The 283,651-nt window shown below is 47.1% G+C and overlaps 9 protein-coding genes and 1 pseudogene across 12 annotated transcripts; 6 read left to right on the top strand and 4 right to left on the bottom strand.

The window, feature by feature from the left end:
* Positions 1-65,476: 65,476 nt before the first annotated feature.
* Positions 65,477-135,518, top strand: ARID1A (AT-rich interaction domain 1A; the record flags this gene model as incomplete). 2 transcript variants are annotated; one of them, XM_082653685.1, is made up of 20 exons in its annotated part: positions 65,477-66,613; positions 91,510-91,722; positions 93,023-93,475; positions 94,484-94,600; positions 117,426-117,666; positions 117,968-118,057; positions 118,606-118,773; positions 119,484-119,796; positions 121,391-121,536; positions 121,624-121,733; positions 122,916-123,125; positions 125,802-126,009; positions 127,494-127,626; positions 127,804-127,976; positions 128,284-128,434; positions 128,521-128,667; positions 128,752-128,848; positions 129,324-130,209; positions 130,575-130,705; positions 132,450-135,518. In XM_082653685.1, 20 exons carry the CDS (start codon positions 65,477-65,479, stop codon positions 134,178-134,180), a joined length of 6,855 nt encoding a protein of 2,284 aa, XP_082509811.1. In that variant the 3' UTR covers positions 134,181-135,518. The 2 variants fall into 2 exon arrangements, with proteins under 2 accessions (XP_082509811.1, XP_082509810.1); XM_082653684.1 differs by having other exon boundaries at positions 127,801-127,976.
* Positions 135,519-142,255: 6,737 nt separating this feature from the next.
* PIGV (phosphatidylinositol glycan anchor biosynthesis class V) lies at positions 142,256-152,234 on the top strand. The gene is made up of 5 exons (XM_082675902.1): positions 142,256-142,284; positions 143,283-143,371; positions 145,466-145,600; positions 148,791-149,912; positions 151,414-152,234. The coding sequence occupies exons 3-5, from the start codon at positions 145,523-145,525 to the stop codon at positions 151,693-151,695; spliced, it is 1,482 nt and encodes a 493-aa protein (XP_082532028.1). The 5' UTR covers positions 142,256-142,284; positions 143,283-143,371; positions 145,466-145,522; the 3' UTR covers positions 151,696-152,234.
* Positions 152,235-162,126: 9,892 nt separating this feature from the next.
* On the top strand, positions 162,127-184,197 carry ZDHHC18 (zDHHC palmitoyltransferase 18; the record flags this gene model as incomplete). The annotated part of the gene is made up of 8 exons (XM_082649717.1): positions 162,127-162,443; positions 166,641-166,801; positions 178,921-179,070; positions 180,522-180,659; positions 180,790-180,838; positions 181,359-181,461; positions 182,956-183,068; positions 183,982-184,197. 8 exons carry the CDS (start codon positions 162,127-162,129, stop codon positions 184,097-184,099), a joined length of 1,149 nt encoding a protein of 382 aa, XP_082505843.1. The 3' UTR covers positions 184,100-184,197.
* A 7,982-nt stretch (positions 184,198-192,179) lies between these two features.
* Positions 192,180-193,482, top strand: SFN (stratifin). The gene has a single exon (XM_082661978.1). It carries the CDS (start codon positions 192,252-192,254, stop codon positions 192,996-192,998), a length of 747 nt encoding a protein of 248 aa, XP_082518104.1. The 5' UTR covers positions 192,180-192,251; the 3' UTR covers positions 192,999-193,482.
* Positions 193,483-198,789: 5,307 nt separating this feature from the next.
* Positions 198,790-211,418, bottom strand: GPN2 (GPN-loop GTPase 2). 2 transcript variants are annotated; one of them, XM_082653090.1, is made up of 5 exons: positions 210,817-211,418; positions 210,079-210,235; positions 207,179-207,339; positions 202,513-202,643; positions 198,790-201,036 (listed from the first exon to the last, which is right to left on the bottom strand). In XM_082653090.1, the coding sequence occupies exons 1-5, from the start codon at positions 211,225-211,227 to the stop codon at positions 200,964-200,966; spliced, it is 933 nt and encodes a 310-aa protein (XP_082509216.1). In that variant the 5' UTR covers positions 211,228-211,418; the 3' UTR covers positions 198,790-200,963. The 2 variants fall into 2 exon arrangements, with proteins under 2 accessions (XP_082509216.1, XP_082509217.1); XM_082653091.1 differs by having other exon boundaries at positions 210,886-211,418.
* A 244-nt stretch (positions 211,419-211,662) lies between these two features.
* On the bottom strand, positions 211,663-218,063 carry GPATCH3 (G-patch domain containing 3; the record flags this gene model as incomplete). Its single annotated transcript, XM_082661316.1, has 7 exons — positions 211,663-212,381; positions 212,880-213,007; positions 213,116-213,237; positions 213,841-213,900; positions 214,240-214,414; positions 215,939-216,357; positions 217,631-218,063. 7 exons carry the CDS (start codon positions 218,061-218,063, stop codon positions 212,144-212,146), a joined length of 1,575 nt encoding a protein of 524 aa, XP_082517442.1. The 3' UTR covers positions 211,663-212,143.
* A 9,235-nt stretch (positions 218,064-227,298) lies between these two features.
* On the bottom strand, positions 227,299-229,397 carry NR0B2 (nuclear receptor subfamily 0 group B member 2). Its single transcript, XM_082659173.1, has 2 exons — positions 228,833-229,397; positions 227,299-227,862 (listed from the first exon to the last, which is right to left on the bottom strand). Exons 1-2 carry the CDS (start codon positions 229,371-229,373, stop codon positions 227,621-227,623), a joined length of 783 nt encoding a protein of 260 aa, XP_082515299.1. The 5' UTR covers positions 229,374-229,397; the 3' UTR covers positions 227,299-227,620.
* Positions 229,398-239,853: 10,456 nt separating this feature from the next.
* On the top strand, positions 239,854-253,736 carry NUDC (nuclear distribution C, dynein complex regulator). Its single transcript, XM_082668539.1, has 9 exons — positions 239,854-240,047; positions 242,842-242,919; positions 249,987-250,190; positions 250,282-250,347; positions 251,147-251,266; positions 251,340-251,534; positions 252,743-252,826; positions 252,922-253,040; positions 253,474-253,736. Exons 1-9 carry the CDS (start codon positions 239,967-239,969, stop codon positions 253,523-253,525), a joined length of 999 nt encoding a protein of 332 aa, XP_082524665.1. The 5' UTR covers positions 239,854-239,966; the 3' UTR covers positions 253,526-253,736.
* LOC309829736 (cytochrome c oxidase subunit 5B, mitochondrial-like) lies at positions 240,853-241,694 on the top strand (annotated as a pseudogene). The gene is made up of 2 exons: positions 240,853-240,868; positions 241,298-241,694. The product of its transcript is annotated as a cytochrome c oxidase subunit 5B, mitochondrial-like (transcript).
* Positions 253,737-256,109: 2,373 nt separating the features above from the next.
* On the bottom strand, positions 256,110-263,893 carry KDF1 (keratinocyte differentiation factor 1). The gene is made up of 4 exons (XM_082679458.1): positions 263,833-263,893; positions 257,864-258,934; positions 257,290-257,364; positions 256,110-256,733 (listed from the first exon to the last, which is right to left on the bottom strand). Exons 2-4 carry the CDS (start codon positions 258,900-258,902, stop codon positions 256,651-256,653), a joined length of 1,197 nt encoding a protein of 398 aa, XP_082535584.1. The 5' UTR covers positions 258,903-258,934; positions 263,833-263,893; the 3' UTR covers positions 256,110-256,650.
* Positions 263,894-283,651: the final 19,758 nt, after the last annotated feature.

Here is a 283,651-nt window from a genome sequence, read left to right as displayed (position 1 = left end):
TGAAGGCTGCAATGTTGATAACAAATCTGATTCTAACTCTCCTGTGTCACTGCAGCCCAAAGGTGTCTTTGTCTCCCAGGAGAAAGAGGTTGGAGGTAAGTGAATGGCCCTTCACCAGAGCCATGTAGAAAACATTGCTAAGAAAAACTTTTGTCTTGAGAGAGTAGGTTTAGGGCTGTTTCCTGTGAAGCAAATTTGCTTTGTTTACAGCCAACCTGCCTGAATGCAAATACTGTGAAGTGACTGGAATTGTGGAGTAGCAAACTGCTTTAAAAGCAGGCTTCCAGTGGGAAACTTTAAGCATACAATGGCTTTTTTTGTGGCGGTTGTTAGACATAATTCTCCAACCTGGCTTTTTTATTGCACTCACCAAAATAAATCTGGATAGACTTAAAAGGCTGCCTTGATGTCAGAAGAAAATGGATATTGTCTCTCCTGAACACATTTGAATGATAGTACATAATCCTAGCTACATCCAGATAAGAATACACCTCCTCCCATAGAAAGCTTTTCTGGAACAGAATATCACCAAGAGTATTCACTTAGGGGCTTGATGGTTCCAGCCTGTCTTACTAAAACTTCTAAAGAAATAGTTTGCCCGCTCTTTCACTCTTCCATTTGCAGTTAATACTTATGGGTATTTAGTGGTGTTCTGAACTCCTTTTATTTCTCAAGGCCCCTGGCATTTGCTGAGCCCTGTGCAGTAGGAGCTTTCATCATACCAAATACAGGGTGGTGTTTTGTGGAGACGTGGCCAGGAGAGGGGGGAAGGGGGAAAACTGTGCTTTTCCTAAGTCACTTGACTTAGGAAGCCAGTGGGCTCTTTGTAAGATTAAATGTGTCTTTAAATATCAAGATCTCCGGTTACGAAGGTATGGATGAAACGGCTTCCCTCAGACAAACCTGAGGTGGAGGATGTAGGTGTCACATTCAAATCAAAGAGGTGCCTCTCAACAGGAAAGATTTAATCAGCTCTCCTTCCCAGGATCAGCTGCCAGGTTTGAACATTTACTTGTCTGTGTTCCAGGCAGGAGACACTGCTAATTACGGGAGCAATTCCCATGGATACAGAGAAGAATTGTCTGAGCTGGGGAGTCAAAGCCCTGATCAAGAGGGGGCTGAGAGGAAAAATGCCCCCAACATTCTCAGGGAAATTCCAGAGTTGTCAAGGGACATGCCTTCTCTGCAGGAATGCCCCTATGTCTGGCATTTGACTTGACGATTTGGAAACAGCCTTTCCTTCACCTTCCTAACTCAGGTGTTAAGAATCCCTTTGTTTGAAAAATGGAGTTTAAAAAGTGTTTTCTTTTATTCAAACATTATCTGATAAAGTTATCTGGGAAAAACCTGGGCTTTACAGAGTGATTCTCATAAGTGACAGTACCTGACAAGAGGCAGACTTGGCCAGCAGGGCAGCCCAAATGGCACAAGCATTTGGAACCTGTTGCCTTATCCTTGGCAAAGACACCACTGGATCCTTTCCGCTGTATGTAAAGTAAGCTGGGGCAAACTTACCTTTCTTGTAGTACAAAACCTAGACTTACAAGTGAGCTCAATTTATATTCTGCCCCTCTTCTTTCTCCGTTATGCAGAGCACCTGCTCCCTGTCCCTCCCCCACTCCTCCAGCTGTCTGTCTGTCTCATTTGTGTCAATTAAGAATTCAGTACTGCTTGATTTAATTGAATGACTTTCCCTGTATGGAATCCCAACCACAGATAGGGACCAACCATCACTCCCATTGCCTACAATAAAAACTCTAAAAAGCCAAAGACCTATAAGGGTATCTTAGAAGAGAGAAGGGGTCCTCACTAGCTTTGCCAATGAACCAGAGAAGGCAAGTGGGGCAAGACTGGGCTCCCTGGAGATACCCAGTTATGTCACTGGTAGCCTATGTCACTGGTAGTCAGCACTGCGTAAACCAAGATTACTTGGGTCCACTCAGTTTAGTCAAGGCTTTCAGAGTGATTCTTAAGGCTTAGAAACCAAAGAACCAACTGGAAGAAATAAACCTCTACATCACTTCCTAGTTTACAAACTGCTTCCCAACCTCAGGAGAATGACTTTGTCTTTCTGTTCATTCAGTCATTGAACAGATAGGCTCTGTTCTTTAGTCACCTACCTCTATTCATCGGGCCAGGCGGTGTTCTAGGAGCTGAAAACTGTTCTAAGAACAGAAAATAAAGTCCCTGTCCGCATGGAACTTACATTCTGAAGGGTGGGAGGAGGCAAACAATAAACAAATAAGTAAACATACAGTCTACCTCATGGTGATAAGGGTTATGGAGAATCAGACAGCAGAGTTAAGGGAGATGGGGATTATGGTTTGGACAGAGTTATTTATTTTATAAAGGGTAATCAGAAAGGACTCCCTGAGCTAAGACCTAAAAGAATGGAGGAAGCTTTACAAATACGACAGGGAAGAGATTTCCTGGTGGAAGTTACAGCAAATGCAAAGGCCTTGAGACAAGAGTTTCCTTGTCGAAGGAGACTAGTGTAGCTGAATAGAGAGAGCCAGGGAGAGACTTAAAAGCTAGGACAGGGGAGTGGGAGTGCAGGGAGCAGACTTTGTCAGGTCTTGGAAGTCATTATAGGCTTTTATTTGAGTGACATGGGAAGTCACTAGAGGAATGACTTATGTTTTACTATATAACATGTTTTAAAGGTTTTATTCTGGCTGCTGTGTAGAAAAAAGAAGATAGGAATGCAAGGGCAGAAGCAGGGAGAACAGTTAGGAGGCCACTGCAGGAATCTAGGCACAAAACAATGGTGGCTCAGGTCAGAACGGCAGCAGTGGAGGTGGTGACAAGTGGTTAGATTTAAGAGGTAAAGGTACCAGGATTTGCTGATGGATATCAGCGTGGGGTTGGGGGGTTATAGGAGAAATAGAAATGAGTCAAGGATTCTGTGGATGTCTGGGCCTGAGCAACTATCAGATAATCTGGTGGAATGAGCAGGGGCCTCGAAGCAGAGGTGAGACTAAATTTCAAATCCATAGCTTTGGGCTTGTATAATCTTGGGCAAGTCACTGCATCTCTCTGAGCGTCAGTTTCTTTATAAGTGAGAAAGTGATAATGATGTAATACCTCACTTACAGGTCTACGGTGAGAACTGAATGGGATATTAAAATGCTGAGACAAGTACCTGGCACAGAAATATTCAATAAATGTCAGTTGAATCTGGGAGCAAATAATGCCTCTTGAAATATTATGGATCTGGGGTCTTCTCAATTCTCTCTTCATTAACTTATCATCCTCCAAGGGCTCCACTATATTTAGAATAAAATTCAAACTCTTTCCAAAACCAGGAAGACCCATCATGGCCTGGCCTCAACTACCTGTCCAACCCACCAGCCACATTGACCTTCTGTCCGGCTGCTAAGAGAACTTAACAACTTTCCAATTTCAGAACTATCACACACTCCCTACTCTCTGCCTGCAATGGCCCTCACCAGAGTGGCTGGTGCCTTCTCATCCCGCAGGAAACTTTACTTCCTCAGAGTGACCTTTCCTGACCATCAATTTTAAAATAGGTTCCCACCATTATTCTTTCTTTCAGAGTTTGTTCTGGGAATTCTCCGGCAGTCCGGTGGTTAGGATTCAGCGCTTTCACTGCCAGGGCCCAGGTTCAGTCCCTGGTTGGGGAACTAAGACACCGTCAAGCTGTGTGGCAAGACCAAAAAATGGGGGGGGGGGGTTGTTCTTTTCATTCAGAAAACTTAATCACAACACAATTTATAATTCTGTTCACCTGTTGATTGTCTGTCTTTTCCACTAGACTGTAAGTTCCATGAAGGCAGGGACCACCAAGTGTATACACAATGTCTGGCAAAATCTTGGCTCATAGTAGGCTCTCAAGAAATGTTTGCTGAAAAGCTGAGGGACATGTGAGACTCTTATTGGTATTCTGTTTCTGTTCTTCAAAAAAAAGTCTCATTTTTTTCTGCATTTTGCATAGTTCTATATTGCATTTCACTGCTGAGTGGAAAAACTCCACTTTGTTGAATCAGAAAAGCCCTTGACTCTTCTTTGGTGTACACTATGCTGGGCTTAACGTCTATGTATAGTACTAACAGTGGTTTGTTTTATTTTCTCTGCTGACTTCTCAAGGCTGTTCTTGTCTTTAGAGGCAGGTGACAAAACAATAGACCTAAGTTTCAGACCATCTAAGAATCCTCACTCTTATCCTTCCAAAGTACTTGTATAGGCAAAGGGAGTGGGGAGGGAATCCCAAGAAAGGTGAAAACTGTCAGCAAAGGCAAACATCATGTTGTGTGGAAGATAATTAGGAAACACGCATAGTTTTCGGTGGTTGGGCAGGAGTACCAAAGATCAGGTTGGCTATATAAGGTCGAATGAGCTGGAACTATTCCCTCCTCATCTATTTTCTAAAAGAATTTGTGTAAGATTGGTGTTACTTCTCCCTTAAATGTTTGATAGAATTTGCCAGTGAAACCGTCTGGGCCCAGAGCTTACTTTAGGGAAGATTTTTGATAACAAATTCAATTTCTTTAAGAGATACAGGGCAATTCACATTTTCTACTTCATCTTGTGTCAGTTTTAATAAGTTGTATTAGATAACATCTTGAATGCTAGACTGAATCTTATTTTCTTGAAATGAACTATATTTTGGAGTCATTAAAGGTTTTTATGCAAAAGAGTGACAGTACTGAAGAATGTAAAATAAGGGTTTGGGAAAGAGGTCAAGGAAAGGGGAGAAACAGGGGTGGGAGAACCAGATAGTAGGCTTTTACAGAAATATGAGAAATAAGTGACAAGGGCCCTGACTAGAGTGGTTTTGGAAATGAGGGGAAAGAACCAAATTCCAGAAATATAACCACTTCTTTATCTATATCTTCTTTTGCCTGAACTAGGGTATTGATAAATTTTAGTACTTAATGGAACATTGTGCTGCTTCTCAGCATCTACTCTGCCCTAGGTGGAAAGCATTTCTTGTACCAGAGCCCAGTGGTAGAAAGGTATAATATTTCTGCTGTATTTAGACTTCCAGCCTTTAAGACTTAGGCCTTAGGAACTGGTGCCAGCTATCTGCCCTTTTGGTTTTAAGTTTAACTTCACAGCTAGCTTTTCCAATATACTGTTGTTATTTCTCTTTTTTATATGACAGATGTGGTTTCACAGGGCATCTAGAGGTTGCTTAAATTCTGTAAGTAAATACTGTGCTGTAGCTGTTTTCCTAATTTGGGAACTGAAATGGTAGCTATGATAGAGGGAAGAAACATGGGATTTAGAATCAAAAGACCTGAGTTTTAACACTGGCTCAACCATTTATTAGCTGTGTGACCTAAGGCGAGGCACTTAATCTCTCTGAGCCTTAGCATCCTCACGTGTAAACTGAGCATAATACCTGTTTTGTCTATATCACAATTTGTTCTGAGAACCAAATGAGAAGAACTACTTTTCATTTTTTAAAAACAAATAATCCATTTAAAATCCAATGTCTAATGGTTTATGTGAATAATGTTTTTTAAATTAAAGTAATTAATTAACATGAATCTTTCAGCTGAAAATTACAAGAAACTATTTGTTGGTTTGTTTGGTTTCTGGGTGGACTCCCATGCCTCTAAGTGACTACGGTGGCACTGTTTGGCTTTCGGGAAACATTTTGTTTTTGCTCTTCAATACAAAATTTTCAACTAAGCCTTAAAAGACTTTATAGTTTTGAGGACTGAATAACTTTCAAGGGGAAGTTATTGTGCATTTAGCAAAGGCACTAGAGTTTGGTTGGAATTTGCAAGACTTAACTCTTAATCTATGATTTGAGAGGTATTAAACCAGTTATTGGGAATTTTCTTTTCCCAGATATCTACACGGCTTGCTTCCTCACCTCCTTTAGGTCTTTACTCCAATGACACCCTCTCAGAACGTCCTTGTCCATTGGATTTAAAATTTAACCCTTCCGGCCTTCCCTGGTGGCGCAGTGGTTGAGGGTCAGCCTGCCGATGCGGGGGACACGGGCTCATGCCCCGGTCCGCGAAGATCCCACGTGCCGCGGAGCGGCTGGGCCCATGAGCCATGGCCGCTGAGCCTGCGCGTCCGGAGCCTGTGCTCTGCAACGGGAGAGACCACAACAGTGAGAGGCCCGCGTACCGCAAAAAAGGAAGAAAAAAAAAAAAATTAACCCTTCCCCCAACACTGCTCATTTCCATTATCTGATTATTTTTTTCTCCACAGCATTCATCATTTAAAATATAATTATTTAGTTTATATCTTGCCCTTCACCACCCCTGTTCTTCACCATAATGTAACCCCCATGAGTTTTATCTGTTCATTACTGTATCTCTAGAATATAGGACAGTACTTGGCACTAGATCAACATTTGTTGGACGAATAAAAGAAGACTTCAAGGGTTTTCTCTTTTGAATTTAATAATGTAAGAATGTGAAAAATCCAGAATATGGTGTTTTGTCAAAACAGCGATGGGACTCTGACTCAGATGCTTCTTCTAACACCAGCCACAGCAGACCAACATGTCCACATTTAAACTGTTCTCAGCTCTGAGAACAATGATTGTAAACTTTTACGGTCACTGTTTACTTTACGGAAGATGGTAGAGTCTAGGAAGAAGCAGAGGGGTGCCCAGGGGCTCATCTGCTAAGAAAATGCGCACCCAAATCTTGGGCTCTGGAAACTTGCCTGTCACGTAAGATTGGGAGTCATTAAGATAATCCCCTCCTCTCACTTCCAGAGGATTCCCTCTGAAACACAAATACCCCAGGAGGGGATCACAGCTTAATCCTTCATCATTTAACACTTGAGTTGGATTTAGGATATGGGGTATTTTACGAATTTTGCAGTTGTGCCTGGAGCTTTTTCACACACCAAAGTCCCCTTGCCCCTAAATAGTACTCCACAAACAAATACTATAGATTGCAACTGATTGGAGAGGATGGGCAATGAAGATGGGGATGTTTCTAACCAGCTACAATTCCATCAATTCCGTCAACCTAATCTCTGTAATTGTAATTACAAAGAGATCATAAGGTGGAGAGAGATCTGGATTCTAAACATACCAAACTGATGCCACCAAAGATAAACCAGATTATCTGCCTCCAAACTTGTGCCCTGAGGTGTACCTTTGGCAGTCGGAGTGCCCATCAATTAGGTCACCATGTGACATTAATAACTACATATACTGTAGTTTATACCCAAATGTTCATAGTCAAGTTGAGTGACTGCCATGCCATGTGCTGTGAGCAGCGATTCTCTAACTACTCTCAGGGACTGGCTATACCTGAAGCACTTGTAAAATATACAAACTCCTGGGTCCCATCTGTGACCTAACAAAACAGAATCTCAGGGAGGGAACAACCTGATAATCTGTGTTTTTAAACAAGCACTGATGATTATCATGGGTGGCCATTTTGGGATACCAAGGAAGTATATGATATGGACCCTGGCTTTCAGAACTTGACAGTTTACATGGAAAGTTAGAACTGAGATAAGAAATAACTGAATATGGTTTCATCAGAGTGGTCAACATGTGGTACATCATATAAATGTTACCAATGTGAAGACAGACGGGGAGAAGTTAGTGGTGGGGAAAATTGAATGGAGGAAATAATATCTTGGTGGGCCTTGAGGTTTGGATAGGATTTAAATAAGGGGGAGAGGAGCATGTGCAGGGAAAATCAGTGGCGAAATGAACAAAGGTTCAGAAGCAGGAACATAGCAGCATGTTTTCAGAACATTGAGTCTGGCCAAATTAGAAAATACACTTTGATGAAGAGTTAGAAACAGGGATTGATAGGTAGGGTGAGGTTAGATCACAGAAGGTCTTGGAAGTCAGGCAGAAGAGTTTAACCTGCCTGAGGTGGGGAAACTGGGAGTAAAATTAAACCACCAACTGAGCAAAACCCACTCTGAGTGGCAGAAAGGGTATGGGTTCTGGTGCATACTCGAGGGTTAAGCCTACCCCTCTGCCTCTTAATTCTGAGATTCTCTCCAGCAAGAGCAAGCTATCAGAGGGATCTGTGGGAAAAAACTTGTGTCTTTCTTCTCACCCAACTCTCTAATACAAATCTTTTCAATCTCTGATACAAATTCCCTTTGCCTCTTCCTTTTGAAATAAGCAGAAAAGTTCCCAGGGAACCTGAAATCTGCTTCAAAATTCAGAGCGATGCTTACTTCTAATGCTAGACACCCATCTGGGTCTGTCTGTAACCCTAAGGTAGTTTTCTAAATTATGAACACATACTGGCCTGGAAATTCCTTGTCACTCATGAAGCAGTTTACCTCCACTGAGTATTAATGTTTTGTTCCCAATTCTCCTGGTGAAAGGAGTTGCGAACTGTGATCCTATAGAAAACCATTGTGAAGATAGAAGGGCACAGGAGGTATGGTATGTACCTAAGTAGGTAAGCTTTCTCCCTTTCTCTTCTGTTTCTTTGCTCGCTACTGAAAAGGAAGTTTCAGAAGCCGATGCTCAAGCCAGAAAACCAAGCTCTTGGGTGACTGAGGATTTTCTGGTTTCAAATTAAACAGAAAACTAAATTAGCAAATTAATTGTTGGATGTGTTTTCCTGGGCCCTTCATCAGCTGCTGCAGGACCAGTAGCCAATCAAAGAAGACTTTTGGCTGCCCTGGAGAGGGGGCAGGGTTCAGAATCAGGTTCTGCTAGCTTCCAAGTGTCAGACATGTTAATTTTAAATTACTTTTGTACAGCTTGGTGTCAAAATGATTAAAGCATGAAAAGAAAAGCAGAACCAAAGGAGAGAAAAGGGAAATCATTTACCTTGCATTTGGAGCAAGGACACTTGCAGTTCCATTCCAGCTGGCTTTCTCCTGTAAGTTACACAAGTTCTTAGCTTTAGGCCCTTTAGTGACCACCGAAGACGGGAGGGTTGTGCAGTGGTCATGGCTCTTCATTCCCTTTGTATAATGTCACTATCTCTATATGGCAGAATCTATATCACAGATACTAAGATGGCCAAACCTTCTTCCCTGCTTCCCCAGTAACATTTATTCTGGTAATATATTAGGCACTATGTGTCAGGCATTGTCCTAACTATATTTTACTGGTAATATATGATCCTCACAACAATGCCATGGGGTGTGTGTTATTATTATTCCCATTCTACAGATGAGAAAACTGAGGCTTAGAAAGGTGAAGTCATTTGCTCTAGTTGCTCATCTAGCAGAGGCAGAGCTGGGATTTTAGTTCCAGTATTGTCCCACTCTGCAGCAGTCCTGTCTCCTTTCCATTTTCCCTTTTTGGTTGGAGAAAAGAAGAATTTAAGTAAGTCTGATTGCTAAGACAGCTTCATTGTCCCTTTTAACAGTCATGTATGCTTTCTTTTTGTTTGAAGATGTGGCTGAGGTCAGCTGTATTCTACATGAAATAGCAACGTCTTTACCAAACTACTTTCCTGGGGTGAGCAGGTAACCAGCTCACTAGTTGGCTTGTCTTCGTCTCTGTACCCAGCTTTCCCAGTTGGTTTCATGACACGTTTTCCTCAAGATGAGCCATTTCATCTGACTCTTATACGTGAGGTGCAAGGCTGACCTCAGCTGCCATTGCTTTTCAACCATCAAAACAAAGCTGTACTGCTTGACTTCTCTCGGTCTGCCATATTTTATTAATTTTATTTCATCCACCCTTCCTACAGTCACCCCACATTATCTTACTGTGTTGTTTGCCTCTGGAATTGCTGTGTGGTACTACAATTCAATTTTAAAGATCCTCATGGTGGAGAATTCACAAATTGCCCCTTGATGCTACTAAATAAGTTTTAGTTGCACCAAGATCTCCTAAAGGTGACAGTTGATACCCAAGCCATCATTCAGGATAGTACTGATAATGCCGAAGAAGTGATCTATAAACACAAGACTTAAATAATTGCCCACTGATAAATTTAGAAATCCTGAATCTTAGAACTTCAGGGATGTTATTATCAGCTGACTTTTAGTGAGTGCTATCACTTATCACTATGTGCTAAGTGCTTTTCAACAAACTAATGAGGTGGGTTATATTGTTTTCCCCCTTTTTACAGTGTCCAAGTGAATGGTAGCAAGGATGAAAGGCACCTCAACATTGTACAGTCCAGCCACCACATATATTTGGAATGCTTCTAGTGATGGACGTGGAGCTTCTTACATTCTAAGACAATCTATTTCATGTTTACATGACTTCTTCTGTATTCTGAGCTAAAGCTCCTAACCATCAGTTCTAGAATCTTGGAGCTTCCCAGGACAAGCCTAATTCTTTTTTTACACAATAGCTCTTCAGGTATTTCAGGATGGCTCTTCTATCACTTATGAGTTCTTCAATTCTTCCTTGCAAGCCAAGGTTTCAAGTCTCCTCACTATCTTGGTTGGTTGCTGTCTTTATTACCTCCCTCTAAAAGTGAACACATTACTTAGATGTGGTCTAACATAGAATGAAATGGAGCTCTTTCTTTCCCTGTTCCAGTTGCTATATTTCTATTAATCCAGCCTAAAACTGTATTTAATTCATCTGAAGCTCCATATGTGGAAAAAACCAACCTGACTCCCCACTACCTCTCCTTGTTATGTACTTGGTTTTCATGTTTATGTTCTTCTTCTAGTTCCCTCATAACATGCCCATACACTTCTTTTCTGCGTGACCTCGATCCTCATTCTTTGCAGTGCCAGACTGCTCTCTCCCTGTGCACATATGTTACATTTATTTTCCCTCAGTTTCCATTGCCTTATCTCTTCCCACTTCATCTCCTTGTTTCTACCTGTTCCAACATCAGAGAATCCAAATCACTTTCTAACCATCTTGCTTCTTTCTGAATCTGGTGAGGCTGGATGTGTCTGTCCTGGTTAGCATTTACAATGCATATGCTGACAGTCTGAGGCTGCCTTCCAAGAGAGTAATCTGCTTTGGGAATGTTTTTCCTAAGCAGATCTCAACAATTTCACTCTACTGGAGTTCCAGAGGAAAAAGCATAGCCCAGGACTTGGTCATAAAGGGGACACTGTGAAAGCAAAAGATGGTGAATTAATGATGACTCTTCACTTTATGGACAGTCGAGCTGATAACCAGCTTGGATGATGAGAAGCACAATGGAAACAGCCTGGGTTTAAATCCTAGTTCTCTAGGTTCCACCCTGGGTGATCCTGGGCCAGTTACTTAACTTCTATGACTCAATTTCCTCATCTGTAAAACAGTGGCAACAATCGTACCCACTTCTTAGGCCTGTTGTAAGGAGTTAATTCATGGAAAAAGCTTAGAAGAGTGCTTGTCTCGCACACAGTAAAGGACAGATATTATTATTCCTGCACGTTGCAAAATAATTTAAAGTTAGAACAGAAAAGAGATGATTTCTCCCAGGCACTTAGGTTTTCTGCCTGAATCTTTACAAGCCTTAATTCACTGAGTCTTAGTATTGAGGTTTTGGCTTTATAAGGAAGCAGACACTCAGAAGGAAGCTCAAGAGTCATTTGTGAATGAATGCTCCTCAATCTGGGGCTGGTGAGAAGCAGGGTAGAATTGTTATTTAAGAGGGAGAGTAAAGGCTAGAAGAATTAGAATCTATTGGGCATGAGATCCAGCATGCTCTCTTCCTTTTTTCCCTATTGAAACAAACAAACAAATAAACAAACCCACTTTCAGACAGAGATGAGTAAAGGCTCCTAGAAAGGGCTGTGGAGCTATAGATCTTACCAAAGAATTAAGTGGTCTACAATGGCCACGCTTTTGTGTTTTTAAAATCTCTGGATTAAAAAAAAAAAGAAAACATGACTTCCTCCCCACCCCTCCCCCACCAAACCCCCACTTTTTTAGTCTTAGTCATATAGCAGTTTAGGACAGAATTCTACAAAAACGTCAAAGGTTCCACAGAAAGCTATGGTTGGTTACGTTACACGGTCCACAGTGTAGACTCTACACTAACAGAAGAAATTAGTTTAGGTTGTGTCAAATCATGTTAAAATACAACATTAAATAAATGCAAAGAGCCCAGAACAAAGAAAGTGATTAAGCTGGTTTAACTGCATTCAACCCACTATGCTAAATCCCCGTAGGGGGCTCGAGTTAAACAACAAATTTGGTTTCTTGGCCTAAATCCTTTTCTTCAAAGAAGAAATTTTTCTTGTGAGTAACTCTGATAAATTTGTTTTCATCTTCTTCATTTCTTAGTCTCTAGGGAAGCTGGGGTGAAAATAACCTATCTGATTGGGTTGCATTTTTGGAAGAGATGGACCATAAAGAATGAACTAGAAGGCGACTGGTTGTACAGCTAAAGAGGCGTTGGAGGAACTGAGGCATGGGAGGTGTGTGATTGTTCAGCCCCAGAAAAAGGCCAGCTAGTGACACCCGGGATGAAGATTTTATCCGGCAGTGAATCAAATAAGGCTGCGAGGGAGATAATAAGGTGTAATTATAGCAGTGCTGTTAGTGCCTGTTTATGGGGTCTGGCAGCAATTTGGTTGAACACCCCTCATTTTGAAAAATTTGTAATTTGGCAGCAAGAATTCTTGCCTTAAAATTTGGCACAAACCCTCACAGTTTAATATTGCAAAATCTGGGAAATGTTGAAATGTGGCTGCTATTCTAACTGAACTTTTTTAGGCTTTTTCGAATTGGTTTTTTTCCTGTTGGATTCGGAAACAAACCCCTCTCTTTTAAAAAGTTCAGGAAGGTTTTTTTAAACCACAAACTCAAGTACGCTTACAAGCAGATGTACTGCTGTAATAAACTCTCATGACTTAAATCTTTGTGTACATACAGAAGGGAAAAAAGCTTTCACTTCAAAAACCCGAGTCCCTTCTGTTGGTAGTCCTTTAAAAATTCCCCACAATCAGTATTTTAATTTCCTTTGAGTCAGAGCAGTGCAACGTAGTGTTGCTCTTGGTTTTACCAACCGACTGCTTCCCCCAAGATTATTCCTCGTTGTTTTAAAGTAGAAGGGAGGTCACCGGGCTGTAGTGAAATGTGGCCAGTTCCGGCTGGGACCAAGTTGGCCCAAAGGGCTTCTCTAAAGTAACTGGAAGTTTTCTGACAGGAAACCGGTCAGTTCTTATAAGCCTCGGCTCGCGTTCCCACGGCCCCGGAGGCTGCGGCTCCCCCGACGCCCCTCTAGGGGCTGGGCAGGACCGCGGGGTGCGGGGCTCTGTAGGCGGCAGGGGGCAGCAGCGGGAACCCGTTGTTCTCGAGGCGGGGGTAGGGTGGGGCGGGAAGCCGCCCCTACCCCCCCCGTTTCCTTGCCCCGCGCCCTCCCCTCCCCCTCTCGCGTCTTCCCTCCCCTCCCCGCGGGGAGGAGGGCGGGGGCGCGGAGTCCTCCCCCGGGACAGGGGGCGTGTGCGTCCCCTCCGCTCCCCTCCCCCCCGGCCGGGCTCTCCTGGCTCCCCGAGGCGGGAGTTTCCAGGAAGAGCTCAGAACGCGGCCGCACCACCGAGCGCACGAAGACGTCAAGTAGTCCCTCAGAGCGACCTGATTAGAGGAGAATTCTAGCTACCAGGGGCTGTCGGAGTTGAAACTCCGAAAAGATAGGGAGTGGCTGCCTGGTCTGAGGAGCTCAAGCAAAGAGGTCCGAGCTCCCACTTTCCATTCCTGGAGAAAGATGTGTGGGGGAGGCGGAACGAGTTCCGGCGGAGGGCTCGGACGCGCCGGGTGGAGTAAAGCGCTCACAGAGTTAAAGTGGGCGGGAAAACCCGGAGCGGACTCTCCTTGACACGCCCAGAACCTCCCGCCCCATTCTTCGTGGGGGAGGGGAACGAAAAGAGCAAGGGAGAGAAATATGTTCCCTTTCCCTGCTTCCTAAATCCCCACTGAAGAAACAAGTGGCGACCCGCCACCTCGAAAGACGCGCAGAAGGGCCGTCATGTCCCGGCGGGGAGGGGCCACGTGTCTCCTCCTCCTGTAACGTCCGCGCCGTCGGCGCTGGGCGTGCGGTCAGAAGCCCAGGCCTGCGACCTGGAGGAGCTAGGCGCGCGCATGCGTGCAGTGGGCGCGCGCTTTCCGCCCCTTTCCTGAGCGCGTTAGCGTCCCCCCTCCCCCCACGTTCCTCAGCCGCCACCTCAGAGCCTCCCCCGCACCCAGCCCTCTCTTTTCGGGGGAGGTGGCCTGTCTTGCCCATCCACTGACTAACCCCTTCACCCCAGCTTCGCCCCGCCTCCGCTGAGCTTCGGTACAAACTCCGCAGCTAGGGCTCAGCTTTCACATTCCCGCCTCCGCCTTCTATCTCCCCTCCCAAGCCTGAAGCGCTTCCTGCAAACTGGCCTGTTCTCGCTCTTCTCGGCGCCGCCTCCTCCCGGCCCTAACTGGATGGCTGCTTTCACGTTGGTGGGGCTGCGGGTAGTAATCCTGTATTTTTCCTTCAGCAGGCTATCGCCTGCTCCATTTTACAGATGAGGAAGTTAAGGTCCAGAGCTAGGACAGGCTGGCCTTTAAAGGCTCCTTGAGTTGTCCCCACAATCAAACACGGTAATTGACACTGTTAAGAGTAACCCTTGACTTCGTACAATTTAAGCAGCCGTGGGAAGCCAGTCCCCAGTCTTTCCTTGGCACCCTCAGTCCTGCAGTCCAGCCCAGTTGGCAAAAGCCAGAGAAATGATTGATCCCAAATGAACTATGTAGCGATTACTGAATTAGAAGAAGGGCCAGTTGGAGATCTTAGCAGGCACAGAGGCTTTTAGAGGTGCTGCAGGTTATTTATTCAATGTGAAGTCGTTTTTTAACACAATGTTTAATGTTTTCTTTTAGATTTTGTAATTCTTTTATTCCTTCCCCCATTCGAGATCATTCTTCTGGTTTTGAAAACATTTTGACGTAATTTGTCTCCTCCAGTAAAAAAGAATTACCATTTCATTTTAAAGGATAACTTTTCCTTTTTGTTAGTATGGTTGATTATTATTCCTAAATTCCACACCACAATCCCCAAAGTCAATTCTTCCCTGGGCTTCAGCTCTAATTAAAGTTACCTTCAGTCGATGAGAGGCTTGCAAGAGATGTCATGGAGAATCTTGAGGTACTGCTTCTGTAAACTTTTTGTGAATCACAAACTTTAAAGCTATAAGTGGGAATGAAAGGAAATAGACTTGTGTAATTTTATGTATATCTAACGAGTCATTATTTCAGATTCAAATATTTTGAGTCTCATTCCAAGCATTGTAAATATGGGTCTGTTTTGTTATTTTGTTTTCTTTTAAATGACTTTTATCATGATTTTCCTCTATTGCAAATACTTCTAAATAATCTGTTGGGCTGATGTCTTCTAAGCACAATGATGGTCTGAAGGACCAGTCCAGGTTTGTTACAAGGCAATTTTTTGTTAAGTTGACTGGGTGTTGCATGATAACACTTTCTGAACTTTTGTTCAGTAAATAAATGTTTTCTATGTGCATAGCACTATATTAGGTCTTTTGTGAGAAATAAAGGTGGACAAGCTTAAGAAGCAACCTAGTAGTGGAGATAAAATTCTTCACCACAGGCTCAAATCAGTAGAAAGTCATTGTTATTTCTAGATTAACTTTCTTTTTTAACCACTTAAGTTATATATTGATTTGAGATTTCCCAAAATTTTTCCCCTTGTTCATGTGCAGTTCTCAGGTTCTGAACGTGTAGATTAAGGGATGGGAGGAAAGAAGAGCTAAGAAGCATCTAAACAGAAAGGATCAGGAGTGGGCAGTGATTTAATGGGAATATGAATAATCACACAGTTCAATACTGAAAAATAAGACTGTAAGAATGGCAAGAGAAGTGTAAGTGTAAGGATGTCCAGGTCTTCAGATTTTAAATACTGAAAAACGACGGAAGGCCTTAGGAATTATGTGCTGTTTAACTTTGTGTGAGTGTTGACAAACGTAGCTTTTATTTCTGGAAGGATGAAATAGTCTTGCATCTAAGTCTAAGCAGTCGCCTAGGTGCACAGATTGGGTGAGGAAATTTTTTTTTTTGGCCGTGGCTCGCAGCATGTGGGATCTTAATTGCCCAACCAGGGATGAACCCGTGCCCCCTGAAATGGAAGCGTGGAGTCCTAACCACTGGACCGCCAGGGAATTCCTTGGTGAGGAGTTTTAAGGAAGACCAGTGGTAGAGAAGAAAAAATCTAGTTTGCAGTGGAATTCAAACTTCCTATAGTAGAAGGAGGGGAGAATCCTTTGATTTAGGTTAGACAGAACCAAAACTCTTATCCACCCCACCCCTAAAGAAAATCACTTACAGTTGACATTAAACATATAACTTAAATCTAAATACTTTTTGACCAATTTAGAAAGCCTTGCATTTGAACTTTATTATTCAAATTTACCTTCTACAGTGATTTTATAAGCTTTAGCTTCATTCTGCTACTCTAAATGTTTCTGCTGGGCTCCTGCTTCTGCTTCCAGAGTTACTGCAACCTTGCTGTTACATCCTGGTCTGCAAACTGATGCCTTTCATGGGGTTGGTGCTATAAGATAGTGTAACTAGGTTTTCAGCTCAATCCTATTCTAACATTTAGATTCAGAAGTTAAATTGTGAGAACCCCAAGAACATAGTCTTTCTTAAGTAAAATGAAGAAATTACCACAGGCTCAAATCAGTAGAAAGTCAGGAACATAGTCTTTCTTAAGTAAAATGAAGAAATTACATGTGAAAATGTACTACTTCTCATTAAATCTAGGGATAATTCTCTGAACTCTTGTATGTGACGGTATTGCTATTCATAACCTGCAACAGTGCCCCATAGACATTAGAGTCAAACTGCTGTGGATTATTGTCACTGAACTGGGAGAAGAGTGGCGCTATCTGATTTCTTAAGGGAAAATCATACTGTAGACTAAAACCTATAGAAAAATTGACACAGTCATCAGCTTTATCATAATGGAATTCAGGCCTTGCTTTCCCCTTTATTGTCAACCTCTGTGTCATAGAGCATAAATGGATCCTTATTGTTGGTCTTGCATCCAAGCTGGAAGTCATAAGGCTTCCATTTCTTTAGTCATTTTAGAAGCCACAGTTTGAATAGATGCCTGCAAAATCTTTTTATCATGAAGCTATCTAAAGATGATTTTTCTGGCCACTGCTCTGACTTCATTCTTTTTGGGATCCTGGGTAAGTCATTCCTCTTATTCGGGCTTCAGTTTCTCTACCTTGGGTCTTGCTGAACCCACAACCAGCTCCAGGTCATTCTCCAGAAGGTTACTTCTTTGCTTTAGTGCTGCAGGACCCTGGACTTTTAAAGTAATTTCTTCTTTTACTCATATCTGTCTTTTCTAGTCTTATTTAGCTTTTATACATTGATGAGAGAAGTTTTACACTGAGGGATTGAAATTTTGGGCTCCAAAAATAATGTGATGTTAAGGCAAGGTCTTAGGGAGGTTAGGGGAACAAAGAGACTATTTCAGGGATTCTTAACCTGGCATCCAGGATAGAATGCATTGGGTCCATGAACATGGATTGAGGGAAATCACATCTTTATTTTCACTAATTTGTAATTGAAATTTAACATTTCTTTTTAGTTTGAATGTTAGTAACAAAACCACAGCACTACTGTATTAGCAGTACCGTACTTGTGACTGTCATTGATAGAAATCACAGATAATTTCATATCACACTGCAGTTGTTGCAGACACATTGATATAGTTTGTACTCATTACTAGGAGATCTTGTTATTTAATGTGTTAATAAAGACATACATTTATTGGGCTTCCCGGGTGGCGCATAGGTTAAGAATCCACCTGCCAATGCAGGGGACATGGGTTCGAGCCCTGGTCCAGGAAGATCCCACATGCCACAGAGCAACTAAGCCCGTGTGCCACAACAACTGAGCCTGCGCTCTAGAACCCGCGAGCCAGAACTACTGAGCCCGTGTGCTACAACTACTGAAGCCCGCGCACCTAGAGCCCGTGCTCCGCAACAAGAGAAGCCACCGCAATGGGAAGCCCGCGCACTGCAACGAAGGGTAGCCCCCACTTGCCACAACTAGAGAAAGCCTGCGCACAGCAATGGAGACCCAGTGTAGCCAAAAATAAATAAATTAGTTTTTTAAAAAAAGAAATACATTTTATTTATTTAAAATTTTTTGATAACTATTTCAGTATATTAGGTTTCCTCTGTAAACCAATGTAATATCCTCTGCATTTAAAAACATTATTCTGACAAAAGGTCTATAGGTTTCTCCACACTGTTAAAGGGATCCATGGTACAAAGAAAGATTAAGAACCTCTGCTTTAATCAAAATAAATACTATTAGTAATGGGTTATAAACCACTGAATAAAGTAAGAATCCCTGTTGTAAGTAAGTAAATGAGTAAATGAATAAGTAAATAAGTAAATGAATCATTATAAATAAGTAAATGAATCATTACATAAATATAGGAAAAGTGAAAGTGTTTCCTTTCAGGAGGATGACAACTAATAAATACAGATGGGATGATGGAGTAAGAAACTCATTCATGGATGCTAAAACTACTGGGTGAAAGTTTGATGAGGAGCAGGATATTTACATGGCAAAGTATCTCTCCATAAATTATTTAATAGTTACAGAGCAATAGTGGAGGAACCTCATCACACCACTTTAACCAAGTCATCAAGCCTACATCACTGATACTGGGACAAACTGACTGCATGTACCTCTTAATAAAAAGCACTGAGGAATCCTAAAGATGCTACCAGAAAACTACTAGAGTTAATCAATGAATTTGGTAAAGTAGCAGGATACAAAATTAATGCACAGACATCTCTTGCATTCCTTTACACTAATGATGAAAAATCCGAAAGAGAAATTAAGGAAACACTCCCATTTACCATTGCAACAAAAAGAATAAAATAACTAGGAATAAACCTACCTAATGAGACAAAAGACCCATATGCAGAAAACTATAACACACTGATGAAAGAAATTAAAGATGATACAAATAGATGGAGAGATATACCATGTTCTTGGATTGGAAGAATCAATATTGTGAAAATGACTATATTACCCAAAGCAATCTACAGATTCAGTGCAATCCCTATCAAACTGCCAATGGCATCTTTCACAGAACTAGAACAAAAAATTGCACAATTTGTATGGAAACACAAAAGACCCCGAATAGCCAAAACAATCTTGAGAAAGAAAAACGGAGCTGGAGGAATCAGGCTCCCAGACTTCAGACTATACTACAAAGCTACAGTAATCAAGACAGTATGGTACTGGCATAAAAACAGAAATATAGATAAGTGGAACAGGATAGAAAGCCCAGAGATAAACCCATGCACATATGGTCACCTTATCTTTGATAAAGGAGGCAAGAATATAAAATGGAGAGAGGACAGCCTCTTCAATAAGTGGTGCTGGGAAAACTGGACAGCTACATGTAAAAGAATGAAATTAGAACACTCCCTAACACCATACACAAAAATAAACTCAAAATGGATTAAAGACCTAAATGTAAGGCCAGACACTATAAAACTCTTAGAGGAAAACATAGGCAGAACACTCTATGACATAAATCACAGCAAGATCCTTTTTGACCCACCTCCTAGAGGAATGGAAATAAAAACAAAAATAAACAAATGGGACCTAATGAAACTTAAAAGCTTTTGCACAGCAAAGGAAACCATAAACAAGACAAAAAGACAACCCTCAGAATGAGAGAAAATGTTTGCATATGAAGCAACTGACAAAGGATTAATCTCCAAAATTTACAAGCAGTTCATGCAGCTCAATATTAAAAAAACAAACAACCCAATCCAAAAATGGGAAGAAGACCTAAATAGACATTTCTCCAAAGAAGGTATACAGGTTGCCAACAAAAACATGAAAGAATGCTCAACATCATTAATCATTAGAGAAATGCAAATCAAAACTACAATGAGATATCATCTCACACCAGTCAGAATGGCCATCACCAAAAAATCTACAAACAGGGTTTCCCTGGTGGCGCAGTGTTAAGAATCTGCCTGCCAATGCAGGGGACCTGGGTTCGAGCCCTGGTGCAGGAAGATCCCACATGCCGTGGAGCAACTAAGCCCGTGTGCCACGACTACTGAGCCTGCGTGCCTAGAGCCTGTGCTCTGCAACAAGAGAAGCCACCACAATGAGAAGCCTGTGCACCACAACAAGAGTAGCCCCCACTCATTGCAACTAGAGAAAGCCTGCGCACAGCAACAAAGACCCAATGCAGCCAAAAATAAATAAATAAATAAATAAAATATATATTTTAAATCTACAAACAATAAATGCTGAAGAGGGTGTGGAGAAAAGGGAACCCTCTTGCACTACTGGTGGGAATATAAATTGATACAGCCACTATGGAGAATAGTATGGAGGTTCCTTAAAAAAGTAAAATTAGAACTACCATATGACCCAGCAATCCCACTACTGGGCATATTACTTGAGAAAACCATAATTCAAAAAGAGTCATGTACCACAATGTTCATTGCAGCTCTATTTACAATAGCCAGGACATGGAAGCAACCTAAGTGTCCATCGACAGATGAATGGATAAAGAAGATGTGACACATATATACAGTGGAATATTACTCAGCCATAAAAAGAAATGAAATTGAGTTATTTGTAGTGAGGTGGATGGACCTAGAGTCTGTCATACAGAGTGAAGTAAGTCAGAAAGAGAAGAACAAATACTGTATGCTAACACATATATATGGAATCTAAAAAAAAAAAAAAAAAAAAAAAAGGTCATGAAGAACCTAGGGGCAGGACGGGAATAAAGATGCAGACCTGCTAGAGAATGGACTTGAGGACACGGGGAGGGGGAAGGGTAAGCTGGGACAAAGTGAGAGAGTGGCATGGACATATATACACTACCAAATGTAAAACCGATAGCTAGTGGGAAGCAGCCGCATAGCACAGGGAGATCAGCTCGGTGCTTTGTGACCACCTAGAGGGGTGGGATAGGGAAGGTGGGAGGGAGGGAGAGAGACATACGGGGGAAGAGATACGGGGATAAATGTATATGTATAGCTGATTCACTTAGTTATAAAGCAGAAACTAACACACCATTGTAAAGCAATTATACTCCAATAAAGATGTTTAAAAAAAAAGAAGACAGAAAGGTAATTTTTGTAAAGAAAAGAACTCTTGGTAACATGAATAAAAGCTAATCAATTCTATGCATCGATAAATAAACAAGTAAATAAAAAACAGAGATGTAAAAAAAAAGCACTGAGGACCAAACATTACTTCAGTGATAATCCTGCCAAAAATGCACAAACTGAATCTAATCATGAGGAAATGTCAGACGAACCCAAATGGAGGGCCATTTTACAAAATAACTAGCCTGTACTCTTCAAAAATGTCAAGGTCAGGAAAAAAAAGAAAGCCTGAGGAATTGATCCAGATTAAAAGAGACAAAAGAGACATGACAACTAAATGCAATGTGTGACCTTAGATTTGATCCTGAACTAAGAAAAAATATATCTCTACATAATGTTTTTAGGATAATTTACACCATTTAATATAGACTGTAAGTTAGACAATAATATTGTATCAATGTTAAATGTCCTAATTTGTATATACACACAGGCACACACACACGCACACACACACACACACTGTGGTTACGTAAGAGAATGGCCTTGTTCTTAATAAATAACACACGGAAGTATTTAGGGTTAAAAAGTGTATGATGTCTCTAAGTCTCAGATGGTTTAGGAAAAAACACATATAAGTCTATATGTAAAGAGGGAATAATAAAGTAAATGGAAAAAATGTAAATAATTTTAAAATTTGGATAAAAGACTTAGGGGAGTTCCTTCTGCTACTCTTGACATTTTTCTGTAAGTTTGAAATTACATTGCTTTAGATCATTTGTTCCACCCTCTCACTTTGAAGAGGTGAAAATTGAGATTTTGGAAGGTGAAGACTGCTCAAGGTCACACAAAAAGTTAGTGACAGAGTTAGGGCCAAAACTCAGATCTCCAGATGTCAGTCCTCTTTTTACAACACCAACTGAATTGTTTGGTGTTTCTGTTTGGATGGAAAAGGTTGAGCCACCCCTTTTTTACTTCTCTTTTTAGTTTCTTGGTTCCTTAGAGCTAGTTCCTTCTGCTAGAGAACCAGACTAACATAACTAAATGCTTCTTTCAGTTCCTTCATGATTAGGCAAGGATCAGTCTGAAATTTTTGAGCTGTACAGTTGGGATATCTCTTTCCTCTTGTAGGTTTAACATCTTTCTTATCGCCAGTCTTTTTCTGTACATGGTCAGCTTCTTTTATATGGTATTATTTGTACCCTGTCCCCCATAGAGTGATGATGTATTATTCTTTAAACTTCTTTCCATAGACCACTCCATTTCAAGGTCTCTTCAATATTATCTATTCTAAATAAAATTGTATGTTTTCATTTCTGTGGTTCTATGACTCAGTTTCCTTAATTGGTGGAAAATTAAGGCATAATATGCCAAAAAAAAGGGAACATAGCATTTCAGAATTATAGTCTTAAAATATGGAGATTAATCTAACCACAATCATAGATGGTGGGGGCCATTTACTAGTTTTACTAGTTACTGAGTAAATCAGCTTTATCAAAAAATTAAGAAATCAGATCTATCATTTTCCATGTAAATCAGCGGGAGGATGCCTTGTCTCCAAGTGAGATAATGGAAAATATTAAATAAAAATTAAATGTCAACAATTTCATATGGCTCAACCTGATAGCAGTAAGCATATTATTAGGTAGTGATGTGTTTTCTCTTCTCTTACGGAATTGGTAGAAAAATGGAGATAGTTCATGTGGTATCTGCTCTTGAATCTTCAACTTCTCACTTTCTTTTCCTACCCTGGCTGTTCCTCTGTCCTGTCACTCTCTGTGAGATTCTTTCTTCAAATTACTCCAAATTTCCATCTTGGCTTATATTAGCTTCTGCCACCTGGGATCCATCCAGCAATTCATAGAAAGTTAGAGATGGAATACCAGAAGCAGTTTGTTCAGTCTCCTCATACTTCAGATGAGGAAACAGAGGTTAACATCATAAAGCTGATATCTCAGAGATGTGGCATGAATGCGATATCCTGACTCCCAGGATAGTGGTCTTTCTATCTCAGTATCCATGTTCTACCTTATATTTTCTACAGCCCAATTTATAGACTTGGGTCTATCTTTCAATCTCACTGTCTCTTTCTTCCCCTTATCTTTTTCTTAGTTCTCATGTCAGTCAGTCACCTGGATCTCCTTTATTTCCTCATTTTTGCCTTTTTACCATTCAAGAGCAACTTTAGCTTGTGCACTCTCTCTCTTTCTCTTTCCATCTTTGCCATTGATGAAATAAATTTATTTATTTTTAGCTGCGTTGGGTCCTCATTGCTGTGCACAGGCTTTCTCTAGTTGTGGTGAGCGGGGGCTACTCTGCCTTGCAGTGTGCGGGCTTCTCCTTGTGGTGGCTTCTCTTTGTTGCAGAGCACGGGCTCTAGGCGCGTGGGCTTCCGTAGTTGTGGCACAAGGGCTCAGTAGTTGTGGCACGCGGGCTCTAGAGCACAGGCTCAGTAGTTGTGGCGCACGGACTTAGTTGCTTCGCGGCATGTGGGATCTTCCTGGACCAGGGCTCAAACCCATGTCCCGTGCATTGGCAGGCGGATTCTTAACCACTTCACCAGGGAAGCCCGTGTATTATTTTATACTTACAGAATATTTTGAAAATAATTTAAGAAAAAATAGTGATTGATAATATCTGTCCTTACAATAAAAACTACCATAGCCCAGTGGAAACAATGGAAAGGAATCGGAATTAGAATTTTTTTTTTTAATGAATGAGTGATGTTTTGTTAAACCTCACAAAGTAGAGTTTGAATCACCTTTGACTCTGCTGAAAATATACCCTATCTTTATTCCTAAAATACTGAATTGTTTATTTGAAAAGACCTTTGGGATTCATGTTCAGGGGAGCAGAGTAAAATATCAAGAAAAAATTATTTAGTATGAGGGAAGCAGAAGATTTTAGGGTAATGGACAAGTCTTTGGGTCCTAGGAATACTGTAACAATTTTTAAAGAGCAGAGCAGAGGCAATTGCTTTTTTTACAATTTATGTATTTTTAAGACAGTTCAGCTAGAGACTCAGCCAATAAGTAGAAAAACTTCAGAGTGAATGTTTGGTGTGTGAATCTGGTACATTGAGGAGTATCTCAGGTTTTCTCTACCTTTATTTTATTATTATTATTTTTAAAATATTTATTTATTTATGTAGACTGTTCCGGGTCTTAGTTGCAGCACATGGGATCTTCGTTGTGGCATGAGGGATCTTTTAGTTGTGGCATGTGGGCTTCTTAGTTGCGGCATGCATGCAGGATCTAGTTCCTGGACCAGGGATTGAACCCAGGCCCCCTGCACTGGGAGCATGGAGTCTTACCCACTGGACCACCAGGGGAAGTCCCTTCTCTACCTTTAAAGACTTAGCTGTTGATAAGAAGTACCCTGTAAACACCTTGTTTAGTCAGCATTTGCATCTTGCAGCCCAGAAATTTGGTTTTGGGTGCTTTACCTACTTTGGGACAAATTGGCCTTCTATTGGTAGGTGAGCCTTATATGAGATAATACTTCAGCCTGGAGTTTGGATAAGCACTGACTGATGGATGTAAAAAGTCAGTGGAAGCTTTACTCTTAAAGAGAAAGGTCAATGTTTATATTTTCTTTCCTCTGCCATGTAGCTTTTCCAGAAATAGTCTTTGGGTTTTTTTTATTAGTTAATCTCTTTATTCCCACCCCCCAACCCACCCCCGTGCTCACCTCCCTACCATCTTTTTATGTGTAAACTAAGCCTTTGTTGAAAACAATTTATGGCAAAATTGTACAATTTTTTCTTTAATTTCTTTTATTTTTGGCTGCGTTGGGTCTTCATTGCTGCATGCGGGCTTTCTCTAGTTGCTACTCTTCGTGCAGTACATGGGCTTCTCATTGCAGTAGCTTCTCTTGTTGCGGAGCATGGGCTTTAGGCATGCAGTCTTCAGTAGTTGTGGCCTGCGGGCTCAGTAGTTGTGGCTTGTGGGCTCTAGAGCACAGGCTCAGTCGTTGTGGGGCACGGGCTTAGTTGCTCCGCAGCATGTGGGATCTTCCCAGACCAGGGCGCAAACCTGTGTCCCCTGCATTGGCAGGCAGATTCTTAACCACTGTGCCACCAGGGAAGCCCAAAATTGTACAATTTTCTTTGGAAAATAAAGGATGGATATATATTAATGGTCTCTTTTCCTTTCAAGCTTTAATTGGCATGCTATTCATAGACGTGATTTGGAAAAATGTGGAAGAGAAAGACCTCTTCATCTGGAATTAATGGAGTTACCATCAATAATTGTGAGAGGCATATACCCTGAGAAAACCGTAATTCAAAAAGAGTCATGTACCACAATGTTCATTGCAGCTCTATTTACAATAGTCAGGACATGGAAGCAACCTAAGTGTCCATCGACAGATGAATGGATAAAGAAGTGTGGCACATATATACAATGGAATATTACTCAGCCATAAAAAGAAACGAAACTGAATTATTTGTAGTGAGGTGGATGAACCTAGAGTCTGTCATACAGAGTGAAGTAAGTCAGAAGAGAAAAACAAATACTGTATGCTAACACATATATATGGTATCTAAAAAAAAAAAAATGTTCTGAAGAACCTAGGGGCAGGACAGGAATAAAGACGTAGAGAATGGACTTGAGGACACGGGGAGGGGGAAGGGTAAGTTGGGACGAAGTGAGAGAGTGGCACGGACATATATACACTACCAAATGTAAAATAGATAGCTAGTGGGAAGCAGCCGCATAGCACAGGGAGATCAGCTCGGTGCTTTGTGTCCACCTAGAGGGGTGGGATAGGGAGGGTGAGAGGGAGACGCAAGAGGGAGGAGATATGGGGATATATGTATATGTATAGCTGATGCACTTTGTTATAAAGCAGAAACTAACACACCATTGTAAAGCAATTATACTGCAGTAAAGATGTTAAACAAAATTGTGAGTTTTAGAAACTTAATGATTCTGTCTTAATAAAGTAACAACCCTAATTCTCTAATTTTATCCCTACGAACTTGCAGAGTTTTCTCCAACTATCAATTGTTCCTGTTGGATAGCAGAGCTGAAAAGATGTAGTATTTATTTCAGGGTACATTCACAATTATATAGTGAAGCTGAATGTGACAAACGCATTACCAGGTCCCTTACCAAATATAAAAGAATCAGTTGCTTGTTACTCATGCCTGTGTTCTGCAAGTATTTCCTATAAATACAGTGGCCAATACATTAAAAAATTTTTCACTTTAGCTTTTTTTTTTTTAGTAATAGTTATTACCTTTTATTTGTTGAATTTGCTGCAGGACTCAGAAAAAAAGAGTGTTACTGATAAATTTTAAAGTGAGTCACCGTTGGCTAACCTTTCAGATTTCTTCTTGACTAAAGAGCTTTGCTGATGAACTTGACTTAGTCAAGAAGCTACCTAGGGGCTTCCCTGGTGGCACAGTGGTTAAGAATCCGTCTGCCAATGCAGGGGACACGGGTTCGAGCCCTGGTCTGGGAAGATTCCACATGCCGTGGAGCTACTGAGCCTGAGCTCTGGAGCCCGCAAACCACAACTACTGAGCCCGTGCGCTACAACTACTGAAGCCCACGCACCTAGAGCCCCGTGTTCCACAACAAGAGAAGCCACTGCAATGAGAATCCCCCACCACAACGAAGAGTAGCCCCCATTCGCTGCAACTAGAGAAAGCCTGCTCACAGCAACAAAGACCCAATGCAGCCAAAAATGAATAAATAAAAATAAATTAATTAAAAAAAAAAAAAGAAGCTACCTAAATCCATTCTACTTGGTCAGGACTTATCAGTCTCTTAAAATTTGTTTCAAATGCCCTCATCTTCATAAAAACTTCCTAATAAGGTGGCCAAGATGCTCTTGTTCTTCACTTCTAGCCATCCATTAACACATTAAACATACCAGTGTTTCCCAAGCCGGCCAATTCCTTGAAATATTACTAGGCGTTCCGGGTGAAATAAATTTAGTAAACACTGTATATTATATCCTTCTCTTGGAGATATTTATGATTCATGTTATGAATAATTATGAATGAATGTTAAAGTCTCTGAGAACATCTGCAGTAAAAGAAATCTGCTTAACTTTGTTTAGCCCATTGTACTCAGTAAATACTTTGTTAATTGCAAGTTGTAATTCAAATGTTACATTCCACATGAAGCCTTTCACGACTCCCACAGGCAGTAGCCAATGTGTCCACCACTGAATTCACACAGCTTGAAGTTACACTATATAAGTGCTATAAAAATTTAGTTCCTGTTCATATTATTATGTAATCTTCTGATTGTTAGCAACAGAAAACTCATCTCAAACTTAATTAAGGGAATTTACTAGTTATCAACTGAAAACTCAAAGTTTCGTCCTCAGTGTTGAGGCTCAATGATACTACTAACGACCTGGTTTCTTTCCATTTCATCTTCTAAAATATTTGATTTTCTAAAGTTTCCTCCTTCATGATCTCAGTATGGCTGTAGCAGTTTCTAGGAGGGCTGCATGTGCTTCCCTCATCTCTAGTGGGAAGAGAACATCTCTCAAGGAAGCTATTTCAGAATAACAAGGCAGCATCTTTTCCAGAAGCCCCAGCAAAGGTCTTTTCATATCCCATTGTCCTGAATTAAGATCACTTGTCCAGGGGCTCCCCTGGTGGCTCAGTGTTTAAGAATCCACCTGCCAATGCAGGGGACACGGGTTCGAGCCCTGGTACGGGAAGATCCCACACTCTGGGGAGGAACTAATCCCGTGCGCCACAACTACTGAAGCCTGCACGCCTAGAGCCCGTGCTCCGCAACAAGAGAAGCCACTGCAATGAGAAGGCCGTGCGCACCGCAAGGAAGAGTAGCCCCTGCTCGCTGCAACTAGAGAAAGCCTGCACACAGCAGCAAAGACCCAAAGCAGCCAAAAATAATAAATAAAATAAATGAATAAATTTATTTTAAAAAAAAGATCACTTGTTCATCACTGAACTAATCAATGTCCATGGAGATAGGATGTGCTCTGCTTAAGCCAAATAGGGTCTATCCTGGTTTTGGGTGTGAAGTCAGCTTCCTTGGAAGCTTCCTTTTGTGATCATACGTAAGAGAATATGGGTACTGTTTCTAAGGGGAAGGAGGAATAGATGCTGGGCAGCCAAAACCAATAAAAATCCACTACATGATGCTTACCACATTCCATTACTTCTGTATTAATGAATACATAATTAGTACATTAATTAATCATTCTGTATTAACTTTGTTCACACAAAAACTTGTACACGAATGTTCATAGTATCAATATTCATAATAGCCAAAAAGTGGAAACAACCTAAGTATCTGTCAGGTAATGAATGGATAACCAAAATGTGTATATCCATACAGTGGAATACTATTCAGAAATAAAAAAAGAATGAAGTACCGGTACTTGCTACAACAGGGATAAAACCTGAAAACATTATGCTAAGTGTAAGAAGCCAGTCACAAAAGGCTACATGTTGCATAATTCCATTTATATGAAATGTCCAGAATAAGCAAAACCATAGAGACAGAAAGTAGCTTTGTGCTCGTTTTCTGCTTTGTATTTTCAACAACCACCCGTCACCAAACCCAGTGCCTCACACATAGCAGGTGCTCAAAAATTATTTGAATGAATGAGTGGAAAATTAAGTTGAAATAATTGATAATATTTTTCTCTTTAAGCTCCAGAAAGACAGTTGCTTAGTTCTCTCCTTAAATTAGTAATGCACTCAATTAGCATGAGTGCAGATCAACATCTCTGCAACTAAAAAGTATATTCAAAGATTATTTTCACTTTTGTTGGTTTATTTTGTGATCTGTCACTTGTACAGGTACCGTTTGGTCATATACCATTACAGAATTGAGCTGGTTCGTCCATGTTCTCCTCATTTCCACAGTATTTATTTTCCTGATTTACTTGTAAAAATTGCTCTCATTAAATTTCACCTTTGAGAGCAAAGAGTTTAACTGGGTCTCTGAATTTGTTTTGTCTGATTACTGCTTATAATATTTACATTATTTTAAAAAACAATTACCCTGGGTTTGTTTCCTCCTCAGAGGACTTTAATCATATTAGCACCATTCAAGTTAACGGTCTCCGTACTTAGCACCATAAAGGCAGGATGTGGAGGAACCCATATGTGCAGGTGGAATTATTTCTTCATATCATGAATCTGAAGAAAGGGAAGATGAGAAACAAATTCATTTTCTAAGTTCTTTCTCGTTTTACTTAAACTGGCCACTCTACCTTTTCCTCGTCACCCCAGTTTATAAGTACAGTATGGAGCCTGCTTAGCTCTGCCATTCAGAAGCATTAGATAGTTTCCATAGCCCTTCCATCTTGAGGGTTGGGTGGAGGGTATAAGGCAGCAGATTTTGCTGGTTTTGATTTGAGATTTCCAAGAAGCTTTCTGAAATAACTGTCCTTCTACCTGTGGATGCTGCTTTTAAGAACTGACAGCCCCATGGCCAGTAAATCTCTTTTTTTTTCTTACTTAGCTAGAGAAGTACTCTTTTATTATTTTTTCCAAACTTCTACTTTTTTTTTTTTTTTACAAATTTCAATTCTACATAAAAATGGAAAGAATAGTACAACAGGGGACCTCCCTGGTGGTGCAGTGGTTAAGAATCTGCCTGCCAATGCAGGAGCGCGGGTTCGAGCCCTGGTCCAGGAAGATCCCACATGCCACAGAGCAACTAAGCCCATGAGCCACAACTGAGCCCATGTGCCACAACTACTGAAAGCTGTGCATCTAGAGCCTGTGCTCCACAACATCAGAAGCCACCGCAATGAGAAGCCCGTGCACCGCAACGAAGAGTAGCCCCCACTCGCCACAACTAGAGAAAGCCCATGTGCAGCAACAAAGACCCAACGCAGCCAAAAAAAAAAAAAAAAGACAATAGTACAACATCCATTTATCAATTGATAACATTAATATTTTGTCTTATTTACTACATGTGTCTGTATATCTTAAAAATATATACATAGATACTTTAAAAATATTATTTTATGATCCTTTCAAAGGTAAGTTACAAGTTGTAGACATCATGGCATTTCTTAAATATGCTAAATATTTTAGCATACATTGCTTAAGAAACAATACATTCTCTACTGTTTTAGTTTCCTGTGGCTGCCGTAACGAATTACGACAAACTTGGTGACTCAAAACAACAGAAATGTATTATTTCTCAGTTCTGGAGGCCAGAATTCTTTTGTCTTTTTTTTTTTTTTTTTCCCGCGGTACGCGGGCCTCTCACCGTCGCGGAGCACGGGCTCCGGACGCGCAGGCTCAGCGGCCATGGCTCATGGGCCCAGCCGCTCCACGGCATGTGGGATTTTCCCGGACCAGGGCACGAACCCGCGTCCCCTGCATCGGCAGGCGGACTCTCAACCACTGCGCCACCAGGGAAGCCCTAGACGCCAGAATTCGAAAATCACAGTGTTTGCAGAGCCACATTCCTTCTGGAGACTCTACAGGAGAATCCTCTTTGCCTCATCCAGCTTCTGGTGGCTGCTGGTATTCCTTGACTTGTGGCCACATCACTCCAGTCTCTGCTTCTGTGGTGACATTACCTCTTTTTCTTCTCTGTCTCCTCTGTGCATCTCTTATAGGAATCCTTCTCATTGGATTTAGTGACAACACAGATAACCCAGGATGATCTCCTCATCTCAAGACCCTCAAGACCCTACATCTACAAAGACCCTTTTTCCAAATAACATTCAAAGGTTCTGGGGATTAGGACATGGATATATCTTTCTGGGGGCTACCATTCTTTCCAATACACCTACACAACCACAATACAATTGTCATCCTCAAGAAATTTAACACAGATACATAGATTACCTAATATATGACCCGTATTTAAAATTTCCCAATTGTCCTCATAATTTACTTTATGGATTTTTAAAAAAAATTATTTATTTTATTTTTTTATTTCTGGCTGCATTGGGTCTTTGTTGCTGCGCACGGGCTTCCTCTAGTTGCGGCGAGTGGGGGCTACACTGTTGCGGTGCGTGGGCTTCTCATTGCCGTGGCTTCTCTTGTTGCGGAGCATGGGCTCTAGGCGTGCAGGCTTCAGTAGTTGCGGCACACGGGCTCAGTAGTTGTGGCTCGTGGGCTCTAGAGCGCAGGCTCAGTAGTTGTGGCACATGGGCTTAGTTGCTCCAAGGCATGTGGGATCTTCCCGGACCAGGGCTTGAACCCGTGTCCCCTGCACTGGCAGGCGGATTCTTAACTGATGCGCCACCAGGGAAGCCCCCAAAGCAACTTCTTAATGGTATTGTTTTCTTGCATCCTTCCTGCTTTGTACAATTGGTCATACGTCAATCTCTGTTTTTGTTCCTCCTCAAAGAGCTACTATTAGTTTTCTGTCTGTTTTCTTCCTAGTCTCTTCTTTTTGGGGAGTATAGTTGAACAGATGCTTTCTGTTTTCCTTGTCCTGGTGAAGGTGATTGCTAATGGGTGGGCTGTTTGGTCACACTGCTCTCCTTATCTTTCTCGAAAATATTTTCAGGGGCTTCCCTGGTGGTCAAGTGGTTATGACTCCATGCTTCCACTTCAGGGGGTGTGGGTTCGATCCCTGGGCGGGGAAGTTCTCCATGCCACAATGTGTGGCAAAACAAACAAACCAACAAACAAAAAACTTCAAAAGGTGGCTTCTTAGTACTCACAAACATTTTGCCACTTCTCCCTTGGAGTGCAATTGTTAGAACTGGTTGATACAGGTCCCTGAGGAATGCTCTAAATTTGTTAGTAATTGCTTTGATTCCTTATTCTCTGATTTTCATAGAAGTTACAGAATTGTGTAGATATAACGTTGTGTGTTTCTTTTGCTGCATTTGACCAGTAGTGTGATGGTGAATGGTCCTTGTATGGAAGAAGGAATGAAATGTTAGAAGGGAGAAGGGATGAAAATGTGGAAGGAAAAAAATAGGATTTTGTGGGAATGGAGAGGGAGGTGGGTAAAGTGTGAATCAGTCATAAAGCCAGCTAATGAGTTTGAAGCCTTGTCATTCAGGCATGAAAATAAGGAAAAAGATTAAGAATCTAGAGAACCAAATCTAGTAGGGTAAAAGTAGTTAAGAAATTGCCTCTAAAATGATTTCTTTTCTTTTTTTTTTTTTGGCTGCTTTGGGTCTTAGTTGCAGCACGCGGAATCTTCACTGTGGGATGCGGACTTCTCTCTAGTTGTGGTGTGAGGGCTCTCCGGTTGTGGCGCACAGGCCCAGTTGCCCCCCGGCATGTGGGATCCCAGTTCCCCGACCAGGGATCGAACCCATGTTCCCTGCATTGGAAGGTGGACTCTTAACCACTGGAACACCAGGGGAATCCCTAAAATGATATCATTATCTACTCTTTCTCAAAACATACCTGTATTCTTAGAAGAAAGGAGAAAAAGGGCTTTGTAAGTGTTAAGGTCCTGTGAATGACAAACCACTGAAGTAAGTTATTTTTTGGAGTTGGAATTTTATAGAATCATGGAATGTAAGATCTGAGGGAACTTAGAAAGAGTTGTTCTTTACTCACAATCATTCATTTATTAAACAAATATTTGTTGAATGTGCCTGATACAATGTCAGGTCACATAGGTGAAAAAATAATTCCTGCCCTGAAGGATAGAAAAATTGTTATGAAAAAGTTTTGCACATTACAAAGAGCATACAGAGGAAGGGATGTTTGTCTTTGCCTTTTTGTTTATTTGTTTGTTTGCTTGTTTTTGAGATGAGGTATCAATACTTGAAAAGAGATGGTAGTTTGTCTAGTGAACCAGAGGGGATGAAATGCTGGCTGAGGAGATAGCATATGAAAAAGTACAGGAATATGACATCGGAGAGTATATTTAGAGAACAGCAAGTAATTAGGTATATTAGAGATGCCAATCATTTCTCCTATGCTCACTTCCTCTTCTTAGGAATCTGCCCTTCTCAAGGCTAATATATATTGAGTACTCTATGTATTGAATGACCCTATACCCTTGGCCACATCACCAGGAATCAGCCCTTGACTGGAACTAATGAAATTTTCTCTTGCAGGAATAAGGTAAACTGAATAGACTTTCACTGTTAGTAATGGTAGACTACATAATTCACGTCAACCCTCCTACTGAAGGCAGCTAAACAACCTGGATGAAACCTAAAAAGCATCTTCTAGAAACATCTCATAAAATAACAAGACAGTGAGGAATTACTGCCAAAATTCTCAATAGGTAAGGAATTTGGAGTGATGAGCCTGGCACTCATGCTGCTTTTGTCTGGAGACATTTACTGATTCAGAAGTGACTGGGAAGTTAGTGTACTTTTGGCAGTCTCGAGAGTTTATGGGAACAAAATTTGGTGTCTAGGAGCCATAAAAGGTGGTAACCCTAATATACCACCCTGTGCTTTGGCTCAGGACTTTAAAACACTGCACTGTAGGTATAAGGGAGCACTGGAAGTTAACTAACCCTCATACAGACTGCAGGCTGACTTCATATCTTCTTAAGTGGCCCAGAAAAATCTAAAAGCCTGAACTTGTATTAAACTGTCCCTAATTGCTAGTGGCAAGAGCAAACAAAAATCCTCTTTGGAGGAAAATATCATCATCGTTGGCATCAAACTATTTATATAATTTTTTTTTTTTTTTGCCATGTGGCATGTGGGATCGTAGGAGAAAACCTATGCCCCTGCATGCCCCCTGCAGTGGAAGCATGGAGTCCTAACCACTGGACTTCCAGGGAATTCCCAATTTTTTTTTTTTTTCAAATACAGTGTCCAGCACAAAGATAACCAGGCACATAAGGAGACAAGATACCATGAGGAAGGAGAGAAATAACAGATAATAGAAACAGACCCACAGGGACTCTGATGTTACAATGACTGGACACAGACTATAAAATAACTGTTTACTATGTTCCAGGAGATAAAAGCTAAACTTGAAAAATTTGACAGAGAACTGGAAACTATAAAAAGTGACATTAAAATACAAATAGCAGCTTTGTAAGTGAACAAAATAGAAACTCTAGACTGAGACATGGTGAGCACTGAAATTTGTAGGATCAGAGATTCAAGTCTGGTGACCTTGTTGGTCCATCTGTAAGACCAGGAAGAAATACAGAGAGAAGGAGAAATGAGAAAACATGTGATCCCAGGGAAGAAAAATGAATGGAGAGAAAGCTACCTGGCTATTTTCTAATTCAGCCTTTTCCCACTACAAATGATGCCACAATAAATATCTTTGTACACGTATGCTTATGTACTGGTATTTTTATTTCTATAGAGAAGATCCCATATACTGCATTAAAAGGATATGTTACATTTTAGGGACTTTCCTGGCAGTCCAGTGGTTAAGACTCTGCACTCCCAATGCAGGGAGCACAGGTTCGATCCCTGATTGGGGAGCTAAGATCCCGCATGCCACACGGTGCAGCCAAAAAAAAAAAAAGGTATACTACATTTTAAAAGATACTGCCACATTACTTTCCCAAATGGTCATAGCACTTATCATTTCCCCCAGCAATGTATGAGAGTTCTCATCCCCCCATATTCTTTCCAGTACTGAGTGTTATCAATGTTTTGAAATATTGCCAATCTGAGGAGTTAAAAATGGTATATTAAAAGTCTATTTTTCATAAAGAAAAGCATGACCAATGGAATAGAATTGTTTTGTTTTGTTTTTTTTGCGGAACACGGGCCTCTCACTGTTGTGGCCTCTCCTGTTGCGGAACACAGGCTCCGGACGCGCAGGCTTAGCGGCCATGGCTCACGGGCCTAGCTGCTCTGTGGCACATGGGATCTTCCCGGACCGGGGCACGAACCCGTGTCCCCTGCATCGGCAGGCGGACTCTCAACCACTGCGCCACCAGGGAAGCCCTGTTTTGTTTTTTGACGTTTGTATTTCATCTTTAATAAATTGCCTGTTCTCATTCTTTGCCCAGCATTTTTCCTGCTGGGTTGTTTATCATTTTGTTATTAGTTTATATGAGTTCTCTTTACACTAATAGTATTAGCCTTTTGTCTACAGTGGTTTTTCTTCCATTTGATTTAGTTTATGGTGTCTTTTGGTGTATAAACATCGCACAAAATGGTACCAAGGGCCCACTACCATTATAAGGTGAATTTAGTGCTGTGGAGGTGGGGAAAGCAGTTCACAGAAAATATGATGCTGGACAGAAAACCTAATGGATGCCTACTATATGAAATTTTATAAAGATGTGGCCTTTCCAGCAAAGAACTGCAAGGAAATGACAGGAGGCACTAGATGTGGGTGTTGTTAGTTACCTGAGTCATGGTTTACTTGTCACCATTCACTCATTAGTTCCTCCAGTCATCTATTTATTCATTCAACAAATGTTTATTAAGCAGCTATAATGTACCAAGCACTGCATTATAACAGAATACAAAAATAACTAAGATGTGGGTCCTACTTTTGAGAGGCTCATACTGTATTTGAGGAGGTAGAAATGTTAAATTACCAATAGTAGCAAAAAGATGAGTAACACACTAGGAAGATGATGGTGCCTCAGGCTAGGAAGCTGTAGACATAAGAAGTGAATGAATTTGGGCTATGTTTTAAAGGTAAAACTGAAATAACTTATTGATGATTGGATATAGGTATCAGGGAAAGAGGAATCAAAGATGATTCTAGGTTTTGGATCTGAGTATCTGTGAATATCCACAAGAGGTTTTTACTGAGCTGGAGGAGACTGAGTAGACAGAGAAACGTTTGAGGGAGTAAAGTCCTATTTTTTTTTGACCACACCATGCAACTTGCAATATCGGATCGAACCCAGCCCCAGCAGTGAAAGCACCAAGTCCTAACAACTGGAGCAGCAGGGAATTCCCATATGTTAAGTTTGAGATGTCTGCTAGACATCCCAGTGAATTTTCAAGTGTATATTTAATATATGAGCCTGGGAGCTCAGGGAGACAGGCGAGACTGGATTATAAATTAGGTGGTCAATAGTAGTATTTAAAGCTATTGGACTGGATGGGATCACTTAGGGCAGACTGTGGATGGAGTAGAAAAGACCCAAAGAGAACGGATGGACACCAAGGGGGGAAAGTGGCGGGGGTGGAGGTGTGGGGGTGTGGGGATGAATTGGGAGATTGGGATTGACATGGATACACTAATATGTATAAAATGGATAACTAATAAGAACCTGCTGTATAAAAAAATAAATTAAATAAAATTCAAAAAAAGAAAGAGAACAGCCAAAGAGAGAACCAATCTTTAGAAATTAGATAGAGGAAGAGGAGGATCCCACCAAGATGACTGAGGGGTGGCCAAGGAAGCAAGAAGAAAACTGGGAGAAAGAAGTGTCCTAGAAGCCAAGAAAAGAAATTGCTTCAGCAACTAAAGATTACACGTGCCCCAACTAAAAAAGATCCTGCGTGCCTCAACTAAAGATCCCGCATGTACCACAATGTTCATTGCAGCACTATTTACAATAGCCAGGACATGGACATCTGTCCATCGGCAGATGCATGGATAAAGATGTGGCACATATATACAATGGAATATTACTCAGCCATAAAAAGAAACGAAATTGAGTTATTTGTAGTGAGGTGGATGGACTTAGAGACTGTCATACAGAGTGAAATAAGTCAGAAAGAGAAAAACAAATACTGTATGCTAATATATATATATGGAATCTAAAAAAAAAAAATGGTTCTGACGAACCTGGGGGCAGGACGGGAATAAAGACACAGACATAGAGAATGGACTTGAGGACACAGGAAGGGGGAAGGGTAAGCTGGGACAAAGTGAGAGGGTAGCACTGACATATATACACTACCAAATGTAAAATAGATAGCTAGTGGTAGCTAGTGGGAAGCAGCTGCATAGCACAGGGAGATCAGCTCAGTGCTTTGTGACCACCTAGAGCGGTGGGTTAGGGAGGGTGGGAGGGAGACGCAAGAGGGAGGGGATATGGGGATATATGTATGCATATAGCTGATCCACTTTGTTACACAGCAGAAACTAACACAACATTGTAAAGCAATTATACTCCAATAAAGATGTTAAAAAAAAAACCCTATACACAGCAAAACCAAAAAAAATAAAAGAAAGATCCCACATGCCACAAGGAAGACCCCACACGTGGCAATGAAGATCCCGCGTGCTGCAACTAAGACCCGGCATAGTCAAATTAAAAATAAATAAATAAATTTAAAAATAAATAGATAAATAGAAATTACTTCAAGCAGGGAGTAGTCAACAGTGTTGAATACTGTTGAGAGGCTAAGATGAAGGTCTTAGCCTCCATCAGAGATGGAGGTTATAATGCCCTGAAGAAGGCAGTTTCAGTAGAATGGTTGGGACAAAACCTAGGTTTGAATGGATTGAAGAGAGAATAAAGATGAGAAAGTAGAGACAGCAAATATAGACAAACACTTTGAGTGGTTCTGTAAAGAATTAGGATGATAGTTGGGAGGGGAGGTAGGTCAGGGAAAACTTTAAAAATTTTTTTTTAATAGAAGCAAATTCTGAATAGGTTACGTTACATGGTACAAAATTGTAAAGGTACAAAAGGGTATATAGTGAAAAGTCTCACTCCCACAACTTTCCCCCAGTCACAGTGTTTTCCTCTCTCATTCCAATGTTTCCAGTCTCTTAAGAATCCTTCTGGAAATACTCTGTGTATGTACAAGCAAATATATATCTATTCTTCCACTTTCCCTCCTTTTAAACAAATACACAAATGGTAGCTCATTGTACACACTATTTCTGCCCCCTACTTTTCTACTATCAACATATTTTGGAGATTGTTCCGTATAGGTATACAAGGAGGTCTTCCAGTTTATTGATGGTTACATTGTGTTGTTATACCATAATTTATTTATTCAACCCCCTAGTGATTCCTGATGATGAACATTAGGTTGTTTTCAATCTTTTGCTATTACAAACAAAGCTGCAATGAATAATTTTATACGTAAGTCTTTTCACATGTGTGGCAACATATCTATAGGGTAAAATTATTAATTGTTAAGTCAAAGGGTAAGTACATTTGTGAGTTTGATAGATATGGTTCCAGAATGCGTCAATACAATTTGTACCAATATCTCTCCCACCAGCAATGATGAGAAAACCTGTTTCCCCATATCATGTTATTAATTTTTTTTTAATGTTTGCCAATCTAGTAAGTGAAAAATGGTTTCTTGGTGGTTTTTTTGGCTGCGTTGGGTCTTCGGTGCTGTGCATGGGCTTTCTCTAGTTGCGGCCAGTGGGGGCTACCCTTCGTTGAGGTGAACAGGCTTCTCATTGTGGTGGCTTTTCTTGTTGTGGAGCATGGGCTCTAGGCACGCGGGCTTCAGTAGTTGTGGCTCATGGGCTCTAGAGCACAGGCTCAGTATCTGTGGCTCACGGGCTTAGTTGCTCTGTGGCATGTGGGATCTTCCTGGACCAGGGCTCGAACCCGTGTCCTGGTTCTTAACCACTGCGCCACCAGGGAAGTCCCCTCTTGGTGTATTTTTTTTTTAATATAAATTTATTTATTTATTTACTTATGGCTGCGTTGGGTCTTCGTTGCTGTGCTCGGGCTTTCTCTAGTTGCAGCGAGTGGGGGCTACTCTTTGTTGCAGTTCACGGGCTTCTCATTGTGGTGGCGTCTCTTGTTGCAGAGCAGAGGCTCTAGGCGCCCGGGATCAGTAGTTGTGGCGCTCGGGCTTAGTTGCTCTGCGGCATGTGGGATCTTCCTGGACCAGGGCTCGAACCCGTGTCCCCTGCATTGGCAGGTGGATTCTTAACTACTACACCACTAGGGAAGTCCCCCTCTTGGTGTATTTTAAATTTTCATTTATTTCTTTTACTTCCAGTGAGGTTGAATATATTCTCAAAAGTTTAAAAGCTATTTGTATTTCTTTTTCTTTGAATTGTCTCTTCTTACCTTTTGTTCTTCTTTCTAATGGGTTATTGGTCTTTTTCTTATTGATTTGTAGGAGCTTTTAATATATCAGGCACATTAGACTTCACTTTGTGATATGAATTGCAAATATGTCTTTTCACTTTATGTTGATTTTTCTCTGCAGAAATTTAAAAAGTTTTACATAGTTGAATTTTTCTGAATTTTGTGTCATACTTTGAAAACTGTCCCTACTCCAAAAGTTTTTTGTTGTTGTTTTTTTAAAAATTTCCCAGGAGAGTTTTTAAAGTATTGGGGTTGGCGATACTAGAGCATGTTTGCATGTTTTCAATAGAAAGGGAGGAAGTGATGATGCAGGAGCTATTAAGGAAAATTTTAGGAGCAAAGTCTATGATTAGGCTAGAGGGAATGAGATACAAAGCCTAAATGGGATAATTGGCCTTTAATAAGAACAGGGATACTCCTCCCTTTGTCATGGGAGAGAAAACAGAGAATATGCGTGCTGATGCAGATAGGTTGGTGGATTTGGTGGTGAGAGGGTGAGAAAGTCTTATCTGGTTGCCTATATTTTCCCAGTGGCATAAAGGCAAACTTATTAGCTGAGTGCAGGGCAGAAAGGGGTGTTAAGGTTTGAGGACAGATGAAGATATAGAAGGTTTAGAGGCCTTGTTGGATTAGATGTTCTAGCTTATGTTCATTTTCCCCACCTTGGAACAAAAGATAATTTATTTAAAATTCTTATTGATATAATGATTCAATCTGATGGAATGACTTTGTTTCCCTTTGAAAACTCCTTTATCCTTAGAAAATGCTTCATATAATTATATTAGTAAAATTAACTTGGTATCAATGTGCTTTGCATGGGTTCCTAGTGGGGTAAGATTCTCTTCAAGAGGTGTTTGGGCTTACTCTTTGGACAACAACTGAAAACTCTCCACAAAATTCATTTTCTATACTTAGCACACAGCTGCTAAAAGTTTAACACCTTGGGCTTGAGTTATTTGCCGTCTCTTTGTTCACCTGGCACATCCCTACAGAGATAATTTGATTGGGTTGATTTACCATTACTCAGTATTGAGTGCTGCTTTTCTTTGTTTTTAATATTTATTTATTTATTTGGCTGCATTGGGTCTTAGTTGTGGCACGTGGGATCTTTCGTTGTGGCGTCTCTCTAGTTGTGGCAAGCGGGCTCTGTAGTTGTGGCTTGAGGGCTTAATTGCCCCGAGGCACGTGGGATCTTAGTTCCCCTACCAGGGATTGAGCCCGCGTGGATTCTTAACCACTGGACCACCAGGGAAGTCCCAAGTGCTGCTTTTGAACTAAGCTACTAAGCTTCTAAGCTACTGCTTCTGCCTCAGTGGAAGTTGACTAGCCTGTATGTAGTTGCCTTTGGCTTGTGTCTTAGCCACTGGTTAATCAGCTGTGATAGCAGGGTTTATTTCATTCAGAACAGGTTGTTTGAGTCATACAACTGCTCGGGAAAGAACAGTTTGGATCACTTTGCCTAGAAGGGGCCCATGTACCTGGCAAGCCCAGATGGCTGCATGGACTCCTTCAGCCCTTACAATAAATTGTTCAGATCCTTTGTCTCAGTAATTAATTCTGCTTCTGGGAATCTAACCTAAGGAAATAACCCTTAGGTTATCTGCAGTATAGCAGAGTGGTTAAGAACACACAGTCTTTGGAGTCAGATACACTTAGAATTGGATCCCAAATGGTGATGCTAAGTATCTACTAGAGTTTTATTTCTCTGTTCCTGAAGTCATCACTATGCAATTAAAAAAAAAAAAAAACCCACCACGTCTTCATGGGGATGTAATTCACATACTGCAAAATATACTCATTTAAAGTATACAATTTAATGATTTTAACATATTCACAGAGTTGTGCAACAGCAATCAATTTTGGAATATTTTCATAATTTCAAAAAGAACCCCCCATCCATTAATCACTCCTATCCTATAAAACCCTACACAAACACTAATCTTCTTGTCTTAATGGACTTGCCTATTCTGGACTTTTCATATAAAGGAATTATACTACGCGATCTTTTTTAACTGGATCCTTGCATTTAGCACAATGTTTTGCAGTTCATCCAAGTTGTAGCATGTATCAGTACTTGAGTCCTTTTGATTGCTCAATAATAATTCCATTGTTTGAATATACCACTTTCATTGATCTCATCAGTTGATGAACATTTGGATTGTTTCCACTTTTGGGCTATTATGAATAATGCTGCTGTGAACGTTCACGTACATCTTTTTGCATACGAGTTTTTGTGTGGACATATATTTTTATTTCTCTTGGATATATATCTGGAAGTGGAATTGCTAGGTCATAGAGTAATCCTATATTTAACTTTTTGAGGAACTGCCAAACTGTTTTCCAAAATGCTGGACCATTTTATATTCCTACCTGCAATAAATGAGAGTTCCAATTTCTCCGCAAACTCACCAACATTATCTGTCTTTTTTATTATAGGCATCCTAGTGGGTATGAAGTGGTATCTCATTGTGGCTTTGATTTGCAATTCTTTAATGGCTAATGATACTGATCTCCTTTTCATGTCCTTATTGACCATTTACATATCTTCCTGGGAGAAATGTTTATTCAAGTCCTTTGCCCATTTGAAAAAAATGGGTCATTTGGTTTTATATTGTTGAGTTACAGAATTTTAAAATATATATATTCTGGATACAAGTCTCTTATCAGATTTGTAAAAATTTTTCTCCCATATGGAAGGTTGTCTTTTCATTTCTTGATGATATCATTCGTAGCAAAAGATTTTTAATTGTGATATAGTCCAATTTATCTATTTTTTTCTTTTGTTGCTTGTCTACTCAATGTTTTGAATTCCTCTCCTCTCAGTCTCTCTCTCTTTTTTTTTTTTTTGGCCGTGCCATGCAGCATGTGGGATCTTTGTTCCCTGTCCAGGGATCGAGCATGTGCCCCCTGCATTGGGAGCGTGGAGTCTTTACCCCTGGGCCAAACAGAGAGTCCCTCTCTCAGTCTCTCTTGAAGCTACTCCAGCCAGGCTTTTGCCCTTACCACTCCACTAAAATTGTTCTTGGTATGGTCACCTGTGACCTCCATGTTGTTAATCCAATGGTCAAGACTCAGCCTTCGTTCTCTTTTCTTTTTCTTTTTCTATTTTTGCGGTACGCGGTCCTTTCACTGTTGTGGCCTCTCCCGTTGCGGAGCACGGGCTCCAGACGCACAGGCTCAGTGGCCATGGCTCACGGGCCCAGCCGCTCCGCGTCATGTGGGATCCTCCCCGACCGGGGCACGAACCCGTGTCCCCTGCATCGGCAGGCGGACTCTCAGCCACTGCGCCACCAGGGAAGCCCAGCCTTCATTTTTATTTGACAGAGCTCTTACCTCCTCCTTCTTGAAATTCTATGCTTTATCCACTAGGCTTCCAGGACACTACACCCTCTTAGTTTTCTCCTAACTTACTCACTGGTTGCTCCTTTCAGTCTAGGATTCAGCCCTTGGCTTTGTTTCCCTTCTCTACTTTTACTCTAGTGGTGATTTCATCCAGCCTGAGGGCTTCAAATATCATCTATATGCTGACAACTCCCTAGGTTGTATCTCTGGCCCAAACTCTCTGCCTAAAACATTCTTCCCCCAGATATATGTATTACTAACGACCTGCTATGGACTGAATTGTTTTGTTCCCACCCACCCACCCCCATTTATATGTTGAAGCTCTAACTCCCAATATAACTATTTGGAGATAGGGCCTTATTGAAGGTAATTAAGGTTGAATGAGGTCATGAAGGTAGGACCTGATCTAACAGGATTAATGTCCCTGTGAGAAGAGATACCTGAGAGCTCTCTCCCTCCCTCTCCCCACCTCCTTCTCTCTCTCCTCTGTCTCCATGTGCCCGAAGAACAAGAAGGCTACTTCTGGAAGCCAGGAAGAGCTCTCCTCAGAACCGGACCAGGCTGACTACCTGATCTCTGATTTCCAACCTCCAGAACTCTGAGAAAATGAATGTCTATTGTTTAAGCCACCCAGCCTATGGTATTTTGTTATGGCAGCCTGAATTGACTAACACACTCCACTTTCAGGTTTTTGCTCAGATGTTCCCTTCTCACTGAGGTATTTCCTCTCTATCGTATTTAAAGTTGCAACCCTGTCTAACCCTGGCATTCTCTTTCCCCCTTTCCTGCTTTATTTTTCTCCAGTAAATCATCTGGCATATTATACCTATATTTTAATTATTTTTTACTGTCTAGCTCCCATCACTAAAATGTAAGTTTTTAAGGGTAGAGACTTTTGTCCACTTTGTTCACCTCTGTTTCCCTAATACCTAAAATAGTGCCAGGCAAATTATAGGCTTTTAAAAAATATATGAATGAACGATTGCCATTGTAGTTTGAGACTATATAATGAAATTAGATATATTAAATTGGGATATTATCAAATTGGCTACTTCTGTGAAAGTTAGAATTTAGACTTTCATGGTTCCTACCTCTTAGGAACTGTTAATTAACAGCTTTGTCAGCTTTATCAGCTAACAAAATTCCTTCCCTCATGACCATTGCAATGAAAGACTCTTGGTGAGCAAGCCATAATTGGAGCTGAGATGGTTTTTATATCAACACCGTGTAAACATAGCCCAGTGCCAGAACATTGTGCTTTTATGTTTCATTAAACACCATGTGTACAATGGTGGCTCCTTTGACTTTGCTGAGAGATCCTCTTCAAAGTTGTGTGATCCATTGCTGGCATTACTATGGCCTCCTCTTTTTGGCTAAATACTGTATGATCTAAACAAAAATGTTTGAATACGGGAGTACCAGCTTAAATGTTACCTTTGCTTTTTTTTTTTTTTTAACCAAGATCTGTGTTTCATGTTGGTCATTATACTTTGGCAGTATAATATAGATTTTTTTTAAGTGTAAAGGGTTTTTTTATTATTATGTGTAACACAAAGTTATTTAAGTCAATAAATTTTTAAGGAATTTCACACGTTCTGATTCTTTCCACTGCTAATCACCTTAGTTCCTCCAAACTCATAATCTTCAAGATAAAATAGCCCTTTCAAAAAGAAGTTATCATGTGAGTCAGTCCACAATTCTTTTAGTTAGGCTTCTTTGATCTCCAATGAAATATGGACACACTTCAAAATTCCCCACCTGTAATCTTTGGGATCCAATTTCCTCAAGCGATTTACTTTAGGACCATGTTTAGGGTCAGGAGATGGATCTGCCTGGTTCTGAATTTGACACCCTCTAAAAACGTATTAGGTTCAAATCATATTCACTCCTAAGCCATCACACCCTAGAACAGTACAGATCATTGGGATATGCCAATACCTTTTAAAATTATCCAGACACTGTGTTCAAGATAAAAGCCTAAAAAAAGAAGCCATCTTTGTTTCATGTCAACATTAAAATTAGAGTACTAAATCAATACAGCTGATAATTTAAAAGCTTAAGATATGAGGGAAATTATCAGCTCTATAGTCCTGGAAGCAATCTTTATGTTTATCAATACACCCCCATCACTTGACTCTCTTAGGTATCATGTTCCTTCTTATCTGTATCAAAACTCATACTGAACAATGAGTTCTGGGTTGCAAAAGAGGATTATAGATTTGTTTTTGTTATTGCTTTATGGCAATTCTTTGTATATGGGATGAGAAGGTCATCAATAGTAAGGAAGACCACTAGTGAAAAAACATGACCTCATTATTTTGATGAGAAGTCTACATGGATACATTAGTATGAATAAGTTATATTAGTAGTCATTGCAATAGGAACTGTAAGTAACAGAAGGAAATTAACTGTTTCAACTCTCAGTCATCCCTAAATCAACTGATACTCTTGCTAGTTTTAATTAGTGAGTATACTTATTATATAATTTGTATAAGCAGCTGTGGTTGCAGTCAGGACAAATCATGTTTGATATGTTCTAGTATAACATGATACTTTATTTTTCTTTCTTTCTTTCTTAATATTTATTTGGCTGCGCTGGGTCTTAGTTGTGGTGTGCGGGATCTTTGTTGCATCATGTGGAATCTTTAGTTGCGGCTTGCGAACTCTTAGTTGTGGCATGCGGGATCTAGATCCCTGACCAGAGATCGAACCCAGTCCCCCTGTGTTGGGAGCACGGAGTCTTAGCTACTGGACCCCCAGGGAAGTCCCTAACATGATATGTTAGATGTACTTTTTTTAAAAAAACCTTTCTTAATGGCTTTCTTTTTTTAAATTAATTAATTAATTTTATTTATTTATTTGACTATGTTGGGTCTTCATTGCTGTGCGTGGGCTTTCTCTAGTGGAGGCGAGCAGGGGCCGCTCTTCGTTGTGGTGCTCTTCTCATTGCCGTGGCTTCTCTTGTTGCGGAGCACGGGCTCTAGGCGCACGGGCTTCAGTAGTTGTGGCACGCGGGATCAGTAGTTGTGGCACACAGGCTTAGTTTCTCTGCGGCATGTGGGATCTTCCCAGACCAGGGCTTGAATCCGTGTCCCCTGCAGTGGCAGACGGATTGTTAACCCCTGCGTCACCAGGGAAGCCCTAGATGTACTTCTTCCACTGAGAATGACTTTAACAGTTCTACTGTAAATTTCCACAGTAACATAAAATAAAAATGAGTTTAAAAAGTGTCTGCTGACTTGTCGACACCGTAATAATGGTATTTGCACCCATAGCTGTTTATGAGTATTACTGTAAATACTATACAGTTTCAAGGCATTTTGCTCTGGGCTTTACTATTCCATGTATCATGAATCATCCAACTCCTCAGTTATCTCTTGGACTTTCTAGTATTTTGAATGGCAATCTCTCTCAAGGGAGCCCTTCTAATTGCAGAATCTGTGCCTAGTATCCTTGGATTTGCTGGTTCAGCATGAGCATGAATTGATTAGTCTATGTATCCACATGTCTTATGGAACGTGTATTTCCTGTGTTCGCCATCTGCCAAATTGGAGCAGCATTTGGACCAGAAGATATTATCCTGCCTCTGATTTACTGTCTCTCTGAATAGAACCTCTTACTTAAATTTGGTTTGGTCAAAGGGCATTAATAGAAGGCTTTTTTTTTAATAAGGTTTTTGAAAAAATTCAGTATAACTGATGATTCCACAACAAAGCAAAGAATCCCCAAAACTGCAATATTGAGTGAGATGGCATGCCTTCAAATCTTGAATAGTATCATGGGAAGTCCATCTTTAGTCATTCCACAGATTGATCACCTCTTTTTTTTTTAATTTTTTAAAAATTTACTTATTTTATTATTTATTTAGTTTTGGCAGTGTTGGGTTTTCGTTGCTGCGCGCGGGCTTTCTCTAGTTGCGGCGAGCGGGGGCTACTCTTCATTGCGATGCACAGGCTTCTCATTGCGGTGGCTTCTCTCATTGTGAAGCACGGGCTCTAGGTGCGCGAGCTTCAGTAGTTGTAGCACATGGGCTCAGTAGTTGTGGCTCATGGGCTCTAGAGCGTAGGCTCAGTAGTTGTGGCGCACGGGCTTAGTTGCTCCGCAGCATGTGGGATCTTCCCGGAGCAGGGCTCGAACCCGTGTCCCCTGCAATGGCAGGCGGATTCTTAACCACTGCGCCACCAGGGAAGTCCCCAATCACTTCTCTTAATTTATCACTCAGTAGCATTTATTGAACACCCTTGTGGCGGGCACTTGCAAATGCTGTAAATACAAAGGCAGTAAGCTAAGCTCCTTGCCCTCATGGAGCTCACAGACTGCCAACTATTACTATGTGTGATAATGCTACAATAGAGGCACATAAATGTTTGAATATTATGCGAAAAATGATTTTGGGAAAGACCACTATAATATATTTTAGGGATACAAAATGTGGGGAACAAATCATTCTTGGGTTTAGGATTCCTTATTTTGTTTGTTATTAGATATTTACTAAAACATATTTTAATGCCTTCTGTATGCTGGGAGTTGTGCTTGATGAAAAATTACATGTGCTCTCTGCCCCAATGAAGGAGATAGACAGACATTTTAAAATGTAGAATTCGATATTTTCAAAGCTAAGAAGAGAAGTTCAAGGTGTCCTGCAAAACTACAAGGAATTTAGATAGAAGGAAAGCCACTAACGGGACTTCCCTAGTGGTCCAGTGGCTAAGACTTCATGCTTGCAACGCAGGGGGCCCAGGTTTGGTACCTGGTTAGGGAACTAGATCCCACATGCCAAAACTAAAGATCCCGCATGCTGCAACTAAGACCTGGCACAGCCAAATAAATAAATAAATAAATATTTTTTTAAAAAAGAAGGAAAGCCACCAAGCATATTGTATGTTATCTATTGCTATATAACAAATAATTTCCAAAATTAGAAGCTTCAGACAACAATAAACGTTTATTATTCCATATAGTTTCTACAGGTCAGGAGTTCAGGAATGTCTAAGTGTTGTGGTTCTGAGACTTTCATGAGTTTTGTAGTCAAAGTGTCGGTCGGGACTGCAGTCATCTGAGACTTAACTGAGGCAGAAAGAGCCAATTCCAAGATGGCTTATTCACCTGGCTGTTGGCAGGAGGCCTCAGTTCTTTGCCTCATGGACTACTTTATAGGGTTGCTTGTCTTCAAGGCATAGCCACTAGTTTCCTCTAGAAAGAGTGATCTGAGAGAGTAACGAAGAAGCCACAAGTCTTTTATGAATTGCCTCAGAAATCGTATACCTGGGACTTCCCAGGTGGTCCAATGGTTAAGACTCTGTACTCCCAATGCAGGGGGCCAGGGTTTGATCCCTGGTTAGGGAACTAGATCCCACATGCTGCAACTAAGAGTTCGCAAGCCACAACTAAAGATTCCTCATGCGCAACGAAGATCCCACAGGTGGCAACGAAGATCTCCCATGCCACAACCAAGACCCGGTGCAGCCAAATAAGTTAATTAATTAATTAATTAATATTAAAAAAAAAGCAATCGTATGTCTTTATTTCCACACTACCCTACTGGTTCCAGAGGTCATCCCTATCAGCATGAGAGGGGACACGGATAGCAGGAGGTAAGGACCATCGAAGGCCATCTTGGAGGCTGACTACCACATGTATGAATCTTCAAATGCAAGCTTGCTGAAATCAGACTTTTCAGAAGAACCCAATGTAGTTTAAAAAAAACCCACCAAGGATGGATTTGGTCAGAGAATCATGGAATGGCATAACCAACTGGGTAGAAGCAGTTTAGGCAGAAACTCTAATACAGTAGATATAGATATATATTGATAGATAGCTAATTATAGCATAAAACTAACCTAAAGCAGAAACAGAAAATGGAAGAAAGACCATGAATTAATTGAGGCACTAGAATTGGTGTTTGTCACAATTAAAGGGAAAAAAGGAAGAAAAATTAAAGAATTAAAGACTTTAAAAGTTGCTGTAAATATTAAAAAAGAACTCAGAAAAGCACGGTTCTATTGTCATTCATTCATTATGGACTATGCCACTGACTGACTGACAAAGCTTGTAAATGGCTCCTACGATTCAAATCGTCTCTTAGTATCATCACAGAAGATCTTGTCCCCTTTAAGCAAGGTTGACCCCTCTACCTATCTTTCGATAACAGTTGTTTTAGGAAATTGCCTAAGATTTCCTCTTATTGAACTACACTTGTACTTGTTCTCACCAAAGTCTCAACGTTGTACTATATCAGTTCAACATTTGCCTTTGCACTCCGGATGGGGTGTTCATATCCCTAACTGCCTAGCAGGATCTAGTTCCCCGACTAGGGTTCAAACCCGGCCCCCCTGCATTGGGAGCCCAGAGTCTTACCCAGTGGACCACCAGGGGAGTCCCCCATCAGGTGGCTTTAGATCTGCTCTTATGAAACCCAACCCTGGCCTTTAAACAAGTTGGCCTTTGGTCTCAGCTGGGCTAGTCCAAGTCTCCTGACCACCCCCTCAGAGGGAGATTCTAGCAACTGGGAAGAACCACTTCCACTTTATCTTCTAATGATAACTGACAATTACAAGCACAGCTGGTTGGTTACATTTATTGCCAGTAGGTCCATGGTCAAGTTGGCCTCAATTACTCTGCTGAATACATGCTGATTACTCTATTATTACCTCTTAGCAACAGTATAAGGAAGGCAACCTGACTTAATAGAAAGGATGCAGAATCTGAGAGTAGCTTTCTAGGTCTGGGAACCAGAGAGAGGGAGGTGAGTGGAGGTGGAGAGATGGGCAACCCTAGTCCTTAACCCTCCTTATTTACCCAGGGGCACCCAGATTCCCTATCTCTCCTTTCCCTCAATACACAGGACTTGAAGTGTCCCTTACCCACTCCAGTCTGACCTCCGCCATTCCAGAGCAAGCTGGACCAGATGTGCATGTGACTGAGTTTTGACCATGCAATTGAGGTGAAATCCTAAGAGAGGGCAAAGCAACAATATGAAAGGAACCCAAGTCTCTGATTGACCAGGTGCAGCAGAGCTACCTGCTGCTCAGCATCTTCCAGACTGTTATTTGAGAAATAAACTTCTGTTTTCTCATTTTAAAAAAGAAAAAAAGAGTACAGACACCTTTTTTTTTTTAATTTTTGAATTTTATTTTATTTTATTTTTATACAGGAGGCTCTTATTAGTCAGAATAGAGACTCTTGATTAAGGGTTGGATTCGAATATCAGCTCTTAAACTTAACACTCCTGTGACCCAGTTAAGTTCCTTTAATATCTATTAGCTTCAGTTTTCCATAGGTGTAAAGTAAGGTTGTTATATATTTCACAGCACTGTTCAAGGTATAGGAAAGAAAATATGTACACCTGGCGTATAGTGGACACTCTATATTTATTTATTTATTTTATTTAAAACTTTATTTTTAAATTTATTTTTGGCTGCATTGGGTCTTCGTTGCTGCGCGCGGGCTTTCTCTAGTTGCATTGAGCGGGGGCTACTCTTCGTTGTGGTGCGCGGGCTTCTCATTGCGGTGGCTTCTCTTGTTGCGGAGCACGGGTTCTAGGCGCGCGGGCTTCGGTAGTTGCGGCACGTGGGCTCTAGAGCGCAGGCTCAGTAGTTGTGGCACACGGGCTTAGTTGCTCCCCGGCATGTGGGATCTTCCTGGGCCAGGGCTTGAACTCATGTCCCTTGCACTGGCAGGCTGATTCTTAACCACTGCTCCACCAGGCAAGTCCCTAGTATATTTTAATATTTCCCAAAATGCATTACTTTGCCCTCTATTTCTTAATGCTAACAATGACCGAGAAAATAACAAGAGCTTAAAGTATATTTGCTATATGTTTCAAGAAGGCAGGGATCAATTTTATTTAAAATAATTTTTTTGTGGGGGGACTGCGCTGCGCAGCATCTGGAATCCTATTTCCCTGACCAGGGATCAAACCCATGTTCCCTGCATTGGAAGCATGGAGTCTTAACCATTGGACCACTAGGGAAGTCCCTAAAATATTTCATTAAAGGCAGATTTTTAAACATCTTACACTTAAGGGGATTAGTTTAAATTAATTAGAAAACTAATTCAGAATTTTCACGTTCTTCAAAGGTGTTAGATAAATGAAGATTTTCTAAATTATAATAGCAAAGTCAGAATAAATACCTGTTTATGTTGACAAGTCTTCTAAATGTGTCTGTAGATCTGGTTGGTTGCTTTGACCCCCAAGCAAGAGAGAATAAATAATGCATTCCTCTACAAGCTGACTAACCATAAAAGTGTAACAAGTTCCCATTGGTATGCCCAGACCTGTGGAAGAGAAAATGAGTAGAAAATAAGAAAGGTATGTAGCACCTTGTTCTGACTTCCCAAGGATTAAAGGATGATCATATGAACAAACCCACAATGTAAATTATTTATACTGTTGAATAATATGAAACTATATAAATTAACAAAGATTATATATAAGAACAATTTCTAAGCAATTCCTAACACATATAAGCTATTGTTTAAGAATTCAATAATATCTTGAAGTCCATTAATGCTATAGTTCTCACCTTTTGAGATACCTCTGTGGCTCTTAGGGGGTTATTTGTTACTCAAGGGTCAAAGTAAGTTGAAAGCAGAAAGTTCTGCAAGACTACCAGCCAGGAACACATGAATCTATCTGCTTTTCTTCCTTACTGTCCAAGACAGCAGGGTCTTTCTTGTCTGATTCACTCAGGAAGAGCAGGACTCTTCAAGACACGCTGAGAGAATCCACCAAGCACATGACAGGTTGGTTAGGGCTGCAGGCTACCATTATATACCTTCCTTCCCATTCCCTCCAGGGCAAAACCCCATGAGAGCTGAACCTTGTCTGTCTTATGTACAGCGTACAGCACAGGGCTGGCATGTAGTAGTATTCAACCATTTCCTAAATGAACATGATAGAGTGGCAATGAGAACTTGAGGTAACTGGAGCCTTAATTTGGAAAGCATTTCCCAGGCATAAAGGCATGACCTGGGGATATATAAGCTACTCAAGGAGTACAGCGCAGTGTACAACAATCTGTAATGGAGCTATATGCCCCCAAATGAACTCAGACAAGGTCCCAAATCCAGGCACAGGCATCTAGGGAAAATGATTTTGTTACCATGCTAGTTTTTCTTTGGGACTGATAATTTATGTTTCATAACAGAAATTTGGCTTTGGGCAGCTTCATTTATTTATTAAAAAAATTTTTTTGTTTTTGCGGTATGTGGGCCTCTCACTGTTGTGGCCTCTCCCGTTGCAGAGCACAGGCTCTGGACGCGCAGGCTTAGCGGCCATGGCTCACGGGCCCAGCCGCTCCGCGGCATGTGGGATCTTCCTGGACCGGGGCACGAACCCGTGTCCCCTGCATCGGCAGGTGGACTCTCAACCACTGCGCCACCAGGGAAGCCCCCAGCTTCATTTATTAAAGAAGAACATCATGATTTTGGAGAACAGAACACCGTTTTCCTTGTGTTGCTGTTCAGTAGGGCAGAATGTTTAGACCGACTCTCTTTTTTACAGAAGTAACTTAGCATACCCAAATGTCTAAGTACACAACTGTTATGCTGCTGGAAGTGGCAAGAGAAAACAATCCAGGTAGAAATGAACAGGAAAAGATGTTTAGGTTCCCTGTTCTGTGAAGAGTAATGTAGGGAAATGAAAGTGAACTGGAGAGGAAGAGAAATGGGAGCTGAAGAAACAGCCAAGAATCAGGAAGAGAGATTGCAAAACATGCCCCCTTTAGCCCCAAGTGCATTTGCATTTGCCTCTTCCTCTGCCTTTTGGTTGTTTGGAGGTGCCAGGCATGCGTTGCCACATGGCACACCCTCGACCTCTCCTGGTCACACTCTGTCATGAGTCACAACCTTGAGTCCTGTGGAAACAGCAAAGAGCTGGGCTCTCGGGGAGGAAGACAGTGCCTGACCCAGTGTCCACTACTTCAAGAAATGGGCATAAGGTGGCAGCACTGGTAGTGCCTGCAGGTGTTGTGGAGAGAAACTTGGCCAAGGGCCAGCTGTACTTGAGCTGCTAAGTCCCAGGGAAAAGATGGAAAAGGGGAACTCTGTTAAAGACCTCCTTATTAGGGTAGTAAGTGATGGAAGGAAAAAGGCTTCTCCTGGGGCAGCAGTGGCACCAGGAGCTCCACTAGGAGGAATGCGTGATGAGGTCACATTGCCTGGCACCCATACGTCTGTTAAAAGAATAACTGCCACTTATGAGGAAGGATTAAGACGGACTGATGAACAACATGGATGAATCTTGAAAACATGGTAAGTGAAAGAAGCCAATCACAAAAGATGTGTACTGTACAATTCTGCTTACGTGAAATGTCCAGCACAGGCAAATCTATAGAGACAGAACGTAGGTGAGTGATCGCCTAGGGCTTGAGACTGGGGACAAAGAGGGGGTGACTGCTAAAGGGTTTCACTCTAGGTTGATGAAATGTTCTAAAATTGATTGTGGTGATGGTTGCACAACTCTGAATAAGCTAAAAACCATTGAATTTTGCACTTTAATGGAGAAATTGTAATGAAACCTCAATAAAGCTGTTACTTTTTAAAAAACGAATATTTAATTAAACCCAGAGAGGAAAGGTTATAACGTGAGTGCATTCTTAACCCTTCTCTCCCTCCCTGGTCCTTTGAATACCTATGGTTTCAATAGGGATGAGAGGCATGCCTTTTCCTGGAATCACCCATTTCTAAGCCAGTGCCTCTTAAACTTTAATTTGCATACAGATCACCTGTGGATCTTGTCAAAATGCAGAATCTGTTTCAGAAGGTCTGAAGTGGAGCCTAAGACTGTGCATTTCTAAGAAGCTCCTAGGTGATCTTGAAGCTGCTGGTCCTAGAATTACACTTGGAATAGAGAGACTCTAAGAGACTCATTGAAATTATATTTGTTCTTTGATTGAGATTAGTATTATGTCAGCTCTGTACTGAAGTTAAAATGCCAAGTAAATATTTTTATTTTGACTTGCTAGTGGCACAACATATATATAATGCTTCTAACAACAGTTAATACAGGTATCTTGAAAAAGTACATTACTAACATTATGGTATTTTATTATCCATTTTTATTGAAAAGTTCAGGATTTGGAACTGTAAGAGAACTGGGTTTGAATCCTGGCTCTATCATTAACCAATGTCATGCCCTTGGACTATCTGAGTTTCAGTTTCTTTGTGTATAGAATGGAGATACTAATACCTATCTCAGCGGATTTTTGGGAGTGCTGGAGACTATGGCACACACATTATACTCACTCTTGAGATAACTACTATTATTGTCATCATATTTGTGTGAGGTGGGAGAGCTACCACATTTCCTTCTCTGGATCTCGCATCACTCCATATTTTCTTTAAAACCTCCTAAATCTTGAAATTTTGGTTGTGTGGGAGATGATTCTCAAAAATTATTTTTCTTTATCTGCCTAAAGAAGGTGTTGTTTGGAGCTCTAGTAAAATCCATACGGAATATACTTTTTAATACGTAGATGTCTGCTTTCTTTTTTGTGGGAGGGTTTGTTCTTTTATTAAGAGATTCAAAGAAAAAGTTCAAGATTTGTTTTGTTTGTTTTTTTTTTTTTTTGCGGTACGCGGGCCTCTCACTGTTGTTGCCTCTCCCGTTGCAGAGCACAGGTTCCGGACGCGCAGGCCCAATGGCCATGGCTCACAGGGCCAGCCGCTCCGCGGCATGTGGGATCCTCCCGGACCGGGGCGCGAACCTGTGTCCTCTGCATCGGCAGGCGGATTCTCAACCACTGCGCCACCAGGGAAACCTGTTCAGGATGTTTAATAAGGAATTTTGGTCTCCCTGATTCTCTAGTGTTAAGCTGGAATAATTCAACATCAATGACTTATTTTTGTTTAAAAAAATTTTCAAACTGAGTTACTCAATTTCACTTTAGGGCCTCTGCTATTTTCCTTTTCCTTTACAGGTACAGCAGGCAAGTTCTTCTAATGCTTGGCCCTCAGGGAAGCCTACAGAGAGAGGCAATTCGGAAAACCCTGTTTTGGAACAGAGCTGCTCCTCAATAGCTCCGCATGGAAGAGGAATTCCTGCCACAAATGACAAGACATCACAGGCACACAGCTTGGACTAGAGTGAGGACTGCTGCTTCTTCCTTCTTGTGGTGCTCTGACCTGGGAGGCCCATGGACTACAGTATTAGGCAAGCACCCAGGTGCCTTGTTCCTCCATGTTATACTTGGGCTGCAGTCTGAATGTTGTAGACTTGCAAGGGGCTGCCCAATGTATTTGCTTCCTTTTGTTTTTATAGTCTTTCGACTTTTAGGCTGACTTTATCTCCTTGATTTTCCTAGTTTCTGGAAGAATATGTAGCAAATACTAATTGTCACTGGCAAGTTCCCGGCATACAGCATTAGTGAAATTCATTTCTTCCTTCTTGTTAAATCATTCTTGTGTTTAAAAAAATTTTTTTTTAACACTTTTGTAAATTTAACCCCTTGCCAACACCTTTCTGTCACTGTGTACTCAGCATTAGCTATATGAAGGCCTAAGCAGTATGGAGACTTAAGAACTTGTTTTCTTCTCTATTTGTTTTTTAAATTATAGAAGACTCTAATGCTGTCAGCTGGTAAATGTTTAGAATTTAAGGTAAACATCACTCTAACTTTTGTAAACACTGTAATAGAAAACTGGTTTTAGAGATGCAAAAACAAATCAAAAATTTTGTTTTATGGAGAATTGTGTTGAAGACATATTTTGAAATTTGAAGAAGGAAACAAGAGGTTCTATGTCTTCAGTGCAGCTTTGAATATTTAGGATTTCTTCTGTTAACTGTTCTGTTTTGTGTCACTACTGCATGAGGGCCTCAGAAAGGCTGGACTGGAAACACCAGCCCCCTGAAAGGGACAGTCACGTGTTCATGGAGTGAGGAAGTGCTAGCTGCTGGCTGGGGACTTCCCAGGTCACTAATTTTGAAAAACCCCCTAAACACTGATCTTAAAGATCCAATTCTTCTCTTCAACAGCAAGGATCAAAATGTTGGAAGGCTGTATCCTGTTTCCTCATCTAGCACCAGGATTCTGGTGAAGAGTTGCAATGGAGTGGACTCTAAGTCGGCTTGTTCTTTCCTTTCTTATTCGACCAATTAAGGACATTATTTCATTTGGTGCGTCTTAGCCATTCATTTTGGTGGACAGTTGTTTCTCTTGTTATAAAGACCAATGACCATTCTAAACCCAGAGTCAGCCAAATAGGTAAAACAAATATCGCATAATTCCACATAGCTGCCTTAGGAGGACTGAGTTCTAGTCTATGCAGGAATCCCTGGCATGAGCACTGTTATGTACAGAAGCCTGAGCTTAGAGAGCAGCCAGTGTGGCATAGATTGTGACTTGTGGACATTTCTGTGCCATTTAGTCCAAGTACAATTACCCATCATGAGAGCCTATGTGACACAAACAGAAAGAGAGTAGGAGAAGATGAACAGGAGGAAAGAAGTTATCTTAATTCTATTCTCCCCAAGGGGAGAAAATGACTAAAATATAACCTGAGTGTAAGAGCATTAGTAATATTAATAATAATATCTTTGATAATTAGGCCACTGATCTCAAAGTACTTTTATTTATTTATTTATTTTAAATTTATTTATTTATTTTTGGCTGCATTGGGTCTTCGTTGCTGCGTGCGGGCTCTCTCTGGTTGCGGCGAGTGGGGGCCACTCTTCATTGTGGTGCACGGGCTTCTCACTGTGGGCTTCTCACTGTGGTGGCTTCTCTTGTTGTGGAGCATGGGCTCCAGGCTTGTGGGCTTCATTAGCTGCAGCACACAGGCTCAGTAGTTGTGGCTCGCAGGCTCCAGAGCGCAGGCTCAGTAGTTGTGGCGCACGGGCTCAGTTGTTCCGCAGCATGTGGGATCTTCCCGGACCAGGACTTGAACCCGTGTCCCCTGCACTGGCAGGCGGATTCCCAACCACTGCACCACCACCAGGGAAGCCCTCAAGTACTTTTTTTTTTTTTTTTTTGCAGTGCGTGGGCCTCTCACTGTTGTGGCCTCTCCCATTGCGGAGCACAGGCTCCGGACACGCAGGCTCAGCGGCCATGGCCCACGGGCCCAGGCTCTCCGCGGCATGTGGGATCTTCCCGGACCGGGGCATGAACCGGTGTCCCCTGCATCAGCAGGCGGGCTCTCAACCACTGCGCCACCAGGGAAGCACCCCTCAAGTACTTTTAACATCCATTATTTTCTTTGTACTCACCAAAATCTCTTTAACGTCCCATAGAATGGGAATTGCCATGTCTTAAGTTTTTCCCTGTTCCTCTTTCCTCTTTATTCATCAACTTTCTTGGAAAATGAGGGATCTCGCCCTGAGAGCTAGGAACTTATCGATTTTGAAGGAAAAAGGCCTATCTTTCCTGTTAGTTAGACATCATCCTACACTGTACTTTATAGGAGGTACAAAAGTAGTGTATATTACAATTTTGTACATCACAGCAGGGTAATTGACAGAGAACCTTCCATTTACAGTAAACTGAATGAGAGGATTGACATCCAAAATCAAAAAGTGGAAACCTCTAGACTGGTTTCAAAGCATCACAGTGAAAGGACAGTCATGTGACTCATGGAGAACCTCTGCTCTGATGCTTCAGAGCATACATAGTCCATATGATTAGATTTTGTAAGTCTGAAATCTTGATCATTACAGTCTATAAATGGATATAGCCTTTTGGAAGTCTGACTTAGAATGAAAGCCTGGACCTTTGTCTCAAATATTGAGATACTATCAAATTGTAGGCTCTTTGCCTTGAATATTAGGTATGTTATCCTCCTTTAACTCTTGTCTTCTGTTTCTTCATCCTCCACCCCCAATCACTCCCAAGAAGAACATCTCTGACAGAGTTTTCAATGTCTTTGTAGTACTTCATTCCTGTAAATTCCTTCTTCTCTATGTTTTTGTTCTGTTTTATGTAGTTTGGAAAATGACAGTGTAGAGTATGTTTGGTATAACCCTAGTCCTGGCCAGCATTTTTCATCCCTTTAAAAAATATATATATATATTATATATATATAAATATGTGTGTGTATATATATATATATATATATACACACACATGGGTGTGTGTGTGTGTGTTCTGCGGTTGAAAGTATAGAACTAAAAACTTTACTTATTTATTTTAGGCCACACCTTGCAGCATGAAGGATCTTAGCTCCCCGACCAGGGACAAAACCTTTGCCCCCTGCAGTGGAAGCACAGAGTCCTAACCACTGGACCACCAGGGAATTCCCTAGAAGTAAAAACTTTAAATAAAATAGAGGGCTTCCCTGGTGGCACAGTGGTTAAGAATGGCCTGACAATTCAGGGGACATGGGTTCGATCCCTGGTCCGGGAAGATCCCACATGCTGTGGATCAGCTAAGCCTGTGCACCACAACTACTGAGCCTGCGTTCTAGAGCCCGTGAGCCATAACTACTGAAGCCCACACGCCTAGAGCCCGTGCTCCACAACAAGAGAAGCCACTGCAATGAGAAGCCTGCGCACTGCAACGGAGAGTAGTTCCCGCTCACAGCAACCAGAGAAAGCCCGCGCACGGCGACGAAGACCCAACGCAGCCAAAAATAGATAAATAAGTTAAAAAGAAAAAAGAAAATGTTTCTTGTATTGTTCCTGTTAAGCATTTCTCATATTTTGGCATCACACACCAAAACATGATGTCAGAGGTGGGGGGGGGGGGGAGCAGGTAGAGGTGAGGGAAAGACCAGGTTAGATAGTACAATGTGTGCAGTGGTGAAGAATTGACTAAATTTAATTAATCTTCAATTAGCAGATCACTGAGGATATGAATCACTCACTGGCAGTCAAAAGGTGATGTCAGTGAATGGTTATGGCTCAGCATGACTGCTTCTGTTTGCTCCTGTATTTACTCCTAGCACTATTGCTACTGCAGGGCTCTCCTATGAATTTTTTTTTTTTTTTTTTTTTTTTTTTTTGCGGTACGCGGGCCTCTCCTGTGAATTTTATTGTGGGACTTTAGAAATGTCTACTGCCAAGGGTAGCATTAATAAGTATTCCAGTTGATAGTTAGAGCAAGGAACAAGTTTCTTAATGAAGTTTATAAATATGGCTTTGGACTGATCTTATTGGCAATAGTCATACTATTAATTTCTAGCTGAAAGAATCACATGCTCACAGGAGTACTGAGCCTAAGTAGAAGACTCATTTTGGTGGAAATTGGGTTAGAACAGCACATGCAACTCAAGGATTGCTGAAGAAGGGCAGGTGCATAAAGTTGCTTCATCATGAAAGGTGAATATTCAACGTGGAGACTGAGCGCCCTTGGTTAAGTTTATAAAACAGTTTCTGCCTAAACTCTCTGTAATAGTTACCAATTGTGCTAATAATGGATTACAAAAATCCTCAGTAGCCAATCAGGTTGCGACCTCCTTACTTCTAAGCATCTTCCTAGAGAATATCTTATGAAGGTTATGTAGTATCTCAATTCTCCTATGATTGCATCTTGGAAACACTGGCTGCTAGTTCATAAAAAACCAGAGAGTATGTACAGAGTCAACTAGAATCCTTCTTTTCTAGATACTTTGGACTTCCAACTTTAGCTGGGCTAAAGTGGAACGACATGAGCCATGAACTCCAGGGTTTTCTGGACAGAGTGCCATATTTTTAAGTAACCATGATTGACGGTTATGGGGAAAAAAATACTTAAATGGGCTCTTGGACTTTGTTCTGAGGTCAAAAGGGACCGCATTTAAAAATGTGTATTCTATATCCTGATCTTGGTGTTTGACAAAAAAATAGTACCTAATGTTGTGTGATATTGTGTATTCTTTTGTTTGAACATAGTTTGTAGATGGACTCTATTAGTGAAAACACACTGTGGTGGAGAGGAATGTGTGTGTGTGTATGTTTCAGTGCTGTTTTTATTTATTTTTATTTTTAATTTTTTTGCGGTACGCGGGCCTCTCACTGTTGTGGCCTCTCCCGTTGCAGAGCACAGGCTCCGATGTTCAGGCTCAGCGGCCATGGCTCACGGGCCCAGCCGCTCCGCGGCATGTGGGATCTTGCCAGACCGGGGCACGAACCCGTGTCCCCCGCATCGGCAGGCGGACTCTCAACCACTGCGTCACCAGGGAAGCCCTCAGTGCTGTTTTTAAATGGCCTGTTGGGTAGGTTTGATGAAATGTGTTAGGTTATTTCACCTTTGTCTCCTGTTCTCTCCCTCCACCGTAAGACTGGAAGAACAACACACTTATACCCAAGCCTCCAGTAGTCTCTTTGGAAGGGTAGGCCAATTAGAACCAAACTGCTTGTCCCCACCCCCAGCCACTCTGGTAGGTTCTGAATCCAGTTTCAGTGTTGTTAAATTTCAGGGCAGAAAGTGATAATTTGGAAAAGTGCCAAAACCCACTGTAATTTTTCCTGGCAGCTTTCCCTTGGTGTCATTGGTAAGTTCTGCATTTCACTGGAGTACCGCACCACTACTACTACAGTACCTCGCAGCAGACTTTTTCATTTGGTCCACTTTTATCTTTGGAAGAAGCCGTTTTTCAGTAGGGATAGACGGATTTACACTCTATTAAAGCTAGTCAGAATGCTTTCCCTTAAGGGTCATTCACTTCCTGCCTTATGCTTAATAAGTTCCCTTGGATTTTCCTTGATGCTTACATAAAAAGCCTGGGATGATCATGCTGGAGTATTCTCTTGAGGCGGCTGTGTTGCACACTTGCTGTTTTAGCCTCCTATCCTGTTTCACAGGACTGCATGCCTACCTCCCTCCATTTTGTCAGTGCTCACTGGGTTTTTCCTTCTCTTTCCACCTCTCTTCTACAGACTTGTGTTGGAGCAAAAGACTCCATTCCAGATCCATTCCAGAGTTACTATGAGAAACTTCCCCACTCTCTGACTTTTTTTCCTTTCTCAGTAAAATGGCAGTGTAAGAAAGCTCTATGCAGTCAGGGCTGAAAGAAATACCCACCTAGAATATTTGATTTTCCTTCTGATTTTCTTCTCTACTCTCAACTTTCAAAAATTTCCCCTACAATCATTTTACATGTGTGAAATTTTCTAGATTGGTTTTAAAGAATAAAGCAGAACAAATGCAGCCTGGATTGGTTTAATATGGGAAGTCAAAGAAAACAGACTTTTACTGTTCCTGAGCAATACCTTCAGTATTCAGATTGGTGACCTTATCTTTCCTTGGTAGTGTTGTTAGTGTTTAGCTCTCCAAATCTAAAAACAGCTTTGTGTAATAAGTACCAAACACAAAATTGTCGTGTCTCCTCTGATGGACTGTAAAGTGGCTTTCAAGCTTCTTTGTAAGTAGGTTTTTCATATCTGCACTATTTTTGTGTCCGTTGGTGAACACAAACCTTCAGTGAGGCTCAGGAGAAATGCCCAAATTCCTGATCTGCCCAGTGGTTTTATAAAACTCGAGTCTGGGTTGGTTTGTTTGTCTTTAAAATATTATTAATAGTTTTACTCTATCTTCTACAAAAGAATCGTCAACAAGCTCACCAATGAGATAAGTGGTTACGGAAAATGTATATATTAGAGTGTGAGAGAGCTTGTGCTTTTTCCTTCATGTTAGATTGACTCTGGGTGCTTGCTTTGTTTGAAACCCACCACAAACCAAACTAGCCTGGACCTTTATTTATTTAATTTTATTTTAGATTTCAGTTTTGGGGTAGGTGATGGTGAGGGTAATTCTTATTTTATATTGGTACAAAAAAAGCAAGTTGACTTATACCTAAGGGTTTTTTTTGCAGAGCTACTCTTTTGGTGAAGAAAAAAAAAAGCCTCATTCAGAAATTAACATTTCTCAAAATGTGTTCCTTATTATTCTGAAATGTAAGTTCCTTCAAATTGTTTATTTTAAAACTCTGAGATGAATGGAAGAAGGAGCTAGACAAGGAGTTGTTGAGCGCCCACCATGCTTGATACCTCTGGGGTTGCTCCTTTGGAATTCTAGGTGCTGGGCAAGCGCAATTTTACCAGGGCTGTTGAGCGCCATTCGGACTCCATTCCATTTTTCTCCGTGGCGATCCAGTTCGTATCTTACAGCTCCCGCCTGGAAGCCGGTAATGTAATGAATTGCCTTGACTCTTGCTTCAATCCACTTTCCTCGCTTAATATGCAGTCCAAAGTTTTGCAGCTCGCTGTCAGATGGTACTGCTACACTTTCACACTGCTCCCAAAGCCTCCGCTGGGGCTGTTTCAGAACACGGAGTTACAAACTTTAAGAAACAGCTCCAGACGGAAATCCACGCCAGGCTTTGAGCTCTGCTTCTGGCTTCCGTCAACTGACATAGTTGCCCTTTTGCTCAAACTCGCAGCTCCAGTTCGCACTCGGGAGAGCTCCGCTGGGTATCTGCTTGCTTCGGCGCGGCGGGGACGCGTGTGAGGCTACGAGCCGGCGCTCCACCTATTTCGCCGCGCCTTAGTTCAGAACCGAGACAAACCTTCACTTGGGTCCCTGGGCTTAAACGTCTTCCTTCAAAAAGAGTGGGGAAAGGAAGGAGCCGGGCCCGATCTTTTGTTTGTTTGTTGAATTTTGTATTTCGGACACTTGGGAAGCAAATTGCCAGAGAGGAAGGGCTGTCCTCCCTGCAAACGTTTCCCTCTCTTAGCAAACCCTCCAGGCCTCGGTTCCACATTTTGCAGTTGACTGCGTGGATTTTAATAGGCTGTTCCCTTACTCTCGGGCCCAATCCATGCACACTGTGTAGCCAGATAAAATGAGAGCACATTTTCTGCCATTTTCAGTCGGTTTGTCCTGGCAGCCCTGCCCCCTTCCTTGGCTGCGGCAGCCGCGGGAGTTAATGCTGCGAGCAGAAAACTCCGCCTGATCCTCCGGGCCGGAGATCCAGTCCACGTTTGCCAGGTGCCGTGCGGTAGGGGACGGCGATAAGAACTCTCTTGTGACGGAGCGAGCGAGACTTTAGTCCGGTTTCCATGTCAACGATACAGTCCATATTTGCCATCAGGCTGTTGGTGGCAAAGGAGCTTTCGTGCGGGTAGCGCTGTCCTAGTCCTAGTTCTCCAATCGGCGCCGGGATTCCTGAGCTGCCTAGGTGTGGGGTTAAAAGGCAGGGGCCGTGGGGGAGAAAACTCCACCAGCGGGAGGACCCACAGCCCCAAACCCGGGTCTCGGAGCTTGGGCCGGCCACGTGCCCTGTTCCTCCCCTCCCCCCTTTCCCGCAGCCATTACCCCTAGGGAAAGCTGATGGGCCAGTTTCTAAGAAAGTTCCCGTCAACTCGGGATAGTGATGTGGGGCTGTAAGGGTAGGGGTGGAAGAGGACCCTAAAGGATTTGAGATTAAAAAAAAAAAAGTGGGAAAGGAGAAATCCGACATTACTACCTCCTCCAACCCAGGTGGAGAGATTTTTTGCGCACTTTATTGCTAGACAAAAATGGTGGCTGTTTTCAAAACAGCCTGCCCACGTGTCGGACAGGGATTTTGGCACTTTCCAAATTTCACAGCCATTGAAGAAAGGGGATGAGGGCTTCCTCTGGAGACAAATTCATTCTGGCTTCCAGATTGTCACTGGGCTCCAGGTTTCTCATTATACTCCACCTCTGAGGGAAATGGCAGGGTAATTGCATGTAAAAAATTCCTCATTTGTGTGCAGGACTCAGGACTGTTTGCCAGCTCAGAGGCAGTTGATTAAATAGCCAAGTCCATTTAAGAGGCAGCCTATAATCTGGTTTCTAGGACCTAATGCACCGGACGAGTTGTTGCCCCTGAGGACTGTGAGTGAAAGGAGGGCACTGGTCCATTCCAGTCAGTCAGATCCTGGTAGGCTGGTTTGGTTCTTGGCTTGCGGGGAAAGAAAACACCAGTAGGAAGTTTTTGCTTTTTTAGTGTAAGATGCTCTTAGGTTTTCTTGGGGGTAAGAATGAGTTCAGGTTTTCGGAATTATTCACAGTGACCAGTGGCATGGCCAAAACTCCAGGGGCCTGCAGAATCTGGAAGTTCTAAGGTAATGGTTCTGTGGCCATGAAGTCTCCATTTACAGAATCTAAGGGGGAAAAAGGCTCTGGTGTCTAGTGACTAGCTGGCTTGGCCTCTCCCAAGGCAGCCTTGGGCTTGGTGAGGAGCTGGAATCCCCTCTGGCTTTTGTAGCCTGTCATGTCAGAGCATTCCAAGTCAGCCAGAGGAGGAAAAGGCTGCTGCTGGGATTCGGTGGGGCCTGTGGATCTAGAATTTTCTATGTATGCCTGCAGCTCAATCAGCATCTCTTAGAATATAATGGTAAACTTTGATGATTCTTTACAGTGTAGGACAGAAAACAAATTTGGGTTGCATCTGTTTTCTAAGTGACCTCTTAGACTGCACCTTTTCTCTCTTTAAGGCGAAAATAGTTTCCTCCATTTGGTCATCCCTCTTCTGCAGTGGTTTCTTTGAACACTTAGGTTCCTCCAGTCCCTGAAGCCTCTTCTGTGATCTGTTTACAGTTTTACAGGTACTGTCTTTGGAGACTGGGGCTCTTGGTCATTGTGGGCAAAGGTGGGGCTTGTGTTCTCCCGCTAGAAGGCTGCCATATGCCCTCAAAGTAGCTTCAGTGGTGACTATTTTAAGTCAGTGTTGAGATGACCAGCTTTGATCTCAAACCCATTCTGATCACATTGTTGAATATGGCACAACTTGACCACTGTTTTTTTTTTTAAATTAATTAATTTAAAAATTTTTGTCTGCATTGGATCTTCGTTGCTGAGCACGGGCTTTCTCTAGTTGCCGTGAGTGGGGGCTACTCTTCGTTGCAGTGCGCGGGCTTCTCATTGCTGTGGCTTCTCCTGTTGTGGAGCACGGGTTCTAGGCACGCGGGCTTCAGTAGTTGTGGCTCACGGGTGTAGCTGCTCCGCGGCATGTGGGATCTTGCCTGGTCAGGGCTCAAACCTGTGTCCCCTGCATTGGCAGGCGGATTCTTAACCACTGTGCCACCAGGGAAGCCCGTGACCACTGTTTTTTGTTTGTTTTTAATGCTAAGTAGTTAGGGGCAGCTGTGGGGACTCTGCTTTTTAAAGCCACCCTCCTCTGCTCTGACTTTAAGTGACAGGGCAGTCCCCTACACTCTGTCTTGATTCTGTAAAATGGAGATAATAGACCTCATGCCCCCAGGGCCTTGTGAGGACTGGCTAATGAGGGCAGAGGAGTGGGAAAACGGAAAGTCTAAAACAATGATCTGTCATTCCATGCAGCTTGCAAAGGGGATAAACTGTAAGGCTCAGCTGGTTCTTTGGAGCGGGTTTGTAAAAGGTTTTGAAGAAGAAAAGTGCTGTAGAGATGCTAAGTAGCAGCCAAGAGACCAGGCCCGCTGCCAGGGGGTCAGGCCTGGGCCGAGGCGGCCGCGGTCTCGGGCTCAGGCCAATTTTGCAGCCCCAAGTAAACTTCACGGTTGCCCGCTCCCCTACGCGCGGCCTGGAGGGGACCGACCTGGGTAGGAACGCCAGGAGGGAGGCGGCGCAGGCTCCGGAGAAGCGCGAGTTCCGGGCCGGGTTTTCCCCGAAGCCTTCGGCGGCGGCGCTGCCGAGCGAAAGCGGCAGAGGGCCTGCCGCCGCCGCGGCTGGTTCTCTCCCCTCCTCCTTTGTGAAGGGACGGGAGCGAGTCCGTTCCACGGCCTGCGCCCGCTCCGCGCTCCGCTCCGGGTTTGCCAGGCGGCCGCGACGGCGCTGGGTAAAATGGCAGTGCTGAGCCTCGTGTCGGAGTGAGGGGGACTCGGAGGAGAGTGGGGCGCTCTAGCCGCTCAGTCCGGCCGCCCGCCCGCCCGCTCGCCCGCTGCCGCGCAGCAACCTCAGCCCGCGCCGCGGCCGGGGAGGGGAGGCAGGGCGCCCGGCCCGGCCTACGCTCCGACTCTACCTCCCGGCGCCTGGGCTGCTGCCGCGCGCCCTCCAGCCCGCCCGTCCCGGGTCCCCCTCCCCCCGCTCCCTCCCTCCCTCCCTCCCTCCCTCCCTCCCCGCCCCCTCCCCCTCGCCTGCCTCCCTCCCTCCCTCCTCCTTTCTCCGGCAGCAGAAAGCGGAGAGTCACAGCGGGGCCAGGCCCTGGGGAGCGGAGCCTCCACCGCCCCCCTCATTCCCAGGCAAGGGCTTGGGGGGAATGAGCCGGGAGAGCCGGGTCCCGAGCCTACAGAGCCGGGAGCAGCTGAGCCGCCGGCGCCTCGGCCGCCGCCGCCTCCTCCTCCTCCGCCGCCGCCAGCCCGGAGCCTGAGCCGGCGGGGCGGGGGGGAGAGGAGCGAGCGAGCGCAGCGCAGCAGCGGAGCCCCGCGAGGCCCGCCCGGGCGAGTGGGGAGGGCAGCCCGGGGGATTCGGCCCCGGGGCGGGGTGGGAGGGGGAAAGAAGACGAAGACAGGGCCGGGTCTCTCCGCGGACGAGACAGCGGGGATCATGGCCGCGCAGGTCGCCCCCGCCGCCGCCAGCAGCCTGGGCAACCCGCCGCCGCCGCCCTCGGAGCTGAAGAAAGCGGAGCAGCAGCAGCGGGAGGAGGCGGGGGGCGAGGCGGCGGCGGTAGCGGCCGAGCGCGGGGAAATGAAGGCAGCCGCCGGGCAGGAAAGCGAGGGCCCCGCCGTGGGGCCGCCGCAGCCACTGGGAAAAGAGCTGCAGGACGGGGCTGAGAGCAATGGGGGTGGCGGCGGCGGCGGAGCCGGCGGCGGTGGCGGGCCCGGCGCGGAGCCGGACCTGAAGAACTCGAACGGGAACGCGGGCCCTAGGCCCGCCCTGAACAATAACCTCACGGAGCCGCCCGGCGGCGGTGGTGGCGGCAGCAGCGACGGGGTGGGGGCGCCTCCTCACTCAGCCGCGGCCGCCTTGCCGCCCCCAGCCTACGGCTTCGGGCAACCCTACGGCCGGAGCCCGTCTGCCGTCGCCGCCGCGGCGGCCGCCGTCTTCCACCAACAACATGGCGGACAACAAAGCCCTGGCCTGGCAGCGCTGCAGAGCGGCGGCGGCGGCGGGGGCCTGGAGCCCTACGCGGGGCCCCAGCAGAACTCGCACGACCACGGCTTCCCCAACCACCAGTACAACTCCTACTACCCCAACCGCAGCGCCTACCCCCCGCCCCCCCAGGCCTACGCGCTGAGCTCCCCGAGAGGTGGCACTCCGGGGTCCGGCGCGGCGGCGGCCGCCGGCTCCAAGCCGCCTCCCTCCTCCAGCGCCTCCGCCTCCTCGTCGTCTTCGTCCTTCGCTCAGCAGCGCTTCGGGGCCATGGGGGGAGGCGGCCCCACAGCGGCCGGAGGGGGAACCCCTCAGCCCACCGCCACCCCCACCCTCAACCAACTGCTCACGTCGCCCAGCTCGGCCCGGGGCTACCAGGGCTACCCCGGGGGCGACTACGGCGGCGGGCCCCAGGACGGGGGCGCCGGCAAGGGCCCGGCGGACATGGCCTCGCAGTGCTGGGGGGCGGCTGCTGCTGCGGCGGCGGCGGCGGCGGCCGCCTCGGGAGGAGCCCAACAAAGGAGCCACCACGCGCCCATGAGCCCCGGGAGCAGCGGCGGCGGGGGTCAGCCGCTCGCCCGGACCCCGCAGGTACACGGCTGAGTGGGGAGGGGGCTGGGGCGAGCGGGGTCCTGGGAGTGGGGGGCGGCGGCGGGGAGCAGGCCACAGCCGTGGGCTACCCCCAGTCCGGGGCCCCCACTGCTGGGGAGCTGCCATTGTCTCGCTCTTCCCTCTTAAAATGGCTGCCTGTCTGCCTTACTCTCTTTCCCTCTTTCAGCCTTTGTGTGGGGCTTTCCCTGAGGTGTCTGCTCCCCTTCTCCCTCTACCCTGGTCCCTTCCAGCTCTGGGAGTCTTCCAGGGGGTGCGAAGCAGAGTGTGCGGGAAAGGGCCCGGCCCGGGGTGACGGGGTGCTGGGGGGTCAGGTTAGGGGTATAGGCAGTGCTAGGAGGTCTGGAGTTGAGTGAACAGTTATTTGCTCACCTGCCGCTCCTCTCTGCTCCTCCCCCCACCGCCCACCTTCTTCTAGGCCGGTCCCCATCTGTGTTTCCAAGGAGGGGCCCCTCGGGCTCGGGGGGACCTCGAGGGAGGGCAGGGGCCTGCTTGGGAGCAGCTAGAGGCCGGCTGCGGTCCACCCAGGGCAGCCCGGGCCGTCTCCTGTCTTAGTCTCCGTCGGCCCAGTGGCCTGGGCTTCTCCCTGGAAGTGCTGGTAAACAGCTGAGTGATTGGAGTAGTAAGTGCAGATTGCTTTGGTTTGGGATTTGAATTATGGAGGTAAAATCCTTCTGTCAAAGCCAGGAGACAGTTGGTCTTAGGTTGACATCCTATCTGTGATCTGATTGGCTCCCCATCTCCTGCTCTTGGCCATTTATAATTGCCTCTGATGTAATGGTACAACAATCCTGATGAGCTCATAAACTTTTACACTCTGCTTTTCTGCCAGTGATAACCCAAAGCATCGCTGCCACTATCTGCCTTTTATTCCAGAGCTGAAATTGGCTGTGACCTTGAGGAGGGAGGTTTAAGCAGCAATACTGTATCAGCAGGAGCAGAGTCCCAGACAGGCTGCCCTTGTTACATTGTGCCCGAAACAAAAGAGGAGGCAGTGGTATTTTGCTTGTACCTTGGATTTATTTTGCTTGTTATGTTTTATGCAGACTGAAATAGATTCTGTGTTGTCAGAACAGTAGCTGAGTTTTTCTCTACAATGGGTTTGCTGTTTGTTTTGGTTTTGTGACTTTCCTGATGGTATAAATGACTTCTTTGATGGCTCTGAAGATGCGTTTGTCTTGAGTAATTTTGACCCTGTTCGCTTTGCAGAACTGAAATTATTTTACTGACCTTTTTATTGAGTGGCAAATGTGGGATCTTTATCAGAGGGGGTAGGAAAAAACTTTGAGAACTGAAAGCTTTCTGAAAGAGAATTTCATATTTAGGTGTTCTGTTTTAAGGAAGGCTGGCCTCATTATTTGTTTACATGTTAACACTTTCTTTTGTTAATTGAACTTGGTGAGAGCAGATCAATTTAAAGGGAAGGACATCTTTTTTTATCTTGAGAGGGGCTGTTTCTTAAAGGCTTGGTTGGTGAAATTTATCATTTGTTCCTGGAAATATCAAAAAACCTAGTTTTCTATTTTGTCATCATTCATTTTACAGCTTTGAAATAGAGATCAACCAGTTTTTTTCTTTGCATTTTAAGTTCCATTTATTTCTGTCTTCCAAGATAACAAAGATATGACCTACAATGATACTTAAGACTTGCTTAGAAATTACAACTTTTAGGTGTGTTTTTATGTATTCTGTTTTATTTTGCTCTTCCTCTTCATCATGTTCTGTCTTCAGTGCTTTGGCCACGAATATTGGGTATTCTTTGGAGTCATCTATCTTTTCAAAGCAGAAAAAAGTCTTCCTTCATGTCTGCCCCTCTCCCAGCAGTACCCAGTTGTACCTTTGTCCTATGAGATTTTGTTCACATTTTGTTCACTTCGGCGGCCTAATTAGATGTATTCCCTCCCCATCTTAGAACTGCTTTTCTACCCTTACGTTGAGCTGGGAATTTTGAAAATATTTATGTCAGGTAGCAGGTTTAGAGGTCTGTGCCTTGACTCCGTGTCTTTCATGATGTTCTACATCTGGGCAAGAAATAGGGGAATTTTAAATTAGATTCCTAGTGTCTGGAGGAGAAATTTTGTCTTAGAACATCTTCTCTCTGGGTCATTCTGTAGTTTATCTCTTTCCCCTCATTTTTTCCCTTTTGGGGGTGAGGGGGAAAGGAGGCTAAGTAATTTACTATTCTTAAACCGTTAGATGAAATAATTTGGGGTAAGTCAAGGCTCATTTAAAAACAAAAATTAATTTGAATTCTTTCAGCTTGGGGATATTCAAGCAAATTCTTTTTTTTTTTTTTGGTAAAACCAATTTTTGCCGTATAGTAATTTCTGTTTTTCAGTCATTAAACAAATATTTGAGCACTTTCTATGTACTAGGCACTATGTTCTGTTCTGGATAAATGGTAGGAACGTAGATACAGTCCCTGTTTGGAAGCTTGTCTGTGCTGCCTTTGTGTGAATTTTCTTATTCCCTTTTAACATTAACAGGCCTAGCACTTCACACAACATAGATTTCTGTCGGATTTCAGTTCAGTTGCCTGTTCTCCTGAGACCCAGAGCATGGGCTGGTGAGCATTCACTTGTAGAAGAGACAGTGCAACTTCCAGTTTTGTGGGTTGTTTCAGGTGTGTCATCTAGATGAAGGTTGTAGGTGGGTAGATTTCGTTCTGAATTCCTTTTTGCTACTTAAGGATAAACTACTTGTCAGACCATGATGCCTATTCTTAAGCATTCTTAAATAATAAGATCTTGGTTTGTTCTCTTCTTTCCCTAACTCCGTCTTGAATTAAGAGTTTTTTGCAAGTGTTTCACTTTGTTATAAGGCAGAAACTAACACACCATTGTAAAGCAATTATACTGTAATAAAGATGTTAAAAAAAAGTTTTTTGCAGGGACTTGATTAACAGAGTTAAGGTGGTAATGTTCATTTGACTCTGAATCTTTATGGAGTAAAGATTAGGTATGTGTGTGTATTGTGGCTCTGTCTTTTTCACAGGAGCTGGTTGGATCCCATCAAACAAACTTTTCCTTTATGCCTTTCCATAAGTAGTATTGTGTCTCAAGGTGTTGAATCCTGCTACTGATGAAATACTTTTCAGTCACCTATGTTCTTGAACCTCGTGTAAAGCTTTTTTTTTAGCTGTAGTACCTTGAGCTGGTAGACTACGCTCATCAAAGTAAAAAATCCAATAGAATATGTAGTCCAGGATCAAGGTGGATTTGATTGTAGAAGCTTGGCTGTTAGTTCCTGCTATGGAAATATCAAATGATATTTCCGACTCCTGGGAAACAAATACAGGAATCCTGGGCTTATGGGAATGCCTACTGGCAGAAATTCTGGGCTGGCTGAAACACAGGACTCTTGGAGCTCTCTCAAGTAGGAGGGATCAGGAAAACCACACTGAGACGGCACTTAGTTGTGAGGGCTTCATGTTTCTCTGCTTTCCATGAGAGAACTGGGCTGATGAAGGTTGGGATGATGGTGAGAGAAGAGAGAAAGCAGTCAGGACCAAGGCTGGCTTCTTTGTATTGGGCCCTGTGGGGATTTTTTAAGGTTCCTTCCCTTGTGTGTGGCACAGAGTAACCATGACAAGTGGCACCTGCTGTAACAAGATGATTTGGATTGCATTAAATATTCATATGTTAGATTGACTCCTGTAGGGTGTGAAGTCTACAGTCACTCTTTTGCAAAGTTAGCGAACCTTATTGTGTGTATGTATGTATGTATGTATATGTTTATGGCTGCATTGGTCTGCGTACGGGCTGTCTCTAGTTGCGGCAAGCAGGGGCTACACTTCCTTGCGGTGTGTGGGCTTCTCATTTCAGTGGCTTCTCTTGCTGTGGAGCACACGCTCTAGGTGCTCGGGCTTCAGTAGTTGCAGCACGCGGGCTCTAGAGCGCAGGCTCGGTAGTTCTGGCTCACAGGCTTGGTTGCCCCATGGCATGTGGGATCTTCCTGGACCAGGGATTGAAGCTATGTCTCCTGCATCGGCAGGCAGATTCTTAACCACTGCGCCCCAGGGAAGTCCCAGTGAACCTTTTTTTTTTTTTTGGCGGTACGCGGGCCTCTCACTGCTGTGGCCTCTCCCGTTGCGGAGCACAGGCTCCAGACGCGCAGGCTCAGCGGCCATGGCTCATGGGCCCAGCCGCTCCGCGGCATGTGGGATCTTCCCAGACCGGGGCACGAACCCGTGTCCTCTGCATAGGCAGGCGGACTCTCAGCCACTGCGCCACCAGGGAAGCCCAGTGAACCTTTTTTAAAACGTGGAAATAAGCTAACAAAGTAATGGTCAGGGTCTTTTCCCATTCCCATCCCCCAAAAGTTTGTATTGATTGGCTTCAAATCCCAAAATTCTAGAAGCAACTGAAGCATGCAAATATGGCTAAAATATGGCATTCAAAATAAATTGGCACTAAATAGTTCTTTCCTGCCAGTGAGATGGGATGATACCTTGGTCTCTGAAATGGAGTCCTGATTCCCTTGGCTTTCATTTCTGGGTTTTTCCCTGTTTAGATTGGTCATTATCATTACTGATGTGCATCGAGTTGTGTGTGGTATAGTAGTGAGCAGTAAAGAGTGCAGGACTCAGAAGGAAGAGGAGCTTTGGTTCCACATGCAGCTCTGGATTAAGCTGTGTGACTTTGGGCAGGGCATTTGCCTTCTCTGTTTCATTTTCTCTTCGCTGGTAAAGCGAAGCTGGTGAACTGCATAACCTTCTCTGATGCTACACATCTGTCTGTGCTTCCATACCTGGCTTGTTAGGAGGGCAGCTTCTTCCTGTACCTTTTTCAACAGGGATCCTGAGACCATCTTTCTTTCCCTGGGCTCAAGGAATTCAAGTCTGTTTTCTCTTGAGGACTTACAGGAACAAGCTCTAAATAGTTGGGTGCCACTGTGGTCTGTGGCCCTTCACAGAAAAAGCCCTACCAGATTGTTTTGCTTTGAGACTGTTAATCTGGTTGTCATTAGTCATTCCACCTGGCTGGTGGTATTAATACACTAAACAGTAATTGAAAAATTAGAGTTCATTAGAGCAAGACTTGAAAAATAGTTCCTTCAGAATCTCCATGAGGGGATTTTGGGTAGATTAGGGAGGGGGTGAGGAGTGGATATTCATAAATTCAGCATTAACACTGTTTCTTTGGTTGGGGGTGGATAGGAAGGTGGGGAGAGGTAGTATTAAGCTCTCCAGACTCTTCTGGTGTTTGGGCAGGTCTAGGTCTGGTTTGGGCAGTTGGTTGTAATCTGAGTGCCTGAACTTGCCCTGTAAGTTTTGCTGAGAGAGGAGCAAAAGTTCCTGAGACTGGAACAGGAACAGGAAAAGCTAAGCGTCTCAGGGTCAGCTTCATAGGTGTATTGCCATTTCTCATACCCCTGTTGTTTTTTTAAAACTATGTTGTGTGGTTTGCAGTTGGTCCTGGAAATGCTGTTCATTCGGCTGTTCTCCAGTATACCAGAATTTCCAATTTTTCTCCTCCTGGTTTAGTAGTTAAAAAGTGTAATTTAGGCATCTTAGAGGTGTGCTAGAAGGAAGCTTCCCCTTATGAAAGAGGGAAAAAGGTAGAGGGAAAGGTGTTTGATAATTCTTTGCTTGACACAGCAGCTTCTTCTCTCTGAAGGAGCCAAGTGTTTCAGAGCTTTGTGTAAATACTTGCTGAGCTGTCAATATGTACCCAGGAGGTTTCTATAGTAAGATGTAAACGGCTCTATAGAATGTTTGACAGGCAAATTAATAAACAGTGTTCAAGCAAAGATAATGCTAGTTTCTTCTCACGTGGTGGAATAAAATAACATTGGAGAAAAAGACTTGGGGGTAGGGAAGAGAGGGTAATGCTGGAGGGTAGAGGTGGGGGTGGAGAGCATGGAGATGAGAAGAAATGATGTAAAAGAGGTTTGAAGTGAAAAGATGATGCCCTGGAAGAGAAACCTCCCTGGTTCTGCCTCCATGCTGAGTTCAGGGCACGTGGAGCCCTGTTTTAAAATCGGTTGCAGTTTCAGAGTGAAAATAAACAGAAGTTTGGAAAGAAGGTCCTAAGTTTCAGTTAGTGAACTAAGTGTGCTCCTAAAGCTTGCTTTATGAGACTGTGAGTTTTAAATTTAAAGCATTGTTCTTTCAGAACGTTTCTGTAGTTTGGTGAGATGTTTTTAGGGTTGGGTTTGCATTTTTGGAATACCAAAAAGGAAAAAAAAGATACTACTACTTCAGTGCTGTCCTCAGCCTCTGTTCTGCTTTGGCCCGCAGGATTATAAGCCCACTCCTCCAAGGGCCAGGTTTAATTTTTTATTAATTAATTTTTGGCTGCATTGGGTCTCCGTTGCTGCGTGCGGGCTTTCTCTAGTTGTGGTGAGAGGGGGCTACTCTTCATTGTGGTGCGCGGGCTTCTCACCGTGGTGGCTTCTCTTGTTAGGGAGCATGGGCTCTAGGCGCACGGGCTTCAGTAGTTGTGGCACGTGGGCTCAGTAGTTGTGGCTCACGGGCTTAGTTGCACCAGGCTTAGTGGGATCTTCCTGGACCAGGGCTCGAACGCGTGTCCCCTCCTGCATTGGCAGGCAATTTTTAACCACTGTGCCACCAGGGAAGCCCGGGCTGGGTTTAATTTATATAGCTTTTACTGGACTCCTGTGCATCACTTGTTTTTTGTTTGTTTGTTCTTGTTTTTGTTTTTGTTTGCGGTACGCGGGCCTCTCACTGCTGTGGCCTCTCCCGCTGCAGAGCGCAGGCTCAGCGGCCATGGCTCACAGACCCAGCCACTCCGCGGCATGTGGGATCCTCCCGGACCGGGGCATGAACCCGTGTCCCCTGCATCGGCAGGCGGACTCTCAACCACTGCGCCACCAGGGAAGCCCCATCACTTATTTTTATATTAAAATTAATGCCCCAGGTTCCTAGGTCATTACAGTGTTTGCGGACTCGCTAAGTCCTGCCTGAAGGGTTATGTGAGTAGATTCAATCTTTGTTTTTAAAATTGCCATTTTAGGATTAAAAACGTTTCTGGTTCTTCTGGTGAAACATTCTTTTTATGGAGGAGGAGGTATTTTAGAAGTGTTTTATCTGTCTGCCTATCGTACTCTCCCTTGGTAGCCTTGTGAGATGACCGGATTTACTTTCTCAAAGTCTCTTTTTAAACGTAATCCACTGACTCTGACACCAGTGTTCTTCACAAGAAGTGTTTTTTAGACCAGAGTCCTGGAAGTGCCTTTTTGACTCAGCATAGTAGTAGGGAGTATGAATGTAATTATGGCCCTGACCATAATTTTTAGTTAGGTTCAGCTAACTTACCAAAGGCTATCAGCTTGTTTTAAAACAAGATACAAAAACTTGGATTGACACTGGCATTGATTGCCCAGGCCTTTCCCCAGTATGGTGGTAGGGAGGGTATTAGAACTTCAGGCTTGTTGCTGAGAGCATGATTTCTAGCTCAGGGGGGTGGGATGTAGCTCTTTGTGAACATACCTACTAGATACTAGGGAGGGACTTAAAAGATAGAGGCAATATCTGCTTCAGAAGAATTTAGTTTTCTTGGGAAACATGCTTATGTGTACACATTTGGAAAACTTGCAAAGCAGGGTTTTACAAATGGATACAGACCAAACTTAGTGTATGGGCTGAAGGAATCTGAGAATAAGGAGCAGTCACATTTGGGCAGAGTAAACCTGGGACAGCTTTCCAGAGGCAGTGATTTGTGAAGTTAAATGTCCAAGAAGGGGAAAGTTAAAATATTAATTTGCTTTTTCATAATGCTACTCTGAGTTTCATGGGCTTTATAGAATTCAAGTTACACATCCATCCCCAGACCTGTAGTTGTCTGCTTCTGGTGACTTTGAGAATTTGGACTGTAACCAGTTCCATGAAAGAGAGTGGTTTCAGGGTCTTAGTGGTTCCTGTGGTTATGTGGGGCCTTTAGTACAACCTGCCAAGTTCTTGGCTAGTTCAGAGGCTCTTTTGTAGTAATTTTGGGTTTGGAAGTTTGTGTCACCTTCAGAGTTGTGTGCCCTGGACAACTCTACAGTGATAGTCGTTCAACTTTGGTTAGAGAGCCTGAGTTTTTTCTTTTTCGGCAAAGTTAATTGACCTTTCTTAAAACAGGAGCCATGAGGTACCTGTCTGGACTCAGGCTGCTGCTGTTTCTGAAGGTTTGGGAGCTGTGCTCAAGCTGAGTTGCTTGGATCAGACCTTATATTGAGGGTTTTTGGGTGGGTAAGCCTGCACATATGCAGTTTGCCCATCTGTTCACAGAAATGGCCTTTAATATTGTTTTTGATTAGGTTGGCTGTGGCCAAGAAGCTCATAAATGCTGCAAACACATGCTTATTCCTTATGGGAGCCTCTGAAATGTAGTGATTTTGGTTTCTCTTTACCTGCTAGTCCATGTGTGATTGGATCACATGTGATTTCTGGCACTTTTCAAATGGTAAGTGGATGCTTAACAACTGAAGACGCATGGAGTGTCCAGTACCAGGCTACTACAGTGCTTCCACCTGGAAGAGGAGGGTAGGTTACACTGTTCCAGTATAAAGATATGGAGTCTTGAATACAGATTCTAGTTTGGAAATATCTCTTCCACCATCTTTACCTTGCCATTCTGGCATTTTGTGAAAGTGAGTTTCCAGTAACTCAGAATTGGGCACAGTGGTTCCCGCAAGTGTGTAGGGGCTTGAGATGAACTCCTTAGTCAGTCCAGGTTTTAAGAATCCAAGTTGGGGTGAATGTTGACTTAACTGCCTTGAGTATTCTTCCCTGAACTTGCTCTTCCCCCTATTTAAATGGATGGCATTAGTATTTATTGAATTTGAAGGGACATCTGAGTGAACTTTTATTTTTGTTAGTCATTTGTGCATACTAGAAGATGGTCTTGGGACAGGTTGAGTCTGTATTTCCCAGTGGCTTCTGCATTTTCTAAGGGTGGACTGCAGTGGGAAGAAGTCTAATGCCAAGAATGCATTCCAACATGCTGCAGAGTAGGAAATTTGATCCCTAAAATGTTGACTTAGTGTTGGTTATGGTACATATTAGAAATCACTCAGTAATCCAGGACAGATTTTTGTCGTCCTCCAGGAAGTTAATGTTGGTATGAAATACTAAGGGGCTTTGGGCACTGGGCTATGCGCTCTGCAGGCCCAGAGTGCTGCTTGAATATGAAGAGGAAATGTGCCATGTGCTTTTTTTTTTCTCTTTTGCATTTGGGCTTCCTTATGGCTTCATTGCTTCTGGGTTCGTAAGTCTGCAATGTTAGGTATTAGACTTCCTCCTCCCTTGGCACTGGCACGTTCATGATTTTTTTGTGGCTCATCACCAGCAGCCAAGATTTTTGTATGCTTTTCCCTCTTAAACTTGTTAGCTTTCAGCTTGCTTGTTTATAGACGTCTCTGTTAAAAGGAACTCCCCCCTCAAGATCTAGCACCAGCATGACGGCAGCAGGGGAGTTTAGGGATTGGTGTGATATTTGAAAACCCATTTGCTGTGTGCTTAGTGTCTTTATTTTGCCTCCTGTTTTCCTTGAGGTCACAACTTGCATGAGTGCATCTGGGTCCAGCTGTTTATTCTCAACTGACTGGTGCCTGGTGTACTTTGACTTTAAGAAGAGTGTGAGTTCAGCCACGTGGTAGAGGATTAAAGGCTACATCGTGCTGGGTGCTTCCTTTAAGAGGAAACAGATATGTCTTTGGGCTCTTCTTGCCCAGTGATTTCCCCTCTCTCTTGGGTAGACCTTATTACAGCTTTCTGTTGTTCTTAGAGAACAAATCACCTGAGCAGAATGCTGGGAATTGGTTGTTCTTTGTTACTACATCTTTTCTGGTGAATACAGATGGCTTTCTCTCTTGCCTTTTGGACAAGATTCTGTTCTGGTTGGAAGGTGATGGAGTTTCATGGCATTAGTCTAGGAGTGTGAAACTCTTGATTCACATTTGGATAACCTGCCTTTCGTTTCCAGACTTCTAACTTTTTACCTGTTTAGGAATCTGGGCTGCCAAAGATATTAATAAGGATTTGGGGATCAATTCTATAGGTAGTTTGTCCACAACTTTGTCCTGGGCCAGGGGTAGGCCAGGGACCTCACTGAGTTCCCTGTTTTCAAGTGATGGTGTGTTGGGGGTGAATATTAATGGTAATTACCATGTAGTTGAGTACTTGCTATGTGCCAAGCACTATGCTTGGGTCTCTCCATGAATTTCTTTATTTAATCTTCGCAATCATGAGAGGTGGGTTCTAGAGTTATTCCTCCCACTTTACAGATGAGGAAGTAGAGTAAGAATGAGAAATTCGCCCTAGGACAAAAAACTAGTAAAAGGTAGAGTTTAGGTTTGAATCAAGGTTTGTCTGATTCTCCAGAGCTGTGTAACATTATAAAATACTAAGTTTGCTTCTCCAAAATAAATTATTCAGGCACTAGACCTTGTTGGGACATTATTTTTTGCAATAATCTAGAACTCTTTTTTTTAAAAAAACTATTTATTTATTTAGGCTGTGCCAGGTCTTCATTGCGGCATGCGAGATCTTTAGTTGCAGCGTGCATGCGGGATCTAGTTCCCCGACCAGGGATGGAACCCGGGCCCCCTGCATTGGGAGCTCAGATTCTTGGCTACTGGACCACGAAGGAAGTCCCTAGAACTCTTAAATGGGGTGAAAGACTGAAAAGCCTTTAGTTACAGTTTGACATTATGCCTCGATTTCTGTCCCATCCATCTCTTCCATTTAGAATTTTATTTAGGTTTTTGATGAATGTCTGTATGATCCCGATGGTAAGAATTGGCAGGATTTGGTCCTTAGGCCCTTTTCTCTTTGAGAGTGGGGATAGAGGTAGGATTCAGGCTCAAAGATAGAGCCCTTCACTTTGACCTAAATGAGAGTAACTTGCATTATGAAAATATTTGCAGAGTGATTTTACTTTCTAGAACTTGGAGCACTCCCTGGAGAGATGAGGATTATTGTCTTAATTTTCCACTTCAGGGAAGTGAACACGTAAAGGTTAAGTGCCTCACACAGTTTCATGTCAGAGTCAGCTCTAAAAGTGAGGTTTAAAGTTCCCTTAGGCTGTGTGACTTCAGGCAAGTCACTTCTCTGAATCTGTATCCTCAACTGTATGATAAGGAAAAATATCTACTTGCAGCTGTAGTAAACGTTAAATAACATATATGTAAGTATTACTTGTTATCCAATAAAATTCGAACACAGCTCCTAGTTGGTAGAGGCCCCTGCTTGAGAGGGGGATAGAATTGAATGGTTAAAGACAGACAGCATTAGTCTGTGCTAAATTAAAAGCTATCCCATAGTTTTTACCTGGGCCCATAGCATTTTTACCTGGGCCCTGTTTAGAAATGCAAATACTCATCCAGACGTACTGAATCCAAAACTCTGGCAGTATGTTTTAACAAGACCTCCAGGCCACTATAATGCACACTCAAGTTTGAGAACTACTGGATTTATGCTCAACTAGGCTACAGAATATATCTGAAATACCTGAGGGGCTTCTTCCACATTATACCAAAGGCTAATGTTTCAGATGTATCTGCCCTTCCCATGATGTTGAAAGTGTGTTATTGGTTGGAGAAAAGGTTAAAAGTGCTCGGGGTTGGGGGAGAAGAAAGAAAATACTTCTGAGATGGATCTTCTATACAGTAATGACACACTCTGTTTGTTTATAGGACCTGGGGACTCCCTGCCCTCCGTTTCTCTTTTAGCTCTTTGGTGGCGTAGCATGAGGATGGTTCTGGTTTGATGAAGGTGGAAAAGCTCATTTTAGGGTGGTGGCCTCCAAGTATGACCAGTTGATAAAACTGTCCAAAAAAGTCGTTCTTGAAAATGCTCCTCAGAGGCTAGTATTTGAAACCTTAATTAAATGCCATGATATCCTTTCTGCTCGTTGATGGCCCGCTGATCTGAGAATCTGGTGGTCTCTGACTAGACCATTCTTAATGACTTCCCTCTGTCTCTCATCCCCCACCCCTCAGTGCCCCAGTGGCCACCTTGAGTTTTGCTGTGATTCCTTTCCTTGTGTCCCTTGTTGTGAAGTCCTAGTAAATAAACCCTCTAAGAAGACTCCTGACAAGTTACCCCATCTCTGAAGTGGATGAGGTCTCTTTGAGGAATGGACATTTGAGCCAAAACCTGTCCCTAGTTGTATGACTTAATAAGGATTGTGCTTGGCACAGAGATGGAAGTTACAGAAATGGTTAGATAATAAACATTAATAATGCAAAGACCAAGTGGAGAACCAGTGTTGTAGTTCATGGGGGCTTTCTGAAAACCTGATGTGGTTTCTGAATCCTTCCCATTAAAAACATGTTTCCTGTACCAGACCTCTTTTCCCTCCTGCCTGAGAAGGGAAGCTGTGATCACTGTGACCTGGCTGCGATGAAGGCAGAGGCTTCCAGGAGGCAGTATGCTGACAGTTTGATCTGTGATTTGATATTTGTATGTACAGACAATACTCTGGTAGTCATATGTTCCGTGTGTGTGTTTTTGTGTTCTAGACTCACTTTATCATCCCTCTGCCATTCAGCTTTATTTTCTCTCTGTTCTTGTTTTTATCCTTTTTCATTCTCTCCTTTGGTTTCTAACTCTGTTAGTAGAATGCAAAGCACATGGAGACTTCAGTAGCTTTAACACACCAGAGCTGACAAAATGTCTTAAGGGAACCGGAGAGGCAATTTATACCACTTTCAGATCAACATCGTTTCAGTGAAGATTCCTGGTATCTGCTTACCTCTGTTGGAATGGCCTGGCTAACTAGAGGCAGGACGTGTCTTTGTCTAATAAACTAAGAAACAGAAGTTTCCTAGATGATCTCTCCCTCTTCTCTTTTCTCACCTTATTGCCTTTGGTCTGGAGACTTTCTTAGCCCTCCTTAATCTGTTTTGGGGGTTCTGTTGGTCTAAGACAGATTTGTAACATTCTTGTTTTTCTTTCTAGTCTGTGATTTGAATCTTCTGCTTTCCCAGTGCAGCTTTGAATTGGCTTCTTTAAAACCCCTACATAAAACCTCAAGTGACCAATATGTGGTCTCATTATGGTATTTTGGGTTAAAATAAAATGAGATTGAGATTGCCTTATTCAAGGCACACAGAATTTCCCTTTGGTAAATGTGTCTGGGTGAGTGAACACAGCAATCTCAAAAGAGTGTATGAGCCAAAACAGACTTGGGGGGGGGGTACGGATAAATATTAGCTAGATTTCCATAGCTTAGTGTGCCAAGTATTCATCCCAATTTGATTATACTGGCCACAGATAGCAGGAAAGACAGCTGGTAACTTTGGTCTAGTCTCGTGCATTTCTCGTATAAATGATGAAGCCAGGGTCTTCAGTACACATTTGTGTGGACAGTGGTATAGAGGAGGGGAGGTTGGTACCAATGTACTTTTGGAGCTCTGAAAAGAATAGGAGAATCTATAGTACTCTATGGCTTTTCATTCAGGGAACTGCTGACCTTAAAAAAGCCTGAGGATTTGGAAGCATCTGTAATCTTAATAAGGTAGGCTGTGCCCTTGGCCATTCTTTAACTTATTTTATTGTGCTTGTTATAGTGGACATAGGGGGACCAAGGGAAAGGCTGGCATTTTTGGAAAGTGGTCCAGGGCAGCCCTAGGAATTAATGAAAGTGCCATGGCTGCTGCTTCTCAGTGTCTTTATCAAAATATAGTACTTGATTGGATTGATTACAATCAAAGCATGATGGCAGACAGATTCCCCTACTGCATGTGAATCAAGTTCCTACAGCTAAGTGATGTCACAGATACCTTTTTTAGTATAGAAGGAAAAACTTGGGCAGAATGTAAAACTGTGCACTTAGAGAAATTTAGAACCTTTTTATATGACCCATGCCAGACCAAGTCTGGAGTTACAGATAAAGTAAAAGGAACGGGGGAAAAGAGAGCTTTTTAAAGGAGAAGGCAAGGAGGCCTTGAAGTTTTCTGGCTGGAAGCAGTTTTTGCCTTTGCCTTTTTTGTCTATTTTTGAGCAGTTATCTGTAAAGCAATTTAACATATGGAAGAGGGAGTAGTATTTTAGAAACTAGGTCAAAAGAACTAGGTGTGATTTAGAAGTGTTGTCTTTACTGAAAAGTTGATATATACTCTCCTGGGTAAAGCTCTGTTTGAAAGGCTATGTGCCCCTTGCCTCTCCATGTATCCCTTAAGCGTACCATATCAATTCCTGATAAATAACAAATAGGTAGGGAAGAAAATGTCTAAACCTACTTAGTGCTTCATTCTTAACCTGCTCAGTTGGGCTGCGGTCCATCCACAATAAGGTCCGTTCGCTAGTAGAAGCACCAAAGGATGGTTTGTGGGAGGAAATACTTTTTTCTGATGTCAACCCATAACACCTCGTGTGGGTAGTCAGGTCTGTATTTTGTTAAGTTTTTAATTATTAAGCATATACTGGAAGGCAGTATACCAACCTGTTTTCCTTGTATACCATCAGGTTTTCTTGGACTTTGATCATATGCCCCATTTCTCAAGAATTTTCAGGATAAGAACTTTTTTTTTTAGCTCACTTAATTGTCCGGTCCTGTTACTGAAATATTGTCTAATTTAAAGCATACAATAGTTGGGACTTGCCAGTGTAAGAAATCTTGTGGCAAAACTTTTTTTGAAAAACCTGTGAGTACCTACCTACCATTTGGCAGTTGCTTACAGTAATGTAACAGCTACTTAAGGAGCTTCTACAATGTATCAGGCAACAGGATTCATAATGCCATGGAGTACTTTCTAGTAGGGAAAGATATAAATAAATAATCACAAATAACTATATAATTATAATTGTATTAATGCACTGGGGAAGTACTGCCTTCAGTAAATTATTTTCCAACTATTTCATAAAGTAAATTTTTATTTATGATTACCTTGGCTAGTGGGTGACTTTGTACTGTTGAGCTCTTGGGATAGGTACCAGTCAGTTCTGATTCCCTTTCCCATAACTGCTCCAGGGTCAGTTGTTACAGGAAATTCTCCATCTCAGACTGGACTTGTAATGGGCTAGAGTCCATTATTTCTCAGTGAGGCTCTTCTTTGTGTGGAGATGCATTGCAGGACATTTGGCATCCTGCTCCCCAGGTAATAAATGTCAGTAATACCACAGAATCGCTGTGGTAACCTAAAAGGCACTTTCGTACATTGGTTTCCAAACACTTCTCTGGGGCTAGTATTGCCCTGGTTGAAAACCGTTGGGCTTTACCGTCAGGATTCTTGGAAGGAGCTATTGAACAAATTCCTTTGGGAGAACAGACTGAAAGTAGGTAGAGCTTGAGAACTGGACTGGTCAACCCTTTTGGTGTCTAACGTGTGTGTGTGTGTGTGTGTGAGTGTGTTTGTGTTTAAGTTTTCTTTATTTTTAAAAAATATTTATTTATTTTTGGCTGCATTGGGTCTTCGTTGTTGTACATGGGGGCTACTCTTCGTTGCAGTGCACCGAAGTTGTCTTATTGCGGCGGCTTCTCTTTGTTGCAGAGCACAGGCTCTAGGCACGTGGGCTCAGTAGTTGTGGTACACAGGCTTAGTTGCTCCGCGGCATGTGGGATCTTCCTGGATCAGGGCTCGAACCCATGTCCCCTGCATTGGCAAGTGAATTCTTTTTTTTTTCTTTTTTGCGGTACGCGGGCCTGTCACTGTTGTGGCCTCTCCCGTTGCGGAGCACAGGCTCCGGACGCGCAGGCTCAGCGGCCATGGCTCACGGACCTAGCCGCTCCTCGGCATGTGGGATCTTCCCGGACCGGGGCACGAACCCGTGTCCCCTGCATCGGCAGGCGGACTCTCAACCACTGCGCCCAGGGAAGCCCGGCAGGCGGATTCTTAACCACTGCACCACCAGGGAAGTCCTGTAGTATTCTTGTTTTTTAAGTGGATATTTTGAAACTGCTTTCAGCTCCATTCTGCTTTTTCTCCTATTGAGTATGGAGAGAGGGAAGTAATTTATTTGATTGTTAGTTAACTTCTAGTTGACCACTTTGGGTTTCTGGTCTTGAGTGTGTGGGACCAGAACTGGGTCTGGTTTCTAAGCTTTATTGCTTAGAAATTTGGGACTTGTGTAGGATGATAATAGCTAACATTTTGGGTGCTGGAGGAGATAGCAATCAAACACAGACACATACCTTGTATTCTAGCCTTGTAGCTTATACTAGTCTAGGATATAGACTTTAAACAAGATAAATAAGTAAACTTTAGCATATAGTATGCTTAGTGATATGTGCTCAGGAGCAAAGTTAATCAGGGATCAACTGTAAGAAGTGTGCAGGATTGAAATCTTAAATGGGTACACCAGGGGCGGCCAAAATGAAGTGATATTTGATGTGAGAGAGCTATACTAATACCTGAGAGAAGAAAGAGTATTCCAGGTGGAGAGATCAGTGAATACAAAGACTCTGAGGCTGGAGCATGTCCAGCTGGTTTGAAGAACAATGTCTTGTTTCGTTTTAATGTATTAACTTATTCAACCCTGAGGGTGCTGCTAGTGCCGTCTCTATTCTGTTGATGTAGAAACTGAGGGACAGAGAAGTTGAAGGCATTGTGGAGGCAGAGCTCTTAGCACTTAACTGTGTTGAACCAAGCATTTCCTCTCAGCATGAAAGGTTAGGAATTGCCCAGACCTCTAGGAGTCCACTTTCTCTTTCACAGTCCCCTTTCTTTTCCTCTTTTAAAGTAGAAAAGTTTGTTTTACACACGGATGTCTACCTTCCCGGAGTTTGTGTTCTAGTCTAGGATACAGACAGTGAACAAGGTAAATAAGTAAAGCATATAGTATTGTTAGTAATAGGTGGTCAGGTGAACAAGACAGTCGGGGATTAAGTATAAGAATTTGGGAAATCTTGGCTTTGAGAATGCTGCTTATTTGGGAATCTGAGGTCCGTTCCTAGTTTTTCTCTATTGGCCAGGCACTGCCCTCTTCAGACCATAGGTTGGCTAAGGAAGCTGAACGTGCATCTGAGTTCTAGGGTCATTCTGTGCTGGAGATGGGAGGAGATTTGGAGGGAGGCCATGCAGCCCAAATGCTCCCAGACTGGACATGAGAATTGCCTGAGGAGATTCCTGGCCCCATCCCAGAGCTGCTGATTCAGAATCTAGAGGGCGGGATTCAAGTGTGTAGCTGAAGAGGTTAGGTACAGCCTGATTAGTGCCTACCCCTCTCTCCCCAGTTGGTCAGAGAACTGGGATTGAAACTCAGGCATTCTCTTAGTCTAGTGTACTCTTTTCATCGTGTTGTAATGCTGTCTTACTCTTGAGATTAAAAAGTTGTAAACAAGGGGTTGTTTAATTTTATCAAATGGCATTTCATTCTTGTTTAATCATTGTCTTGGGGCCTTACTGTTTTATATATTATATACCTGGGTTTTAAGTAGTACCTGAAGAATTCTTTCTCAAGAAGGTATGTGTCTTTCTTAGAGGCTTTTGTAATTCATTGGAAATTGGGAGAAATTGGTTAGCTAAGTTTGGTCTTCCGAAAAAGGGATCATCATTTTTGGAAGAGCACTTTCTCTTTGAAAGGTGGCTAATGAAAGTGCTCTGGATGAGAAGAACTTTATCATTTGTTGGGGAATTTATTACTTTAATGCTCTACTTGCTTTATTTGAAGAGCTCTTTCAGGACCCAGCGAAGAAATAAAGAAATGCCAGCCACCTGGTTGTGGTTTTTCTGTCACGCCTCTTCTGGGGGACAGCTGTGAGGTGGTTATTACGGTTGGCTCTCATAATTTATTTGAGTTTTGTGGAAGATTCAGTGACTTTTCCCCCTTTGGTCTCTTTTTTCTACCCTTAGTGAGTTTTTTTCTGATTTTCTGGTCTGGAAAGATGGAGCACAGTAGCCTAAATACCTCTGAGCCAGGGAGAGAGCCAGGCATCTTGTCTTGTTCTCTATCACATTAGAGACAGTGTGGGTTGGAAGGTCCTGAGTCTGTTGTCAGGTTGCAGCCCCTCCTAGGAGTTCGGTCAGCTTGATGCTTCAGGTCATGTCTTTGAAATGGGCTCTTACTTAAGGCTGCAAAGGGGAATGTGCCCTGATCTTCAAGAATCGTTTCTGTAAACAGAATGGGGTAGATAGAACTTTTAATTGACTTTGAGTTTTTTATTTATATTCAACTTGGACACTTATGGAACGTTGAAAGAATTTTTTAAAAAACTGTCTCTTTCAGGTGGTAGTTGTAAACTAGTTGTTGGTAATTCCTCTCTCACCATAGGCATATGGCCAGTTTGTTGAGAACTGGAATGAACTAGAACTAAAATGAAAGAATTGTTTTCAGTCTCTTGTGAAGTAGAAAAATGGGGTGTGATTCTCAGGTTATGAATGATAAGAAACATAGGCTGAGTGGGTTGATCTCCTGGGTCAGGTGTTGGTATATCTGATGAGAGATTTTTATTTTCTTATCATCGGTGTAGCTTCAGGAAATCAGTGATGTCTCTGGTGAGGCCAAATAGGAAGTGAAGAATCTCTTGTTATCCTGGGTCACATAAACAGTGGGCACATGACTGTTTAAATGCAAAACAAAATGAAGGGAAGGAATCTCCTTATTTTAGGAGGCAGGGTCTGGGGATAGAACTAAATGCAGGTTTCTGGGCAGTTTTTCCTTGATTGGGGTTGGGCCCCTAGACCAGTCTTCAAAGCCATGAAGTGTACTGGAGGAGTGAGAAAAAACAGGATGAGGATACAGATGTCTGTGTGGCTGGGGAGGGGGGCACTGTGAGAATGATTTATGCTGGTCAGCTCACGTGTATCAGGGTGCAAAGGGTGGTTCTCTCTATGGAATCTACTCGGTCCTTCCTCAGATCTGAGTGTGGGGCCACGTGGAGCTTGCGGGAAGCTGAGAGCACGTTGGTTGGGAGAGGCCTTAACTTTTGTATTTATCCCTCCCTGGAATGCTCCTCAGTAGGGGAGCGTCCCATAGGGAAACTGGATCAACAGCTGCCGCCTGTCCCTGTAATCACAGGAAGCCAAGGCTGGGTGCCTTTGTATGGGAGCTCCACAGCCAGACAATAGTTTGTGCTGGCGGGGCCATGTGGCGAGTCACGTGACCTGGGGCTGTTTTCTGCCGGGGTCCTTACCCATCTGTTCTTTCGGCTCTTTCTGGGTTATCAGGCGCCAGTCCAAGTCCTCCCAGGCAGCCAGCTTCATGGCCAGAGATTACGAGCACTAACCTTCCTGGCAGGGGTGGTGTGGCTTCGCGTTTATGCAGATTAGCCATGTGTTTCTCACTTCAAGGCGTTCCACAGGAAAAGCCTTTTCCTGTGTTTGGCTCTCAGTGGGCGGTTCCCAGCTTACTGTACTGGGACTCAGCAAGCAGCAGGCGTGCACGAGAGGGATCACAGTACACTGGCCCCCTCCCATTCCACCTCCAGTGCTACGTCACCACAACACAACCGCTCGAGCTCTCATACTGTTGGTGTCATTCATTCGGTGCCAAGATTGCTTTAAAAAATTCCCTTGGCCCCAGTTCAAACAGGAGTACAGCTGGGATGTGTTAGATTTTAGGCAGTCTGCCCTCAATTTGAGATGAGTTATAAATAGCAGTGCCGACTTCCTTAACTACCGCTCTCTGAGGTAAAATGCAGGTTAATTACTGTGGGAATCAATTAGGTGGTTCTTTTGGTTAAAGAGCCAGGGATGCTTTTTTTTATTGTTGTTATTAAAAGTCATACAACAAATCTGGCCAGGAATAAATTGAAAGCGCAGTGAGTAAGAAATAATATTCTAGGTTTCTACTAGCCTCAACTAGTTGGCATTTAGGGTGACAGGACAAGTGGTAGTCAAGACTTCTGCTTTCTGATGGACACATTTTTGGCAGCCCAGTCCATCTCTCTCCAGTCATGTTCTTGCTGGTCCTTGGGTACCAAATCTGGTTCCTTTGGTTTGCTACACAGTCACTTCCTTTCTGCATCTTTGGATTGGGACTGAAGCCTGGAACTTTCCTCAGTTGGACTTTTATTTCAAGAAAATTAAGAAGTTTCTCTTTCCTGGTGCCACTGCATGTGGTGTGGTGCATTTTGGTGAACAGTATCTCTCACTTTGGAGTCCCTGGCCCCGCCTTCTCTGCTCTCTTCTCAATCAGTTGTGATCAGAAGTTGGAGAATTTGAAGTCCAGTGTGTTATATCTCAGCAACCCCTTAGGTCATTATGGCTTTCCTTGGTGCAATAAGAAGTTGTAAGGGATTCCATTAGCCCTCTGATCTGGAGGGGCTTTTAATTCCGTTTGCTTAGAGCAGGGAAACTCTGTGCAAGTGGTTAGTCTGTAAGCTGTTTGTTCTGAATATATTCAAAGGGACCAGCCTGCTAGGCATCCTTGCCTTTGATGCCTAGGGAAACTACAACTTTTGATGCATTTCATTTGGCAGGCAGTTTGTAAGACGTCCAGTGATCTGGAAAGAGATAAGTGGTGAATAGAGATGGGGGTTTTCTTATGGCTCTTTTCCTCTTTTTTATTTTTATTTTTTATGAATGTAGGAGAGTATATAGCAGGGGGCCCGACTGCCCTGATCAAGGGGGCAGCATTTTCCTCTCAATTATGTGTCTTTGTGGCAGAGCCTTTGCTTTTGAAGTGTAATCACAGTAATCTACTCCTGTGGTTTCCCATTGAAGGGATTTCCTCTCTGTCTTTCCCAGAGAGGAATCTCTGGCTCTTTGGTGTTTCCCATCCTCTGCCTCTTCCTTGGTGCCTGCAGACTGCTGATACTGGTTTTTCTATCTTGTATGTAGTAGGCATTTTTCTCAGCTGAAATTGCTACTTTCCAAAAAAACTGATTAGTGAAGATTTAAGGCCCCTTCTCTGTTATGAAAGATTGGAAGATGACATTTCATCTATAACTGCAAATCACAAATCTTTCACAATGGTTTTAAATGTCAGAAGTGTGAGTTCAGTCCCTGCCTACCTCCCCTTCTGATATGAACAGATGTTTAACTTTGACATGAGACCAGATTAATCTGGTTGAACTGAATATATTTTAGTTGCTAAGCTGTGTATTCCGTTTATTATAACCCTTTAGTGAAGGGAAGGGGTCAGAAATCTGATGTCCAGGAAAGGGAAATGTCTTAATTTCATTTTTTAGAATAAGAATTTTTTTAACTTGCGTTTATTTTTAGTCTGCAAGGAGTTTCTAAAGTAATGGAAGAATCCTTGAACCCTTTAGTAGCTGTCCTCAATTGGGAGTGCAGGCACCCTGATGTGAGACATGGGGCGGGGGTGGTGGGTAGGGGGGAGTAACTTGCCTTTAGCCTTTTGTTTTTAAGCAGTGTGTTTGTGGATGCCTGTGTGGTTTGAAGACCTCTCTGGTTATAGGAGAGAGGCACTTAAGGATGGCACTTAAGAGTCTCCTCAGAGGTGTGCTCATTCTTCCTTGACTGTTTGTTCTACCCTCCCCTTTGCTTTTTCAGTTCAGTCCCCATTTTTTTCTGCCCTCAAAGTCATAACCTGGTTTAGGGTTTAGGGGTGTCCCTGGCCCTTTGGCTAGGTGGTTTAATCTAGGCTTTCTTCCCGTAGTATCCCCTACCCACTTCTTAAAGTAGGGCAGCCTGGCACAGTGAAGTTCCTGAGCCCTAGTTCTGCACTTGGGGTCTTTCGGGGGACTTTGAAGATAAAATACCTGATCTCCGATTTCTGAGAACTTAGTCTCGAGAGATGCAGTCAGTTAGCTGGACAACTAAGTGCTAAACCTATGATTCTGACTGATTTTACAATAGGACATTTAGAAGTGTGAAAGAACAGAATGTGCTAAAGAAGTGGGAAGTGGCTTCATGTTGAAGGGTTGGGTTTCTGCTGGTGGAAGCCATTGTGGACAGGAGGGCAGGGCAGGGTACTATTGCGCAGAGCTGGACATGTGGGAAGTCTGGCATGAGGCTGAAAAATGCGTAGAACTGGAGCGCTGTGGCCCATTTGAGAGCCGGGCAGAAGCACTATTTATCATAATTGATAATAGCTACTATTCATTGGGTGTTTAAGTACCAGGCACTGTGTGAAGTGTGTTATGTGCATTTTATGTTTTTTTTGTTTTTGTTTTTTGGCTGTGTTGGGTCTTTGATGGTGCACGTGGGCCTTCTCTGGTTGCGGTGAGTGGGAGCTACTCTTCGTCGCGGTGCGCAGGCTTCTCTTGTTGCGGAGCACGGGCTCTAGGCGCGCGGGCTTCAGTAGTTGTGGTACATGGGCTCTAGAGCACAGGCTCAGTAGTTGTGATGCACGGGCTTAGTTGCTCCGCAGCATGTGGGATCTTCCTGGACCAGGGCTCGAACCCGTGTCCCCTGCACTGGCAGGTGGATTCTTAACCACTGCGTCACCTGGGAAGCCCCAGTTATGTGCATTTTAGTTAAAGAATTGATGTGCTCAAGGTCAGTGACAAGAGTTAGGAGTTGAACCCAAGTCTGTCGATTTATTACTTTCTTTGCTCTTTCTATTTGTTACTGTACATGATGTAGTAGGTAGGAAGTTTGGGGCTGTTGTTGAGCAGGGAGAGGTGAAAATGATTTGTGAGTATTGCTCTAGAACTGTGCAATCCAATATAACCACCAGCTACATGTGGTTATTTGAATTTAAAGTAAATAAAAAGAATTCAGTTCCTCAGTCACACTAGGCATATTTCAAGTACTTAATAGTCATACAACACAGAAAATTTTATTCGGCAGTGTTTCTCTAGATCACTGGTTCTCAGCTAGTAATATATGTTAGAACTAGGGAATTTCCTGGCAGTCCAGTGGTTAGGACTTGGCGCTTTCACTGCCGTGGCCTGGGTTCAATCCCTGGTTGGGGAACTAAGAACTAAGATCCCACAAGCCATGCATTGCCCCCTCCCCCGACACAGGAATCATCCAAGGATCTTAAGGGGTTTAGGGGGAGGGAGCCAAGCCTTTCTAGACTCGCTAAATTGGAATCTCTAGGGAGAGGCCCAGGCATTTGTGCAGCTTCTCACATCTGATCGGTAGCTGTGGTTAATAGCTGCTGCTCTAGAAGCTCCGTAGTAACCATGGTAATGACTGCCCCTTGTGTGTTGAGGAGATCTAGACTGACAGAGATACCCAGAGTGGGCTGGTCTCTGTTCAGCAAATGTAGTCTCTTCACCTGGGGGCCACGTGGACAGCAGCTGCAGTCTAGGATAAGATGAGGATCTCCTTGTTATTTGCGGCATGATGTGGCTGTGTAAGCCCCTGAGCTCTTTGTAGGAGAGAATGGTGATGTTTTGGCTCCATTGCCAGGTGTATCTGGGGAAGACCACATGCTATTTATTACTCACTAGTTTGGTTGTTGAATTTGAACTTCCTAAACAGGCTCAAAAGAATCCACGTGGCTCCAAAGTTATGATCGGGAATGTTATTGGAGCTTCTGATACAGAGGCAGGTCTGGGCAAAAATTGTTTAGTTATGATTGTTGGAAATAGCACTTTAATAATATTGACATGTAGTAGTGATTTGGGACACGGTTTTACTATGATTCTCGTAGTTTGGAAACTTGGGAGGTTTCAGTGTTAACCTTTTAAGGTGAGATTTCAGCTGCAGCCTAAGAGAGAACTTCGTTTCTGCTTTTTTTCGGTTAGTATTTAGAAGAATAGTCTCTGTGGCTTTTTATCTTACCCATTTTCCTCACGACAGCTCGACTTCTTCATTATTATAAAACACTTAGGTAGTGTGCTGCAAAAAAAATATATTAGAATAATTTATTAATTATAGAATAATAGAACCAGAAGGGACCCTAGGTGTTATCTAGGCCAGTGGTTCTTAAAAGTATGGTGGTCCCTGGACCAGCAGCATCAGTATCACCTGGGAGCTGCTATAAATGCATATCTTAGGCCCACCCCTGCACCTACAGAATCGTACCCTGGGGATGGGTCCCAGCAGTGTGCATTTTAACAAGCCCTCCGGGTGATTCTGATGCATTCTGAAGTTTGAGAACCACTGAATTCCTTAATACCTACTCCCCATCCCCAATTTAAGATTCAGTTTTCAGGTTTTACGTCAGGTGCAGGCCTACTTGGCAACTTGGGTGTATCTATTTAAGTGCTTAGAGATACTCCTTCCCTTCTCACCACCAATAGATATAGGTAGGCATCTCTGGGAGGGGAAAGTGTGCTGGGCCTCTGTTCTACGTAGCTCCAGTAAGATAAAATTATGTCAGAAAGTGAATGAGTTGACTGATCCTGTTGCACCACAAAGAGCTGGAAATTATGTTTGTAGCCAAATACCTATGAGCTTTGAGGTTCCATTATTGGTACCTCTGCATCTTGTTTTTTAGAGAGACATACTCTCTACCTGCCTTACACCCTCAAGCTCTTGAATATTAAAGGAGGTGAACTTTTCAGTTGAGTTGTACAAGGCTCTAAATAAATTTGGGGTCACAATTCCCTCAACAGCTGTAACTTAGCTATGATACCCAGTTGGAAGAAAGCATAAATTTAAGTCCTCGTGCCATAGCACAAATGGGCTCTGGATGTGCAAGGAAATAAGTTTCCACTGTTTAAAGAATAAAAACATCTAGAGGCTTGTGTATTTGAATTCCCTACCACAGTATTAAAGCATCAGTTCTGATGTTATTGAACAGGATCATGGCAGAGTATAGCAGCACCATCCCCTCCCAGCTGAAGGGCCTTTGTTCTCATTTTTCTGTACCATAGAGTACGTGTATTCATTGCTCCACACCTGGCCCGTTCCTTGGATCTCAAGTAGTACCACACTTATAAAGCTAGTATGTAGCTTAGAAGATGCTTTCACAAACTGGTGGTGTTTCCATCTTACATATGACAAAATCAAGGTTCTGAGGAAGGTTAAATGACTTGCTCAAGGGTTATTGGGTCTATACCATTACTTTATTTCATAGTAACTGTTTTCCTTTGTGCCATACAGACCTGTATGCCAAGGTTTGTGTTCATATTGGCTAGAGGACATCAAAGCTTCAGGTTAATGAAATGCTCTTTATTTTGTAGCCATCCAGTCCAATGGATCAGATGGGCAAGATGAGACCTCAGCCATATGGCGGGACTAACCCATACTCGCAACAACAGGGACCTCCATCAGGACCGCAGCAAGGACATGGGTACCCAGGGCAGCCATATGGGTCCCAGACCCCGCAGCGGTACCCGATGACCATGCAGGGCCGAGCGCAGAGTACCATGGGCGGCCTCTCTTATGCACAGCAGGTAGATGTTGACTCCGATTACCTCAATCCTTGTTGCTGTCCAAGATCTGGTCTTCAGCTATAGAATCAGAATGTGTCTTTGGCTTCCAAACCTCTTGAAAGGAATATAGGCCAACTGACTCAGTTAGTTTCACTGTGCTATGTACAAGGCCAAGGTTGTGGTCACCATCGCATGTATGCTTGAAGGAAAACTGCTCCCTGGCCACCTGCTATACGTATCTGTCTTCTTTGACCTGGCTGGCCTGCTTGTACCCACTGAATGGCGATCTCTGAAGGAAGTGGGAAGAAAGAAAAAGGCAGTGGCTGAGCACCAATCAATCCACTGCTACCAAGAAAAACCGCTCATACCATGTGCCCTGGGGAGAGAAGAGGCCCTTCATGTTCTCAAGGCCTTCAACATACAGCTGTCTGGTTTAAAGTGAATGTTTAGAAGGGACTGGGAGTAGCAGGAAAAGGGAGGATTGAACAGTAAAGATGCTAACAGTGCTATTGCAGATGTTAAGATTTTACTCATCTCCTTTTATCTGACCATCCGCACCATCATCTTTTTATTGCCATTTTTTGTTTTGACAGCATTTTCTACCATTTATATGTGAATGGTATTCATACTGAAAATGGTGAGGGATAGAATATAAGACGTAACTTTACTTCTAAGACTTGAAAGCAAAGTATGCCCTTATATAAAATCACTTTTTTTTTTCAATGAGAAAATGGAGGAGAGTTGGGAAGGATATTATTGGTCTTTTTTTTCCCCGCTCCTTGCCAGATATATCCCCGGTGCCTAGAGTAGTGCCTGGTACAAGTAAGCAAGTAGGCTGTCAGATACTTTTTGAATGAAGACTAAATGAAAAAGAGAACCAGGGTAGTTTAGTGATTGGCATACCATCTGGCTTACTAAACCCTAGGTTTTCAGTCGGCTGAGCCAGGCTGCTCTTGACTCTTCGTTGTGGCTAGGATACAGATTCCTAGCGCTTATAAAAACAGTCTAGGCCATGATAAAAAGAGTAGACTCATTGATGAAAACAGCTGTTCTTGAACTCTTGTAAGTTGACCATATTTTTATTAAATAGTGTGAATTTTCTGCGAATGAATGTGATCCACTTAAGAACAAACCAACTAGGAACCAGCCTGGCTGTCCTTCCTGGCTCAGTTTAACAGGGTTGGTAGAAAAACCCTGGGCTTTCTAAATGTGAGGCTTGGCTTGCCAGCTTTGTATACCCATCTTCAGGGCATGGCTTCTGACATAATCATCTTTCTTCATCCAGAAGGGTCAGTGCTAAAAGTATCCTTTCCTTTTACAGATTCCACCTTATGGACAGCCAGGCCCCAGCGGGTATGGTCAGCAGGGCCAGGCTCCATATTACAACCAGCAAAGCCCTCACCCCCAGCAGCAGCAGCAGCCCTACTCCCAGCAGCCACCATCCCAGACCCCTCACGCCCAGCCTTCATATCAGCAGCAGCCTCAGTCTCAGCCACCGCAGCTCCAGTCCTCTCAGCCTCCGTATTCCCAGCAGCCATCCCAGCCCCCCCATCAGCAGTCCCCAACCCCGTACCCCACCCAGCAGTCCACCACCCAGCAGCACCCCCAGAGCCAGCCCCCCTACTCACAGCCGCAGGCACAGTCTCCTTACCAGCAGCCGCCACCTCAGCAGCCAGCATCCTCGACGCTTTCCCAGCAGGCTGCGTACCCTCAGCCCCAGTCTCAGCAGTCACAGCAAACTGCCTATTCTCAGCAGCGCTTCCCTCCACCACAGGTAAGAGGCCCCTTCTTCATGCCCTTCCCTGCGTGTGACCGCAGACTTTGGGGGCTGGTGTCATGAGAACTTTGCCTTACAAAATTGGTTCTCTAATTGAAACTAATAAAGATATAACTGCATAAAAACCTGTAGCTCTCCATACTCATGAAATAGGGCAGTGGAGAGTTGCATAGGCAGAAAAGAGATAAAGATAATGGGACTGATTTTTTTTTTTCTTTTTCTTTTTTTTTAACTCAGAATTCAGAACTTGAGCATCCAAGTTAGTTTGGTCTTTTTAAAAACAGTCACTTTGGGAGGCTGTACTGTACATTCATCCAACTGCCATTCCATTCTGCTATTGCTCAAAATATTTTGGAGCCCTTCATTTGAAACTGCTGTCAGAGCTGACATCACATTCTTTAGAATAGTCTCAGTGGTAGCAAATCTCTTTATTTTTTTGAGAGTGGATTTGATTTTGGGAAATAGCTAAAATTCATCTGTAGCCATGTCTATGAACAAGGTAGGTGATAAAGTCTAAATAACAATTTGGGCTTTATTCTTTAAGGAGCAGAAAGAGGAGAATGACTGAGTGATGACAGGTCCATTAAAGATTTTGTGCATTGATGGCACTGTTGGAATAAATATCTTTAAAGGAAGCAGTACTCATTTTAATGCAGAGGTCCTAGCGTGAGTTTTTTTGTTGGTGTTTTTGAATCAGGTGGTCTCATTCCTTGATAGATATAACTTGTAGTTAGCTAGACTTTAGCATTTATCCCCAAGTAACAGCGTTCTGTGGGTGGTGATAAATGGTCAGGAGTGCCATCAGAGAGTCTTATGTCCACTGTTGACATTCTTAAGAGCCACAGCTTGTTTTTTTCTGCCTTTGGGTAATATTGTGTGTGATTGGGCAGTCTCTCACACCTAGCTTCCCCTGTTGAAGAGAGTCCCATAGGCCTTTCATCATGAAGCAAGCTTGCCTGGTTTATCAATACCAAGCTCTCACAGCTTTTGTTTTTCTTGTTTTAGGAGTTATCTCAAGATTCATTTGGGTCTCAGGCGTCCTCAGCCCCCTCAATGACCTCCAGTAAGGGAGGGCAAGAAGATATGAACCTGAGTCTTCAGTCAAGACCTTCAAGCTTGCCTGTGAGTATTTCTGCCACCCTCTAAAAGATGATGGGGGCAGAGAGAAAAGCAAAGAAAACCAGTTTCTGATTGGATGTTTTGGTGGTATTGAGCTAAATGAATGATGAGCTATTCCTTGAATTCAGGCTCAAAATTCTGAATAGGAATTTATGGACTGACCTTATAGAATGTCTGTTTTGGTTGCCTGCCCAGGGAGGAATATGTGTGTGATCTCTGTTTAGAGATCTAAACACTGTTTTAAAGTTTTTTTGTTTGTTCATCTTACTTTTGAGGGCTTAATTTTTAGGTGTTTGTCTGAGGGGTAAGCTGGGAGGTAGGATCTGGGGTGCATTCAGCATGGATTGTCACCTTGAGCATGGCGGAGTAAAAGCAGATTTGCTAGTTGTTGTTTTGTGTGAATAGGTGCTTTCGTCTAGTAGAGGTTTTGGTGCCCAGATGCTTGGTTAGTGTTTGTAGAATGGACTGACAGTATCCTGAGAAAGACAGTGTGGTTTGCTGATTTAGAGCTTGGGCTCTACACTCAGAGTTCCTGGGTGTGCATTTTGACTCTGCCGCTAACTCTGGATCCTTGAGCAAGTCACTTAACCTCTCCGTGCCTTAGTTTTTGCATCTGTAAAATGAAACTCTTAAGTACCCACTTCATGGAGAGGTTAATATTAAATAAGTTTATATAAAGAGAGTACTGGTGCTTGTAGGTGCTCCATAAATGTCAGCTGTTATCATCATCATCTTAGAGGGACTATACTTGATACTCAAAGGCAGTTAACACCAACTATTACATAGTAGGCTGGTTCTGGGAACATTTACCTTTCGTCTTAGCTCTGCCAGTACACGTAGGCAAGTCACTTAGGCTGGGCACAGGAATAAAATGGGATGTTCTGAAATCTAGTAAGACTGCAGGTAGCAAACCTGCCATTACAAATCTGGCTTCAGTTTAGGAAATGGAAATTCAGCCACAGGTGCAAATAAGATTCTTTTGAAATTTTGATTCTACTTGGATTTGAAGCTTGTCTCTTCATTTATTCTGACTTTGGGGAAAATGGTTTTGGGATCTTTAAGGAATAGGTGGGAGGCAGGAACTCACTTCATCGTGAAGCCTCCATGGCTTCCCTTGAAGATCTCTGAACCATAACCTTAGTAGGGCAAGGTCTGTGGAGTCTCTCAGCACCTGTAATTCAGGCTTCCCAGGCCAGGATGAATAGCTATTGTCAGATGGGACTTCGGAGACTGTTGACTTTCTCAGCTGAGGAATTGGGGGAGGAAGTGTCTGAATAAGGCAATCACTCTTTGTTCCCTTCTCATTAATGTCTGTTGCAATCCTTTTCTGCATCCTGAACTTCACTGGAATGTGCTTTTTAACCTGATTCAGTCAGAACTGTGTAACCACTCCCTCATCATCTATGGTCTGTAGCTAAATCTGGGTGAGGTACACAATATTGTGGCAAGAATCCAGATCGGTGGATTTCTACCAGTGCTGTAAGTTGCTCCTCATCAAAAAGTTTCTGCTTGTTTCTAGTGACCTTTTGATTGGACTGTATTTGATAGCTTTTAGTCCTGAGAAACCTAGCATACAAACATGTTGTGTGTCTTTTGAGGGTTGAGGGCCTTATACTGTTGAATCCAAGAGCTTGATTTGACCTTCTGAAGTGAAGACACTGGTAGCCTCTTGGGCCCAGGAGAGGGTTGTTCCTGGGTTAGCCTATCACAAGGAGCATTCCCAAGTTCAGGCTTCTACTGTAGATTCATACAAATGGGTCATTTGCTTTGTAGTAGAAACTCCGTGTGAGAGGTGAGCAGGCTGGGTTATTGGCATCTTGTTTGTTGAATTGCTTTTTATCCCTCTGCTACTTGGACAAAGAAACAAAAGGTGGTTTACTCTTCGAAATTTTGGTTTGATGCCAGATTTGCCTAGCCAGGCTGGGGAAATAGTCACATCTGAAGAAGGGAGAAGGCTGGATTCCCTGCAAGAGGCCCACTCCTTTCTTCAGCAGGTGTGTTAAGGGAGCCCTAAGTTCGCCAGTGAATCCCTCCACTCAACACGTGTTTGTTTGGCTCCAGAGCAGATGCTGTGCAGCCCCATCAGTGTTCCACATCCCTCTTTTCAATCATTCGCCTTTCTGGCTTAGCCCTAAAGGCATTACGATTGTGACCCTTGACTTAAAGGCTCAGTATGGTTTCTGATCCTGATTATTACAAAAATTAGATTTTGAGGAGTTTTTGCTCAGCTATTAATGCCAAACCATTTAGCTACTATTATCCTGATTATGTTATCCCTCTATTAAAACCTCTCAATTATTTTTCATTAATCTTAGAATAAAATCCAAAATCCTTATTATTACAAAGGCTATTCTCCGCCCCCCTCCCCGCCCTCCCTTTCTGATTTAGTAGGTCTGGAGTGAGGTCTCAGAATTTGCATTTCTAACAAATTCTTGATGCTGCTAGACCAAGGATGGCACTTTGAGAACCTCTGCTTCATCCTTTTTTGCTCTCTGCCCTCTCAGTTTCTGTAAGGCCCCATGCCTTTTCTGCTTCCAGCCCCTCGCACACAATCTTCCCTTTGCCTAATACACTTTTCCTCCTAACTTTTCCCGTTCATATTTCAGACTACATCTTCAAGATCATTTCCCCAGAAAACTCCTTCCTAATCAAGCTTCAAAACTCAGCTTAAGGGGCTTCCCTGGTGGCGCAGTGGTTGAGAGTCCACCTGCCAATGCAGGGGACGCGGGTTCGTGTCCCGGTCTGGGAGGATCCCATGTGCCGCGGAGCGGCTGGGCCCATGAGCCATGGCAGCGGAGCCTGCGCGTCTGGAGCCTGTGCTCCGCAACGGGAGAGACCACGACAGTGAGAGGCCCGCGTACGGCAAAAAAAAAAAAAAAAAAAAAAATCTCAGCGTAAATAACTTCTATGATGCCTTCACTGACTTAAGACAGTTTTTTAAATTAATTATTTATTAATTAGGTTGTGCTGGGTCTTAGTTGCGGCAGGCAGGCTCCTTCGTTGTGGCAGGTGAACTCTTAGTTGCAGCATGCATGTGAGATCTAGTTCCCTGACCAGGGATCGAATCTGGACCCCCTGCATTGGGAGCACAGAGTCTTAACCACTGTGCCACCAGCGAAGTCCCTAAAGGTAGTTTTTATTTTATTATTTTAAAAGCCTGCAATATTTAAGATATATGAAAAGGTATAAAAAATAATTAGTTGCCTGAGTACCCATCTTTAGAAACCAAACCTTGCTGGAACAGGTAAAAGCACCTTATATAGCCCAGTGGGATCACTTCCCTACCCTTGTGCCCAGAGAAGCACTATCCTGTATCTGAGGGTTTTTTGCTCCATCTTGCTAGAGTATTTTGCTGATACTTCTACGTTGTTGGGTCTTTTCCACTAGACAGAAAGCTCTTGGAGGGTAGGCATTGTATTATTGACCTCTGTGCCCATAACACGTATCGCATTATACCCAAAACCAGTGGTTCTCTACCTTGGCTGCATGTTAGAATTACCTGGGAAGCAAATGATCTTTAAAACCAATGGCCAGGGTTCACAGAGTTCTGATTTGTTTGATATGGGGTGAGGCTTGGGCTTTGGTATGCTTAGCAGCTGTCCTGGGTGATTCTGATTTACAGCCCCTGTAGAGATCCACTAGTCCAAACTATGTCAGGTTCCTTTACTGTAATAGACCATCTTAGTGCCCATGCTTCTTGTCAGTGCTTATCTCAAGGGTAATTTCAGTTACTTATTCCAAGCTTAGTGAGGGTAGACTTGCTTTGTCTTGCTCAATGCCATCATAGTGCCTGGCATATAGTAGGTTCCAACTCATTGAACAAATAAACCTGAGCAGGTTCATTGATCATCCAAAAAGTGTATGGCTGACGGGACAGCGTGACCATATTACCAGATTGTTGTTTTCACTGCTAGTGCAAAGCAGTTATCACAGACTGATATGGGAATGCCCAAACTTCATTTTAGAGGATAGATTAATTTATTTGTGCTTCCTGACAGTGGCCTTAGGAAGAAATGGGGTTGGGGTTTGTCATTATCTTATAGCTACCACTTCACCTTATGTTAAGAAGGTTCTTGGGACTTCCCTGCTGGCGGTCCAGTGGTCAAGACTCAGTGCTTCCATTGCAGGGGGCACGGTTCAATCCCTGGTCAGGGGAAGTAAGATCCTGCATGCCACATGGTGCAGCCAAAAAAAATAAAAGAAAGAAAGAAGGTTCTTGTAAGGGGTGGGTGAGCAAATCTCTAGGTGTTTCGTTAAGTCTTCAGTTTTCTTTATTTTGGGTCAAAATCTGTAAGGGAGTCATCTGTAAATTGGTTTCTGACTTTTGATTATAGTCATTTTTGAGAATGACTTGGAGTTGCATCTTGAAAAGCTTCTATTTAAGTGATTCATTCAAGTGTATGTGGTTTCCTTGGAGTAATGACTGCTTCCCAAATTTTTCTTACTGCAGCACATTTGTAAATTTACATGTTAGTCTTGAAAGTGTACCTGGGATAGAGTTTCCATTCAGTGGTGCAAAATGGATATAGGATTAAAAGCCTTGATCTGGTAGAGGTTAGCTATATCACTGCTTCTCAAACTTCAGCATGCATTAGGAATCATCTGGAGATCAATTAGAACAAGATTACTGACCTCTACCCAGAGAGATTCTGATTCAGTAGTTGTGGGGTAGGACCCAAGAATTTGCATTTCTAAGAAGCTCTCAGGTGGTGCTGTAGTTCTAAAGACCATACTTGAATAACAATGAGCTTTGGTAGTCCTTTGAAAAGGGAAGAAAAAAATGACTAGACTTGGAAGCCACAGTGGCAACTTGAATAATAGTGGTGGTGACTTACACTGTCGTTTGCCTCTTGATGATCTGGAGGGAAGACTGCGGGTTGAAAATGAAGGAGGGGAGACCTTGGGAGAGACAGACTGCCTGCAGCTGTGCCCCCTGCAGTTTATTCGGAGGTTAGGGCAGCCCTTGCGTTGCCAGCACACCCTGGGAGCTCTCAGCTCTGTGGCACTGATTGCTGGATCCCTTGTATAAGTTGTTCACCAAATCCTAGTCTACCTCAGAAATGGCTTTTAAATCCCTTGTCCTTCCTCGTTGCCTTTCTTTCAGGCCCCCATTATCTCTCACCAGGTGTTTTGCTACAGAGTCTTGACCTGTTTCTTTTCCTTCCAAGTCTGTCCTCAACATAATCACCAGAGTGATCATCTTAAAAAATCAAACTTGGCAAGTTACACTATTGTTCTAAAACCTCTGGGTACTTGTTGCCTATAGGTTTAAGCCCAAGTGTGACATACAAGTTCCTTTGTGATCTGGAGTATTGAGGATATTTTAAAAAGAAAAAGAAAAGTAGGTAAGTTCCCTGTCTTACCTGTAAAACCTGGCACCCTGTTTGCTGTGGTTGTCATATAGGAGGCAGAATACGCATTAGACAAGGGTTGAACTTTGATGACTTCTGAGGTAATCTGAGCTCTTAAGTTGGTGAGTCTGAGTATGACATGCTTGCAACCCTCAAGGATCCTCCTCTGTTTCATTAGTAAAATAGATGGAAGAATGTGTGCCTGAATGTTACAGTGAGTGCTATCAGGGCTTGGTGAACTCAGTGATCCATTTATGTCTAAATAGTAGAGGGAAGACATCATGGCAGAAGTTTAGTTAGAATGAACTAGGTATGGATGTATTGGGGTGGTTGGAAAGGAAAGTACAGCCTGAGCAGAGGCTCGGTGGGGGTGGGATGCAGTGTGGATGACACTTAGAGGGGCTGGTCAGGATCAGGCTTCCCGGGGTGGGGAGTAACAAACAGGATGGAAAGCTAGATCACAGGGGCTGGAGCCCTGGTAGGATAAGGGAGCCATTTGGATCTTATCTCATAGGCCTGCAGATATGTAATTAGGGCAATAGCATGATGAAATTAATGTTTTACAGAAATGATCCATTGGTGTGTAGTGTAGTTTGAAAAGGGGATAGTCTGCAAGCAAGGGGATAAGTTAAACTGTTGAAATAGTTCTGGTGTTCAGTGGAGTTCTACCCCTCTGTCTCATTTACATAACCACCTAGTCTTAGTTGTGAGATGCACAGGAAAGAATCTATAGAACTGAGAATAACTGCATTCTACTGGCTGGAAAATTTAACAATGTTGTATACTGGGTTGGGGTGGGGGTGGGGGGATCTCATTGACGGAAATAGAAAGGTTAATAGGAAAACGCATTTTTGAGGAGAAGTTAAGTCCCATATAGTGAGATATCGAAAAACAAATGCTTAGTTACTAGTTGGAGATAGGAGACTGAAACTTGGGTAAGAGCTGAGTCTGGATAGAACTTGAGAGTTGTCTGCATAGTGGTTAATAGTTAAACCATGGAATGAAGTTAAACCATGGAATAGTTAAACCACCCAGACCATGCAGCATGGAGAGAGGAGCCAGATGGAGCCCTGGACAATGCCTGTGGTCACTGAGTAGAAGCGCCCAACACGTAGCTGGAGAGATTGGAGGGGGACCAGGATCATGTCATATTTCCATATTTCTGGAAGCCAAGGAAGGGACAAAGATGGTGTGCATCTAAAGTATTTTCAAGGAATATAAAGTTAGATTTGTCATGAAGCAGGTTATTGGAATACTTCTGAGGTAGGGAGAAGACCTAATTTCTGAGGGCTGGAGGGAAGGGAATGAGCAAGGGAAAGGTGTAAGGGTAACGAGCACCCTTGAAAGGCGTGGAAAGGGAGGCAGCTGAATCGGCCTGAATTCCTTAGGTTCATCTCAAGACCCACATGTGTATAAAGCAGATAGATACAGAATGGTGACGCTGCTGGCAGAACATTAGGAAGGTATAAACAGGCACATCTTTCAGGAGTTGCGAGAGAAGGGAATCAGGGACACTGGTTTAGCTTAAAAGGGACACTATATATCCTTGACTGAAAATGTCTCAGACACTGCCATTGAAGATCTCAACCATATTTGTTTGCTGTGGTTAGATAGGAGTGGAAGTGTGGAAGTTGTTGATGCCAGGAGTGAGGTGAGCTGGAGTAGGATTTTTTTTTTTTTTTTTTTTGCGATACGCGGGCCTCTCACTGTTGTGGCCTCTCCCGTTGCGGAGTACAGGCTCCGGACGCGCAGGCTCAGCGGCCATGGCTCACGGGCCCAGCCGCTCCGCGGCATGTGGGATCCTCCCGGACCGGGGCACGAACCCGTGTCCCCTGCATCGGCAGGCGGACTCTCAACCACTGCGCCACCAGGGAAGCCCAGGAGTAGGATTTTTAATGTCTGTTAAATTATCTAAAGATACTGTTGTATCACTTGGGTTTCCAAGCCCTTCTTTAGATTTCTACTTAACAACAAAGTAGCTATTAGCACTCATGCTTTACTACTGTGATGTTCTCAAATCTTGAGAGCTTGGGTTATAGTGATCTGGAAAGAGGAAATGGGAGGGAACTCTTGTAGAATCTGAATCTTAGAGGGCAGGAGTGAAGCCAGGAAAGGATCTACAGCCAAAACGAATCTTCCTGGAAAGGCAGCAATTGAAATGTATTAAGTTGAATAATCACTTCTGTTTTACATAAGAAGAAACTAAGGCTCGGAATTGGAATTTGAATCCAGTTTTCTCTGATATTTTAGATGAAATATTTCCTTTAGCATCCCACCCAGCAGAGGAAAGTCATGGACAATCTGATCCTCTCTTAATGTTTAGCCAAAAGCCTGAACCCTTTGTCATTTAACATTTACTAGATTTGTCCTAAAAGAAGAGTATAAATGTATTTCCATTTCCCTTTTTTGCCCAGACCTGCCTGTGATGGAGGCATAGATGAGTTGTGAACTGAAGGCACAGGGAGGAGTGGGAGAGGGAAGATGGCCAAATCTATAGATCAGGCCTGCTGGAGGTACTAACCAACTGGGGAATCACCTCAAACTGAAAAGTTGACAAAAGTGGTTCTTTGGTTTCCTTGTGTTGTATGGGAGCCTGCTCTGTGCCTTCTTAAAAATTTTTTAAGTCTATTTTTAAAAAATATTTATTTATTTATTTATTTGCCTGCGTTGGGTCTTCGTTGCTATGCACGGGCTTTCTCTAGCTGCAGCCAGCGGGGGCTGCTCTTCGTTGTGGTGTGTGGGCTTCTCATTGCGGTGGCTTCTCTTGTTGCAGAGCACGGGCTCTAGGCACGTGGGCTTCAAGTGGTTGAGGCACGCAGGCTCAGTAGTTGTGGTTCACGGGCTCTAGAGCGCAGGCTCAGTAGTTGTGGTTCACGGGCTTAGTTGCTCCGCAGCATGTGGGATCTTCCCGGAACAGGGATAGGACCAGTGTCCCCTGCATTGGCAGGTGGATTCTTAACCACTGTGCCACCAGGGAAGTCCCTGTGCCTTTTTTTTTTAAAGCAGTGTCCTGATTAATGCTAAAACTTTAATCAGTTAGATCCTTGGTACTGGGGAAAATGTGGTCCATTATCTAGCAGCACAGATATCACCTGGGAGCTTGCAAGAAATGCAGATTCTTGGGCCCCACACTAGCTTTATTGAATCCAACACTGTTAACAAGATCTCCAGGTGATTCATGTGTCTTACGGTTCTGAAGCAAGGAGGAGTTAGACCCTGAAAGCTGAGAGTAATATTTTCAAATAAAATATCATGCCAGAGACTTTGGAATACAATAAATTTTACCGTGTCTAGTAAACCAGTTGTTTTGTGGGTGCTCTGGGGGCCCTGACTCCCTGTGCCTACAGTCCAGACACTATTATGGGGCCATCTACAACTCCCAGCATACCTCTGCAACCTCATCTCTGGCCACTCGCATGTGCCTTAAGCTCCTCACAAGCCGTGGTCCTTCCTGCCATTGTCCTTTTGCTTAAGGTGTGTGTGTGATCTCTGCTTCCCCCCTACCCCCAACCTTTTTTTTTTTTTTTTTTAAAGCCCAGCAAACTTCTACTTTGGCTTCAAAACCTAGCTGTGAAATACCTTCTCTGGGACTTCTTCCCATTTTCTTCATGTTGACGTAGCATTATGCTGGTACTTCTGCTTGAGTACTCAGGCCTGTGTCTAATACCTGTGTCAGGCAAATACTTAGTAAACCTTTGTTGACTAGCCCCTAGGTTCTTGCTACCTACTTGATCTTGGGGACCAGCTTTTTGTTGTCTAGGTTTATTGGTGAGGGGCGGGGGGGCAGAATGACAGAAATTCTCTAAAGGCTTAAAAAACTGGAATGTTTGTGAAGGATTTTAATTTTACACTGTTAGTGTTTCCTTTCATCACATTTCATGGTAAAAGGAGGCAGGACCAACGGTTTTTGCCTAGGTTTTCGATGGCTTATTTTTAAAGGGATAACAGAAATGTCACTAGCAATTTTGGTACCCAGAGAAGCTGGGCCATTCTGAGGTTGGTGACCTGTTTTCTTTACATCTGACTGTGTATCTATGCTTGCTCCCCTTGAATTGTAATCCAGGTGCTCTTAGAAAGTCTCATAAAGGAAATCCCCACCCCCTCTCACATATCTGCCCAGACTGCTCAGAGCAGCATGTACCGTGTGCAAGTAGCTGTCCCTTCTCTAGAACGCCGGTTCTCTGGCAGGACTAGCCAATCTGCTTCTCCATCTTAGTCACGCTGCTTTGGCCCTGATACTGCCTGGCGCCTGCTGGAGCCTGTGCTGCTAGCAGCAGATTACTGTATGCTTGTTCCTGGGCCCATTTCCTGTTTCTATTCTAGTTGCTGGTGGCTCAGCTCTGCTTCCTGCCTGTGTGTCTCACACAGATTCCTCTTGCTGGAACCTTTTGTTTTCTTCGGAACAACTTCATTCTGAAAACTAACTGAGCCTTAGGTCTAGTGTTATGGCTCCTGGGCTCAGTTAGCGTTACTGAGGACTGGTGGGAAGTACCCCATCCCCACCAAGCATATCACTTCGATTTGACCTTGTTTTTCAGTTTGTCCCCAGTCCTGCTACAGGAAGCTGGTGGTTCGTTACTTCAATCAGAAATTGGTATAAGAAGATAAACTGGGATCTTGTAGGCCAAATGTATCTTCACTTATTAGCAGTGCAGGGCTGTCAGGACTGTTGTGCCCTGGTTCTTTACCACCTGGAGTATGTAAAACATACTTCCTGCTGCTGAGGAAGACAGTTGGTACCCTTTCTAGCCCAAGCCCAGAGAATATATTTGGGCTTGGGCAGGTAATGCTATCCTCAGCAGAGTAAAAGCTTACAGAGAATATAGGGATGGAAAGGAAAGCATGTGCTGACTCAACCTTCCAACTTATGTGAGCAGTTCAACACCCCTCAGAGCTTAGAGTGGGAGGGAGAAAGTACAGGAAGGTTGTAAAAAAGGAAGAAGTGAAGGAGGTTGTCTTGGGCAAATGTATTTTAAAGTTCTAGGCTTCCCCATTTTGCCCATTTTTCCCCAGAAGACTCTGACTCAGGGAATATGCTTTGTGAATAATTCTCTTCTTTCTCCTTCACAACTACTCTCTTAGGATCATCTGACAGTACTGTGTCAGATAGAGTGATTTCTACACTGAACCTAGGCCATGCTAAACCCTAGGTATGTTTAATAGAGAAGTATTTAATATAGGGAATTGGACTTAAAAATTGTTAGGCGGATTGAGGGAGCATGCTCTAGGCTCATCCTCCAGGAGTCGGGATCTAGACCTAGATTTGACCCACCAAGGGAACTCCTGCTTGTGAGTCACTATCAGATTGAGTGCTCTAAATCTGCTATCTAGGGATCAGTAAGCTGGAATCAAGAAGCAGCAGCTGCTGCTACCAGAACCAGCACCCAGTTAACTGGAAGATGAAACCAAAATGCTCCTGTAGAGACAAGTGAAGGAGACAGAAGTATGATCACTGCCATACTTTGATCTAATCTTGAGTCTGATTCTAATTAGCAGAACCTGAATTATAGCCAAAACCCATCTGCAGGGATTCTGGGAAATGTAGTTTTTAGCTTTTTAACCTCTGCAATTAGGAAAAGAGTAGAATGAAGTTAGCATGAGCTACTCCACAGAATATTCACCACACTTAACACAAACACCACCATCCCCCCTCACCCCACTCTTTACATATATGAGGAATCCAAGACCCAAACAAGTTAAAGGACTTGCCCAAGGTCATTCAGTAAATGAGAATATGGGCTTCCCTAATAGTGAAAACCCATTGCTTTTACTATTAGGAAAAACTCCTATAAAGGGTGAGTAAAAAGCTCCTTTAGGGGAAGGAAGAGTGCCATATTCAGAAAACAGACTTTGGGGACTTCCCTGGTGGCACAGTGGTTAAGAATCTGCCTGCCAATGCAGGGGCACGGGTGCGAGCCCTGGTCCGGGAAGATCCCACATGCCGCGGAGCAGCTAAGCCCGTGCGCCACAACTACTGACCCTGTGCTCTAGAGCCCGTGAGCCACAACTACTGAGCCCGCATGCCTAGAGCCTGTGCTCCGCAACAAAGAGAAGTCACCGCAATGAGAAGCCCGCACACCACAACAAAGAGTAGCCCCTGCTTGCCGCAACTAGAGAAAGCCCGCGCACAGCAACGAAGACCCAACACAGCCAAAAATAAATAAATAAATACATTAATTAATTAAAGAAAAAAAGAAAACAGACTTTGTCTTCCATATTCTCTTCTCTTTGAGGAAAGGGAGGGGAGGAGGTATGGAGAGATGTGGGGTTGAGACTTCTAGGCAAAGGTAGTGATACTGTAGCTTCTGGATTTGGGTCTCCTCCATAGGAAGATGTAGGAAGCATTTACTCTGGAAGGAAGAAACCTCAACAACTAGAATTTCTTGAAATTCCTGAGTCAACATATGGATGAACTCAGTTGCCTAGGTGACAGTAGCTTTCCTCCATCTATCTCCCCTTCTCCTTCTCTCTTGTTGGTGCTTTTATAACCTGCAGAGCTGTCTGGGAGACTACCTTGGTGAAGTACATGCCCCAGTTCTGCCATTGTCCTTCTCCAAGAAGACCAAACAAAATCCAAAAGCTAGCCCCTAGATTTGGGATTGTGAAGCTGTTTCTTGTCTGTCTGGGGAAGGTGGGTGAGGGGTAGCTTGGACTTTCTGAACGAAGTCCTCCTAGAAGTGCTATATTTACAGAAACCACTAGGGCCCCCCTGCACCAGAGTGAGAATCTTGGTCCAGAGAGGAGGGCCCATAGGTGTGAACTATGTTAACATACCTGATAAATCAAGCATGGAATCAGCTCTGTTGTCTTTTTCTCATATTTCTAAGATATTTGATGTTCTACCTGAATGTTACGATGAAACTGGTATGTGATCTAGTGCTGTCCCTTTGGGGGCCAGTGCTTGATCTCTTGCTCCATCTACTTCCATGGCCAGAACCTATTTCTCCTCCCCACCTGGTGTCAGCATGGAATTGGCTGGTATTGTGATGTAATCTCTGATTGCTGTGAGGCGGAGCTCATCTCCAAGCTGTTGGCTAGCTTCCTATTGACCTTTCCCCAAGGGAGTTAAGAAGCCATGCCTTGTTGAAGGTGGGAACTAGAGGTTGAAGGTTCACACTGAGAGCAAATCTGTCCCTTAAGGCCAGCTTTGTTGTGGGAGGAGTATTGACGGTTGTTTACTGAGGTGAGTGAAGGTAATTTCCTGATATTTGAGGAGAGAAAAAAAGTAGGAGAGAAAAAAAAGTAGGAGAGAAACCAAGTTCCAAATAAATTCACTGCATCTGTATTCAGAGGAACTGTCATCAAGAATATTCGTTCTTTTCCTTCCTCGTCTTTTGCTTTTAGGACTTGACTATGTCTTTCCCTGTGTACCGAGTTGTTGTTTTTTTGGTTTTAAAGGCCTTCAGGGCCGTCTTTTCTGGTTTAGGATTCTATCCATTCCCCACTCTCAGATTTCTTTGTTCCACCCCCTCCCCCCAAATCTTTGGATTTTATCTAGACCCGTAGGTCATGGTAGGGAAGACCACTGGCAAATATAAATTTAGGGCTTTAAATATCAAACCAAGGAGGCCATCCAGCCCCCTAGACCTTGGTCTACGCTGTGTTAAGCACAGTGCCAACTTTACCTTCCCTACTTGTGTACATTACGTCCGTCCTCCTTGCTTTCTGGTTGCTGTATTTCTGAGGAGCAGCCAAATGAGGTGAAGCCTAAGGCAGTATCCCTCCCCCTTACACTTCTCAGATCTAGAATTCTGCCGTCTTTTCCTCTCCCCTTTTTCCTGTTCTCCTTACTCAAGTTCTAGGATCCAAGCTGATGATCATGGTGGAACACGGTCTGTGTGGTTGGCCTTCTTGACAGGGAATGCAAGCTTGGAGAAAGTAGGGGGTTCTTAACTTCTTTGTCTTCTCTAGCTTTACAGTGCTCACTTCCTGCTGGGATTAGAATAGCCCTATTCCATAAATATGCACTGATCTTGACTGCTCTAACTTAGGCCCAGCTCTGACCTAGTTTCATTTTTTTTCAGATTTGAGTCTTAGCAGCTAGTGACCCTTACAACACTCTGTACACTTTTGGCCAAGAGGTGGTTTCTGGCTAGATGAGACATTCTCTAATGAGAAATGCCTAAGTGAGAAGAAACCTTGGCAGGGGAGGGGTATGTGTCAGAAGGCTGGTCAGGTAGGTAACATGGGTATTATACAGACGTGGTGGGGTCTGTGACAAACTAGAAAGCAAGGTTTCAGTCGATCAGCACCTCTGGGAGTTCTAGGATCTATTCTTTTCATAAGTTGGGAACCTGGATTTTTTTATGTAAAACATCTGAATTATTAGAAAGGTCTCATGGGGACGTTGGGCAATGGATTAAAAGGTTCTCCGGGGCCTGTGGGTCTACCCCTGCAGCTTGTGGATTGCCCAGGTAGCTTTGGTTCCCTTGAGCTGGTGCTTACAATTTTTCTGGGTTTAGGGGCCAGCTGTGGGAAACACCATCTATCCGTTGCCAACTCTTATTGTGTTTTTGGTGTTTGTTTTATTGGCTTGGGGAGGGGGAAGTGCAGGGGAGATGTTGAGCAGAAGCACTCAATGTGATTAAACCTCTAGCCGAGCAGATCTGTGGGAGCAGAGTATCGACCCCTGGAAAATCAATGGCTGCTGCAGTGGCCGAGCTGCTGTTTGAAGGGGCGCCCACTGCAGGAATGCTGGCAGCCCAACGCTCTTTCTTCTCCCCACTTTTTACCTCAGCAACGCCCTCAGCCTCCACCCAAAGGGTCAGACCTACGTCAAGAGATTCTGCTGAGGTGGATTAGAACAGCAGGTTCTTGTTTTTTGTAATTAGATTGAAATTTCTCCAGTGATACAGAGCCCCACCTCCCGACAGCCTCCTTGCCCGACGTTCCTTCCCTGCACTGCAGTTCTATCAAGAGCTCTTATCAAGTGGCTGAGGCCCTTTCAGGATTGCACTTCTCCGTCTTAGGCAGGAGAGTCAGTTCCCTGGATGACAACACCCAAGAGTCCCTCCTTCATTGTGGAGGTCTGGAGTGGAGGTGTGCAGGGTTAGGGTGGAGGAATGACTATTAAAGGAAAGAGACTAATAGAGATTGGGTCTAAAGAGGATGCTTTTGAGTAATATTTATCAAGCATTTATAGTCTTTTGTGTGCCTGGCATTTTTCTGGTCACTAATAACATAGGAGAATATAGCTCCTAAGGCTAATGAGGAAAAAGGCAGATTCAGCACAGTACCATCAGTCCTGAACACTGGGTCTAGAGGACGTTGAAGGGACTCTGGGCTCTGCCTGCGGAGCGAGCGTGAGGGGTCAGGGTAGTTATACTGTGATTGTGGAGGCTTTGCCCCCACAAAGCTGTTCTCATCTTTGAAGATCCCAAGGCAGAAAACAATTTTAGTCTGTAGTTGATACACCTATAGTGCAACTTCAAGCAACTGTTCTTCCCACCCAGTTCTCTTTGGTGGCTGGGAAATGGGCTACCCTGTTGTGTTAGAGGAGAGCTCTGTTGCCCCATTGTTGGAGCGCGGCTGTGGGCAGGGGGTTGAAGCTTGCTTGGCACATGCCCCAGAAAGGAGTAGTTTGGGAGTTGGGGCTCCTAAACAAGACCCAGTTGTCCTGCAGTTTGCAACGGTGGCTGCAGGGCTGGGTGAGGAAGAAAGTGTGAAATTATCGGAGATGAGGCCGCCTAGAGGCTAGGAGTGTTTTGACTTCTCTCTCTGGGCCACACCCTTATGCTTGATAATAGGATTAGGGCCCAGGAGTACCTGCAGAGAGAGATCAGACACCTACTTTCATGGGACTTAACTTCCTGCTTATCTCCCTAGATTCTAAGTCACTCTCTCCTCCCTCCTCACCCCTGTGCATTAAGTATCCTTCTAAGGACCCAGAGGAGAGGAAAAGTACTACACCCTTTAGTATAGAAAAAGTAGGTTTAAATTAAGAGAGTTATAGGTGACAGGGCTGACTTGAAATAACCATGAAAGGAAGAGTGATTTATAAGGAAGAGTGGCTAGGAAAGAGAGGAACACATAGCGTTGTAGACTTGTAGAGTTGGATTATCTAGTTTTATTCTTTCCTTCTGCAGAAGAACTAAGTGATACCTAGTGAGGTTAGCCTCTTAGAGTCATGTAGCTAATCACCCGGTGTGTCTGGAGACAGACTGTTGTTGCCTCACCTTGTTTCGAGCACGGAGCCTAGCCTTTGATAGTGGCAAACTTCCACCTTATGGTGGAAAGAGTGCAGGCTTTGGAATCAAAAATATGGGTTTAGACCCAGTTCTTCTGTTTAATAGCTTTCTCTCCTTGGGTAAGTCATTTAACTTCTGAGCCTCTTGCTGCTTTGTTAAAATGGGGATGATACCTACCTCAGAAGATTGTGAGAGTGGAATGTGAGACAGCCACGTACCCTAGGGTTGAACACATGATAGTCACATATTCGTGTCAGTTCTGAGTCCCTTAAAGAGGGAGACACGAAGGGACTTGGCTTTTATTCCTCTTTCCAACATCCTTTGAATTTGGAGATTTGGTCTCCCAGAGCTTTCTTTATGAAATTTGTTGAGTATATGTAGGGGATTTTGTCTTGGAAGTGGGCCCCGAAAAGCATTCTGGAGACAAGAAGAGTCTGACCTTTCTCTACTGTGCATTTCCCACCAGGCAGCCGGAAGGTACCCAGAAGAAATGATTCATTATCGCCAAAATAAAAGCTTGTCGAAAAAGAGAAGTGGGAGTTTGGTGAGGGGTTTTTGGGAACTTGGGGTGGGGGGTTAAGAAATAAGAGTTCTCTGAGCCTTTCCCAGAGCAGTTTCTTCTATTCCACACAGTGAGTGTAGTCCAGGCAGGAGATGGTGCTTGGTCCTAAGCTGCAAGGATAGTTGCCAGCCTCTGTGTCTTTTCTTTCCCCTTCCCTACCACCTGCTTAAAGCCTGACTTGGAAGTAAGAGGCAGCCTCTTCTGTGTGTTGATTCGTTCTTGGCATTTCCATGAGCACTGCTACCGCTAGCCTGCTCTCAAGGGAGGGATGGCATTTAGTCTCTTGGACTAAGACCACGTATTAGAACAACAGAGCAGCAGTCCTGTAACTCTGGAGTCCCTTCTAGCCTGGGTGGGTCAGATCGCCCATCTTTCCATTTAGCAAAGACTGAGGAGAAAAAAGAGAATTATTGTACTGAATATTTTTTTGTGAGTGTATGATAGAGGTAGCCTCTTCCTCCCCTGACCCTTGACAAATATGTTGCTTAAAGAAGGCTTTATGAAAAATCAGCTCTCCCCCAAATTTATTTGCCTTAAGTAGTTCTGAAGTAATTAAGTTTGTCTTTTTCCTTGAAGTTTGTTAAAACTATTGCCTCCTTTCCTACCATCTGCCTTTCATCAAAGTTAAGTTTCCCAGCCTCTTCTGTGTTCTTCAGGATTTCCTCCCATTCTCCAGCCTGGGAGCAGCCTCCCACAGGGACCGTGGATCTGTTAGGCTGGGCAAGTATGTGTGTAGAATTTACCTGGGGCGGATGGTTTCCCTGCCAGTAGTCAGCACAACTTGGCAAAAGCTCGTCACAACTGAAAGAATATGAGGACTCCACCTGGGGGTTAACAGAAGCTCTATTTCTCGAGGATTCGGCCAAATTTATGAGAAAACCCTGAATCTGAGCATTGCTATGAGCTCGTTCTTTAGACTTCCTTATTGATGTTGCTTAATCTGTTCAGCAAAATGAGCTGATGTCATCCTTGTGAGTCTCTGTCAGAAGATTGTTTAACCCCCCACCCTTCTGTAACCCTGATCTGGTATCTTCCTGCTTGAAAGTGTACTTAATCAGGCAGCCAGTTCATGTTAGAATTTGTAGCTCTTCCTGTGAGAGCACTGCAAACACCCCCCAACCCCACCCCACCCCCCACACACACCCAGTGAGGTATGGACTGTGTGATTTTGGGCATGGTTTTGTTGTGGTGTGAAGAGGTGTTAGCTGCTGAGTTCTGTTTGTCAGCAGAGCCTGACAGACCCATGCTGGCACTCGCTGGGGCTGGGCAACCAATCACAGCTGGAACAGTTATCGTCATGGAATCCCTATGGGCTTCCTCTATCAGGTCACATCCCAAAATAACATTGGGCAGTATTTCAAGTGAAGAAACGAAGGCTTTCGGGGCTGTAGCCAGCCTGGAGTGTGAGATTCTGTGTGAAATAGTTGGACCTGCTCCAGCGCTTTTGATCTGCATGGTAGATGAGCAATAAAATGCATGAAACACGTTGGAAACACGTGAGGAAATTCTCCCTGGCCCTGCTGCTTCCTTGGAACTGGCAGGGCACTGAGTGGGCTGATCCTCACCTCCTATCTCTCAGCAGGATTATGCTTGGAGGAATGCAAGCCCGGGAAAAGAGATCTTTCCACTTACAGGGCATTGCTACAATTCTTTCAGCAGTCCTCCTAGAAGACACCTGTTAGGTGGACTCTTTTGGGAGAACTGAGAACCTGAGTCCTGAAATGCTAAAGGTCGCCCCACCAGGGAGAGAGAATAGGGGCTTGGATTGATTGAACTTTGTCTGTGTGATATGTGTGCTGTAGAAAGCCGAACTTGTTAGGCACAGTGAAGTCTGACTCAACAACCAGACATCCGGCTTTTTGTGGAACAAAAGACCTGAAAAACTGGCTTTTTGTAGGGTAGAAAGCAGAGGTGTGTCCTGTGCAATAAAAGGACGTGGAGTTCAGAGCAATATCTGTTCATGCAGATAGAGGAGGGAGACTTCTTTTGGAGTCTTCTGCTTTTACCACTCCCTCTCATTTCCCAATAAAAACATTTACTGTGATTAGCCGCTCAGATTGATGGGTATGTCTTACATCTTATACTGCTGTGTATAGTTAGTTGTATCTCTTATTCAGGGTATTGCTGCTGGTATTGCATTTTCCATATGGCCCTGACTATATGGTGCCGGTAGAGTTTCTTGCAGATGCCCCAGACTCAGATTTGTCACAGACTCAGATTTGTCCAGTCCTTTCGTCGTATAAATGAGAAAACTGAAGCCCATCTTGTTGCTAGCTTGCCCAAGGTCACAACTGATAAGTACCAAGAGCTGGGCTTTGGTCTCCTAACTCAAGGTTATGATGCTTTTTCCTCAGTCTATATAGTATCACAGCGTAGTGGAAAGAGAAAGAACATAGGCTTTGGGGTTCAGCAGATCTGGGTTCAAAGTCTGATTTCTGCCACTTACTGGCTGGATGGCTTGGGCATGTAACCCCGTCTCTGAGCACCCGCTTGCTCCTTTTCAACATGTTAGTGGTGGTAGTACCTGCTTCCAAGAATTGTAGAAAATTAAGTAACTCCATAAAATGCCTGACACATCGTAGATGCTCAAATGATAGTTATTGTTAGTATTAATATAAATGATCTGTTCCTTCCTATGCTAACATTCTGTTTCTTAATATCTTTTTAAATCAACTCCCCCCATGCTGACCAGTTGCCCTCTGATGAAAATGACAGTTTGAGAGACTGGCTTCAAACCAACCAAATGAGAGAGATAAGAAGATTAATGCTGATTCTTCCCCTACGGTTACTCTGTGCCCAGGCATCCCAGCCCACGTGGACTGCTGTTGACAGTGGTTTACTTAGTACTTTTTCTCTACGAAGCTCAGGGCACTTTACCAAAACTGACAGCTCTCCTCAGAATGCCTCTGTGAAGGAAGCCACCACATTGCCACCACAGGTGCCTCCAGGGTCCTGAGAGCGCAACCCCAGGGGCTGCCTGTGGTTTTTTTTCAGGCTCCTGGGATCCCTCAGGTGGGCTAGGACGTTTGCTTGTGTATCTGTGGAGAGCCTGGTTTTTAACAGATGTGTGGCTGAAAGAGCATCTGTAGGCCCCGCCCTGACCCCATAGCAGCGGTTGTTGGGTTGGTGGGGTTTTTTCCTTTTTATTTTTTTTTATTGATATATATTTGATATACAATATTATATTAGTTTCAGGTGTACAGTATAACGATTCAGTATTTGTATATATTGTGAAATGAGTAACACAATGAGTCTAGTTAACATCGTCACCTGTATAGTTACAGAATATTTTTTTCTTGTGATGAGAACTTTTTAAATATTTCAGATATACAGTTCTATTAACTTTAGTCACCATACTGTACATTACACCCCCATGGCTTATTTATTTTATAACAGGAAGTTTGTACCTTTTAACCCCCTTCTCTGATTTCTCCCCTGCCACCTCTGGCCATCACCAGTCTTCTCTGTGAGCTTGGTTTTTGTTCTGTTTTGTTTTAGATTCCACATGTAAGTGAGATCATACAGTACTTTTCTTTCTCTGTTTGACTTATTTCACTTAGCATAGTGCACTCAAGGTTCATCCATGCTGTCACAAATGGCAAGATTTCATCCTTTTTTATGACTGAATAATAATATTCCTGTGTGTGTGTGTGTATGTGTGTGTGTACACCACATTTTGTTTATCCATTCATCTGTCATTGGACATTTAGGTTGCTTTCATGCCTTGGCTATCGTAAATAATGCTACAGTGAACATGGGGGTGCATCTATCTTTTCGAGTTAGTGTTTTGGTTTTCTTTGGATAAATACCCAGAAGTGGAATTGCTGGATCATGTGGTAGTTCCTTTTTTTTTTTTTTTTTTTTTGAGGGACCTCCATACTGTTTTCCATAGTGGCTGCACCAATTTATATTCCCACCAGCAGTGCACGAGGGTTCCCTTTTTTCCACATCCTTGCCAATACTTGTTTCTTTTCGTCTTTTTGTTAATAGCCATCCTAACAGACATGAGGCTTATTGTGGTTTTGAATTGCATTTTCCTGATGGTTAGTGATGTTGAACATCCTCTTTTTTTTTTCCTCCTCAGTTCCTCAGAAGGTCTCCAAGGATATACACCAGCTTGAATAGGGGTTCCTCTATTGAAGGCAGCAGAAAGAGAGCAAAGGGGACTTTTAAGTTTACCTATACTGTCTCAACTGTTTTTACCATGAGAATGTTCATGTTTTACTTGTTTAATCAAAGACAGAAATGTTTAAAACATTTAATTTTTCAAGGCCATTTGAAGAGTTCTTGTCTTATGGATAGACCTTCAATTCCTGTACTGTTCCAAAGTATGCTGATTTCTTTTTCCTCTAAGCAAGTAGCTCTTATTACTAGAAGCTGGTGGTTTGGTAAGGAATGGAGACAGTAGGAGGGAATGCTGAGGAAAGCTACTGGTCCCTAAAACAGAGCATTGGGCTGTGATTTCTGTTATAAACCAGGGCTTAACAAGTGGCTTTCAAGGCCTTTTCTGGCCTACACAGTTGGCTCCTCTTGTCATCTTGCTGCCTCTTTGAGTTTACTCTCCTTGGTTCAGAAGCTAGGTGTCCCTGGTACAGCTTAGCCCTCAACGTGGGGAAGGAATCCTCCTCTCTTGGGATGAATCTAGGGCTCTTCATAGCTCCAGGTACTTTAATCCTTTGAGACGAAAGAGGCCCTTTGGTGTTACCTAGAGAAGGGCTTCTTGAGTTCTCTTCCATGCTGGGACTAATTCTAGTTGCAGTTTGTGAAAGCATGCTATGGTGTACTGGGTCTGCTCCTTGTAGGAAAGCTAGCATTTTCTGACTTCTCAGCTAACACTGAGAGCTGAACACAGACACAAATGCACACCTACCTACTTGCCTTGCCTTCAAGGCAAGCTTTGTTCCCACAGAACTCAGCAGAAATACTCCCAGCCTAGTGAAGTAACCAACTGGTTTGCAAAGATCCAACCAACCTGGATACTTAGGGGAGAGCCTAAGAGGTGCTCTTTGATCTCCAATGTTACTGTCCGACTCCAGGGTCAGAATCACCTTGAACTGATCTCTCCAAGGTGAGCTTGTTGTGGGAATAGGAATAGACTCAAATCAGGCCATTTTGGATTTCCTTCCTCTTCAGCTGTGTCTCTTTAAGAGAACTCTTTTCTTAACTATTTGAGTATTAGGGTTTTCACAGAGCTGAGCATGTACTGAAAGCTTTCATTCTTTCTTCAAGGTACAGTTAGTTCCCAGCCTGAAGTTAATGCGTGATGCTGAGCCCATGGTATTGCTAGAGAGTGAACTTGGGGCTGGGAGTGGGTTGGGGGTGCATTTCCTGGGGTGAATATTTTTATTTTTTTGGTGTGCCACGCGGCATGGAGGATCTTAGTTCCCTGATCAGGGATCGAACCCACGCCCCCCTGCAGTGGAAGTGTGGAATCTTAACCACTGGACTGCCAGGGAAGTCCCTTTTTCTATTTTTAAATATTTTTCATATTGAGCTCCTGATTGCTAATCTTGGGGTTTACTGACCTAGAGTGAACTCTTTACCGATTAATTCAAGACAAGCACAACCTCCAAATAAATACCAAATTCTCATTGAAAAACTTAAAACTAGGAAAAAAAACTGGGTTTGTTCAGTTGGCAAACATTTGTTCATCCCTGTTGTTGGCCAGGTGTTAGGAATGTAGTCCCAGACCCTCTTGGCAGTTAAAGAATTGTCTGTGCAATATATCCCTTTCTTACCTCCTACCCCTTATGTTTTAAAGTATGGTAACTTGGAGTGAGTTCTTGGTAAATGTAGGTTATAATAATTTGATGGAGAGGGGATCTGTGAATGTTGCCCAAACTTGTTAACATTTTCTTATAGCTCCTGATGCTGTCCTGGCAGTGTTTTGTTAAGTTTCCCCGTTGGAAAAGAACTAAAGGCTCGCTGAAAGAGCTGCTCTCTTATGACTGTAGAAGTTGGGGCTGGGAAAGAAGATGAAAGTACTACATGTGCTTCTGGTAGATAGACCAGAAGATAGACCAGATAGACCAGCAAACTATAGCTTGTGGGCTAGTTACTTTTAAAAATTAATTAATTAATGGCTGTGTTGGGTCTTCGTTGCTGCGCGTGGGGGCTACTCTTGTTGCGGTGCGCGGGCTTCTCGTTGCGGTGGCTTCTCTTGTTGCGGAGCACGGGCTCTAGGCGCGCGGGCTTCAGTAGTTGTGGCATGTGGGCTCAGTAGTTGTGGCTCACGGGCTCAGTAGTTGTGGCTCGCGGGCTCTAGAGCGCAGGCTCAGTAGTTGTGGCGCACGGGCTCAGTTGCTCCGCGGCATGTGGGATCTTCCCGGACCAGGGCTCGAACCCGTGTCCCCTGCATTGGCGGGCGGATTCTTAACCACTGCGCCACCAGGGAAGTCCCTAGTTACTTGTTTTTATAAATAATGTTTTGTTAGAACATAGTCATATCCATTTGTTTATGTGTTGTCTGTGACTGCTTCTGCACTCTGGTGGCAGAGTTGAATAGTTGTGACAAAGACTATGTGGCCTTTAGAGTCTAAAGTATTTCCTCTCTGGCCCTTAATAGAGAGCTTGCTGTATGTAAGCTATAGTATCACGACTGCATAAATGTGTGCAGTATATTTACTTCGGGTTGTTTAAGAAAAATGTTGATCATGTAGTAGGATTGTTGGAAAAAGAATCTTTCTGCCTAAATACTGCTAATCCATGTCCTTGTGTGTATTTTCCAGGATCTGTCTGGTTCAATAGACGATCTCCCCATGGGGACAGAAGGAGCTCTGAGCCCTGGAGTGAGCACATCAGGGATTTCAAGCAGCCAAGGGGAGCAGAGTAATCCAGCTCAGTCTCCTTTTTCTCCCCATACCTCCCCTCACCTGCCTGGCATCCGAGGCCCCTCCCCGTCCCCAGTTGGCTCTCCTGCCAGTGTTGCTCAGTCTCGCTCAGGACCACTCTCGCCTGCTGCAGTGCCAGGTACCCACGAGTGCTGACCTTTGGGGAAAGGGAAAGAGGACTGGCCCCCAGCAATATTAGGGAGCCCCAGGCTTCCACTGGCAGAGAGTTTCCCTTCAGCATTTGAAGAAGGGAGATGGGAGCCCCTTTGCTGGATCCTTTTGTGAATGGGATACTGGGAGGTTCTTGGCCTTCTCAGAAGCCATTTCCAGTTCTAACTTGACCTTCTGGCTAGAATTTCCAGGCTATGGAATTCTAGTTGCGGCGGAATTCTAGTTCCAATTAGTCATAATTGGCTTACTTCTTTCTCTGTCTGGAGCAGGCAACCAGATGCCACCTCGGCCACCCAGTGGCCAGTCGGACAGCATCATGCATCCTTCTATGAACCAATCAAGCATTGCCCAAGATCGAGGTGAGAGGCTGGGCTTCAAGGGAGGGGGGAGCAGGGCAGAGGCAGACCTTGGATTGATTATCTGTGCAACAGCTTTTGGAGAACTGTATGACCATGAAGCTTAGGACAGTGTCAGCAGCAGGTTGTGAAGTTAGGATGGGCTTGGCCATCTTGGTGTCTCCAGAATTATGTTCCCCCACAGTCGTTCTTTGTTGGTCATGTGTTTTGATGGATTTCCCCCCTACATTGTGCCTGATTTGGTCAGCAAATACTAAATACTCAGCATTGAATCTCTACCCTTTAAATCCTACCTCTTTTTGGGGGGAGAGGGGGGGTCATTGCTGTTTGTTTTTTCAAACCTCCATTTAGTAGAAACAGTTGGCATGCCCTGGTTAATGGCTGTGTCACTTTTGAGTGTGCCTAAAAGAGCACACAATTTATACAGCAGATAAGAGCCCCCGTGCAAGTATTTGCTAAAGAAAACGTAGATGGTGAAGACCTAGGGTAAGGGAGAGCATTTGTTCCCATTGTATTGAGGTACTAACTTTATGGACACTACCCACAAATAGGTTACATGCAGAGGAACCCCCAGATGCCCCAGTACAGTTCCCCCCAGCCCGGGTCGGCCTTATCTCCACGTCAGCCTTCTGGAGGACAGATGCACACAGGCATGGGCTCCTACCAGCAGAACTCCATGGGGAGCTATGGTCCCCAGGGAAGTCAGTACGGCCCACAGGGTGAGTATACTACCGTAGGAGTACATGGAGGTGAGGCGAGAAAAGAGTTCCTTGTTTGATATGCTGCTCTCTGGGTTATTAGAGTAGAACTGTCCTTTGCCTTAAGTCCACCAAGGCCAGGCCCTTAAAGTAGGGCAGGACTGCCATCATGGGAAAGTCCTTGAATATCTCTGAGCCTCTGTTTCATCTCTAAAATGGGGATAAGGTATTTAGCCCAAGACTGAGCACAGACACTTAGTAAATGGTAATTATTGGTTATTAAACTTTTTTGAGTAAATTAGTCCTACTAGAGTAGATCTTTGCTCAAAATCAGCCCTAGGTGGATCTAAAGCTGAATTTCTTAAACAGAGCATGGAAGATGAGTATGTAGAAAGGAAAGAATTCTGGGCGTTGAAGGGCCTGGATAGCAGCGTAGCCAGCCTTGCCTGCCAGACAGCCTTGCTCTGTGCTGTGCTGTCCTTAAGATAAGGGGACGACTGAGGCCTGCCTTTAAATACTCCTGCCCCCCCCCCCACTTTTTTTGTTTTTAAATGGATCATGAAGTTTTGTTGTTGTTGTTTAAAGAGACCGTGAAATTGGTCTCTTTCCAGACCAAATATTGAATGATTCCCATTATTTGTTATCTTTGGAGTTTTAGAGTTGAGTGTTATTAGTGAGTTGCTAGTGAGTCACTAACCAAGTCTCTGTATCTTCTCTCCTTCCCCTCCCAGGAGGCTACCCCAGGCAGCCAAACTATAATGCCTTGCCCAATGCTAACTACCCCAGTGCAGGCATGGCTGGAAGCATGAACCCTATGGGTGCTGGAGGTCAGATGCATGGGCAGCCTGGCATCCCACCTTATGGCACACTCCCTCCAGGGAGAATGAGTCATGCCTCCATGGGCAACCGGCCTTATGGCCCTAACATGGCCAATATGCCACCTCAGGTTGGGTCAGGGATGTGTCCCCCACCAGGGGGTATGAACCGGAAAACTCAAGAAACTGCTGTCGCCATGCACGTTGCTGCCAACTCTATCCAGAACAGGTAAGGCCTGGGAAGTGAAGAGGGAGGGTATCAGTGCTAGGAAACTCATTGTAGAGTCATTTAGGTTGTTGAGATACTTCTGGACCTAAATCATGTTATCTTGGTAAATATGCATTTTATTGAGAGCTCTTTAGAAAACCAGGTTTCTTTACAGTGAAAAATATAGCAGGAATGCTGATTTGTAAGCATCTTAGATTGGTATCAAATTTCACATGACCAGATACCATATGTAAAGAACTTTATAAAGTATACATTATTTTGATTAGTAAAATAAGTCTTCAGAGTTTATTTCTTCTGCCAGTCTAGCTTCTTGGTTTCCAAAAGGATTTTTTTTTAAATGCAATTTTATTTATTTGTTTATTTATTTTTGGCTGCGTTGGCTCTTTGTTGCTGCATGCGGGCTTTCTCTGTTTGCGACGAATGGGGACTACTCTTCGTTGCGGTGCCCAGGCTTCTCATTGTGGTGGCTTCTCTTGTTGCGGAACACGGGCTCTAGGCGCGCAGGCTTCAGTAGTTGTGGCACGTGGGCTCAGTAGTTGTGGCTTGCAGGCTCTAGAGTGCAGGCTCAGTAGTTGTGGTGCATGGGCTTAGTTGCTCCGCAGCATGTGGGATCTTCCTGGACCAGGGCTCGAACCCATGCCCCCTGCACTGGCAGGCGGATTCTTAACCACTGCGCCACCAGGGAAGCCCTCCAAAAGGATTTTTAATGATTCACATGATTTGGATCTACGATGTAAGAAATGGAGGGTGGTGAGGTTGTGGTTTGCCATTTCTCCTACTCTTCTGTGTGGTCCTGTGTATTTGACTCTGGTGCAAAAGTGTAGAAGGCTCGTGTGATTTGGTTTAATGACTTCAAGATTCATCTCTTCTTCCTTGGCCACTGACTTCAGTGACTATGATTCTGCTGTTTTTGAAGTCTGTGTACCCCATTGTTGGTGCCTACAGTTCTTAAAGCGACTCTTACTGGGATGTTGATGAACCACGGTAGAATAGGGTGATTGACTATAAAGAGGTGGATTTGGTTCCCTGGTGGCCTAGTGTTTAGGACTCTGGGCTTTCACCGCCGTGGCCGTGGTTCAGTCCCTGGTCAGGGAACTGAGATCCTGCAAACCATGCAACACGGCCAAAAAATAAGTAAATAAGGGTTTTTTGAGGTATAATTTTAAAAATAAAATAAAAAGAATGCAAAGCCCCTCCAGGTGCCATGCTAGAGTAATAAAATTGAGCATTTAATCTAGGCCTTTTGCCATAGTGAGGGCCCTTAAATGGAAACACAGCTTGACTTTGGAGATGCCTTAAAAGGAGGCAGTATTTAAGAGGCGCCGTAAGACTCCATTCTTCAAGGAGTGTATCCTTTAAAATTGAGCTGTGAGTTCCTTTTGGGAGCTTGCACCCTCTTAGAGCCGTTTGTGGGTGGTGGAAGATAAGAATATCTCTGTGCATGGTTGTGGTTTGCGGGAGCCATAAACTTTTTCCTTGTAAGCCTAACTAGATGATCTTGGCTCACACAGCCCTATTTAGCTCAAGTCCAAATCCGAAAGCTTAGTGTCTCTAACTCTTGTCTCTCTCTCACACTTTGCATCTTCTTCCTCAGGCCACCAGGCTACCCCAATATGAATCAAGGGGGCATAATGGGAACTGGACCTCCCTATGGACAAGGGATTAATAGTATGGCTGGCATGATCAACCCTCAGGGACCCCCATATCCCATGGGTGGAACCATGGCTAACAATTCAGCAGGTAAGTCCTAGTCATTGTTCACCCCAGGGATTTCTTCCAAAGTGATCTTCATGTCACAAACCTATTGGACTTTTTTCTCTTTTATAGGGATGGCAGCCAGCCCAGAGATGATGGGTCTTGGGGATGTCAAGTTAACTCCAGCCACCAAAATGAACAACAAGGCAGATGGAACACCCAAGACGGAATCTAAATCCAAGGTAATGATTTATATTTTGACCCCTCAACTTTCTGTCCCATCCTTTCAGTGATAGGAAGGAAAAAGAAGAGAGGGTGATTAGATTCCAGCCTTTTATGACACCAACTAGATAATCTTGGAAAAGAGTGCTGTCACCTCTTCTTACCATGAAGGGTCCCAGGATAATAGTTCACTGAATTGGGTTTGAGTTAGCCTAAGGGGTCCTAACGTAAATAACATGTTCTCACAGCTGTCTGATATGGAGGAAATGCCAGACCTGCAGAGTAGAATTCTCTGCACTGCTCTCTCTGAAACTGTGACCCTTGTCCTTATGCATTGATAGATGGTGTATGCCATGGGGGACTAGTTCTTCTCTTCCTGGACCTTACTCAGAACAGCAGGAATGGTTGGTGCCCTACGTTCTATAAAGTGGGAGACGAGGCAGGTGGGGTTTTGGGTCCTTGGCCTCTCTTAGATTGGTCCTGAGTGTGCTATTGGTTGGACTGTGTGGCATTTTGGGGACCTGCTCAGTATTTAAGTCATTTAAATTATTTCGGCCCTTTGTCATGCCTCATTTTCCCTATCTTATAAAGTAGGGGAAATCAAAATCATAACTGCCACCTCTTGTGGACGTTCACCTCTGGCTTCTAGACCCTTTTAGTCATCCTCATGTCTTGGATAGGATATCCAAAGCCATTCAAGCAGGACCCTTCCTTTCTTGAGAGGAGGAAGAGTTGGCTTTCATTTTAGTCAGTTGTCTCAAGGTCATGTTTTGTGTTTCTTGAGTTCTCTGAAACAGTCTGTAAAAGTGTGTCCAGGCTCCTGGGTAGTAGTATGGGAGTAGTGACATTGATGTCAGGTGGACAAGGGTTTGACTCTCAGTCCTGCTACTTAAAAGCTATGAGATCTCAGGCATGGCCTCCTTGTGCTTGCTACCTTATCTTTTAAGAGCAGGATAATTTATAATACCTAATGTGTAAAGGCCTCTAGCACAGCACTCAATACATAACACATAGGCAGTGTTAGCTTTCTTTCTTTATAGGAACGTCTATCTCCCTTTTGGTTTTTGTGAAGGCAGTGCAGATGTTAGTGGCCACCCCAGAATGAGAAGCTTTACCACTGCCCTAATCGAGGGATTTCTAAGACCCCTAGCATAGGCTTTGAATCTGACCAGTTCCTAAGAATCTTGACCTGCCCCTTTCAGAAATCCAGTTCTTCTACTACAACCAATGAGAAGATCACCAAGTTGTATGAGCTGGGTGGTGAGCCTGAGAGGAAGATGTGGGTGGACCGTTATCTGGCCTTCACGGAGGAGAAGGCCATGGGCATGACAAATCTGCCTGCTGTGGGTAGGAAACCTCTGGACCTGTACCGCCTCTATGTGTCTGTGAAGGAAATTGGTGGATTGACTCAGGTGAGTGCCTGGCACTTGGCTTCCCCTGTGGTTTCAACAAGCCTCTCTCTAGGTACTCAGTGGCATCACTGGTGCCATGCATCCCACAGGCACATCACCCTCTCCTGCTGCTCTCTGAGTCACATACTGACAGACCAGGGAGCTCGGGCCTTCCAGAAGATAAGGCAAAGGGAGGAGGCTGAGACCTCCGTGGGTAGTGTAAAGTATTAGCATTAACTTACCATGTGTCCAGAGTCCCCCTGGGTTGCAAAAATCGGGCAAGTCTGTGGGCATTCTGATTCCATGGCAGGCAGTTTGGAGTAGTAGACAAGGGCAAGGTTCAGGGATGGGTCTGGAAAAAAAAAAAAAGAGATGGGTCTGGTTTTGAATTCTTTCTTAGCCACTTACGATATATGTGACCTTAATCGAGGTATATAACTACTCCGAGCCCTCGTTCTCCTTATTTGGAATGTAGGGACAGTGTGTGTCCTGTTGAGACTGTCGAAAGCTGGGGATAATCAAACAGCTTTCAGCAAGATTTCTGTCACATAAATTGGTCTACAGTATGGTACAAGGGAAGCCAGAGTGGTTGCTGATCCTTTCATTCTAGGAAGCTTCCCAATGGAGATGGGATTTCAGGAGCTATTAAATAGAAATAGTTTATGAAGGAAGAAGTAGGTGGGAAATTGTGTTTAGTCACTCTGTATGGGAGACTTAAGTGATTGGGTTAATCTCCACTGGAAACCTCTGAACTGAGCACCAGCCTGAGCCTTGCGCCTGCCCTAATAACTTATATCTTTGTTTTACACTCAGCCCAGGAGTCAAACAGGTGAGGCAATGCTGGCAGACAGCCCACTGTGCCTTGCAAACTTTCCTCCTATGTATGTTCTGTAGTCATCATACCGGGAGCCTGCTATTGGATCTGAGTGTGTGGCTGAGCCCAGGGGGAGGCGTCGTGGGGAGGGGTGTATTCCAAACCTTCTAAATCAGAAGAGAAAACAGCTGTCACCAGCAGAAAAGAAAATGATTGGAATGAAGCCAACCAACAGTCAGTTATGAATTCCTTCTCCCTCAGGCTTCGTTCCCCTCCCCCACAAAAGGAAAACAAAATAAAACAAGACACGTGCACACCACCACATAACGAGCGTGGGAAGCCGAGCCACAGCAGGCTTCTGAGGTGACCCTGGGTTCATTCCTGCCATTCTCCCTGGTATTGAGCTCTCGTAGTCAGGGCTCTTCTACCTGAAGGGAAAGGGGGCATTGGGTTAGGTTTGGCACACTGTTGATTGTGTGGGCTTCTGGGTTCACTGGACCTAAAATGAGATATAGAGGGAATCCCAAAGCCTGGGTCTGTCTTCCAGTTTGCAAAAGGTTGCCAACCTTTTAGATGCAGTGATGTGATTAAACTCTAAAGACAGAGTTCAGAGGAGAAAGAGTGCTGTTACGAGTTAGTTTGTGAAGGCTCCAAGAAGGCAAAAGATGAGACCTGAGCTTTTCTGAAGGATTAGTAGGGTTTAGGTAGAGGGCGGGGGAGGGAGGAGGCAGTTGACTGGCCCAGCTGTCATGCTGATGGGAAAGAGTCTGGAGTATACCCTACCAGTGCCACCTCCAACCTTCAAGACTCTGCTCAGATATTGCCTGCTCTAGGAAGTGTTCGTCTAGGTTGTTCCTTTCGTTGCTGCCTTATCACTCTTCTCTGGTGTCACAGGTACCAGACCAGCAGGTATCAAAACATATTGAACTCCCTGTGGATTGGGACTGGAAAGTCAGTGTTTCTAGCCTTGAGAGACAGGCTTATCACATGGTGGATGAATAAACATAAGAATACATGAAGGGGACTTCCATGGCGGTCCAGTGGTTCAGACTCCGCTCTTCCACTGCAGGGGGCATGGGATCCTTCCCTGGTTGGGGAACTAAGATCCCGCATGCCGCGCAGAGCGCCCAAAAAAAGGAATACGTGAAGAAGGAGACCTGCCTGGCTAAAGCAGACAGACCAAGTGTAGGGACTGGGGGACTGGTCTTGATCAGTGTGTGCTGAAGCTGAGGAGAGGAGGCAGAACTGTAGGCCGGCCGCTGGGAAGGGGCAAAGGAGTCATAGGGTCTGAAGCATCTCCCGGACAATCAAGACAGTGACTGCTGAGGGAAAGGGGCTTGTAGTTATATGTCCTTGAGATGCAGGGAGCAGTGACGCAGAGTATCAAATTTGGAAGGAGCCCCACACTGAGAAAAAAAATCAGTTATGAAAACCCCCAGTTTGACAAAGTAAAAGTCAAGCAGCGTGGTCGTTGATATTGCCACACGTCTCCATTTTATAAAATGTTAGTTTTTATCAGTTCATTTAAAATATGATTTGGATCTGATGGTGATTTGCACATCATTTCTCAGCAGTACACTTGTGTAAAGCAAAGCCCATACCTTCTGAATTCCATTCTCTCTAATAGTGGTGTAAGGTTTGCCCTATTTTGAATAAGCACTGTCTGACAGTTGCAGTGATCTGTGGATAAAACCTGCTGAGGGTAGAGGGAAGCCATGGATTTAATGTTTATTGTGGACTCTCCACAAGCAAGGTTAACTTTTGTGGTTAACAGAACTGTGATATCACAAGATGAGTACCTGGTAGCCTGATGGGGTTTGGGGTATGTGGGCAGGAAGACCAGATGGAAGATGTACCCCCAACTCTTCTGGTTGGTTGTACAGGTCAACAAGAACAAAAAATGGCGGGAACTTGCGACCAACCTCAATGTCGGCACCTCAAGCAGTGCTGCCAGCTCCTTGAAAAAGCAGTACATCCAATGTCTCTATGCCTTTGAGTGCAAGATCGAACGGGGAGAAGACCCTCCCCCAGACATCTTTGCAGCTGCTGATTCCAAGAAGTCCCAGCCCAAGATCCAGCCTCCCTCTCCTGGTAAGGATTGGGTGAGCAGCCTCACCAAGCCTCACCCTTCAAGGGTAGCATTCAATGGACTTGACATGGGTAGTGGGAAGGGTAAGCTGGGACGAAGTGAGAGAGTGGCACGGACATATATACACTACCAAATGTAAAACCGATAGCTAGTGGGAAGCAGCCGCATAGCACAGGGAGATCAGCTCGGTGCTTTGTGACTACCTAGAGGGGTGGGAGAGGGAGGGTGGGAGGAAAGAGATATGGGGATATATGTATATGTATAGCTGATTCACTTTGTTATACAGCAGCAATTAACACAACATTGTAAAGCAATTATACTCCAATAAAGATGTTTTAAAAAAATGAAAAAAATAAAAGGGGTAGCATTCAAGGGTCCAGGTTCCTTATTCACCAGTGCCTGCCACCAGGGATGTGTGCTTTGCCTTGTCCTACCACAGAGCTTAACAGGTTGGCAGACTAAAGAGCGGGCAGTGGCGACTCCCTTGGGAGATAGTTTGCAGCAGCCCTTAAGTTTTAATTTTCATTGTGCACCTGGCGTCTTGCCAAATGTTTGTAAACTAGTGAGTGGGAGGGACACCAAAGGAGTCGGGAAATCTGACAAATAGCAGTGAGGCAGGGCCATCTGGGAGCTTTGGCTCACTGATGTCAGCGCCTTAGAATGCAGCTCAGACTAGAGCCCTGAATTCCCCAGGGAGCTGAGATGGTAATGAATGGGAAGGAGGGGGTGGGGAGGGAACATGAATGGAGCTCTCTGCTGGGAGTGCCTCTGCCCACCCTGCTTTCTGAGAGGAGGATGGGGCCTGGACAAGCATGGGGAGGGAAGAAGGCCAGGGCTCCTAGAAGGTGGGTGTAAACACATGCGCCCTGGTGTTGACCTCTGAGGGTATAGTGAGTGCCTGAGATGACTCATCAGCTGGGGAGGCCTAATCAGTGGGATATCTGCTGCTGGGAATGGTAGCTAATGGAGACATTAATTATGGGTAGTTCTGTGCTCATCAGCTTAAGGGAACATTTGAAACTGCACAGTGCCACTGGGTTAGATGCTTGAGAATAGGAGTTCCTGGGCTCCTGCAGTGTTCTGCAGGTTTGGGGCAAGATGGAACCTCCCCATCTAGCATTCCAGGGCCTCTTACTGGGAGCTTGTGTACCAGCATAACAATGTGTAATAGGTTAGGTAGGGTCCTTGGGGGAAGTAAAGAAAAGTAGTCAGGGAAGCTGACAGACTCAAGGAATCACCAGCATGTTGATGGCATCGCCACACCACTCCTGGTCTCCAAATGTGAACAGCAGCAAAAAGCGATAGCGCTCTCAGATTTCCTTCTTTATTACTGGCCTTGCAGATCCTCTCTTGAGGAGGGTTATTTAGGTTTTAAAGAACCCTAGTTCTAGCCTTATAATGATCTGCTTCAAAGAGATCCTAGGGCATTTGTGTGTTGCTGTGAGAGTTAAACACTTTCCTGCTCACCCTGCATCTCTGTCCACAGCGGGATCAGGGTCAATGCAGGGGCCACAGACACCTCAGTCAACCAGCAGTTCCATGGCAGAAGGGGGAGACCTGAAGCCACCAACTCCAGCATCCACACCACACAGCCAGATCCCCCCCTTGCCAGGCATGAGGTAAGGCCTGGAGCAGGGACAGGTGGTTTGGGGGATCCTGGACAGAAGTGCATGAGCTCCTGTGCAGCCCAGGGCGGTCCCTGCTCTGCCTGTCCAACCAGTGACTCCCATGTGCCTTGCATTATTGGAGGAATTCCTTTATTTGGGGTCTAATTGGCTTTCCTCACTCTGGAGCAGGAGCAATTCGGTCGGGATCCAGGATGCCTTTCCTGATGGAAGTGACCCCACATTCCAAAAGCGGAATTCCATGACTCCAAACCCTGGGTACCAGCCCAGTATGAATACCTCTGACATGATGGGGCGCATGTCCTACGAGCCAAATAAGGATCCTTATGGCAGCATGAGGAAAGGTGACCAACTGCTGTTTGCCTTACTTCCTTGAGGACGGGGAATTGCGGGGGCGGTGGGTAGACTTGAGAGTGATTTAAGGTTTCTTGTCGAGCCATCCTCCCTTCTTGTCTCCCTCTCCCTGGCCTCACCTTGTCATCCCTTTATCAGTGTGTTTTCTTTGCTGGTTGGGGCCATTTTAGATCTCTGTTAAAGACCTGGTACAAACCTGAGCTCTGAAGAGGGCCTGGGTCTTTGGGGCAGGCAAGGTATAGGCTGCTACGCCTACTGACGAACCAGTTTGCTCATCGTCTTCCCTTTTGCTCTTAGCTCCGGGGAGTGATCCCTTCATGTCCTCAGGTCAGGGCCCTAACGGCGGGATGGGGGACCCCTACAGTCGAGCTGCCGGCCCTGGGCTGGGAAATGTGGCGATGGGACCGCGACAGCACTATCCCTATGGAGGTCCTTATGACAGAGTGAGGTAAGCACGCCCCACCTCCCACCCCTGTCCCACACCAGCACCCCACAGCTATCATGGACTCAACCTGCTTCTCCAATTTTGTTTAGGACGGAGCCCGGAATAGGACCCGAGGGAAACATGGGCACTGCAGCCCCACAGCCGAATCTCATGCCTTCCAACCCAGACTCGGGGATGTATTCTCCTAGCCGTTACCCCGCACAGCCGCAGCCGCAGCCGCAGCCGCAGCAGCAACGGTAAGTAAAACCTGGTCTCAGTGCCACTGTGGCTCAGGCTTCCCCACTTCCCACCCTGATCCTCTGTTTCTCTCCTTCCTGCAGACATGATTCCTATGGCAATCAGTTCTCCGCTCAAGGCACCCCTTCCAGCAGCCCCTTCCCCAGCCAGCAGACCACGATGTATCAGCAGCAGCAGCAGGTGAGGAGGGTAGCGGGTGAGCTGACACACAGGTTCCCCCGAGAGCCAGTTAGAAGGCTAAGTTGTGCAGTCTGTGAAGTCCACTTTAGATTCTTTGGTGTTCTTCTCCCACCCCGATGGCCGCTTCTGTCTGAAGAGCCAGGCCCTCAGTCTCTTCCCTGTTTGGAGTCTAGTCCCGTCTCTAGTTCTCCAAAAGGGTTAGAAACAGGCCTTATTTTGAGTTTTGAACTTTTCCACATTTTTCTACTTAGAGCAAGGGAGAGCCAGAGGGAATAGAGAATGATTCTTGCTTTCAGAAACAACTTCAAAAGATAACTCATAAAGGTGATTCCTTTGTTCCCTTGGAGTCTGTGTCCTCTCTTCTAGAGGGGCAGAAGTAAGCCCAGCAGGTGTCTGGTGTAGCATCTGGGCAGCTGTGGGTCTTGTGTCCCTGAGTGCAGAGTATTAACCTTTCCTGTGCTTGTCCCCGTCTTAGAATTACAAGCGGCCGATGGATGGCACATATGGCCCTCCTGCCAAGAGGCACGAAGGGGAGATGTACAGTGTGCCGTACAGCACGGGGCAGGGGCAGCCCCAGCAGCAGCAGTTGCCCCCAGCCCAGCCCCAGCCTGCCAGCCAGCAACAAGCTGCTCAGCCTTCCCCTCAGCAAGATGTGTACAACCAGTATGGCAATGCCTATCCTGCCACTGCTGCTACTGAGCGCCGACCAGCAGGCGGCCCCCAGAACCAGTTTCCATTCCAGTTTGGCCGAGACCGTGTCTCAGCACCCCCTGGCTCCAGTGCCCAGCAGAACATGCCACCGCAGATGATGGGCGGCCCCATACAGGCATCGGCTGAGGTTGCTCAGCAAGGCACCATGTGGCAGGGGCGTAATGACATGACCTACAGTTACGCCAACAGGCAGAGCACGGGCTCTGCCCCGCAAGGTGCTGCCTATCATGGCGTGAACCGAACAGATGAAATGCTGCACACGGATCAGAGAGCCAACCATGAAGGCCCATGGCCTTCCCATGGCACACGCCAGCCCCCATATGGTCCTTCTGCCCCCGTGCCCCCCATGACAAGGCCCCCTCCATCCAACTACCAGCCCCCACCAAGCATGCAGAATCACATTCCTCAGGTATCCAGCCCTGCTCCCCTGCCCCGGCCAATGGAGAACCGCACCTCTCCTAGCAAGTCTCCATTCCTGCACTCCGGGATGAAGATGCAGAAGGCAGGTCCCCCAGTACCTGCCTCACACATAGCACCTGCCCCTGTGCAGCCGCCTATGATTCGGCGGGACATTACCTTCCCACCTGGCTCTGTTGAAGCCACACAGCCTGTGTTGAAGCAGAGGAGGCGGCTCACGATGAAAGACATCGGTAAGGAGACCTCCTTGATTGGGTTGCTTAATCTGCCTCTTTACATCTTGTTCATTGTTCTCTCTCCATCCTGATGTTCTGGATGAATTAAAATCTGGTCCAGTGTTGACTAAAGTAGAGCCAAAGAACTTTGGGTAAGGAAGAAATCAGCTGATGTCAGGCTTTACTAAAGGAATTACCACACAGTGATGTCCTAAGAGAGCCTAGAAGCCATGAGGGGCAGATGTGTGTCATCTCCCAGATTGGAACTGCCTCTCACCATGTGTTCTCTTCAGAGTAGCCTGACTGATGAGCCAGCTCTGGGGTGGGGGGTGCCTCCTGCCAACCTGGGCTTGGTGGATGGACGACGTGGAGGTTTATTTCAGGAACCCCGGAGGCATGGCGGGTAATGATGTCCCTCAAGTCTGGGCTGCTGGCAGAGAGCACGTGGGCATTAGACACCATTAACATCCTGCTGTATGATGACAACAGCATCATGACTTTCAACCTCAGTCAGGTGAGTACAGGTGCCCGGGGAAGATTGGGAGGGCCTGGGATCTTCTTGAAGGAGATGATGCTAAGTGACCAGGGAATTAAGCCATCCCTGGCCAACATGGTCTCCTTTCTCTCACTTGCTGTCTGATACCTTCTATGCCAGTACTTTGCCACCAGCCATGGGCCTAGAATACTGAGAACAATAATTGTGTAATTTAGTCAATCAGGATTGACTTCAAAGGGAGAAACTTGTTGGTATTGGTAAGAAATGCAGATTCTGTTGACGTCAGTGAGGACACCATATTTTTTAGACTACCAAGAAGAACCTGTTGTCTGTCAGTGAGTAGAGCAGTTTCTTTATTTTCCCTTTCTTTCTTCATCCACTCCGAATAGAAGAGGTCTTTCTTGATCCCATTTTTCCTAAGGTGTAGAATGGGAAGGGTAAAGAAGTGCACGCTGCTGGGCGGGGGCTGGGGGGGCAGTTAATGTAGAGGTGGTTTTCCAGACCTTTTCTCCATAGATACGCACCTGGAGTTTTCTCAGCTGGGAAGAGTTTCTTCTGCACTATCCTACTCTTTCTTTTGATCATCCTCAGCACCTACCAGCCCATCTGTTTAGGAGTTGACTGGGGGCATCGTTACTAACAGTTCCCATTTACTGTGCCCTCACTTTGTGCTAGGTACTTCATATTTTCTTTTGTGTCATCCTCACTGCAGCCTTCTGAGGCGGATGTGGCCTCTTAGAGATGAGTAAATAGGCTCAGAGTCTTATCTTTGCGCAGGTTCACACAGCTGTTAGCAGTCTTTCTGAATCCAAAGCCTGCTTCCCATGAGAAAGAAAAGGAACAAATATTGATGGAGCAATTTCCATAAGCCAGGCACTTGACATATTCCATTTAGACGTTAGAACAAGCCTGTGAAGTTTAGGAATGTGCATCATTTTCAGTGGAAAGATAGGAAGGCTACAGCTCAGAGAGTTTAAATCATACAGATAGTTCCCGGAGAAGCCAGGATTCAAACCTGGGTCTTTGTTTAAGTCTAAAGCCCTGTGTTTTCCTTTCTGCTGTACTCTTTAGCCAGAGATTAATCTGACTGGAGAGTAATGTTTTCTGCTGGGAGTAGTAAATGGCCTGTACAGAATCTAAGCTGAAATTTGGGTCTGTCTAGCACCAGCTTGGAACAGTGTTTAGAGAATATAAGCCTCATCCCACTCATTATGTTACATGACGCACAGAGGTCCAGCCTCCTGGAAAAGTTGGGGAGCTTGGGGAAGAGAGCAAATGAACATCTGTCCACCCTGCATTGTGTTGGAAGGTGTTATCCCACCATGCCTAGCCTTGGGCTCCACTTGGCAATGGAATGTAGAGAGTGTCCTAAGAGGGACAATGGCAGTGACCAACGGGTAGGAAACTGGGCCTGGTGAAGAGAAGCAGAAATTGGTTGAGAAAGGTGAGGCTGAGAGGTGGGTGGCACTGGTAGGTGAGGTGCAGGGTTGCTGGTCAGTGGTCCATCTGCTGAAGCAGGCTTGTGTGAAGATTGTTTGGGCAGAAGGAAGAATTTTGTGCTAAGCAGAGGAGAGTTCAAATGACTTGATTTGTGGAGAGCCTTTGGGAAAGGAGAACTCTGACTCTCCCAGTGATACAGACATCTGACCTAGAAGGGAAGAGGGGAGATTAGATAGAAGACCTTGGCAGGCCTCTCAAGTCAAGGATTCTCTTCTTAGCCCACTTTTCTCCCTTAATTTATTTCCTGTTCTTTCTCTTCTAGCTCCCAGGGTTGCTAGAGCTCCTTGTGGAATATTTCCGACGTTGCCTGATTGAGATCTTTGGCATTTTAAAGGAGTATGAGGTGGGTGACCCAGGACAGAGAACACTACTGGACCCTGGGAGATTCAGCAAAGCGTCTAGTCCGGCTCCTATGGAGGGGGTGGAGGAGGAAGACCTTCTAGGTCCCAAACTAGAGGAGGAAGAAGAGGAGGAAGTAATTGAAAATGATGAGGAGATGGCCTTTGCGGGCAAGGACAAAGCCGCCTCAGAGAATAGTGAGGAGAAACTGATTAGTAAGTTTGACAGGCTTCCAGTAAAGATCGTGCAAAAGAATGACCCGTTCGTGGTGGACTGCTCAGATAAGCTTGGGCGCGTGCAGGAGTTTGACAGTGGCTTGCTGCACTGGCGGATTGGTGGGGGGGACACCACTGAGCATATCCAGACCCACTTTGAGAGCAAAACAGAGCTGCTGCCTTCCCGGCCTCATGTACCCTGCCCACCAGTCACTCGGAAGTATGTCACAGCAGTAGAGGGTACACCAGGGACAACAGAGCAGGAGGGCCCCCCGACTGATGGCCCTCCAGAAAAACGGATCACAGCCACTATGGATGACATGTTGTCCACCCGGTCTAGCACACTGACCGAGGAGGGAGCTAAGAGTGTAGAGGCCACCAAGGAAAGCAGCAAGTTTCCATTTGGCATCAGCCCAGCACAGAGCCATCGGAACATCAAGATCCTAGAGGATGAACCCCACAGTAAAGATGAGACCCCACTGTGTACCCTTCTGGACTGGCAGGATTCCCTTGCCAAACGCTGCGTCTGTGTCTCCAATACCATCCGAAGTCTGTCATTTGTGCCAGGCAACGACTTTGAGATGTCCAAGCACCCGGGGCTGCTGCTCATCCTGGGCAAGCTGATCCTTCTGCACCACAAGCACCCGGAACGGAAGCAGGCGCCACTGACTTACGAGAAGGAGGAGGAGCAGGACCAAGGGGTGAGCTGCAACAAAGTGGAGTGGTGGTGGGACTGCTTGGAGATGCTTCGGGAAAACACCTTGGTCACGCTCGCCAACATTTCGGGGCAGTTGGACCTCTCCCCATACCCAGAGAGCATTTGCCTGCCTGTCCTGGATGGACTCCTACACTGGGCAGTCTGCCCTTCAGCTGAAGCCCAGGACCCCTTCTCCACCCTGGGCCCCAACGCCGTCCTCTCCCCACAGAGACTGGTCTTGGAAACCCTCAGCAAACTCAGCATCCAGGACAACAATGTGGACCTGATCCTGGCCACACCCCCCTTCAGCCGCCTGGAGAAGTTGTACAGCACCATGGTGCGCTTCCTCAGTGACCGAAAGAACCCGGTGTGCCGGGAGATGGCTGTGGTACTGCTAGCCAACCTGGCACAGGGTGACAGCCTGGCGGCCCGTGCCATTGCAGTGCAGAAAGGCAGCATCGGCAACCTCCTGGGCTTCCTGGAGGATAGCCTTGCTGCCACACAGTTCCAGCAGAGCCAGGCCAGCCTGCTCCACATGCAGAACCCGCCCTTTGAGCCAACTAGTGTGGACATGATGCGACGGGCTGCCCGTGCGCTGCTGGCCCTGGCCAAGGTGGACGAGAACCACTCGGAGTTCACGCTGTATGAGTCACGGCTGTTGGACATCTCGGTATCACCGTTGATGAACTCATTGGTTTCACAAGTCATTTGCGATGTACTGTTTTTGATTGGCCAGTCATGACAGCCGTGGGACACCTCCCTCCCTGTGTGCGTGTGCGTGTGTGGAGAACTTAGAAACTGACTGTTGCCCTTTATTTATGCAAAACCACCTCAGAATCCAGTTTACCCTGTGCTGTCCAGCTTCTCCCTTGGAAAAAAAAGTCTCTCCTATTTCTCTTTTCTCTTCCTTCTCGCCCCTTCTTCCTCCCGATCTTTCTATTCCCTGTCCTCACTTTACTCCCCTCAGGACCCTGCCCTATTTGAAAAGACAAAGCTCTGCCTACATAGAAGACTTTTTTTATTTTAACCAAAGTTACTGTCGTTTACAGTGAGTTTGGGGAAAAAAAAATAAAAGTAAAAATGGCTTTCCCAGTCCTTGCATCAAGGGGATGCCACATTTCATAATGTTTTTAATGGTTAAAAAAAACAAAAAACAAAAAAACAAAAAAAAAAGGAAAAAAAAAAAGAAAAAAAAACCCCTGAAGGACAAAAATGGTGACTGCTGAACTGTGTATGGTTTATTGTTGTACATTCACAATCTTGCAGGAACCGAGAAGTTCGCAGTTGTGGACAAACCCTGTTCACTGGAGAGGCCTGTGCAGTAGAGTGTAGACCCTTTCATGTACTGTACTGTACACCTGATACTGTAAACATACTGTAATAATAATGTCTCACATGGAAACAAGAGAAAACGCTGGGTCAGCAGCAAGCTGTAGTTTTTAAAAATGTTTTTAGTTAAACGTTGAGGAGAAAAAAAAAAAAAAGGCTTTTCCCCCAAAGTATCATGTGTGAACCTACAACACCCTGACCTCTTTCTCTCCTCCTTGATTGTATGAATAACCCTGAGATCACCTCTTAGAACTGGTTTTAACCTTTAGCTGCAGCGGCTGCGCTGCCACGTGTGTATATATATGACGTTGTACATTGCACATACCCTTGGATCCCCACAGTTTGGACCCCCTCCCAGCTACCCCTTTATAGTATGACGAGTTAACAAGTTGGTGACCTGCACAAAGCGAGACACAGCTATTTAATCTCTTGCCAGACATCGCCCCTCTTGGTGCGATGCTGTACAGGTCTCTGTAAAAAGTCCTTGCTGTCTCAGCAGCCAATCAACTTATAGTTTATTTTTTTCTGGGTTTTTGTTTTGTTTTGTTTTCTTTCTAATCGAGGTGTGAAAAAGTTCTAGGTTCAGTTGAAGTTCCTGATGAAGAAACACAATTGAGATTTTTTCAGTGATAAAATCTGCATATTTGTATTTCAAACAATGTAGCTAAAACTTGATGTAAATTCCTCCTTTTTTCCTTTTTTGGCTTAATGAATATCATTTATTCAGTATGAAATCTTTATACTATATGTTCCACGTGTTAAGAATAAATGTACATTAAATCTTGGTAAGACGTTTGTGAAGCTTTTTATTTTTAAACTGTTTAAAATCTTGACCCTTTTGGGGGTGTTGGGGAGCTGGTCCTGTCCTTGCGAGTCCCCCTTGGTATACTCTCTCCCTAAATGGTGGCATCCTGGACCCTGTCATTTCTGCACCATATTCACTTGACCTTCCACAGTGTAAGTCTGACTTTAAGAGAGCTGTAGAGATGATTTTACCTGCAGAAGAAGTTCTAGGCATAAAAAGCTTGTTAGCCTCTTGAAGTAAAGTGGGTTTAAGTAGCCAAAGAAATTGATGATACTCTAGGAAAAAACTTTTGGAAATAGTTGGCAAAGGGAGGATCTCCATTTTTCTTAGAAATATTTTAAAAGACCATTATCTGGAGTCAGCCTCCAGCTTAACCATTTATTTCTCCAGACCAGCTCTCTTCCCTGATTCCAGATTAGAGCATTCAGCTGCCTTTTTAAAAAAATGTTTAATCTATTTATCTATTTATTTATTTATTTATTTATGGCTGCGTTGGGTCTGTTGCTGCGCGTGGGCTTTCCCTAGTTGCAGCGAGCAGGGGCCACTATTCATCGTGGTGCACGTGCGGTGGCTTCTCTTGTTGCAAAGCATGGGCTGTAGGCGCACGGGCTTCAGTAGTTGTGGCTCATGGGCTTTAGAGTGCAGGCCCAGTAGTTGTGGCATGTGGGCCGAGTTGCTCCATGGCATGTGGGATCTTCCCGGACCAGGGCTTGAATTCGTGTCCCCTGCATTGGCAGGCGGATCCCTAACCACTGTGCCACCAGGGTAGCCCTCAGCTGCCTTCTTGACATCTCTGCTTGAAAGTTTAATATGAATACGCCGCAGATGCCCTGTCTTCCCCTAGAAACCTGCTTCTCCCATAGTTTTCTCAGGAAATGGCAACTCCATCGCTTGGCCAAAAACATCCTTGACTCCTTTCATTTCCACATCCAGTCTGTTAGCTCTCTTCAAAAAATAATCCTCAGTCCAGCTACTACCACTAGTTCAAGACACCATCATATCTTTCTTGAACTCAGAATATCCTCCAAACTGGCCTCCCTGCTTCTGCTTTGCCTGGTGTTTGAACTTATTTTCAACATAGCAACCAGAATGCTCCCTTTAAAACCTAAGGTCAGAATCCTTCGGTGCTTCAGCCTTACTCTGAGTAAAAGTCCAGATCCTTGTAGTGACCTACAATGGCCCTCAGTTATCTATCTTACTGTTACCTCTTTGGTCTTCTCTCTTCCCCATTGCTTGTTCCACCATACAGAGCTGTTATCACCAGATAAAATGGCATGGCTCAAGTCCTCATCTCCTTCAGGTCTTTGCTCAAATATCAGCTCGGTGAATCTTTCCCTGGCCACCTTATTTAAAATAGCAATCTGGGACTTCCCTGGTGGTCCAGTGGTTGAGACTCTGTGCTTCCACTGCAGGGGGCACGGGTCTGATCCCTGGTTGGGGAAGCTCTGCATGCCGCGTGGTGCGGCCAAAAAAAATAATAAAATAAGATAGCAATCTGTTCCCCTGCCTCATTTCCCTTCTCTGCTTGATTTTTCTTTATAGCACTTTTTACCATCTGGCTTACTGTATATTGTACTTACCTACTGTCTTCCACTGTAATTAATGTAAGTTCTCTGAGGGCAGGGGATTTATTTGGTTCATTGCTATATCCCTGTCCTGCACAACAGCCTGGCACATAGTAGCCACTTACTAAGTAGCTGCTGAATGAAATGGTAGATGTTGGCCAGATGCAGTTACATTTATAAGGCTAATGTTGCAATATATAGCTTCTCTATTCATCTCCTTCCTTAGGGAGACAATGGAGAAACCAGAAACAGTAACAGAGAAAATGCTATTATTGTGGACACTTAGAAGCAAAACAAGACAAAAGATTTCTACTGAGTACCTACTTGTGTACCAGACATAGTACATCAAATAATTCCACAACAGCCCCATGCCTGTGAGGTCAGTATTCTGGCTCCCGTTTTACAGCTGAGGAAAGCAGCTTGTTTGAGTTCACACACAAAGGTCCCCCTGACTCCAAGGCCCGAGTTCTTCCTAATGCACCACACTCCACCTCCTTCCTGGGTTGGAGAACAACCAGGAGTAACTGGACCCAGCTGTGGAGCACAGCAGGCAAGATTCGTTTTTTGCTGTGTTTAGCATGAGGTAAAATTGTCCCAGGAATTTCAGTCAAGTGTTCATCAAACTAAGTGTGGTTGTTAATATTTGGGTCAGGGACAGGAATGACTAATTCATACGTCTCCATTGAGAGAGGGGGAAATAGAGACAATTGGCTAACGTTTGTCAACTAAGATGCCTTCCTAGGACTCTTCTGGAAAAAAACTAAATGGCAAGCTTTTCGTATCTATATTTTGGTGAGTAATACTGCTCTTGGCTATTTTTGCTCTGGGCTTCTGAAACTCCAATTTCTAGTCAAGAAACTGCATTTCTGGGCTGTGTGTGGAGCATTGCCTAGGAGTTTGGTTTCCTGGGTTCTTTTCATCTGCTCTCCTGCAATGCAGGAGGAGCCTAGCCTGGTGTCCAGTTTCTGACTGGAGTTACCGCAGGCGCAGGCCGAAAGGGCTGCTAGCCACTGAGCTGTGAGTAATTTGCTTTTGAGAAGTAAATAGAACCTCGCCAGTAGAGAACCCAGGGGTGTGGCCAGTAAGTAGTTCTTTTCCCAGGCTCCTCCCTCCCCAGCCCCGCAAGTGACCGTAACCTTCTTTCAAGGCTGGAGAGCAGCCAAGTCCAGCCTAAACAATACTCTCAACCTCATTGGCTCTTTTGCCTTGCGGCCACTACCACCCCCAAGTGGCTAAGGCCCTTCCCACTGGGCCTCTCGGTGGGGTCAAGGTTTTCTAACTACCGAAAGGCAAACACCGAAGAAAGGGTGAAAAACACCTAGTATCCGTGGCCTTTAAATGATCAGCATTTTGGCTCCTGAAATTGGGAGGAAGGGTGGGGTCCTTGTCCCAGGGTGGATGGGCATCCTCAAGTGATATGTATGGCCAGAGCCAAAAAGGATGCTTCTGGTAAATGTCCAAGACCTGACTGGTGCCACCCCTAGTTTCAGCATGGATTTAAGTGTCATCCAGCATCCTTGGAAACTGCCAACGAATGCCCACGAAAAGAATCCGCACGAAAAGAAGTAGCATAAAGTTTGGGTAAGGTACAGCTGCCTGTCATCACAGGCATTAGCCCTGCCTGCTAACAGCTGGCAGTGACAGAATCAGAGGCCAGTGTGCTCACTTTTGTCCCATAATGGCCTGGCCTCAAAGCCAAGATCAGGATCAGCTACTCCGTCATTCCCCTAAGATTAGGACCACGGAAAGTTTGGTGTCTGGAAGCTGAGTTACTGAGAGATGGCCAAGGCCATCTCCAGATGTGGCAGCAGAGCAAAGCAGCTACAGAGAAAAATGAGTCGTCAGGTTGCTCCAGGGAAGTGAGTGCTCCATGAGAACTCCTAAACTTCCTTCACATCTTCAGTGGGAAAATCACTTGCTCCCCTTTTTGTTCAGGGAGTTGTAACGGTGCACCTTTTTTTAAAATAAAATATTTATTTATTTTTGGTTGCGTCGGGTCTTAGTTGTGGCACGTCGGATGTTTCATTGCGGCGCACGGGCTTCTCTCTAGTTGTGGCGTGCGTGCTTCAGAGTGTGTGGGCTCTGTAGTTGCGGCACTCAGGCTCTCTAGTTGTGGCGTGTGGGCTTAGTTGCCCCACGGCATGTGGGATCTTAGTTCCCCAATCAGGGATTCAACCCGTGTCCCCTGCCTTGGAAGGCGGATTCTTAACCACTGGACCTGACAGCTCATGTTTATCAAGCACTTTGTGCCAAGCACTATAAAATCCATAAGGTAGATGATACTATCATCTCCATGAGGACAAGGACTGTGTCTGTCTTGCTTAGTGTTACAGCCTCATCCCCATCACATAGTAGGCACTCCTATTTCGTTGAACAAATCAAAAAGATAAAACTGTGATTTAATGGAGGAAAGAGTAGGTAGGAGCTGTTAAGACTTGGTGTGCCTTATGTAGAATTCTCGGCATAGCCCGTAAAGACTCTTAGTTGTGTCGGGAAAAAAAGGAAGAGAGGGAAAGAGGTAAACCTGAGAAAGATTAACATACTGTGGGGTGGTAAAAAACAAAACAAAACAGCCAGGGAGGCTGAAGACCTGAATTCAAATCCCACCTCTGCCCCCAGCTGTGTAACTTCAGGCCAGTCACTTCTTCCCGAGCCTTAGTTCCCTCATCCATAAAATGCAGGTATCAGGTTAAACAAACGGATTTATTCACTAGTTCCTTACTGAGTACACACAATGTGCAAGGCATTGTTCTAAGTGCTGGTAACACTTTGGTGAACAAGGCCCCTGCTCTCATAGAGCTTGCATTCCCTAAGAGGAAAACAGACAATGAAATGAGGAAAATTCATGGACAGGACAACCAGGTGATAATAAGTGCTATGATGAAAGCAGAACAGTGATGGGATAGTACAGAGCGGTAGTTGTGGCTGGGTAGACAGAGAAAGCTTCTCCAAGGAGGTGACATTTCAGCTGAGACCTGAATTTAGTGCGTTGGCCAAAGAGTGGTCGGCAGTGAAGCATTTCAAACGGGGGAAACAGCAAGAGCAGAGCCAGGCAAGTTCAGAAACAAATGCTGTCTCTTACATTCTAGGAGTCTAGAAACAGCGATGCACTGCTTACATTGTTTAATTTGGTCCGGGATTTGTATTATGAAACCGTTTCTTGGTGGTGTGGCATATCTACTTCTTTATGGAAGTGTTTGGGCGGTGTAGAATCTTTTGGGAGCCCTGGGATACGTCCCTGTCTCTCCAGCTCTCCCACAGTGCTGGCCGCTCAGGGGCTCCCTGTGTAGATGCAGGCTCCATTTTAGCTGCAGACTCTAAAAGCAGACTGGAGAGAGCTGCCTCCTCCACTACTTACTCACAGCCTTGAAGGCCCAGAACCCCTCCCACCCCACCTAGTCCTCTTCCATTCTGACAAGCCAGAGCTTTGAGAGCACAAGATTCAGCTTCCTTGTTTTCCAGTTGGAGCAGCAGCCAGAAAATGAAACAGGAAACAGAGCGGAAGAGAAGGGGGGTGGGTAGTAGAGAAGGAAAGGAAGGAGAGATTGCAAGAAAGTAGGGCTGAAGAGCTGGACAAAGTTCTACCTCTAAAGGGTGACAGTTGAGCTTTTAAAAAACATTCTGATGTGTCAAAAGAGACCCCTGTCCTTTTTACAAACAGATTTTTGAGGGAATTTGGTGTGAACAGAGGGAACCTAAAGAATGCATGTCTTTTTCCCTGTGAATCCACAAAGGAAGGATAGTTCATTTCTCAGTTTTGTCTCTGCAAACACAGTACTGCTTGGAGCCTCACAGACTTCTAGAGATCCAAGCCACAAGCTTAGGCCCCAGGCACGAGTGTGCCCCACGGCTCTGCCGATTCACTCACATCCCTCCGGAGCTGAGAGCAAGGGTGTGTCACCGAAAAACCTGGGGTTCTAAACTCCATTTTCCCCCTTCTCCTTCAACACACCACAACTAAAACGTGATTTATCCACCTTACACACAACAAATACCTGAGGGCAGTTCAGGTCCCAGGGCCTGAAATGAGCTATAAAGAATCAAAAGGCACAGTCCCTGGCCCCCAGAGAACTGCTGTGGATTCGCTGTCTTCGCCTGGAGCGAGAGCAACCACCTCTTTTGTTCCCACCCACAGTAGTAGCTGTTGCGGAAGATAAAGCCCTCCCTCCGCCAGGGCTGTGGCCAGAGGCTAACCCAGACCCTAGCTTCGTTTGGAGGGCAGATAACTGAAACCACAGGCGGCTTTGGAATCCTGAGAAACGAGAAATCCACCAACGGAGAAGGATTTATTATCTATTTCCTTTAAGGAGGGTGCAAAGCTGTTCTAACAGTTTCCGTTACAGGGTTCCCAACTGGCCGCTCCTCCCGCACAGACAGTTCTGTTGAGTTAGCTTCTTTCTTTCTTCTGCTTTTTTGGGCCCACTTTCTACGAGAGAGAAACTGCTTGAGTAAGGAAGGAGAAAGCAGTCCTGGGGGTCGTTCTCTGAAGTTTCCTTCACCGCCCTCGTCAGCCACGGGAGGTGGGGCTGCGGGCTCCAGCGGGAGCGAAGGTCCCGAGCAGCCGGAGGAGGGGAAAGTCGGGGGGAACCCCCACTTTCTTCACGCCCAGGACGCAGGGGGCCGCTCCTGGCCACAGAAGCCCCAAGCAGGCTTTTCTTTCCCTTCAGAGAACAGCTATTGTGTGCTAGGCCCTGTACTGAGCTGTTGTTGCCTGACAGCAGGGAAAGTGCGGCTCTGCCTTCCGTTTAGAGGCCGCGGGGCAGCCCCCAACTCCGAGGGCCTTGGCCCACACGGGAACTCAGTGGATGTTTGTGGGGTGCAACTGGGGCAAGAGCACCGACTCGGAGACAGCAGCCCCGGCGGACTAACTGAAAGCGGGGGGAAGGGGCTGAGGAACCCCTGGTGTCACCAAAGCGGGAAAGTGCCAAGGCGGAGGAGAGCGGAGGAGAGCGGAGGAGAGCGGAGGATCCGGCTCACGCCACCCACACCCCGCTCGCCCGGACTCAACATGGCCGCTGCGGCGGGGGGCGGGGCAGCTCCGAGTCCCGGCAGGAGCGGGGCGGGGCCGCCATCAGCGGAGCCAGTACGCAGGCGCGGCCGCTCGGGGCCCCGGATGGAGGAACTGTGGTTCGGGCCCCGCCTGGGAGGTAGAGACCGGCGGGCGCTGGGGATCCGGCGCCAGCTTGGGAGCCTAGGAGTTCTGGGGGGAGGGAAGTTGTCAAACGGAGGCCGAGGGAAATGAGGCGGAGGCCGCCGAGAAGCGAAGAGCCCCGCCCCTCCGCCATAGCGGCCTCCCAGGGCCGCCTCTTCCGTTACAGACTCCCGCCCTCCCCTGCCTTCCGGCCCTAGGCCGCGACGGGCCTCGCCGGCCCCCTCGGGAGTAACCTCTGAGCCGTGGCCCCTTTGGGGAGAGGAGATGCCCAATCCCCTCTTGGGACTGTGTCCGAAAGGAAGGGGCTAGAACGGGCTTCGGACCCGCCTAGGCTGGCAGAAGGCGGCCCCTGCCTCGCGGCGGCCATCAAGACCTCTGGTCCTAAGGACCCTGGGTCCGAACACCACCACCCACCCCGCGCCCGCCCCTGAGGATGTTAGTCTTACAGCCCAGGATGTGAGTCCTGGGCTCCGATTCAACAGGTTTTCCTATCTGCTCAGATAGGGCCCTCCCTGCCCTAAGCATAGCCAGCAAGAGCATGCGCTGTCACTGGACAAGTCCTGGGCTGGGAGTTGGGAGACCCTGGTTGTAATTCTGGCTCTGAAAGAGCGCATCCCCTTTGGCAGGAGTGACGGCTGGTGGAAAGATGGATGTTTCAGACAAAAAAAAAATTCTCCTTAAATATAGCCTTGGGAGTGCCACTCGACCCCAGTGAGCCTCAGTTTCCACATCCATAAAATGGCGATGGTAATTACACAGGGTCTAATGAGATCTCTGACGTAAAAACTCTGGAGAGTCTTATTACTCACCTCTCTGGGGCATATTTATCTCACGGGAAAATAGAGTAAAACTAGTTGCTCTGTAAGTGTCCTGCCAGTTCAGAGGGCCTGTGATTTCGTAAACGGGTTGTTGGGAAGTAAAGCCCGCAATTAGCTGAGAGGGAGAGCTCACTGGCTTTATTTTTGTTTTCACATGGTTTACCTGTAAACTAAGTGTAGCTACAAGTCGTCTGTGATCGCTGGGTCTAGAGCTTGACTCTGGAGAAAGGAAAGGAAGAATGGAAGCCTGGTGAAGAGGCAGAGGTGGGTTCCGTGCTTTTCTTTTCCCAACTCTTCTGCATGTGGGTGGGAAATGAAGGAAGGGAAAAAGTGAATTCACCCTCGGATGGAGAACCAGCGGCCGTGTAAGGTTGGCTGTGCTTGTTTCTACGATTCCTTTCGATTCGGCGAGTCAGATGTTGGCAGTGTTGGGGGGATTTCAGAAGCTTGCCTTTGAACTGAATTTTGATGAGCAAACCGGTGTGGCGTTTGTGGCCCCTCCCTTCCTCCAGGCCTCCTGGTGATGGAGTAAGCAACAGGCGCCCCCTTGTGCTGAGAGGAAAGAGAACTGTTGCTTATGGCCAGTTTTCTGGAGAAATTGTATTTTCCTGTGGCTTCTGTGACTTTGTCGTTTTGCTCTCAACATGAGATATGGTGGGAGGAGTACTCGGAGCAGGGATTTTATATCCAGAGCCAATGAACTGGTGAAGCCATATCCAGTGCTTACTACTTCCACTCAATTAGAACACAGGCTTAAAATGCTTGTTTGTAGTGCTAGGCCCTGGGGATATAGTTGGGAGCAAGATAGACAAAGCCCCTGCCCTCATAAACAACCTAAATAAGCAACAGCAATAAAGACGACAAGGCAGAGTGTAATGAGAGCATATCACATAGTCTAGTGAGAGTCAGAGAATTCCAGAAACAAGTGATAACCTAAAGGTTTGATAGGAGATAGGAGAAGGAAGAAAAGTCTTCCAGGCCTTCCTCCCTGTTAATTTCTCAGTTCTAGTATTTTTTCTTTTAGCGTTAGTTCTTCACCCCAAGTTGATGAGCTGCCCCTGATGCTCTTGCCCTTCCTTCTGATTTCCGACTGGTTCCGTAGGAGCCATTGCTACTTCTTTTAGCACAAGGAATTGTTAAAAAAAAAAAAAAATGCCTTAAAGTGCATTCCTTCCCTCAGAATGGCTTTGCAGTTGTTTATACATTGCTGCCATTCCAACAAAGAGATGGGAAATAACAGTTTTCCCCATCCCTAGTAGTCGACTCTGTCGTCCCCCTAAGTTTGTTTTAGCAATGTGAGCTGGCTGAAGTCCTGCTGAGTGGTGGTTTTCTTTTCCTTCTCCACTTAATTTAACAGACCAGCTGAACACACATCAGAGAGCTTAACTAGAGTGTGTAGTCATTATGGTCTTCCAGTTCAGTTCTATGCCCCACTTTTGGGACTCTGGTTTGGGACCTAGTTTATTATTCTGGGCAACAGAGAAAGGGCACACACTAAATAACGGCAACCACAATATAGATTTGGTTCTTCACACTTCAGTCCGTTTCACATCGTGACAATTTCATGAGACAGGCAAGATAGTCCGATCTCATTTTTTTAATTAATTAATTTATTTATTATAAATTTATTTATTTATCTTTGGTTGCATTGGTCTTTGTTGCTATGCATGGGCTTTAGTTGCTGTGAGCAGGGGCTACTCTTCTTTGTGGTGCGCGGGCTTCTCATTGCGGTGGCTTCTCATGTTGCAGAGCACGGGCTCTAGGCGCATGGGCTTCAGTAGTTGTGGCACGCAGGCTTCAGTAGTTGTGGCACGCGGGCTCAGTAGCTGTGGCTCACGGGCTGTAGAGCGCAGGCTCAGTAGTTAGGGCGCGTGGGCTTAGTTGCTCAGCGGCATGTGGGATCTTCCCGGACCAGGGTTCGAACCCGTGTCCTCTGCATTGGCAGGCGGATTCTTAACCACTGTGGCACCAGGAAAGTCCCCCGATCTCATTTTATACACAGAGAACTGAGGCTTAGAAGAACAAAATGAGAACTTATGAATGACAAAGTCAGGACTTGAACCCAGGTCTTTAGTTCCTGGATAGAGGAACTCAACAGGCTTTTAAAGGTTTTCTGTGAGCTTAGCTTTCCAGCTCCATGCCTATCTGTGTGGAACTTCCCCTACAAGAATACAGTGCTTGAGAGTGACACCAAGAGGTCCCATCTGCCTTTAAGACGCTTTTTCCTCATCTGGAAAGTAAGGTGGTTAAGTCTGCCATAGTAGTCCTGAAGCAGGGGTGATGTTTTCATGAAGAATGCTTTCAATAATTTACTTTCTGCCTATGTGTGACATTTCCTCTTTGGGTTTTGGAGTTTAGAAGCCTGAGGGAGTTCATCCCTGGCAGCAGCCCCCCTGAATTCCTGGTGGTGAGAGGATGTGGCCCCTGGACACATCCCGGAAAGAGGTCCTGGGGTTTGCAGTCAGCTGCCGTGTCCTGACTCTGGTGCTGCAGGTCAGTCTCTGATCTTTTGTCCTGAACATGCCATTGCCACATGACTGGGGTAGACATTAAGAATAGGCCTCATCTTCTTTCCCTTTCCCAGATGCGCCCCCCCCACCCCCGACCATGTGGTTAGAACTATAGAGACCTAGACCACATAGCTGAAAAGTGGGCAGGACTCGTAGATATGACCTATTAATCTCTTATTTTATATTTATTTATTTATTTATTTTGATCTATTAATCTCTTATTTTACACATGAAGTAGCTGAGGCCCAGAAAGGATAAATGGCTTCCTTAAAGTCACAAGGCAAGTTAGAGAAGGACCAGAATCAGACCCCAGGTTTCCTTACTCTTGGGCTAGTGGTCTTTCCAGCAGACCATGATGTTCTGTAACCAGAACAGGTGTGTTCTGGTTTAGGGTGTGACAGCTCAAAGCGTTGCCCTGGGTCCCCTGACCGGGAGACTGAGCGTTGCATCAGTCAGTTGAGTGGGAGAGAGGTGGCACTGTCCTGAGACCCTCTGTGTATAGTTGTTTAGTCAGCAGTGTCTCCTAGTCTTCCCCCAGCTGTGTCCCCTTGCTGTCTCACCCACACACAACCTGCAGAATGCATTTTGCAATTCCCTGTCCCCTCCAAGGCTGCCCTTGATACATATTTTAATCAAATTTCAGGTATATATGAACTATGTATGGTGCCTAGCACAGTGCCCAGTGCTTAGTAGGTCTTCAGTATCTGTTATTGTTGAATGTATGTCAACACCCTAGGGATGTTCTATTAGCATATTATATGTGCCTTTCATCACAAGCACATTCTCTCTGAGGCTCATCGGTGGTTCCTTTGTGGAAAACTCCTTTTTTCTCTCCTCCCCCACTATGTGAGGCATAACAGCCTCTGCTGGGTCCCAGGTTTAGTTAGAAGTGTCTTCAACTTGGAGACTAGGGCTGTTACCTGTGACTGTCACTCCTGTCCCACTTGTTTTCACTGTTTGAAGTGGCCTGATAAAGAAACTGACCGAAAAAGGGAAGAGCCTTAAAAATGAGGTTATACTCCTGTTGCTAGGCTGGAAAACTGACTTGATGATGGCTTTGAACCAGCATCAGCTGAATGATTGACAGAACTAAGGGAGCAATACTGTGACTCGGCATCTGGGATAGGGTACCAGGACAGCCGGGTTCTAATTCAGATGGTGATTTGGAAACAGGTATGTTTCCTCTATACTGTTCGCTCAACCACCAAATTTTATTAAGTTCCTGCCCTGGTCAAAGAACTATGCTAGGTGGGAGTATAAAAAGTCACGACCTCTTTTCCCTTAAGCAGCTGACCAAATCTAACGGGGCAAAAAGACATTTAATAATAATGCTATTTCATTATCCTCCCCTCCCCGCCTTCCAGCTTTAAAGCTCACGCCATCAGGTTATACCCCAGTTACCCTTTGTTGTTGCTGTCATCTCTGTTAGCGACAACTCATTCCTCCTCATTCCTTGAAGGTTTTAGCTCCTGATTCACTGCTACTCTTTCCAGCACTACTGTATATTTCTTGGTGGTTTCAATATTAGTAAAGCTGATACATCTAACCACTATCTCCTATCTTTCCAGTTCACTCCCTCCACTACCCCAGTTCTAACGATTCTTCCACTCCCTCAGGACTTATCCATTGATTCTACCACGGTTTCACTGTCCCTCACCTGCCTCATGGCTTCAGCTCCACTTCTTACCCAGCTTAGATTCCATGGTCCACCATGCATACACGTACAACTCACTCGCTCCCTTCTCTCTATGTCTTAATCACAAGACAAAAGCCCAGCCATGGTTAAATTCAATTCTGTGTCTACTCCACGCATGCATCTGCCCAGAGAAAAGCACACAACTGTGTTAACTAGTCTCTTTGTATTCAATATCATTAACCCAAGTGAGTCCTTAGTGCTGCCTGGCAATCTTAGTGTATTTCCCTGGTCCAGTCGCTCACCCATTCTCTCAAATTTTTCTGCACATCAGAATCAGCTGGGAGAGCTAAAAACAATCTAAACGCCCAGGCTGTACCCCATATTGGTTAAGTCATCAATGTTGTAGCAGGAGGGAAATCCAGGCATCAGTATTTTTGAAACCCCTTGGGCGATTCCAGTGCACAGCCTATTTTGAGAACTAGGGTCATAGATGACTTATTTTACACGTTTTCCTCTTAAGTCTCTAGCACCTTTTCCCCAGCTTGTTTTCCTGAGTGAAAATTCAGAAAAGTAGAAGCAATAAGAAGTAACCTTCTGAATACTTCCACCACAGCCATCAGCATACCTACATCTGCACCTCTGTGCCTTCACTACTGAAGGGTGGATGAACTGTCTGTCTCCTCTCTAAGGCCAGTTCCACCTCCAAAGCAGATTCCATCCCCTTTTGCCTGCTCCAGCAATTCTTCCCTTTCTCGCCTGCATACTCAGTGGTTTCCTTTCCACTGGATATTCCCATTGGCAAACAAATACTTACCTCCCGCCTTTGGGAAAAAAAACAAGATTTCTCTTGACCCCACATTGTCATTCACCTACTACCCCATTTCTCTGCTTCCCTTTACAGGAAAACTCCTCCAAACAGTTGTCTGTATCTACTGTCTCAATTCTTCCCTTCTCTGCTGAACCCAGTCCAAGCAGTCTTCTCTCTCCTCCACTCCACTGAAGTAGCTCTTGTCAAAGTCACCAATGACATTCCCATTGCTAAAGCCAGTGGTCAGTTTTCAGTCCCCATCTTACTTGACCTATCAGCAACATTTAAGAGCCGATCACTCCTTTGCTTTACTTGGTTCTATGACACCATGCTCTCCCGGTTTCCTCCCTACCTCACTGACCTTCCTTCTTTACCTTTATTGCTAGATCCTCACTGTCTTCCGAGCCTCTAAATATTGACATGTCTGAGGCCCAGTCCTCAGATCTCTTCTTTTCTCTATCTGCACTTCTTCCCTGGGTGATCTCATTCAGTCTCACACCTTTTAATATCATCCATATACTTATGACTCCCAAATTTATATCTCTAGCCCTGATTGCTCTCCTGACCCTCAGACCCATATATCTCACTGTCTCGTTGACCTCTGCACTGGAATGTCCATCTCAAACTGAACTTGTGATTCTTCCCCAACATGTCTGTTCCTCCTCATTTTATTAAATGGTAATGCTTCCACTGGCTCAACCAAAATCCTAGTTCTCCTTCATCCCACAGGCTCTCTTCAATGCCATCATCCCAGACCACCATGCGGAAGCCTTCTCACCTCCTCGCCTCGCCCCCTCCGGCTCTGTGGACCAACTTGTGGAAAGTCTCCTGGGCGGCCTGTCTCACTGGGATGCTGAACACTTCCTGTTCATTGCTGAGCATGGCTACCTGTATGAGCACAACTTTGCCTTCTTCCCCGGTTTCCCCCTGGTCCTGTTGGTGGGGACTGAATTGCTGAGACCCCTGTGGGGGTTACTGAGCCTACGGAGTTGCCTGCTAATCTCAGTAGCATCGCTCAATTCCTTGTTCTCCGTGCTGGCCGCACTTGCGCTTCATGACCTGGGCTGTCTGGTTTTGCGCTGTCCCCGCCAGGCTTTTTATGGAGCGCTGCTCTTCTGCCTCAGCCCCGCCAATGTCTTCCTGGCGGCTGGCTACTCAGAAGCTTTGTTTGCCCTCCTGACATTCAGCGCCCTGGGGCAGCTGGAAAGGGGCCGAAGCTGGACTAGTGGACTCCTCTTTGCCCTTGCCACTGGTGTGCGCTCCAACGGGCTGGTCAACGTTGGCTTCCTCGTGCATTCTCAGTGCCGAGGCTTTTTCTCTTCTCTCATGGTGAGGAATCCTCTGAGACAGCTCTTGAAGCTGATGGGCTCTGTGTTCCTGTCAGTGCTCACACTTAGCCTTCCCTTTGCCCTCTTTCAATATTACGCCTATACCCAGTTCTGTCTGCCAGGCCCAGCCTACCCCATTCCTAAGCCCTTGCTGCAGTTAGCTGTGGACAAGGGCTACCGAATCGTAGAGGGAAATGAGCCGCCTTGGTGCTCCTGGGATCTTCCCCTAATATACAGCTACATCCAGGATATCTATTGGAATGTTGGCTTTTTGAGATACTATGAACTCAAGCAGGTGCCCAATTTTCTACTGGCTGCGCCAGTGGCTATACTGGTTGCCTGGGCAACTTGGACATATGTGACCACCCATCCTTGGCTCTGCCTTACACTTGGGATGCAAAGGAGCAAGAACAGAGAGACCCCAGAGAAGCCTGAGCCTGGATTCCTCAGTCCTCGGGTGTTCGTGTACCTGGTCCACGCTGCAGCGCTGCTGCTGTTTGGTGGTCTGTGCCTGCATGTTCAGGTGAGGTGGACTCCTGGCTGGGAAAAGGTGGGAACACGGGCCAAAGCCCTCAGTCGGGGACAGGGAAGACCTTTAACTTTGCCCATTTGAGTGACCTGTACCTAATTTATTCATTCAACAACTATTTGGGGGTGTTTTTAGTGTGAGTCCCTGGGTCAGATCACTGAGGTTAGAACATAAATAAGTTAAGTTTGCTGCCCTGGTAGGTCTTGTGGTCAAAATGGAGAGACAGACATTTAACGGCTTAAATTATAGTATAGTGGGATGGAATTGGAGATATTTTTGAGGTAAAGTATTGTGGAAGCACAGAGGAAAAAGTAGCTAACCGGCTGAAGGAGGTGAGGAGGGCATCATATTTAGGCTGGGTCCTGAAGGGTAAGAAGGAATTCCATTTAAGAAGCAGAGGAAGAACATTCTGGGCAAATGGAAGGGCATGTTCGAAGACAATGAGAGTTGTGAAAGGACCTGATCTGACTGAGTTATAGGAATAGCACAGAGGGTATCTCTGGGACCTTCCCCTAACTTACAACTATACCCAGAATGTCTGCTTGAATGTCGACTTTCTGAGGTACTCTGAGCTCTGGCAGGTGCTCCATTTTCAGAGGAGCTCTCTTGTGCAATGTTCAGTTGGTGGGGAGGATAGAGAGGGATGGGAAGGGTTTGATCATACATTCGATTTTTTTTCGTTCCTGGTTGTGGCCCCAGGTCCACCATAAACCCTGAGGAAGTCTTTTTGTCTCCATGCTGGCCACTCCTCAGCAGTTTCTGCCTCTTGGAGGCGCACATTGGCTGTTTGTAAAGTTCTCTGCGCTATGTGACTAAGAGGCACAGGGGAAATAGAAAGGAGCACTCTGTGTTTGTAGCTGGATGAGCTAGTAGAGTGAGTGCCAGCGAAGCTTAGAGTTTCAAGGATAGACGAGGGGGGGCCATTTGGAGACCTGGCTCTGAGCTTCCCTAGAAGGACAGTGTTGAACCACAGGATCCCTTGCCCCCTTTCTCTCTGCTTTGCCATCCCTGTGGGATGAGGGAACCGTTTCAGGGGGCAGGGGATCAGAGTCCTGGCCCTGGGCTAAAAGTGGACCCCACAGACTTTTTTTTTTTTGGCCATGCCGCGTGGCACGTGGGATCTTAGTTCCCCAACCAGGGATCGAATCCACGCCCCCTGCGTTGGAAGCATGGAATCTTAACCACTAGACTGCCAGGGAAGTCCCCTGACGACCCGCCGCCCCCACCATAGAATTTTTAGTATCAGTTGGCCCATTATTGTGGTAATTAGTGTGTAGCCATGTTTATTTGTAACATTGCAGTCACCTGGCTGGCGTCATGCACAGCTTTATAAGGCAGATCCTAAGCTCTGCTGAATGAATATCTTTTCCAGTGTAATACATTTGTAGTCGTAGAGCTATAGCTCACCCAGCAGCAGGGAAGTCCCAGGCTCATCCAATTTGAGGCAGTGACATTCCAGTAAATGTGTGGGTTTTCCCCCTCTTATGATTTCCAGGTTCTCACCAGGTTTTTATGCTCCTCCACTCCTATTGTGTACTGGTTTTCAGCTCACTTGCTTCAAGATCAAGAACCACTGCTGAGATCCCTAGAGACTGTGCCTTGGAAGCCTCTTTCAGGGGCCTCCCCACCAGGACAAAAGGTCCCCAGAAACTCTATCATGGGACTCTTGTACAACTGGAAAACTTGTTCTCTGGTCACACGGTGCATTCTAGGCTACTTCCTGACCTACTGGCTCCTGGGACTACTCCTGCATTGCAACTTCCTACCTTGGACATGACCTGGAGACTTAGGGGACAGGCTTGAAGCAGACTTAACCAGGGTCTGAAAGTACAAATACATGCTGGGGCTGCCTGTGCTGCCCTGGAACCCTTACTCTGCCCGTTAGAACCTCTCTCTCCTTGAAGGTTGGTTAGGAATGGGAGAAGTGTGAGCCTCTAGAGAGCACCTTCTGGTCCTGGCTATGGCAGACTTTAGGGTAGTAACTATTTTCTCTGTAAATGAAGAAATCTTATTCCAGGTCTAAAGCATACCTGGATCTGTCTTGTCAATCAACCATAGCAGAGATAGTCTTAAACTTACCACCTACCCACACGTAAATTTAAATGTAAATTATTTAAATGTGAATTTCATCAAAGGCTCTAGCTGACAAGCTGGTCATAGTCCACACAGTGATGGCGGAGGCCTGGACAGTGTAGCCTAAGTACAATGGGACCATCTTTTCTAAATGGGACATTGTTTCTGATTATTTTTTTCATGATTTGTTCACTTATTTATATGAAAAACCTTACAAAGATACGCAAATTAAACAACTCTTGATTATATCTGCAATTAATTACCTTTTTATTTTTTAAATTATTTTATTTTATTTTATTGGCTGCACAGCTTGCGGGAGCTTAGTTCACTGACCAGGGATTAAACCCGGTCCACAGCAGTGAAAGCACCGAGCTGGACCACCAGTGAATTCCCATAAATTACCTTGTTAAAAATATAATACAAATTAAGGGCTGAGACCCTGCCACATACTCTGCATCCACACTTCATTTGGATATTAAAGGTCAATTGAGGCAAAAAAAATTAATACAAGTTACTTGGGGGAAAAAAGTCATGGTAAGAAGAACATTGCATGAGGAGGCAGGAGGCCTGGATTCTGGTCCTCTCAGTAAAGCCCCACTTACCAGCTGTGTGACCTTGGGAGAGTTTTCAGAGCCTTAGTTACCTCTTCTGAAACTAGGGGAAAATTACATTCTCCCACTGGAAAAAATATCCAGTTCTCCTCTTTTCAGCACTCTGAGGAGTAATTTCAGTGACGTTTCCTCTGAAGGAGGAAGAGCAGTGACACTTGGCAAATAAGGCTCCCCTGTCCTGTGTAAGTAAGCCTGCCCAGGGGCAACTAAATGTTCAATGTGTGAGCAGTGACTGGTTTTCCGGCCCTGCCTGAGTGCCTGTGCTTTCTTGATTGGTAGGTAAGGGTCAGATGAGCCAACACAGCAGCAGGAATTGATAAATTGTAGGTAAGTCCAGGGTTGAATGAAATGGTATCTTCCTGGCCACCATTTGGTAATGGGCTTGACTCTATAATTGTAGTAAAATCTTGACCCCTGCTGAGCTATTTTTTCTCATTCTTTGAGCCAGGTAAGAGGCTCTGCATCATCACCACTCTTTCCCCATTTGAGCCAAAAATTCCAACAAGCAGAAACTTCGAAATAGATGGATTGACACGCTCCCTCTGACCATGACTGAAAGTTAAACTTGCCAGCTGAAGGGAAGCTCCTGGCTGAGCCCCAGCACCCTCTATTGGAGCTCCTAGTCAGCCTGGCCAATAAGCATTTCCCATCCATCGCCCCAGCTTTAGCACAGCTGAGAGAATTTGGTCCAGAGTCAAATGCTTCTGAAAATGTACACACAGCTCGGGACAGCCCTCTGCCTTCTGCCAAGACACCCGAGTGCCCTTCTTGGCAAAAGATGATCACCCCTGCCCTAGTGTCCCTCCAGTTGGCAGAAACTGTTCCCTCCCTCCTCACCCACAGCTGCAAATCTGGGGACTTCCACCCTGTGTGCAGGAAGCGTTGAGGGCCTGATTCAGCTCTTTATTGCAGAGGTAGGAGTACTAGATTGTTTGCTCTCGTGGATTGACCTCTTTGCCTCTTTTGGGGGGGATAATCAGAACTGATTGTTTCCCTACTGGAAGAGGTGACTCAAACTCCGCAGGGTAGGGGGTGATTTCACTGCTTTGGCAGTCTCAGCTTAACGTTCACACTAGACCTCGTCACCCCCAGAAACAAGTGATTTCAAGGACCGGAAACCCTATAAATGCGAACCTCTCATTTCTCAACTAATACCAAGGAACTAAATCACTCTGGTATTTTGCAAAGACCATTCTGGTTACAGCCGATCATAGAGGAGTTAAGTGAGGACCCCAGCTAGGTGGACGTACCTGGTGTGACCTGGAGATGGACACAGTTTTCTCTCTGACCTTGGAGGGATCTAGTTCTCTAAGGAGCTAAGGAATGGGCTGATTTTATGGCCAGCAGCTGTCCTTTTACTATCCTATTAACAGTCTTTAATAGCCTTCGAGAGGGATATGAAGGGCCCAAGGCAGGAAGCTTCCTGTTTACCCTGAGGTCTAACAATGCTGCAGCTGGGTTGGGCGTCTACAATTTCAGAGAAAAGTCATTTCCTTCTGAGACCCAGCTAAAACAGAAACCAGACGCTTTATGTACCTAGAAGTAGATGCTTTTTTGTTCTTTAATGAAGGTGGGAGGAGAGGGAGCGTTTGACACGGCTTTACCAGTCCCCCTGAAAAAAAAAAATCACTTTTCTTGAACAGACCCTCTCACCCTCCTCCAAAAAATGTAGTGTGTGCAGGCTCATGGGATTTGCAACTGATTGATTCTTTCAGCAATTGTTTAGTATTGCCTGTTTTAGGGGACTAAAGAATACTCGCCCTGCTTCCTGTCCTCAAATAGCTGCCTGATAGAGTTTCTAGCAGAAACACAGGAACGTTAATCAAGGAAAAAACTAATAAATTCTGGGGAATGAAGAGATACTTAAACTTCTTGCTCAGTATTCTCTACTTGAACTTTTTATGGTGAGGATGAATTAAAATTTTACTTGTATGCTTGGGAAAAGGTAAGTGTGGTACAGAGTAAGTTCTCTGTAAATTCACACAAGATGGAGATCCCTCCCAGCTTGGAATACTTGAAAAGACTTTGTAGGGAATGGCCTTTGAGTTGGACTTTGAAGGACAGTAGGATTTGAAGTTAAGGGCAGAGAATGAATATAGGAAGCAGGAAACAGAACAGGACAGGGAGAGCTCAGTTTGAGTGGAACTGAGGTATTGTCATTGTGGTCTAAGCATTGAAATCAGCCCCAAGCCCAGCTCCACTGTGTACTAGCTGTGTAAAGGTGAGCCAGATACTGAATCTCTAGGCCTCTGTTCACTCATCTGTAAAACATGGATAACACTATCTACCTCATAGATATGAATAATAATGTTATCTATCTCAGAGTTATGTGAGTTAAATGAAAAATGTTTAGAATAGTACTAACAAAAGAATAGCTGCATTTTGGACATGTTGAGTTTACAATGCCATGAGCACATTCATATGCCAGGAAATGTGGACCAGGAGGCAAGGAGAGGGGTCAGGGAGCAATCCACGCAGACATGATAATTATAGCAGCCATGATATTGGATGAGATTGTCAAAAAGAAAAAATGTAGAGAGAGAAGGAGGGCCTGTAAAACCTTGGGCAAGTGACTCAACTTCTCTAAACCTGTTTTCTCATCTCTAAAATGTGGGTGACATCACTTACCACACAGAGTAGTTATGAAGATTAAATGAGATAAAGCACTAGATAAAGCACTAGCATAGCACGTAGCACATAGTAAGAACTTAATGAATGGTAGCTATTTTTTATCATCATCATCGTCATCATTGTTATCGTCGTCATTAAAAAACCAGGAACAAATATTATCTGCTGTACACAACATTGTAAATCAACTATACTTCAATAAAAAAATTTTTTTTAATTGCCTTTCTTTTTAAGGCTGAATAATATTCCATTGTATGTATATACCACATTTTGTTTATCCATTCATCCTTTGAGGGATATACTTGGATAGCTCCACCTTTTGGCTATTGCGAATAATGCTGCTATGAACATTGGTGTACAAATACCTGTTCAAGTCCCTGTTTTCAATTCTTTGGGGTATATACCCAGAAGTATATATTGCTGGATCGTATGTTAATTCTATGTTGTTGTTGTTTTTTAGGAACTGCTATACTGTTTTCCACAGGATTTGCATCATTTTGTATTCCCAGTAGCAGTGCACAAGGATCCAAATTTCTGTACATCCTCACCAACACTTATTTTCCTTTTTTTTTCCTTCTTCTCTTTTTTTAAAATACTAGCCATCCTAGTGGTTGTGAAGTTGTATCTCACTGTAGTTTTGATTTGCATTTCCCTAATGATTAGTGATGTTGAGCATCTTTTTATGTGCTTATTGGCCATTTGTATACCTTTGGAGAAATGTCTATTCAGATCCTTTGCCCTTTATTTATTTATTTATTTTGGCCTCACCACGTGAGGCTCATAATTTCTTTGGCAATACAGTTACCTCAAAATATTTTTGGAGGTGGGCTTCCCTGGTGGCACAGTGGTTGAGAGTCCGCCTGCCGATGCAGGGGACACGGGTTCGTGCCCCGGTCCGGGAAGATCCCACATACGGCGGAGCGGCTGGGCCTGTGAGCCATGGCCGCTGAGCCTGCGCGTCCGGAGCCTGTGCTCCGCAATGGGAGAAGCCACAACAGTGAGAGGCCCGCGTACCGCAACAAACAAACAAACAAGCAAACAAAAAACAAAAAACAAAAAAAAATATTTTTGGAGGGACTTCCCTGGTGGCGCAGTGGTTCAGACTCCGCACTCCCAATGCAGAGGGCTCGGGTTCGATCCCTGGTCAGGGCACTAGATCCCACAGGCATGCCACAACTAAGAGTTCGCATGCCACAACTAAGGAGCCCACGTGCTGCAACTAAGGAGCCCACATGCCGCAACTAAGGAGCTGGCAAACTGCAACTAAGGAACCCTTGAGCCACAACTAAGGAGCTCCCCGGCTGCAACTAAGACCCGGTGCAACCAAATAAATAAATAATAAAAATATTTTTAAAAGAGAGACAACATTGTAAATGAACTTTACTCCAATAAAAAATAAACATTAGGGACTTCCCTGGTGGTGCAGTGGTTAAGAATCCACCTGTCAGTGCAGGGGATACGGATTCAAGCCCTGAACCAGGAAGATCCCACATGCCATGGAGCAACTAAGCCCGTGCGCCACAACTACTGAGCCTGTGCTCTAGAGCCCGTGAGCCACAACTACTGAGCCTGAGTGCCACATCTACTGAAGCCCACACACCTAGAGTCCGAGCTCTGCAACAAGAGAAGCCACCATAATGAGAAGCCCACACACTGCAACAAAGTAGCCCCCGCTCACCGCAACAAGAGAAAGCTCATGTGCAGCAACAGAGACCCAACGCAGCCAAAAATAAATAAATAAATAAAATTATTTTTAAAAAAATTACATTTAAAAAATAAAAGAAGTAATGAGACACAAGCTTTAAAAATATATATATATTTTTGGTATATAAATCAGAATTCTCCAGAGAAACATAACCAATTAGATGTACGTGTGTGTGTATCTGTATCTATATGTATGTATGCGTCTATATACATAGAGAGAGAGAGATTTTAATGAATTGGCTCATATGATTGTGGAGGCTGGCAAGTCCACAATCTGCTGGGTAGGCCAGCAGCTGGAGACCCAGTGGAAGAGCTGATGTTATAATTTGAGTCTGAAGGCAGTCTACTGGCAGAATTACCTCTTTCTCAGGGAAAGTCCATCCTTTTTCTATTAAGACCTTCAACTGATTGGATGAGACCCACTCAATTTATGGAGGATAATCTGCTTTTACTCAAGTCTACTGTTTTAAATGGTACTCTTATCTGAAGAAAAACCTTCACAGAAACATCTAGATTATTTGACCAAATATCTGTGTACTGTGGCCTAGCCAAGTTGACACACAAAATTAACACAACAGATTTCTGCTCTATTTGCTTCTAGTCAGATCCATGTGACACTAACCACACTCAAGTTCTTTCCTAGATAGAATTCTCAAGCTGATATATTTATATCCTCATCACCCCCTCGCCTCACTCTCAGCATAATAGTGGCTACATTGAAGTCATATGAAGTAAGTGGAAAGGCCACACTCTTTACCTGATATTTGCCTTAGAGGTAATCACATCTTTCACCTCATGTTGTTCAAGACATTTTTTGATCTTATACAATTTGTAGTCAAGAAGCAGTCATCTTTTCTGACCCTGAAAGGCCCATCATTTTTGGACTTTCTCCATTTCCCTTTCACCTCTGCTTGAAAATCAGCTAATTTTCACCTAATTTCACCTCTTTCTTCTAATACTTTATAAAGACACTTGTGCTAGTTATTAAGTTATTGTCTCAGCTCCAAATCCACCCTTCTACTTTCTACTATGAGATAGTGGAGCTGGGACTCTGCAAATCACTTTTCTGCTGTTAGCTGACTCTACTTTGGGCTCTGCCAATGGGGGCCACTAGAGGGCGATAGTGAGGTCACAGGAGGAAGAAAGGACTCCTTTCTTCCTTCTGCTTCCTGTTCGTGTGAGGTCACCCTAGCAATGCTCCTTCACCCCAGCAGCAGCATTGCCTTCCTATAGCAACAGCTGAATCCACTTGGCAGTTTTTCCCAAAAGTTACAAACCCAGCTTCATGGTGTCCCAGTCAGAGACACCAGCACCATCTGGATAGCACCTCTTTCTCAGAAGTGTTGGTCCCTCCTCTAAGTTCAGAGACACCAGACACCAGCACTAGACTTAGAGGTCTGAGTTTCAGCTCTGTAGGGCCCCTCTTCTTCTTCTTTTTTTTTGGCTGCGCCACACAGCATGCGGGATCTTAGGTCCCCAACCAGGAATCAAACCTGCACCCCCTGCAGTGGAAGCAGAGTCTTAACCACTGGACCGCCAGGGAAGTCCAGGGCCCGTCTTCTAAGTTTCTAAGTTTTAGTAATTCCAAACTCTTTCCTTTGTTCTCCTAGCCCTAGGAGTTATAGATGCTTCCTGCTGTTGCTGCCTCCATGGTATCTCAGTTTTCTTTTCATCCTTTTAGTTATCTAGTTAACAACTTTATACCTAGTTAACCATTCTAACCATTCTTTATGTTAGATTTTCCCCAATGACTGGTGTGGTTTCTGTCTCATTGGCGGGACACTGACTGACACAGAAATTAGTGCTAGGAGGGGTCCCAGGAAACAGACCTCAAAAGATGGGATTAGGGAACTGTTCCGGTTGTGTCATTGGGTTTGAATGTGCTAAAGCTGCTTGTCAATGAGAAACGTGATGCCGCTAATCCACGGCATGCCGTGGCAACATGATTAATTAAATTATCACCTGTGGTTATTTGTGATGAAGTGCCAACTAAAAGGCAAGTGCCTTGGGGGCCCAAGTGGTTGTTGCACCTGACTGTTATGGCAGTGATGATGGCTTACAGGGACTTTGTATGGGAAGAATTCTTCTGAGTGCATCAGAGTCCTTGCAGAAAGAAAATGACAAGCTTGGGTCTTTAGATTTTTTTGATGTGGACAATTTTTTTAAAGTCTTTATTGAATTTGTTACAATATTGCTTCTGTTTTATGTTTTGGGTTTTTTTTGGCTGCGAGGCATGTGGGATCTTAGCTCCCTGACCAGGGATCAAACCCACACCCCTTGCATTGGAAGGCGAAATCTTAACCACTGGGCTGCCACGGAAGTCCCAAGCTTAGGTCTTTAAACTCTCGGCTCAAGACATGGTCAGAGAGTCACAGAGCTTCCATGATAGCCATAAAAGACTCTCTTATTTCTTGTAGCCACCAGCCTTATTTGCTACAAATAAAACAAAAATATGGTGCATGTTGTAGAATTTCATTAGTTGAATTCAGTCTGACTAAGCCTTTCCTGTGATTGAGAAGAAGTGGGACCCTAAAACTTGGAATGGAGACATGTGGTTTGACTCTCTTCTAGGTTCTCAGAGTCTCCTCCATTCTGCCAGCGATGGAAAGGAGAGCGGAGATCAGCACTTGAGAGTTTTATGGGACAGTCTGTCACTTCCACTCATATTCCATTAGCCAGGATTCAGTACCTCTCTGTAAGAGAGGCTGGGAACTGTGGGTTTTGGTGAGAATGGGTAGTGTATGCCACACTAAATGGGTCACTAGTGACATTTAAGATAGAATTCTTAGGGGAGTTGTAAAAAGTTAAGAAATGATTAAGTGACAGGGAAGTGGTAGCTACTTTTTAATAAGAGTGGCTAATGAGAGAGAAGAAGATAAACCTGAAGCTAGAGTGAGGAGGTAGCCAAACACGGAAAGCAGTTTCTGTTGTTGGTTTTTTAGTTTAGTTTTGCATTTTAATTGATAGAGGAGAATTGAGATGCATTTGTAGTCTCAGAGAACAGGAAGAGAGATAGGACATGAGTGGAGGGTTGGCCATGGACAGAATGAGGCCCACATCTTTAAGATGAGAGGAAAGGATTGATACAAATAGAAATTATGAGGTCGAGAGGAGGGTAGCTAACAGTCAAGCAGGATAGTTTTGGTTTCTGTAAAGTGACAAGGAGCAAGAATTAGGGTTGCAAGAAGATCCAGTTGAGGTGGGACAGGAATCTGTATTTGAACCAGTATGTCCAGTTTTGTGGATTTGTTCCACAGCCAAAGAGCAAGAGGGGAGGAAGTCCACAATATGGTTCATTCCAAGGTGGGGCTCATCAAATCCAGGATCTTTGGCACCAAGGGCATGGTTCTGTGGCCTTTGTCATGTGTAAAAATTACAGAACCTTGAGGTCATTGTTGCTGTCTTTCTACCCCTCTGCATCGTGTATTCTGACTTCTTTTCTTACTCTCTCCTATCCTAGTCTCCAGCTCTCTCTTTTCCTATACTTTTCCTTAGGTTTTCCAGTAACCCCAGTGTGGTGGACAGACCCTAAGGTGAGCCTCAGTGATTCCTGCCTGCTGGTATTCACACTTTTGTGTGATCCTCTTGAGTTCAAGTGGGACCTGTGATTTGCTTCTAACCTATAAAATATGGTGAAGGTATTGGGCTGCCACTCCCATTACATATATGTTACGTTATGTAAAACTCTGTGTTAGCAGACTGGGGCTAGAGATTCTCCTTGTGGGCTTGATGAAGTAAGAGCCCATGTTGTAGAAGCCCACGTGGCAAGGAACTGTGGTAACCTCAAGGAACTGCAGGTGGCCTCTGAAACCTCAGGGAGGCCTCTGGGTGACAGCCAGGCCCTCAGTCAGACAGTCACAAGGAAATAAGTTCTGCCCACAAAGCCTGAGTGGGTTTGCAGGTATTTTCTTCCCCAGTTGAGTCCCCAGATGAGCATGCAGCCTTGCTGACATCTTCATTGCAGCCTTCTGAGACTAAGCAAAGGGCTCAGCTAAGCAGTCCCAGTGCTCCTGACCTGGAACCTGTGAGATATAACGTGTGTTGTTTTAAGTCACTAAATTTGTGGTAATTTGTTACACAGCAACAGAAAAATAATACACCCAGAATTCCTGAAAAACCCTGGGGCTGGGGCTTCCCTGGTGGCTCAGTTTTTAAGAATCCACCTGCCAATGCAGGGGACACAGGTTCGATCCCTGGTCTGGGAAGATCCCACATGCTGTGGAGCAACTAAGCCCGTGTGCCACAACTACTGAGCCAGCGCGCCTAGAGCCCGCGAGCCACAACTACTGAAGCCGGTGCACCTAGAGCCCATGCTCCGCAACAAGAGAAGCCACCGCAATGAGAGGCCCGCGCACCGCAACAAAGAGTAGCAGCCCCCGCTCGCTGCAACCAGAAAAAGCCCACGCGCAGCAAAGAAGACCCAACACAGCCAAAAATAAATTAATAAAATAAATTAAAAAACAAACAAACAAACAAAAAAACACTGGGGCCCTGTGGCATCAACCTTGCATTAGGTGATAGGAAACCTGGGTCTGGATGCAGGTCACAGAGCTGGGTGAGGGAGGACAGGATGTGCCACACATACCCCTTGGACACTTTGAACTTCAACACAGTAATTAATAGGCCCCTGGCTTTCAAAGCAGATTGTATCCCCATCCCCACCCCTGCTGGCCCCGCAAAATGCCTGTCCAGTAGGTAGGTCATCAGAGATGGGTGAAGCCTGGCCCTGGAAATACAGATTGCCAGAAGTAGTTCACGAAATCCACCTCTCGAATCTCGGCGCTCGGCACGGCGCCCGGAATACAGCGGACGCCCAACAAATGGTTTGATTGCAAAAGAACAGAAAGAGTCCTGGAGCGCGCCTCTGCTGCCCCGTCATTGTGCAGCAGGGATCGGGGCGGCAGGGGATTGGTTGGGGCCCTGCAGCGGGTCAGGACCCGGCCGCGGGGCCCGAGCGCCATCCCAGGCCCAGGCGGAGGCGGCGCTGCGGCGGGAGGCCGCGCGGGGCGGGGCGGGGCGGCGATGGGGCCGCCCCCTGCGAGCGAGCGCCGCGCGCCCCCGCCCCCGCCGCCGCCGCCGCCGCCGCCGCCGCCGCCGCCGCAGCCAGCGCTAGCAGCTTCTCCGCTCCACCTCGGTCCTGGTGCGGCCCGGCCGGCCCTCGGGGTGCAGAGCCGAGGTCTGCGGCCGACCGCATGAAGGACTGCGAATACCAGCAGATCAGCCCCGGGGCCGCCCCGCCGCCCGCCTCCCCCGGGGCGCGCCGCCCCGGCCCCGCCGCGCCCCCCGGCCCGGGCCCCGGGCCCCCGCCGCCCGCCGCCGCGCCGCGCTGCAGCAGCAGCGGCAGCGGCAGCGAGAGCATCGGCCGCCGCCCGCGGCGCAAGTGGGAGGTGTTCCCGGGCCGCAACCGCTTCTACTGCGGCGGCCGCCTTATGCTATCCGGCCACGGCGGCGTCTTCGCCCTCACGCTGCTGCTCATCCTCACCACCACCGTCCTCTTCTTCGTCTTCGAGTGAGTTCGGCGGCGTCCCCGCCCCCTGAGGCGCCCCATACCCTCCGATCCCCTTTGCCGCCTGCCGCTCACCCCACCTTCCCCAGCCCTTGATGGACACTCCAGCCCCTCTGGTCCCCTGCTGGGCACCCCGTCCTCTCCCACCTCCTGGGCCCTCCACCTTTCCCAGCACCTGCCAAGCACCCTCCCTTCCCAGCTTCTCCTTGGCGCCTTTCAGAATCTGCCCTCAGGCCTCTCCAGTCTCCTTGCTTATCTCCCACCTGTCCTTTCTGATCCCCTCCCAGACTCGCCATCCTTCCGTGACAATTGGGATCACCATCTAAGCTGGTCCCCTCCATCCCTGCCAGCCATCCCATCCCCTCTGGCCTCTCCCTAGCACCCCCATCCTTCCCTGGCACCCTGCCTTTGCCAACCTCTGCCAGGATCACTGCCCTCCCATGTCCCTCCAAGACCCCTATCCTCTCTGCCATCTCAGAATCTGCCCCAGGCCTCCCCAGCTCCTTAGATAGATTCCCCTCTCCTCACCTATCCCCTGGACCATCTCTTGTTCCCAGCTTCTTTCTGACTCCTTGAGGCATCTTTTCTTTATATCCTTTCCAGACAACTTCTGAATTTCTTCCTTGTCCTTTGGCTATATACCACCTCAGATTTCCCGGCCATCTTCCCTGTTCCCTCCAGGGCCCCTCTAGGGTCCCCTAGTCATCTCTCTACTCTCAGACCCTCCCCCCTTGCTTTCCCTTCAGTCGTTCTTACCCTAGGCCTTCAAATATCTTTGGGCCTCTCAGACCTCCCCTTTTCTCTCCAGCACCTTCCTTAGTTTCTCCAGAGCTTCCTGTCCTTCCCTCCTCCTCCTCTGGTCCCCCCAGACATGTCCCAGGCCCCTGCCCCCCACCTCCTGACCTCCTGGCTTTCTTTCCCTTCCCAACACTCCAGAGTACCTTCTGGCCTGTTCCACGGCAGGGACAGTTGCAGTGCCTTGTTATTTTTCAAGAGTCGAGAGGATTTTCGTGTGACAGGTCATATTTGCCCCCATGGCTTTTTGACCTCTTCGTATCCCCAGTGACTCAGGATTGGCCCACACAGCAGTCACCATTTAATGGATGGAGGAAGGGATGCCTGTCACTTTACCAGGGTCACATATTTGTATCAGAAGTTTTCCACTCTACCATTGATCTCTAGCTTGAGCCACCTGCTTCCTGATTCCTTTCACACACACTCACACATACACACAAACGCACCCCTACCCATGCTGCATGAGCCCCACCTTTCCCTCCTGGTTCTACCCATCCTTTGTGGTCTTACTCAATTTTACAGGTGGTTCAGAACTCCATCTCTGCAGCCAGCAGAGCTGGTTCACGTCTCAGCTCCACCACGCACCAAGTGTGTGACTTCGGGGCAACCACTTCACTACTCAGAACCCCAGTTTCCTCATCTATAAAATGCGGTGTATACTAGTGCCCCCTCCCCAGGTTGTCACGAGGGTGGCAGGAATCCATGCACATAAGCTTTTAGCTGGTGATAAGCGTTTAAAGCTGGCTGCTGCTGTTACTTGTCATCACCAAAAAGTCCTTCCCAAGGGCCTTGATAAGGCTTCCACCAAGACACTGGCCCCCAGGTACCCCTTCCAGCTGCCAGATCATGTATCTGCAACCTTGGGTTTCCCCTTGAAGCAAGGTGAGGGCTTCCTACCAATTAGCTTCTCCCTTTCACCCTTTCCTTTCTGACTCAGGGTGGATAAAAAGTTCCAGAATAATTAACAAGCAGAAACTCTGGGGAACCCCCAGATCCAGCATGGCCCTTGGCTGAGTTTCAGATCCACCCCGCTGGGCCGGCCCACGTGGGTGTTTTGGAAGTTCCTTTTCCAGCATTCCTCAGGCTCCACCAGATCCTCCCAGCCAGGGATGCAGCTGAGGCAGGAGGAAGTGGTGCTTGGCAGGGCCGGCCCCTGTGACCCTGCAGTGTGGGATTTGGTCAATTCAGAACCTCTGGGCTGAGGGGATGTCTTCACTGGTGACAGATTTGTCCCCAGAGAGGGAGGAAGCGAGGACTTCTGGGTTCCAGGAAGAGCTTGTGAATCATCTCGTCTTTGTTGCTGCTTCTCCTCACTTGGGCTGGTGGTGTTGGCAGGAGGGTTTGGGTTTGGGCTGAGAGCTCGCCTGGGCCTGGACTGGGGTGGAACCTCAGGAGGGACCTGGCGTATGGGAACGCTGTTGGCGAGGGCCTGGAGGGCGAGAGGTGCTCACACTCTCCCAAGGCTCTGGGGAGAGGTAAACGTGGCTCTAGGGCCTTTCTTGCTGTGAATGATTTTCTCTAATGTGTGATTTGGTGCTTTCTTGCACAGGCCTCCCAGCTTCTGCCCTGCTTCCCATCCCCACACAGCAGCCAGAGTGCCCCCTTTACTTCCAAGTCAGATCTGAATATTCCCTGCCTCTCTGGGTAAGAGCCAGAGCCCTCGTGGTGGCTTCCTCTCTGTCCCCATCTCCTCCCACTGTCCCCTGTGCATTCCCTCCCAGGCACATTGGCTTCCTTGCATACTCCGACCTCAGGGCCTTTGCATGGTTTGGAATATCCTTCCTTTAGATAGCTTCCTGGCCCACTCCCTCACTTTCTCCTGTCCTTCCTTGACCATGCCTGTAATACAGGAAACTGGCCCCCTCCCTCCTGTCCCCTCTGCCCTGACTTATTCTCCAAAACACTCGCCACTATCTGACATACTACACTTATGCTTCTGGTTAGCTTCTTGCCTGTCTCTCTCCATGAGAACAGGTGTTTATTCTCACTGTTGTATTCACAGTGCCTAGAACAGGGCCTGGTATGTAGTAGGCACTCAATACAGTAAATACATTGCAATACAATATAGCAAATACGTTTATTTCTTGAATGAAATGGACAGAGCATTTGCTGGGGGCTTGGAGACCCCAATCCTGCCATCGCCTGGCTGGATGACCTTGGATCTGGCTGTGGGCTTTGGAGTCCCGTCTGTAAAACCAGGGGCCAGGACTTGGTGTTCCTGAGGGCTCTGCAAATCTTCTCCATCTCCCAAGAAGTCTGGTTGTACATGAACTGGTTGAATTGTCATGTGGGTGACACAGAGGGCGCAGCACTGTTTGAGGCTCAGACCTGGGGACCACTGAGATGTTTGGAGCAGAACGTGGCCCACTTGGAGCCCTTGGTTTTGGCAGTCTCTGCTCCTCAAGGGAAGGGCCTCTCTGGAGGCCAGAGCCTCCAACAATGGAGGCTCCAGCAACAGCATGTAGATGCCCACGGGTTTGCTCCTGCGACTGTGCCAGCTCCTGGGACGTTGGCTGATTCAGGCCTCCCAGCTGTCAGTCATCCCCAAATAGCAGTTCCTCACCCCATCAGGTGCCACTCTGGCTCTGGGAGGGAAGGCCACATAGGATGGAGGTTAATAGTATGGGCGGGCCTCAACGTCAGACCCGTGCACAGGCTGTTGGAGCTCACTAGGGTCAGGGGGCCTGATAGAACTGACTCCGGATGCCAACCCTTGGGTGACAGTGGCAGTGGCTGGACCATGCTCTTCCCCCTACACCCTTTACCTGGCTGACCCTACTCATTCAGGTTCTAGCTTAGGAAGTCTCTCCTTCATCCAGTCTTTCCTAACTGTTCTACTACTTTCCCCTTCCCCATTATAACATGCCAAGCCCTGCGTGGCAGTTCTCTGTTTACATGTCTGTTTTCCTCACTAGGCCATAAGCCTCATTGAGGGAGCAGGGGGCCTCTTGTCTTATTCACTGCCGTTATCCCTGCTGCTTGTTGAAGTCATTGCCTTTAACACAGAGAAGACCTCAGTAAATATTTGTGGAGAGACCGAATAAATGAGTGAACACTGTCCTGGATGATTCATCTCAAGTGACAATCCAGTTCATTGGTAGTGGCTGCCTGAAGCTCTGTGTTTAGAAGGAATCTGAGGCTGCAGCCAAGTGCAGGGGTTGAGTGCTGGGATCTGTTGATCACATCTGCCAGGGGCTCAGGGAGAAAGTACAAGGATCAATTAATGATGTCTGCTCTAGGCACGGACGGGTGCGGGGCTGCACTCATCCAGGGACCATACATCTGCCTCTGTTCAGGACCGTGGTGGTGTTTGATGGGATGACAGCGCCTGCCTGGTGCCGTAGCCCTGAGCCCCAGGCAACCCTTGGAGTGTCTGCTCATCTCTCTCTCCCTCTCTTTTTCTAGCTGTCCCTTCTTGGCCCGCCAGCTGACCCTCGCCATCCCCATCATTGCTGCCATCCTGTTTTTCTTCGTCATGAGCTGCCTGCTACAGACAAGTTTCACCGACCCCGGAATCCTGCCCCGGGCCACCGTCTGTGAGGCAGCGGCCCTGGAGAAACAGATCGGTGAGGCTCCTACTCCAGCTGTGGCTGTGTCTCCCAGCTCCGCATTTCTTGATTTGAGAGGAGGCCTGATTTTCTCTTCCCACACTGTGCTAGGCACTGGGGGTACCGTGGTGAGCAGGGCAAGCTGGAGCCGATGCTAGAGTGGAGGGAGCAGAGGATAAGCACATGAGCAAATAAGCAAGAAACACTACCACGTGAGGGCCGGTGTTGAGAGCCACACGGTACTGGGTGCTCACTGGAGCCCAGGCACTGTGTTCGCCTCTTTATATGCATGATCATATTTAATCCCCCAGTAATCCTGTGAGACAGGTACTGTTGTTATTCTCCTTTTACTGATTAATTAAATTGAGTCTCAGAGAGGTTAAGTAAATGGTCGAAGGTCACACAGTCAGTGGAAGAGTGCGGATGAGACCCCGGGCACTCTGACCAGAGTCCCTGCTCTTAAACACACTTATTCATTCACTCATCAAACATTTATTGAGCCCCTACTATGTGCCAGCCACTTTTCTAGATACAGCAGTGAACAAATCTGACGATAATCCCTGTCTTCTTGGAGCTGACATTCCGGTGGGAGGGGAAAGACAGTTAACAATTAAATATCTAGTCTGTGACACAGAGAAGAGGGAAGCTGGGGGAAGGAGGGTGAGAGCTGGGGGAGGGTGTACAATTTTAAATAGGGGGAAAACAGGGGGGTGGGGAAGGCCTTGTGAAGGAGGTGACATCCGAGCAAAGACACAAAGACCTGCAGAGATGAGGAGTTGAGCTGCGTGGGTGTCTGGGGGAGAGCACGGTGGTGTGGGGAGTGGGCTGGTCCAGATGAGTCGGTCAGGGGGAGCCCTTTGGAGAAGGTGGCACTTGAGATGAGCCAGTAATGTGTGTTCTGGACGTAGTAAAAGCAAAAGCTGGGAGTGGCGACCGGACTGATGTGTTTGAGAAGCGGCAGGAAGGGCAGCGTGGCCAGGAGGGACCTGTGTTCCCAGCACCCAGGTGGCCCTTGGTGCCTCCCTGAGTGCTGAGTGGGTGTCCTGGGTGGCTGGGCGCCACGGCCACGGCCTTAATCTCAGCTTGCTCCACCTCAGCTCCTTCCTGCTGAGAAGTGACGTGGGGATTCGCACACCTCAGGGGTTTCCGGTCTGTGGTTGGCTCCTTCCCCTAACAGGGTGGCTTTCAAACAGACTTAAATAAATACCCAGCTGCCTCTGAAGAGCCCTGGCAGCCTGTGAGTGGCAGAGCCCTGCTGCATCCGTCCTGGAAGTCATTCCACCGATGGTCTGGAGCAGCTCAGGAGGGCGGGCAGGAGGGGAGAGGATGTTCTCCCACGCTTGTCTGTTCTTTGTCTCTCTCCTCTGCCCTGGCCTGTCTTCAGCCACGCCCTCGGTTGTCGTCTTCCTCTGCCTGCATCCAGCTTCCTTCCCCCTCACACCCCTGGGCCACTCGCCACCCAGCCTCCTGGTCTCTGCTGCTTCAGTTTCCTGCGGTCTGACCCAGCGGCCGGCCGCTGGCAGCAGGGGAGGCTCGGGGCAGCCCTGTTTCTCCTCTCTCCAGGTCGGGGCTAATCGTGAGGCAGGATTATTGTCCAGCTCAGCCCAGGCTCAGAGGTCTGGCTGCCTGGAGTCCTCTGGCCTCCTGTGAGCTGTTTGGGTCATACTGACAACAGTAATCCCCTGTGTTTGGGGAGAGCTTGACTGTGCTGGGTGCTCCCCGGCCATTATCCCCACAGATCCTCGCAACAGCCCGGCTGTGCTGATGCAGAAACTGAGGGAGGGGATCCCATGGCCGGGATCGGGGGCGCAGAGACAGAGCCTTGACCCCCAAGCTGTATGCTTTCTCTTCTGAGATGGCGGCAGGGAGACATCCCAGTCTTCCGTGGCCACACGCTCTCTTTTCTGAGGTCTCAGTTCCATTGACTGGGAAGCCTCTGTGACCCCAGGTGGGCTACACCTTCGGGACACCTTCCCAGAGCACCTTGTCCTTCCACCATGACCCTGGGCTGCATGGTGGTCATTACAGAATTGTCAGGCAAGCCCAGCGGACTTTCCTGGGTGGTAAGTGTCTTGTTCAGCTTGTCCGCCACGTGGAGGGCTCAGCGATGTTGGCTGAACGGACCGGCCTCTACAGAGGCGCTCCTTGCTGTCCCCTGGTGACTGGTGGAGAGACAGTTGGAATTTCTCCTAACCAGGCTTTATAGGTTTGCTCGTTTATGTGTTAATTCTGTATGCCGACTCCTGACTGCAGGGAGAGGAGGCAGGGAGGTTGGAGGGGAGGGGATATGAATCTGATGTGAACCCTCCCTCTGGTGGTTTCCAGCTTAGCCCAGTCCAAGGTGGAAGGCCTGACTGGCCGCCACAGGTTAGAGGAGGCTTGGGAAGAGGATTGAAGAAACTAGGGTGTCTTCTGCCTGGAGGTCATGTGGAGGCTTCCTGGAGAGGTGCCCGGAGCCAAACCATAAAGTTTGGGTGGAGTTCAAGCACAGGAAGGTGTGTGAAGGGAGCCCCCCATGCAAATGGAACAGGAAGAGGGGAGGACAGAGTGGGAAGGAGGGGGGCAGGCGTGGGCGCTGAGCAGGCCATGTTGGCAGGACACAGGAGTGCTTCAGAGAACCTGGAGGATGCGTAGAGGCAGTCTTGAGGGCCCTGAGTGTCAGGGTCAGAAACACCCCTTTGAGAACAGTTCCCAAGCCTGGAAAATGGCATCTTTGGGGTCTTTGAATCTAAACTTGAACTGGAGGCTTCTAATCAGGGTGAAACATACCTTCTTAAAAAGGAGTCACTGAGCGTTTTCGAGAAGGTCGGGGGCCGGCTCTGAGGTGGGTGGTGCTGTCCATATAAACGTGTGCTGGTTACTGGGGCCCGGGCCCGTGCAGACAGTGTGACCTTCTCATTTTGGCCCCACAGGCCAGCAGCTCCAGCCCCATGGGATCTGGTTCTAGGGCTCCCACCGTGCGAGCACCGTCCCAGCTGGGGTGGCCAGCGCTTCACAGTTTGCCCAGAACTGTCCCTGTTTTAGCACTGAAAGCCTCATATCTTGGGGAACCCCAGAGTTGCAGGCAAAAGGGCTGGTTGGCCACCCTGGCCTGAGCTCCTGACTTGTCAGCTGGTGAGCCGTGCAGCTAGACTCCCCCGTGGGCTCTGGGCCGTTGGAAAAGAGGTAGGAGGAGGCGGCAACATTGCCCCCAAGAAGCTCCTGGTCTGATGGGAAGTCATAGGAACACCTGAATCTGAGTGACAGACACTCACCTAGCCACGGTTACAGCTCACACGACAGACACAGAAGCCGCCTCTCCCTCCGTCACCACACAGCAGGTCACAAACTGCATCCTCTCTGCCCCCAGGATGTCTCCCCTCTGCTCCTTCTGAAGCCCACTGCCCCGGGCAGACACACCTCATTTTCCGCCTGGATCGGCTCGGAACTCTGCTGACCAGGCCCTGTCCTCTCTCCCTTCGGTCATAGTTGTCTCTCCGAGGTCCAGATGTGACCTGGCCCTCCCTGGCTCAGGATTTGGGTGACACCCTACTACCCTCAGCAGCGTTTCCTGAGGATCGGCCATTGGAGTACAACCTCGGTGATTTTTGCGCTTCTGCGTCTCCCCTTGTACCCTCCTTTCTTTAGTATTTTCCTTTACATGGCTTGCTTTTAAACGGTTTTTACAAGGAAAATTTATATCAGCCCTGTTAGCAGAAGCCACTTGCTCTAAATAGAAGATAATCATAAGAACAAAAGCATGACAATGTTACAGAATTCTTGGTGGTTACATCGCCTGTGGAAAGCAGTCACCTTGAGGCCTGTGAGGGTCACAGGTATTCGGTGTTAAAAGTTGACACTTTCCCCTGGATGGAGTCGAGACTCGAAAGAGAATTGAAAAGGGAGTGACTTTCTCATCATGTGATTCAGGGCTGCTTAGTGTCATGGCCAGGAAACAACCCATTTCCCACCCTCCTGAAAGCTCATCCTCGGAGGCGAGGCGCACTCGCCTGCAGGATGAAGGAGGCTCCGGCCCACCTTTCCCTCGTCGTCTCACTCCACTCCCTGGTGCCCACCCTTCCCTCATCATCTCACTCCACTCCCCGGTGCCCCAGCCACACTGCATGCGGATGCCTTGACCCACGGGGCCCCCTCTGCTACCGTGCCCGCCCCCGGCCCCCATGAGCCCAAGGTCTCAGTCTCTCCCACCCAGCTGCAGCGCTGCTTCATCTCGTTGCTTTCTTGAATGCTGCCTCTTGCCCGCTCCCGACATATTCCACTCTGTCTCCTCAAGGCGGGTTGAGTACAGACACCGGTGACGCCATTCATTGGCCAGCTGCGGGTTACACCTTCACATCTCTCATTGGCGTCATCGTCTTACAGGGTTGACGCTGTTATTACCCAGTGAAGAAACTGAGGCTCAGAGAGGTGGAGCAACTTCCTCAAAATCACAAGCTAACAAGTGGCCAGGCCGAGTTTCTCAGTGAGATCACACTGGCCCCAGAGTCACCACACTTGACTCACCGTGCCTCCTGTGCTGACTCTGTAACTATCCACCTCTCCCGCGCACTCTGCCCCCAGGCCGAGCTCTTCCTGTACCCCAGGCCTGCCAGGAAGCCTGTGTGCGGCAGGGGCTCCATAAACCTCCCGAATGAACAGAAATGGTCTGGTGGGGGTCACAGTGACCCGGTATTCACAGCCTGGCCACTGAGGCTGACCTCAAGCCTGGAAGCTGGGCAACCGCAGCCCTGCAGCTGATTCCTCCACAGGTGGGAACAACAGAAGGGCAGGTAGAGGTCCCCGGCCTCCCCTCACTAACGCCTCCTCGCTAGCTCATGGCCAGCCGCAGCGGCCTCCCCGCCAGCCCTGGGTTTCAGTCACAGTCCCAGCCGTTCGGGGCCTGGCTGCGCCTCTTCGGGGCTGGAGTTGGGGTGAAGATACCCAAAGCAGGCCCCCTGGTCAAGAGGAAGGCGTGGGAGATTCATTTCCTCCTCCCAGCCATTCAGCGAGAAGGAGCTTCCCCCCCGTTACCATGTCCCTGGGGCTCTAGTTTCCCACCTGGAGGTGCTTTTTACTTCTCGGGGAAGAGCCTGAACCAGAAAGAGCTCTGGAGGGCAGGGAGAGCATCTCTTATTACCACTCCTTCATTCGTTTCTTCAACGAGTATTTTCTGAACTGAGTAACCAAGCAACCGCACTCGACTCATTTCTGTGTACTTACCCACTACTTCCCTCACCCGCCACCCTGGGCCTTGTACAATATCTTGACGTCATAGGTGCTAGTGTCTGAAAGAATGGACAAATGAATGCCCTGGAGGACAAGGGTTCTAATTTCAACCCCACCTTGTACTGTTGGAGTGAAGTCTGTAAAACGCGGGCACATGTCCCGTCGTTGCCCAGCCCAGGGCGTTTTTTGTCCGAGTGAGATGGGGAATGTCAGTGCACTTTGAAAATGGTTTTGCTCTACTGAAACTTAAGAGGCTTGAGACTTGTGGTCAGGAATGGCAAGTGGTCTTGCTCTGGGCACTAACAAGCTACCACTGGTAATGGCTGCTGGGAGGAGCAGGTTGAGGAGGGTTCTGAGGCCGAGACCAGGGTAGTTATTGGTCAGCACTGTCTGGCCTGAGAAAAAGCAGTGGGACACCTGCTTGTCTTCCCCTACCGCATGCGGGGCTCAGCCCTGAAGCAGCATCCCTGCACAGCCTGCTTTGACCCATCTCCTCCAGGGCCCTGCAGTTGGTGACGTTGCTGAGTCTGGCTGGCACCCTTGCACTGGGCCCTTTTTCCTCTTCTTTACCTCCAGCTCCTGGCAGCCCGAGGAAGCTGGGTGTGCAGAGCCTCACTTCCTCTTTCTCAGGGTTCTAGAGAGGAGGAAGCCTGGCTGCCAGGGGCCAGAACATACTGGTAGGAGTTCTCTCCCTGCCATGGGGGAGAGGCATGGGCACCCCTCTGCCCTGGGAGGGCCTCTGGGACTCCAGTGAGGGTTCCAGTAACTTTTCTCTTAGTCCGGAAGAGGGTCTGTGGCTGTCCTTTGCTCACAGATGGGTTGTGTTCTCAAGTCTCTTCTACAGATCAGTTGTTGGAATATAGTGTTTCGTAGAGACAACAGTAATAATAATGGCTAATATTTATTAAGCTCTTGCCAGGTACTAGGCACTTTGCTAAACCCACTTGATGAATTCTTGCCTGACCCTCCTAACAGCACTAGGAGGTAGATTTGATTATGTCCCATTTTATTTGCTTAGCAGATGAGGGCACAGAGAAGTTATCTGACTTGACACACATCACACAGCTAGAAAGTGACTGGGCCAAGATTCACGCCCAAGTGTCTGTCTGGCTCCAAAGCCTGTATCCAAGCCGGGAGACCACAGTGGGCAGGGGCAGGCACTGGGACCTAGGGCCCGAGGGGCAGGATTAGGGGTTGGGTTTGGGGTAGCATCAACAGCTTTGGGAAGAGCTGGGGGTTCTGCATACTGGGGTGTCACAGCCTGAGCCGTTTGTCAGGACTAAGGCTCCTGTGAACCCGGCACTGTGCCTTGCAGCCTCTCACTCAGCCCTCACCACAGCTCTGTGAGAGTGAGATGGTCTTGTCTGCATTTTATGGATGAGGAAACTGAGGCTCAGAGAGGTGAAGAGACTTCCTGAATTAGCAAGTGGGTAGCAAAACCAGGATTCGAACCCAGTGTTTCAGGCTCCAGAGCCTGTGCCTTGCTGCCCCTCATGAAAACATCTACTAGTAAGTACTCACCAAGTGTCAGTTCCCTTATGTGTACTATTTCTTTTCTTTTTTTCTTGTTCAATTAAGTTCCACTTTTAAAAAAAAATCATTTATTTTTGGCTGTGTTGGGTCTTCCTTGCTGCGCGTGGGCTTTCTCTAGTTGCAGCGAGCAGGGGCTACTCTTCGTTGCGGTGCACAGTCTTCTCATTGCGGTGGCTTCTGTTGTTGCGGAGCACGGGCTGTAGGCACGCGGACTTCAGTAGTTGTGGCTTGTGGGCTCAGTAGTTGTAGCTCACAGGCTCTAGAGTGCAGCCTCAGTAGTTGTGGCGCACGGGCTTAGTTGCTCCGCGGCGTGTGGGATCTTCCTGGACCAGGGCTCGAACCCATGTCCCCTTCATTGGCAGGCGGATTCTTAACCACAGCGCCACCAGGGAAGTCTCAAGAGTCAGGATTCGAACTCCAGGCCTGCCTGTATCTCTCCTCTTTGCCTGCTGCCTCGTAGTTGATAGGCCCAGGACTGCCTGTTTATCCCACTGTCCTTGCCCTCAAGCAGTGTAGGGTCCAGTTGGAGAGACAGTGTACACACACAGCAGTCCTGTCCCAGCTCGGCACGGAGCAGAGAGTGTGTTCTGTGCTGTGTGTGAGGTCCGACAGCCCCGAGGCTCCTGTGGTCAGGGAGGCTGCTGACAAGGCCCGGTGAGTCCTGGTGTGCAGAGAGAAGGGAGGCTGGGCTCAGGAACAGGGGCAGGAAGCTGGGGCAGAGTAGTGGGAGAAAAGCTGGGAATGGAGGTTGAGCCCAACTGTGGAGGGTCCTAACATCAGGACAAGAAGTTTGCCTTTATCCTGTTTTTTAGGGGAGGCCAGTGAAGGGTTTCTGAGCTGGGAAGTGACTCACGAGGGGTTATTTAGAGGAATGTGACAGTGTGTACAAGGCGGGTGGAAAGGCAGAGGGTCTGGGAGCAGGTAGTCTTCTGGGGAAGCTGTTTGGTGATACGGGCCTGGCCTGTGTTAGGGTGTTGGGAGTGGAGAGAGTGACAGGTGATGAAGGAAAAACCTTACCAGACCTAGCAACTGGCCAGGCATGGATGAGGGAGAAGGAAGGGTCTGCGAGGAGCCTTCAAACTGGGTTCCCCTGCCTCTGCCACTTACTGGCTGCGTGACCTCGGACAAATCCCCTGACCTCTCTGGCCCTCTTTTCTCATTTGTAAACTGAAGGAGTTAGAACAGAGGCAGTCAGTGAAGGGACATTTGTCAGCTATCTGCTGTGTGCCAGGGGCTGTGTTATATGCTCTTTGAGGTTCCTTTCGGCCCTTGGGTTGTGCCATCCGCAGAAATGAGGAACTAGACAGGGAAAAATAACACTCATGACACTTCAAAATTTACAAGAAGACCTCAAGCCCAAGCCTTGGGAGCTTGGGTTCACGTCCTGATTCTGCCACTGTGTGGCCTTGAAAAAGTCACTAGCCTCACTGAAAAGGCTCCTTAACTGTAACCTGGAGATGATGACGATCACTTTACCTCCTGGGGTGTTATCAGGACTGAAGAGGAGACTCTACGCCACATGCCAGCATACAGTGGCACGCAGTGACCTGTTCCCTTTCCCTTCTTCCTCTCAGTAGTTCTGTGAGCTGGCAGTAACAGTGCATACTTCCTAAGCATTTGCTTTGTGCCACTTCACACGTATTAACTCATTTAACCCTCGCAGCATCTTTATGAGGTGAGTACTCTTCTTATCCCCACTTCGGTGATCGAGGAAACAGGCACAGAGAGGTTAAATGATTTGCCTTGTCACACATCTAGCAAATGGCATCATCAAGAGAAACCCAGCTGGTAAAAGGCAGAGCTAGGACTCGTGTCCCATTCTACCTGTTACACACATTTTACAGATGAGAAAACTGAGGCTCAGAAAAGTTCATTGGACTGCAACCTCGCACACAGTCAGTGGCAAAACCAGGTTTCAGAGTCTGTCCATTGGCCTCAAACCCCCTGCCTTGACCGTGCTGCCATTGCTAAGGAAGAGATGCTTAGATGCTTAGTTCCATTTTAAACGTGCTACCGTCGAAGTGGTGGTGAAACAGCCTAGCAAAAGTCTCTGGGAGCTAGGAACGTGAGACAGAATCCGCTTCACTGATGCATGCCAAGTGCCTAGAATAGTGCCTGGCACACGCTAGGCACTCAGTAAGTAATCGTCGGGGGCAAGTGGCCAAACTGGAGATGTTATCTGGGACTCAATCCAGTGGAAATGATGTCTGGGAACATAGCCGAGGGCTGGGGATCCCAGGCAGCCCTGTGTGACTCTCGGGATTCTGTCTGGGGAGAAGCCACTGTTCTGGGGAACGCTGGTCTTCCGTGGCCTGGGGGACCAAGAGGCTCTGTGGGTAGAATTGTGGGTTTTGCATATGGCAGATCTAAGTTCAGCTTCCTGCTCTGCCGGCCTACCCACCTTGTGACGTCGGACAAGTTACTTTCTTTTTCCTTTTTCTCAGATTTTTACTGAAGTATAACAGGCTTGCTAAAAGTGTACAACTCGTAAGTGTTCTGTTTGTTGAGGGTTCACGGTTGGAACACACACGTAATTAGCACCCAGATCAAGAAACAGTGGTGTCCCAGGAGCCCCCCTTGTGCCCCTTTCCGGTCTCTGTCAGCCCCCGCCCCCAAGGATAACCACGATCCTGACTTTTAACACCATAGATTACTTTTATCTGTTTGTGAACATTTTGTGCTCTTACGTCTATGGGTATTTTTCACTTTACACAACGTTTGTGAGATTCATTCATATTGCCGTGTGTAATTAAGGATCATTCATTCTCATTGCTGTATAGAATGCCATTGTATGACTATACTGCAATTTCTTCTTTTTTTAATCCATTCTACTATTGATGGGTGTTTGGGTAGTTCCAGATTTTGGCTATTTTGAGAATTGTTTTTGGAACAGTCTTGTACTTGTCTTTGGTGCACGTCAGTTCATGCGCATTTCTGCTGGGAAAACACCTACGAGTGGGATTGCTGGGATGCGTATGCTGAGCTCTGGTAGTTAGTGCGAAACAGTTGTCCAGAGTGGTCATATGAGATTTCTAGCTGCTTTACGTTTCTGCCAACACTTGAGAGGTGTGTGTGTGTGTGTGTGTGGTTTTTTGTTTCTTTTTTTCAATTTTAGCCATTCTGGTGCATATGTACTGGTAATATATTGTGGTTTTAATTTCCATTTCCCCGATGACTTAACAAGTATGAGCACTTTTTCATGTGTCTGTTGGCCATTTGACCACCTTCTTTTATGAAATGCCTGTTTGAATCTTTTGTCCACGTTCGAATTCAGTTGTCTGACTTTTTCTTACTGACTCATAGGAATTCTTTACATATTCTGGATACGCATCCTTTGTCCTTTGTCAGATAAACGTACTGCAGATACAACTCTGAAGGTCATCTTTTCATTCTCTTGATGATCTCTTTAGATGAACAGAAGTTCTTAATTTTGATAAAATGCTGTTTATCATATTGCTCTTTTATGAGTAGTCCCTTTGTGTCTTGTTGAAGAAATCTTTGTCTACTCCAGAGTCATGAGGTTGCTCTATTTTTCTTTTTCTTTTTTTTTAATCCAGAACGTTCGTATTGCGAGCTGCAGTCCATCTGGAATTGAATTTGTATTTAGTGGGAGGCAGGGGCGCAGATATGTTTTTTCCCCCCATTTGTGTATCCAGTGGACCCCACACTGTTTACTGGGAGGAGACCATCTTCCTTCCTTTTTTTTTTAAGTAAATTTATTTATTTATTTATTTATTTACTTATGGCTGCTCTGGGTCTTTGTTGCTGCGCGCGGGCTTTTCTCTAGTTGTGGCGAGTGGGGGCTACTCTTCATTGCGGTGCGTGGGCTTCTCATTGCGGTGTCTTCTCTTGTTGGCAGAGCGTGGGCTCTAGGCACGCGGGCTTCAGTAGTTGTGGCACGTGGGCTTCAGTAGTTGTGGCTCGCGGGCTCTAGAGCGCAGGCTCAGTAGTTGTGGCGCACGGGCTTAGTTGCTCCGCGGCATGTGGGATCTTCCTGGACCAGGGCTCGAACCCGTGTCCCCTGCATTGGCAGGCGGATTCTCAACCACTGCACCACCAGGGAAGCCCCCATCCTCCCTCTTGGCACTGCAATGTTACCTTTGTCGTGAACCACACGAACATGTACATGTTCCTATCTGGAGTCTCTGTTCTGTTCCATTGGTCAGCGTTTCTACCCTTGTACCCAAACCAGGATGTCTTACGTGCTAAGGCTTTATCATAAGTGTTGATGTCTGTGGTATAAGACCTTTAGCTTTGTTCTTCAAGAGTGCCTTGGCTATTCTTGGCCCTTTGATTGCCATGTGAATTTTAGAATGAGTTTGTCAATTTCCACACACCAAAAATATCCTGACTGGGATTATGTTGAATCTACAGATTAATTTAGGGAGAATAAATCCTTTTTTAATATTGAGTCTCTGCCAATCCATGAATATCATATAGCTCTGTATTTCTTTTTTCTCTTAAAATTTTTATTATGAAAAATTTCTAACATTCAGAAAAGTTGGAAGAATTAATACAACAAATTCCTATACATTCACTGTCTAGATTAGTTATTTGTGTGATACACACACCCACACACATAATTCTTATTAAGCCATTTCATAATAAATTATATACATCATAGATACCTAACCCATCAATACTTCAATATGTATCTCCAAGATTTAAGGATAGCCTCCTCATAATGACAATTCCATTATCACATCTAGGAAAATTAATAGTTCCCAAATTTCTAATCTATAGTCATTTGTCCCCCATCACCCTCCAAGTCTCTTTTGTTGCTGTGTTTTGTTTTTGGAAACAGGATCCAGTCTAGGACCAAGGATTGTATTCGTTTATATCTCTTAAATCTCTTTTAATTTAGAATCATCTCCCTTCTCCTTTTGTAAGTGACATCGACTTAAAAAAATTTTTTTTAATTGAACTATAGTTGATGTACAGTATTGACATTGACTCTGTTAGAGAGCAGGCCAGTGGTCTCGTAGATGTCCCCCATTCTGGATCTGATTGTTTCTTCATAGCTTTACTCTCACTGTGTCCTCTGTCCCTCTGTCTCCTGAACCTCCTGGAAACCAGAACTTAGATCCAGGCTTGTTCAGATGCAGATAAACCTCGCGAAGGCTTCCCTGGTCTCCCTTTCTGATAGCCCTCCTTAGAGTGGCACGCGAGCAGGTGTGTGAAGCTTCAGCGCGGCGCTTGGCGCATAGCAAGTTTCGGTAGGTGGCAGCAGCCCTTGAGATTTGTCCCCCACTTAGGGATTTTGCCCTAATGTTTGTTCCCCAGAAACAGCTTCCCTAAAGCTTCTCTTGTCCCGGCCAGGCAGCACTGGCTTCCCCCCGTGCTGCGGCTCCCAGCTCTGGGCTTGGCCATCCCCCATCTGTCTCTCGTCCCCGTCTCAGACAACACAGGCAATTCCACGTACCGGCCACCCCCTCGGACCCGGGAGGTGATGATCAATGGGCAGGTGGTGAAGCTGAAGTACTGCTTCACCTGCAAGATGTTTCGGCCGCCCCGGACCTCACACTGCAGTGTCTGCGACAACTGTGTGGGTAAGTGGGAGCCCTGAGAGGGATGGAGCCTTGCAGACAGGGGAGTCGCTCGTGGGGGCCGGGGGGTGTCTGAAGTATCCAGGGCTGGGCAGGAAGTCTGGTTCACCCAGATTTGCTGTGACTGAGGAGGGGCTGTGGAGCGGGGGCTCTGAATGTGACCAGTGGTACCTTGGCTTCAGTGCAGGATTAGTGGATTCCTTCCCCCAGCTCTGAAGTGTGGGGCAGACACAGAGATGCCCTGAACCCTTCTTCCAGGCCTTGGCCTGGTCCTCAGTAGGTCCAGGTTCCAAGGAGCCGGAGACTAGAGCAATGACATTCTAGATATGTGGCCCAGGGCCAGCTATACCGAAAGACTTTGACCTGATTCCCAGAATTTAGAGGGACAAGAATCTGGGAACAGAGGAGTTGAAGCTGGTGAGGTGGAGAGGACATAGCCAGGCTTGGAAGCTAAGCTCCTGACCCACAGCTGCAGTGGTTGCTGGGGAGCCAGAGGCTGTCTTGTCCCCTTTCCCTGCTCTCCAGAGGTCTGGCAGCTCTGATGGGGACCCAGGGTGCGCCCCTGGGAGGGTGTTGTAAGGGAAAGGCTATGCAGAGGACCCAGGCGAGCTGAGCCACGTTGACTGTGCCCGGTCCCCAGGGCGGAGAGCTCATCACGCTAGCTCAGTACTCCCTGAGCGAGAGAATAGTGGGGAACACCCAGACAGCAGGAAGTGAAGTGGGTGACTCAGTGGGCGTCATTCATCCCTGAGAATCTGTCCCACCCCGCCCCCACCGTGAAGGGCCCTGGCCTGGGTGTGAGGCCTGCGACAGGCTTGTGACCCACATTCCCACAGGGGACTTTCCTCACTGGTCTGGGTGTGACCCCACCCCCAGGGACATAGTACTGGTGTGAGCTCAGCCCTCTGACTAGGCCTCCGATGCCGGTTCTCCACAAGTTACGTCGCGGCCCAGCCCCTCATTGGTCCTCTATTCTAGAGCAAGGGACAGGGGTCATTGGTTGCTGGCATGGGGCTGGGATCGTAGGCCAGGTGACAAGTACTTTTTGTGGCTCTTCTTTGTACCAGACACTGCCAGACCCTGGGATGCAGCTCAGGCCCTCTCAGGGAGCTCACAATCGAATAGGGGTTACAGGCCAGCCCACCAATTGTAAATAAATATATAAACACACGTGGGCAAAGTGCAGCAAAGGATAAATGCCGTGGCAACAAGGCAGATAACAGGGGCCTCACCTTGTCTGGGGTTGGGGGAGACTTTCTCAAGGAAGTGGCCTTGCAGCTGAGACAAGAAGGAAGAATTACGGGAACTGGCAGGTGAAGGACCAGAGGCCGGGAGTGTCGAGGAACTGAGAGTCACGTGTGGAGAGAGCGAAGGGGTGGAGATGCGAGAGGCCTCTAACACCCCTGCCGGTTGTGGGCCAGGGTGGCCCTAACCCATCTCCCTGGCCCTTCCAGAACGGTTTGACCATCACTGCCCCTGGGTGGGCAACTGTGTGGGGAAACGGAACTACCGCTTCTTCTATGCGTTCATTCTTTCCCTCTCATTCCTGACGGCCTTCATCTTCGCCTGCGTGGTCACCCACCTGACGCTGCGTGAGTTGGGGATGATGGTGGGAGTGCGGGCAGGGGCAAGCGGGCGGCCCGGGCCAGCAAGCTTGGCCAGGTCAAGGGACTGTGGTCACTCTCCCTTGAGCCGTGCCCTCTCCTGTCTCTTCCTCCCCAGGCTCTCAGGGAAGCAACTTCCTCTCCACTCTGAAGGAGACACCAGCGAGATATCCTTTGTTGGCAAGGGGGAGCCCTGGTGGGACCCGAGGCCCCTTCACTGGGGCGGGTCCCCGCACCTCATCCCGTAAACAGGGGAATGGACCAGAGCTGATGTTCACGCTCTAGAATCCAGTCTACTAGCTGCTTCTGTTCAGCCCCAGGCTGGAGCCGATTCTGAATGGGCTGTTGTGGAGCTGGGATGGCCGAGAGCTCTCAGGGCCACAGTCCCTGTCCTTCCTTAAGACACCAAGCTCCCTGGACCATGCCGTGTCCGCAGTTCTGGTGTTTGGAATCCTCAGTTCCCTCTACTGTCCATCACCCTGGGCTCGTCCTGCCCTTGGGGTGCTCCCAAACCCTGCTTGGGGCCCAGGAGGTGATCTGAGATCACGGAAAGCTTACAAAGTTAGATCCTTTCTGGGGAAGTGGCTCCACGGAAGGATGGGTGAGAGAGGCTGGCGAGGCCAGCTTCCAGGCACAGGGAGGCTCCCGGCCCCAGTGTCCGTGTGCCTCCTTGACTGCGCTGCTCACCGTGCTGGAGTTGGTGATCTGCTTCTTCTCCATCTGGTCCATCCTGGGCCTCTCAGGGTTTCACACTTACCTCGTCGCCTCCAACCTGACAACTAATGAAGACGTGAGTAAGGCTGGAGCAACACCTCATCCCTGGGCCCGATCCCAGGATGGAGGCAGGGCTGAGGGAGCCTGGAGCAGCCGCAGTGCAGCCCTGCCTTTCAGACTGCCAGGGAAATGCGGGTGGAGATGTGAGGTGACCTGACGTCTCCTTCCAGTGTTCAGGGCTGGGCCCCGGGAGACCCCGTGCAGGCTTCCGAGGCCCCCTCGGTGCTGGCTCCCGGGGTCCCGAGGTTGCTTTCTCCCCAGCCCCGCTGGAGCAACGCTCACACCATAACCGTCATTCCAGTTGGCCAGCTCATGACCATTTCCAGAGTTCCTTCAGTTTCTGTCATCTCTTTGGGTCCCTTTGCCAGCTCTGAAGCAGAAGGAACAAGGATGCTTTTTCTTCATATGATGGCTGAGTGACTTGCCCCAGGTCGCCCAGCTGGAAAGGGACAGAGCCAGGGTTGCACTCACAAGCTCGCCGTGCCCACCGCACTGCCCCTGTAGACAGCAGCGATGTGCCTGTTCTCAGGATGTCCTGGGGCTCTCTGAGGCATCCTTGTTGAGGGGCCGGCCAGGACAGAAATGCAAAGCTCCATCTACCTCCCGACCTGCTGCCTTGTAGATCTCTACCAACAAGCATTGTCTGAGCACCCACTGTGCGCCCAGCCCTGGGCCACACCTGACCGCCCACCCCCTGCCCCACCATCCTTCCAAACAACAAAAAAGCAAGTGAGAGCGTCTGTTCCAGGGCCACCATCTGATACTGCTCAGAGGCCCATTGACCAACAGAAAATACATTTCTTGACCTCAGCCTGTCTTTCGGGGAAACGAAACTTAACATGCCCAATAGGGTATCACGTGCTGGGTGATTGGTACAGAGCAGAAATGATGTCAGCCAGCTTCTCCCAAGGTGATCCTGTTTCTGCAGGATCATACTAGGGGTTAAGCAAAAAGGGATGTCATGGCCAAATAAGTTTGGAAAACTCTAGGTTAAACTCAAGCCAGTATCCTTTACTGCTAATCTCCTTAAGGCCTTTGATAGCCAGCTTCACAGAGCTAGAGATGGGCAAGATTTCATCTAACAGTGTTACCAGAGAGTTCCCTATTTTTCAAATGAGGACTGAGACTCAGAAGTGGTGATCTGTCCAGGGTCATGCAGCAAGTCTGTGGCAGAGCCAGAGTTCACGGCCAGGTCAGCCTGAGCCCTGTGCCCTTGCACTATCCTCCCTCTTGGGTGGCTGGACAGAGAAGGAGGGATGCACCCACAAAGTCTCCTTTGGAGGCTTCTCTTTGGCTCTGCTCTGTCTTCTGTCTTGGTTAGCGCCTCCTCTTCTGGGTGCCCCCCAACATCCAGCAGTCCCCCACATCCTCACTGAATGGCCTGGGTTAAGGGCATGTTCCCTGCAATAGACTAGCCAGAATTGGTTTCAGAATTTGCTGATCTTCCCCAGCCTCTAGAACAAGTGAAATGAAGGGAGGTACCTGACCCAGAGCTCCTTCCTGCTTGCAGATCAAAGGCTCGTGGTCCAACAAGAGGAGCGGTGAGGCCTCTGTCAATCCCTACAGCCATAAAAGTGTTATCACTAACTGCTGTGCTGTGCTCTGCGGCCCCCTACCTCCCAGGTAAGCCAGGGGGCACAGGGGAAAGGTCATAGGGCCTGGCCTGGCCAGGCCAGTGGGGGGTGGCCCTGTGAGTCTGTTCCTCTGAAAGAGGTTCTGGAATCAGCAGACCTCTCCCCACACCACAGATGCCCTCTGTCCACCATCCCCTGCTGGGTGCACTCAGGACACTTGTCACATAAAGGAATTCTGTAGAGTTTTAACTTGTAATCCCGTGCGATCATTGTAGAAAAAAATGAAGTACAAAATACTAACAAGAGTGTTGCACATCACATGTAATCCTACTCCCCAGGGATAACCACAATTAATGTATTGTCCATGCTAGAGTGAGGCTGCCTTTCTGGCGCTGAAGGCTGGACTGGGTGGGGCCTCCGTCTTCCTCCTGGCAGAGGAGAGCCCTGGTGGCTCAGCCCTGCTGGGAAGCGCCCCCTCTGTCTTGACACCAGGGGGCGCTAGATGTCCAGCTCCGGAGTTAAATTGGGCACTGTGGGGGCGGGGGAGGGAGGCTGGTAAGACTTCCCAACACCATCCCCACCTTCTCCTGCTCAATATCCAATATGCTTCTCTCCGATCCTGCCCCCGGGGAAAGGACAGTAGGAATTGCACCATCTCCCAATGCCCTTTCATCCTTGCTCTTCCCCTTACCTGCAGCCTGGGAGCCCGACAGAACGCTGGACAGTTTGAATTAATAGTGGATAAAATCTGTGGCCAAAAGCCAAGTGTCCAGAGTACAGAGAGGGCCCTTCCGGAAGGGAAGGGTCTTGAGCCGCCCACTGGAGCGCAGCTCCCCTTTCCTCAGCCTTTCTAGGGCTGGCTCTTTCCTCGGCTGGGAGAAGGACCCTGCCATCCAGCCCCTGGCCTGGAGCTCTGGTGTCAGGCAGGGCCTCATGTGTCCCCCCACCTTGTATTTTGAAAGCCTGATTGACCGGAGGGGATTTGTGCAGTCTGACACCGTGTTGCCCTCGCCCATCAGAAGCGACGAGCCAGCCTGCAGAGCCAAGCCTGATGCCAGCATGGTAGGAGGCCACCCCTGAGCCGGGCTCAGTACTTGCCACCTGCTGGCCTGTATGCCCCTCCGCACTCACCTGCCGCCCTCCACACCTGCCAGGACCCTCCCCATTTCACCCGAAGGGAAGCAGAGCCGCCAAAGACTTTTTAAGTCTTTTCGTATTTATTTCCCACCCTGCGTGGCTTTCCCCACACTGTGCCATGGCTGTACCCTCTGCTCCCTAAACCAGGTTCCCACGGTCTTGGGTGCCAAATTCCCCCAGCTGATCAGTGGCAGGAGTGACAGGAGAGAGAGGCCAGGGCTCCTGAGGCCGCCCAGGGGACCACGCCAAGCCTCTGCCGTGCCTCTGAGCCGTGCCCCGTGCGAGTGAGGGTGCGGACTGAGTGTGATGCCTCCGAGGTGGGAGAGCTGCTGGGCCCTGCTGGGCCGGGGTCCAAGGGGTGAAGCAGGACGGAGGAGCAATCGGCTCTGGACAGCAGGCTGTCGGAGAGGATGCTTCTGTGGTCTGCTTTGGTCTGTGGTCTCCTTCATTCTTTTTGTGATAGCCATTGTTCTTTCTTCCATTTTTGTTTTTGTATGGAGTTGGCCAGTAGACTAGAGCTGGGGCTCCAGGTAGAGAGGGCAGAGCTGGGGGTGGCAGGGGTAGCCTGTGTCAGAGGAAGCCAAACCGGAGCCAGGCACCCGAGACCTCAGCTCCTGCATGATTCCTGGGCAGCACGCTAGGAAGCGGGGGCCTGGCCCTCTCTCTGCCCACGGATGGTTCTCCAGGGGCCCAGCCTGGCCCCTCACCTTCCTCCCAAGTCAGGTCTGGGGATGGGCAGCTTATACTCATGCTGGCAATACTTGAAATGGGTTTATTATTAATGCTGGGTATTTTGCACAATTTTATAGACCTCTTTTCTACATAGCCTTTTTTAAATGGAAGAAGAAAAATGAAGTCAGCCACATTGCTATCTGTGTAGTGCCAGGTTAAGGGTTATCAGAAGGCAACTTGGTTGTAATAAGTTTATTACAAGAGACCTTCTGGCCATGAGTGAGTGAGTGAGTGTGTGTGTGTATGTGTGTGTGCGCTCGCGTGCCCGTGTATGAATGTGGTTGGCTCCCACTCCCCCACACCCCCTGGGCTGCCTCACTCGCCACTGTCCCCCTTGGGTGTCAGCTGGTGGTGGCAACAGCGGGAGCAGCCTGAACCATGGGCACAGGGAGTGTGTGCATTGGTCACAGGAGACCCCTGGGCTCCTGCGGCAGTTCAGCCTCATCTTCCTATCTTCCCCTCCTCCAAGGACTTCAGACAAACAGTGGCTGGGACTCAGCGCCCAGCCCCCAGGTCAGGCTTCCAGCTGGGACCTGCCCAGACAGGCTGGGGCCTGGTCAGGTGGATGGGGTAATGGCTGTGGGGAGTGGCTGCCAGCCTGCATGCCACACTCCTTCCTCCAAGGTCTGAGTATGGGACCCAGTGCCAGGGGCTAGAGTATGGGGAGTCGGCCAACTGGAGGCCTCCCTCCAGAGAAAAGGAAGGAACAGGGTGGGCCGAGAGACGAGTGAAGGTTGGCCTAAATCTGGGTCAGAAACTTACAGGATGTCCCTCCTCTCCTGGGAGTTTTAGTTTCTTGTCAAAATAGATAGGAAATTGTCCCTCTGTCTCCTTCCTTGGCCCTTTAAGTGGGCTGAAGCCCTTGGAAAGTGACATAGGAAGTCCTCGCATCTTGTCCTTCCTTGCTGCAGAGGCTAGTGGGTCACAGGCAGCTGAGAGGTGGCAGCTGCAAGGGGTTCCCTCTGGGAGAAGCAGCTTCGCCCCAGCCTCAGGACCCTGGGCCATGCTGCCGTGGCAGTGGGGATGGGGAGGAAGCTGGCTAGAGGAGGGGACTCCTACCTGCCTTTTATTTAAGCCAGTATTCTTTGTTCCTGCTTGTAATAAAATTTTTGTTTTTAAGAGTTGATTTGCTTTGGTTTGGTTTTTGTTTGCTCTTTCTTTGCTGAGGCCCCAACTGGCAGCTCTCTATTCTTCCAGCCAAACTTGGTCTTTCCTGGGGAGACAGAAAGAAGGCAGGCAGCCCAGTGACCTAGCTAACACTCTCCTCCCCTGGCTGGAGTCTGTCTGCTGGAGGCTGAGCAGAGGGGGCTGCAGCTAGGCCCCCGCAGGCGTGTAAGAAAAGGCCATCCTGTCTCTTCTTTGTCGCCTCTACCTTCCCCTGCCTTGGGGGCTTGGAGACCCCTGAGTTCTTCCTCCTTGCTGTCTTTCCATGCTGACCCCCAGGGACTGCTCAGCTAAGAAAATGTTTATAAGGCAGTGGATTCCAGTTTGAGAGCCAGAGCCTCCCTGGCCCCCGCCCCCGCCTGGGCAGCAGGGCCCGGCCAGACAGCTCGTAACGCTGGCCCACCTCTGGTATCTCCCCCAGGACACCTGTCAGGATTTTGCCATCTCCTGCACAGCCTGAGGGGAGCTAACAGGCCTCTTTGCAGAGGGTTAGCTGGTAAGACTGTATCTCCCTGTCAGCCAGCACCGCCTGCTCCCCTCACACACTGTCTCATCCTCATCGCATGCCTCGCCATCCCCACGGAGCCCGTTCATCTGTCTGGTGTGTGGTGTGGTGTGTGTGCTGGCCGTGGTGGGGCCCCCAGGACTCCCCCCTAAGCAGAAGGGCCGGGGTGTTGGGCCAGGTCTAGAAGCCCAGCCCCACTCTGGACTGAGGAAGTGGCTTCGCACAGAGCAGCTCCCCAGCTGGAGCAGGAGGTGAAGAGCGAGGTTGGGGAGAGGATGCGCACCTGCTTCGAGGTGCTGGGGCCCCTTCGGGTGGTGTCCTGGTGTGCAGGGGCCCTTGATCACTAACACTGTGTCCTGGCTTTCTGTCCCTGCTGAGCTTTCTCTCACCTGCCCTTTTTCTCTCCTGCTTTGTTGCCTGCTGCCCGAGCCTTGGCCCTTCTGTGGGGAAGAGGCAGGTGCTGTGGCACCCCTGTGGGCCTCCTCTCTCCTCCCGTCTCGCTAACCCTCTCTCTTCTCCCTCTTTGCTCTCCTGCCCTGGATCTCCAGTTTGTGCGGGGGCTTAAGGACCTCCTGAAGACCGCTGCTCTCTGCCTCTCCAGGAGCGGCCTGGGGGGAGCCAGGCACCCGGCACCTCCACCTGCCTAACCCGGGCCACCGTCTGTGCCTACAGGGTCTGCCCCCAAGCCTGCCCCACACGTGTTCTCACTAGGGCCCCCCATAGGAGGCAGGGGCTGGCCTCTCTGCCCCCGCCCCCCTCCACGCGGCCAGTGTAGAAAGCCATAAAGCTGCTGTCGGCACGATGACATAATACTATGCTGAAACTCGCCCTCCCCTCCTCCGCTCTCCTTCCCCGTCCCCGGATCTGTAAGGAGTCAGGACTCTAGGAATCTTGCCTTAGAGCCTGCCCAGCCCCAGAATCAGGCACAGCTCTAGTCGAGCCGAGCAGGTTTCTTCAAGGAGCCGTCTGGGGTGCCAAGCAGGTTTCTTCAAGGAGCCGTCTGGGGTGCTGACTGATGCTGCTGAACAAGTTCGGTGACTGTCCTAAGCACAGCTGGTCTGACGCTGTTCCCACGGCGCCACCCCCACCCCCCCCGAGCAGGTAGGACGCCAGGAGAATGCTTGTACCCTTTGCTCCAGGCACTGAGGGACTGAGCTGGCTCTGGCAACCCCGTGCTCTCCAGAGGAACTAAAGGAAACCAGGCCGGGCCTAGGAAGTCTGCTGAGCCCATGGGCGTGCGGTGGGTGCTGCTTGTCTGCTGTCCTGTACCTTTTTTAACCAAAATAAAGATTTCCCTCTTCTTGCCATACCGTTGGCTGTCTGGTACCACCTCTGCTTTGGGGTCCAGGGCTGGGGCCTGTGATGGACCTGCAGAACACCTGGCTCACCCTCATCGCCAGCCTTGTCAGCTGGTCAGTGCTGTCCTGGAGATTTAAAAAAGAGGCACAGCGGAGCCAGAAGTGACACAGGCAGAGTGGCTAGTGTCATTGTCACCCTGCCCCTCTGGAACTCCTGGTCTCAGTTCCAGAGACCTTAGCTGACCTCTGAACTCGGAAAGGTCCCAGCCTAGGCTGGGACAGAGGGTTTAACTCCAGTCAGGGACTGTCACACCCCTGAACTGAGCCCAGCCCAGGGTAACAATGGAACCTTTCCTTTCCCCAGCTGCTGCCCCACATCGAGATACACACACAGTGTTCTAAGAGCTAAAAAATAATTACGGTGGCCATTTAGCAAGGGCTTGCCCATTCTCTTCCCTAAACCTATGAAGAAGGCAATGACAGCCTTTTTACAGGTGAGGGAACAGAGGCTCAAGAAAGGCACGGAAATTTCCCAGGGTCTCCCAGCTGATAAATCCAGGATTTGAACCTGATCTCTGCCCCAACCTCTGACCCTTCTGCACCACCCAAGGAATGAATTTGGCTGCTGTGGGAGGAGGGGATCTCAGGGAGAAACCCTAAAATTAGAGACTGTCATTCAGAGCCAACAGGGGGCTTAGTGATGATCTGTGTTGGCCTCCTTGTACTGATGGGGAAACTGAGGCCAAAAGGCAGGAAGGGACCTGCTCAAAGCCTTATAATAGAGCTGGGATGCAGTTCCACACCCGGACCTTATTCCATTCTCTTTCCAGTAATTCCACACTGTGTCCTCGACTGGAATGGCCTAGGAGACGTAGGGTACGCTAAACAGCAGCACCTTGAGGAAGAAAAGACTCAGCTGAGTCACTTAAAAGTAATCTCTCTCCCAAAGGCAACCAACTAGTACCGTGAGCTCTTAGCTGAATAACTGAACCCTTGTTCACAGCTAACCAAGGGAGAAGGTGCCAGTTTCTCCAGTCACCTGTTTAATTTGATCATTCCAAGACTGAAAAAATTTCCTAGGAAGTTCTTTCTGAAATCTAACCAGAATCCCTCCTGCTACAATCAGAGCCCCAGCCTTTTTCTCAATGGAGGTAGCTATCTTCTCTATGCCACAACCCTTCAAAGGCTGTTATTACTGGCTAAGACGGATTGGTTGTCTGTGAGACCAGAGGCTTTGATCCTGCTGGTAGGATGGATGCTATATGGGAGGGTGAGGAGGTAGCAGGCAGGATGAGGAAAGCCCCTTTGGGCTGCAGCCCCCGCTTCTGTCCTGCTGACTCAGGTGGCTGACAGTGGAACTCCGTGCCCTGCCAGGGCCTGCTGCCTCCTGCCTGCCTGGGCTCCTGGACTTGGGAAAGGGAGGCCTGGAGGCAAAGGGAGGTGCCTGAGACAGGAACTGAGTCAGGACCAACAGGCCAGAGCGGGCAGGAGGTGTTAGGTAGCCTGGCCTGCTCATCACTGTGCTGAGGGCATAGAGCTTGTGGTGTGAACCATCAGGTCTCCTGGCTTGAGTGGTAGGAAGAGCATGCTTCCTCCCTTGCGACAGAAGCATCTCCAAAATTCCTAGGCCTATCAGGCCCTGCCCTCCAGGTTTCTAGTGTTCTGGGATCTCCTGCTTTCCCCCAGGACTTGGGAAAGCCTGAGCTGGATGACTAATACGAAGGAAGGTCCTTGAGGGCCCAGCGCCTGCGCAGGCCAGAGGAATGTCTGGGCTGGAGAGTGAGGAGGCAGTGCTGAGCGAGTGCATCTGACCATTCATTCGTCTTCTCTGCAGCTGGGCAGGGTCTGGCCTTCGGCTGAGGCCTGGTTTGAGGTCCTTATTTCATAGAAACCAGCTCCATATTAGTGCTTTGAGTGTGTATGTTTATAATAATAAACATTATTATGTGGATTTTTTTTCACACAATGTTAATAGGTACCATCCACTCTACTAAGTGCTTTCCTCACAACAAGCCCCGTTTTATACTTAGGAGAACTAAGGCTCACAGAGGTTGTCACTTAGACAAAGCCACAGCAGCTTGTGAGAACTGAACCCAGGCAGTCTGATTCCAAAGATACTGGGCTATTCTGTCTGTCATAGAAAAATAATACACATTCACCATTGGTAACCTGAAGATACTAGGAAAATCAAAAGAAAAAAAACCCCACTTAGACTCCCACTACCTTAAGATATACTCTGTAAATTGGTACTTCAGTGTATTTTGTTTCTAGCGTTTTCCGTGTCAGTGATCTAAGCAAAGCCTTCGGGATGGCAAGCCTAAAATCCCTTCTGCTTCCTTGGCAGATCGCATCTTTGGGCCTCAGAGTTCTGGCCTCAGAGTCCCTCCAGGAGGGGAGGGTGGGTATTCAGACACCAAGAGGAACTGGGGACGGACAGGCCTGTGAAATAGTCCTGGTTCAAGGATTAAACTGGTTGGATCCCAGAGAGAGGAGCCCCACCCCTGAGTCCCATCTGAGCTTTGGCTAGGGGTGGAGCAGATAAGCAGGAACACACCCTCATAGGTGCAATGCCAACACCTTTAGGTGAAATTCTTGGCTGACACAAAGATAGCACCTCAGTGAACAGGGATAGAAGATTGGCAACAGAGCAGTCTCCATCTCTGAGGCCTCTGCCAGGGGTCAGGGGTGGGGCCATGGTCAACGGGAAGGGGCAGGGAAACTTCTGAGAGGCAGGCTGGGGAAGGCAGCACTCAGCTAGGACTGCTGCCCCGTAAAACAAAATGGCCTGTGTGTGGGCTTCCCTGGTGGTGCAGTGGTTGAGAATCTGCCTGCTAATGCAGGGGACACGGGTTCGAGCCCTGGTCTGGGAAGATCCCACATGCCGCGGAGCAACTAGGCCCGTGAGCCACAACTACTGAGCCTGCGTGTCTGGAGCCTGTGCTCCACAAGAGAGGCCGCGATAGTGAGAGGCCCGCGCACCGCGATGAAGAGTGGCCCCCGCTTGCCACAACTAGAGAAAGCCCTCGCACAGAAATGAAGACCCAACACAGCCAAAAATAAATAAATAAAAAATAAATAAAATAAAAAATAGAATAAATAAAAAGCCAAGCATTTAAAGCCCTTTAAAAAAAAAATGGCCTGTGTGACAGCCACCTCCTTTTTTTCGGTCCTGTCTCTCTCCCCGGTTACTAGCACCCCACCCTGGGTAAGCAAACTGGGCAGAGTACCCAGGTGGCCTGCCTCCCAGCCTCTGACAGAAGGCAGGCTGAGTCAGGCACAAAAGTGGGATAGTCAGTGAGCTGGGTCCCCACCCTCTGTGAGCCCCACTGATGCATGATGGCAGGTGGCTTGGAGGGGCGAGGTGACCTGGTGTGGAGAGCCAGAGGGTAAGTGCTCAGACAAGTGGCAACAGGCCACCAACTTGAAAGGGAAAATTGTGCTGTGATGGGGAATGTATCCAAAAACCTACTGGGTGACTGATTACAAAGGCTGGGCTGGAGCGTCAGAAGCCGATCGTTAAACACCTCATTAAGTGGCACCCTGAACGCTGCTGCTTGTGCATTTTGGGAGCTCAGAGGGGACAGGACCCTGAGGGGGAGTGAGGAGTGGGGGATGGAACCATTTCAGGTAGACTCTGGAAGAAGCCTGCATCTTACTTCTAAATACAGCCTGGAGCTCACAAGTCAGAAGCCTTGATGGGAGAGAAGCCAAAGCTGTGTGACCCTGAGCAAATCTCATCCCTCTCTGAGCCCTAGTATTCCCATCTCTGCAGTGGGAGTAGTAGTCACAGTCCTGCCCATTTTGCAGAGACACAGCAGATACTATAGATCACGGGTATGAAGGTGCTTGGGAAACTACAGCCCTACCTAAACAATGAGTTCTCTCACCTGAACCAATGGGGGAAATGTACCTGGCAGGATCAGGAACCCCATCCTCCTGCACCTGGCTTCATGGGCTCCGCCTAGGCCCACAGCGGTCAGGTAGCTGAAGCCATCCTCAGCCCCTGGAAGGACACGGTTAAGGAGGATCTGATTTGAGAAACTGGGGCAGCTACCTCATGTGGCAATGTAATGGAAACCCTGAACAAGAGGGGGCAGCCTGGAGGCTGGAGAGGTGTCGATGCAGGTGTGGCCAACGCCCAGATTTCTCCTGCTGACTGTCCCAATGACTCACCCCACATCCCAGCCCTTTCACCTTTAAGGAAGAGCCGGAAAGGGTGTGGTGGGGAAGAGGAGAGGAGGCAGGTCTGGGGCCCCAGTCCCGCCCTCTGCCCCTCCCCACCCTGCTGTGGGCCTGGCCTTCCAGCCAAAAGGCAGGCCGAGAGCAGAAGAGGCACAGAACCCGGCATCTGTTCCGAGGCAGCCAGTTAACCTGCCGCCTGTCTGTCCCCAGAGCCATGGAGAGAGCCAGCCTGATCCAGAAGTCCAAGTTGGCCGAGCAGGCTGAACGCTATGAGGACATGGCAGCCTTCATGAAGAGCGCCGTGGAAAAGGGTGAGGAGCTAACCTGCGAAGAGCGCAACCTGCTCTCAGTGGCCTACAAGAATGTGGTGGGTGGCCAGCGGGCCGCGTGGAGAGTCCTGACCAGTATCGAGCAGAAGGGCAACGAGGAGGGCTCAGAAGAGAAGGGCCCGGAGGTGCGAGAGTACCGGGAGAAGGTGGAGACAGAGCTCCGGGGCGTATGCAACACGGTGTTGGGCTTGCTGGACAGCCATCTCATCAAGGAGGCCGGTGACGCCGAAAGTCGGGTCTTCTACCTGAAAATGAAGGGCGACTACTACCGGTACCTGGCTGAGGTGGCCACCGGTGATGACAAGAAGCGCATCATTGACTCAGCCCGGTCAGCCTATCAGGATGCCATGGACATCAGCAAGAAGGAGATGCCGCCCACCAACCCCATCCGCTTGGGCCTGGCCCTGAACTTTTCCGTCTTCCACTATGAGATCGCCAACAGCCCCGAGGCGGCCATCTCTCTGGCCAAGACCACCTTCGACGAAGCCATGGCTGACCTGCACACCCTCAGCGAGGACTCCTACAAAGATAGCACCCTCATCATGCAGCTGCTGCGGGACAACCTGACGCTGTGGACGGCCGACAACGCCGGGGAAGAGGGGTGCGAGGCTCCCGAGGAGCCCCAGAGCTGAGCCGTGCCCGCTGCCCTCCCTGCCCTGCCCGCTCGTCCCCCACTCCTGGCAGAGAGGACTTGTACGGGGTGGGAGGCCCAACCCTTCTCCCCAAATGCTCTGCCCCAGCTCAGAAAGGCTCCACAGAGAGGAACCAGCAGAGCTGAGGCCGCCTGGAGCCAGAGGATTCCATGCTTCCTGCAGCTTTCAGGTGCTCCTGGCCACTGGTCATTCCACCCAGCCCTGCTCTCTGCACCTCCGCCGCCCCCCGACCCCACCCCTGAACCTGGCCACTTCCTCCCCACCCCGCCCCCCTCCTGCCCCTGCTGCCTCTGGATCTTAGGAATTGAGGAGTATCCCACCTTTGTGGCTGAGAACTCAATTGTGTGGCAGAGGCTGGAGATGAGAGAGAGAGAGAGAGTGTGTGCATGCAGCGAGCAAGACCAAGGAAGCGAGCGAAAGCATGTCTGCTGGGTGTGACCATGTTTCTTTCCTCTCAATAAAGTTCCCCTGTGACACTTCTCCTGTCTTTTCCAGTTATTGCAGAGGGACGAGACAGGGTTTGGTGTATGAGTTACAGAGACCCTCCCATGGGGATGGCTCAGTGACCCGCAGACAAGACTCTGGAGCCAGTGACTCCAGGAGAGAGGCTGGGGGTCTAGCTCTCTCCATCAGGGTCTGGTCTGGTCCCCCGAAACTGGTCCTCCCGAGAGGGTCAGGTGAGTGCAAAGACGGCTTGGAGGCTTCTCTGCAGGGGCCGCGGGGCGGGAGGCTTAAGAGCTCAGGTCTGAGGGGACAGGAAACCAGTGCAGTCTCAGGTGTGAGGTCCGAGGACAGCGCCGGAGGGGTACGCTGCAGTGAGCGGCTCTGGGCGCCTGAGATCTGAAAGCGGGAAAGAGTCATTATATCTGAGCGGAGGGGAGTACGGCCTGGGGCAGGGGTATGACGCCGCCTTTTTAAAAGTCTGGCCCAGGTCTGAGAAGACGGCCCTCCAGCTTTCGGAGATGGGGACAAAAATGAAACGGGCTGACGACGAGGAGACTCAAGTTGAGTGGGAAGGGCCGCGAGGAGCGCGTCCTGCCTTGGTCGGCGGAGCCCTACGCCTCCACGCCTCCCCCGGCCCGCCCCCCCCAACCCCGGCTCCCAGCTGCAACACGCCTACGTATGCGGCCTCCCAGCGCGGCCAGGCCTTCACAGCCCGAGGCTGGAGGCGGGCCCGAGGCCGATGTCATCCAATCACGGGAGGGAGACAGTCAGGGTACCGCCCCAGGGGCCCGACTGACCAATAGGAGAATGAGCGGCGGACTGCGCGCATTGCGTCTTCCCTCCGCCCATCCGGCCCCGCAGGCGCCGAGACGGGCTGCGCCACTGAGGGGCCCCCGCCCCCCGCCAGGTGCCAGAGGCGGCGCTCTCCCGGTTTCGCTCGGACGAGTTGCCACCCGCCCTACCCGAGAGCTCGGCATCCTCAGAGCAGCGGGACAGGGCGGGGTCGTGCGGCAAAGTAGTCCCTGCCCTCTGAGTCATTTGATCTACCGGCGGTGCCTGAGCCTGGCCGGGCAGGCAGGGTCGGCTAGGAAAAGGCCCCCAAGGTGTCCCCATCACACTCCGGAGCCCAGGCAGCACTGAACTGGTAACCAGGAGGCTTGGAAGTGTCCCTGACTGGCTTGGAAAAGCCATTATACCTCCCTGGGCCTCAGTTTCCCCTTCTGTGTCATAAGGGGCTTGGACTAAAGGCTTTATAACGAAAAAATGTGAAGTTAAAACTGCCTGGGTTTGACTCCCAGCCTGCCTTGGCCAAGGCTTTTCACCATGCTTACCTTCTGTCCTCATTTGTGAACTAGGGATTAAAAAATAGTACCTTCCTCTTAAAGTTGCTGTGAAGTTTGAGCAAATACATGCATGTAAAGTAGCCCACAGTACATATTCAATACATGCTGCGCATTATTAATCCTTCCAGCATCAATAGTCTAGGATTTATCCAGCATTTCTGTGCCAAAAGCAGGATAATCAGGCCCAGTACTGAGGCACAGCTTTACTGCCAAATATGACCTACATGATCACTGGGCCTCCTGAGAATACTGGCCTGACATCAAGTGGTCACTCCTCCACCTGACATTATTGGGGAAACTCAGTCCAGCCTCATCAGGTTCCCCAGAGTCCAAGTTTGGTCACACCCATGGGACTCAAAGGGCTCTTATCAGAGCTACTAATTCTACAGGGGAAGCTGGCAGGACCACTCTGATGCTTTCTGGGTCCCTCGTTTTCACCTCTCTTTTCCCAGAACGGTGTTGGGTTTTAAGGTTCCAAACCAGTCAGAGACTCTGGGAGAGGGCAAGTGACTTACCCTCAGCTCTGGAAGTGACCTGGTTTCTCTTACCGGACAGGTCTGGTGACTTCCTCTTAATGGGTAGGTCCTGAGAAAGGAAATTCTTCCTTTTCTCTCAGCATTTGACTTTCGCCTACTTCCTCTACACCGGTCACGGTTGCCCTCTATGGGGAAAGAAATGAGCTACCCTAAGGTAGCATGTTGGTGTTGACAGATTTTAAAAGCAGATGCTATGGACTGGAATATCACCAAATCAGACAGCTAGCTGTGAGCTGGCTTAGGCACCAGCTTCTGAACTGGGTCCCAGACTTTTCTATCTGAAGCTTTCTTAATGTTACCCAGGGTGGGGTCTCAGTGAGCATTTCTTGTCATCTTTTCCTGGCCTAAATTTGACATTTAAAAATTTTCAGTCCTACGCAACATTGTAAATCAACTATACTTAAATAAAATTAAAAAAAAATTTTTTTTTCAGTCCAACTGCTAATGTATATGGAATTTCTCTTGGGGTGATGAAATGTTCTGGATTTAAATAGTGGTGATAGTCGCACAACTTTGTGAATATATGAAAAAACACTGAACTGTAAACTCTATAATGAATTTTATGATATGTGAATTATATCTCAATTAAAAAAAATCAGTCCCAGAGGGCAAAGTTGGTAAGATTGCCAAGTTCTGCTGGAAATTTCGTGGTGGCCACTCTTCCCAGTTGTCCTCTCCACTTGAGCACTTTCTTTCTTTCTTTTTTTTTTTTCTGGTACGCGGGCCTCTCACCGTTGCGGCCCCTCCCGCACAGGCTCAGCGGCCATGGCTCACGGGCCCAGCTGCTCCACGGCATGTGGGATCCTCCCAGACCAGGGCACGAACCCGTGTCCCCTGCATCGGCAGGTGGACTCTCAACCACTGCGCCACCAGGGAAGCCCCAAGCACTTTCTTGTAAACTTTTCCAAATTTCAAAGCCATCTTCAGGTCAAAACACGACTAGCCACCATCCCTTTCCCTTTAACACATACAGAGCTTTGGGTACACTATCTAGTCCGCCAAATTCTTTCACTTATATAAATACATTTATTCAGTCATGATTTCATACCTACTTAATTCTACCTCTAGGTTTGCAACTACGTCCTGGGTTTGTTTTTTATCTCCCCAGAGAGCTCCCTAAAAATGGTAACTTTGTCCCATTATTCCTCCTTCTTCCCACAGCGTCTCCAGCACGCTTTTGTGTGCAGGAAGGAGCTCAAAACTTAGTTTTAAAACTGTCCCTCCAAATGCCTGGAAACCAGGTTAGTGCCAGGTCCTCTACTGTGGAAAATGGAAATATAGCTAGTTCTGGGATAAAGCAAAGCTTTCTAGATAGAAATCGGGCTCACAAAGAGTCAAGTAACCACAGTCCCATCCTTTCTGCACTGCCAGGTTATCCCCTAGGAAACAGAGGCCCAGGGCTTACAAAGATTTTCCTCTCCCAAGAATTTGAGTTGTGTGGGGAAAGTTTGCAACCTAAAATTCTCTAAAGAAGGTATCTACTCTTCTCTCTTATATGCAGTTACTTCAGAGAGCAAAGTCCAAATTGGCTCTGTAGATCCACAGAAGTAGGTGATGGAAAGCAAGGCATTGGGGTTAAGGTTCCTTCTCAGAACTAACCGGGCACCCTAGGCCAAGGCATTGGGGTCAGGCAGGCCACTGTGTCTCCTTCCAGAAAGGCAGAAAGGCACGATATTCCTACACACCCACACACACACAATGTCCAAGTGTCCAGTGCCTTTTTGGGAAAACCTGATTTCAGATGCTTGCAACAAGATTGCTCGTCTGACCAGAAGTGCCCCCCTCCTGCTTCTTCCTAAAGAACAGAATACAGTAATAAGAGCACGTGGCATGACTGCTATGTGCCAGGCAGTTTCATACCTTATTCCTCACAGCAACACATATTATCATCTTTGTTTTGCTTCTGAAGAGACTAAGGCTCAGAGCCACTTTGACACCTGGGCTTCTGGGGCTATGGGAAGTTGGCTCCCTGGCTGGACATGGAGGACACAGTGGGTTGGAAATGAGGCATATGGCTCTCCCCTACCCTCAGCAAGCCTGATGCCACTGAGGTCTGTGTAATCTGAGACTCTTCCTTCCAAAGGGGACAGGAAGAGGAGGTGAGCAGCCCAGACAAGGCTGGGTAAGGGCTCAACAACCAGGGACAAGAGAGAGGAAAAGGGGGAGGAGGGGAGCTACTCAGCTTGATAGAGAATTTCCCTCCAGGATTTTGAGGTAGTTGGGCCTCCCAGCTTCTTTCAAAAATGGGGTGGGCCTTAGTAGTGTTGGGAAGTCACTCCCCTGCCTCTCTCAGGAGCCTTGAGAAAGGACAGAGAATCTCTCAGATCCTAACGGGATCCTCGTCTTCCCACAGACCCTAATGGGATCAGGCTTCCTATTCTCAGCCAGCTGTGGGTGAGCGTTTTGCTACTTCAGAAACAGCTGAGGGCAGACTGTCTGTGCTTCAGCTCTGTGGGCTTTAGGGTGTCACCCTCACTCCTAAGCCTCTTTGTCTGGGCTGGAAGCCTTTCCAATTAGCTGTGGTCACTGATAGGTTCCAAACACTATCTTCCAGTTGTTGGAAGTCCCCAATTCAGAGCCAAGATATGCATAGTATAGCCCAGTGTCAGTGGTTAGCAGAGAAGACCAAGAAGGTCCCTTGGAAAGCATTCAGGGATGGTTTCCTCCCTCCGGAAGTTCACGATTGCCAAGTGAGGTCGGGGGTGAGAAGAGCACTTCCAGACAGTGCCTGTGAGTTGTAAAGTGGCACTTTTCTGGGAGGCATTTTGGCAATATGAATCCAGAACCTAGAAAACATCAGCTATTTTATTTCTAGGACTTTATCATAAGTTAAAAGTCAGAGAGTCAGAGTGGCATGGACATATATACACGACCAAACGTAAAATAGATAGCTAGGGGGAAGCAGCCGCATAGCACAGGGAGGTGAGCTCGGTGCTTTGTGACCACCTAGAGGGGTGGGATAGGGAGGGTGGGAGGGAGACGCAAGAGGGAGGAGATATGGGAACATATGTATATGTATAACTGATTCACTTTGTTATAAAGCAGAAACTAACGCACCATTGTAAAGCAATTATACTCCAATAAAGATGTTAAAAAAAAAAAGTCAGAGAGTCAGACAAAGATGTTAATCACAGCACTATTTACAATAGCAAAAAAATTGCTAACAATTTAAAGGCTAAGCATGGGAGTCTGGATAAACAATGTTATAGCCATACTCCAGAATATTATCATGGAGACATTAAAAAGGTCCTTAGAGTTTTAGTTACATGAAATAATGTTAACTGAAAAAAGCAGGTTACAAAGCATTAACAATATATCCCATGTATATAAATGCTATAGCTATCCCTCTGAACGCATAGAAAAATAAGACTTGAAATAAAAAACACAAAATATACATTTGAATAGAAAATTTATTATAAATATTTAAAAATTATTTATCTGTGGTGGGATCATGGGTGACTTATTTTCATTTTCCAAGCTTTTCACTTTTCTATCAGGAAAAAAAGAAATCCTAAGGACAGTCGTCATATGCTGACAAATCGAGGATGGTCTTTCTCTTACCCTACACACTTCATGCTGAACAGACCTCACCTGGAACCCAGACACCTCTGCTTTTCTGCACTGTGCTATCCCCTCCCAATCATGACAGGGGGGATAGAAAATCACGTTGCTATCAGTGGGAAGTGGACAGAGCTCCATTTACTAGAGGAGAAAACACCCTTGTTGTCACACCAAGGCCTGAAAATAAAGTTTGGAATTTGTCCATCCTTCTTCACTTGATGACTGCAGAGAATAAATGCTCAGGGTGCTTGCATATGAGGCCATAAAGTTCTAAATGATGCTTCCTTCCAGCTGGTATGCTTTGGTGATAGCTGGGGCCTCCAGGATGGGGTAAGCATCAAAATCCATGACCACAGCTACTGGTATTACTTTCAAAAACACAGCACCCACCCTCATGCCCTAACTGATGAGGGATCTGTCCAGCAGCCTGGGTGTCATTATTCCTGGGCTCCAGGCCCCATAGGTGACTCACAGCCAGTCCCAGGCAGTGCCTCCTGGCCTCAGTTTCCCTGGCTTGCACTGTTGACACTCCCCACCGTGTACAGTGTCAATAGGGATGAGGTGCTTTGAACTCCTTAGATGAGAGTCGGGGGAAGGAGCACCCAGTTATCATCCCCTGTCCCGCCAGGCGTGGGAGTGGGGGTCGGCTGCTTTCACACTGTTCCAGCCCGAGGGGCCTCCTCACAGCCCCTAACTCTTCTGCCTTCTGCTCTGGTGACCGAATGTGAGAAGCAAAGCCCGGTCACCCCCGTCTCAATGCTGCTTCAGAACAGTTTTCCTAAATTGAATTCTCCAACTGTCCGAACCACCAGTCATCTATCTTCCCCCTGATTTATGATTCAGTTAATACCCTACAGGTGTCTAAATTCTTTCTCCTGATTGGTTATAAACCCTGTGGGAGGAGGGCCCTGACTTTTCACCATTAAGTATTCAGCAAAGTGAGCTATGAGAGAGACAGGCTGACTGAAGTTCAAACTCCTCATCTTTCTGTTTCCTCACAGTAAAGTGGGGCTTAGTACTATTCCCCATCTTGTCTATGTCCCTAGGAGCTGCTGTGAAAGCCACATGAGGACTGTGTGTGTGGAAGCTCTTTGTGAAATGCTAAGCCCTTCCCGTGTATTAACAGCACTGAGTGTCTGCAAATAAGACTACTGGCACGACAGCCATCTGTCCCCTTCTGCCTCCAGGCTACAGCCGGAAAAAAAAAAAAAAAAAAAAAATTAAAAAATAAGCCTGGGATGCTACCTACTGGTTGAAAATGTGAATTGCATCCAACCAGTTGCAAGAAGAGCAAAGGAAGCAAACACCAGTATTTCCAACTTCAAGCCGGCTTGACTTTCCCCACAGCCCTCATGATACGATTATATACTGATATTTTCCTTTAAGCAACTCATTTTGTATAAATAATTTCATTTTAAAGTCAACTTTTAATCACTAATATAAATGGAAAACTAGTTAACACTTAACCTCAAAAAACAATAAAACCATGACATAAAGACAATGAAAATAAAACGTTACAAGATCTGCTAGGAAGTGTTGTCTGTGAGACCTCAAGTTTGAGGTTCACTGTTAAAACTAAGGATTAACCAAAGAGCATAACTGAGGACTGAGAGTCAACCCTCTAGTATGATCCCGTGCTTTGGGGGAAACACTGCCCTGTAGTATGAAGAAATAGGACTCTTCTGAGGAAAGGGGACATTCCGATATTCCCAACTCACTCGGTCCTGGATGATTGAAGAAAGTTTGGAAGCCACAAAAAGTAGAAGATAAACTCTTGCATTGTAGCACATTCCGTCACAGCCCGAGTGGGACCAGTGCTGAATCCCTGGTGGCAGCGCCCAGAGTTCATGAGGCTGTGACTGGTGCTCTGCTTGGCTACATGTGTGGCTTTTGGCCAGAAGTCCTCTGCAAGGCTGAGTATGCCCTCGCCAGTCTCCCAGCTCTGGCTGGGAGGGCTGCCCTTGGATCTGCAGGCCACTGAGCTGTCCGCTGCTCACTGGGAGCTGCCACTCTCCCCAGCGCTGGGTCGTGTGTCTTGTTCTCCAGAGCTCAGCTTGTTGCTAGAGCTGCATGGCCTCCTGTTCCACTGACTGCTCTGAGGGCGCCAGGTACTTCTCCTGCAGGCCCAGGGTGCTGATGGAGGGCTCATCAAGGCTGATAGCATAGGCAAGGATGGAGAACTGGTCTGGGTAGGATCTGACCTCTGTGATGTGTGCCCTCTAGCTGCGTCTGGAGGTTCTTCCCATCCCACTCCCTTCCTCATAATTAGAGCTTCAGGCAACAGGGAACAATTGGGTCTGAGAAGTCCCTCCAAGTAACCAGACCCAAATGCTCCTCTATTTGCCTCTTGCCCACACTGCAGAGAAGCAGAGAGCACTAACCCTCCAGCTCTGTGTTGTGGCACGTGCTCTGGAGCCAGGCTGTGGGGTTAAACCCTGATTTTGCCACTTGTTTTTCTCATCTGTAATACAGAGCTGTGAGGAACTCTGTCAAATGAGACAACGAATATAAAGCGCCAGCATGGCAACTGGCACATGGCAGGTGCTCAGCAAATGACTCCTCTGCTTCAGCTAGAGGAGGGAACTCAGGAAGCTCAAAGAAAACAACAACTTTCTGCTTGGGCTATAGGGTGCCTTCTAGCTCTCTCTGGGAATAGCAGGAAAGTGGGGCAGGAAGGACATCAATCAGAGTCACACAGGAAAAGACCACGGCACTGCCCATGGAGCTGTGTGAGGCTGGCCGACCTGAGGCCTGGGTCTGGGGTCTGACTATGGCTAGGTTGGCCACCATGGCTCTTATACTAGAGGACTCCGGCGTCAGAACTTGAGATTCTACAACCAGGGAGACTGAGGTTCCAATACATCCCATGGCCCCCTCAAACACAGCACAGCTGCCAGTTCCCATCCCTGCCACCCACGTGACAAACCTGCCCTCTCCTCTTCCTTTTCTTGCCTCAGTGACTACAACCACCCCCTACCACTGACTAAACCAGAAACCTGGGAGTCTAACTTCTGCTTCACCTCCTTCTATCCCATAACCACCTGGTCACGAGCTCTAGCTATCTGTCTCCTTCACATTTTTCCAGTCCACACCCTTTTTGCTATTGTCACTACTAATGTTGCATCCCATCTCACCTGGAGACTGTAAAGACTCTCCTGCTCCCAATCACATCCCTTAAATGCATTTTCCACACTTGGAGGTGCTTTTCAAGAATGTACATCTGATTGCGTCACGCTCCGCTCAACAATAGTATGCTGGTTCCCACTGGCCACCCACGGCCGAAGTCCACACTCCTCCATCGCCTACCTCCCCTTCCCACTGCATCTCCCTTTCCCCTTCACACTCAAGACACCAGGCAAACCGAATCCCTTGCATCTCTCCGAAGTGACCAGTGCTCTCTCATATCTGGGCCTCTGTATTTGTTGCTCCTTCCGATCAACAGCCTCCCTTGTCCTCAGGTACAAACAACCCTGAAGCCTTCCAAGGGACCAGTTACCAGGGAGCCCACTGGTCAACATGAAATCAGTCATCTGCAAGGGCAGCCATGGCCATTCCTGAGCCCCTGGCCTCCCGCTCCTGGCTGTGGCGGAGGCTAGCGAGCAAGGATACGAGGAGAAGTGGAAGTCAGCTCCCACCGCGGCAGACATCACAGCCTCCAGGCTCCGCTGCTCCTGGACCCCAAAGCAGTAGCCATTGGCTTTATCCACAGCCTGCAGGACCCGCTGGATACTCTCCTTGTCCTGGGCAGGGAGGAGAGAAACAGCTCTGAGTGAAATAGGGGTATGTGGAATTGAGGTTGTACCAAACCGACTGCAGTCTCCAAACACCCCCCTTGATCTTGCCTCATGAAGCCTCTGTCCATGCAGCTCCCTTGGCCTGGAGTACTTCTACATGTGCCCAGAGGCCCGGCTACACCTCATCTTTCCTGACTACCAACCCACCCAAATTAGAACAGATAAGCACCTCTACGCACACCCGCAGTCCCCTGGGTTTATCCCCACTGTAGCTATGATCCTTACCATCTTACTATTAGCAAGTTATTAACTCATCTGCCTCTCCTACTTGACTGTGCACCCCTTGAGGTCGGGAACTTGTTTGTCCAGGCATCCCCAGTGGCTGGCGCAGAACCTATCTAACAGTAGGCACCCGATAAATATGCATGTAACTTATTTGTTCGTCCACATAAAAGTGGTAAGAATGGTCCCTACATCACATCATGGGAAAGAGAGATCAAAATAATGCATGTACAGTCCTCAGCACAATGCCTAGCACAGAAAGTCTTCAATAAGTGTAACTGTAGGATTCATATTATAGGTTTCACCTCCTCGTTTTAGTCGAGAAAAGTGTGGCATTAAACAGAGAAGAGACAAGCTCCCTTAAGTTCACCCCCAGCAGAAAGGAATCTAACACGCACCTTTGTCTCCCAGGTTACCTTTGCAGGGTGCAAGGTGAGAGGCACAGGGGTTGGGTACTACTTTGCAAAGTCGACAGGCAGTTGCCCATCTTGAAGGAGGCTGAAAGACTTGTCCCTGGCCTTGGTCAAGTCCCTTGCTAATGACTTTCTGAACTCATCCTTTTTCACACTGAGGAGGGAACATGTGTAGAGAGAACCCAGCAAAACAACAGGGGGGCTTCCCTGGTGGCACAGTGGTTAAGAATCTGCCTGCCAATGCAGGGGACACGGGTTCGATCCCTGGTCCGGGAAGATCCCACATGCCGCGGAGCAACTAAGCCCGTGCGCCACAACCACTGAGCCTGCGCTCTAGAGCCCGTGAGCCACAACTACTGAAGGCCGTGTGCCACAACTACTGAATCCCACATGCCTAGAGCTCGTGCTCCACAATGAAGAGTAGCCCGCAACTAAAGAATGCCCGTGTGCAGCAGCGAAGAGCCAACACAGCCAAAAATAAATAAATTAAAAAACAAAAAAACAGAACAGATAGGGCCAAAATTTGGTCTACCCTCTTTACTGGAATCCTGCCCACCACTGGTCTCGAAACCAAGGAGACTGAATGATTGTTGGACCCAGGACAAAGACCATTGTTTGAGGCCTCAAAGCCTCCTGGACACGTAGCCTGGTGTGCTCCCAGGCACTGCAGAGCCAATAGCCAAGGGATGAGGCCTCTTAGTGCCCAGTACAGGCACACCTCGGAGATACTGTGGGTTGGGTTCCAGAGCACCAAGGTAAAGCACATTTCATGATAAAGTGAGTCACACGGATTTTTTGGTTTCCCAGTGCATATAAAAGTCATGTTTACACTATACTGTAGTCTATTAAGCATATAGTCAATAGCATTATGCCCAAAAAAACAATGTACGTACCTTAATTTAAAAGTACTTTATTGCTGGGACTTCCCTGGTGGCGCAGTGGTTAAGAATCCGCCTGCCAATGCAGGGGACATGGGTTCGAGCCCTGGTCCAGCAAGATCCCACATGCTGTGGAGCAACTAAGCCCGTGTGCCACAACTACTGAGCCTGCGCTCTAGAGCCCGCGAGCCACAACTACTGAGCTTGTGAGCCACAACTACTGAGCCGGGGCGCCTAGAGCCCATGCTCCGCCAACAAGAGAAGCCACTGCAGTGAGAATTCCGCGCACCGCAACGAAGAGTACCTCCCGCTTGCCACAGCCAGAGAAAGCCCGCGTGCAAAAAAAAGGACTTTATTGCTAAAAAATGCTGACCATCATCTGAGCCTTCAGTGAGTAGTAATCTTTTCGCTGGTTGAGGGTCTTGCCTCCGTGGTGACAGCTGCTGACTGATCAGGGTGGTGTTGCTGTGGTAATGTCTTAAAATAAGACAACAATGAAGTTTGCTGCATCAACTGACTCTTCCTTTCACAAACGATGTCTCTGTAGCATGCGATGCTGTTTGATAGCAGTTTACCCACAGTAGAACTTCTTTCAAAATTGGAGTCAATCCTCTCAAAGCCTGCTGCTACTATACCAACTAAGTTTACATAATATTCTAAATCCTTTGCTGCCATTTCAACATCCTTCACAGCATCTTCACCAGGAGTAGATTCCATCTCAAGAAACCACTTTCTTTGCTCATTCATAAGAAGCAACTCCTTATCCAAAAAGTTGTATTATGAGACTGCAGCAATTCAGTGTCTTTAGGCTTCACTTCTAATTCTAGTTCTCTTGCTATTTCCACCACATCTGCAGTTACTTCCTCCACTGAAGTCTTGAAGTCCTCAAAGTCATCCACGAGGGTTGGACGCAACTTCTTCCAAACTCCTGTTAATACTGATATTTTGACCCCTTCCCAAGAATCACGAATGTTCTTAATGGCATCTAGAATGGTGAATCCTTTCCAGAAGGTTTTCAATTTACTTCACCCAGATCCATGAGAGGAATCACTATCTATGGCAGCTACAGCCTTAAGAAATGTATTTCTTAAATACTAAGACTTGAAAGTCAAAATGACTCCTTGATCCATGGGCTGCAGAATGGGTGTTGTGTTAGCAGGCATGAAAACAACATCTCTATCACAGCTCTTAGATGACCAGGCGCATTGTCAATGAGCAGTAATATTTTGAAAAGAATCTTTTTTTCTGAGCAGCAGGTCTCAACAGTGGGCTTAAAATATTTAGTAAACTATGTTGTAAACAGATGTACTGTCATCCAGGCTTTGTTGTTCCATTTATAGAGCACAGGCAGCGTAAATTTCACAGAATTCTTAAGGGCCCTAGGATTTTCGGAATCATAAATGAGCACTGGCTTCAATTTAAAGTCACCAGATGCATTAGCCCCTAAAAAGAGAGTCAGCCTATCCTTTGAAGCCTTGAAGCCAGGCACTGACTTCTCTCTAGCTATGAAAGTCCTAGATGGCATCTTTTTCCAGTATAAGGCTGTTTTGTCTACATTGAGAATCTGTTGTTTACTACAGCCACCTTTTTTTTTTTGGCCACACCGGCCACTTGTGGGATCTTAGTGCCCCAACCAGGGACTGAACCCCAGGCCCTCAGCAGTGAGCGCAGAGTCCTAACCACTGGACCGCCAGGGAGTTCCCAGTGTAGCCACCTTCATTAATGATCTGAGCTAGATCTTCTGGATAACTTGCTGCAGCTTCTACACCAGCACTTGCTGCTTCACCTTGCCCTTTTACGCTATGGGGATGGCTTCTTTTCTTAAACCTCATGAACCAACCTCTGCTAGCTTCAAACTTTTCTTCTGCAGCTTCCTCATGTCTTTCAGCCTTCATAGAACTGAAGAGAGTTATGGCCTTGCTCTGAATTAGGCTTTGGCTTAAAGAAATGCTGTGGCTGGTTTGATGTATCCAGACCACTAAAACTTTCTCCATATCAGCAATAAGGCTGTTTTGCTTTCTTATCATTCCTGTGTTCACTGGAGTAGCACTTTTCATTTCCTTCAAGAACTCTTCCTTTGCATTCACACCTTGGTTAACTGTTTGGCACAAGAGGCCTAGCTTTTGGCCTATCTTGGCTTTTCAACATGCCTTCCTCACTAAGCTTAATCATTTCTAGCTTTTAAAGTGAGAGGCATGGGACTTCCCTGGCGGTCCAGTGGTTAAGACTCTGCTTCCACTGCATGGGGCATGGGTTCGACCCCTGGTTGGGGAACTAAAATCCAGCATGCTGCATGGCCAAAAAAAAAAAAAAAAAAAAAAAAGTGAGAGATGTGAAGCTCTTCCTTTCACATGAACACTTAGAGTCCGTTGTAGGTTTAATTGGTCTAATTTCCACATTGTTGTGTTTTAGGGAGTGTTAGGGAATAAGGAGGCTGGTGGAGAGGGAGAGATGGGGGAACAGCCAGTCAGTGGAGCAGTCAAAACACACACATTTGTGGATTAAGTTCACCTTCTTTTTTTTTTCGGCCACGCCATGTGGCTTGCGGGATCTTAGTTCCCTAACCAGGAATCAAACCTGTGTCCTCAAAACAAAGAAAAAAAACCTGTGCCCTCAGCAGTGAAAGCACAGAGTCCTACCCACTGGACCGTCAGGGAATTCCCAAGTTCGCCGTCTTATATGGGTGCAGTCGATGGTGCCCCAGACAATTATAATAGTAACATCAAAGATCACTGATCATAGATCATCATAACAAATATAATAATAATGAAGAAGTTTGAAATATTGTGAAAATTATCAAAATGTAACACAGAGACATAAAGTGAGCAAATGCTGTTGGAACATGTACTTGGTTCAATGCAGGGTTGCCACAAGCCTATAACTGGTAAAAAAAAAAAAAAAAAAAAAAAAAAGCAGTATCTGTGAAGCATGATAAAGCAAAGTACAATAAAATGAGGTGTGTTTGTACCTGGATGTTGAGAGGGATGAAGGAGACCAGGCTGTAGTCTTCGATGAGCTGCACCAGTTTCTCATTGAGCTGACGGTAGTGGCGGAAGAAAGGATCAGAAGCCAGGTGGTCAAGCAGGTAGGAGAGGTCCAGGACCTCTGTGTAGTAGTCCAGGTTGAAGGCTAAGAAGAGAAACTGGTTAGCACAGGGAACGACAGTCAATATCCTATGATAAACCATAATGGAAAAGAATATAAAAAAAGAATGTATATATATGTATAACTGAGTCACTCTGCTGTACAGCAGAACTTAATACAACATTGTATATCAACTATACTTTAATTAGAAAGAAAATAAAAAGAAGAGAAACTGGTGTTCAGGAGCAACTGGCATCAGGCTAAAGACTTGAGGACAGGGACCATTATTTTTTTCCTTCTTCCTTTGCCTTCATTCACTCACTCACTCACTCACTCACTCATTCATTCATTCATTCAACAAACATTTGCTGAGGCAGTGAAATGAACTTACTAAGAAGAAAATACTTGATTTCACTTGTTGGCTCTGCCATTTACTAGCTCTATGGGCAGTTACCCACCTCATGGGGCTACTGTGAGGATTAAGGGCTATAAACCCCAGTGTCTGGTTCAGAGAAGTGCTTGATCAGTGGTAGTAAGGTAGAACATGTACCAATAATAGTGCTTGGTCCCTGCCTCAAAAAGCTCATAGCCAGGCAGAGCTCCCAGGACCTGGCACACTATCTAGTGCTCTATCTAGCAGGATGGCCTCTTAGGAAAATCACTTTCCCTTTCCAGGTCAGTTCCTTCTTAGTGTAAAATGAGAAGATTAGACTAGATGACTCAGAGGTCCCTGACTCAGTTCTATGAATACAAACTTTGCACTAAGAGAAGGAAAGTGGGCCTCTGCACTGTCCACTTCTGCCTGGAAGACTCAAGCAGCTGGGCTACTCAGTAGGTCTGTTCCAAAGTGAGCCGAGGGAATCAGGCTATTGGGATTGACTGACTCACTCCCTGATCTCTGCTTCCTGTGTTCTTATCAGCTCTAATGAGAAACCGACACCCCTGTGCCTGCAAGGAAGGAAGTGCTGGGCATTCCAACAAACTTCTTGGATTGCCTGACAGGTACGTTTCTCACTGAGAATGCAGAAACTGCAGCCAGGTACACTTGGTTTAAATTTTATCTCAGTTAAAAGGCTAGCTGAGTGACTGACCTTGGGCTATTCATGTAATGTCTCTGGGCCTCAATTGCCTGATCTGGTTTGTACCTCAGTCTCTTGTGAGGATGACTGGCAAGAGTCAGAGCTAGAAATGTAGAGGACCAGCATGTAGCCATCTGGGCTGCAGGCTGTGAAGGGGGAGACAGGCTTGGGAAGACACAAATCTGGACATAGATAAAATGGGGCTTTTTTATCCCCATCCTTCCATGTCCCAACTGGCAGCCAGTCACCCTCCCTGGACAAGGCCCTGACACTTCACTCTCCCTACAACCTCCCTCCTGCTCACTGCTGGTCATTTCAGCTATTCTTCTCTAGGTTCCTTTGTGGCTGAAGATGCTATTTAGGGACCTAATGCCCCAGTCAGCAGGGCACTAATTTTGCAGGAAAAAAATGTTGGCCATAGACCCCTAGGCAACGTCCCCGCCTCATGCCAGCCTACTTCTCTCTCAGTCTTTCCCACCTTGACAAATGGCACCTTTATCTGTCCACTGGTTCAGTCAGAAACCTGAGAGTCATCCTTAATTCCTCTGTCTCCACATCCAATCCACCAGCAAATCCTATTTCTTGAGTAAGTTTTGAATCTATCTACTTCTCTCCATTCCCACTACCACTGCCTGGGCTGCTGCAAACACCTCCTACAGGACCTCTGTTTTCATTCTTGCCCCTTTCAATTCACAAAGTAGCCAGAAGGGCCTTTTTAGTTCATGGTGTTCCCTTGCTTCATATTCATCAATGGCTTTCCTCTGTGTTTCAACAGTACAGGTTCTAGCCTCTGCCCACCTCTCTGACCTCGTTTCCTACCACCCTTCCCCTGGGCACTATCTCAGCTACACTGGGCTCCCTTCACTCCCCACCCCCTTTTCCTTGAACACAAAAAGCTCTTTCCCGGGACTTCCCTGGTGGCGCAGTGGTTAAGAATCCGCCTGCCAATGCAGGGGGCGTGGGTTCGATCCCTGGTCCAGGAAGATCCCACATGCCGCAGAGCAACTAAGCCCGTGCGCCACAACTACTGAGCCTGTGCTCTAGAGCCGCGAGCCACAACTACTGAGCCCGCATGCTGCAACTACTGAAACCCGCGTGCCTAGAGCTTGTGCTCTGCAACAACAGAAGCCACCGCAATGAGGAGCCCGCGCACCGCAACAAAGAATAGCCTCTGCTCGCCGCAACTAGAGAAAGCCCGTGCGCAGCAAAGAAGACCCAACGCAGCCAAAAAAATAATTAAAAAAAAAATATTGTGGTTCAGGTGAAATGGCAAAGAACAACAACAACAACAACCCACCAACAAACAACAAACAAAACTCTTTCCTTAAGGATTAGGGAAATAGGGACCCCTATTGGTCCCTCTGCCTAGGAACAGTTCTGCCTTGGCTGGCTCCTTCTCACTATTCTGGTCTCAGCTCAGATGGTACTGTTCACTCCCCTCACTCCCAACCACTCACTATCCCATCACTTTCTTCTAATTCCTTCATAATACATATCATCATCTGTAGCTCTCTTGTCCCCAAAACCCAGAACAGTATCTGGCACACAGTGCCACAAAATAAATACGCAGGGGTCAGACCTGACTGTGGCTACTATCATCAGGCCATGCATGGTCCCTGGAAGCAGCTTCCTTCAGCTGAGATCTCTGCTTCACTCCAGCCCAGCCGCTGCCCTACTTTTTGCCTGTCAGAACAGGATCTCTTACCCAGCTTCCCATAGTGTTCAATGAGGTCCATCTTGGAGAGGAGATTGACATGGGGCAGCTCCACATGCAGCATGGTGGCCAGGGAGGTACACAGTACCGAAATGAACTTGGCAGGGTCTGTGCAATAGTGAGAATCCACCAGGTGGACAGCAGTCAGCTGGGAGGGAAGGAAGAGACAGGGTGAGACTGGCCTGGGGAGGCAGGGAACATTAGGGCCTATGTCTCCCCCATCAGACTGGGGACTTCTGAGGGCAAAGGGAAAGTCTTCCCATTAGTTTTTTCCTGCTTCTGTTTCATTCTAATAGTCATAGTCATTTCCTTATTCCAGGAGATGTGGGGCATCTTTTCCTACAAGATGCCTTGCACGGAGCCTCCCAGTGGGCAACTGGTTCAATTCACACTGCACCTGACTCTATTCTTTCACTTTCTTTTGCCCACAAGTCACAACAACAATTACCATACCACTTTCCACATAACTACTTCCATACTCCCAATAATCCCAAATTGGGTACTGACACATCCATTTTACAGATGAGAAAACTGAGGTTGAGAGATAAACTGACTTGCCCAGGACCACACAGCGAGTCAGTGGCAGAGCCAGGATTCAAACTCACATCTGTTTTACTCCAAAGCGTCTCGGCCCCTACCTCGCTGTGGGACATGGGGGCGTGGCATCTGTTCTCCTCCCTGTCTCAGTTCCTCCATCTGCAAAATGGGCCTGCCCGTCCCCAGACGCACCCTGAGGTCCCACTGCGCCATCTGGGAGAAGATGCTGCGCAGGGCTCCGTGGTGCGTGCAGAGCTCCACCTGGCCAGGGCAGTCGAAGAGGAAGTAGTGGCCGCGGAGGGGGTCGAGCTTGGCACGCAACCAGTCCAGGTTGGCCTCCAGGTACTCCATGCAGTACAGCAGGCCGCCGTTGGGTCCCAGCTGCAGCGCGTCCATCACGTCGCCCAGCCCCACCAGCTCGCCCACGTCCACGGCGCACTCGTACGGCAGCCCCTCATTGGCCGGGTCCAGGTTCACCACCGCCACACGCCGGCCCAGCGCGCGCAGGAACTCACTCATGCCCAGGCAGTACGTGGTCTTCCCCGAGCCCGGAGGGCCAATAACCGCCTGCCCAAAGGCCGTGGTCGGAGCGGCCCCCGCCATGGGCAGCCGGCACACGGCCCCGTGCGGAGCAGGTAAGCTCGGCAGGGAAGCAGGGCGGGAGCCAAGCCGAAGACGAGAGCCGAGGGCAACGGGATCCCCGACGTGCACTTCGTCGGGGGCCGGCGGTGATGCCCGGGGGTCGCCTAAGGAGGAAGAGCAGGGACCCGCGCGATGTGAGACGACCAAATGGCCCGGTACTGACGGGACCAGCACCCGACTTCCGGACGACGTCGGAAACAGCAGGGCCGGGAGAGGAAGTCCCGCCCATACGGCGACGACACAGCTTGGCGCCGAAGGGCGCGGTGACGTCGGTGCGTGGGGCGGACGTGGGGGCCTGGGGGAGAGGGCGGTTACCTTTCTGGGGATTTCTCCACCTTCCTCCCGGCCGAATTAGAAGAGAAAGAGAAATTCGGTAGTAAAGTTTTTTATTCTCTCGTCAGGTCGCAGACCCGGGACACCTGCAGCGGACTCTCCGCTGCCCGGTCCCAGCCAGTTAAGGGTAGAGGCGATGGAGGGCCCGCCCCAAGAGCGTCTCTTCCAACCACAAATCCTCTCCTCTTCCATGTCCCTTTTCCCCTCTTTCTGGGCTTCATGCTGAACCCACTCCCACCCTCCCCTTGCCCCCAGGAAGGTTGTGACGATAACCTCAGTCAATCCAGTTTTCACGGTGCTGGGGGAGGCAACAGGAGCAAGCCCAAACAGGGACTAGAGTTAGGAGACCACCGAGGACAAGTCATTAAGCGCTATCATCAAAAGGGAGGATAGGGGGCTTTTTATAAAAATGCCCCTGAGGTAGACAGGCAGAAGGCAAGTTCTGAACAAGCCGCGCAGACTGCTGCTCCCATAGTTGTTTCTGCTTCCGTGGGAGACAGGGCCAGGCAGAGGGCTGCCACTGTGCAATTATGAGTGATCCTGATTAAGGAAGCCCTTGAACTTGCCACTCACGCTCTGAGGGGCTGTCCGAGGCACAGCTGGAACCCCTCACAAAAGCCATATCTGTGCGAAACTTCATGCTGGTGGGTGGCTGGCGGCGGAGCAGCGAATCCCCCTGGTCCTGGGGTAGGGGCTCATCGTAGATGGTGGAGATGAGCCCTAAGCCAGTTCCACGGGGCCTCTTTGGTTGCACAAATGGCTGGAGCTTCTCTCCATGGTACCTGGATCAAAAAGAGCTCTCAGTGAGAGGGCTGCTATCTCACAGCAGTAAAGGGTTTGAGAAAGAACAGGGTAGAAGCTACTTCATATGTGGTTTGTCCCAAAGACTGAGCATTTGAATCTGGATCTTTGCTCTCCAGCCCCCTTATCCATCCATTGATAGTGCCAGCAACCAGAGGCCTCACATACTGCTTTCATTTTAAATGGTACACGAAATTTAGAACAACTGTCACCACTCTGACTTACAGTCACTTTCTAATAGCAATCATCAAGCCAAACTCCTCAGACTTGGGGGAATGACTCCCCCAGGAGATTAATGATCGTGTCAAGCCTGAGGACTCAGTCTTGAAAACGTTAGCGCCAAACATACTTTTTCCTTCTAATTCTGTTTTGAAGTTCATTCCCTAGGCGTCTCTAGCACCCAATCCAAAACCAGAGGGAAGAGGGTACAGCTGAAAGGCTCACTTGGGCTCCCAGGGAAGTCCCTCACCCATACTCACCCCAATCCACGCTTGCATCTAGGGTGCTGGCCGTCACTATCCAGGGCCTCGGGCACCCCTGAGCACCCGCTGCCCAGGCCCTGGCCCTCGGCCCAGCCCTGCCGCTCCATCACCTTCCGCCCAATGCCCTGCAGAGGGAAGGGAGAAGACTTGAGATGGGGCTCCTGTGGGGGCGGGGAAGGGAATGAGGGTAAAGAAGGAAAAGAGAGGGGTCGGCGGGCTGGCACAGTGCTCACCTTGGTGTGGCGCTCGAAGGTGCCCACCTGGTGTCCAATCACGGAGCCGGCCTCCTGGCCATCACGGAGTCTCTGTTCCAGACGAATTTGGACAGAGTCTCGGGCATCCTTGTCTCCACCATCTGAGGAAGTAGAGCCCAATTTGTGGAAGGGTCTCTCTCAGCAGAAGGGGGGTAAAATCAGGTTTCTAGGCCCTCACAAGATTTAAATATTCATTTTTATGGTGTGTTATTACTGTATTATTATTTCTCCCATTAGACTGGGAGCTCACCAAGAATAAGAACCACAGCTGTCTCATCTTACAGATGAGGAAACTGAAGTACAGAAAAGTCATAAAGCCAAAAAATGAGAGAGAGAATTAGGACCCAGGTCTTCCCTTCCCACCCCCCAACCACCCTAGGTCATTTCTGACTCCAGGATCTAAATTCTTAATCAGAGCCCGAACTCCTGACCCTCCCACTCTACTAGGGTCTGCCCATCAGAACCAGAGCTCCCTGAGGGCTGTCACCACATGTCCTTCCTGCACAAAGAAAGGAAAAAGGCTCTGCCCACAACCAGCACTTAATGCACTCAACTAAAGATGTTTTAAGAGAGGAACCTCTTAGCGGGCTACCCCAAGGGAACTGGTGCCCTGTCTCAGCCTCTGCTAAGCAGGTCTGGTAAAGTGTCACTGCAAGGCCAGGGCACCATTCCACCTCCCAGTACTGCAACCTCTGGCCCAGTACCTGCATCGTAGTACACACTCATATCCACATCCCAGTCATCGGCTGTCTGTTCATCAAAGTCTGCAGATAGAAAAGCATCAAGCAGAGTGAGCCAAGGACTCTCAGTTCTGTCAAGAGTTAAATTAAATTAGACTTCCTAGAACTTGGGGCTTTTGATTTTATCTTCAAATCTCTCCTCTGAAGGGGGGTCATTCAGAATTTGTAGGAGGGCATTTTCTCTCCACTCCACTGATCCCTCACCCCTAGAAAGGATGGCTGGTCTCTCATATACGACCAGTGTAAGCCTCTTCCCTAGCCCTTTAGTTGGGCTCACTGCCAGGGAACCCACCGTGTGGAGCACAGCGCCCTGAGCGAACGCAGCAGGGATCACCCCTGCCCTTGCCCGGGTGCCAGTGTTACCTCCTTCCTCTTCCTGCCAGAATTGGGCATCAGTGTAGAACACCAGGCCTGAGCCGCCCTTCTCCCACTTGAGCTCGATCTCCTCCTCAAAGAGCTGCTCAGTGGTCCGCTCCTGCCCGGTCACGTCCTCATGCAGCGCTTCGTGCCGCTCCCACTCCTCACCCCGCTCATCGTCCTGGGAGAAGGTGGGGAGAGGTGATCTGCCTGTCCAGCTTCCTGACCTCAGGCCCACGAGGAGGGCAGCTCAGTGCACAGGAGGTCCCATAGATGGGACCTCGGCTCCTTTCCTCCAAATTTCTCTGAGAAGCAGCACTTTCTGGCCCCTAAGCCGTGACCAAAACATCTCTCCATGCCCTGTTTCTCAACATACTTGGCCCCTTCCGCCACAAGCCTGACTCACTCTTATCCCTGTGCTTTTGGCCATGTTGTTCTCCCTGCCCGAATATCTGCCCTCCTCTTCCACCACCACCTCCTCTTCACTTGGTTAAATCCTCCTCATTCCTCAAGTTCTGTAGCTCACATGAGGTCCCCCACCACTCTCACTGGTCTCTGAATTTCTCACTGCTAATCAATACACCCTGTTTATGCCTTTCTACATTATGTCACAAAGAAAGAAGGGACAGGAACTAAACTTATCGTCTACTGTGTCAGGCCCTTCACATACCTTAGCTCCTTTAATCACCCCAACAACGCTGTGAGGTTAGTACCATTATTCCCATTCTACAGGTGATGAAACCTCGATTTAGAGGAGTAAAGTGATTTGCCTAAGAGAGGGGCAGAGCCAGCGTTCAAACCCATACCATACCACATCCCCTTTCCAGATGCTGGTTCTCTCTCTTCAGGGAGCTTGAAGGCTCTTTGTGGGAAGGAAATGAGTCTTAAAATGTCTTTGGAATCCTGTGCTAGCCCCTGTGTTTACAACTGCTTGACTGGACTTGTGGAATGACAGAATGACTCCTGGCTTGAAATCTTGGGGACTCCTGCCCCAGTTAAACTCCAGGAGGTCTCAGGAATCACTGCTACAGAGCAGGGGCTGGAGAAAAGGCAGGACAGTACCACACACTAAGGATGTGGTCCAGATGTGTTAGCAACTCTGAGCTGGGAATTTTGAAGACACAGGTCAATTACTTCTTACCCAGAGTATGCATTTAAAAAGTTTCCCAACAAATCACACCTCTCCCGATTGTATGGATGAACAAACAAGTTTGGAGAAAGACGTAGAAGAAACGTCTATTTCATTGATAAAGTTAGAGTGGAGGCTAGTGTTCAATCCACAGACTCAAGGTCAGAAAATAGAGGCGACTTCTCAACCACATAATGAAAGCACACAGAAGTTAGACAAGCAGCGAAGGGGACTGGGTTCACATCCCAGCTGTGCCTCTGCTTCCTTAGGTGATCTTATCTCTTGGTCAGTGGATTTCATCAATGAAAGGGACCCTCCTTACATTTCTTCTGAAGGAATGAAAAGAAGACCCCTTTGAGAATCTTTTGATAAAAGCTCTGGCCCCTCTCCCAAAGAAACATATACCTGCACGTGCAAATGCAGTTTTACGTTCAAGGTCAGGGAGTTCAAAGTCTTTGGAAGCCTCCTGAGGACCCCAGGTTTAGAACTCTGGTAATACACAATTGAAGAGCGGTGCTGTTAACGCCTTGGCCTCTCTAAGCTGCCAGCAAGGACAAGGTGGCTCCCTGTACTCACGTCATCTGAGTGTGACTCTTCTTCCTCTTCCTCTTCTTCCTCTGGCTCTTCACAGGGGTTGGCTGGTACGTCTGCCAAGCAGGTTCCCTGGGGTATCTCCTCACCCTCGGCTGTGTACACAAGCTCTGCCTGCTCCACAGTCTCTGAGTCCTCATACTTGAAGGGCACATTGCCGTAGCGCCGGGAGGAACCTGTCTTGGGGAACTGGAGATGCAGCTGGGTGATGATCCGAGGGGGTAGACGGCAGGCCCGGATCAACTCCAAAAAGACCCGCAGGGGAGTCCCCACATTCCCGTTGGGCATCAGCACCGGTGGGTTCAGCTCTGGCAGTTGCCTCAGGTCGGCCAGCGTGAAGGCTTCACTCTCAGCCTTCCGACTCTGCAGTTCCTTCCGGGTCTTGAAGGGAAAGGAGTCCAAACCTTGGAAAGCAGGGAGAAGAATAGCTCTTGAAACCTAGAAGTCTCCAGCAACACTTGAGTCAGAAACTGTTCAAGGTTTAAATCCTTTAGCCTAATGCTGTTTCTCCCTTTCAAACTTTTCCAGAGTCCCTTCCTCTGTTCCCTGACCAGAACCACCTAGTAATCTCATGCCATTTCTCATCACCTAGGCTAAGCTCATAAGTTTCTTCCAGATCTGATTCCTGATGACCTTTTGATTTTCAACTGCCACCAACCCTCACCCCCTGCACACCGTCATACCATGTGTTCCAATCACATCAAACAATTTAACATGCCCTGAGAGTTTCATGGGCTTTCACATATCTGTGTCTTTGCAAATGCCATTTACTTTGAACACCATTCTTTCCCACCAACTCCTGTTTATCTTTCAAGATCCAGATGCAAAGCCACATTTCCTAATCCTTCTAGGAAATGGGTTTCTCCCTCCCCTGTCATCTCACAGCAGTTGGTGTTAAAGAGCACAGCCTCTGGAGCAAAACGCCCAGTTAGTACTGTGACTCTGTCACCTTGTAATATAACATAACTTCCGTATTCTTCAGTTTCCTCACTTATAAAATGGGTAACAATAGCTCCTACCTTATAGGATTGTTGTGAAGAGTCAATAAGAAAACGAAAAGACTTCGAACCGTGCCCAGTAAGTGCACAGGAAGTGCTCAGTAAACGTTAACAATTAGAATGGCATCTCTGTGACACTTACCTTTTTACAAATCTGTCTTCCTCTCTGGATTCTGAGCACAGACTGTGTCCAACTGTGCTCTGCATACCAGCTAGAGTCACACTACGTCTAGCAATACAGGCTAGATTTGTTGAATGAATAAATTAGAGGGCCCTGCACTGTGCTTCCTGTTTCCCTATCAAAGTGATTTCCCATGAAAATGGGAGCTGTCCAGAGAAAAGAGTTTGTCTCTTCATTTGCATCTTGCCAACAGAGGACTGGGTGGAGAGCAACAAAGACAATATCTGATTTCCTTTTTCCCCTTCTATGTCAGTGCAAAAGAGGATAGACTTAATAAATAGACTTAATAAATGGGAAAGATCATCTGAATAGCCCTCTTTTTTTTTCCCCCCCGAGTTTTTCTAACGTGAGAGTTGAGCCTGAAACTTTGTCCAGAAATGATATAAACTCCTAAAGAGCCCTAACGAGAGACCTGACTTATCCTCAACAATCCTCAGGGACGGTGCCTCTGTTCCAGTGCCTCTAGTAGTCCCAGTCTATTCTCTCTCCTACTCGTACCTGATGCCTCAGTAGGTAGCCGAAGTCTGCGGATGAAACAACGACCAGGTAAGCAAGTCCCCTGAGAATCCAGCCACCGGCGGCCCGAGTACATACGGAGAAACCTCTGGGCTTGAGTTGGCCCCCGTACCGAGATGACGCAGCAGCAGGTGCGGGTCTGGGCAGGAGCAGAGTCCTGAGTGGAGAGAGTGCGGGCATCGTTGAGTGAAGTCTGGGCGAGACCCTGGCGGATAGGAGTTAGGGTAGAGTCGGGAGCAGCCTGGGGAGGGGCCCGCTCAGGCCGATGCCGGTAGTGGAAACAGAGGAAGCCACAGCCGCACTGTTCCCGGAACTGGCTAAAGTAGCTCCGTAGCTGGGCTGAGCGCAACTCCGACGGGATACCGCTCACTATTAAGTAAACCGCCGCCTCCTCCGCCGCACTGGACGCCGCCATCTTGGGTGTCACATGATCGGCTGGAACCAACAGTTGCGAGAATATTGCGAGGGGCGTTGAGGTGCTGCGATAAATACTGCGTAACCGGTGATTAGTTCGCCGGGATTGAGGACGTGGAACCAAGAGCTGGGAAAGCACGGGAGGAAGTCGCTAGGTCCCTTTCCCACAGACAGAAGCCGGTGGTGATGGGTAAAACTGACCTGAGAAGTGGGGTTACGGCTCTGTTTCATAAGACGCTAGTGAGGATCAAATCAGAAGCCCGAGGGAGAGGCTGTGTTTAAGATTTTTAGCTGTTGGATATCTCCCAAACCTAATCGCAGTTCTTTATCAGTTTAGGGCCTTTTCAGTCGTAAATCCATTTATGCTACCAAAACATATTGGTGAACTCTCACAAAATCAGTAAGATAATCCAATTGAAAAGTGGGCCGAAGACCCTTCACAGAAGAGAAACACATGCAGTTAACAATGAAAGATGCTCAGTCTCAATCATCAAGGAAATGTAATGAGACCCACTTCATAGCCACCACGTTGGCAAAAAATTTAAATCCTCAAATCCTCTTTTAAACCCTGACGATATAGAGCAACTGGAGCTCCCATGCGCTGTTGGAAGTGTGAACTGGTACCACCACTTTGGAAAACAATTTGGCATTACCCTGTAAAAGTGAAACTACACATACCTTTTGACCCAGCCATTCCACTTATAGTTATATATTTTAAAGAAATTCTTGCGTATGTTTATCAGGAGATGTACCGACAATGTTGAACCTCGCTCAAGCCCTGTGATCCTGGAAAAGTTAAGAAACCCCTCCCACCCTTTTGTGTTCTGGAACATGACTTACTGCAAAGAGACACCCTTCCTTATATTACTTAGATAAAACTCATGGGTGCCCCCTTGTTTACCTATGGCAAGGCTAGACACAGACTCCAAATTTCAATTCTTTGCCTCATAAACGCTTAGATGAACTGCTTTTCCCCACAGAACAACGAAAACAAAATGCTTGTTAACTAAACTTTGGTTAAGCTGCTCTCCTTCCTCCAGGTCCATGAACTTTGCACTGTGTCCCCCTCCCCCAGCTTGAGCTGTACACAACCCCTCCTTAACAGCCCCTCCTGAGAATAGGCTGGGTTCAGGGTAAAACATTCTCTGATCTATTGTGCCATAAGCCATTCCTGGTCATCCCACTTCCTCACACCCAGTTCTTTCTAGCCTTATTTACTCCTCCCTGTGAAAGAAAACCTCTTTGCCTAACCCTTGAGACGCGTGTAGGTCTACGGTTAGAGCTTCTCTCTTTGCAATAGCTTCCTTCTCCCTATTTCAGTAGCTCCTTTCCTTCCTTGCAATAATCACTTCAAATAAAGTCCCTCCTTCCTAAGTCCAGATTTGTTTGTTATTTGACAGTATGTATGAATATTCATAGCTGCAGTGTTTGTAGGAGCAAAAACTGGCATTCAGTACCAATAATTTCAGGTATATGATACTGAGTGAAAATAAGTCAGAAAACAGAATATTCCACTTGTATAAAGTTCAAAAAATACAAATCAACATTTTTTAAGGATACACATATAAGTATGCTTTAAGATCATAAAGGGAGTTCCCTGGTTGCCTAGTGGTTAGGATTCCGCGCTTTCACTGCCAGGCCGGTTCAATCTGCGATCCCGCAAGCCACGTGGTGCTGCCAGGAAAAAAAAAAAGTCAAGGCTTAGAAATTTGATCCTTAGCTAGCAGTGTGACTTGGGGCAAGTTACTTAACTTCTCTGAACCTAAATTTCCTCATCTGTTGGATAGGAATAATAGTCCCTACCCTTAGAGGACTGTGGTGAGAATTTAATGTCATCACGCTTATAAAAGTCCTCAGTAGGGCTTCCCTGGTGGCACAGTGGTTGAGAGGCCGCCTGCAGATACAGGGGACACGGGTTCGTGCCCTGGTCCGGGAAGATCCCACATGCCGCGGAGCAGCTGGGCCCGTGAGCCGTGGCCGCTGAGCCTGCGTGTCCGGTAAATGCCTAGCATATTGTAAACCCTCCTTAGACGTTACCTGTTATTTTCATGAGAATGGGGAGCCACAAACATGAGAGGGCTTTCCCTACTTATTTTATTTTATTTATTTATAAATATTTATTTATTTATTTGGCTGCTCCAGGTCTTAGTTGCGGCACGCGGGATCTTCAGTTGCAGCATGTGAACTCTTAGTTGTGGCATGTGGGAATCTTAATTCCCCAACCAAGGATCGAACCTGCAGTGGAAGCGTGGAGTCTTAGCCACTGGGGAAGTCCCTCCCTACTTATTTTAATTTTTCATCTTTGTACGCCTTTCACATAGTAGGTGCTTAGGGAAAGCTGGTTGGTTGTTGGAGGCCTTGCTGCCTTTGGGAGGCATCAAGAGATGATTAACCCCCAATTCAGGGTAGTCATTACCTTTGGGTGATAGATTTAGAAAGATGTCAAAAGTTGATGGCAATAATGATCTGTGGAACAATGATGAGGGTTCTTGTACTGCTACTCTTTTTTTTTTTTTTTTTTTTAAACCTGGGCCCGTGGCAGTGAAAGCACTGGGTCCTAACCACTGAATGCCGGGGAATTCTCAGTACTGTTACTCTTTATATATTACATATATTTTATAAATATCTTATTTTACTCAATATTTTTAAAGTTTTTTTAAAACATTAATTTATTTTTGGCTGTGTTGGGTCTTAGTTGCAGCACGTGGGATTTTTCGCTGTGGTGCGCGGGCTTCTCTCTAGTTGTGGCACGAGGGCTCCAGAGTGCATGGGCTCAGTAGTTACGGCACGTGGCCTTAGTTGCCTCGTGGCATGTGGGATCTTAGTTCCCTGCCCAGGGATCAAACCCACGTCCCCTGCATTGGAAGGCAGATTCTTAACCACTGAACCACCAGGGAAGTCCCATATTTTACCAATATTTTTAAAATCTTAAAAGGGAAAATAATATTTCAAAAAGCAATAAAGCAAGTAATTACATTGTGGTGATCGCAAATATCCACCTATTCAAGAAATAAAAAATAAAAACAGTTCTAACGAGCATCTGGGTAACTGTGAAAAGGGACCACGTTACGTCTGGATTTTAAAATCTGCCGAGGGATGTTTAGATTGGTACACTATTTTAGAAAACTAGCAAGATCTACTCAAGTTGAGCACGTGTTCTATGACTCGGTAATTCCGATTCTTGTTATATAGCACCAGTTCTGCAAACATCCGTGCACCAAAAAAAGGTGTGCAAGAATAATGCTAGCATTATTATTTGATGAACCAAATGTTCCTCAGCAGTATAATGGGTGGATAAATTGTAGTGTAATGGGATACTTTACAACAATGAAAGTGAATGGGTTACTGCTACACAGAGCATAGATTATATCTGGATCTCAGATATAATATCAAGTAAAAGAAGACAAACACAAAAAAGTACATGCTATACCATTCCATTTATATAAAGTTTGAGACAAGCAATCTCATTTATCATGTTGGAAATCAGGGGTTAGTGATACCCTTTGGGCAGGAGGGAGTGGTAATGATGGGGAGGGTTTCTGGAGTGTTGCTAATGCTCTATTTCTTGAGCTGGGTGGTGGTTACAGGGTTGTATTCATGTCGTGATAATTCACCAAGCTATACAGGTCTGATTTGCATACTTTTATGTATATTATACAGAAAAGGTTTAGTTAAAGCTATCTTTTTAAAAATCTGAAAATTGAAAAATAAGTGTTACGTAGCAAATGATGTGAACTGAGTTTCCCTGGTGGCGCAGTGGTGGAGAGTCCCCCTGCCGATGCAGGGGACACGGGTTCGTGCCCCGGTCCGGGAAGATCCCACATGCCGCGGAGCGGCTGGGTCCGTGAGCCATGGCCGCTGAGCCTGCGCGTCCGGAGCCTGTGCTCCGCAACGGGAGAGGCCACAGCAGTGAGAGGCCCACGTACCGCAAAAAAAAAAGAAAAAAAAGGATGTGAACTGAAATAAAAATGGTGTGCTCTGGAAAAGCTGTTAGATGACCCAAGAAGTTACGCACTTATGACTACACACGGTTGCCATTTGTGGGATGGAATTTCCGAGACTCACAGGATGCTCAGTGTGTAGTAGATTATCAATAAATCATCATTGATGGAATGAATATTCCTGGCACTAACATGGGGATGTGCTGCTGAGTGTGGCTGGGTACTTTCTCCAGGGAAAGTGGGCCACTTCCTTGGGGGAACAAACAGGCCAGATTTCTCATCAAAAACTTAAACTCAAAGGTAACCAAGACTACATTTAAAAAAATTTTTTTGTGTGCGTTGTGTATTTTATTTATCATTATTATTTCTGGCTGTGTTGGGTCTTGGTTGCTGCACGGGGACTTTCTCTAGTTGTGGTGAGTGGGGGCTCCTCTGTGTTGTGGTGCACCAGCTTTTGATTGTGGTGGCTTCTCTTGTTGCAGAGCATGGGCTCTAGGCACATGGGCTTCAGTAGTTGCAGCACGGAGGCTCTGTAGTTGTGGCACACGGGCTTAGTTGCTCCGCAGCATGTGGGATCTTCCCGGACCAGGGATCGAACACCTGTCCCCTGCATTGGCAGGCGGATTCTTTTTTTTTTTTTTTTACATCTTTATTGGAGTATAATTGCTTTACAATAGTGTGTTCGTTTCTGCTTTATAACAAAGTGAATCAGTTATACATATACATATGTTCCCATACCTCTTCCCTCTTGCGTCTCCCTCCCTCCCACCCTCCCCATCCCACCCCTCTAGGTGGTCACAAAGCACCGAGCTGATCTCCCTGTGCTATGTGGCTGCTTCCCACTAGCTATCTACCTTACCTTTGGTAGTGTATATATGTCCATGCCTCTCTCTCACTTTGTCACATCTTACCCTTCCCCCTCCCCATATCCTCAAGTCCGTTCTCTAGTAGGTCTGTGTCTTTATTCGGCAGGCGGATTCTTAACCGCTGCGCCACCAGGGAAGTCCCAAGACTACATTTTCACTCTCATTCTGCCTTACAGTGAGGTGGGGAGAAGGAGTCTAGGTGCTGTTATTTATTCTCCACTTGATCATCTCTGACCGTTAACGACTCAAGATAGCATAGCATTGAAGAGCACAGGCCCTAAATCCAGACCAGCTGAGTTCAAATCCTGACTCCATTACTATTAACTGTGTAACCTTGAGCAAGTTACCTAACTCGGTGCCTCGGTCTCTCCATCTGTGAAATGGAGATAATGATAGTACTTCCAGCATAGAGTTGTAAGACTTAAATAACATAATCCATATAACATGTTTAGAGCATAGCTCTCCATAACTGTTAGCTGGTTATTGTTTAGTAGCTATCCAGAATGACCTGCCAGAAATGGATGGTCCCCTTTGTTAACCCTGATTCCCCAAGACCTTAGCCTTGTTGCCTCCACCAGTTTCACTGGGATTGCCTCTCTCTGCTGCCTTGTTCTGTGACATGGCCCCTGTTCAACTCTCCAGGATCCTCTCTTGCTCTTAGGTCTCCTGGGACCCAGTTGCCCCAGACCACTGGCAGTTAGCAAAACATCCTTGAACTCTGACACCTCTGTGCCTTTGCACCTATCGTTCCCTCTTGCCTGGCAACTCCCTATTCAATCTCTTTAGCTCATAGCAGCTACCACTTGGCTGAAGCATTTTCCCCATCTCCAGGCAGATTTAATTACTACCTCTTCTGAGCCCCTGCTGCCTGTTGGATGTCCCTCTATCACAGTTCAGATCACTCTGTGTTACAGTTACTTGTGTGTCTCTCTGCCATATAGGCAGGATGTTCAATGAAGGCAGGGACTGTATCTTATTTATTCTGTGCTCCTCAGCATCTAGCACAGGATCTGGTACAGTGGACATCAAGAAAGACGTTGAAAATGGCATGAATGGATGGATAGATACCTGGGTGTTGGCTTTTTGCTGGCATCATAAATTCTAGGTTACGTGACTGTACCAAGGGCAGGGTGTGTCAGCGCAGGGCACAGCACCCGTCAACAGCCTGACTGCTTAATAAGCAGTCAATGATATGGCTAACGAAGGTAGAAATAATGATGATAATAAAATGGTACCTGAGGCTGACCCAGAGCCACAGCCACTCTCCTGCTTCCTAGTGCGTCAGCCCTGGCTGGGCCTGAGGACAGGGATCAGGCTGAGAGACAGTCAGTAAACAGTGGCTGAGCTGGCTCCAGACAACCTGATCTTGGCCATGACTCACTCCAGCCTGTGCTGGCCAGAGCCCGGCCTCCACAGTCACACAGGCCTGAGTTCAAATCCCAGCACAGATGGTGATCAGTCCAAACCTTGAATAATTTGCATACCCTGTCTAAGCCTGTTTCTTCCTCTACCCTCTCTGGTTGATGTGACACAGTTCCCACTGTTAAGATACTGATGGTGAAGACAACCTCCCACCTTTGGAAACCCTGCAGTCTCATGGAGAAAGCATTATTGCCCTTATTAAATTGTATTATAGGAGGGGCTTCCCTGGTGGCGCAGTGGTTGAGAATCTGCCTGCCAATGCAGGGGACATGGGTTCGAGCCCTGGTCTGGGAAGATCCCACATGCCGCGGAGCAACTGGGCCCGTGAGCCACAACTACTGAGCCTGCCCATCTGGAGCCTGTGCTCCGCAACAAGAGAGGCCGCAACAGTGAGAGGCCCGCGCACCGCGATGAAGAGTGGCCCCCGCTCACTGAAACTAGAGAAAGCCCTCGCACAGAAACGAAGACCCAACACAGCCAAATAAATAAAATAAATTTATTTAAAAAAATTGTATTATAGGGACTTCCCTGGTGGTCCAGTGGTTAAGACTCCACTCTCCCAATGCAGGAGGGGCCTGGTTTCGATCCCTGGTCAGGAAACTAGATCCCACATGCTGCAATGAAGGGCCCACATGCGGCAACGAAGATCGTGCGTGCCGCAACTAAGACCAGTGCAGCCAAATAAATAAATAAAAATCTTTTTTAAAACTGTATTATAATTTTCTCTTTAGTTTTGCTAAATTTGTCTTTATGTTCCTCTAGAAGGCTTGGGTAGGGCACAGGGAGTGACTCAAAAGATACAGACAAGAAATAGAAGTGTAGCTCCCCAATCATGTGTAGGGGTAGGGAAGAAATTTGCAAAGGAACAAGGTAGGCTAATAGGGAAGCTATTTGGATGATGGAAACATTAGGTAAATTGAGGGAAAAGGCTGGGGTGGAGAGTGGAGAGGAGCACTTTCTAATGCCTGCTCAGGGTTAGGGAGGGCGGGTGAGAGGAAGGAAGACTCAGTCTGAGGTTCAGAGAGGAGCAACAGTAAACTAATGGGGGCAGTTGGTGAAGGGACATGAAAGATAGAATGACCCCAAATCCCTGAATCTGCAGGATTTGACTCCTATGGGGAGATGAGTCATCTGCTCTTGAAAGCATTGCGTTGACTCATGCGTCTGCAAGGTGAGATGGGCCCGAGGGTTGGGAGGGGCAGGGCAGGGACAGGTGTCAGGGACTGAGGTCTGGGTCTGGGGTTCTGGTGGAGGGTGAAGGGGTAGAGGGGTGCAGGGCTTGTTCCTGGGCTCTAGAGGACATCTCTACTTGGGGATATGATTAGGTCCTGGCTGGGGGGGGGGTGTTGCTGAGCAGGACATGGCCTTTCTGAGAGGAGGGTGGATATTGGGGTCGCCGTGGGAAAAGGGAGCGATTGAGGCCCTAAATGCTGGACAGAGCAGTTTGGCCTGTACATGCAGCTTCTGGGTGGAACCTGAAGTGTACGGACTCAGGTCTCCCTACGCTGGGGCCACTTTTTCTTTTACTGTGGAATACAGAAGGTGGAGAGCATGCTCTGGTGTGTCCCACCCATGGGTGGAGGGATGTAGGTGTGAACGTCTGGCTTGGGGGCACGTCTCCTCTCTGTGAATGTGTTTGCCGTATGTCGCTGAGTGAGTGTATCTGGACTGTGCATTTCTGTGCTGCGTGTGGGCCGATGGAGGGTCTGTTTTGTGGGTCTATGTAAGCGTGTCTGAGTTGTTCAACTTAGTGTGTCTGTGAGAGAGAGTTGTAGGTCTGAGCTGTGTGAGTGTCTTCGTTGTGGGGTCTGGGTGTCTGAGTGGTGAGTGGGTGATTGGGTAAGGGACAGGGGTGCCCTTGCTGCTGGTACTGGGTGCCCATAATGGGTACATGGCCGGTTCAGTTGTGGTGCCTTTCTTTGTGGCTTTAGGGAAAGGTCTGAGTGATGATGACTCCTAGACTGCTGTCCCTGAGTGAATGACCTCTCATTGAGTAATAATTAACTTGGCCCCGCCGTGAGAAGAATCCAAACTGTGGTGGTGAGGGGGGTGGGGCCTGGTTGGGACAGGCCTCATTGCTGGAGAAAGGAGGAGACCTGAAAGGGGGTCCTATAGGCATGTGTGTTGTTATCATTCCCTCCTGCCCACCCTGCAGGTCAGTGACCTTGACCTGAGTGATATTCAAAATATTTAACAAACAGTGAGGCACAGACATTGACTAATCAGAATAGACACAAGCCATGCACTGAATGGAGCAGCCCCGGAAGCCGTGGCTATGTCAAGCGTTGCCCTCTAGCTGCTGGACATGGGGATGGATTCCAGGAGAAGGGCCGGCACAGAGGGGCAGGGGAGCTCCAGGCAGTGGCTATGAGCCAACTGTCATGGAAGTGTGTTTCAGACTTTAACAGCTGGTGTGGCAACTAAGCCTCCGTCTGCTCCGGTTTCCAAGCAGCCTCCAGGCCAGCCCTAATTGCCCTTGCCCCCTTCCATTGGGAGAACTGTGGACTAGACTCCTCTGTCCGCTGAAGGAATGGGGGAAGTGAATGATCCCAAACTGAAGAAATTCCTGTAACCTGTCTGTTTCAATTTGGAAATGGGCTGCTTCATTTTCCTTATTGGCTATAATTGGCAGTTCTCACTGAGGTGAGAGGGAGGCCGGGGCAGGAGCTGAAGGAGGGGTCAGCAGGGGATTTGAAGACAGGGAGAGACACTCCCTACCCCCTAAGATAAAGGCAAGGACATGAGAGGGTCCTGAACTGACACTGCCCCCTGAACTCAGACCCACGTGAAATAAATCTCACCCCCAGAAATGAAATCATCATCCCACTCTGAAAAATTAAAATTCTAGTTTCCTGAGGTCTGGCTTCTGTGCCACTTATAGTTCCTTCCTCTTGGGCTCCCACTGACAGGGGCAGGGTGGCTCGGGAGGTGAACGGGTCCCTTCCACATGTACAAATTACAGTGACAGGCTCCAAGTGTATCACACCTTTTATTACAAAACCCAATAACTTAAGTCAGTTCTGTACAAAGTCAATAGGACTCCTGGCCCAATGAGCAGTCGAAACTTCCAACCCCGTCCCAGGAAGGGATAGGAGTCTTGGCCCAGAGGCTCTGGGACCACCAAGGGCTGGCCAGACAGCTGGAGCACTGTGTCCAAACCAAGGAAGGCCAAGATGGGGTTGGGCTGAGTGAGGGCCCCATAGCCCACCTGGCTGGGCCGGGACCAGCTGCTCATGGGAAGCCTCTGGGAGCACCGGGTCACCCAGGGAACAACCAGGCCGAATCAGTGCTGCCAGCCTCCACCCAGTCTCTGCTTGAGCTGGAGCAGGTCACCTCAGCAAAAGCATGTCTTCGAGGAGGCCAGCGATGTCAACGTCTCCAATGACAGGGTGAAAGAACAGGTCTCCAAGCAGGCTGGGTGGAACGGACTTGAGGGTGGAGGCCGTGAGGAGGACACGAGCCAGGCGGCTTTGGCCTGCTGGGCACCAGGGCTCCAGGACCTCCCACAGGGCCTGGTGCGCCTCCTGCTGCAGGTGCCCGATGTGGGAGGAGGCGTGGAGGCCTGGCACGTCTGCGGGCAGAGAAGGCACAGATGGCTGGTGAGTAGCCTACTCTGACACCACGGGGCAAGACTGGCCCAAGACTGGAGGCCACCGGCTTGGCCTTTGAGGCCCCATTACTACCTCCTTCATTTATTTATTTATCACTTCATTTTTCCATCCTTTATGGAGAGGCAGTATAGAGCAATGGTTAAGACCCAGGCTGCCTGGGTTTGAATCCCACACTGCCACTTATTAACTGTGTGACCTTGGACAAAGTTACTCAACCTCTGTGCCTCGGTTTCCTTATTGGTAAAATTGGGATAAATAATAATACCTATCTCCTAGGCTTGTTATGAGGTTTAAATGAGCTAGTATATGTAAAAGTCTTAGAACTGGACCTAACATATGGTAAGTTAATATGAGTATTCACTATGATTATAATGAATTATAATAATGCATTCTACGAGGGCCTTTGGTGAGGAATTCTCATCTAGATGCTCTCCAGATTACAAAGAACACTTCCTCTATCCGTTGCTCTCCCAGCTGAAGTTTATGGGGACTCCTCCCTCTCCTCCCCCACACCCCTTCATCTTTATTCCTCTTCTCTATGTGGTCTTTCTGAACCCACAGAGTTTCACCTTCAGAACTTCCCCATGCAGTCCGCTCGTGAAGGCGTGACTGGGGCACAGCTGTGTCTGCCCACCCTCCCTTTCCCCACTCCCACCTTCCCTGAGGGTCAGGGCAATTTCTTAGGCAGAGTGGCAAGGACTAGATACTGATATGAATAGACCTGAGTCCCCATTCTTGCTCTGCCCCTACCTGGCTGTGTGGCTTTCACCAAGTCAATTAGCCTCTCTGAGCCTCTTTTGTGAGATGACTATTTGGTGATAATCAGGACCCAAAGTGATCACAGATGTCAAGCCCTTAGAAGACGCTGTCCCTGGCTGGGCCCTGCCCCCCCTCCAGCCTTGGCCCATCCAGGAATGTCTGGGAGCTCACCAGGGTTGAAGAGGATGGTCCCTTTCAGGTAGGCATATTCTTTGGGGCCCAGCTCCAGACTCCAGAAGGACTCCAGGCAGCACTGAAGCCACTGCACTGCAGCCAGTGAGGGCTGGGGCCGATCCAACACCTGGCCATGGCCTGCACCGCTGGTGGGCTCCTCCAGCAGGATCTTCTTGAGTATGCTGGGAACTGGGAGCTCAGCCACTTCGAAGGTCACAGTGTCTTGGGCCAACCCAAGCAGGAAGAGGGGGCCCCAGCAGCACCGCAGCAGCTGTCGCCGATCCTGGGGGGGCAGCTGGCAGAAGGACGGCAGGTTCCTGAGGAAGGCCAACGTCTTGGCCAGAACATCCAAGGCCTCCCGGCAGGTGCGATGGGGAGTACACAGCCGGACGGGCCGGTGCTGCCTGCACAGGCAGCGGCCACGGGCTGGGGGCACAGAGGGCCAGTCCCTGACGCTGGGGCTCAGAAGTGCATACAGAATGGTTGGGCGGCCTGCAGCACCCTGGCATGGGCAGGTCCCTGGCTGGCTGGAGCTCATGGTTGCAGATCTGTTCCTCCTTCCTCCAGGCTTTCCCGCCCCCTGCTTTGTGCTGTGGGTGCTATTTATATCCACAAATGGGGGAGGGAGGGGGGAACCGCCCAACAACCTTGACTCCAGAAGTCATGTTCATTGAAAAAAAAAAAAAGAAACTCACACTGACCCTGGCAGGACCGGTGGGGAAGTGGCGGGGGAGGGAGGCCTGGAAGCTCCACGTGGCCCTGATATCACTTCAGTCAATGAAGCAGCGGGTGCAGGGCACAGGGTCACCTGCCTGCTGGCCCTGCTGCCCCTTATCAGATGATTCAAGTGGATAAACAGGGTCATTAACCCAGGCTGTACCAGGGCACCAAGGCCTCAGGTGCACAATCAGCAGGTGGCCATGGCAGGTGGCCCTATTTGTGCCTGCAGGACTCTCGCTCAGCTAGGAAGCCAGCCCCAGAGCTGGACAAGCCTTGAATACAAGGCCCAGCCTGGAAACGCCTTATCGCTCACTTGTTTGCCTAACCTTGGGGCCCTACTCCTGTTGTTGGTGAGGAATAGGCTTCGGGGAAGGGAGCCAGGATCCTGGGGGGCTGGGAGGACTTTGCCCACTGTGCAGTCTAGGAGGCTGCCTTCCTCTTCCTCCAGTTCTGGGGGGCCCTGCACGAATAAGGTCCTTAAGAGCTCTTTCTCCCCAGCCTGGATTCCTGGAGCTCCTGAGGGGCCATATCTGCTGAGAAGCCCTTGCAGAATGACAATGAAATACTGCTGTTTACTGAGCACCTACTATGTGCCAGGCACTTCCCACTCTAATATTCAGAGCTTCCTTATGAGGCACGATTCTTACTTTTTGAGACTCAAAGAGGTAAAGTGACTTGCCCAAGTTCACACCACTAAGAAGAGACAGAGCCCACACCAGTCTGACTCCAAAGTCCTTGCTTTTTCCCCTGGACCCACTGCCCCAGTTGTGCAGCCAGAGCTGGTGACTACCTGGGCCCCTGCCTTGCTGCTGCTTCCTGGTCTGCAGATGTTGCCCATTTATGATCTGGGCAGGAACGTTGCTCTGCCACCAACCATATGACTCCCCTGTCCCAGGCATCTGTCTCAGATGCTGGGACATGGGTTGTGAGAGCTCGTGGGAAGTTCCTTGGCTGCGTTATGTCTGTAGACCTTGGCAAGCCCAGGCTGGCAACCCTTCTGCTAACACACTATTGGGCAGCCATCACCATCCCTGGCATCTGTTCCTGGCTCTATCACTTTTCAGTTATGTGACTGTGGGCTGAACCCCAAATCTCTGTGGGCCTCAGAAGCTTCATCCGGGACAACGCCTGCTTGCAGCGATGCTGTGAGGACAAAGTGAGATCCTACGTGTTGAATTCCAAGCAGTTTCTGGCATACAGTAGGAGGACTTTGCTCCCCCTTCCCTCTGACTAAGGAACTAAGGCAAACAGGCCCCAGCAGACAGGCACGCATCTTTCATGCAATTACAATTGCATAATAATCTTCATTCTTACGTTTATAAAGTTCCTTTAATGCCCTTTTATCTTACTGGGTCTTCACAACATCCCGTGGAAGGAGAGTCTACAGTCAGACTGTCTGGGTCCAAATTCTTCTTCATCACTTAACTGAGAGACCTTGGGCAAGTCTCTTTATATTTCTGCGCTTCAGTTTTCTCATCTTTAAAAGGGTAGTAAGAAAGCCCACGCATGAGTATTGGTTTTATGGGGCATGAAGCCGATACAATTTTGTAGGGCCTTCATTCAGAATAGAAAATCAGGTGTGAAAGTGAACATTTAATAAATGATAAAACAAATCAGTACAAAGTACAAACATCACAAACCCAGGAGAATAACAAAGTACTTTTACTGATCAATTGCCTGACAATATTTGCCTACATATTTTAGCTGCACACTCTTTGCTCGCCTCTTCACATGTTAATGATATTTATTTTGAAACTGACGCAAACACCGAAAGGTTGCAGGTACAGTACAGGGAACTTTTTTTTTTACCTTGAACGCTTTGGAAGTAAATTGCCAACCTGAGCCCCATCACCCCCAAATACTTTAATGTGTAAATCCTACAAACAAGGACATTTTCCTACATAACCACAACATAATCATCAACATCAGGAAATTAACATTGAATAAAACCAGGAAGTTAACATCTAATCTCATTGAACATCAGGAAATTAATATCTAATCTCTAGTTTTCGCCTTTAATGCTCCAGTGAAATCATTATAGTAAAAGGGCTCAGTCCAGAATCACACATTGCATTTCTTCGCCATGTCACTCTAGCCCCTACTGGTCAGGAAAACTATCCTTAGTCTGTCCTTGCCTTTCACAACCTTGAAACTTTTGAAGAGTTGTTATTTTGTCTCATGGCTTTCAATTGGAGTTTGTCTGTGGCTTTCTTGTGATTAGACTGTCCCTGGAAGTGATGTTGTGTTCTTGATACACCCTGATATATCAGGGAGGACACATTTCCATTTGTCCCAGGGTTCACTTGGTCACTTGATGAAGGGGATTTCTGTCAGACTCTTCTGTATACCAGTTACTCTTTCCCCCTTTTTAATGAATCAGTATTTCTTTCTTTTTTTAATATATATATATTTATTTACTTATTTGGCTGCACTGGGTCTTAGTTGTGGTACGCGGGATCTCTGTTGCCGCTCATGCGGGATCTTCCTTGCGGCATGCAGGATCTTTAGTTGCAGCATGTGGGATCTAGTTCCCTGACCACGGATCGAACCTGGGCCCCCTGCATTGGGAGCGAGGAGTCTTAGCCACTGGACCACCAGGGAAGTCCCTGAATCAGTATTTCTTGAGGAGGTACTTTGAAACTATGTAAACATTCCTCCTCATACATTGAATGTACTTGTGTGTGTTTGTATTTAACTATGAATTCGTGGTCTCCTATTTTATTCAGTGGCTTGTAGTCGTTACTATCGTTATTTATTTTGATGCTCAGATTGTCACAGACTTGGCCGATGGGATCCCCTTCAAGCTGGAGTCTATGTCCTTTTGACATGCCCCCATTACTCTTTGAACATCCTTTGTTTCCTAGTATATGAAGATATCACTTTTCCAGCCCCTGGAATCAACTAGTACTACGCGTAGCTCTGATTTAATCTTTTAGTAGAGAATAGTATTTAAAAACCATGATCTGGGGGCTTCCCTGGTGGCGCAGTGGTTGAGAGTCCGCCTGCCGACGCAGGGGACACGGGTTCGTGCCCCGGTCCGGGAAGATCCCACATGCCGCGGAGCGGCTGGGCCCGTGAGCCATGGCCACTGAGCCTGCGCGTCCGGAGCCTGTGCTCCGCAACGGGAGAGGCCACAACAGTGAGAGGCCCGCGTACCGCAAAAAAACCCAAAAAAAAAACAAAACAAAAAAACCCACCATGATCTGGGTACCAGAATCATATTTAGAAACGAAGATCTATTAATCGTTATTACGGTGCCACTGCTTCCCAGCCCTCCCAGAATTAGGGAATGTACACACACACACACACACACACACACACACACACCTTTATACCTATGTTTATTTACACATACTGAAAAACATGAGTTCATACTATTACCTGTAATATTAATCCACTATAATGGGATTCATTCTAGTTTTCGCCCTTTCTATATTATACCTCTCTTCTCTGACATTGAGAAATCTGGTTTTCATTATTTTTAACTTATTTACTCATTGGATCAAGCCTCCATTTGTAACCAATCTGCCGTCTCCGCCACAACCCTCTCTGCTCTAAGATGCCTTCCTCTCCCCACTTGGGCTCTGATACCTCGGGTCAGGTTGCCCCCTCCCACTCATGGACTTCTTCACCCTGCTGGGCCTGTCCCTCTATGCCAGGTCGCTGCTCTTTGAGGACACCCTCCTGCCCCTGCTGAGGCCACCGTGGTGCCCTCTTTCACTGGTGTGTGCTTTTCCCTTGTTCCTTTCTACCCAATAGTTTTAGGATGGACATTTTCAGGAAGACAAAGGAAGAGAAGGAGGTAGAGCTGTCAATGATTTTTAAAAATAAATTTCTACAGTGAGAATAGAGAGATGATTCTGTCTTTCCTCTTGCAATGTTAATTTTTTTAAGTTTTATTCTTGATAGTAAGGAGATGTAAAACATGCCCTTTCACACATAGATATATTGGGTTGGCCAAAAAGTTCATCTGGGTTTTTCCATAACATCTTACAGAAAAACCCAAATGAACTTTTTGGCCAACCCAGTATTTGCTACCTGTAGTACTGCTTGGAGGTTTGTAATCAGAATTTTTATAAATTCTACATTGTGTAATGCTTATTGGAAAAGAAAAACATGCATGGAACATTTATAATTGCATATGCTGCCTATTCCTTATAGGAGGGAACTTCCTTTTAGAGTTGGTGTCAATATGAAATGACAACTTAGTGATGAATGATCGAAAGAATTTTGCACAGATTTGCTTCTTGCTCCATACAAATCCTTGTTTCTCCTCCACCACCCGCATACTTCCAGGTGCCTTGGGAATAATTTATATTGGGAAGAAGGATAGAGTGGGAAAAAACAGTGATCTTGACCAGTTGTAGTTTAAATTTTTATTTTTTGCAAATTAAAAAGAAAAAAATATACATGTATTTGACCCTTAGAAGACATTGCTGGGACCTAAGAAGACATTGCTGCCTTGGAAGGGCCCATGCAAACGCAAGGTCCTGGGATTTGAGCTTCATTAGTTTCACAGCAAACCTGCTTCTAATAATGCGTTTCTTAGGTGCTGTGAGAACATAAAGTGCCTGGCACAGCAAGTGCTCTGTAAAAGAGGACAATTGTTATTGTTATTGTTGGTGCTTTCACCCTTGTTTCCTAGAGGAAGAGGTTGAGGAAGAAGTTGAGGAAGAGGAGACCCAGAGGAGGGAGGAGAACCCTCACTGGGGGTCATGGAAAAGCTGGGCTGGAAGTTGGGATCCTGGGTTTTAAGTCTTGCTTTTTTTTGCGCTGTGAGGAACTGTGTTTTCTGAGCCCTGTGTGTGGTCTGAAGGCCAGGGTCAGCCCTGGAGGCCCTGGAGGGTGAGGAAAGGCCTCAGCTGGGATCTCCACAGCCTGGAGCCTGACTGGGGCCATTCACTCAGAGGGGTAGGAGGCCTCTTGGGGGAAGATGGTCCATCAGCTGCCCTCTATCTGAAGGGAGAGACACAGGTCAACCCTTAGGAGTCCCCAGTCTCAAGAGGAAGACACAGCTCTAGGAACCCCAGACCTAATTGGGGTGGCACAGGCCAGGCCCCAGAGACCCTAGTCTGATAGAGGAGATAAGCCTGGCTCTTGGGGGTCTTCAGTGTGATGGGGAGACACAGGCCAGCCCTGAGGAGGCCCCATTCTGAGGAGGGAGAGACAGCCCTGTTCCCAGTAGCTCTAACAGGGGAGCGTCGGTGGGGGGCGGGAACCCTACAGTGGAGCCATGGGGCTGAGTAGCTTGAATTTGGAAGGCTTTCTGGAGGAAAAGGTCATGACAACACTCTCTCATCTGTACAGCACTCTATGGTTTACAAAGTGCTTTCCCAATAATTATCTCATTTAATCGTCATGTGACAATGGGACGAAGGTGTTACTATTCAAACAGGGACAACAACCATCATCATTCTGAACAGTGACATTTACTGAGCACCTACTGCCCAGTGTCAGGCATTGGGCTGGGAATCATCTGTAAATTAAAGGGTGCCCCGCAAGGCAATGTGGGTGAAAGTGCTTTGCAGTCCTATGACCACGGTGCACACGTATGCTCTTGCTCTGTACAGAGGCCTGACTACTTGAGGATGCAGCTGGGAAACCCTGGGCAGCAGAGGGCCTGGGTTAAGGACTGGAACTGGGAGGCAGGGTCAGGACTAGATGCCTTTTCATACTCTGAACACGTCATGCAACTTTGTGCCTCCAAGCTGTTCCCTGTGCCTGGGATGTCTTTCTGTTACCCTTTCTGTTTGGTAAGTTCCTGGTCACCCTTTATGGTCTAGCACAGGCTTCACAGTTTTTCCCTCTCCACCTCTTTGGCAGAACAATTTGCTCGCTCCCTGAGTTCCCAGGTCATCGGGTTCACCCCCCAAATAGAGAACTTAGCACACGGTGGTGTAATCACGCACTTACCTGCTGTTGATGGTGTTCAAATATAGATGGGGTCAGACTAGGGGAGGCTGACTTATCACCAAGAGGCCTTCCTGGGCAATGTTTATTATTTCAGTGAATTTACCAGGGCTCAAGATCAGGCCTAGGTCTCTCAGCGGGGAGTCACATCAAACAAGCACCTGGGTCTGATTTATAAAATCAGAATGCCAGTTCAGGGAGGCGGAACTCTGAGATAAGAAGTGGGTAAGTGTGTGGGCGCTGGAGTCAGGCTGCGTGGGTTTGAATCCTGGCTCTACCCTTTCAGCTGTGTGGCCTTGGGCACATGACTTCATTTCTCTGGCCCTGTTTTCTCCTCCCCTAAATGGAGATAACAACATAGGAGCATTATGTTAAGTCAAATAATGTTTATAAAGTGTTTGGTACGGTACTGGGCACTTAAATTTTACCAATAAATTTTACCAATATTTATTGAAAAGTTCTATAATGAGAGTCAACAGTAACAGGCACAGACCATTTATTCATTCCCCAAATATTTATTGAGGTTCTACATTTGAGGCTCTGAGCTGAATGCTCGGATGAATCAGACGGTTTCTATCTTTCTTGAAGTTTATATTCCAGGGAAAGGGGATGGATATAGAACCAAAATTCTTTCTTTCTTTTTAAAAATATTTATTTATTTGGCTGTGCTGGGTCTTACTTGCGGCATGTGAACTCTTAGTTGTGGCATGCATGTAGGATCTAGTTCCCTAACCAGGGATCGAACCCGTGCCCCCTGCATTGGGAGCACGGAGTCTTAGCCGTTGGACCACCAGGGAAGTCCCTAGAACCAAAATTTCTTAACTGTATATTTCAATTGTGGTAAGTAATTACACAGGATGAGCACAAGTTACTTTGAAAGCAAAAATCATGGAGATGGAGACTTAATCTGTATATCAAGGTCAGTAAAGACCTCACAGAGGAAGTGGCATTTGGGTTGAGACTTGATGGGTGAAAAGGAGTTGCTGGTAGAGGCCTAGGAACTAGGACAGGGCATCTGAGGAAGTAAAAGTGGCCAGTGAGGAGGGAGCCTGGTGTGTGAAGGGGAGTGTGTGGGACAAGATGAGACTGGACAGGTGGGCAGGGCCCTGATGTTGCTGCTCCTCGGAGGCCATGGTTGGGAGCTTGGAATCTATCCTGAATGCAATGGCAATAGGGCTAATTTTTTTTTTTTTTTTTGCGGTATGCGGGCCTCTCACTGTTGTGGCCTCTCCCGTTGCGGAGCACAGGCTCCGGACGCGCAGGCTCAGCGGCCGTGGCTCATGGGCCCAGCCACTCCGTGGCATGTGGGATCTTCCCGGACCGGGGAACGAACCCATGTCCCCCGCATCGGCAGGCAGACTCTCAACCACTGCGCCACCAGGGAAGCCCTAATAGGGCTAATTTTAAGCAAGGGAATAACAAAACCTGGCTTATCCTTAAGAGCAATTGCTCTGGCTGCTGGGTGGAGGATGGATTACAAAGTGACAAGAAAGGAGGTAAGGAGACCAGAGAGGAAGCTGTCGGAGTAGATGTCAAGCAAGAGATGATGCTGGTTTAGACTGGAGTAGTAACAGCATCTTGCTTCACACAGCAAGGTGAGGAGACAGAATCAAGGTATATTTTGGAGGGAGAGCTAACAGGACTTACTAATGGATTAGATGAGGTCAGATTTTGGCTCGTCCAAATGCATAGATGAGTGGAGGTTTGGGCTTTTGCAAATTGGTGCTTGAAGGGGCCATTTAGCTCAGTGGGGAAGACTTTGGGAGGAATTTGTGTGTGTGTGTGTGTGTGTGAGCATCAGTGTTGGCCATGTTGGTTTTTTAAAATAAAAATAATTCTTGAATATAATAGAATATCTATTAAGAATTCAAATTTCAGATTGTCTCATAAAGTTATAAATTTTTTATTGTGTTAAAATATACGTAACATTACACTTACCACTTTAACCATTTTTAGGTCTATAGTTCAGTGGCATTAAGTACATTTACATTGTTGTGCAACCGTCACCACCATCCATCACCAGCCATGTGAGTTCTGAGATATCTGTTAATCGACCCAAGTGGGGCTCTCCAGGAGCTCAGGAGAGGCCTGGGCCAGAGGCATCATGCAGTCACCTACAATGCCGCGGGCAACTAAGCCTGCGTGCCGCAACTACTGAGCACACATGCCACAACTAGAGAGAAGTCTGTGCACCACAAAGAAGAGCCTGCGTGCCACAACGAAAGATCCTGCATGCCTCAACAAAGATCCCGTGTACTAAGGGATCTTAGCACTAAGACCCAATGCAGCCAGCCAAATTAAAAAAAAAAAAAAAAGAGAGATCACCTACAGAGAAAGTATAGATAGAGGAAAAGAGGAGGGGATAAAGGACAGAGCCCCCAACAGTTATAAATCTGAGTAAGTCAGGACACTGAGAAAGAGTGTTAGTGAGGTGGGAAGAAAACCAGGTAAGTGTGGTGACATGGAAGCTCTATGAGTGTGCTAGGGCTGCCATAACAGACTATTACAGACTGAGTGATAAACAACAGAAATTTATTTTCTTACAGTTCTCAGGGCTGGAAGTCCAAGATCAAGGTGTTGGCAGGTTTGCTTTCTCCTGAGGCTTTTCTCTTTGGCTTGCTGATAGCTGCCTCATATGGCCTTTCCTCTGCTTGCTTATGAGTCCCTGGGGTATCTTCCTCTTCTCGTAAGGACACTAGTTATATTGGATTAGGGCCCCACCCTTACGAACTCCCTTAACCTTCATTACCTCTTTAAGTAGCCCTATCTCCAAAAGCAGTCACACTGGGAGTTAAGGTTTCAACATAGGAATTTGGGAGAAATACAGTTCTGTCCATAACAGAAGCCTAAGGAAAAAGAAAATTATTTCCAGAAGAAAGAAGGGGTCAACTGTGTCAAATGCAGGTAAGTCAAGTAAAGCAATAGTGGTCCACTGGTTTTGGCAATAAGTAGGTCATTGTAATCTTGGTCAGAGTATTAAAAAAAGACTAATTAGAGTAAATAAAAAAGAGATGGAAGGTGAGGAAGTGGAGAAACAAGCAATCTTTTCAAATTTTGCTGCGAAAGAGAACTGAAAATTGGGGTGGTAGGAGGAGAAGGTGGGGTCATAGAATAGTAAAAAAAGAAGTGACAGGCTTCCCTGGTGGTGCAGCGGTTAAGAATCCGCCTGCCAATGCAGGGGACACGGGTTTGAGCCCTGGTCCAGGAAGATTCCACATGCCGCGGAGCAATTAAGCCCGTGCGCCACAACTACTGAGCCTGTGCGCCACAACTACTGAAGCCCGCGCACCACAACTACTGAAGCCCGCGCATCTAGAGCCCATGCTCTGTAACAATAGAAGCCACTGCAATGAGAAGCACATACACCTCAACGAAGAGTAGCCCCCACTCGCCACAACTAGAGAAAGCCCATGCGCAGCAACGAAGACCCAACGCAGCCAAAAGTAAATACATAAATAAATTTATTTAAAAAAAAAAGTGACATTGAATTGCGTTTATAAGTTGAAAGGGATGATCCAGAAGAAAGAAGATTGTGATGCAGGAGATTTAGAAAAGGATAATAAGAGTAGAATCCCTGAAAAGACTAAGATGATGAAATTCAATACAAAAGTAAAGTGGTTGGCCTTAGATGGCTGGGACCCGTCCCGCACATTAATTGAAGTGAACGTTGAATAAAGCACTCATCACATAATTTGCAGGGACCAGTTTAAAATGACAATGTGGAGTCTCTTCTTCAAAAATTATTGAGAATTTAAGAGGACTTCCCTGGCAGTCCAGCGGTTAAGACGCCACGCTTCCACTGCGGGGGGCAGGGGTTGGATCCCTGGCCGGGAAACTAGATCCCGCATGCCCCGGGGCCAAAAAAAAAAATTTTCAGGACTTCAGCAGAAGAGCATTAACCCAAGCACAGAGCCCTTATACGCTCGGGGACCCTTCAAATTTGTATGGAGTATGCGATGATGCCGGAGGTGGGCTGACATTCGGGCAAGTCCCTTCTCCTTTCTGGGCCTCAATTGACTCATTGAAGGGTTAGAAGAGATGACTAAGAACACTTTCCACTTCACTGTTCTACAAGCTGGGAGGTCATTCCCATAGGAACAAAGTTCGTGCCTTTTTAGCTTCCAATCCCGCCGGAGTTGGGCCTATGGCTTTCTGGAAGGCTCCATAAAAAGCGTCTGGTGACCATAGCAACTCACACCAAACTCAGGAGCCCTCGTCTCCGCCCACAGCTTCACTGACGAGCTCTTTGATTGGCTTAGCAAGTTGACCAATGGCCGGCGAAGCGGGCTGTTTGCCTCGCGGTCAATGGCTGCAGGCCGGAAGAGAGGCGGGAAGAGAGAACTAGCAGGCGGGCCTGGGCGGCGGGGCGTGTGCGTGTTTCCGGCTCCGCTGCGGAAGGCCGAGGACTAGAGCGGCTGGACCGGACGCGACCCTAAGGACCGGAGAGCGCGGGACGCGTGTGCGGAGCTCAGATTTCGGAGCGTGGCTAGCGGCCGGCACGATGGGTGGAGAGCAGGAGGAGGATCGGTTCGACGGCATGTTGCTGGCCATGGCGCAGCAGCACGAGGGCGGCGTGCAGGAGGTAACGGCCCGTGCGGCGTTGGCTCGGCCTGGCCCACCCGGGATGCCCCAGCCACGCTCTCTCCGCCCTTCTCTGCCTTCAAGGGCCGAGATACACCGCTGGGCCTCGCGAGCTTTGGGATTCCCCCCCGCATTCTTACTGCACTCCAGCTTCCGGCCTGGCCTCCTTGCCTCAAGTCTTGCACTCGTATCAGTCATGGGACCCCGGGGCCCCTCAGTAGTTCCTGTCTTAGCAGCTCCGGCGTCCCTGCACCCGCCCCTGAAAAGACCCAGAGTCTTGGGATCTCTCCCCGCCCCCCACGCTTTTTCTCCCACATACTTCTGGCCCCGTTTCTTTTCTGCTGGCCGCTCCCGAAGAGCATCCTTTAGGATGAACTGTTCTAGACATTGAGATTTGCATGTACCAAGACTTGGAACGAGCGGAAGAATGTGTGCGGTGTGTGGGGGTGGGGTGGTGATGTTAACACGTGGTCTTTCTAGGGCTTGAATGAGGGAATAGGAGACCTGTGTTCACAATTGTTCTACACCACCTATCAGCTTGAGACCGTTCCACGTCTCCAGGCCTCAGTTTCTTTCTTTGAGACAGAGCTACGAATCCTTATTTCCTGAACTTGTAGGAGAGCAGTCTTGAAGTGAAGGACAGTGAGGAATTCTCAGTAATCAGGCTTGAACATTCAACAAGTATCTGTTGAGTGATTGATGTGTACAAGAACATAATTCATGCGTAGTGACCAGACCCAATAACACGTAGTGCATGAAGGATAAACACCAACTAGTCGAGATTCTAGAGTTGGTTGTTTTGAACCATGGAAAGTTCAAAAGGTAGAAAAGCCTATCAAAATCAGTCTTTCTATAAAGAAACTGAAGGAACTAGCCCAAGATCATCCAAAAGGGTCCTGACCTAGAGGGGACCAGAATCCTTAGGCCAGTGTGTGCTTTCCACAGACCATTTCTGATTCTGTGTCTCTCTGGGGACAAGTTTTCATGGAGCTTTCCATTCCCATTCTCTCATTTAGGTGCCTGTGGTGACCAAGGACTCCTAAGCCCTTTGAGGTGGGAAGAGTGCTATTAATTTGGAGATGTGAAAGGCTCCCATCCCCCACCCCCCTAAATTGTTGACACAGTTGGATTTGGGAGTGAGTTCGTTTTTGAGTGAATTGAAAAAGTGTCTAGAAGCAGGAATTGAAACCATTGAGATAAATTCTAGCATCAGATTTAGAACCACTCACTTGGGCAAATAAAAGGGCTTAGTTGGCGTGAAGGCTTCAAGGTTACTGCGCGGAGCTGAAGTGCTGGCCACGCAGGCCCTGAGGGCCCGCGGTCCCAGCAGAGTCTCCGTGGTGCACTCTATGGTGTCTGGAGGTGGTGTTCCTACTGATGATGAGCAGGCCACTGGGCTGGAGAGGGAGGTCATGCTGGCTGCACGCAGGGACTAGACCCGTACAATATGCTCGCCCCAAAGGCAGCCTCAGGTACCAAGGAAGACCCTAATTTAGTCCCCTCCATCACCAATAAGCGGATAGTGGGCTGCATCTGTGAAGAAGACAACAGTGCTGTCATCTGGTTCTGGCTGCATAAAGGCGAGGCCCAGCGATGCCCTAGCTGTGGAACCCATTAGACGCTGGTGCCCCACCAGCTGGCCCACTGAGCCCCTGCACTAACTCACTCAAAATGTAATGTAAAGTTTCTTCTTTCCAATAAAGACTAGCCATTACATTGGCTTCTCCTCCAAAAAAAAAAAAAAGGGGCTTAGTTATATGTGCTAATCTTAGGTCACTACTAGGTCTTTTCATTCAGCAAAAATTTTATTGAGCATGTACTCTGAGTCAGATCTGGTGCTAGGCATTGGGGATGTAGACAAAGTCATGGTTCACAGTGCCTGCTTGTGAGGAGTTCACTCTCCCGCAGAGGGTCTCTTGCTCTGGGCGAGACACTGCTAAGCACCTCACCTCCATTACCTCCTTTGGTCCTCACAGAGGATCCTCACTTATATCCCTAGAAATAGGTCCTGCTGCTGGTTCTGTTTTGTGGAGTTAAGAAACTTTCCCAAGGCCACAGAGCTAATGTGTATCAGTCTGATACCCAGACCAATGCTCTTAAATGACTTGGCTGCACTGATAACCCAGCCAGAGTTAGTTGGTCTTAACCTTCTTTGTTTTTTTTTTTGTTTGTTTTGCGGTATGCGGGCCTCTCACTGTTGTGGCCTCTCCCGTTGCGGAGCACAGGCTCCGGACGCGCAGGCTCAGCGGCCATGGCTCACGGGCCCAGCCACTCCGCGGCATGTGGGATCCTCCCGGACCGGGGCACGAACCCATGTCCCCTGCATCGGCAGGCGGACTCTTCAACCACTGTGCCACCTGGGAAGCCCCTTTAACCTTCTTTGAAGTGGCTTCATTTGTTCCCCTCCTCCTAGCTCTGCCCTAGTAACTCAGCCAGTGCCACTCTGGATGGGCTTTTTATTTTGTGGAGAGGAAAGCTGGATCCCAGGTGTTTCAAGCCCTGGATGCAGAGGAGTGTCCAATATCCTCAGGCTGCTTCTAGCACCACAAAAAATGTGGAACACATATACACATGCACACAAGAAATGAGAAATCTGCCTTTCAGGTGATCTAGGTAAGGTTAGGCTAGGCTTCCTGGCAGAAGTGACTAAGTCAGGGCCTGTTTTCTCAGTGGGGAGGCTCGGGGCGAAACAGTCCAGTCCCAAGTTCCCTTCTAGACTAAGAAAGTTAGCTTCTGAGTAGGTGAGGGGCTCCCAATATGGCATCTCTACAGCTTTGGTCTTTGTCTTCTTTCAGCTCGTGAACACTTTCTTCAGCTTCCTTCGACGCAAAACAGACTTTTTCGTTGGAGGAGAAGAGGGGATGGCAGAGAAGGTGAGTGTTGGGGACCACTGTCCCTTGGGCAGCTCTGTTTCTCCAGAAGAAGAGCTTACTTGGCCTTCCTTTGGCATAATAATAACCTATAGCAGAAGTAAAATGCCAAGGGCAAAGAGTTGGGGAAGGGAAGCGAGCTGTCATTTATTGAAGCCCTTCTCCTTGCCAAGTGCTTATCTGCCCTATCCCCATGGTCCTCTAGAAGTTTGAGAGGGGCAGATGTTACTATCCCCATTTACAAGTGAGGAAATTGGTCTGAGTTATGGGAGAGCCAGGGTTGTCCAAATATTTGAGCTGAGTTATGGGAGACCCAGGATTGGAGCCAGAGTCTGTTGTAAAACTGCCTTCTGCCCCTGACACCATGCTTTTTGGTTCCTTTTCCATTGAGGTTTTATCTAATTACCTAGCTGGGAGATGAGAGTAGGCAGATGTTAGAAATTGAGCTTAGAAGACAGAGATATAGGAAAACTCAAAGCCGGCTATCCCAGTCTTCCCAGATGCTGTAAGCAAAAGTTCAAGGATTTGAGAATTGCAGGGTTTAAAAAAAATTTTTTTTTTAATTGAAATAGTTGATTTACAATCTTGTGTTAGTTTTCAGGTGTACAGAAAAGTGAGTCAGATATATATACACACACACACACACACACACACACACACATACAGATATATATATATATATACTTTTTCAGATTCTTTTCCATTATAGGTTATTACAAGATACTGAATATAGTTCCCTGTGCTATACAGTAGGTCCGTTTTTTTTTTTTTTTTTTTTTTGAGGTACGTGGGCCTCTCACCATTGTGGCCTCTCCCGTTGCGGAGCACAGGCTCTGGATGCGCAGGCTCAGCGGCCATGGCTCACGGGCCCAGCCGCTCCGCGGCATGTGGGATCTTCCCGGACCGGGGCACGAACCCGTGTCCCCTGCATCGGCAGGCGGACTCTCAACCACTGCGCCACCAGGGAAGCCCCAGGTCCTTGTTTTTTATCTGTTTTATATACAGCAGTGTGTTAATCCCAAACTCCTGGATTATCCCTCTTCCCCTTTCCCCTTTGGTAACCATAAGTTTATTTTCTGTGTCCGTGAGTCTATTTGTTTTGTAAATAAATTCATTTGTATCACTTTTTAAGATTCCACATATGAGTGATATCATATGATATTTATCTTTCTCTGACTAACTTCAGTTAGTGTGATAATCTCTAGGTCCATCCATGGTGTTGCAAATGGCATTATTTCATTCTTTTTTATGGCTGAGTAATATTCCTGTGTGTGTGTGTGTGTGTGTGTGTGTGTCTGTGTGTGTATGTGTGTGTGTGTGTCTGTGTGTGTGTGTGTGTGTCTGTGTGTGTGTGTGTCTGTGTGTGTGTGTGTCTGTGTGTGTACACCACATCTTCTTTATCCATTCCTCTGTTGATGGACATTTAGCTTGCTTCCATGTCTTGGCTATTGTAAACAGTTCTGCAGTGAACATTGGGGTGCATGTATCCTTGAAGACCATGTTTTTCTCTGGATATATGCCCAGGAGTGGGATTGTAGGATCATATGGTAGCTCTATTTTTAGTTTTTTAAGGAACCTCCATACTGTTCTCCATAGTGGCTGTATCAATTTGCATTTCCACCAGCAGTGTAGGAGGGTTCCCTTTTCTCCACACCCTCTCCAGCATTTATTATTTGTAGACATTTTGATGATGGCCATCCTGACTGATGTGAGGTGATTCCTGAGAATTGTGTTTTGTGGTATGGGTTCTGATACCTTGAACATCTTCTAATTCCTTAGGTTGTGATTATGTTTTTGAAGATTGGTGAATGATGTCACCTCACTGAACCGTGATTTTTATAACCTTGATATTTGTTTTCACTTAAATTTAAGAGACATAATAACAAGAAGGAGATATTTTGCAAACTGCTTTCTGTGGCTTCAGGGTTCTAACAAGCTGAAATGCTTGATAATGTGTCTTGATGGTCTGAGGCTACTCTGTTATAGACACTTTGGCCTGGTGTAGGAGTCCTGGGTTCTTGGTCTAGCTGTGTGGCCTGGTTGATTTGCCACCAATTCTCTGGTCCTTTTAATCTTCACATCTGTAAAATGGAAGAAGGAGGACTCACTGACCTGTAGGGCCCTTTGTGGCTCAAATACTCTTTCTGTATTAGCACTAGCACCTCCCATTTTTCTGTGGGCCACGACCTTGTAATATGTGCATTCATTCATTTGTAAACTAATGTTTATTGAGCACTAAACACTTTGCCTGTGTTAGCCACTATGACAGAGCCTTCAGGATTATAGAGGTGAATACAGACAATGGTCTTTGATTTCATGGATCTCACAGTGTAGCCCCCTTACAAACCGCCCCCCCCAAAAAAAAAGACAATGAAGAAGTGATGGGTGTTAGGGCGGAAGTCCTGGGAGCATAAAATGGGGACTAACCTAGGTTGGGGGCTCAAGGAAGACTTGATGAGAAAGAGGTGCCTGAGGTGTGAAGGATGAGTAAGATAGCAGGCAGAAGGGAGAGAGATGAATAATATTGAGAAGTGGTGTCTCAGGTGTCACGGGATGATGGTGTCACTGCTGTGTACTGGATGTCTGCTGGTCCCTCTTAGACCTCGTTATGCTCCTTGGCTCTTTGTTCCCTTAGAGTCAGCTCTTTCCCAGGAGGTTGGTCCGACTCTCAGGCAGGCAGAAATCTGTCTAGCCTTCCTGCCTGGTCTCCATTTGTAACACCAGTAACTTCTTTGTATTGGGGACCTACTGTGCACCAGGCCACCAGATGCATCGTTTCCAAGTGCGTTGGTTAAGAACATGTTCTCTGGAGCTATAGGCAGATGTGAATGGATCCTGGTCTCCCCCTCTTCCTGCTTGACAGCTGTGTGGTGTTGGGTGAATCGCTTTCTGAGCCTCATTTTTCTTCCCTGGAAGAGGGGATAATCTTTCCCTCACAGGGCTGTTTTAAGGATAAAAAGAGGTCATATAGTGTGGCTGGCACATGAGGATAGAAGTTCACAGACCCTTTTTTTGGACCTCTTGGGACCAGATGTGTTTTGGCATTTAGAATTCATTGGATTTTAGGAGGCAATACAGTGCATATGTTGTACATTACGTACAGTACCCCAGTCCAGGGGTTGGAGCAGCATCATGTAATGAAACATTAATATTTCTACAGAGAAATGTGTATCAATATTTGTACCAAGTGGGAGATATGACTCCCACTGTAAATGACTGTAAATACCTTCATGCTACAAACTTAGAGAAATACAAAAATACTTTTAGTTTTTATAGCTTTGGGGCTAGGCATTATGGATTCGGATAAAGCCATAATGATCTAATCAGTATGTTATTGACATAAGAAGAGACGAATGGACTAGTGAAGCAGAATAGAGAATCCAGAAAAAGTCTAGCACGTATGAGGATTTAAGATGTGTCCCATAAGGTAGGTAATTCAGTTCAGTAGGCAAAGGACGATTTAATAATTCATGCTGCTACAACTGGCTACTGGTAAAAAAGCAAAACGTGTACCATACTGTACCATCTGTTTTACTCATATCTAAAAATAAATTGCAGATCAAGAAGAGCTTAGTAAGGAAAGCTGGGAAACTATGTATAACCTTGTGTGGAGGAGACCTTGCAAGGATAGAAACCTGGAAACTACAGAATAAAAGGTAGCTGTTTGCTTCTTCAAACATAGAACACATGTGTGGCAAAAGAGACGTAATGACATACGAAGTCAGTTGAAAAACAATAGATCTGGAAAAGATGCATTGCAGAGGACATAAAATTTAATAGCCAACTTAATATGCAGGTACTCTTGTAAATTGACAAGAAAAGGATAAACAGAAAAACGGGCAGTTCCATGAAGAACATGTGAAAAGATGCTTAAATTCAGTAGTAATCAAGGAAATGTAGGAGAAAGGAACAGTGAGATGCCCTTTTTTTTCTGGTCAAACTGACAAAAATATTTTTTTAAAAATTGCTTACAGGGATGTGGAAAGAAGGGTACTCTTCAGACATTGCTGGTAAAAGTGAATTATCATAGCTGTTTAAAAACATTTTATTATAAAAGATGCTCAACATCACTAATCATTAGAGAAAGTCAAATGAAAATCACAAACGAGATGTCGTCACCTCACACCCATTAGGGTGGCTTCTATCAAAACCCCAGAAAACACCAAGTGTTGGCAAGGATGTGGAGAAATTGGAACTCTGGTGCACTGTTGGTGGGAATGTAAAATGGTGCAGCTGCTGTGGAAAACTGTATGGCGGTTCCTCAAAAAATTAAAAATAGGGCTTCCTTGGTGGCGCAGTGGTTGAGAGTCCGCCTGCCGATGCAGGGGACGCGGGTTCGTGCCCCAGTCCGGGAGGATCCCACATGCCGCGGAGCAGCTGGGCCCGTGGACCGTGGCTGCTGGGCCTGTGCATCCGGAGCCTGTGCTCCGCGGCGGGAGAGGCCACAGCAGTGAGAGGCCCGCGTACAGCCAAAAAAAAAAAAAAAAATTAAAAATAGAACTATCATATGATCCAGCAATCCCACTTCTGGGTGTATACCCCCGCAGATTGAGAGCAGGGTCTTGAAGAGAGATTTGTACACCCATAGCAACACTGTTCATGATAGCCAAGAAGTGGAAGCAACCCAAGCGTTCATTGATGGATGAATAAACAAAATGTCATATATACACATAATATTATTCAGCCTTTTAAAGGAAGACAGATAAGAGCACATATTGAATGATTCCATTTATATGAAGTTCTAGAACAGGAGTGTGTCTTCTCCCTCAGATGTGTCCCCCCGCCCTATGGTCAGGTTCAGGACCTCATGCCTTTGGGTTTAGCTTAAATTTCCCTCTGGGGTCTCCCGGCCAGGCTGGTGGGAACCACCCTTTGCTCCCCTATCGCCCAGCCTAGGTCAGGGAGCACTGTGTTCAGGTATGCCCACTTAGCAGTCTGGGGCTGTCTTTTAGAACTGGCCCAACCCTCCTTACCGCTTCCCCACTCTGCTGGTCTGTGGTTCCCAAAGATGTGTCCAGTGACAGAAGCTTGGCTCTGACAGCCTGCCAGTTGGTACTCCTGCGTAGGCAACGTGCTCCCAGCGATCTCTACCTGGGGCTGGGCCTGGGTAAAGCTGGTGGGAGGAGACTGGGAGGAGGGGGTCAGAGGCTGCTGTGATTGGCCTTGACTGTGCCTGGTGGTTCAGCTCTGCCCTCATCTAACCTCCAGGAGCTAGGAAAGAACAGGACGGAATGGGACGTAACATGATTCACTGGAGCTGGAAGAGGGGATGGCTCCACTCCTGCCTCCCCTTGGCCACTCATTGGCAGATGGCTGGAGTTCAAGGTCCTGATTAGGGACTTGGGACCAAGGCCCTGTGGTGGAACAGCCTCTGCTGGCGTAATTGTGCCATGACTGAGCCCTTCTGTTGAAGCAGAATGGCCTTCAGGTGGCTCATTTCTTTCTTACACCTCATTTTGTTAACCCATTTGGTTTGGGCGTTCTTTTGGTACCGTTTAACCTTGAAGAGTGTGGAGCTACTGCAGTGTGGTGTGAGGTTGGAGGTTTGAGGGTAAGAGGAGGAACTGGCCTCAAATGAATGAGAGGCCACAGGGCATTTGGCAGAACCCAGATCTGGGAGCCCATGGCTGACTCCAGTGACCCTGAGCCCCACGTGATTCCCCTCAGCTCTTGCAGATCCCTTTCTCCCTCCAGCTATGGCTCAGAGATTCTTGAAAGATGGTTTGTTGACCGCTGATCGTGTGGGGGGTGCCCTATGAGGCCTCCTCCAGGTGTGTGGGTTGACACAGAGTTGGGTTTCCTAAGTTGGGTAAATTCCTGAGCCTGCCAGAGGTGAAGAGGTGAAATTCAAGAGACACTTGAGCTGGTCCTGGAGGATGAGTAGGAGTTTGCCAGGCAACCTGGGAATTGGGGCAAGGATACTATAGGCAAAGAATAGCTATGTAAGACTGCTTTTAGAAATAATAAGATAGAAGCACAGAGAGATGACCTCAGGGTCACACAGGTAGGAGTAGACCAGGATCTCAAATGTAGGTGTGACTCTCACGTATGCACGAGAATTGGCCAGGAGGGCTTGTTAAAAATACAGATTGCTGGGTCATATCCCCAGAATTTCTGATGCAGTAGGTCTAGAGTGGGGCCTGAGACTTAGCATTTCTAACAAATTCTGGGTGACGCTGTTGCTGTGGGTCAGGGGAGCACACTCTGAGAGCAGCTGGTGTAAAACATGAGGTAGAACCATTTCTCCCATTGTATTTTCATAGCAGAGAAGGTGCTTCTCCCCACCTTCCACCAGCTGACACTGAGTTAGCCTCAGCCAGGTGACACATGTCATGAGAGCTGATGAAACTGGGGCTTAGAAAGTGTCAAATTTGTTTACTTGTTCAAGGCCACAGAGCCAGACAGGTGGCAACAGTATTGGGGTTGCTGTTGGGCAACAGGAGGAGCCGCTAGCAGGATGTGCGTTGGAAGCATCCTGGGAAGGTTTCATGGGAGAGGTAGGATTTGAAATGGATAGCTTGCAGGCTGAGGAGAGGAGGAGACTACCTTTTCCCTTAAGAAAGGTCTCTGGCCTGAGAGCTGGGGAAAAGCTTCTCAGAGGGGCTGAGGCTGGAGCTCTGCTTCTAACAGCTTCACTCCACAATGAAGGACTTTTCAGAGCACTTATCGTTTGGTCTGCACAACATCCCTGTGAGGTAGGGACTCATCCTTGCTGATAAGGAATCTGAAGCTCTTAACAGGTTAAGTAATTTGCCAAAAATACAACAGCTAGTGCGTGACAAAGCCTGGGTCAGAATGCAGGCTGTCCAGCTTCAGTGTTGGGTCTTAGTCCCTGGACTGCCTTGTTTTTTTTAAAGTGGTCGCTGTTTGTTGAAGCAGATTCTTTGCAGGTATTCTTACTACAACTCAATGGTATAGGTGTGTATTAAATCCCATTTTGTAGATGTGGAAACTGAGGTTCTGAGTGCAGTGCCTTGCCCAGGCACTTAGCAAATAGAGATAGGACTGGCCTCACGTCTTGGGACATGTCCCGTCCCCTGATGCCTCATTGCCTTCTCTTCCTTCCTCAGCTTATCACACAGACCTTCAACCACCACAACCAGCTGGCACAGAAGGCCAGGCGGGAGAAGAGAGCTCAGCAGGAGACTGAGCGGCGGGAGAAAGCGGAGCGGGCAGCCAGGCTGGCCAAGGAGGCCAAGTCAGAGACCTCTGGGCCCCAGATCAAGGAACTGACTGATGAGGAGGCCGAGAGGCTGCAGCTGGAAATTGACCAAGTAGGAGTGGGCTTCTCTCCCCTGCCCCCCTGATCCCCATTGGCACTAGAAGTGGGTGCCCTCTTGCCAAATGTTTTGCCCTTTGCCACAGAAAAAGGATGCAGAGAGTCATGAAGCCCAGCTCAAGAACGGCAGTCTCGGCTCACCAGGGAAGCAGGTGAGATGGACTAGGGCTGCTCAGGACTAGCAGGGGGCTTGGGAACTTCCGGGGACTCTTCAGCCTTTCCGTTTCTCTGGAAAGCCTTCCCCTTCCCCACCCCACCCCTCCTTAGCTTTGGGAATCCTCCCCATACTTCAAGATTCCACACTGGACCAAAGTGGGTTAAAAAAAAAAAAACCCACTGGCTTTAAGCCTTGGCAGGAAAGCCCAAGAGCCAGGGAGGGCAGTGCCCGTACAGGCACCATTTGGGTGGGCTTGGGTCTGTGGGCCCAGCCTGGCCCTTCATGGTGGATTACTCTGACACACCTGGGGCATGTTCCCCTCAGGGCTCCTCCCATTGACTTGAGTCCAGCTTCCCAGATAATCCTTGGGGCACTCATTTGGCTTTGCAGAAGTTCTGGTCTGAGACTAGGGTCTCAACCCTAGAGACACAGAAAAAAGTTGATCATTTGTCAGCCTGGTTTTATTTTAGAACAGCCCTGCTGATGGCCACCTCATGACCTGTTCTGTGCTGGGCTTTCTTCCTAAGTCCTTTGGCTTGAACTGCCAGCTGGGTGGGTCCCGTGGGTCCATCTCTGACTGTCACCGTCCCCCAGCTGTCACACGGTCTAGCAGTCTGAGCTCAGGCAGAGATCAGAACAGGTTTTACCTCTGGCTCCTAGTGGGCCGTGGACTAGGCAGGGACCAGGTCTGTACTGTTCTGTGGCTGTATGCCCAGTGCCAGCCCTGGGCCTGGCCCAGTGGGGTTCAGTCTAGGTCTGTCAAGTAAGTAGCTGAGCACCCCATCTGTGAGCAGGAGGCTGAGGAGGCTGAGGAGGAGGAGGACGAGAAGGACAAAGGGAAGCTGAAGCCCAATTTCGGCAATGGGGCGGACCTGCCCAGTTACCGCTGGACCCAGACCCTGTCGGAGCTGGACGTGAGTGCAGGGGCTGGGGCTGAGGTGAGGGAGCCAGCCCGGGGCCCCTCCTGACTGCTCCTGCCCCGTGCAGCTGGCAGTGCCCTTCCCCGTGAACTTCCGGCTGAAGGGGAAGGACGTGGTGGTGGACATCCAGCGGAGGCGCCTCCGGGTGGGGCTCAAGGGGCAGCCGGCGATCGTGGACGGGGAGCTTTACAACGAGGTGAAGGTGGAGGAGAGCTCGTGGCTCATCGAGGACGGCAAGGTGGTGACGGTGCATCTGGAGAAGGTGCGAGAAGCCCCGTCTCCTGGCCTGTGTTGTGACTTAGGGAGGGGGGCTGCTCATGAACTCGGAGACCGTGCTGGGGGCCTGATGGACATACCTTTTTTAATCCCCACAACGAGACTTTTAAAGTAGGTCTGTCTAGTTTTAGAGTCAGGAAAAGGGTAGCTCAGAGATTTGCCCAGGCTTTTGCTTCTAGGAGGAGGTGGAGTTGGGATCAGAAGTGTCCTTAGTACCAAAGCCTTTTCCTTTCCATTAGGTTTGTACATGCATTCAATTCAACAAATACTTGAACACCTACTACGTGCCAGAGACTGTTCTAAGCACTGGAGAGAGAACAGTGAACAACACGTAGAAAACTGTGCCCTGAGGAAGCCTATGTTCCCTCCCTTACACCCTCAGAGAGCTGGGATTACAGACACCAGTAAATGAATGTGGTCTCTGTAAAGTGCTAGGGGTCCAAGGAAGGCCTCCATGGTACATACCACCTGACCCCGCCTACCTGACTGGCCTTGGCTGCCTCTGTGCCCTTGCACTTCCTCCCACCTGGAATGTCCTTCCCTGCTTTTTAATGTGGTTTACTGCATGTCCTTAAAGGCCTAGCCCATCCATGTATTGCTCTGACCTCTCCCTCCATGCTGGATGAATATCTCCCTCTGTACTTCTTTTTGGGTAAAAATTTATTTAATTTATTTATTATTTTTTGGCTGCGCTGGGTCTTCGTTACTGCACGTGGGCCTTCTCTAGTTGTGGCCAGTGGGGGCCACTCTTCATTGCGGTGCGCGGGCTTCTCACTGCAGTGGCTTCTCTCGTTGCGGAGCACGGGCCCTAGGCGCCCGGGCTTCAGTAGTTGTGGCGCATGGGCTTAGTTGCTCCGGGGCATGTGGATCTTCCCGGACCAGGGATCGAACCCGTGTCCCCTGCATTGGCAGGCGGATTCTTAACCACTGTGCCACCAGGGAAGTCCTCCCTCTGTACTTTATTCTTTCCGTTATCATGCTGATTTGTGACTGTCTCCGTGTCTGTCTCCCCCGGCCACTGGGGAGGGCAGAGGTCTTGTTCATTTGCACCCTAGGTCCCAGTACAGGCCTTCGCAGGTCCCCAGTGCAGGATGTGGATGGGAGAGAGTTTGGTTCTGGAAGGGTTGGGTGGTGGTTCCCAGGGCACAGAGCAAGCCACCACCCATCCCCCGGTGGTCCTCTTCTTCCTCTCAGATCAACAAGATGGAGTGGTGGAGCCGTTTGGTGTCCAGTGACCCCGAGATCAATACCAAGAAGATCAATCCTGAGAACTCCAAGGTGAGCCCTGGCCGGTTGGAGGAGCTTCGGTTGGGAGGTGAGGGGCCTAGGTGGCCCCAGAGCTTCACCCATCCCTGTCAATGCCTGCCCCCCAGCTGTCAGACCTGGACAGTGAGACCCGCAGCATGGTGGAGAAGATGATGTACGACCAGAGACAGAAGTCCATGGGGCTGCCCACCTCAGATGAGCAGAAGAAACAGGAGATTCTGAAGAAGTGAGCAACTGAGAGATGGGGGTTTGGGGAAGGTGTCTGGGGCTTGGATCTGGGTGACAGCAATGAGTGTGTACTGAGCGGAACACAGGAGCTGCCCTGCCCCTTCCAGGATGAGCCAGCCAAGTTTATGGCTTTATAGCCTTGGCTTGCCTCCCGTAATCACTTGGTGAGGTCATCTTGAGGGCAAGGCCACCTCAGGGTAGGAAGGGGTAACAGGCGGTCATTGTCACCGACAGAAAAACAGTGCCAGTGTTGGCACCTCAGCTTTCAGCCTCAGGTCCTCAAATGGGCCTTAGAGAGAGTCCTTGGGGCCTGGCTCCAAGTTGCTCAGCGTTTTGAAGAGTTTAGACCTCATGTGGGGAGCTAAGAGAAAGGGACTAATTTGGGGGAGAGGGATGGCCTGTTTCACCTTCTTCCTACTTTCCCTCCCCAGGTTCATGGATCAGCATCCAGAGATGGACTTTTCCAAGGCCAAGTTCAACTAGCCCGTGTTTGCCCCCCTGAACTCTTGGGGCTGAACTCCCAGCTACCCACCTTCCTTTCCCACCCTTCCCTGGGACTTGTGGGCCTCAGGGCTGGGGCAGGCATGGGGCTGACCCACACACAGGTCTGAGGGCATCATGGGAAAAGGGCTGGGGCCTTGGGGGTGTCTTGTTTCATTTGGCCTGCTGTTACACATTAAAACTATTTACCCAATTCCACCTGTGTCCTCTCTTCCCTCTGGCCTTTCCCTGGGGGACAGGCCTCTTATGGCTGCTGCTGGGATCTGGGGGCTTGTCTTCTAGCCCAGGTTCTGCCATGTGATCAAGGGCAAGTCCTTGACCCTCCCTGGGGCTCAGTTTCTCATTACTTAAATGGAGGATTTAAACAAGGCTTTTAGTCTGTGTAGGATTCTGAGCAAAAGTGGCCAAAGGGACCAGAACATATGTCAGATTCTCACAGGGGCCCATGACTCAGCAAAGTTTAAGACCAGCCCGGCTTGATTCCATTTTCACCTCTAAGACAATTTCCCACAGCAATGGGTCTGTCCTCTAGCCCTGGAGCAAGAGTTTCTACAACTACACTCTTATTTCCCAGGGGCAGAGGGCAGCAAAGGCTGGGGAGCCGCCCAGGCCTCAGATTGGCTGTGTGTGTGGTGGGGATCTGGCCGGGAAGGCAGGGTGAAGCCCAGTGGAGCCTATTGTGTGTCTCTGACCTGGACCTCTGCAGATTGTAGGGCTTCACAGTGAGCCACCGAGGGAGTGCCAGGGCTGGAGAGGTGTTCCCTTCGGTCCACATCCAGCCACCAGAGCTGACCCTTTGGTGGGAGAGTACAGGTCACAGCGCAGGGTGCCACAGAGGTCATGGTTACAGCAAGAATGTCTAGGTTGGCTTGGCCAGGGTGCTACGCTCTGTGGGCCGTGGGTGACCCCTGAATTTCTGGAACACAGCATGTCTGTCCTTTTGGCATTTCAGAATAGCTTGTTAAAGATTTAAAGAAGGTATGCAGTGTTTGGCTTTGTCTGTTTACCAAACTTATAAACCCTCTTTTCTGGGAATGCCAGTAGTAGTTCCCAAGGCTAAGCTTGGAAAATTGTGCTCTCGGGCCAAGGCTAAGATGGAAGGACTGTGGCATCACTCTCCTACTCTGTCCAGCAATATCCCTGGGCTTCAGTACCCTGTGGTCATTTTTTCTTTTCTTTCTTTATTGGATGCATTGGGTCTTCGTTGCTGCACGTGGGCTTTCTCTAGTTTCGGTGCGCGGGCTTCTCATTGCGGTGGCTTCTCTTCCTGCGGAGCACAGGCTCTAGGCATGTAGGCTTCAGTAGTTGTGGTGTGCGGGCTTAGTTGCTCTGTGGCATGTGGGATCTTCCCCGACCAGGGCTCGAACCCATGTCCCCTGCATTGGCAGGCAGACTCTTAACCACTGCGCCACTAGGGAAGTCCCACGGTCATTTTCTTCTTTTTTTGGCCATGCCATGTGGCATGGCATATGAGATCTTAGTTCCCCGACTAGGGATCGAACTCATGCCCCCTGCAGTAGAAATGCAGAATCCTAACCACTGTCCACCAGGGAATTCCCGGCCTGTGGTCATTTTCAATCGCAGAGGCCTTGACCTGGAAGAGACAGCAGAGCCTAAGGAAAGGGGCCAGTTTTATCACTGGTACTGGACCCTGTGGTCATGGCCACAAGGGACCATCCTGTGTGTCCAATGAACAGACAAGTACAGTTTGTCCAGTCACTTTCCAAAGGGTGCCCATGAGGGCAATAGAAGGTCGGGGGTGGGGGCGCTGCAGGTGAAGTAGGGCAGTGAGGGATCCTGGACACCTAGCTTATCATCAGTCAAGACTGGGCTGCTGGGCCTGCTCCGGTCTCACTGAGAGAACAAACACACCCCTGTGTGTGAGGAGTAGCCAAGTAAGGTCCTTCTGAACCCAGCTGGGCTCTGATGTCCAAACAGGGGGAGCCTGCTTCTACCCCAAGCAGGTCAGCTTGCCAGCTTGGGGGCACAACTGCCAAGAGGCCAGCTTCCGGATACAGAGCCACAGTTACTAGCTGCATGACCCAGTAAATTCCTTGACACCTCTGAGCGCCAGCACCTGTGAAAGAATGACCCGCACTCCTGGGAGTGCTGAGCAGACACCCGTGACCCTGAGTGCTGCCCGCACCAGGGGGAGGTGGAGGGAGCAGCAGGTCTGAGGTGGGGTGGGCTGACACGTGCTCCGGGATTTGCGGAAACTGCAGGGATGGCCAGAAGCAGGCCAGCCTACAGGCAGTGAATTGGGGCAACAGAGGGAGTCCAGGCAGGCCTGCCTAGAAGGACCTCTCAACAATGACAGAAACCACTTGGTCAACCCTTCTCAGGCACAGACACTGTGACTGGCTCTATCTCCTAGAACTCACCGTGAGCCTGAGAGATGGGCATCACTGCTCTCAGTTTAGCCTTCTGACCTCAACCCCACGACACTAAGCCAGGCTGGATGCTCTATGCTGTCTCCTGCTCCGGGCAGCAGTCAGGCAAATGGGACGGAAAGGACAGTATCACAGTCAAGATGAGCAGACAGATGTCTATTAAGTTTTGTACTATAGTCACGTTAGCAGGTAGAACATCAGCCGAGAACCTAACTGCTCAACAGGACGTAACGTGGATCGGGCGCTGCCCACAGAATTCCCGAGGCCCTGCCTGCCCCCAAACCCAATCCATTTAAGACAAGCTTCTTTTACCTGTTACCTTCCCTCCCAGCTGTCCTGGGGAGGGGGAGGTTTGCATGATTGGTTATGGGGTGTATGTTACAGGGGGAGCATGTTATGGGGGCAGAGTCAGGATCCAGTTCCAGAAATTAACCCCTCAGTCTTCGCTTTCCATGACCTAGGCTTCCTGAAGACTGTGGGCAGGAAGGAACAGGCCCAGGCAGGGGTCAGGCCAGTGGAGGACCCGGGGGATGTGGGCACCGTGGCCCAGTGAAATGCATGTGGTCCAGGAACCAGTCAGCCAAGGCAGGAGGAGCCAGAGTGGGCACTGCTTCTGGGCTCATGGCCTCCCTCCCACAAAGAGGGTTCTGGTCTCTCTCTTCATGCAGTAGATGTGCTTCTCTCAGAAGGGGTTGCGGCCCCTGGGCCCAGTGCGGGTTAGCAGTAGACCTGGAGCAGGGGTGCCCCTGAAGAGTCTGTGTCGGTGCCCTGGAAGGATGAGTCGTGGCTGGCTTGGTATCCTGAGGGGAAAGGGAGCAGGAAACAGAGGCTCAGAGATGGGGAGGGGCTCATGCAAGTCCCTCAGGCAGGGAGAAACCTGTTGAGAAGGAGCAGAGGGGGACTCGAGCCTGGGTCGGTCTGATCCTGGCTGGGTGATCCACTCAGTTTCTTGACCTCTCTGAACCCCAGTCTCGCTCTCTGAAGGGTAATGACCCTGCTCCCAGGGCTTGTAAAAGCCAAGAGGATAGCAGTAGAAACCACACATGGTGCCTTCTCAGCACCAATGGATGGCCCCCCTCACCCGCCCTCCACTTTCCTCTCCAGTGACCTGGGTTTAGATGCAGGTTCTGGGCACCTGCCCCCCTCCCCTCTGGTTCAGGGGTATCCCCCTGAATCTCTCCCAGCTGAACCTTTAAGCCAGTTTGCAGGACTGGGATGGGGTATAAGGCTGCTCAGGCTTCTCGTCCCTTTCTGATCCCATCCTCACCCACCCCAGGAGGAAGCTGGGAGAGGGACAGGTGGGGGGCTGCTAGGGCAGTCCCCTCTCCTCTCCACACTTTCATGTCAGGACCAAACCTGGGGCTCCATAAGGCCTCAGCTTCCTGGCGATGGCATCTGCGGTCGTCTCCTGGGAGATCTGCACTGTGAGTTCTAGGGAGGGAACATGAAGGGGCAGTGGTCATTATCACATCCTTTCAACCCTATTCCCCACTTCTGCCCCCAGCCCATTGAGAGAGGGGCCATTCACCCCTGGGCTGGGCTAGGGAAACGATGTTTAAAACAAAGACGCAGAGAGAGAGAGAGAGAGAGAGAGAGAGAGAATGTGTGTGTGTGTGTCTGTTGGTCTGTCTGTGCAGGGATGAGTGGGTGGATAGGGGTTTTGGTTAGGCCAGGCCAGGTCAGAGGTCCAAATTCGCATGGGTTCCTGGGTCCTTTTAACTAGGCTAGCTGGTTGGGCCTGAAAGCTACTCTGGCAGGTGGCGGCAGGGGACAAAGAACCTGTTAGGGGATGTAGAAGAGTGGAGAAAAAGGAGGAGGAAGAGCTGGGACCGGCTGAGGGGGGACCCACAGTGGCCAAAGACCCCAGTGCAACCCTCCCCGTCCAGAGCCTCCTCTACTCTGCCCCTCAGCCCTGTGGGGCCCCACCTACCATCCTGGCTGAGCCCTGAGCCCACCATGGTCTCATGGCCACTGTCAGGGGCAGGGGCAGCAGAGGCAGCCACCCTGGTTGAGCGCCCCTCTGTGGTCTGCGGGCGGGCACGGCTCTTTCGGGTACTGATGCGAATGATGCCGCGTACCAGGCGGCCCTCAGCGTCCTGCTCATCCAGGTGGTAGTCCTGGGTGATGCTGCTGATAAGGTCCGATATCTTACTGGTCTTCTCCAGGAACACAGTGTCTGAGGTGCACTTGGCCAGCTCGTCGATCTGGTGTACGCTGAACAGCTCTGTCAGCTTCTTGAAGATGAGCACATCGATCTCTCGGCTGGACATGGAGCCACTGCCTATCTCGGGCAGGTCCAGGTCCGACTCGTGGAAGGAGTAGTACTCCTCAGAGCCTCGGGGACTGCTGGCAAGGGTGCTGGGCAGGCTGTGCCGCGTGGGTGGGGGGTCGGCCAGTGGCTCCTTGCAGCAGGAGTCCGCGTCCAGGGCTGGGGAGGTGGTGCTGCGGTAGGGATACACAGGAATGCCTTTGAGCTTGACATCAGGGTAGCTGAAGCTGCTCCCCATGGCCGACTTGAGCCGATGGCCGTCCCGCCGGCTGGGAGGGGCACGGTCAGGGCTGGGGGGCACTCCGTTGTGCTCCTTGACCCAGCTGGCTTCAGCAGCCCCTTCAGGGGAGTCCCCAGCGGGCAAGCAGGGGCTGCAGCCCCGCACACAGGCTCCACAGCGCTGGAGGCAATCCCGGCAGCGGCGGAAGCAGAAGGCAGCCCGGCACCAGTCCCACACCCAGGGTCGCCAGAGCAGGCAGCAGGCTGGGGGCTCAGCAGCCTGCTCAGCAGAGCCAGAGATGAAGGTAAGGCTCTCGGGTCCATGGTGGCCGGGGTCCTTGGGGTCTGGCCTACGGGTGCGGCGGCTCGGTGGGGCCCAGGATGGCTCGTCATATGTCTCCAGGCATAGCTCTGTTGGCCGCTCCCAGGGTCCCAAGCGTGGGGGCCCAGATGATGGGCGGGGGTGTCCAGGGCGAGGCATGGCTCACCGCATGGTTTGCCGTAGCCAGGCACCTGTGGGGGAGAGGCCAGGAAGGAGTCAGGATCAGAGGTCAGCGGCGAGCTCCTGCGCTATGACCTGAGGAGCTTCAGACTTCTGGTTTCTGAGAGCTCTGTGATGTGGATGGGCCCAAGTATGCCCACGAGCCCTATCTAGTATCCCCTTGCTCCCCAGAGAGGAAGCTCTCTCTGTGGTCTAACTATGTATCAGAATCTCCTGGGACTTCACACCCGTTGGGATGGTTACTATTAAAAACAGAAATTACAGCCATTGGAAAAGATACGGAGAAGTTGGAACACTTGTGCATTGCTGGTGGGAATATAGAGTGGTATGGCTGCTGTGGAAAACAGTGTGGAGTTTCCTCGAAAAGTTAAACATAAAATTACCATCTGATCCAGCAATATCACTTCTGCGTATATACTCAAAATGATTGAAAACAGGCACTCAAACAGATATTGGTACACCAATGTTCACGGCAGCATTATTCACAATAGGCAGAGGTGGAAACAACCCAAATGTTCATTGATGGATGAATGAATAAACAAAATGTGGTCTATACACACAATGGAATATTATTCAGCCCTAAAAAGGAATGAAATTCTGATACACGCTATAACATTGATAAACCTTGAGACGTTACGCTACATGAAATAAGCCTGACACCAAAGGACAAATATTGTTTGGTCCCACTTATATGAAATATCTAGAACAGTCAAATTCACAGAGACAGAAAGTAGAATGGTAGTTGCTGGAGATGGGGGAGAATGGAAAGTTAGTATGTAACGGGTAGAGTTTCAGTTTGGGAAGATGAAAAAGTTCTAGAGATGCGTGGTGGTGATGGTTATACAACAGTGTGAATGTGTTTAACGTCACAGGACTATAACGTTAAAATTACTTAAAAAAAATAAAATGGTAAATTTTATGCATATTTTACCATATAAAAAGAAAAGTCTCCTGGGATCTCACTTTCTGGGCAACGGTCTCCCTGAGTTTCTTCCCACTGTTGGTAAGCCCAGCAGCACAGAGCCTCTGAGGCTGCTCAACAAATGCCTTTCCATGGACTTGCTACAGAACCTGATCATTACCACCTTCCCTTTCTTCCCCTCCTCTTTCAAATCAGACATGGGAATCAACAGGTCCCCGGTCAATGTTTCCGTATGGCTCAGATTTGCTCTCCTATCAACATTTAACATCAAGCACTGTTTTGCTTCCTTTGACTAGACGAGAAAGCCAAGCCTCAAAATACATCTTCTTTCCCTTTTCGACTTGGTTGCTAGCAAGCACAGAGCTAAGATTTCACTGAACCTGGCCCTGTGTTAGGTACAGAAGAACCAAAAATGAATGAACTATAGGCGCTGTTCCTGTGATTCACACATGGTTTTGTAGGGAAAACAGATGCTTAAAAGCTCATGAGCTGGAACACATAGGATATATGGGGCATCATGGGAGTAAACAACTCTGCCTGCGGGAACATTACGTAGTGATGTACTTGGGAGGGTCCTTGATCACAGGTAGGAGTGTGCTGGGGAGTTACTATCCTTAGCCTGGATTTTCTGAGACATTAATCTCTTAACTTTTTATTTATCCCTGATTTAATGGCACTAGTGTCCTAGAGCTGGTGATGTGAAAGGAACCTGGGACTGGGCATCAGGATATCTGTATCCTAGTCCCAGTTCTGGCTCTAATAGGCAATGTGCTTTGGGCAAATCAATGCTACCTCCCTAAACTTGCCTACCACCATCTCTCACCCACATACTGTCAAGGCCCCCATTCTGGCCACCTCTACTCCCTTCTACTTATGGCAGCCAGGGACAATTTAAAACAACAACAACAAAACACAAATCTGGAGAAACTTGGCAGACACTACTTATCAAATGATCAAAGTTAACATTATTAATAATGGGACAAACTGACATGATGTGTCTCCTGATACTATGCACTAAAATCGACACAGCATCGCTTATGGAGTAGTCCTGCCAAAAATGTGTAACCTGAATGTAATCATGAAGAAACATCAGACAAGCCCAAGTTAAGGGACATGACTCTAAATGGACTGTGTGATCCTAAATTGAATCCTGGATCACAAGGAGAAATTGGATAATTGGTAAAATTTAAAAATAGACTGTATATTATTTAATAGTATTACGTCAATGTTAAATTTCCAATGTTAAATTCAATGTTAAATAAGACAATGTTCTTATTCTTAGGCAACATATACTGAAGCATTTTGGGGTAAAGAAGCATGATGCCTGCAACCTAACCTCAAAGGGTTCCCCCCAAAACAGAAGGTGTATGTGTGTAGACAGAGAAAAGGAGGGAATGTTAGCCATGGTGAATGCGGATAAGGAGGATACAGGAATTCTTTAACTATTCCTGCAACTCTTCAACCCATTCCCCCAGCCCCGCTTGGTCCTTCTCCAAGGACACTCCAGAACCTCAAGTCAGATGGGAGCCCCTCTCCCCACAGCATTCTGCTGGGCTCTTGGTCAGCTGAGTTGGCTTTGAACCAATTGTTTGAAGATAAGCCTATATGACCCCGAGGGGCAGGGACTGTGTCTGATTCCTTTCTGCATCAGTGTCTGGAACAGGGTTGGTACAGTAAGTACTTCAGGAGACTGATACATTCTGTGTGACCTCTGGGTGGAACCAGGACCATTAGGTAGAAAGAGAAAGGACGTAGGCTGCAGGCTGACCAGAGTGGGGGGAGCAGCAGTCTGGCGAGAGTAAGGTGAAGTCCCCCTCCAAAGGTGTGCAAACTGAAATTGTAATAGGTGACTTGAAAGTTCCTCACAATCCAGAGAGGCAAGCGGTTAAAAACCTTTGTCTGGGTTTGAGCAATGTTGGGGTGGGTATGGATTTATTCATTCACTCATTTAATGAATATTTACTGAGAGCCTGCTGTATGCCAGACACTTCTAAATTCCGTGGATAAAGTGGTAAAACAGACAAAATTCCCTAACCTCAGGAGTTTGCCTTCTAGTGAAAGAGTTAATTATTGAAAGCTTACATTATTCTCAGTGCTTTAAATGTATTCAGCTAATTAATTCTCACAACCCTATTTGTAGGTATTATTGTTATTGTTGTTATACAGAGGCACAGAGAGGTTAACTAAGTTGTCCAAAGCCACACAGCTGTTTGAATGCAAGTGGCCTGGCCCAGACTCTTATCCACTACCCCATCCCATCTATTATTTGGGAGGAAGGGGGCAAAGTGGTCAGCTGCCAGCTCCATGGGTGAGCCTGTGCCCAAGGAGGGCCTGCATAGGGAGAGCCCTGAGTCTTCCAGGCTCAGCCCTTGGATCAGGAGGGTGGGCACATCTACACTGTCTGAACCACACTGAGCTCTGGGGTACCTGGGGTTTGTAAGAACAACAAGAGGTTATTGTTCATGGTCTTGGTTACTGTCTCCTCCTCTACCTCCAAGGTTTTAGCAGTCGCTACCATTCATTAAATTCATCCAACAAATATTTTCTGAGCACCTACCATGTGCTCAGCACTGTACTAAATGCTGAGGAAGCAGCAGCAAATGGGCCAGAAATAGGCTCCAGCCCAAGAGGCCTTTTGCTTTATTTAACACTCACAATTGCTCGGTAAGTATTATATCTCCACTTTACAGGTCAGGAATCTGAAGCTCAGAGAGGTGAAGTGACTTGCCCAGAGACACCTAGCTGGAAAGGAATGGAGCTGGATTTGTACTGTGGTCCACCAGACTCTGGATCCCCTGTACTTTGCTCTGTGCCACACATCTCGAGGAGGGGGTGGGGCGGGGTGGGATGGAGGAAAGGGGGAGAAGACCTGGGGTAAGGACAGTGCTTGGCTTCAGTTTTCCCCTCCTTTCTAGGCCCTAAACCCTCCTAAAGTCAATCTCAACCCATTTTGTCCTGGCTCTATCTCCCCCTCACTGCTGCTGCCCCACCTCCAAAATCCTAGGAACACCAGTCTCTTGGTTTAGCAGGGGCTCCTGTTGTGGCCTGGGGTAAGACTCCTGGCCTCAGTTTTCTTGTCTTTAACAAGGGGAGTGAGGAGTATCTTCAGGGGCCACCTTGAGGTTTAAATGAGATATTACTGCTCAGGGGCCTTAGAGCTGTGCCTGGCATCTGGGAGGGGCTGGGTCACTGGGCACCCCAAGGCACTGCAGGGATCCTCCTCAGGGTCAGAAGCTCCCAGGCCCCAGGCACACCCTCCCCAAACTTCTAATTGATGCTCTCCCACTCCCCCTTAGTCCCTGAGAACACACACACTCCGAGGTCTGTCTCCGTCCCATCTCCTTCTTCCGAAGGTGCTCAGGTCAGGACCGGTCGCACCAGCCTGTGTCCCACCCACTCGAGTCTTGCACACCCGGCCGAGAGGGGCACCCCAGCCCTGCTCACGAAACAGCCGTCGGCTCTCGTGCCTGGCATCCGTGCACCCTTGATCTCCTGCCCCAAAGGCTCAGCCCGGGACTCCCGCATCCGCGGGCACCGAGTCCCGGGGGCAAGGGAGAAGCAGACCCAGGCACTGCCGCTCGGACTAGCATAGCCCCTACAGCAGCAATGCCCTCGGGGCAAGCACCAGCTTCTCCAGATGCAGGGGCCCTCTTCCCGCGGGCGGACCCAGCCTCTCGACACTGTTCCTCAGGGTGTGCACGGCCCCCTCTCCCCTCCCGCCCCCGCCTCCCCGGCAAGCACGGCTCCCACCCCAAGCCAGCGCAGCCCTAAGGGCGAACACGGCCCCCTCACCCCAGTTTGCCCGCCCAGCCCAGGCGCCCGCTCAGGCCGCTCCCTGGCCGGGCCCGGCCCGCGCACCCCGGAAGTGGGAGGGTGGCACCGATGGAACGGGCCCCGGGATCCTCGCACGCTCGGGCGTAGCCTCGGGGGTCTCTCCACACCGGTGCCGCCTTGGTTCGCGCCCCCTCGGGCCAGCGCGGGGCTTACCTGTCCCGCCAGGTGAGCCGCCTCCAGCTCGGCCCCTCCCCCCGCCCCCCTCGCCGCTCACCTGGGGCGCAGGTGAGCGTCTCGCGGGAGCGCTGCACGGGTCGCCGCTGGGGACACACTTCCTGCCTCCGCGAAGCGCCTCCGCCGCGCACCTGGGCCGAGGCCCCGCCCTGGGAGCTGGGCGGGCACTGCGGCCGGCCTCTGGCCCTCCGTCCGCGGACTGCGAGAGCAGCGCTCGGCCTAGTCCGGGTAAGTGAGGTGTGGCGGGCACGGTGGACAGACGCCGGGGCTCAGTTTGCTTTTCTGTTAAATGGACAGATGGGCCCAGCAATCTCTGAGCTGCTGCGGAGGACTTGCCGGGCCTTAAAGGCTAAGTTCAAAGGGCATGTCTCCTGAAACTCCTTCCCTGACCCCTACGCCTGTCTGGTTTTCTCTGTACTCTTTATCATAATACTCAGCACACTGTTTTCTTGTCTTCCGTCTCCTCCTTTAGCCTCTGACTAGGGTATGCTCTTGTTCACAAATGACCCGGGTGCCCAGAGCAGGACCTGGCACATCCTAGGCGCTCAGCAGATATTCTCTACTGATTGAATCGTTGGGACCTGATTTCTCCGTTTGTCCTGAGGCAGAACTGGGGGCCTGGTTCCTCTGCTCTGATCAGTTCACCTTCTTTTTTCCAGGAAGTCTGCAGAGGAAGACAGAGACCTCTGCTCTGGGGCGGGTGGAAGAGGAGACTGGGCTGTGCAGTCCTGAAACATCCCAGATCAGCAGAGTTGGCCACAATGGGCCATGATCACCGCATCCCATGGGGTTTCTGCAAGAGGCAACATCATTGGGTGGGAAGAGTCAGGGGTTGGATTATTCCCCTTAATACCAACTTAATAACAACAATAGCACCAATAAACAAGTGACTTTTAGGGAACATCTCCACGATCCATGCTAACCCCCTTACTTGCATAGTATTATTTAGTCCTTACACCTGAGGATAACACCTCAGGTGTTATCATTCCCATTTTACAGGTGAGGAAACTGAGACTTAGGACGGGGAAATGATTTGCTCAGGCAGTTGGCCCAAATGGTGTGACTTTGGGCAAGACACTTCCTTCTCTAAGTCTCATCTGTGGAGATAATAGTACCTCTCTCCAACTGGGAGAATTAAAAAAGATAATGGATGCAAAATGAGTTAAAGGATACAGGAAGAGATCACTGGGGTAAGGATTGGTAAGTGGGAGGAATTCAGTACTGCCTAGCCCTTTTCCCTCCAGGTGTACCAAAGATACACAAACTCCTAAGCCTAGATGGAGATACTGCCAATTAGGACAGTATCTTTGTCTGCCCTGTTTGAGTTGCCTAGTCCTCTCCTTGCCCAGCCAGGGTGGGACACTCCTTGGAAGCTAATTCCCATGGCAACTGGGGGGTTTCCTTCCCTATCTCACCTCTCAGGACACCATTGTCTCATTCCACAGGTGCCCTGCCATGTGCACAGAGTAGATGCTCAATTTCCACCAGAGACCCTCCTTGGCAGTCCCTCCCACCAGATCTTGTTCACATTCTCACCTGGGGCAAGTGGCCGTTGTACCTTCATTTGGAGCTCAGAAAGTGAGTCACATAGTGTACAATTGAACATCTGTGTGCCCTAAGACCCAGTAAGTGCATTCCTGTGTTACAGACACAAGAATTTCACACATATGCCAAGAGACATGTACAAGAATGGTAGTAGAAACATTGTTCACAGTAGCCCCAAACTGAAAACATCCAAATGCCACTGACAGGAGGTAAAGAGATGTGGAATAATTACATAGCAGTAGAAAATGAGTGAAAAATAGCAGTATGGCTGGATCACGGTGACATAATACTGAGTGAAAAAAATGCAAGTCCCAGAAGAGTGCATGTGGAATGGTATCCTTTTCATAACGTTCAAATACAACTAGAAGTACTATATTTAGGCATAATATTGGGTTGAACCATATGAAGTTGCTGTTTTTGACCTGTTTTGACCTAAAAAAAGGGGGAGAAGGCAAATTCAGAAGGTTAAACGTAATTTATGTGTGAAAAAAAAAACAAAACAAAAAAAGGCAAGAGAATGAGGAACACAGAATTCAGAATAGTGATTGCCTGGGGGTGGGATAGTGGAGGGGTCAGGAATGGTGGGGAACCATAAGCAGATTTAAGTTTTAGTGATGTTCTGATTCTTGTGTTGGATTCAAGGACTTTCATTTTATCATGAATGAATGAATGCATGAAAAAAATAGCAACTTATGCTGTAACTAAATAATTAAGGGCACGGTTACTTGCCAGGTTTTCAAGGTAGCAAAAATCCAAGCATCTGGAATCTTATTTAGTTTTCCCCCATTCATTTATTCATTCCTTTTTTTAAAGATTAAAGTACAATTTACATACAGTAAAACTTACCTTTTTTAGGGTATAGTTCTGTGAGTTTTGAAAAATACATACAGTTGCATAACCACCACCACAAATCAAAATATAGGTCAATTTCATCACCCCCCCGAATTTCCCTAAACCCTTCTGCAATCAGTTCCTCCCCACTATCTCAGCCCTTGGCAACCACTGATCTTTCTTCTGTCTTCATAGTTTTGCTTTTTCCAGACCATGTTTAGTAAAAGTACATTATAAAATTCTGATTCTGTAGTACCTAAAATGCTGTAGGTTAATAAGTAGGAACATGATGATTGAAGCAGCTCAGAACTACTTTCTTTGTCTAGAAAGGAAAAAAAAGAAAAAAGGGGAAGGAAGGGAAATATGATCTCTGAACCTCCGCCTGCACTTGCTGATGTGTGAGGGAACCTTTCTCTGGAGCCCCTGCCTCTCACCAGCTGTGGGGCCCTGGAGAAGCCACTTCCCTTCTCCTCATCTGTAAAATGGAGATGATAATAGCTCCTCCTCCAGAGTGTTCTGTGGAGTACTTTGCAAAAGGCACAAGTTAGCTGGTATTTTAATCATAGCCACACTGAAACCTCTCTCCTCATCTGCCCTTCTCCCTCCCACACTCAAATACACTGGGCCTTGTTCCCAAGGGCCCATACCCCTGCCACAGTGTATACTGAAAAACTCTGTCAAAAACTGATGACAGTGTAGGTATATACCCAAAAGAACTGAAAACAGGGACTCAGACAGGTACTTATATGCCAGTGTTCATTGCAGCACTATTCACCATAGCCAAACGGTGGAAAACTCAAGTGTCTGTCAACAGATGAGTGGATAAACAACATATAGTATATACGCACAATGGAGTATTATTTAGCCGTGAAACGAATGAAGTTCTGATACATGCTACACCATAGATGAACCTTGAAGACATCATGCTAAGTAAAATAAGCCAGACACAGAAGGACAAATATTGTGATTCCACTTATATTAAATATTCAGAATAAACAAATTCATAGAGACAGGGATTAGAGGTTTCCAGGGGCTGGAGGGAGGGAGGAATTGGGAGTTATTGCTTAATGGGTACAGAGTTTCTATTTGGGATGATGAAAAATTTTGGAAATAGAAAATGGTGATGGTTGCACAACAGTGTGAATGTAATTAATGCCACTGAATTGTAACTTAAAAATGGGCAAAATGGCAAATTTTCTGTATATATATATATATTATATATATATATAATATATATATATATATAATATATATATATATGTTGTTGTTTCTGTTTCTGACCCGGGATTCCCTGGTGGCGCAGTGGTTGACAGTCTGCCTGCCGATGCAGGGGATGCGGGTTCGTGCCCGGGTCTGGGAAGATCCCACATGCTGCGGAGCGGCTGGGCCCGTGAGCCATGGCCACTGAGCCTGTGCGTCCGGAGCCTGTGCTCCGCAACGGGAGAGGCCACAGCAGTGAGAGGCCCGCGTACCGCAAAAAAAAAAAAAAAAAAAACAAAAACCCCAATGGGCTTCCCTGGTGGCGCAGTGGTTAAGAATCTGCCTGCCACTGCAGGGCACACAGGTTTGAGCCCTGGTCCGGGAAGATCCCACATGCCGTGGAACAACTTAGCCCGTGTGCCACAACTACTGAGCCTGTGCTCTGGAGCCCGCGAGCCACGACTATTGAGCCCGCGTGCCAAAGCTACTGAAGCCCGCGCGCAGCAGCGAAGACCCAATGCCGCCAAAAATAAATCAATTAAAAAAAAAGAGAAGATTAAAAAAAAAGCCCCCAATGGAATTCCCTGGAGGTCCACTGGTTAGGACTTGGTGTTTTCACTGCTGAAGGCCTGGGTTGAATCCCTGGTCGGGGAACTAAGATCCTGGCTTGGCCAAAAAAAAAAAAAAAAAGCCCCCAAACTGATGACATTCTTTGAAAACAAAACAAGGTACCTTATGGGTCCAGCATTTAACATAACAAAGGAGAGAAGTCTATTGGAGTGAAGTTTCCAGATAATAGTCCACCTCTCCTGTGCACTTCTCTTTACAGTTTACAAAGCAAACACCTTTAAATTTGAAACTTACAACAAAGGATCAAGCCCTAGAGGTACCCATGGTTATATTCATTTTACAGATGGGGAAACTGAGGCACATCAAGGTCCTAAGGCCATACTGTGAGTTAGTAGTGGAGCTGGGTGGGAACCCAGTCCTTCTGGCTCCCAGTTAGAAACACTGTGTCCTCCTCCTGGCCCTTAAAGCTGTCTTTGGGCTTCTTTCTAAGCAGAAAGTCCTGCCTTTCTAACCACCTGAGTTCAGTTTTTCCTCTTGGCCACAATTGGGGGCCATTGTCCTGATCCTCTGCTTCCACCGCTGTTGCTCTGTTCTGATCGATGTTTACTTTTCTGGTCTCCTTCCTCAGCCACCATTCAGGCTCCTGGACTGGTGAAAGAATGAGGGGGAGAGGGAGGTGTCAAGGATGTCTGGGGTTCTGGCTTGTGCTAGTGGATGGATGGAGATGACTGGGGAGGGCAGGTTTGGGGTATAAAAGTATAAACATGGAGTTAGACCTGTTGAATTTAAGGATTTGTGAGATGGCCAAGAAATATCATGATTGTATATATGGATGACATTCACAGTGATACTCAGAAGATATAAGACCTGCAGCTTTGGGTGTGAGGAGAAGCAGTGGGTCAGGGGAGTGTGGGCAGTGGAGTGTGGATCCATGGGTATGTGCTCCTTGCCTCTGGTGTGCTTCTCCCATAGGGGGCACTAGGGGGCAGCACTCAACGGCAGAAATTGCCAGAACTTCAGAGTCACAGGATCTAAGTTGGAGTCCTAGATATACCCCTGTTCAGCAGCAGTGTGAACTTATCTCTTTGAACCTCAGCGTTTCTCAACCTAAAATGGGATTCATGTGAGGTAGTACAGAACGGTGTTTCAGAGTTTGAACTCTGGAGCCAGGGAGCCTGAATTTATGTCCCAATTCTGCCACTTGCTAGCTGTGTGACTTTGACCACATTACTGAACTTCTCTGTGCCTCAGACGCCTTGTCCACAATGTTAAAGTAGTAATAGTTTCATGTGGTGATTACTACAGAGGCCAGCACATGGTAATTAAATGACAGCTATTTTATTTTAGCCCCTTCTTCCTGCCCCCTCTCTGCCTCCCCAGCTATTCTGGGGCCAGGACTCTCAGAGGCCAGACCACTGCCTCTGAGAATAAGCAGGAGAACACATTACTATGACTGACCATAATCATCTGCTATGTGTTAGGTATATTATGAGCCTTATTCCCATTTAATCCTCACAATAACTCAGTGAATATAGATCCCAGCTCCTTATTTTATAGCTAAGAAAACAGAGGTTCAGAGATTTAAGCCTCTTGCCCAAGTTCACACAACTAGTTAAGGGGCAGAGCCCAGAACTGAGCCCAAGTTCTTTCTGTTCAGAGCCTGAGCTCTTTGCAGTGTCTCCTCGGGATACCACTGAAACTGGGCTCTGGAGAATGCCCCAGGCCCCAGCAGAATGGGGGAATTCTCCCCTCAAGAATTCCCTTCTGTAATCAGCTCTAATTCTACTTACCATACCTCTCTTTCCCAGATATAATTTCCTGGAATTCTGAAAGGCATAAATGGAATGGAACCACCTGAAAGGGAACCCCATGGGAATAGAATGGTGGAGGATGAACAGAATTGGAACATGGAAGTTGAGGCTGTCTTGGCTCTTCTGATTGGTCAGTCTGTCTATATTTGTCAAACAGTGGGCCAATGACCATTCAGAGTTGCCTCTCCCCTTTCCTTCTTTGGCTAAAGGATGGTGTTCCTGGAGGCTGGAGAGAACCAGGGGAGTCCTGGAGTTATGCTGGGGAATGTTGGACAAGTAAGCTGGGCTCTGGGCTGGGCTGATAACGTGGTTAGAGGTGTAGTTGGAGCTGGGCTATAAGTGCTCTTGGAACTCTAGGTTGGGCTGTTGAGAGGGAGACCCCAGGTCCACCTGCCACTGGGGGAATTATGGGGCTCCCTGGCTTTAGTTTGCATGGCACCCAGTTGCTAGGCCTGGAGGGAGCTGCAGGTTAAGAAGCCATCCTGTACCAGGTTGAGCCGGTGGCTGCTTCTTTGGTTCTGAATTTGGTTCTAAGCTCTAGTAGAGGTATTTTCTGCAGCGTCCTCATGCTGGAAGAAACTTCATCCAACTCCTTCAGTTTACTGATGAGGAAATAAGGCTCCTGAAGAGAATGGCTTTAGCTGAGGTCACATAGTGAATAAGCAGTGGGCCCTGGAGGAGGTGGTGTCAAGACAGGCTCGGTTCAAATCCTGCCTTTACCACCTAGTGCTTTGTGAGCTGGGGCAGCAACTCAGCCTCTCTGGGCTTTAGTTTCCACAACAGTAAAATCTATTCATTCAGCCCTTCTCTTGCCTAGCCTCTACCTCACCTCCGGTACTGCTCCCTCACTCTCTTACACACATACACACAAAACACAACACACACACACAACACAACACACACACAGCGGCTTGGACACACATAGCCGATGCTGAGTCTCCCGGTCCCTCACAGGAAACAATAGGCAGCTCTGGCCACTGAACACCACCCCAATTTCTGGCTCTCTCCCCCCACCTCCAGCCAGTCTCACATCCCCTATTAAGCCTTCCCAGAGAGGCCCCAGCTAGAAGGCTGTCTCCCTGAGTTACCGCAGGAGGCTGTCTGAGCCCTCCTCTGATGCTTTCCCTCTCCCAAGACAGGAGCTCCCGGAGAGTAAAGTCTAGTCTGATTCATCTCTGAGTTCCCAGCACCCAGCTCAGGATAGGGTCCAAGGGCTATGGCTGGGAGTGTTTGTGGGAGGAGTAAGTGGAGGAAGCCCCTCCAACTCCTCCCCTTTCTCGGGAGCCCCCCCAAACCACTGATGTGGCAGAAAGAACCCTGGAGTGGGGGCTTACATAGACCTAGGATGAAAACTCAGCCCAGACTCTTCCTAACTGTGGGTACGTGGGACATGACCTCACTTCTCCAAGCCTCAGTTCCCTCTTCTATAAGTAGCATTTCTGGGATGCGGATGTGTAAGCTGAGAACTGGAAGACTTAGACAGAAAGACCTAGAGGAAGAGTCTTCTGGGCAGAGTAAGGAGCTGGTGCGAATGGCGCAAGATGGAGATGAGATTGGCATGTTCGAGAAACAGAAAGGAAGCTAGCATTGCTGGAGCGCATTGAGCAAGGGGAGCGTGACTGGTGGTGGGGTGGAGACGTGGCGGGCACTGGACTGCACAGGGCTCAAAGGCCACTGAAGAGTCTGTCTTTTAATCTAAGTGATATAGGAAGTAACTGGAGGGTCTCAAGTGGGGGGTGGTGACTTGATCTGACTAATACCCCAGAAGCTTCACTCTGGTCCCTGTATGATGATTGCTGGAGAGTAAGAGTGGAGTCAGGGAGTCCAGTGAGGAGGCTTTGGGAATAATCCAGGCGAGAGTGACAGTGGCCTGGACCAGGGTGTGCCTGGGAAGGAGGTGAGAAGTGGTCGGATACATGATATATTCTGGATGTGGATCCCACAGGACTGGATGTGCCAGACATTGGCAGAGAGGGCTCAGGATGGCCCTTGGTTCAGTTATCTATTGCTGAGAAATAAACCACCCCAAAACCTAGTGACTTAAAATGATATATTATTTCTAAAAATTCTGTGGTTCAGCGGGGGTCAGCTGGCTAACTCTGCTGGTTTTGCCTGGTGTCGCTTATGGGGCTGCATTCAGCTGGGAGCAGCGGGGGCTCAATTACCACGAGGGCATCACCTCTCTCAGGACCTCTCGTCACCTGGTCTCTTACCATTCAGAAGTCTGCTGCACAGCTCCACGAGTACATGCCTCAGGATGGCCCGTACTACGGATCCACTGGCAAAGAAGATCTTTAAAGGAGTTTTAGTAGCTGAACTGTGAGCATTTTTTGGAACATATTTTTTGTTTGAGAAGAAGAACACAAGCCAAGATTTCAGGCAAACAATGAACAAGAAATTCCCCTTCATCTTGGAAGTTTATTACAAATCCATTGAACATTCTGGAATGTTACACAATCAAGAGCAAGGTCAAGAAAAGTGGCTTAGCAGCAAAAATTAGAAATTTGACCATCGATCAAGGTTTGCCCTATTTCATAGTCTCAGGCAAGGTTAAAATTCCAAAATTGACATGGATGGATTTTAGAATATTTAAGGTTAAATGTAAATTCTAACTAAGCCAGAGGTTTTGTTCTTTGGACTAACTGTGAAGAAATTGATGGAAGGTTTATTTATTATAAATGGAGTTTTGTTCACTACTCAAAATAAAGTGGTTCTCCTTAAAAAAAAAACAACTCCCCTATGATTCTGAATACATAAACCTTTCAAAATAGATAAAATAGTAAAACTTCTATTTTAAATATTTATCACATTTTTTCTTTTTCATTATAGTATATTACAAGATATTGAATATAGTACCCTGTGCTATACAGTGGGACCTTGTTGTTTATCTAATTTATCCCCCTCTTCTTTCCCCTTTGGTAACCATAGGTTTGTTTTCTATGTCTATGAGTCTGTTTCTGGTTTGTAAATAAGTTCATTAATATTGATTACATTTTAAGTCACACATTTAAAATCATATTATCTAAAAACATATTAACTAGAAATATTGCTTTTATCCATTTTCACTTTACCTGAAACAGTATTCAAACGCTACATAAATGTCTCTGGTATTTACTACTAGAGCCACTTTGGAATAAAATTCGTCATAAAATTCAAAAAACAAGCAAACAAAAAAGAAGCCTAACTGACCTTCACAGCGAGGCACCTGGCTTCCAAGAGGACAAGCCCCACTGTGCAAGTGCTTATTGGCTCTTTGCTTGCTTCACACTTCTTGGCATCCCATTGGCCAAAGCAAGTCACATGGCCAAGCCCAGAGTCAGCATGGGAGGAGACACACAAGGGCATGGATACATGGAGGCCTGCTTCATTGGAGGCCACCAAAGTAACAGTTTAGCACAAACCCCTGGGTTTGTGGTTTAAGGAAATGGGTGAAATTCAAGGGTAGAGGGGAGAAAACAGGGTTTGTCGGAAGTGGTAGGGTGGTGGTGCAGTGTCCCGCCCCCAGATCTCCCAAGTGAGCCACTGAGGAGGAGAGTAGGCTTGGGAGAGCCAGCAGCAGTGGACAGTCAAAGTCCCCGGCAAGTATGGTGAGGCAGGCGAGGGGGTGGTAATCAAGGTAGAGAACCTGAAAAGCCTCTAGGCCATTCCCTCACTCAACAGGCATCACTGAGCCCCTGCTCTGCGCCTTGCCCTGGTCTGACTGCTGCAGACACAGAGAGGAGTAAGACTTGGCATGTGACCTTGGAAGACAGATCATACCCACAGGTGCCAACACAGTGTGAGAAGTGGCAGCTTAGTGCTGCAGTGGAAGGTTGCCCAGGGCATTTTGGGGTCTCAGGGGAGGGATTCCAGGAGTGGTTCCCAATGGAGGAGTACTAGAAAAATAAATAGACAAGACAGTGGAGCTGGAGTAGACAGAGGCCAGACTGGGCCCCAGCCTGGGCCCTATAGCTGCCTTCTAGCCGTGGCAGTGAAGAGGTGAAAGCAGGCCCACAAGTAGGCTCTGGGAAGACCACCTGCAGATATTATTCCTCCCATTTTATGGATGAGCAAACTGAAACTCAGAGCGGGTAAGTCATTCAACCGAGATCCAGCTCCTCACATCCTGGGCTTCTTTCCACACTGTTCAATTCTTGCTGAAATCATAGGGATGGTTGGGAAGGGCAGGATTCTCTCTTGAGCTTTCAGGGATGTGCCCAGAGGCTGGCGTGGGAGCTGCTGTGGAGTGCCCCTCCCTGGGTCCTGGCTTCGTGCCACCTCCCCTAAGTAAGGTAGAACCCTGTGAGGAGACATTAAGGGAGGTGGTGACACAGACTGGGGATGGGCAGACCCAGACTTGGAGCCCCCAGTCTGAGCAGGCTTGCCCTCAGGCCCCTCCTGTGGAGTCCCACCCTCAGGGGCCCTCTGTCTGAGGGACGAAGGATGGAGGGCAACTGTGTGGAGGTCAGAGGCCTGGGCCAGGGGAGAGCATGGGGTACCTCTGACTAGGGCTGGGATGGGTTCCCTATAAAGTGAGGAAAGGTGCGGAGTTGCCAGGTTTAGCCCTGGGGGCTCAAGTGAGGGGATAGGAGGGAGGCTGGGAGCTTAGAGTCTTGCTTCAACCTGAATGACCTTGAGTTTGTCCCACTCTTCTAGGCTGGTGCTGTGGGTCCCAGCGCTCCGCCAAGTAGAGCCACTAGCACAGGAGCTCCATAATTCACGAGCCAGCTGGGCTCTGGCCTCCCTGCAGAAGGGAAAGGCAGCCTTGCATCCAGCTGACCCCCATCCAAGCCCCACATCCAAGCTGCTCCTTCCTCCCAGCTTGTCTGGGGGTGGCAGTCGGGGGAGTGTCTGCTGAGCCCAGGCCTAGATACAGGAGGAGGGGGCGCATGGAGGAGATGGAGGTGGTGGGAGGGGAGGTCCTGGCATCTGATGCGCTCACAGCAAAAGCTTCTTTTCCTTGGAGCCAGGGTGCTCTGCAGCAGGTGGGGCCGGGGAGGGAGGCTGGGGGGAGGGGAAGGCAGAATCAGAGAAAGACCTGGAAAGGAAGATAGAGACACACCTAGAGAGAGTCAGAAAGAGACAGAAGCGAGAAAAAAGGCTGAAGCAGGTGTAGTGGGTGCACACAATCAGGTAGGGAAGATACAGGCTATTTTTAAAAACCCACTCAGAGCCCTCATTCCATCTGGCTGGTGGGAAATCCGGTTTCCATTATTGTTGGACTCTCTCAACCCATGACAGCCCATAGGGTTGGGCCAAGGCCCAGAGGTGTTACAGAACCAGACATGAACAAGGTCCTTCAGTCTGGTCACCAGGCCTCCCTGGTCACCTGACCAGCATGACCCTATCAGGTCAGGGACTGTGCTATTCAGTGCCAGCCATGCTTGGCACATGGAATCTTTGGTGATCTAAGGGACACTCAATATGTCCCTTCTGAATGCCACTTGTCCCCTTGAATCCAGGGCCTAGATCCATCCATTTCCTGGGATCGGGAAGCCTGAACTGCCACTCCCACCCCTTATCTAAGAGGTTGAGAAAGAGCCTCCCACTGTGGTCCCTGGAAGCTCTGGGCAGTTTTCTGTCCCAGAGCCATACCCTTGCATCCCCGTGGACCCTGGGTCTGGGAATCTGTCCCTTAGCAGAGTCCTTGTTCCTTAGCATCCTACAGCTGAGCAGCTGAGGCCAATGCAGTGGTCCTTCTGGAGCCTGGAGGATGATCCCCAGAACCTCCACCAGCCACCCCTGTGGTGGTGGGGGTGGCAGACAGGCAGAGCAGGACCCTCATTGTGAGTGAGCAGGAGGGACTTGATCCAGAGCCAGATGGTCATTAAAGTATTCAGAGCAAATTTACCTGTGCCTGTGGTCGGCCAGGACCTACCCTGGTCTTTAAGACCCCCCCCCCCCCACACCCACCCATGACCTGGTCCTTACATATTTTATTGTAAAAATTTTACTGTGAAATATACATATAGAAGAATATATGTGTGTATATCCAAGTATATATACATACATCTAAAAATATAAAATATATGTATTATTTAAACAGTAAAAAGGAAGACACCCACCACTAGTTTAATGGGACATTTCAGTACTTTTAAAGCTCTCTGTATGATCCTCCTCTGTGGCCTCCCCTTTCCTCATCCTTCCAGAGAAAAACATCCTGAAAATAGTGTTAATCATTCCCTTAATGGTGTTAATCATTTGGGCTGATTTATCCACTGGACACAATAAGCATCGTACCTAGGAGTCTCAATACTTTTAGGGGTCCACAAAAACGTTTTAATTTCTTTTGTAATGAGAGCTGATTTATGCTGCACACTTTAAACTTGTACATAACTGTATGTTAATTATATCTCAATAAAACTAAAAAAAAAATCAGAGATGATTGAATAAATGGAGAGAAGAGACATTTTCCTTATGGAATTCCAAATATATGTAGATAACCTCCCCTCCAGGAGGGGGCACTTTATCAGCTTAATGGTGCTTTATACCTAGTTTGCTGAGAATTATTTTTTCTTTCTTTTTTTTAGTTTGCTAAGAATTTTTAACATAAAAAATTGAATTATCAGGTGCATTTTCTGTATAGATTGAAATATTCACTTGGTTTTCCTCCTCTAACATTAATATGATTAATTACACTAGTAGATTTTCTAATGTTGAATCAAACTTCCTAGAATAAACTCATCTTGGTCATGATGTGTTTATTATCATTTTTTTTCTGTTATTATTATTTTTTTTGGTTGCACCGCGTGGCTTGCAGGATATTAGTTCCCCGACCAGGGACTGAACCCGGACCTCAGCCGTGAAAGTGCTGAGTCCTAACCACTGGACTGCCAGGGAATTCCTGTGTTTATTATATTGTAAATACATTGCTAGATTTAGCTTGTTAATCTTTTGTTTAGGGCATTGACATCTATGTTCTTAAGTAATATTGTTCTGTAATTTTTCTTTCTCATACTCTACTTGATCATTTTTGATATGAATTTTTATTTCTCCACGAATTTGTCTATTTTACCTTTGTTCTAAATTTGTTGTCATAAAATTGTTTCTAATATTCTCCAGTTATCTTTTAAATCTCTGCTATAGCTGTAGTTCTGTAGTCCTGCTCTTCAAATTTAACATTGTTTATTTGTGCCCACGCTCTAGAGCCCGCAAGCCACAACTATTGAGCCCGCGTGCCACAACTACTGAAGCCCGCGTTCCTAGAGCCAGGAATTTCTTCCTGGCTCAATCTTGCCAGGAGTTTCTCAGTATTGTTTCTGTGTCAGTTAGGAATTAGATTCAGCTGGAAGTATCAGAACCCCCCCGCCCCCACCCCGCCACAGCACAACAGCTCACTGTTCTACCATCCCTAGAGTGAGGCCCTGGTCTTAAGGTCCTCGATGGCATCCACCACATCTGTGTTTCTGACAGCAAGGTGGAGAAAAGAAAGAAAAAGGTAGAGGCTGTGGGTCACTTCTTCCCACTGGCTGCTTAACATCTGAGTGCCCCAGGCTCAGTCGTTTGTCCTCGCCTCTCCTCTGCCTTCTCTCCTCCCATGGTCATCTCATCCAGTTAAATACTGCCTATCTGACTCCGAATTCACACCTGCAACCCAGCCCTCTCTCCTGAGCCCCAGACATATAAAGTCAACTGCCCACTCGAAATTTCTGCTCAGATATCTAATTGACATTTCAAACTCAACATGGTCAAACTTTAACTCCCTAGAAAAGAAAAATCCAACAAAATGCTGGAGCTGGGAACCCAAAGGGTCCCTTTCTTCTGAATGCTTCCTGATTGCAACTTGGCTTCCCCTCCCCAAATAGAATAATCTTCAGCTCCTAGCACTCCACTGTTTAATGGAACTAAAGCAGTATTAAAAAAAAAAAAAAGGCAATTGAGTAGTATGGAATAGACTAGACCAAGGAATATCAGCCTGCCTCACATGTAATTAGGGTGAATATTGCTTGTGAAATTTTTGTCTGCATGCCGGGTTCTGGTGTAAAAATGTCTTTTTTTCTTCCAGTTCTATGGAGATATAATTGACGTACAGTGTATAAGTTTAAGGTGTACAGCAGAATGGTTTTTTTTTTTTTGGCTGTGTTGGGTCTTCCTTGCTGCGCGTGGGCTTTCTCTAGTTGCGTTGAGCGGGGGATACTTTTCGATGCGGTGCGCGGGCTTCTCATTGCGGTGGCTTCTCTTTTTGAAGAGCACGGGCTCTAGGAGCGCGGGCTTCAGTAGTTGTGGCACGCGGGCTCAATAGTTGTGGCTTGCGGGCTCTAGAGCGCAGGCTCAGTAGTTGTGGCACACGGGCTTAGTTGCTCTGCGGCATGTGGGATCCTCCCGGACCAGGGCTTGAACCCGTGTTCCCTGTATTGGCAGGCAGATTCTTAACCACTGCGCCACCAGGGAAGCCTGGCAGGCGGATTCTTAACCACTGCACCACCAGGGAAGTCCTGATTTGTCTTATATACGTCATGAAATGATTATGATGTGAAATGTCTTATTGTGGGTTAAATTTAAAAATTTTGACTGGTCTAGGTCTCAGGGTTCAACAGGTGCTTTCAGGGCAAACACCAGCTACAAGACTCATTTACTCTTGAGGAATTGCCCTTTCTTGTCACTTCTGACCTCTGTTAATTCCCTTACTTTGTAGTCAGCTCACTGATGCTTTACAAGAAAAATTTTAAAAATTTATCCATCACTTTTAAGTGCCATATGTGAGGAAGCATTTCTCTGCTCCCCTCTTCTGCCATTTTGCTGGAAATGCAGCTCTCTTCCTGAGGGTCTATCCCATCTCATTCCATTACCACAGCTCATTATATTCCAGCTTCACTTGCCTCCTTTGTGTTCCCCAAATGCGTCAAACTATCCTGCAAAGAACCTTTGCACTTCCTGTTCGCTCCACCTGGATCGCTTCTCCCTAGCACTTCTAAAGCACTCCTTTGCTTTCTTCATCAATCAGGATTTGTTCAATTATAAGTTCAAATAGCTCAAAATAGCTTAAGAAAAACAGGAGAGTCTATCATCTCACGTAAGTGAAAAGTCCAAGGGTACCTTCAGGTACAGCTGGAATCAGGTGCTCAAGTGATTTCCACGCTCATCAGGTCTCTGTTTCTGGGCTCTCCTGCCAGGCACCAGGCCCACACTTCCTTTGTGGTGGCAAGATGACTGCCTGCAGCTTCAGGTTTATAGTCTACTTGGTCAACAATTCGTGGGCAAAGAAAGTTTCTCTTTCTCAATAGTTCTAGTAAACTTCCTAGTACTGAGTTTCACTGGCCAGGTCAGGATCATAACCCCATTCCTGGAGACAGGCTGGGGTCAGCCCCACAAGAAACATGCACTGAGCATATAGGAGAAGTGGTTCCCCCCAAAATATAAAGGCATTGTTATCAAAAGTAGGACATAAATGGTGGGAAGGCAAAGCCCAGAGCTGCCCACTCCAACATCCTAGACTTCTCTATCTAAAGTATATTGCTGGGGTCATGCCCTACCGTATCACCCTGTTTTCTTCCTTCAAAGTATACATGTAATGCAATCTGAAATGATATTTGTTTTGATTCTTTATGGCCTTCTCTCTTCCTCTGGATTGAGCACGCTCAGAGGGCAGGGACCTTACCTGTCTTGATCACTGCTATATTTCTAGCACTTAGAAGTGTCTGGTACATAGTAAGTGCTTAATGAAGGCTTGTGGTAGGAATGAGTTTGCTGGACAACCCATCCTCTCTTGCTGTCTTAAGAATCTCCCATGCAGGGACTTCCCTGGCGGTCCAGTGGTTAAGACTCCGTGCTTCCACTGCAGGGGGCATGGGTTCAATCCCTGGTTGGGGATCTAAGATCCTGCAAGCCGGGCAGCGTAGCCAAAAAAAAAAAGAATCTCCCACGTGAGTTTATTCGTGCAAGGCAGCCATATTTCCCCTTCTACTAGGTCAATCCCATCGCATACAAAGGTGCTCCTAGCAGCTCCCATCTTACAGAACCCCTGCTCAACCCCCTTTCTTGCCAGCTACCACCCTATTTCTCTGCTTTTCAAAACAAAGCTTACACAGAAGGATGGTCTGTGTTTGCCATAATTGCTTCCTTAATCTCAATTTATTGCTCAGCCCACTTTTCTGTTTCCCCCCTTTATTGACAACCATCCCTGCTCAGGCTCCTTTGCTGGTTCGTTCCCATCATCCTGGCTTCTAAATGTGGTGTCTCAGACTTCTGTTCACTTCTCCATCAATACTTTTTCCCAAGGCCACTCATCTTATCCCACGGCTTCAAGTACCATCTATGGATGACTCCCCAAATTCAAGTCTCCAGCTCTGACTCTCCAGTGCTGACTTCCAGAAGCTTCTATACACCTGCCTACTTATCATGGATATCCAACTTGGGTCTTGTGAAATAATAGAAAAAATATGCATATGGGTGTCTGCCCCCAGTTCCTGACACAGAGCTCCTAAACCCCTTGAAATTTCCTGGGTCATGGGAGCATATTCTTTTCTAACGAGGTGACTGTTGGTGGGTGCCTGAATAGCTTCAGGAAGGGAGCTGGTCACCAGAGAGACGAATGCATGATTAGAAGCTTGGAACTTTCAGCCCCACCCCCACCCCAACCTCTGGGAAGGGCAGAGGGGCTGGAGATTCAGTTAATGATCCGTCATGCTCATGTGATGAAGCCTCCATAAAAATCCCCAAAGTACAGGGTGTGGAGAGCTTCTGGGTTGGTGAATATACCCACATACTGGGAGGGTGGTGCACCCCAACTCCATGGGACAGAAGCTCCTGTGCTCAGAGATCCCTCCCAGATCTCACCCTACGTATCTCTTCATTTGGCTGTTCATCTGTATCCTTTATAATAAACTGGTAAATGTGTTTCCCTGAATTTTCCAGCTGTTCTGGCAAATTATTGAATCCAAGGAGGGGGTCGTGGGAACCTCTGATTTGTAGGTAAGTCAGACAGAAGTTGTGGATAACTTGGGGGGAATCTACTACTTGTGATTGGTGTCTCAAGTGAAGGGCAGTCTTGTGGGAATAGGTCCTTAACCTGTGGGGTCTGCGTTAACTCCAGTTAGTGTCAGAATCGAATCACATTGAATTGCAGGACAACCAGCTAGGGTTGAAGAATTGGTTGGTGCAGGAAAACACACACACACACACACACACACATTTAATGACCAGAAGTGTCAGAAGTGAAGGATTCTGTGAATAGAGGATTGAGAATAGAGAAGAAAAACAGAAAAGATTTTCCAAAATAGGCATCCAAAACAAAATTCTTTCCAAAGGTTTACCTATCCTCTATGTGTGTAGACCTTTACTAACTAGTAAAATATATTTTTTTCCCTTTCTGTGTTACTTTGTTTTTTAATTGAGTTTTGCTTTTCTGCATCAGACTGATACAGAGAGCACGATTTTACAAGTCAGACTTTCATTTTCCAGTGCACAGTAACTCAAACCATAACATCTGAATGCTGCTGTGCTAATGTCAATTATTTTAAATAATCTTTCCATGTTTTTTTGGGGGGGGGGGCCACGCTGTGCGTGTGGCATGCGGGATCTTAGTTCCCTGACTAGGGATCGAACCCGTGCCCTCTGCAATGGAAGTGTGGAGTCTTAACCACTGGACTGCCAGGGAAGTCCTCTTTCCACCTTTGAAACTGAATGTATACCCCTTGCAAGGTATACTCTTTCTTAGTTAGACTAAAAAATGGGAAGATACAATGGGCTATTACTATAGACTTCTTTTGTTCTTTTTTAAATTTTTTTTAAATTTAATTTTATTTGTTTATTATTTTGGCTGTGTTGGGTCTTCTTTGCTGGGCTTTCTCTCATTGCGGTGAGCTGGGGCTACTCTTCATTGTGGTGCATGGGCTTCTCATTGCGGTGGCTTCTCTTGCTGTGGAGCATGGGCTCTAGGTGCGTGGGCTTCAGTAGTTGTGGCGCGTGGGCTTCAGTAGTTGTGGCTCGCAGGCTCTAGAGAGCAGGCTCAATAGTTGTGGCATATGGGCTTAGTTGCTCCGCAGCATGTGGGATCTTCCCAGACCAGGGCTTGAACCTGTGTTCCCTGCATTGGCAGGCGGATTCTTAACCACTGCGCCACCAAGGAAGTCCCGACTTCTTTTGTTCTTATTTTTGTAATGAAGTAATTATCATGCAGGGGGAAAAGAAGAGAAAACCTCTTGACCTTGATTTCTCTACGAAACCTGTTCCTCCCCTGGTCTTTCCCATCTCAGTCAAGAGTACCACGCCTAATGGTACCTCACTCACCCCCTCACTAATCATCCACAAGTCCTCTCAGTTCATCTCCAAATAAAATCCAAATCGTCTCTCCTCCCACCTCTTGCCATTACTCCTGGCCTGGCCTCCATCCTCTCTCAGCTGGATTACTGCAGTAATCTCCTAACTGGTCTCCCTCCTCCTCCTCTTGTTGCCTTTCAGTTCATTCTCTACATGGCTAACAGCATGACCTTTTAGAGACAAATCAGATCCTGTTGATCCCCACTTAAACCTTTCAAAGGCTTCCCCTGCACTTAGCATAAAACCCCAAATCCTCACCCTGGCCTCCAGACCCAGCTCCTCTGATCTCAGCTCTCCCCATTTTCTGGCTTACAAGGCACTGAACACACTGATCTTTCTGTCTCAGGACCTTTGCCCATACTATTTTTTCTGCTGGGAAATCTCTCTCCTCAATTCCACATAACTGACTCCTGCTCATCTTTCAGGTTTCAGCTTAAATGTCACCTCTTAAGGAGAAGCCCTCCTTGACTCCCCTTTCTATCATGTAGCCAGATTTTTAAAAAACATTTATTTATTTTACTGTGCCAGGTCTTAGTTGTGGCACGCGGGATCTTTGTTGTGGCGCACGGGATCTTTGTTTTGGCACGTGGGATCTTTAGTTGTGGCATGCGAACTCTTAGTTGCAGCATGTGAGATCTAGTTCCCTGACCAGGGATCGAACTCGGGCCCCCTGCATGGAGAGTATGGAGTCTTAGCCAGTGGACCACCGGGGAAGTCCCGGGGAAGTCCCTCATGTCACCAGATTAGACCTTGTTCATGATTTCTAGGGAAGCACTACGGCCTAGTGGTTGAAAACAGGCTCTGGAGGCAGACTGCCTGGGTGTTGAATCCTAGCTTGGCCACTCCTTGACCATGTGGCCTTGGCCGCATTTACTTAACCACTCTGTCCTTCAGATTCCTTATCTGTAAAATGCAGTGTGTTAACAATATGCCTCAAAGGATAGGTACTCTGTACATGGCCCAGAGTAAGTGTTAGGTAAACATTGGCAGGTATTTTATTGCTCCTTTGTGGCACATTTCTTGGGATTTAATTAGTTTGGTTTCTGAAATGTAAGCTTTGTGGGAACAGGGTTTGTGCTTTTCTTATTTACTGCTGTGCCCCTAGCACCTTGCACAGTGGCTGGTACACGGTATGTGCCTAATTACATTGCTGAATGAATGCACAAAGGCAGACTCGAACTCACCCCTTTTGGAGCTTACAGTCTAGAGAGCATGGAATCTAACCTTGTCCTTCTTACCCTTCAACACCTGGCCATTTTAGAGCTGTGAAAACTGAGACCCATAAAGGTGGGGTGATTCGAGTAAAGCTTCAAGGGGGAAGGGGTATTGCTCTTTCCAACTTTCCAGAGGGAAGTAAAACTCCTACTTGTCAGAAACGTGATGAAGCCCCAAAAGCACATGGAACGAACAGCCCTACATCCGCTGTGAACACAAGTCACAGCCTTTTATTCTAGGAATAAGAACCAGGGCAAATTTTTCATCACAAGAGAAATTGTAAAAGAAAAGAAAGAAAAAGAAAACCTGTGAGCTCTCTGGTTGGAGTAGCAGGATGGGTTGCAGTGCTGTTGACTGAGATGGCTGACACTGCAGCTGTGACTTCCTGG

The sequence above is a fragment of the Grampus griseus genome, assembly GCF_964374135.1.
Source record: "Grampus griseus genome assembly, chromosome: 1".
NCBI lineage: Eukaryota > Metazoa > Chordata > Mammalia > Artiodactyla > Delphinidae > Grampus > Grampus griseus.
Note: the sequence above shows the minus strand (reverse complement) of the source record. Positions and strands in the feature narration are given on the sequence as shown.

Excerpts from the sequence above, each read along its gene's own strand:
- PIGV (XM_082675902.1), top strand. The coding sequence starts at position 145,523 with ATGTGGCCCCTGGACACATCCCGGAAAGAGGTCCTGGGGTTTGCAGTC. Across the intron at positions 145,601-148,790 it reads TCCTGACTCTGGTGCTGCAG|GCTCTCTTCAATGCCATCAT; the intron begins GTCAGTCTCTGA and ends TTCATCCCACAG. Across the intron at positions 149,913-151,413 it reads GTCTGTGCCTGCATGTTCAG|GTTCTCACCAGGTTTTTATG; the intron begins GTGAGGTGGACT and ends TATGATTTCCAG.
- SFN (XM_082661978.1), top strand. The coding sequence starts at position 192,252 with ATGGAGAGAGCCAGCCTGATCCAGAAGTCCAAGTTGGCCGAGCAGGCT.
- GPN2 (XM_082653090.1), bottom strand. The coding sequence starts at position 211,227 with ATGGCGGGGGCCGCTCCGACCACGGCCTTTGGGCAGGCGGTTATTGGC. Across the intron at positions 207,340-210,078 it reads TGAACACTATGGGAAGCTGG|CCTTCAACCTGGACTACTAC; the intron begins GTAAGAGATCCT and ends TTCTCTTCTTAG. Across the intron at positions 202,644-207,178 it reads TCATCCCTCTCAACATCCAG|GACAAGGAGAGTATCCAGCG; the intron begins GTACAAACACAC and ends CTCCCTGCCCAG.
- NR0B2 (XM_082659173.1), bottom strand. The coding sequence starts at position 229,373 with ATGAGCTCCAGCCAGCCAGGGACCTGCCCATGCCAGGGTGCTGCAGGC. Across the intron at positions 227,863-228,832 it reads GACCATCCTCTTCAACCCTG|ACGTGCCAGGCCTCCACGCC; the intron begins GTGAGCTCCCAG and ends CTCTGCCCGCAG.
- NUDC (XM_082668539.1), top strand. The coding sequence starts at position 239,967 with ATGGGTGGAGAGCAGGAGGAGGATCGGTTCGACGGCATGTTGCTGGCC. Across the intron at positions 240,048-242,841 it reads ACGAGGGCGGCGTGCAGGAG|CTCGTGAACACTTTCTTCAG; the intron begins GTAACGGCCCGT and ends GTCTTCTTTCAG. Across the intron at positions 250,191-250,281 it reads TGCAGCTGGAAATTGACCAA|AAAAAGGATGCAGAGAGTCA; the intron begins GTAGGAGTGGGC and ends CCTTTGCCACAG.
- KDF1 (XM_082679458.1), bottom strand. The coding sequence starts at position 258,902 with ATGCCTCGCCCTGGACACCCCCGCCCATCATCTGGGCCCCCACGCTTG. Across the intron at positions 257,365-257,863 it reads CTCAGGGCTCAGCCAGGATG|AACTCACAGTGCAGATCTCC; the intron begins GTAGGTGGGGCC and ends TTCCCTCCCTAG. Across the intron at positions 256,734-257,289 it reads GAGGCCTTATGGAGCCCCAG|GATACCAAGCCAGCCACGAC; the intron begins GTTTGGTCCTGA and ends CTTTCCCCTCAG.